Source organism: Sorex araneus, chromosome 1 (genome assembly GCF_027595985.1).
Source record: "Sorex araneus isolate mSorAra2 chromosome 1, mSorAra2.pri, whole genome shotgun sequence".
NCBI lineage: Eukaryota > Metazoa > Chordata > Mammalia > Eulipotyphla > Soricidae > Sorex > Sorex araneus.
Window position 1 is genome coordinate 363,946,645 of NC_073302.1, and position 288,358 is coordinate 364,235,002.

Below are 288,358 nucleotides of genomic sequence, written 5' to 3' on the forward strand. Positions count from 1 at the left end.
ATGGGATGCCGGGGATTGAACCCAGGTCGGCTGAGTGCAAGGCAAATGCCCTACCCACTGTACTATCACTCTGGCCCAATCTATCTTTCTTAATACTTTTAAGTTGTAGTTTGTTATTGAGGTCTGGGTGACTTGGAGCTTGTGTATAAGAGATCTATACTCAATACTTTGACTACTTTTTTTCGTGGCTTCATTTGCATTCAGCCCCATGAGCTCAGAATTCCTGTGAACCCACAATGAGTCTGAGTTCAGGATGACTTAAGAGTGGGTAAGGAAAGTGTGTTATTTTTACAGCTGATTAAGCAGGATTTCTCATAGCCCTGAGGGATCACAGCTTCAATTTGAATCTGAACTTACTGCAAAGAAGGAAGTGCTTGTCCAGGAACACACATTCGTAAACTTTCTTACTCATGTTAGTTCCACATAGTAGTTAACAACTTACCCTGGTAAGACAGAAGAAGGAAAAGGAAGAGAAAGAGAAACCATTCCTCAGTTTTTCCCTGGTACTGCTTTTTCTTCTTCTTCTTTTTTACTGGAAAATAGAAAAGTTTACTGGAAAGTTGAAGAAAAAAGAATAGAAGCTCCCCATGTGGAAGAAACAGTATAGGACTATGTTTTGGCACTGCTTCTTTGGTACTGCTACTTTTAGCAAACTGAAAGTAGAAACTGTATGAATCAAGATGTGAAATAAAAAACACTTAATTTTATTTTCTGTGGGGAATAAGTCAGTAAATCATATGATATTCATCACTTTTACCACAGAAGGGGGCTTGAGCCATAGCATAGTGGTAGCGCGTTCGCCTTTCATGCGGCTGACTGGGTTTCGATTCCTCCTCCCCTCTCAGAGAGCCCAGCAAGCTACTGAGAGTATCGAGCCCACACGGCTGAGCCTGGCAAGCTACCCATGGCGTATTGGATATGCTAAAAACAGTAGCAATAAGTCTCACAATGAGAGACGTTACTGTGGTGCCCGCTCGAACAAATCAATGAGCAACGGGATGACAGTGACAGTGACCACAGGATAGAGAAAACATGAGCTTCTAATATAGCAGCTCCTACTGAAGAATAAAGGGAATCCTTTCAGGGCTGCTAAAGATTTACAGAAAATACCACGCTAAGAGTTAGCTTATTCTGATATTTAGAACAGTTTTATAAGACTTTTTCCTAAAACTGATGAACTTGGGACTTCAAATGGGCAGAGTTCCAAGGAATCCTTAATGCTTTTTTTCTCCTTATTAGCATAAGATAGTAAAAAGAGTCTATCCAGGGCCAGAGACAATACAGGTATTAAAATGCTTGTCTGCTGAAACTTGTTCAACCCCCGGCACCAGGTGGTCTCCCAGAACACAAAGCCAGTAGTAGTCCCCCACACCCTACACCACTAGGTGTGGTGCAAAACCCACAAATAAGTAAGTATTACAGAAAATTAGGTAAAAGAGGGTCTATTCTGAAGTGTATGCACTACATTTAACTGTACTTAAATCTTCGTGTAATCTGAGCAGGTAAAGTATGATTCTACAATGTAATGGTTTTAAATAGATCATTTAAAAATAGATTACAGAGCTGGAAAGATAGTATGGTGGATAGGTCACTCGCCTTACATGCAGCCAGCCAATCTAGGCTCAATTCATGGCACTGCATATGGGCCCCTCAGCACCGCCAGGGGGCTCTGTGACCACAGAGCGAGGAGTAAACCCTGAGAACACAGATGTGGTCCCCAAGCCCCCCCAAAATAAAAAATATTCTAAAATATATTGCACCGATAATTGCTTTTTTTCCCTCAGGATTAGTTCTCTGTTGGTCATCTATTAATAATGAATCACACCTCCTTAATTTTGCGGCTTTCTTACTATTCATAATTATTTTTTTTCTTGTTTTTTGGGGGTCACACCTGGAAATGCTCAGGAGTTAGTCCTGGCTCTGCACTCAGGAGCTATTCCTGGTAGTGCCATATGGGATGCCAGGGATAGAACCTAGGTTGGCCATGTGCAAGGCAAATGCCCTACCCATGGTGCTATCGCTCTGGCCCCATCATTAATAATTTTTTGCGCACAGACTGTGCTCTGCAGTGTCAACTGACAAGACTAGAAAATGCTCTTATCACAACTAGGAACACATAATTAATTTATTCTTTGGAGATTATTTTCTTGACCAAAAAAATTGATGGAATTTTAATTCCCCAAATAAGTGGGACAAAACATCTTGAAAAGATGCAAGCATCAAATATAAATGAAGTGGTCACCACAGTGAAGACGTTGTGAAAGCAGGAGAAACTTCACCCTGTGATGGCTAGTGCATTTTTGAAAGTTAGCTTCCTCTGCCTAAAGAGAGAGCCAGGTCAATTTGTTATACTCTGAGCTTTGCCTTCCATGCAAAATATGAATACGAAATACAGAAAAATAAATGGAAGAGAATCTTCTGCTTCAAATACATAAAGTTTATCAAGAAATTAGTATTTTTGGGCTGGAGTGATAGCACAGCGGGTAGGGCGTTTGCCTTGCATGTGACCAACCTAGGTTCGATTCCCAGCATCCCATATGGTCCCCCGAGCTCGCCAGGAGTAATTCCTGAGTGCAGAGCCAAGAGTAACCCCTGAGCATCGCCAGGTGTGACCCCAAAACCAAAAAATAAAAAGAAATTAGTATTTTTTAAAATATTTTTTTTGGGAAGGATATTGAGTCACAATCCGGGGTGCCCAGGGCCTATTCCTGGCTCTATGCTCAGAGATCATTCCTGGTGGTACTCAGGGGACCATAGGTGATATTGGGGGTCAAATTGTGCTATCTCTCCAGCCTAATTTCTTCACTTTTTTTTTTTTTGCTTTATGGGTCACACCTGGCAACGCACAGGGGTTACTCCTGGTTCTGCACTCAGGAATCACCCCTGGCAGTGCTCAGAGAACCATATGGGATACTGGGAATTGAATCTAGGGGCTGCATGCAAGGCAAACGCCCTACCTGCTGTACTATTGCTCCAGCCCCTGGTATTTCTTCTCTAAACCAAGGTTATGCCAGGTTAAAAGTAGCAATTAAACAGATTTTCTTGGCCTGGCTGGAGTTGAGTTGATGCCTGGCCCAGTCCTTTCCAAACAACTCAATGCCCTCTATGACTACTTCTCTCCTTTCCCCTGTCACTTGGGACTGGCTCTGTCCCTAGCTGAATTCTGCTCTCAGTTGGCAGCTAATTAAGGGCAGGAGGGTATGTTTCTGGGGAAAGTTGCAGCTGAGCATTTACAATGCCTGTATATGTTGCAACAGTTTTTAGTCTTTAGAAATAGGGTGGAAAATTCTGGTAGTAGAAAAACCAGTTGGACTCTGCTCAATAAAGCCTCCTTGGGGCTGGAGTGATAGCACAGTGAGTAGGGCGTTTGCCTTGCACACGGCAGACCCAGATTCAAATCCCAGCATCCCATATGGTCCCCTGAGCACTGCCAGGAGTAATTCCTGAGTGTAGAACCAGGAGTAACCCCTGTGCATCGCCTGGTGTGATCCAAAAAGCAAACTAAATAAATAAATAAATAAAACCTCCTTGCCATTGAATATTACCAAATTTCCATCACTGTTTTTGCTTCGTATTGTGTTAAATGAGCCAAAGTAACAGAGGTTAGTGAGAGAAGGGATATGTTGGCAATTTTCTTTCATTTCTGTTTTTTGCTTTTTGGGTCACACCCAGCGATGCACAGGGGTTACTCCTGGCTCATTCACTCAGGAATTACTCCTAGCGGTGCTCAGGGGGACCATATGGGATACTGGGAATCGAACTCCGGTTTGCATGCAAGGCAAACAGCCTACCCGCTGTGCTATCACTCCAGCCCAGGCAATTTTCTTTCTTATGGAGTAGAAAGAGTCAACAAGAGTTGGGGTAAATGCCCATTTTCTTCTTCAAATCTGAGCAGAGGGGTTCAAAACTACCACCAGGAGAACTGTAATCAAAAAGTTTTGGCCTGTGGAAGTTCAAATATAGGCTTAATGAACTTCAGCTTCAGGAAAATAGGGTTTAAACACCAGGCACTTCCTACCTACAACATAAACAGGTGAGGTGAAATGGGATAGTTTTAGTATGACCGTGGTAAATTCTGTCTTTAAACAGGGAAGAAGCCTACATTTGATTAGAATCAAGTGTGAAAAAAATAAGTAAGCATTGGGAAAATATTAGTTAAGAATGACTTTTTAACTAAGATTATTTTTTCCATACTTTTTTAAAATGGCACATTTCATAGTTAATTAGCTGTAGGTTGTACGGTTATATTTTCCCACTGAAGACTTCCAATTACTTGGAGTGGTTTCCTGGATCTTTAGATTAACACTCTTCAAAAATTGTTTGCATATGCCATTCTGAAATAATTTTGAAAAACATAGACTCTCTTGAATATTTTACATTGATATTTAAAAATGTTTGTCTTAAATTTAAACCATCACAAAGAATAAACCTTGTGGTACTTGTAATAGGAATTTATACTTTGCTTTTGTTTTAACCAAATCCTAAAGCTACAGCCTTAGCTCATTTTATTTTTGGAGTATAGATACATCACCTTTGAAGTCAGACTTCATTGTCAAACCAACCAACTGAATCAAGACTTATTGTCTATCATTTAAAAGACCCAATAAATGTGATGATATCCTTCTAGATCCCAATTTCATGTGAGAGAGATAGACTTGATGAGAATTTGTTGCGTGGATGACTCCATACAAGTGAGGCTTTCTTTGCTTTCTGGGAGGAGCATGAACTAATAAGATGCTTCTCCCTCAGAAGCAACATGTGTTTCATTGGCCCCTTGTGAGTTGCCCCAGAGATTTTTACAGCTTGGAACTGCACCAAAGTCAGATTCATGTTGGAAGAGAGTATATGCTTATTATTTATTTAATTTATTTTAGTGTTGGGCCACATTTGGCAGTGTTTAGAGGCCACTCCTGGATCTGTGCTCAAGGATGACTCCTGGCAGTGCTTGGGGGACTAAATGGTGCTAGAAATCAAATTCAGGGCACTTGCATGCAAAGCATTTGTTCAGCCTTTGAGCTATTTCTTCAGTTCCTATTTTATTTTATATTTTTGGGTATGTCTGCATATGTGTACATGTGCATGCTGGACTTAGGAGGAGAAGTATGTGGAAAGCTATTTTCAGCTGTTTCTCTCCCTTCCCTCCCCTTCCATTTGTTGCTGTATGACCAGGGAATCATGTTCGTGCAAGTGTACTCTCGCACAACGCCCCCCCCAACACACACCTGGTTGTGGAACTGGCACATTTAACCACAGTGCTTGTGAGGGGTCACACCATTTAAGCAGTATGCTCCCACACATACTAGTGCTCCTGGGGGACGTGGTAGTGCCACGGACGCAGTAACACTTCCTTAGTTGCGCACATACCTGACTGTGCACCAAAGCACTTGACCTCAGTGCTGGCGCTGGGGTTCCCAGAGTGCATTGCTGCAGGGACCAGACCTAGGGCATGGGGACTGACACTTACAGGGCAGAGCTTTTAGCCACTAGGCCTGGCTCGGGGCCCCCACGAAGTTTTCTTCTTTCGGTGACGCAGGAGAAAAGTGAATATGAAAAGTCCTTGTCAAGAGAGGGACCTGTGGAAGTTGTGAGCAGAAAAACTACCCAATTGCCCACGTGCTTTGGAAAGTCTTCAGCAAGCCTAGAAAATGAATTTTCCATTTAAAATCTGCTGCTCTGAACCTGTTTTGGAGCTGAAGGGTATGTGCTTAGATCCGGAAGAGCCAGGCAGAGGTGAGGCTGTTGAAACAGTAGCAGGCTTCTCGCCATCAGGACAGGTCCCATTCTACAGCCTGGCTTTCTTATTTTAGCACGGAACTTTTAGACACTAAAAAATAAATAATAACTGTAAGACACAAAATAATAAAAATTGAGTAAAGAGCAATGAGATGGTCTTGCCTTTTCTTGTCTCCATCTAAGTAGTGGAAATCATCTTCTGATTTAATGTTTCCCTGAGAGGATTGGGTTATTATATCACATTAAGTCAAAACAAAGTAATCTATATGTCAGAGGCTTTAAAAGCAGGTGAAAAATGTGCCCCGTGTTGACACTTTAGAATAGATAAGTTGATATTTTAAAGGATAATTCCTCAGCATTGCTTCATGTTAAATACGTTTTCATTTTGTAGTTTGTTCCCACAAAATGTACCCCGTTGCTCACCAAAATATTACCAGAGAGAGCAAAAAGACAGATCAGGGGCTGGAGTTGCAAGTGCAAGGCCCTGAATTTGATCCCTGAGCTGCAGGGGCCTGAGCACTACTATGAGCTGCCCCAGTGGCCCTCAACAGCATCAGATTGTTGGGCCCAAGTTCTCAAAGCATTGCCAGGAGTAATGCCAACTCCTGAGCACTACTCAAGGAGAACTCCCCGCCTGGTCTCTAAAGAGAATTAGCCATGAGGGAAGATCTTGTCTTTTCCAGTAGAGGAGGTTCTTAGTTGTTGTTTTTTTCTTTTTTTTTTCTTTTTGCTTTTTGGGTCACACCTGGCGATGCACAGGGGTTACTCCTGGCTCTGCACTCAGAAATTACTCCTGGCAGTGCTCAGGGGACCATATGGGATGCTGGGATTTGAACCCGGGTCGGCCGCGCGCAAGGCAAACGCTCTACCCGCTGTGCTATTGCTCCAGCCCCCCAGTAGAGGAGGTTCTTTCAGTATGTATTTCTTCTCTTTTCCTTCCTTCCTTCCTTCCTTCCTTCCTTCCTTCCTTCCTTCCTTCCTTCCTTCCTTCCTTCCTTCCTTCCTTCCTTCCTTCCTTCCTTCCTTCCTTCTTTTCCTTCCTTCCTTCTGTTTTTGGGCCACATGTGGTATTTAGAGGCTACAGTTGGTTCTGAGCTCCTAGGTCACTCCAGATAGTGTGCAAAGGACAGTATGTATTTCAGGGATCTAACTTGAGTCACCTACTTGCAAGGCAAGTGCCCCAACTCCTGTACAAGTACCCCAACTGTCTGATCCTTTCAGCATTTCTGTCCTCATTTGCAGGAAATATTGCCCCACTTCCTTGAGAATACTCCACTTCCTTCACTCCAAGCGCTTCCAGGTTGTCACTTTCTAATCACAGAAGTTGGCATGTGATACAGATATAGTCAATCCTTCATTCTCACCCTCCTGGTTATACACAGCCTAAGTATAGGTTCATCACCCAAGCTGGGTCAATTAGAGTCCTTTCCTGAGATGTTATATGAAACTGAGAACATGTCAGTAAAGTTACTTCCTCTCGCCCCCCACTTCCTCCACATATACACTCAGTTTCTGTTAAATTCTTATGGAAGATGACAAAGAATAAAGGTTTTCCATTGAGGAGTAATGTGGAGCAAAAACTAGTAATCCACGTGATACAGCAGACAAAGAAAGATATCAATCACTATAATCACAAAAATAATTATAAGGATTTGAGTTTCTCTTGGGCATTCTAACAAATATTTATCTGTATTACAGGTAAATCTGAGACAAGGAGGACCTTAAACTTACAGATGACAGAGCCTAAAAATAAGACAGCACCAGGAGAAGCTGGCAGGGTAAGTACAATAGGAAAGTCCTATTATATAACTTTGTGTCTGAGCTACATTTAGTGGTGCTCAGAGCTTACTCCTGCCTCTGTGCTCAAGGATCACTCTTGGCTGTGTGTACAGAAGCAGCCCCATAACTTTCAGACAAGCAGAATGGCAATATGTTTGTGTGAACTGATGGAATTTTCTGCAATAGGTAAACCTGTGTATGAAAGAGACAGGCATGCCAGGCTTTTAGAGGAGCTGTAGGTTGGTCCATTGTTCTGCTTTGTATGGAAGGGGGTAAGGGGTGTGCTGGGGAAGGGTACTGAGGCAGATGTGGTACCAGTGTTTCAACTGCGCCACCAAGTGGCTCTGATATCAACAACAGTTAAGCCCTGGCCCATTGTAACATTTTCCCTGACCTACAGTTTCATTTAGAAGTGGCGAAGTAGGGCTACTGCCCAATCCTCGAGGTGTCTGGGTTTCGTATGGCAAGAGATGAGAAGAGTTGAAGGGGATTGCCAAAAAGTGACCTGTTTTCATAATAACATAATAGTGTTATTTGGATAACCATAAATGGGTCCTTATTTTGACCCCCAGGTAGAAGTGGTGTTCATAGGGAGTAGCATGCTGAGCTTGGTTTTTGCCAATTTGCAAAAGCTGATTAATAAGTTTTAAGGAATTTTGCAAACTTGTTAAGAAAAACTACCATGAAAGCTTTTGTAAACATGTCAGATTTAGTGACCATCTACTTACTAGGAAAGGTAGACATAGCTTCATCTGTCAAGGCCTCGTTCAATTGTAACTGTAACTTGGCTATAAATAAAGACCTTGATAAAAGTCAACAAAAGCATTCTGTAAGAATACATTGGCTATATGGCTATTGCAGTAAAAGTATCATATAGTTTATTTTATAAATTGTGTGCCACAAATATTTAATCAAAAACTTGTATTAAACTTTACATAATCTTTTTTCTCTTGAAGTTATTACTAGAATACCAGTGCTTATAAACTTCCTTCCTTCCTTCCTTCCTTCCTTCCTTCCTTCCTTCCTTCCTTCCTTCCTTCCTTCCTTCCTTCCTTCCTCCCGTCCTTCCTTCCTTCCTCCTTCCTCCCTTCCTTCTTTCCTCCCTCTCTCCTTCCTTGCCTCTCACCCTTCCTCCTTCTTTCCTCCCTCCCTCCTTCCCTGCCTCTCTCCTTTCCTCCTTCCTTCCTTCCTTCCTTCCTTCCTTCCTTCCTTCCTTCCTTCCTTCCTTCCTTCCTTCCTTCCTTCCCTCCTTCCCTCCTTCCTTCCTTCCTTCCTTCCTTCCTTCCTTCCTTCCTTCCTTCCTTCCTTCCTTCCTTCCTTCCTTCCTTTCTTCCTTCCTCAAAGCACCACACATGCATGGCAACATTTTATATAGGTTATATTCTTATAGTATTTGCCAAAAATAACAAAATGAATAATGCATCATTTTTTTCACTCATAGCCACTTGGTGCTAGATCAGTATTATTTTATTCTAATCCACAGTTCAAGTTCAAGTTGTCAACCATACTTCATAGGAATTCCCATTCATTTGTTTTGTTAAATATTTTGATTGTAAATGAACAAGTAAATTCACATGAAATCTGTGGTGGTACTTTAAAATTTCCCCAACTTGCATCAAATGCCTTTCATTTCTGGAAAGTGACATTATAAAATGTCCCATCCATATAACTAGAATCTATATAATTATGATTGGAAATGTGGTTCATGGTAGAGCACCTGCTTTGCAGTTTTGGTCGGGGTGGTGGTGGAGGTCCCCATTGGTATTCAGGCCCCAGTGGCTGTCTCAGTGGTAGTGAAGCCTGGTAGTGCAGTGCTGCTTTACTTGGTGATACTGAGGGGCCCCAGCCCGGTGGGAACCTGTGGGAACTCTGGGGGCCATGTGGTGTCCAGGATCAAATTAGGGGGCTGACATATGCAAGGCTTGTGCTCTTCTCTTTTGAGGTATTCCTCCAGCTCTCAGGAAAGTTTTCAGGTACAATGATAATCAATGCAACTATTTTGAGATTGAAAAATAAGAAGAGGGGTGGAGCAACAGTACAGCAGGTAGGGCACTGGCCTTTCATGTGGCCAGCCTTGGTTTGACTCCTGCGACCACGTATGGCTCCCCTAAGCACCACCAAGAGTGAGTCCTGAATACAGAGGCAGCAGCACAGGAGTGGTCCCCAAACAAAGAACCACACCCAAGAGATACTTCAGTGGGCTGAATGTATGCTTTGCATGTGTGAGGCCCTGGGTTCAATTTTTAGCATAGCATAATCCCCCGAGCCCTGCCAGGAGCAGTCCTGAGCGCCACCGGGTGCACCCCCACCCCAAATTAAAGACGAAGCAAGCAGAGACTTCAACTCGAATGGTAAACCTAATGCTATGTATTATTTGGAGGCAATTAAAATGATTCTGAAGTAACAGAAGCCCTTTTCCCAAAAAGAAGAAAATTAAAAACACACCGAAAAAGAAATGAAATTACAAGAATGAAGAGAATTCAGTGAGAGTCACCAAACAATGAAATAGTTTTTTTATAAAATGTCTGAGGGAAGCCTCGACTAAGATGCAATTCTGGGTGTAACTGTGCAGAACCTGTCCAAAGATTTTCCAGCATTGGAAACTAGATGTCAAACTGTCATATAAGCAAGAGAACAAGCTCCAAATATCCAAAGACTCAGAAACTCCCTTCCCTAGGAAATTACTTGGTATACTAGAGAAAAATAACACGAGGGCAGGAAATCAGAAAGAAAAATGACTGTAGAATTCAGAAAATACGCGTCTAATGAGGAGCTGAATGGCCAGAAATCCCCAGTGACTGCCCACACTACAGACCCAGGGTCATGAATTTAGCAAATTAAGACAATTCAGTGTGCACCAAAAAACGTTTGGAAGAAGATAGGAATAAATGCTGTGCCACAGACAGAAGAAGTAAGGTCTAAGGAGATGGTAGTTTTTGCTGTAGACTTTTTACAGGCACTGTCACACCTGGCAGTGTTTGGGGGCTGTTCCTGGCTCTGAGCTAAGGGGTTGTTCCTCGAGGTGCTGGGATGAGACCGGGTCCGCCACATGCAAGACAAATCCCTTACCCGCTCTACTGTCACTCTGACCCTGATATTTGGGCACTGTAAAGGCCTGTTTCTTTTTACTAAAGGCAATTAGAAACTCTAGGAAAGGAAGAAAAGTTAACCCGTGGTTAAAATAGTAGCACTGTAGCATTGTCGTCCTGTTGTTCATGGATTTGCTTGAGTAGACACCAGTAACATCTCCATTGTGAGACTTGTTGTTACTGTTTTTGGCATATTTAATATGCCATGGGGAGCTTGCCAGGCTCTGCCGTGTGGGCGGGATACTCTCGGTAGCTTGCCGGGCTCTCTGAGAGGGACAGAGAAATCAAACCTGGGTTGGCCACGTGCAAGGCAAACGCCCTACCTGCTGTGCTATAGCTCCAGTTCGGGTTAAAATAATAATAAATTTAAAATGCAGTATAATTTGAAGAAATTGGAAGAGATGAACCAATGATTTGCTTGACTATGGTGTCTGTGGACCAGGCGTGTGATTCAGGGGAAGAGCACTTGCCTTGTATACAAGAGACCTGGGTTCAATCCCAGCCACTCAAAACAAGAAAACAGTGTTTGCATATAATATTTTATTTATGATAGCTTTTTGCCCAAATCCCTTCTAAATATATTCTCTTTGTGAATTCTAGCAATAATCATTAAAATATAACATACGATACCTTTATACTCAACTTTCCTTTTTCTAGGAATTTATCCTCAGTTTTATATGTGCATCTTTACTCCAATACATACATTTAAGAATGCTAATTTTATCATTACTTATGGTCAAGATATAGAAAGTAAGAAAAGCAAGATGAAGAATTGCATGTGTGTCTAGTGTGCTTCTATTTGGATAGAAATAAGGAGAGACATGTGCTTGTGTGAAACATTCTAGTTGACTGGACAGGCGATGATGTCTGAAATGAGATGGATATTTCCCTTTTCTCTCTCTCTCTCTCTCTCTCTCTCTCTCTCTCTGTTTTTGCCTTTTGGGTCACACCTGATGATGCACAGGGGTTACTTCTGGCTTTTCACTCAGGAAATTACTCCTGGCGGTGCTCAGGGGACCATATGGGATGCTGGGAATCGAACCTGGGTTGGGTCCATTGAAGGGAAGTGCCCTACCTGCTGTACTATTGCTCTAGCCCCCTCCCTTTTCTCTTAATACTTGACTTTTACCATATTCCTCCAACACCATTTTGTGGTTTAAAATGTGTGTGTGTGTGTGTGTGTGTGTGTGTGTGTGTGTGTGTGTGTGTAGGGTAGGTTGGACTTCACTTTGAGAGGCTCAGAGTTGGTTGCAGGTAACTGACAAGGAGCATTTCTCCCACCCTCATCTTACAATGCCACTAGGGAAAATTTTTCATTGCTGCCTTCACCAATTGGTTTTGCTTCTCAACATTATTGTCAAAGAAAATGAATTTCTCTTCAATAATAACAAAGGAAAGGCTGGCAATGATGATTATGATGTGTCCTTTGAAAAGCTATCACTTAAAGGAAGCTCTTCCATTTGATATGGAATAAATCATTTGCTAGATGATGCTATTAGTTACAATACAACTGTTGGGGGAATTGAACCACATCCTTAAGAACGTGAGACTTGAAAGAATATAGAATAATGATTGTCATGATGAATGTACCATAATTATAAACTCCAAAGTGGAATTTATTAGGTTTAAGTTTCTTTCACTAATAATTGGCTGCAAAGAGGCAATGTAAAGGTTATAGAGAGAAAGTCTGGGAAAGCCAGACAAATAAGCAACAGATTCTTTCCTTGCTAATTACAGGATCAAGTTAAAATGATCAAGGGCATTCTGTCTCTCCCAGCCACAGCACAATGGAGAGCAAATATTAGCACACTGGAGAGAAGGAACAGCAATTCTAAACAATCTGGCTTATCTATATTTCAGTGTGCCCCACAAAAGATAATATTCCTAAGGGACTGCATAATGCAAGCAAAGCTGAAATTTTTTTGCAACCCATCTAAACAAGCATCTAGTCTTTGGTCATATTTCAGAGTTCAGAGCCTAATTATTTAGGTCTCAAAAACATCAAGTTTCTCCCTAAGCACAGAGAATTTTTCTAGGTAGAATCCTAGAGTAGTGATCGAAACAAGTAATGGAGAATTACATCAGGGTTAAAATAATTATTATAGAATTATTTTAAATGCTGGTTGAGTGAAATAGAAAATAACCCACAGTATAAGAATTGCTCTCTTAAGGGCAAGTTTCCTATGAAGAAGATGGGCCTACTTTGGAAATACTCTGGGACTTGGTTCATGGGCTGTTGGCCATAGTGGAGGGGCCACTGTCATTGTCACTGTCATCCCCTTGTTCATCGATTTGCTTGAGTGAGCATCAGTAACGTCTCCATTGTGAGATTTGTTGTTACTGATTTGTTTGTTTGTTTTTTGTTTTTTGGGGTCACACCTGGTTATGCACTCAGGAATTTCTCCTGGCGGTGTTCAGGGAACCATATAGGATGCTGGGAATTGAACCCAGGTCGGCTGCGTGCAAGGCAAATTGCCCTACCTGCTGTGCTATCGCTCCAGCCTCATGTTGTTACTGTTTTTGGGATATCAAATACATCACGAGTAACTTGCCAGGCTCTGCCGTGCGGGTGGTAGCTTGCCGGGCTCTCCAAACGGGATGGAGGAATCAATCCCGGGTTGGCTGCATGCAAGGCGAACACCCTACCCGCTGTGCTATCACTCCAGTGTAGCAGAGGGGTAATGAAAAATAACCTGGACATGGATTTGAAATGCCATTGACAGGTGTTACATGTCTGGACCTCACCAAGGTTTCGCTAGGAAATGAATGTTTGCAGGTCTTATTGTTGCAATATGTCTTATAGCAGCTACAGGAATATTTTACAGGTGGTTGGTTGCAGTGTGAGCAGGTGTAGGTTGTACATATACTGCCTTCATCAATAACCCCATCATCTCTGAGGTGGACCCAGAGAAGAAAAAAAATGCTTATCATGAATTGCAGACATTGTCCCCTTAGCAGGCTTAGGGACAAGAGAGGGAAAAATAGTTGCTAGGGAAATCTCTGACTTCTCTTTTGTTCAAGAGTTTTCCCTTGCATTTGTTTGACTAATGAAAGAAGTTGGGCTGCCCATGGGACTAGGAGAATCCCTAATGAGTTGAAGAAGTTCCCTTGAAAAGCCCGGGTGGTTCCAGGCCTTCTCTTCTAGCTCATGCAACTGTGGTTGCACAGAGAGCCTTGCTAATTCCTTGTTCATGCAACAAGATTCTGGAGTTCTGCCACGTTGAGGCAAATGCAAACATTTTCTTTTAGTGGCACTGGATGAGGTTTGCTGATCCTTTTCAGTTTTCAGGAGTACAGAGGGTCTTCTTTTTTTTTGGGGGGGGTGGTAGGAGATAGAGTAGCTTTCTGACTTCTTGGTTTCAAAGCACATTCAAATCTAAAATGAGGGGTCAGAGGGGTTGGAGAGATAGCACAGCAGGTAGGACCTTGCACAGAACTGACCTGGGTTCCATCCCTGGCATCCCACATGGTACCCTGTCCTCCAGTGGGACTGACCCCTGAGTACAGAACCAGGAATGATCCTTGAGCACTGCTGGGTGTGGTTCCCAAATAACAATAACAATAAGATTAATTAATTAGCCATCAGTTAATCAACAGTGATATATTCCTTCATACCAGTGAGAATCACTTATATGAAAAACCTTGGAGAAGCCAAGGCAGAAAAGAAAATTTCATCCACGATTTTTTGATGATCATCTGGTTCAGCTTCCTTGGAACGAAGCATGGAGACATTGAACTTCCATATGACTCAGCAATTCCATTTTGTGGCATCTACTCCAAGAACACAAAACCTTCATTTCTAAAGATTTGTGCACTCTGAAGTTTGTTTCAGTTTTGTTTGAAATAGCCAAGTTCTGTAAACAACCCAAATGCTCAACAACAGATAGGTGGATAAAGAAGTTGTGATGTATATGCACAATGGGATACTACTCAGTTGAGAAAAGATGAAAGCCTGATTTTTTTGCTACAACTTGCATGAACTGGATGGGATGTGAAAACAATCCTGAGGGAGAACAAATGCCAGATGATCTCATTCTTGTGTAGTTTAGAAAGAAATAAAGCAAGGGAATGGACAATGTTTAATGAAAGCAAATCCTTGGACTCTGACAACAGAATGAAAGTCACCAAATGAGGGAAGGAGGTGAAGAAAAGGACAGAGATCTGCAGAGTGGAGGAGGGGGGGTGGAATAAGGTAGTTTATTTTTATTTTATTTGTTGCTTTTTTGATCACCCTGCTGATGCTCAGGGGTTATTCCTGGCTCTGCACTCAGGAATTATTCCTGACAGTGCTTGGGAGACTATATGGGATGCCGGGGATTGAACCCAGGTCGGCTGCATGCAAGGCAAATGTCCTACCTGCTATAGTATTACTCCAACCCCCAAGAAGAAGGTGATTTAAGAGCAGTGGTGGTAACTACATTGTAGTCGAAGGCCATGTGGGGGAAGGGAGTTGCGGGCTGAATGAGGGCTAGAGACTGAGCACAGCGGCCACTCAACACCTTTATTGCAAACCACAACAGCTAATTAGAGAGAGAAAACAGAAGGGAATGCCTTGCCACAGTGGCAGGGTGGGGTGGGGGGGAGATGGGATTGGGGAGGGTGGGAGGGACACTGGGTTTACGGGTGGTGGAGAATGGGCACTGGTGAAGGGATGGGTTCCCAAACTTTGTATGAGGGAAGTATAAGCACAAAAGTGTATAAATCTGTAACCGTACCCTCACGGTGATTCTCTAATTAAAAATAAATAAATTAAAAAAAAAAAAAGAGCAGTGGTGGAGTTTGGGGCATGTTGTGGTTGAGATGCAGTAAGTTTGTACACAAACATAATGTATAACGTTAAACTTTAACACTATTATAAACCAGATTACCAAAATAAAACATTCACATTTGGAAGATCTGACATAAAATTATTTTAATAATTAAAATACCTGATTGTATAAGGAAAGAATGCTTTTAGTTTGGGTTGAATAAAATATATTTTAAAAATTGATTTCACTTGCTTCTTCTCTCCCCCTATCCCAGGAACCTAGACTAAGAGGTTAGTCAAGATCAACTTGGTATATGTGTTGTACAGGGATTGAGCTCATGTCTGGTTCTTTCCCTGGGTGCTTCCTAAGCCACTGAACCATCTTGCAGGCCTGTCTCACCAGGAAACTCAAACAATGGGACTGCCTTCAGCATGTCAGTGCATGTGGTGGTACCACGTTTTGAACTAAAAACCTTGTGCTTGCTGGAAAAGCACTTCTAGCCATTGAGTAATCTTCTTATCCTTTCCTGGTTTCTTGTAAAAATGAGATTATGAGGGGCTGAAGAGATAATACAAGGTTAAGATGTTTGCCTAGCAGGCGACCGCAACCCTGGTTCAAATCCTGGTACTGCATATGGTCCAGCCAGAACTGCCAGGTGTGGCCTTTAAGCAAAAAGTTAGTAGGAATGGCCCCTGAGTCCAATTGGTGGTGGTCCCCCCAAATAAATAATACTAGAGAAACTTCAAGGACATCCGATTTGTACGGTATTTCTTTACTGCTCTCTGTAAGGCAGTTAGTGAGACAGGCTAGTGAATGTGTGTCCAGAGGTTGCAAAATACACAGTCTGAGACTATTTCATTTCTCAAGGCCGAGGAGGCTCCATCTTCATGAAAGGCACTTGCTGCAAGCCATTTATTCCTGGATTTAACTGCACAGATTTCAGTCAAAAAGTTTTAGCACCAGAGCTATTGAGAACCAAGATGTCAGTTCAGTCATAAAACATATAATTAGTGTATTACTAGGACATGAGTAATATCTGTAACCCTGTATGCACCCTGCATGAATTGTGTTTGGAGAAACATATTTCATTTCCTGAGAGATATGCCCAAGGCACTGGTCTTCCTAGCAACCCAAGTCCATCAAGTCTTTCAGGTTGCACTAGTTCTAGTAGAGAATCAGGTGAGTGGATAAAGGTTCTTTGTGGTCACAGCATTCCTGACATGGGGGCTCTTTCATCCCAAGGCATATGGGACCCTGGCATCCTGGTCTGAAGTGATGAGAGGGCTTTTCTCCCAGAGTAGCTGACTACATGTTGTGAGAACACAGTTCACAGAAGTCAGCTGTGACCTCTGGAAGGTTATTGAGTCTGTGGTAAACACAGTAGAGTGTGACACTTTGACAGGTGTCAAAGAAATTGGGACAGAGGGAAAATTGAGGTCCTGGGAAGTCTTGGCCCAGGTTCAGCCAAGACAGCCACTATTTAGGGACTACTCAGCTTTTTGACCCTGAGGTTTGCTTTCCGTGTTACAGGAGCATCAGGAGTAAGCTATCTAACCATTTTTTGTTTGTTTGTTTGTTTGCTTTTGGGCCACACCTGGAAGTGCTCTGGAATCATTTCTGGCAGGCTCATATGAGGTCCGGAGAAACGAACTGGAAGGTATCTGCCATATATGCGTACTATCTCTCTGGACCATGTTTATATGTTTCTTGAGACAGAACAAAGAAATATAATTGATCTGGTTAATATTTCTATTGAACATACAAACTATAGACATAGTGTATCAGCAAAAATTTATCCAACAACCTTTAAAAAATCCATATTTTCAACATAATTGTTGACTACCACCGTCAAATGTAGGTAGACATGTAATTGTGAAACTGTATCACTGTATCACTGTCCTCCCGTTGCTCATCAATTTGCTCGATCGGGCACCAGTAACATCCCTATTCATCCCTGTCATGTTCAGGGTCAGGGGAATGAGGCCCATTATTGTTACTGTTTTTGGCATATCAAATACACCCCAGGAAGCTTGCCAGGCTCTACCATGTGAGATTCTGCATCGCTCTCTTCCAGGAGCTTTGTTTTATAGTCTCTGGATTTTGGCCATTGATGAGATTACATGGTGGGGGGGGGGATGTTTGTGGGTGTGACTGCCAAGCTACTGAAAAACTGGGGATCTAGGTGGAGGAGGCCTAGTCCCGATCTGAGCAGGCCTGGAGATCTCAGCCACAGGTCCCACATACCTGGGATCCTCTGACAGTTCCTTCATGCATGAGGCTCATCTGAGCATGTGGATAGTGGCCTTGAGTATTGCCGCAGTTGGGTTCTGGAGGTTTTTGGCTGCTGGGGCTCTGCTTGGGGTAAAGAGGGAAACTCAACCCACCCCCCTCTGAGGGGGACCCGGTGAAGGGTGAAGATAGCCTGGCACGGGCCCAGGAGATAATTGTGAAACACAATTATGCCTTGGTGCTTTGGAGTATATTTTTCCTTGGTAGGTCCTTTCATATAAGCAAGGAGATTGATGTGTATATATCAATCTGCATATATATACATCTTGGTATATTTATATATTAAGTCATCTATAATAAGGATGGAGTCACACAGATATCTTCAATTCTGATCCATTAAAAACAGCACTATAGAGTTCTATGTGTTCTCAAATTGAGACACGATTCAGTTATCAACATTTGTGCCTAAAACAACTCAGAGTTGCCTATGGCAAACAATAATTGTCGATCTAGATCTATTATTTTTACATGCCTGCTCCCTGCCCAAATTACAAAACCGTGCACTTTGAATAGTTCTTTTCAGCTGAGTGAAGTTCTGGCCAGTGGGAAAATTGTGAGACATCTCAGAAGTCATCTGAACATAAGAAAACATTCCATGAATATTTCCCTTTTCTTCTCTTCTTTTTGGCCTGGTACTCAGCCAAGATGACTATACTATAGCAGTCAATTGTATCATGAAGGAATCACGAGACTAGAAAACAGTGCAATATAATAATTAAAAAAAACATGGGGGGCAAAAGTTAGGGTGGGAAAGGGATCACTATAACAATAATAGTTGGAAATGATCATTCTGGAATAGAACTGAGTACTGAGAGGATGTAAATGATATGCAAACCACAAACCACAATGCCTAAAAGGAAAGGAGGGTGGGGAGGGAGAATGAGGAGACAGAGAAGTGCCTGCCATAAAAGCAGGCTGGGGGAGTGGTGTCAGGAGGAAAACTGGGGACACTGGTGGTAGGAAATGTATACTGGTGAATATTGGGTGTTTGGGTGTTGGAACATTGTATGAATGAGACCCAATCATGAACAACTTTGTAACTGTATTTCAAGGTGACTCAATAATTAAAAAAGGATATTTTAAAATTGTAGCTTATTCCTAGATACTGATTAAGTCAAAATTTCAATGCCACTCACTGACCAATGGGTTTTTAAACCCTCATACTGGTGTTTGTTCTCTTTCCCTCCCTCCCTCCCTCCCTCCCTCCCTCCCTCCCTCCCTCCCTCCCTCCCTCCCTCCCTTCCTCCCTCCCTTCCTTCCTTCCTTCCTTCCTTTTCTTTCTTTCTCTCTCTCTTTCTTTGTTTCGCTCTCTCTTTCTCTTTCTTTCCTTCTTTCTTTAAGAAAAACAAATAAAAATGGCTTAGGCTAGCTTTAGTTCTGCCTGCCCTTTTCAAGTCCATTCCATCTAACCCCTTCAAGTCCTAAGAGAACTTAGAGGCAGTAACCAGAAGGCTGATTTTGGTAAGGAACACTCATTTTTTTAGAAAAGGCCCTACAAGCAGCCAAGAGAAACCAGACAGTAGCTCACAATGAAAATGACAAGACCCATTTGATTTAGACATCAAATCTCAACAGGCCTTGGATATAAAGTTGGGGAGAGCAAGTGATGTGTTGTGTGTGTTGTAAATAGCTCTATGTAGGCTGACATAGTTGAAAGGAAAACTGAATTTCAGCAGTTAATTATAGAGACCAGTAGGGCTGCATTTATGGGTTGCAGAAGATCTAGTCCAGCTTCACCACAAATAAGCCAAGAAGAGAGGACCATGTGGGTAGAGCTCCAGAAACTAAGACAAATTTGAAAGGGGAGCCAGATTTAGGAGACCGTTTCAATGTCTGAAATAAATTTTGCCCATTTTTCCTCCCTTCTCTTAGGTTGTTGTAGAGTAAAGGGCTGGAGTGGAAGCCTGCCAAAGAAGGGAAATGTTTTTCTACTAGTTATGGATGAGAGCCTCGCACTCTGTTCCAGTTTCTGGAAACAGCCCAAGCATGCCTAGATCCAGGAGAAAGTGTGCTTGAAAAAAATCCAATTCCTTTACTTTTTTCCTTTAGATAATTCTAGCTCCATGGGTAAATGGACAGAGGCAAGAAAGGAAGGTCAAAGTCAAATCTGTTGATTCTATTTAGAGTAAAAGACTGGGTCAGCACAATCCTGATAAATAAAAAAAATAAATCAGTTTATGGGGATGGTGGGCACCTTGAAATTTCTGTTATCCACTTCCCCTTTCCTAGAATTGTACTTTTTTGCGTAGGCTGCAAGACCTGCTCTGTGTGCCCACAGCGCCCAAGTCGCCCCGCCCTTCTGATGGGTCACTGGGTTGGGAAGTCCTGAAAATTACTACTAAGCGGGTTGGAGACTAAAATACATGCAGAATTACCAACAAAAGAATAAACTCTCTTCCCTTTCCCATCACACACACAGACACACACAGACACACACACACAGACACACACACACACCCTACACCTCTTTGAGAGTTTTTAGCTTTTCCTTACAAAATGGGTGCAGAATTTTCATACATTAAAAGATATATATTGGAACAGAGTGCAAATTCCTAGCAATTCTACCCTTCACAGAGAACAGTGTTCTACTTGTGCTCCAACTTCAAATTTATGGAGAAACTAGCTGTTGACTTAGATAAAATTAAATGATTTTAAACTTCACGGTACACTCGTGATGGTTTCTTTAACAAACGCACACCATAAGGACTGGGAATTTCTGCTCTTGCCTGAAAATCGCCAACCGCTGTTGACAGCCAAAATTCTGTCCTTGCCAGGAAGGAGAAAACGCGCATTTAACAGGCATCGGGAGAGGGTGGGGGTGGGGGCTCAGGTACCCAAGGAGGCGTAGTGAGTGACAGCCACCGCCTCCCACACGCCCTCTGCGTTACGGTAAACAAGGAGGCTCGGGCCCTCAGTCACTACAGGAGGGAGGATCCAGTGGGCCTGGTAAATTTCAGAAGCCATCCCATTGGCGGACCGGAAGACAGAGGCATTCTGATTGGTTTGCTTAGAGGCCCATTAAAGGACGGCCGGCCCCTCGTCCGGACGAGCCTATCAGCTCCGCGCCGCGCTCGGCCCCTTGCGGTGTGCGCCCGCCCCTCGCGGCAGAGCGCGTGCGCGCGCTCCCCGCCGCGCTCGCGCCCGCCCGCCCGGCGCCGGACACTCGCAGTCACTGGGCGAACCCTGAGCGGCCGAGGTCACCGCGGGGAGGCGGGGCGGGGGCAGCATGGCAGCCTCCTTGTGGTTCCGAGGAGCCGCCGGCGGTCTCCGCTACTGGAGCGGCCGGCGGCGGGCGGCAGCGGCCAGCCTTGCAGTCGGTAAGGACCTCGCGCCTCCCCTCCTGTCCCCCCTGCGGCCGGCCCGCCCGCTGCTCGCGCCCCCGTGGCCCGAGAGGTCTGGGACGCGCCGCGGGGGGCTCGGGGCCGAAACCCGACCTTTGGAAGCCGGAGCCAGGCCTGCTGTGTCCGGCGGCCCGGGTGTGCGCCGTTAGGGCTTGCGTCCACCCCCTGCCCTAGATGACTCGGAGCGCCCGGGCGTCCTCTCCGGGGGCCCAGGAAGGGGTGGGAGGGACCCGGGGTGAAGGGAAGATTATCTGAGTCCGGGGCTTGCTTCCCCGACTAAGGGGCCCGAAGACGATTGGAGAGCCCAGCGCCAGGGGGACCCCGCAGCTGCCCGCGGGTGTCCCCTGGCCTTGCTGTGCCAGACTTGCCTCTCGGCGCCTCCACGGGTGCTCCTGGGCCCGCGGGCGAACCCTCTTGGTCCCCTAAGGTGATCCCCCAGGAGTTCCTGTCCGTGCAAAGCAGGGGAGAAGTCATTCCGCGAGTTTTCAGTCACCCCCGACCCACTGGGCCGGCTTGGCCGTCTTCTCAGTCAAGTCTCCGAAGCTGGCTCTTCTGTCAAATTCTGCAACCTCCCCCCCCCCCAGACACTTTCAGTGGCGCCCCCAAACTTGGCCCGAGCCCCTGCCACGACTCCTCTGCTACGCCTTGAGATTTGGGGAGAGAGGTAGTTTTTGCATGTCCGCGAAGCACTGCTGTCCCTTAGTTTTTCCAACGACCAGCCCGAGGCGTGAGGCCATCTGGGTATGACACCAGCTGGATCCAGAAGGGACACCTGGAGCTCTCCCAGGGATCGAAGTTGTTACCCAGCAAAGAGTCATTCTAAGAAATTGGTTGATTCGTGGGGACACTGTCATTGCTGTTCTTGGGAGAGTTTCAGAGTATTCAGGAAGATCATATCCTGGATTCCCCCCCCCCTTAAAGTCGCCCTGGTCTTTTGGGAAAAACAAAAACAAAAACAACCCAGCAACCAGTAACCGAGTTAACAAGTCCCCTTTCTCCTCTTAAGTATAAAACCTAAGCAGAATTGTGCCCTTTTCCCCCTCTCTGGCTTGAGGACAGGCGCCATGTGAAGCAACAAGACAGATAACTGATACAGAATCACTGTAACAAGATACAGACCAGAGAATCAGCCAATGTAACCACTATTTGAGTTACATGATTGAACTTTGTAAAATGCCTCCCACGTTGGAGATACTTAAAAAAAAGATTAGTCTTGATTTTGGAGTTGTAAACAGTAAGATCAGTCACTTTCTGCCAGTAATAAATGTGGCCTCTGTTCCTTTTCACATGAACATCTAGTTCTTTGGCTCTTGATTAGTGGACATATGAGGTCAGTGGTTTTATAAAGTGTTCCAGTAATGTTTTAATAAATCTTTTGGGGTAAGGAAAGTTCTTACACTTCATGGTAGAACAGGTATATGCCTAAATTGGTGATAATTTTAACTGTAAAAACCTACACACAATGCTGCATGACATTAATACCTTTTTTCCAAAGGTGGTATAGATTGAGAGTACAGATTTGTGGTTTTTTTTTGGGGGGGGTGTGGGAGGTTACACCTGGTGATGGTGACGGCTTACTTTTAGCTTTGTGCTCAGGAATGATTCCTGCGACCTTCAAAGAACTATATATGGTGCAGGAATTGAACCCCTGTTCACTCTGTAAGGCAAGTGCCCTAGTCCTAGCTCTCCAGCCTCTACATTTGTGATAACTTTTTAGTTATCTAGATTTGTGATAACTTTTTAGTCATTCTTTTTGTAATGATTGTTTGAAACCCTTTAGCAATTGTGTCTCTTCCCCTATGGTGTTGTTTGAAGTGTTTCAGTTAATTTTAGATTATTACAGAAGTGTTCATTTTCTTGATCTTGGAGTTGTAAACAGCAAGTAAAATATTGACTCTTCAAGTTGGCATTCAGGGAACAGCAAAACATAGAACTGTGATCACATAATGTCATTGTTTAGTCATGTTAATTCTTAGGGATATTTTTCTGCTTAACATGTTTTAAGTTTTTTGTGTCAAGACTCCTTAAGTTTTTTTCACTTGTGATCCCTTTTTGCCTGAGAAAATTTTACACAACCCTGGGTCTATATATATAAAATGGGTATATAAGTAAAAACATCTAGTGATAAAAATTTTGTTTTAAAACAAAAATTTTGGGGGGGCCACGATAAGCAGTACTTATACCCGACTGCTCAGGGATCAGTCCTGGTGGGGCACATAGGAACACATGTAGGGCTGGGAATTGAACCAGGGTCTGCTGTGTGCAAGACAAGTTCCTTAGCCTCTGAACTATCTTTTCCAGTCTCCCTAAGAACAAATTTTTAGGGTATTTATTGACCCTCACTCACAGTTACACACCACCATAAGGTATCACAACCCATGTGGTTATACTGAGAGGGTACTTAGAGTTTATTTTCTGTTTTTGGGAAAAGGGAGGGAGAGGGAAAGCGAGGGAGAGAAAGAGAGAGAGAGAGAGAGAGAGAGAGAGAGAGAGAGAGAGAGAGAGAGAGAGAGAGAGAGCACTAAAATTGTTGCTTAATACATTTTAACCTTAAAACATCTAAAGTATTAGAATGACATAGGAGGATTTTTATGTGGGAGGCCTGGGTTTGATCCCTGGCACCACATGGTCCCTGGCAGCCAGAAATAGACCCCGAGCATTGCTGGATGTGACTCCCCCAAACCAAAGAAAAACCAACTGAAAAAGGGTATGCTATGATTAGAAATACTAAACTATACACACTATATACACTGAAAGGTTGTGGAGTACAGGAGAGAATGTTTATTTCTAAAGTGGTCCAGACAGTGCTGGAATGCTAGCACAATGGGAAGGTGATTGCCTTCCCAGCATCCCATATGGTCCCCTGAGCACCGCCAGGAGTAATTCCTGAGTGCAGAGCCAGGAGTGACCCCTGTGCATCACCAGGTGTGACCCAAAATAAAGCAAAAAAGTAAAAAAAATTAAAAATAAAAATAGAGTGGTCCAGACAGTAAGGGTCTTCATAGAGAAAGTTGCCATCTTAGTTTTAGTAACTTCATGAAAACAAAAGAGATTGCTGTGGCATGAGTGCTGTATGATAATGCTGTACGATTACACAATTTTGTCCAATATGATTATGTGATAAAAAGTTGCATTCAGAAGACTGAAAGAATTATTTAAGTGCCAAGAGTCTTTTATTATGTAGTAAAACTTTTTCCCTTTTGACTGTAATTTTTTTCCTGTCTTCTAATTTTCTACAGTGAACATGAATTACTTTGATTAGTAAAAAATAAAAGTTTTGAACATATAAAATAGCTGTTACAAATTCCTGCATTTTGTTTTTTTTAAAATTTGTTTTTGGGTCCAGCATATCTGGCAGTGCTCAGGGCTTACTCCTACTTCAGTGCTCAGGAGAGCATATGCAGTGCCAGGGAGTAGCAGTGGACTTGGCCGTATGTAAAGCAAACATCTGAATCTCTGTACTAACTTTGGGTCCAGTTACTATATTTTGAGCATTAGAGTTGCTTGTTTTTTGGAGGGATCACTTCATGTTAGCAAAGTAAGGATAGCTGCCCATGTCACATTGGAGGAAGAGGTCATAATTTATAAGCAGTCAACTTTTTGTGTTGTTTTTTTTTGGGGGGGCAGGGGAAGAACACATTTGTGAGGCTCATATGAGGTGCCAAGGATCAAACCCAAGGCCCCTGTATGCAAAGCATGCATGTACTCTCCAGCCCTTTGGACTCCCTCCCAGCCTGTTAGATAATTTACCAGTTGACCAGTGTCACCTGTCTCTCAGGACTTTCTGCCAGCTTGCTTTTGAACCGTTGTCTACTATTTTCACACTACTGCTGTGTGTGACCTAGAAAAAGATTTAAGCTTTATTTGTTGGAGAATTCTTCAGGTGGTGATGGCTCCATCAAGAGTACATCTTAACCTTCTTCTACTTGGAAACAAATTCTACCTAGCATACTTCGCTTCTCTTAAAGAAAAGCTTTATTTCCTTCTACAGTACATGCCTGTAGTATTCTCTGTATCTTCTTATCCTCCAACTCTTGTAACCCAGTAACCCATTAGGCACACACACACACACACACACACACACACACATATACACACATGGCAAAAAAACAAACAAAAATCCAGAAAAATAAAAGGTAGGCAAGCCTTTGGCCTCAGATTTTCTCCCAGAGCTGACTGTGTCCAGCCAAAGGCCATTTCTTGGTAGAAGGTGTTCTTCCCCTTTTTGCTGTGTCCAGACAAGGGGTTCTCTGTGACATCTGTAAAAAGAGCAATCCCATTATTAAGATTCTACCCCCCTCCTGCCCCAGTTAGCTCCCAAAAGTCCCTCATCAGATACCCGCAGGGGATCTGTTTCAGTGTGGGATGAGGGGTGATGGGGAGGGGGGATGTGCACATACTCAGTCCTTGGCACTCTTGCTTAGAAAAAGCCTTCAGGTTGCTTTGCTTGCTGCCAGGCCTTCTGCGTTATGATTGCATGCTTGCTTTTGTTCTTTCATTGACGATTTGTTTTTGTGTGCGTTCTTTTGGAAGAGTAAAGGGCAGTGTTACAGAGTAAGAATGAAGACCTCAGGGCCAGAGAGACAGCACTGAGATCAGGGTGCTTGCTCTACATGCAGCTGACCTGGGTTTGTTCCCTGCTGCCACAAATAGTCTCTTGAGCCCAGCCAGGAGTAATCCTTGAGCACAGAGCCTAGAGTAAGCCCAGTGCACAGCTGGGTGTGGCCGGGGGTGGGGGGAAGTTGAAGAAGAACCCGGAATCAGATTGACTGGGTTTGAATGGTGGCAGGACAGGTTAGTTTAATACGGCCTTGGGCGTTTTATTTAAGCTCAGCTGTGTCAGGGAACTCAGCTGTGAGATAGGCCATCTCCAGCAGTTAGTATGCTGTCTAGCATGTAGTACAATTGCCATGTATATCTGCTCTCCTCTTCATTTTCCCCTTGGTTTTCCTAGTTCCATGCTTACACGGGTTTCTTTTTTCATAGGTGTTCCCTTCTTTCCTATTCTCCTTTCAGTTTTATTCTCTGCTCATTTTGGAATATTCAGACTAAGTGATTTCTTCTTCAGGTTCCCAAACCTCATGGAGTATTTCTCTCTCTCTCTCTCTCTCTCTCTCTCTCTCTCTCTCTCTCTCTCTTTCTCTCTTTCTCTCTCATCTTAGGTTCACATCTGGTGTGGTGCTCAGGGCTTACCCCTGACTTTGCACTCAGGAATCATTCCTGGCGGAGCTCAAAAGAGCATATTATGATGTCCCTGTGCTTGATAGTAGGGCATCTGGTCAGTGGTACTCATCTTCTAGCCAGGGACAGAGCAAATCCTTGTTTATCCCTGACTGGCTTTTGGTCTTGTCTGGTTCATGTCGTGGACATAGACCGCAAGGTTCATTTCAGTTAGATACTTCACTTTCTCTCTCTTGGTGTAGTTTGAGCTTTCTGGATCTGTTTTTAGTGTCATCCTGTGTGTGGTTAATTAAAATCTTAAGTTAACTATAGACAATAATTAAAAAAAATAGAAGAGATTAGGGATGCTTCTAATCAAACCTCAGTCAGCCATGTGTGAGGTTGGCACCCTACCTGCTGAACTATCATGTCCCAGAGTCTCCGTTTTTTTTTTGTTTGTTTTTGTTTTTGGGTCACACCTGGCGATGCACAGGGGTTACTCCTGGCTCTGCACTCAGGAATTACTCCTGGCGGTGCTCAGGGGACCATATGGGATGCTGGGATTTGAACCCGGGTCAGCCGCGTGCAAGGCAAACACCCTACCCGCTATGCTATCACTCCAGCCCCCCAGAGTCTCCATTTTAAAATACTTTATCCTTAACTTTCTTGAATTAATGTTAGTGTACATAGTACTTGGGGATGGAGGTTCGGGGGAACACCTAGTGCTGCTCAGGGACTACTTCTGGCTCAGGGATCATTTCTGGTGATGTTGGGGATTGACTGAGCTTCCCTTTGAGTCATCTCCTGTACCCTACATGCATAAGTTACTTGCTCGGGATTTGAAACTTGCTGGAAGCAAGGACTCTTATTTGACTTCTGGCACAGTGCATATTTATGAGAGTCACTTCATATTTGTCAAATGGATGAATGGACTTTGCCATGTTTATTAAATATTTGACCTCAGGTGAGTTGTTATTTTTTGTTAAAGAATTAGCAAAGTTTGGGGCTGGAGCAATAGCACAGCAGTTAGGGCGTTTGCCTTGCACACTGCCGACCCGGGTTAGATTCCCAGCATCCCATATGGTCCCCTGAGCACTGCCAGGGGTAATTCCTGAGTGCAGAGCTAGGAGTAACCCCTGCGCATTGCCGGGTGTGACCCAAAAAGCAAAAAAAAAAAAAAAAAAATTAGCAAAGTTAGTTCTTTAAGCCACAATCTTCCTAGTTTCTCTCAAGGGCCAACACAGTTGTCTGGCACTCTGCATTATTGGTTATTAGCATCAGGATTCTCATACAAAATGTACTTCTCATTTTATTAAATATCAAAATAGGGGCCGGAGCGATAGCACAGCGGGTAGGGCGTTTGCCTTGCACGCGGCCGACCCGGGTTCGATCCCCGGCATCCCATATGGTCCCCCAAGCACCGCCAGGAGTAATTCCTGAGTGCAAAGCCAGGAATAACCCCTGAGCATCGCTGGGTGTGACCCAAAAAACAAAAAAAAAAAATCAAAATAAAATTAAATCACTCGTGAATTAAACCCTCTGTGAATCAGAAAGTCAGACACAGAACTGTTACAGGTGGTACAGTATTCAACAAGAATGACATACACAATGTTTTGTGGCAGTATTAAATATATTAGAGTCAAATTAAAAGGAATTACTCAATACCTCTATTGCAAACTACAATATCCAACAGGAGAGAGAACAAAGGGAATGCCCTGCTGCAGATGCAGGGTGGGGTGGTGGGGGTTGGGGTGGGGGTGGTGGGAGGGATACTGGGAACATTGGTGGAGGAGAATGGGCACTGGTGGAGGGATGTAAACCAAATGCAAACATGAAAGTTCTTAAGTTTGTAACTGTACCTCACGGTGATTCACTAATAAAAATTTAAAACAAACAAAAAATAAACATTAGAAACCAAAAAAAAAAAAGGAATTACATATGCCTGTAACCCAAGATACTTATTTCTTATACATTAGGGCTCCTAATAATTTTCTGTGAGGAAGGCTCATTACATTTAGTGTAAGGTCAAAGAGCATGAATTCATCAGCTGAAAGCATCTGAAACTTAAAATTGTGGGTCTAATAGTGCAGTGGGTAGGGCATTTGCCTTGCAGTCGGCTAACCTGGGTTTGATTCCTTCGCCCCTCGGAGAGCCCGGCAAGCTACCGAGAGTATCTTGCCCTCACTGTAGAGCCTGGCAAACTATCCATGGCGTATTCAATATGCCAAAAACAGTCACAACAAGTCTCATAATGGAGACGTTACTGGTGCCCGCTCAAGCAAATCGATGAGCAATGGGATGACAGTGACAGTGACAATATGTTTGTGTACCGTTTAAGCCTGGAGTCTGAAAGAAAATGGAAAGGCGGAGAAAGATGGGAGGTATGGCAAGGGGGTTATCACCAAGATGGTGAGGGTTAAGGGCCAGGGCTTTATTTTGCTTTTGCTTACCACTGACTTAGTACTTTATGCAGTAAATATTTGTTGAGTTGAGCTTTCAATCTCGAAATGAAAAAATATTACCTGTGATTTTTTTTTTTTATGGTGATGCAAAAGCTTTGCTCTCTTGCCCAAGGCATTGCTTTGAATTGTGTGCTCCAGGGTCACTTCAGAATGTCTTGTGAAAATAAAATAAAAGCAAAAGAAAAACCACACTTTGGTTTTTAAAAGCTATTTTTTTTTTCTGGACAAAAGACTTCTCTTGAAAGTGCAAGGAATTGTTGGACCATTGTCCTGAGACTATTAGCTTTGCCGTTCAAAACCTGCAGATGTAGGGCTGGAGCGATAGCACAGCGGGTAGGATGTTTGCCTTGCATGTGGCCAACCCGGGTTTGATTCCCAGCATTCCCTATGGTCCCCTAAGCACTGCCAGGAGTAATTCCTGAGTGCAGAGCCAGGAATAACCTCTGTGCATAGCTGGGTGTGACCTCAAAAGAAAAAAAAACACAACAAACCCTGCAGATGTATCCACCTTTCTCTCTCCTAGGACTACTTGAGTAAAAAGTGACCTTTTTGCTTATTTTTGGGCCACCACCAAGTGGTACTCAGGGCTTACTGGTGTCTTTGCTCAGGAATCACTCCTAGATTTTTGACCCTAAATGTAATTTTTGGGTTTAACATTTTATTAAGATTGTTTCTGTAGGGGCTGGAAAGATGGCTCTGTAGACCAAGTGCATGCTTTGCATGCTGGGTGCCTGGATTCCGTCCTGAGCACTGCCAGAAGTGATCCCTGAGCACAGAGCTGAGAGTACCTGAGTACCTTCAGGTTTTTAATACGACTGAAAAGGATGGCTTTTATAAATGTGGAGGCAGGAAGCTAGAAGTTTTTATATTCTTGGGCCTTGTTCAAAATACAGGTTTTATAGAACTCTTTCACTTTTTTTTTAAAATACTCATTGCTAAAGGAGATGATATAGATACAGAAAATCTAGAATATGTTACGTTACCTAGTAAATTGTGTATATATATAAATATATAATTGATAGCATTATTAACATTTTGTTAAGAATGGTAAGAGATATTAAGAAAGTTTATGACTTCATGGTTATCACAGAGAATACAGAAGAGGGGTTACTTAAAAGTTTTCATTGTTTCCTGGAGATTTAAATAATCAGAAGTTAGTTTGCCTGTGTATCCTTGCTGTCTTTTAGTCTGATTAGCTCTGCCTGCATTGCATTTGTGAGGCCCTGGGTTTGGTCCCCAGTACTTTCCCCAAAGGAATTAAATGTGATTAGATTAAAAATAGACCTTGTTGGTTGGGGAGACAGCAGTTGGGATAGAGAAGGGATCAGTATGACAATGATGGTTGGAAGGGATCACTCTGGATTGGAGATGTGTGCTGAAAGTGGGTAAAGGACCAAACATGAAGGCCTCTCAGTATCTGCATTGCAAACCATAATTCCCAAAAGTGGGGGGAGAGTGGGGGGGAGGAGAGAGAGAAAGAGAGAGAGAGAGAGAGAGAGAGAGAGGGAGGGTGAGGGGGAGAAGGAGGGAGGGAGAGAGAAAGGTGGAAAGGGAGGGAGGGAAAGTGCCTGCCATAGAGGCAGTCTGGGGGAGTGTGGGGTTGCAGGAGGGATAAGGTGGGTATTGGTGTGAAATGTATACTGGTGAAGGAATGGATGTTGGAACTTTGTAAGATTGAAATCCAATCGTGAAAGCTTTGTAACTATCTCACCCTGATACAATTAAAAAAAAAGCCCTTGTTTATTTTGCAAATGGGACTCCTAAGCAGAGCTCAGGGTGCCTGGGGACACTTTTAGAGTTTTTTGGCCAACCTGGCAGTGATTCAGTCCAAGGTATTGGGGACCTGCAGAGCCACACTTGGTGGTGCTCTGGGATCATGTTGTATCCAGGGTTTAATTCTAGCCTCTGTACTGTTGTCCTGACCCTAAAACTAGCATTCCTGTGAACCCGAGACCCTGGAATTTGATCCCTGCTACTGAAATAAATTTAAATAAAACTAACTTTTTTTAAGTTTTTAAATAGAAAGTTTTTTTATATAGTAAGTGACTTACTAATGCTGAATTAATGTTTGCAAGAAAAAAAATGGTTACATGCTCTATCTACTGAAAGTAATGTCTTGAAATCAGTGTGTTCTAGGTCAATGGCCTCTAAGACTCCAGTTGGATTTATTGGACTAGGCAACATGGGGAATCCAATGGCAAAAAACCTCATGAAACATGGCTACCCACTCGTTATTTATGATGTGTTCCCTGATGCATGCAAAGACTTTCAGGATGCAGGTGAACAGGTAAGGTCTTTTTTAAAAAATTGTGTTGGATGGGTGTTGGAGCATTGCATGAGAGAAACCCAGTCACAAACAACTTTATAATTGTGTACCTCACAGTGATCCAATTAAAAAAAAGTTTGCTTTGTATATTTAAGAATGAATATTTAATCAGTTAAGTGACACTCTCTTATAAGTATGGAGATAAAATCCTAGTTCAATGTTGATTTTATTTGTATGTGTTTTAATGAAAACTTTTAAAGCTTTCATTCCTCAAGCAGGTGTGCGGCTAAGGTGTGCTTTGTGAGATAGTAAAGAGATCTGTTCTTCAGCAGGTTAGACATTTCTCAGGTTTGATGGGAGGGCTTTGCTTTGGCTCCATTTTCTGTTTCCTCAGATAGTAACTATATTGGTTCTGTTGCTAAAGCAGAGGGTGTGGTGGATAGAGCCTCCCACATTATTGAAAGTATAGCTTGGGGCTAGGTAGCACAGTGGGTAGGGCGTTTACCTTGCACTCGACTAACCAAGTTTGATTCCCAGCATCCTATGTGGTCCCCTGAGCACCACCAGAAGTAATTTCTGAGTGCAGAGCCATAGGTAACCCCTGTGCATTGCCAGGTGTGATCCAAAAAGCGAAAAGAAAAAAAAAAAAGAAAAAGAAAGTATAGCTTTTTTTTTAAAAAAAAAAAAAACAACTAGAAAGCTTAGTCTGAAGCCCAGCTCCAGCTTCCCAGATATTCCCGCCGTCCTGCTTAGGAACAGGTGACTTCACCTCAGCTGGTTTCCTCATATCCGACAACAGGGATAATGACAAATTGCATTAAGAGGTTGTGAGGCGCAAAGGAAAGGATACATGTAAACAGCTTTGCCCACATTGGCAGCATTTTTGTGGGCAAGTTATTGGTTACGAATAGGGAGGCTTCGTCAGCAGCCAGCTACCGTGAAGCTTGGAGCTGAGTTGCGAGGGATCATTCACATTCTGTTTCTAGGCTCTCACCCATATTTCAAACATTTGGGAACCAGAAAATGATGGTGACATTTGTCATCTTTTTAAAACTCCCTCTTGCCTCCCTCTTTGTTGTTGCTGACGTTGCACTGATGGTGAGTTGCACACACAGCCAGAGCTCGCCGTCAGGTTGTGGTGCTGGCGCACATGGCCGGGGTGTTCACCCTGCTTTGTCCTTTAGCTGTGGTGCTTGCATCTCTGGGGCTTGCATTCATCACCTGAGGCATGCAGGTTATGGCTATGGGGGGCAGCCAGGATCACTGGTGTTCACACATGTGTCCTTCAGGATTCCTACTTCCTGCCCACAACACTGGGAATTAAAAAGATGGAAAAAAAATTCTTTTAGTAATTGCAGTGCTTGCTAGGGGTCCCACCCCTTTCGGTGTCTGAGCACATCTGGCTGTGGTGTGTGACATGCGACTGGTGCTGGGGATCCCGGGCAGAGCTGTAGGTGACTCACGCTCGCAGGGCAGGCATCCTGCGCCCCACACTCCCTCCAGCTCCCCTCTGTCCTCTCCTCTGGAGTTGTTGAAAGTTATCAGGAACTCAGTGCACAGGAGACCAAGAATGAGAAATTGATTTTTGTGCAGGTTGTGGAGTGGGAACTGAGGGCTGAATAGAATCCGAGAATTGGGTGAATATGAAAACCATGTCTGAGAATTACAGCAGGTGACAGGAAACTCAAAACTCTGGCCGAGACTTGAAGCAGGTGCCGAGATGCAAAAGCTGCCATGTAAAGAACAGGATTGGGCAAGGGCGGGTGCGGGGAAGGTCGTGGGTGGTCTCCTCTGGCCCCTTGTCCTTTGTGTCATCTGAAGCTGTGACACTGCCCCGCTGAGACTCTCAGGAGACTTGTGCCTGTTGCATGCTGACACTGTGCCACCGTCCAGCAAGATTCCCCCCAGTCGAGAGCAGCTGAGGGACATAGCCTTGTTTGGGAGGCTTGTTCAGTGCTTTGACTGAGGAGATAATCTGGGAAAGGCAGCTGCTTCCATCTTCAGGGGTATAAGCAGTATAAGTCACAATTTGGGATGGATTTGGGTCATTTTGAGGAGATGGATATCCTCAAACACTGTAGTTCCCTCCGCCTTCCATTTGCACTGTGGTACCATGATTCACAGTACTGTTAATGATAGAGATATGTTCCAGAGCCACACCCACCACCAGAGCATCCTCTTCCCTCCATTCTTGTCCCAAAGACCCCTCCCAGACTCTCCCCCCCTCCGCATACGCTCAGTTCTGGAGACCAACTCTCTAGTTCTGTTTCCTTTCACCATTTATTGGTCCTTCATTATGTGTCTAAATACAAAAAAGGGGCAGCGAGGCTCACGCCGCTTCCCCCACCCCGGGGAGGTCAATGGCAAAGGAAGGAAGGAAGGCCAGAGTGGTTGGTCTCAGTTGCAGTTTATTCCATTCCCATCTCCATTCTCCTCTGATTCTCCTCCTGCTTCTTCCTCCCCCATGTACTTCATTTTCCTTCTTGCTCTGGAACTGGATCTGGATCTGACTTCTCCGGATCTGGCCCCCCCAGCCCACTCTTACAGCCTAGTTAAATCCCCAAGCATGAGGGGTTGGGGCTTACACATAGGTGTGGTCACAATCAATAGGGGTAAAGTTCTTTCCCTCAGGGGATGCTGCTTCTAGGACAGATTCTCTTTCAGCAGGACACCCACCCAAGAGTGGAATCCCATGGGTGTATTCCTCCTCTCCTTGTCCAACTAACATATAAGTATTCATAATATGAATCATTTTGTATGGACACAATAAGAGATACATTAAGCTTATAGAATTGCTTTCCTGGGACCATCTCGATCTCAGACTACAGTGCTCAGGCCAGATTAGTCTTTCCTATCCCTAGCAGGGTCCTAGTCTCGTTGTTGCTTTTGGATCATGACAGCATTTGTCCATGATCAAGCTCTTAACCTGTAATTAAGAATCATGGCGCTTTGGCCTGGCCAATGTTGATGCCAGGGCAGCTCACAACTTGCCCTGGATCCATTCAGTCCCTCTTCGGGACCCTGCTTTTGGGGTGCTATGAACTAAGGGCAGCTGAGGCTTAAGTCGAGAAAGCAGATACCCGGGTGGAAATAATATTCGAAGTCAATTAAATCCCAAGTTCTAAAGGCATAATATTAACTGTCTTCCTATATAAAAAGGACATTGCTTTAAAGTAAACTATTCAAAAGATAGAAGAAGAGAAAGGCAGTATTTTTTTTTTTTTTGCTTTTTGGGTCACACCCAGCGATGCTCAGGGGTTACTCCTGGCTTTGCACTCAGGAATTACTCCTGGCAGAGCTTGGGGGACCATATGGGATGCCGGGGATCGAACCCGGGTCGGCCGCGTGCAAGGCAAACGCCGTACCCGCTGTGCTATCGCTCCGGCCCCGAGAAAGGCAGTATTAACTTACAAGTTCAGTGTCCTAGAAAGATCTGACCTTACAAGTTAACAGAGTCCGATCAGGAGAAAAAGCTGATTAACTGATTTGGGAAGAGAGCATACAGAAGTGGTTATAGATAAACAAAGGAATGGGAGCACTGTGATGGGTATGACCCAATGAACCTAAGCTCCTTGTGGCAAGGGAGAAAGGACAAAGCAATGTTATCCTACAATTATGTGTTTATATTTTATTCAGTTCTGTTTTAAGGTTTTTTTTTTCTTTTTTCTTTTCTTTTTTCTAGAAGCCAGAAAGAAAGTTAGCACAGTGAATAAGGCACTTGCTTTGTAGGTAGCTGACTTGCCTGGTATCCCATATGGTTCCCTGAGCCTGTCAGGAGTGGTCCGAGTGCAGAGCCAAAAGTAAACTCTGAGCACTGCTGGGTGTGGCCCCCAAACAAGTCATTCTATGATGAAGAGGTAAATGTAAGAATTATGTGGCATGGAAAAATGTTGTTGAAGTATGCAGCAGTGCAGTGAAGGGGTGAAGGATTCAGAAATCGAGTATATTTGAGTTTATTTTACTGTTTTTCCTGGGGAGCTGTAGGGCTACACCGGATGGTACTGGGGGGCTACTTGTGGCTCTAGTGGTTAGTGCATCATTTCAGCTTTTTAGCATTTTTTCTGAAAATCACGACCCATGGTAATGATCAGGCCTTTGTGCAGTTGTAAATCAGGAAGCTGCAGCTGCAGGGCTTTACCAACAGAAGCCTTGGAGCCACGCTGCCTGGCCACGGCACTCTCTCAGCCCTACCAAGTGTGGCTGTGTGTTGTCAAACAGATGAGTCAGCTTTTCTCCTGCAGTAGGTGGGGTGATGGGATCAGCTGTGTGGCACTGGAGAGCTGGCGTGTGGAAGGTGCTGTTGCTGCTGTTGCTGGCAGTTGTACCGAAGATGTGCTCCTCCCTCATCTTCTTTCTCACAGTGCACCACGGTGTTGGCTGAGGTAGAGTTTAGTGTGCTGATGCAGAGGATTCTAGGCAACTTAGAAGTGAATGAGTGAGCACAGGAGGTAAACCCAACCCGAGGTAAAGGGGCTCGACAGTCCCTCTCCTCAGAGTATTTTCTGCGTGGTCCCCGTGCCTGCTGTTCTTTTGTAGACGGTATTGCTGCCTCCCTTTCAGCCTGAGCACATGTAGTGTTTTCATAGGGTAGGGTTGTTCTTGGAGCTATTGCTCTGTGCAAGAATTTTTGGGGCACCCAGACACTTTTTCTAGGAGGTTTTGTGTTGAATGGGGCCAAATTAGATTCCCTCTCTCTTTCCTTTTGTTTTCTCTTTATAAACTTGGAAACTGCCTCCCTATTTCCTAGTTGTAAGGCTGAACACGTGATTGTCCTGGGATCTAGTCTGGCATCTACTCAGGTCTTGTTCAGAAGTGTACTTATTTATATATTTACTTAATGTAAGAGCACTGCTATTTATTCAGCCACTGCTTGAGCTGACTGAAGCAGGCATGAACTCCGTATTACTCCAAACATTAAAAAAAATGTTTTTAAATTGAATATTTGTGAGATAGACCATTACAAAGCTGTTCATAATTGGGTTTTAGTCATACAATGACCTCGCACCCATCCCTTCACCAGTGTACATTTCCTACCACCAATATCTCCAGTTTCTCTCCCACCATCCTCCAGTCTCCCCACCTCCACCCCACCCCCAGCCTCCCTCCATGGGAGGCACCTTCCTTCTTGCTCTCTCTCTCCTTTTCCTTTTGTGCATTACTTGCTCAAAAGTTTAAAAGCCACTCACTGTGTGGGCTCTGTCATGGCAGACCAAGTGTTTCAAGGCTTGTGTGCAGACTGTATCTGTCCTTGGAGTGTGGTGTCACTGTGAAACCAACAGTGTGCTGTTCTTGGAAAGGGGAAAAGCCATTGAGTGGCAGCTTGAACAAGGTCCTGCTGGTCTGGTTTCTTTGCAATTTTCTGTTTACTCGTTTGGTTCACTTGGCAGCAGTGCCAGGCTGAACTTGCCTCAAAAATGCCATTTGATCACAGAGAGCAAGGTTTTCCTCTGGGTGCAAAGTGTCTGGGTGACACTTGTCTCCTCCCAGTGAATATATTTTGATAAATTTATTTTCTTTCTTTGTTGCTGTGGCACCCTCTGCCTAGCAGCGGTGCGTGCCCATTTCACTGTGGTGCTCTCTGGTGCTCGCAGGTTCCGGTCCAATGCCTTTCACCACAGGGCTTACGCTTCCTGGGCTGCACTTCCTCACTGTGATGCTGGAACATCTGTTTAGGTTGTGGTGCTCACAGGGTGGGGGACCTGGGGGAGGACACCCCTTTGGTTGTGGTGCTTGTGGATCCCTGACTATGACGCTCTGGGATCCCGGAGGGCAGAGCTGCCGGAATACTGGGGCCCAAATGTACAACCTTCTACTTGGAATGCAGGAGCTCCCAGCTGCCAGACCATCCCGCAGGATACCTCATGACTGTGTGAAACCGTGATGCCGTCACTTCTGATTATGCCGGAGCCCACAGCTCTCCCCCAGCAGCTGTGTAGATTTGCTCCCTAATCCGATGATGTGTTCATTGCACTGGACGCTTGCCACTGCTGTGTGCTAGTGTACATATGAGTCCAAGTCTGGAGAAAGTGGCTGCAAAATGGTAAAGACAGTAGATACTGTGATGTACGGGGCGCCAGACAAAACCGATGGGAAAAGAGTTCTATTTTTTTTTATTTAGGATGGCATGAGAGACCGACAGTTGGAATTAGTAAGACATATTCCTGGGCTGGCCCTGACTGAGTATGGTCAGGGGCCGTGAACAGAGCTGAAGAAGCATCCCGGACCGTGTGGTCATGAGTTATTGTCATCTGTCCTGGCCCAGCATAGAGCTTAAGGCTACTTAATAGGAACCAAAATTTTCTTTTTTTTTTTTTTTTGGCTTAAGTTTCTTTCTATTCTGGAGTGAGATGTCATTAAAGAGAACCCAAATCACTGTTCTTATTTTGTCAATTCTGACAGTGAAGTCAGCAAGAGTAAGTAATCTGTACAAAGTCACACATGACTTAATGACTGCAGGGCAACTAAATGTGGGTCTCTGGCTTCCCAAATGAGTGGTTCTTTCTCCAAGTCACGTTGCTTTTGCTTACCCATTCAGTTTGCAAATATAATTGAAGGGACTCTAATTAGTTTGACTCCTGAAGGTTTTCATGGTTAGTGTCTGACTGTAATGGGTTTTTTTTTTTCTTCGTCAGCTTTTGAGTCATGGCCAAATTTTGTCTGTCAATTATTTCAGAGTGTTGAAACATCACATGGAAGGCAAGATGATTTAAATAGCTGGACACACATGTCTCGCTATTTGTCTAATAAACATGCCAGGATCTCTAGTGCACATTAGAAACTGTGGCTGTAGTTTATCGTCATTAGAGAACAGTTGTAGCCAGGCAAGCAGTGACAGCCTAGCTTTCAGCATCATTGTGTGTTTTTTCCAGACCTGTGAGCGTTGACACCACCTTCCTGTATAATTGAGGGGTTAGTGGTACCCTGGCAGCCCAAGCACCCGAGCATCCCAAGAAGCAGATGCTAGGGAGGCAGGGGGCTGATTGGCCACCCATACACTTGGCAGTTGCGTGGCCTGGAGCTGCCAGCTTGTGACTGGAAGAAGCTTGGCGGTGCAAAGTATCTTTAGATCTGTAAGCTAATTGCTAGAACCCACAAGGGCATCTCTCGAGGAGTGCTGTGGAAGAGACTCCCATCCCAAGGGAGTGACTGGCATGGATTCTTTGACTTTGGGACTGGCTGAATTCCCTGCAAGGTGTAGAGATGGCGGCTGCAGGAAGGCCAGGCCACTGAAAGATGTGCCTTGTGCTTTGCATTTATTTCTTCATTTAAGGGCGATGAACAGCTGGGATCATGTAACGTAAACTCTCCATTCCGGCCAGGGGCAGAGACTACGTGTTTATAGTTCTTTCCTTTCTTATCTTCTCATCTTACTGAGCTGTATTTTTCTTGAGCAAATTTGAACCGCTTGCTTTATTTTGAATCTCAGAATTTACGTGGGGGCTTTCTTTTAGCTTAGGTATTCCTTTGTCATCGGATGGAAGTGTCATTTGATGTAGAATTATACATCAAAATGATACACATGTTGAGTTTTCCAGATTGTAGATTCTAACTTGCTGAGTGACTTTTAAAATGAAACTTTTGAAAGGGAGAATTTTTTGGTTTTGCTTTAGGTTCTGTTTTAAATTATCATTTACTACCCCTTTATCACACAGAATGCTCAGACACTTGATTGTGTGAAATTATGAAGTATGACTCTGATACTGCTTTATATTTAAATATAGGATTTGATCCAGAGGCTGGAAGTCTCTCCGGGGTCAGTAAGCTGTGACACCTTTTAGCTCATGCTGTTGGACTTACTCAGTTTGCTGCTGCTCTTCCACTCGAGTGCTGGCTTTGCTTTCTGTTCAGGACATGCTTCCTGTCCCTTCCGTTTCCCGGGAGCAAGCATCCACTCTGTGCAGACATATTCTCGGATTTCCCTGGTAGTTTGTGGTCTTTTTAAAGGAACTTTTGTGGCAGTTGGGCTGATGGATTATATCTGTTAGTGACTCAGTCCAAGAACAAGTCTTCCTAATCTGTTCTTGTTTGTTTGTTTGTGGGGGAGCTGTGTGGCCTTCCAAGTATCGGGGATGTTCTATTCGAGAGGGAGCAGCAGGGTGGGGTGAGGGTGAGTAAGAGCGTGCACTCCCTTGGGGAGGGAAGACCTCCCCTTCACAGTGTTGGTGACTATCCGTGAAGCGTAAAGCAGAAATGGTGATAAATGAGATCTTCTTGAAGCCTGTCTTTATGTCTGTCTTGTATGAGTGTTTTCTCACAAGTTTGCCGCTCATGGTCTCTGTGGTGGTAGTCAGTGGCACTGCTGCAATAAGTGATCAGGATATCATCATGATCTTTTCTGTTCTACAACAGTCTTGCTTATATATGATACTCACCCTCCCACCCGGAAGTAGAGATTGGAGGATAGTGGTGATCAAGGCTTGAGAGTTTGCAAGGGCATTCTTGCTGCTGATCAAGTTGATGGTGAATCCCAAGTTGGTGGTGAATCTTGCAGTTTGGCTATCAGCCGAATTGTATCAGAATGTTCTTTTCTTCATCAAAGCATCTACAAAAAAAAAAAAATTCCTGTGATTTAAGAATAATCCAAGTAGTAGAAATCCATGGGAAGCTTGCCTGTTCCCAGGACCGTTGGGTTTTGCCCTTTCCCCCCAACTCACTTCACACTTTTTAAAATAAACAGTAGATTTGAGTTCATAGAAGCTTTATATCTGTGTGTGTGTGTATGTGTGTGTTTGTGTATGTGCAAGGAATGGACTCTTTCCTGTAGGCAGTAAACTTAGATTTTTGTTGCTTGGAAACAAGAATTAATGTTTTCATGGTCCCTGTTCTCATCATGCATAAAAAGCGGCCTCTCCTTGTGCTCTAGAAACTGCTCACATTGAATTTAAGTAATGTGCCTTTACAATTTTTTTTAAAGGTAGTGTCTTCCCCAGCAGATGTAGCTGAAAAAGCTGACAGAATTATTACCATGTTGCCCACCAGTATGAACGCAATAGAAGTTTATTCTGGAGAAAATGGAATTCTAAAGTAGGTATCTCTCAATTGTAGAATTTTTGTTGTTGTTGTTACTGAAGTTCATGCATGGAAATTGCATTTAACATTTGTCAGTGTTATATTCTGTCAATTTATCTCCTGTCCATGTCATGTACTGTTTTCTTTTAAGTGGATGATGTGGTTTCTCTTTCATTGTAATGGGTTAATTTTTTTTTTCCACTGAAGTCAAGTATGTGACTTTTGTGAATCAATTTTGTTTGGTTTCCTTTGCCTCCGTTAACTCTTGCATTAAACTTGTACTTTTATTGGTAACATGTTTAAGAGACTCTTGAACTGTACCACTGTTATAAGCATAATTTTCATATGGTTTACAGAAATTTAGACAAAGAGTTCAATGAAGAATAAAACTAAATGCCAGAAAAAAACCCCATTATTTAACACTTAATATATAATAAAAAAGTTATTGTATGTCCTCTGGGTTAGTACATGCATAGTAAGAACTATTGAGAAGTTGAAATTAAGGGTTAGTATAGGTCTTTAAAGTATTATTTAGAATAGAGTTTGCTACCAGTGCCTATTTGCCCTGGCTCTTGGTGCTGATTGCCAAACCCTGTGGCTATGTTAGGAAAATAGTTGATTCCCACCTTGGTTTTCTGTTCTTACTGGTTGCCACTCCCGACTTGGACATTGAATTTCAGCAAAGAGAACAAACTGATAGGACCCGTAGACATGGTGGGCCTTTTGAAAAAGGTATTTCATTTTATGAAGAAGTAATGCATAAAATTTGAGGTTTTGGGAAGTTGAACTACTTTGAAAAACTAACTCGACAGCAAAAGACATTTGGATATTAGGCAGAAAACTGATAAGATAAATGTTTACATTTCAGGGAAGGTCGAAAGACACTCCTTTTGGGCCGAGCTCTGAGATGCCAGTGTGTGTGGTCCCAAGGCAGCCCTGCTGTCTCATTGCCTCGCCTGCTGATTATGGCCTTGCTTTAACAGTAAAGCAAGGAGGAGTTACTAAAAACTCATGTGGCGACAGAATTCTTGTTTAATAATATCCTTTGCTAAGCAGTATGGTGGTCAGTTGCCAAAACAGTTTTACCCAGAATGAGCTCTAAAACAATTAGACTTTACATTGAGCTATAATTTGCTTCTCATAGGTGGGTCTGTATTTCTGCTGGGTTGGGATCTTTTCCCACATTCAGTGTATGTGTAAGTTTTGAGACACAGTAAAATAGACTTACCGTTTGTTTTAATACATAGATCCTAAAACATTAATGGTACCACAAAATACTGGTAAACTTAATTCTTATTTTTTAGGTCACATTAAGTCAGACTACATAGAGGTCATCTACAGTAGAATTTGCTGTTTGTTTTCTGTGGAATTTGGCCAGACATTGCGTTTGACCTAGATCAAGTCATATGTCTAGAATAGTCTAGAGCATTTTATGTGCTCTAGTTTTCTGTAGAAAGATTTTTCTTTACAAAAGAAAATTCTTTTTTGGGGGTGGAGCAATAGCACAGCAGATAGGGCGTTTGCCTTGCATGCAGCTGACCTGGGTTCAATTCCCAGCATCCCATATGGTCCCCTGAGCACCAGCAGGAGTAATTCCTGAGTGTAGAGCCAGGAGTAACCCCTCTGCATTGCCAGGTGTGACCCAAAAAGAAAAAAAAAATTCTTTTTTAACAGTCATTTTCTATTTTTCCCTGTTTCTTTCCCTCGGCATTTATATCTAGTCAATTTCAATTTTCCACTTATAATCACAACTAGATGTCCTTTGGGTTAGTTTATCTGTAGTAAGAACTTTGGGTAATTTGAATTAAAGATTAGTGGAGGTCTTTAAGTTGGATAATATAGGTGGTGTTTTGCTAGCCAGTGAAGATAGGCACATATTATAGATATGAGAACTATGTAGGCACACATTTTGCCCCTATAATGCAAACAAAGATGGTTTACTCTGAGAATGTCATTTAAAAATGGATGTAAAATATGATATATGAAAAGAATGCTTGCTTCCTTCATCACTGTATGCATATAAATTTATTGAAAAGAACAAAACAACTTTTGAGATTTTCTTATTCATTCTATTATTTTCTTTCTGTTTGTTTGATGTTTTACTTTTCTTTAAACAGGTCTAGTTAACAGAAAAGAACATGCCACCTGAGGCAAATTGCTAGAATTCATAGAATTCAGTTGCATAATCTACCCAGTGGAAGTACATGGATATGTGACATTTTCAATGTGGCTTTTTAAAGACAAATAAATTACTTTTTAAAAGGATCCAGCTACTTTAAAAACAAAAATTTAAATCCTACCAAATAGCCTATTAACTTAAAAAAAGTTAATAGGTGTTTTAAATTTCTTACATCTTAGCTTAGTTATTATTAGTGTGTACTTCACCTGAAGCTGGAATTTATACAGTGTACTTTATGAGACTGTTTTGGTTTGTTTAAAAGAGTTTAGGTTTACTTTGAAGTATAGTTGATCTGAAAATGAATTTGATTTTGAACCAGTTCTAATAATGTTTTTAATACTAACCAAAGACCTCCTTGGTATCCACAGCTTTAGAGGATTCTGATTCTCTAGGTGCTTGCATGAAATCTTTTTATTAAGAGTTGTAATCTATATTTAAGACCATAAAACTATAGTTTTAAAACTGTATTTTTATTGATTTACTTAGAAAAGTGAAGAAAGGCTCACTGTTAATAGATTCCAGCACTATTGATCCTGCAGTTTCAAAAGAATTGGCCAAGGAAGTTGAGAAAATGGGAGCAGTTTTCATGGATGCGCCCGTGTCTGGTGGTAAGTGATGAAACATGCACACCAGTTTCTCTTTGTCAGGGTAGCAGTTACAGTTTTGTGGGACCCTGAATAATATCGTTATTTTTAGAGCTCTTCAGAATTCTCAGTTACTGTAGTGAAAACAAAAGTAAACAGAATTGATGTTATTTAGTACTTTCAAGATACAACGTTTATTCTCAATTCAGATAAAAGTATGTTACCCTTTGAAGAGTTGTGGGTTTTGGTTCAGAATGCTGTGGACCTGAATAGATCAGTTGCCATGCAGATTAACCTTTTCATAACTGATTAAAGAAATAAATGTTGTTGTAATTATAATAGAAATCCAAAGTGGTAAAAAGAATAAATTAATACTGCACAACAGAAAGGTTAGGTGTAAATAATTTACAGATAAATATTACATGAGTTTACAGGAGCATATTTTCTCAAATTTTGTATAAAGAAAACTTTCTCGATAATAGAAAAGGAGAAGTGCTTCATATCTCCATGCTGTAGGGCCTGTATAACTATGATACTTAAACCAGACAGAAACATTATGAGCAAAAAATTATAAGCCTGTGTCAGTCATAAATGTAGAAGGAAAACCTTTAAAAAGGTATATTAATTTTTTAAAATGGTGGTAGGTAAAAAATGTATAGAATATAAACTAGTTCTTGGCACACATGGTAAGGTTCAATAAATATTGACTATTATTTTAAAAGTAGTATATTATCAAATTAAATCCAGCCATACAAAAGAGATCAAATGTTGCAGTTGGGTTCAGTTTATCTCATATATATATAATATATATATATACATATGTAATATATATATACACACAGATGGCTGAATACTAGAAAACCTAATATACTTTGAAATGCAAATACATTTTACCACATAAACATACTTAAAATTATATGATCATTTCAATAAAAGGACAAGAGGACTCATTAATAAAATTCTAAATGTTTATTATATCAAATATTAGTAGAAGTATGTGTATCTGGAGTTTTTTAAATGACAGGATTATACAGGTATTTTCCAGATGTCTAAATTTTCCAAAACTAATGTGTAATCAGATACCACTTATGGAGTGTGAGGATGGTATAAGCGTTTTGATTATCAAAAGCCAGTAAGCAGTTTCAAACTTGGTGTGACTGGCTTTTATTTTTTATTAATAGAATGTAATTAATAAAATATGTCTTTGAGTGTTTCTGCTATTATCATTTGATAATGAAACATTACCAATGTTTTGTTTGTTTTTGTTTTGTTTTTGGGTCACACCTGGCTGTGGTTGGTGGCTGTTGTTTTCAGCTTGATGCTCAAGGAACTAGACAAGACTGAGGGTTAGACTTGGGACCTCCATGCCCGTGCTTAATTAACCCTCAACCCTTCACCTCTCTCTCTGGCTGCCAGTTTGATTTTTAATACTGTTTACCTTTGTGTGAGGGGGGTTGGAGGGGGTGGCCTTTGGGTCAGAGCTTGCACTACCACAGGGGGGATCATGTCAGGGACTGAACTGTGGTCTGTTGCCTGCTAGCCAAGTGCCATATTTCTTGTACTAAGTCTCTAGCCCATAATGTAATTTTAGATTTGAAAATATTGTCTTATTCTGAGAAACCTGAAGTCGCTTCTCACTAAGCAATTTTTAGTTTTGGTTTGTAGTTTGAGAGTACAAAAATAGACCTGAATCTTACCTGTATTATATATGGATAGCTTTGTGTTTATATTAGTTTATTGACTGACAAATGATCATTATGAGATTGGTTAGTGCCCTGTGTTGTCAGAAGCTTGTATTTATCTTGTGACTATTACTTTTACATTTTTAATATGTAAAAGGTCAGTTAAAAACAGCCCTACTCTTTTTACTTAAAAGAGAAAACTTTCCATGTTTTTTGATAAAATTAAAGAGATCTGGGGAAATGATTTATATCCCAAGGTGGGTCCATAATTTTTAGAGGTTCTATGTTAATACTTTTAAAAATTTTAAAAGCTGGTGATAATTTTTGAATAAACCTTAAAAGATTTCCCTAATTTCCCTTTTTTTCTCCCTTTCATTTGTTTCTTATTTCAGATTAATAAAAATGCACTAACATGAATTTATAGAAAGATATGAACAAACAACACTATTCTAAAAATGTTAATGCGAGCATTCATTATTCTGTGGTTAGTATTTTAATGAAGGGTTATCCTAATTCAGATGAATTTAATATTGTGTAGACATTTGAGCACATGATTGGTTTCTCAGTCTAGACTTTTCCTTTGCTTTGTATTCACTATTAATCTGGGGGAGTAAAATGAGAAGAACCATTTCTCTATCACTTTTTTCCCACTAGACCAGCCCATGGAGTTATAGACAGAAGGTTTTCCCCAGGTTTTATTTTGGTATTTCTTAGACCAGAGGTTCTCAAACTTACATGGCTGACTATTCCCTTTTCAGGAGAAAAAAATCAGCGCCCTCCTGGAATCCCTCCTCTGCCTCCCTCCCTCCCTCACTTTCTTCTTTTCTGTTTCTCTTCTTTTCTCTTCTCTTTCTTGGGCCACACCAGCGGTGCTCTGGTCTTTCTCCTGGCTCTGCACTCAGGGATCACTCTTGGCAGAGCTCAGGGGTCCATATAGGATGCCGGGGTTTGAAACCAGGTTATCGCATGCAAGGCAAGAATCTGTCTGCTGTACTATCTCTCTGGCTCCCTCCTTCTTGGGGGTAGATAAACATAAAGTACCCCCTAGTTGTACCCAAGACTACTGCTACTCTGGATTGTTCCACTGCCCCCACCCTATAGCGTGGTATTGCCTACTCTGGTAAACACTGTGTTAGACCCATAGTATCATACCATCTCTTGCTCTTCTGTGCATTGTCCTCATTACAAATAATTTTATTTAAGTTCTCTATGACTTAAAAGTTGCTGAGCTGTTACTATTATCCTAAAACCTTTATACTTGTATAGTTTTACTCTGTTGTATGCACACACACACATACACACGCACACACACTACACACTGATACAGACTGTACAGTATCAGACAGGACTAATAATCCTGCATTTTATATCTCATTCCCTTGATTTTCTTTATAGTTTAACATTATGTTTTTAATTCTAATCCATAGTTTATTTTCCATGATAAGGATGTTAAGTAAAGTCATAATGAATATTTCTGTGACTTATTTTTCTACCTCATGATACACTTCTAATTGTCATCTATAATACAGATAAAACTGTAAGTCAACTCAGTGCCTCTGGGAGATAGCAGATGCCTTTCTCTGCCCTTCAGGGGGTTGTGCTGAGGGCAGGGCTTTGCCAAGTGGAGAATAGCACCACTCTAGTTATGCCCAGGAACTGCCAGGGCACACACAGCAGTGTTGTAGGGGGTTAGAATGGGGCTCCACACATGCAAGGCCCATGCTCTACCCCTTGAGCTACATTCCTGGCCCCTGACTATTCCATTGTTACATGCCATGGATGTGGTTTAGTCTCTCTTTCACCTAGAACATAGTTGGTCTTCATAGATGTTTCACATTTTGGGTTGGCTTCAACTGGAGAAACGACCCTGTGAGGCTGGTGGCAGAATGATAATATTCCCATTTTACCAGGGATGGGAGTGGTACTAAGAAAGAAATACTAAGTAACTTCTTTCACACTGTCGTTTGGTGGAGTTGAACTATGTTGGAAGTCAGTATGTTCTTTGTTTCATGTTCTTTTAAGTGTTATTTTCTACGAAGTTCTAATTTGTTCTAAGAAAAAAATAGATTCTTAGTGGAATACTATCCTATAAATTATAAAAATCATTCTCTGATTTCGCTCATACCCGGGACGGATGTTACACAGCAAAGTTGCAACAGAGGGCCAAAGACAGTGCAGTGGGAGAATGGAGCTACACAATTGATGTGGATTGGGGTTGAGAGACTCTGAGAGGGAGGTGGGTGCACTGGTGATGGGTGTGATATTGGAATTGTGTATGTAGAAGATTATCATTAGCAGTACTGTAAATCACAGAACTGTAATCAGTTAAAAACAAAAATAAAAATAAAATTATTCTCAGTACTTAAAAAAAGCTAGTTATTTTTTTAAATTAATTTATTTTATTGAATCACCATGTGGAAAGTTACAAAGCATTCAGGTTTATGTCTCAGCTATACAATGCTTGAACACCCGTCCCTTCACCAGTGTACATATTCCACCACCAAAAACCCCAGTATACCTCCCGCCCCCTCACCCCTGCTTGCGTAGCTGATAAATTTTACTTCACTTTCTCTTTACCTTGATTACATTCCATATTTCAACACAAAACTCACTATTGTTGGAGTTTCCTCCAAAAAAAGCCCTGCTAACAAGGAAGCATTTGATAATTAGTTTTCCATTGCTGAGAATGAAGAGATATGAAGTCGTGGGGCCACGATAGCGGCCGCGCAGTTTGGGAGTTCTGTATTTTAGTATTTTAGTAACTAAATCCAGGGAGATTTATGTTAGAAATTGCATCATTTCCCTTCCTGAGGCAGCATGGGGCTATGGCTTAGTTCACAGTCTAGAGACATTTCTGTGAGCAGCTGCTGGTACCAAAAGTAGTCTAGCTGGCCTCCGGATCGTGGTGGATCAGCATCAGAGCGACCACACAAACGTGTGGCCACCCAGGTCACATCTCGGTGGAGAGCGTGCCGGTATCGCCCCCGTCCCGAGATCAAGCCTGTGTCCTGCTGTTGCAAGTTCATACCTCTTTTTTTTTTTTTAAAAAAAGCTAGTTATTAATGTGGTTTCTTATCACAACAATGGCCCTTAGTGACTCACCTTCTTTTGTCATCATACCGTGTGTCCCTGCACTGACTTTGGACTGCCTGAATGGTTTTGCCGGGTGGTAGGTTCGCAAATGTTTCCCAGGAGAGGCTTCAAGGCCCTTGGGCCTGTGAGTTTGGCCTTTTTGGCCTGCTGGAAGTGTGTGCTGACCACTGAGCTTGTGAGTGAGGCCGTCTTGACCCTGCTGCTCTAGTCTTCTGTTTCTGGGTAACTATAGCCGCTCTTCTCACTGCAGACCTGACCAGTACATGCACTGTCCAGAGAGGCCTCGTTCAGATTGCTCACCCACAGAATTGTGAACCCATAAAGCCACTACATTTTGAAATATTAGGTAGCAAGAGATACCTGAGGAAGCCAATATGGTTGGTATTTCTATAATATGTAGAAGTGTTCATTACTCTATCAATCTGTGTGCTCTCTGTGCTTTTTCAGTGTGTTAGAAATACTTTTTTCTTTTGTCTTTTTTGGTCACACCTGGCGATGCACAGAGGTTACTCCTGACTCTGCACTCAGGAATTACTCCTGGTGGTGCTCAGGGGACCATATGGAATGCTGGGAATTGATCCCAGGTCTGCCGCATGCAAGGCAAATGCCCTACCCACTGTGCTATTGCTCCAGCCCCCTAGAGATCCTTTCTGAAGGAGAACTGATATAATGTATTAGTATAAAGGCCAAATTTAATATCAAAGTAGGTGAAGTTTTATTATTGTACCAGTCCAGAAAGTAGTCATATTTGCTGTGATGGTACAAGTCTCTTTTTCTTTTTTTTTCTTTTTGGGTCACACCTGGTGATGCACAGGGGTAACTCCTGGCTCTGCATTCAGGAATCACCCCTGGCAGTGCTCAGGGGACCATATGGGATGCTGGGAATCGAACTTGGGTCAGCCGCGTGCAAGGCAAACACCCTACCCGCTGTGCTATCACTCCAGTCCTCTTTTTCTTTTTATAAAGGAGAATGTTTGATTAAGTATTACCCAAGTAACTCTCATGGTGAACTGCTGTGTTAGCTCTGCTTACAGATCTAGTCAAGTTTGTGGTGAAATATAAGAAATATTCTGGGGTTTCCAAGGACTGCTGCAGGTAAACAGCATGCTTGTTTCTGCAGACTTAATGGAGAGATAGCCCAGGGGACAAGGTGCTCATCTTGCAAGTGGTCGACCCCATTTGTTCCCCAGCACTGTATCTAGTTCCCTGAGTACCACCAGAAGTGAGCTCTGAGCACTGCCAGGTGTGGCCCCCAAACTAAACCAAACCAAACCAAACCAAACCTGAGTTCTTGGATGGTTTCTCTGGGGATGTGTCATGTAATCCTTTTGAGTCGAGAGCTGAGTGTGCAGGTCTGGCATTCAGTGGGGGGGCTGCTTGGTCAGGGTGCGAGGCTCGAGCTAGCACGCAGGCTGATCTTTGTGTCACCACCACTTTGGCAGGTTCATTCAGAGTTTGCTAAACCTAATCTTTGGGAAATTGACTCCCAGAGGCTAGTGCCATGCCCTTGTTTTATCAAAGGGAAGCTAAGTGGATTTTACGTAATCACCAATGGCCTGGCCTTCATCACACCTGATGAAAGTTGTAATCTTATTTAGGGTCAGTGTTGCTCATTCATACCTTTTGGACCGGTGTGATTTTTTTTTTCCTCCCAGTGTGGCGCAGGTCAGCTACCAGGGAGTTGGTTCCAGTTTAATTTGCTCTCGTATAATAAATGCTAGACGTAAAGCAAATGAAAAACTATTGTTTGTGACTAATGGCCAAATGCTATTTAGTCTGCTCGAAGGCATAATTACAGCACTCCACTATGCTTGAATAATTGGAGAATAAGTTCACTGATTGCCTAATATATCTGTAGATTTGCAGGGAGACCTTGAGCTAACGTGACTCAGAAGTGGCGTTTGTAGTTAGCTCAAGGCTCTTTGTGCTGGCAGGCTCGACTGTACTGCTCCAGTCAGGAATTAATGACTGAATTAAATACATGAACTTGTGTGATTGTGTTTGCATAATAGTGCCCTACCAGGAAAGCAATTTTACTTATTTATTTGTCTATTTTGGCCATACCCACTGTGCTCAGGGTTTACTCCTGGCTCTGCACTCAGGAATCACTCCTGATGGGCTTAGGGGACCGTCTGGGGTCCCAGGGATTGGACCTGGAACTGCTGCGAGCCAGGCATGCAAACGCCTTACCCTCGGGAAGCTCCTTACAAGCTGCTTCTTGCCCAGCAAAGCAAACTTTATTCTCTGATTGACTGGGTTAAATTTTAGACATTTGTTTGAGGTATTCTTAGTGTATAGAGTAGTTAAGCAGAAAACCTAATAAAGAGTTTTTTTCCCTTAAACGTTAGACTCATTGAAATGTCAGTGTCAGTAATGACTACTGATTTTCCACTAGATTTGTATCTAATTTATGGCAAAAGGACCACAAAAATAAAAACAAATTATATTTTGGCATCTAGTACTATTATAGTTGAGGGCCTGTTGGTATTTCTATTAAAACATTTTCTTAGTTTTATAACTTAGCAAATTATATTTGGCTTCTGACTGAAGCATGCAATTTCTATTCGAAAGCAAATTCTTATATTAAAATTCACAAAGCTGAGTTTTCCTTGGTTTACAACATGTGGAAGGGGAAGGCTGTCACAATAGGTCTGTAAGTACTCTTATGGGCTTTTATTTATTTATTTGTTTGTTTATTTATTTATTTACTTGCTTTTTGAGTCACACCCGGCGGTGCACAGGGGTTACTACTGGCTCTACACTCAGGAATTACTCCTGGCGGTGCTGGGGGACCATATGGAATGCTGGGAATCGAACCCGGGTCGGCCGCATGCAAGGCAAATGCCCTACCTGCTGTGCTATCACTTCAGCCCCTCTTATAGGCTTTTAGATTACAGAGTAAAATTGTGTTCTTAGGTTACACTCAGATCTCAGAAAGTTTTTTTTCAATGCCTTGTGATAGATAGGTTTAACTTGATTAAAAATGTTCATTTTTGTGGATTTTTTCCTTTGAAGAATTGTATTGGTGTGGTGATATTTATTTCTTTAATTATCAACTTATTTATAATTTTAAAAATAATTTGTGGCATTCACTCTTTAGTGAAAGACTTGATATTTCTTCTATCTTGAAAAATATGGGGCCAGAACAGTCATACAGTGGATAGGGTGCCGGCCTTGCATGTGGGTTCATCCCTGGCACCCCGTTTGATACCCTGAGTGAAGAACCAGGAGTAAGCCCTGAGCACTGCCAGTGTGGTGCCAAAACCAATTGTGTGTGTGTGTGTGTGTGTGTGTGTGTCACCTTTTATCTGATTTGGTATAAAGCTCAGGTAATTAAACTTTTCTTTCTTTTTTTGGTTTTTGGGCCACACCAGGCGGCACTCAGGCCTTACTCTTGGCTTAGCATTCAGGAATCATTCCTGGGTAGCTTGAGGGACCATATGGAATGCTGCAGATTGAACCCAGGTCGGCCGCATGCAAGGCCAGTGCCCTATCTGCTGTACTATGGCTCCAGCTCCTCTTTGTATTTGCTTAACAGACAAAGTTACTCCCAAATTGACACACTCATTTGTTAACACCAGTACACAGACATGGGTTGGTCCTATCGGTCATTTAGTCTACCCATACATAGATTTACTTGTCACCCTGTGACTGTGAAGTAACCTTGGTGTCTTCGGTGAATGCTTTTAGCCTGGGATTTTCTTTTTTCTTTTTTTGAAGGGGGCTTAGTGAGCAGTGCTTATGGCTTAACTCCTGGCTCCGGGCTCTGGTCACTCCTGGCAGGGCTTGGGGGACCATGTGTGGTGTTGGGGATCAAACCTGGGTTGGCTGTGTGGAAGTCAAGTTACTTGCTATACTACTGTTCTGACCCTGCCTGCGATTTTCTACAGTTTGCAGAAATAAATTCCAAGAGTTTCTTTGAAATTACTCTTGAAGAAGTGCCCATTAAACAAACTCTTTTTACGTTCTTTGGCAGGCCTAAGACTCTTACAACAGTTGTCATGGACAAGAGTCTCTGTATAAGGTGTTAATGAGTTCTTAAAATATTTAGACACTGCTGCTGACTCACCGCCCAAGCCCACATCATTGAGGCAGCCTCAGTGATTGTGTCTTCTAGGAAAATAACGGAAACATGATTAAGATGCTTTCAGGTTCACCCCACCCAGCTTATATATCATTGCTGTCATTTATTGCTAGGAATAATGATTGCTAACAGCAGCTTAATTTCTTTTGGAGAATTTACCCTCCTCTTGCAGTTTGCAGTCCCCTCACCTCAAAATCTCCAGGTCTGATTTTAATGGTGTTGCAGTTTCTAGTCAGATAACCATTACCAGGGTCACCTTGCCAGGCTGTGTCCTGTGGTGGAGGGACACTGTTTTCTTCGCATGGCTGTGTTGGAAAGTGCATGGATATGGCAGGGGGGCTGCTCAAAATAATCCCAGGGAATTTTGAAAGTCCTCTAATTGCCATTCAGGATGTGAGTCAGACTAGACACAGTGGGTCTGGCCACATAGTTCAGGATTGCCCAGTGGTGTTTATAGAACGATGGAGTGGACTTATCAGACACCTTTCCTGAAGCTATTACTTCTGTACACTTTCTTCTTCATTAACATCTATTAATTCCTAGCAGTGTAGAGGGAGTGCCAGGAAGCCTTGTTTAATAAGCCTTTCTTTTGTTTTGCTTGTGATCCCTGGATGGCAGTGAAGAGGATGGAGAGGACAGAAGTGGAATTAAGATTTGTCCTCATCATCATGATCAGATCATTGTCATATTTGCTTGCACTTTTCTAAATGTCTGATTTTCTTGAAAAAGGACAGTTTGGTGATGTTAGCAGTAGAAAGTGAAGTTGAGTTTATGTCCTTCTCCCTTTGGATAGATTTGAGGTTTGACAACTGGTTTGTTTTGCATCTCTTTGGTTATCAGTTAGGAAAATTAATACATTTTTCATAGTATTTAAATGTACACGTTTGTCATCTTCCTGGCACTGCTTTGGCAGCTCTACCAGCACCTCACCTTTTCTCTTTTGTGTGAAGTGATTTTCATCTGTCCTGAAGGTAGAGAGTTTTTGTTGTGATCTTGATCTTTTTGTATTTAGCTTATATCACCTTCTTAGTAAGGAGTACAGGGTTGTTTGCAGAAGAATACAAAATTTCTGATTTGGAACTGACACCTTTTTTTAAATTGTGTTAGTGACTATTAGTTAGGATCACCAGACTAGCCATTACAGTCTCTGAGACAGCATTGTTTTTAGGGAGGTTTTTTTTTTTTTTCATTTAATGAAACATAATTTGAACCCAGGAATTCATAGGCTTTTATCATTGATTTCATTTTATTTCTCATAATTCTTATGATAAAACTTGTTCTCGGGGCTGAAGTAATAGTACAACGGGTAGGGTGTTTGTGTTGCATGTGGTTGACCCGGGTTTGATTCCTAGCATCCCATATGGTCCCCTGAGCATCGCCAGGAGTAATTCCTGAGTGCAGAGCCAGGATTAACCCCTGTGCATTGCCAGATGTGACCCAAAAAGAAAAAAAAAACAAAACTTGTTCTCATGGACAACATTTTTAATGTACTGTGTAGCTATATAACAAGAAGAGAAAAACAGTCTCAGCAGACATTGAAATAGTTCATTGGTTTTTCTAGCCAAAATGGGTTTGTAAAATTTTCTGAAAATGAAGATGTGGATGGCAAATAGTTTTTCTCTTTATTAATGCCATGTTTTATTAACCCTTTACTTAGCACTGTAGCACTGTCATTCCATTGTTCATCGATTTGCTCGAGCGGGCACCAGTAATGTTTCCATTGTGAGACTTGTTATTGTTTTTGGCATATCAGATATGCCACGGGTAGCTTGCCAGGCTCTGCCGTGTGGGTGGGATACTCTCGGTAGCTTGCCGGGCTCTCCGAGAGGGACGAAGGGATCAAACCCGGGTTGGCCGTGTGCAAGGCAAACACCCTACCCACTGTGCTATCGCTCCAGTCCTTTTACTTAGGCTGTAAAATGTCTCTTGTGGCATTCTTTCCCTCCCCTCTTACCAGATAAGCAGCCAGAGGAAGAAGACATTTGATTTATTGTAATTGTCAAATATCTGCAAACATTCAGATAGTTAAAGAGAGTTATTTTGACATAAAAATCCTGAGTAGAGATGAGATTTTCTTTTTTCCTGTAAGACCAACTGAATTTTTGAAAAAGAAATAAAAGCAGCAACTTTGAGATCTGTAATCTTTAATAGCAAACTTTTTAAAACAGCATTTAGAAATATCTGATGGTATCTCCTGGTCTTTACTAGGAGTGTACTTTTCTGTTCATATTAGTACTTATATAAAGCCAGTAAGTGCTCGTGGTTGGTCATTTCCATCTTAAATCTTGCCCCCAGATCTTTAGGAGACTATGGATAAGCCCTTGGGGTATTTCACAGTTACTGGGAGTAGTGTGTATTTGACCAGGAAAGTTACTTCGATAATATGTAAGGGCCAGTGGACAAGGATGCGAGAGGAGAGGACGGGAGCAGTGTCTGGGGCACAGTGCGGGATGCAAAATCACATCGTCCGTCCTTTTCCTTTTTTAGCTGGTAGTTTGGAGAAAAACTGTGAAGCCAAACTTCTTGGAATTGTTATTACCCCAACTGGGAATACGAACTGTATTGAACAAAACTTACATCACCTGTTAAAAAGTCAGCCTAAACCTCAGGCTAATTAGTTCACATGCTTCCATCCCTCCTCGTGGAGGCGGGGCTGGTACCGACTCGGAGCAGCTCTGCCAGGTGAGCTGCCTGCTGCCTGTCTGGGGCTTTCAGATAATGATGAGTTTAAATTTCCTCTTAGAGCTAAGTGAGAATAAAACTGGAGGCAATAAATACTCTTGGCCAAAGCCATTAAATGAAAAAGCTGGGAATTCTCCAACTCTTGACTTAAATTGTTTGTTTATCAGCTGGCGTCTCGTCTGGAGTCAAGAGCTGGAGATTTCTATCTGTGACAGAACTTTGAAACTCTTGCAGGACACTTTCATTTCAGCTTAAGGTAACTTGAGTTTATAGCTTTGGCTTTAAAGATTACTAATGATTTACTCATTTCCTTACCATTTAACCAGAGTGGACTTTTTCCCAGGAAGGGATCTGTGTTTATTTAGGGCCTTTGTCTGCGGGGGGATTAAAAGGCAGCCCACCAGCATTGTGAACTTGATGGTAATAAAAGGTCACCAAAACACACCGTAAAAACATTCTTACCATGGAATTAATTATACAGTGTAATTTTACAAAGCAGCTCCGTTACTCTATCCTCACCCCCATCACCCCTGCTTCTTAAACATTTCATCATTTTGGAATCCAAGCTTTGGTACAGTTTAAGTTTTTGAAAAATAGCTGGTGTCTCGTGGCCCTTAAACACTGAAGTCACATGCAATTAGTTGCTCACCATGTTTTCTGTTTTTTGATAGAGGCCATCATTTATTGTTAAAGTAGGGAGCGGGTAACTTCTTTGGGAGGAGAGGAGAGGGCGGATTCGGACGGGCTGGCCGGTGTTTTTTAGAACAGCTTGGTTTCTAAACACTGAAGCTTGGCCAGGAGTTTTTTCTCTGCCACCAGGTGGCATCGCATCCAAGCCTCCTTGTGAAAAAGGCCAGATTTTAAAATGCACCTTTTTTTGTTGTTTGGAGAGGTCATCATATTATTATTATTCTTTTCTCTAGATTTGACTTTAGATGTGGACGTAAAAACAACTCTAAGTATCCTGGCTAAATGTCTTACAAGAACCACAGAAAGATTCTGAGCTCTGCAAATGTCTCCTTGTAGACTGTTTCATTAGACTGAAACGAAAGGAAGCGTAATGTCAGAACACTTGTAGGGGATTGCCATTGCTTTTTTTTTTTTTTAAAGTAAACGAACAATTGACTGTTGGTTATTTTTTGTTTCTTTTTACTTGTCCAAACATTGGAAAGAGGATCCTGCCTATAAAATCCCTCACAAATTTTTCCATGAACTCCCCACCCCAGCCCTAATAAAAGCTTGTCAGCAGGTTTCACTGTATGGGGATTTTTAAAAAGGGGGAAAGACCTGTGAAAGGTGCCAGTTGGTCCTTTTCACAAGCCTCACCATGAGATTCATTAGCAGTTCATGCTTGTGTCTTAAAAGCTGTTTTTGGGAAAGTAAATTCTTGTAGTTTCCTGTACTGCTGGTTTTCAGGGAGTTTTTATAGTCTTTTGAATCAACTCATGTTAAGAAAGTGATAATGTAAATAAGAAAAGAAAAGAGAGGCTCATTATAAATTTTATAAAAGTGAGATTTTTCCCATTAAAATACATATTACTGTTCTGTTTTTATGAACTCATATATGTATTCATTAACTGGGCAGAAATAATTAAATTCTTTAACACAGGTAAATTGTCAGAATAAATGAGATCGCTGTTATGGCCTATTGATTTAAAATATTGTTGACCATGCCAAGAAATAACAGTTAATGCTTATTGTGATCATCTATCAAATCATTTTATGAAATGCTACTCGTTTTATATTCTTGCCTCCTTGTGAGACTTCTTAATGCACAGAGCCTGTTAAAGAAATACATGGTGTTTCTTTAACAGGTAAGTGTTTTCAAGGTAAATGTTTGACCTCCCACCTTGATATTCTTGCTTTTTACATGCACACACACCCCTACCTGCACATGTGTGCACACACCCACATCCTTTCCCCCTCCCCATGTTGTATTAAAACCAAGTGTTTACAGTCTTCAGTTTCACAAAGAGAGAACTTGCTTAAAAAAAAATCACAAAAATTTCACCATTGAAAGTAGTCTAGGGACAAAGGGGCTTATGGCATTTGACCCCAAATATTTCACTTTTAAACTTGATACATTTTAAGTCAGCCTCAACTTTGTTGTATGCTGGTATTCCTACTTATTTAACATCAAAAAACTGAAGTGGTCTCTGTATATTGTGCCTGTATTGGAATTACCTCCTGCTGTCCATGAATTGTTTCTTGGCTAATTATGTTAGAATTTCTCACTAGAGTTTTTGAAAGCTATGTGACCAATGTTTAAAAAATAAGGAACAGCAAAGAATTTGATACAGTATTAGTAAACCACATACTTACTATTAATAATTATAATTATGTAAGCCTCCTGACCGAGCATATCAGGCTTATGTAGTAAGAGTAAAGCACAGGCAAATCATATAATAATATGCATGCATCTCATGTCCTAAAAGGATTCTTTCCATGTCATTTCTATAGTAATTATTAGATAGATGACTATTTTTGGTGAAGTTGCAGAAATCTGATTTTTCACTTAAAATTAGAAAATATTACTAGTTGCTAGGGTTGTGTAATTTAATAATGAAGCATGTAAATTTTGGCTTCCTTCATTTCAGTGGAAATAGTATTGGTGAAGAGAGTGTTGCCATGGAAACCTTGACATAGACATAAAAGGGAAGACTGTCTCAGTGGAGGAGGGAGGGCCATGTGCAAAAATACTGCTGGCTTGAATATTCTATTTAATATATGTGTTGTGGGTGCAGGATTACTAGGATGAGAAGAGCTGGAAAATTGTACAGAACTTAAAAAATTAAAATTAAAACCCTATACCCAGACTTTCTGAGTTTCAAAGATGGAAATGTGATTGTTATTTGCATAGATTGGGCTGTCCTTATATACCTAATTTTAAAACTTTTTTCCAATAGAACTGTTTAACTTACTTGATTTTAGAGAATATATCTTAATTTCAGCGAAATTTGTTGGTTGGAAAGTTGGGATTTCCATTTCTGATATGACTTTCATTGTAAATTTTATCAAAGATAATTGTCATACTTAATATTTTTTAGGTGTCTGAAGTGTTTTTTAAAAACCCAGGAAAACAAAGTGACTTTCAAAGAAAAACTGACATTTAGGTTCTATAGTATTTTTAATGTTAGGTAAAAACTTTTATAAGTTTACTGTATATTTTTAGCTAAGGAAACAGTGATGTGTTATAGACATAATTTTGGTTGACTTTCTAGAAAGAATAGCAAAAGTGAACATTAAATCCTGTATATCTTTTAGGAGTACAGCCACTGTTAAAGATTGTTAGCAAGCAGCCCACTTAGCTGTTTGGAAAGTAATTTTTTGAAAAAAACATTTAGACTACAAAGACAGTGAGATTCTGCAGAACTTGAGTTAAGGTGGTAAACTGCAGCATGTTAAGTTTTAACACTAGATTCAGGCTGTCACATACATGAGTTAAAAAGTACAAGACATTAATCTGATAAAATCTGTTTAAGCCTACCTCCTTGATCAATCCTGAGAATAAAGTAAAGTGGCAAGGTAATAAAACATCCCTAAGTTTTTTAATTAAAGAGTAATTGAAGTTAAAATAAGAGAGGGGATGGCTGGAGTGGAAAGAGGGATGAAAAAGCAGAAATGCAGATTCTCAGACTTGGCTGTAACTGATTTAAATTGACCAGCAGTGAAAGTGTATTGTTTCCAGCTTTACACAAAGAATATCCCATTTTCTGGAGGGGGTGGGCAGTAAGGTGGGAAAGAGGGTGTTAAATGAACTTCAATGCAAAATCTAGCCATCAGTGAATTTTTTGGCATAAGAAACAGGATTGAGAGTCAAGAATGATGAAATATGTTTGCATATAAAATTAATCTTCACGTGGTATGAAATATTCATTCTGAGAGAATGATTAGCCATCAGTAATCTGCAAAAAAATCGCGGTAATTTGCAAAGTATAAAATGGGACTGGTGTGGAAGTTGAAAGCGGGGGTGGTTTTAGATGTATTTCTGTATGTCTGCTTAGTTTGGGAACTTCTAAGAAGAAAAAGGCAAGAAAAATTGCATTGTTTAGAAAACCAAGTCAAGTTTGTAAAATAAAATACTTAAGAATGAAAGGAAGAGCACAATAATCTATGTTTTCCCTTCTCATTTTTTGCCTGCACCACCCCCAACTCTCTTAATGCAAAATAACGAAAAAAACAACTGACAATGGGATGGAAAGCAGAAAAATACAGAGATCCCTGTCAATAAGTGGATTCAGTTACATCTTATCACCTTAAAAAGTTTCACTGATGCCTTTGTTGTGTCAAGCTGGGTGGCTTTTGAATTTTAAACCACTTAATGCTTATAGAAATCCTAAGAAATATGAATTATTTTCATTTCAGTGAAGCTGAGGCTCAGTGAGGAAGGGAAAACATGACAGGATACAGTTGTGAGAATTATTTTGTCAGAGCAAAAAGAAAGCATTTTATGCCAAGGATTCTAAAAGTAGTCTGCTTCACACTTTGGGATTTCTTTTGGTTGTTAGAATAACAAAGTTTGATTTGTTTTAAAATAAAAGTAACACATGCTTTTGTCTTGTTCTATTGAGATCACCGTTTGGTGTCACTTCCCAACACACACTTCATCGCTCCTTCTCTCACTTACTATCAAAAAGAATAATTAACTGACAAAAAAAAATTTCATTTAGAGAATTTAAAGCAAATTTGATTTCATGTGCTTAAATCTAATCAGCTGTAGGAATAGAAGGAACAGGAAAATGTGGAGCCAGAAAACTTTTTTTTCAAGCAAAAAAAGAAAAAGAAAAATATGTTCTGAAATAACTTCCTCTTAGGAGTCTTTTGGAAAGTGGGTATTAAACAGAGATAAAAGGTATTTTATTTAGTTATGTTGTCCAGAATGGGTCCATAATCCTATTCAGACCAGTATCCTCTTGCAACTTGTACTTTAAATGCTTGTTTTTAAAAATAAATTATTTAAATGTGTTTTGACAAGTTTAAAAATTCCTGTTTTTCTTTACAAAATATTAATGAAAGTTTTAGCGTGCATGCATACTTTCTTAGTATATTTATAATTTTTAATGATAGGATTTGGAACTCAAGGATATCAAAGCCTACTGCTAATAATAATGTACACGGTTTAGTCTAAGTTGACATTGTAACCTTTATTTTGAATTTTTACTTAAAGAATTGGAAAAGTTGATTGTCATCTTGCCAGTATTTTTATTTCCTCTCAATTAGGGCAGTTCTCTAGTCATGATACTGATGAAATCTGTCATGACTGCTTGTAGCGGTGTCTTTCGTGAGGGGCTGGGGCAGTAATGTGTCTTTATAGTTTTGTTCTGGAGAGTACTTGGTGAAAGACGCTTTCTGTACCTCATCCTGATCACGTACAACACACCAACTCCATATTCCTCATAGCTGAGCTACAAAACATAGTTTTCATTGAAGACTATAAGAAAATCTGATGGTTTTGACATTTTCTTTTGTCAAAGAGAAAGTTTTCGTTTTTTCCGGAAACTTGTTAAGATCAAGTATGCAGAACTTTGAAAGGCATACTTCTACTGTGCATATTCTAAGAGTGAGGATTTTGTGTTCACATAGTTCTGGTATGTCTGTTTTCATTCTCATGGATTTCTAGCTTCAAGCACGCTTGGCAGCAGTTTGGAAAGAAGAGGGAAGAGGAGGCCCATCCTCTCGGATTGGTCCATTCAGAAGGAAAAACAAAACCCCAATGTTCTTGTCGCACTTGCACAGAGCTTTAAAGAATAACCTTGTCCCTGACCCATGTTATTTTGGAAGTCATATGTGAAACTTCTTCATTTCATTTGTTCTCTCATTTAAAAATTTTTGGCCGGTTACATACTGAATTGTTTGTGGAAATGCTTAGCAGGTGGTGTGCTATGAAAAGGAAGGGTAGAACAAGGGGAAGTAGAGAATATTAGTGAAAAATTTCTGGAAAAAATAAGGATATTCTGGAGCCAGAGAACTAGTGCAGGGGGTAAGACGCTTATCTTGTATTCAGCTGACCCCGGTTTGATCCTCGGCACTGCGTGTGATCCCCAAGAGCTGTTAGGAGTGATCTTTGAGCACAGAACCAGGAGTAAGCCCCGAGCACCACTGGGTGTGGGAAAAAATAAAAAGGATATTCTGACCCAGATATCCCCAGACGAGGATAAAGTTCCCAGGGAATGATGTTTCTGCTAAGAAAATGCCCAACTGGATAGTGATGAAAGCTGGCGTTTTGCCGAGTCTTATTTTTGTGTCGTTTTGCTTTCTTTTCCTGTTATTGGTTGTATTGGAGGGGTCGTCTAATTATGGCAAGATGAAGGTCACGTGCATTGGATCCTGATTTCTTTGATGTTATCTTTTCTAACCAAAGGGGCCTGCCGTCATAAGTTTCTTCATCAGAAAAACATAATTGAGCAAGATCTTTATCTGTACAATACTCTTAAGTGGTGATGTGATTTTTGAAGATTGAGGTTGTGACTTTTAAAGAATGGGCTGTGATACTTCAGGAAGCATGCTGATGTGAGCAGATGCCAGTGTTGTGGGGACGGGAAGTGCTCTAGAAGAACTAGGAACAAGAGTGAAGAAAAACAAGGAACTTAAAAGAATACCCATTCTTTTGGATTTGGGGAGGGGTTTGGGCCACACCCACAGGTGCTCAGGGGCTCCTCCTGACCCTGTCACTACTGAGGGTGCTGGGGACCATGAACAGTGCCAGGGAGTGAGCAGGGGTTGGCCACATGCAAGGCATGCACTGTAACTTCTGTACTCTTACTCTCTCTCGGACCCCTCACCACGTTTGTTATTTAAGCAAGAGAACTCAGGATTTTTTCTTCAGGAATTTATTGTATGTGGATAAAAAGTTTTAAAAAAGGGATGGGGCAATGATTTTAGAATGGTGATTGTAATACTCAGGCTGATCACGCCACCTTACTTTTATTTTGTGAAGTAGTTGAACACCAGAATAAATTCTAAATACATTCCAAAACCCAGAATTGTTGACTGTAGGTTAGTGTGTGGGTGGTTCTGAGGGTTGCAGCCAGGGAATGAAGTTGGAAGTGGTACTGTGGGACCAGCAATTCGTGGGTTCAGGCCCCAGCAGATGCTAATTTTCTACCCACTCTTGGTGACCAGCACAGATCCTCACCTGGGGGCCTGCTGGCCAGTATCTGGCTCTTTCTCGTGCCCTGCCAGAGTCAAAGTTTAGCACTTAAGAGGATGAAGGGGGGGGGGAGAGAGGGACAGGGAGAGAAGGAGAGGGAGGGAGGGAGAGAGAGGGAGAGGGAAGGAGGGAGAGAGAAAGGAAGGGAGGAAGAGAGAGATATTTCCTCAACAGAGGAGAGAGAAGAGAGAGAGATTTCCTCTAGATCCTGTGAAATGAATTCACTCTCAGAGTGTTTTCATTGACAGTAAAAATGAAATGATGCTCTTTTCCTTTGTGGCTTTTCAATTTTTTTTTCTTTTGGTTTTTTGGGTCACACCCGGCAATGCTCAGGGCTGACTCCTGGCTCTGCACTCAGGAATCACTCCTGGCGGTGCTCGGGGGACCATATGGGATGCTGGGAATCGAACCTGGGTTGACCGCGTGCAAGGCAAACGCCCTACCCGCTGTACTATCTCTCCAGCCCCCTCAAATTGTTTTTTCATTTTTGGTATAAATATATCACAGTGTAGAGAGGACTGGCAGGCATCTTAGAATTTCCCATTAGTTCTTTTTGAAAATGAAGAACCTTTCCTTAAAAACGTTTCAAATCTTTGAAGCAATTGCTGCATAATATTTTCCCCATCACTTTACTCTTATCTGCTTAATCTTGAAAAGATTCTTGAAAAGTATTCTTGAAAAGTTCATAGAAATATAAAGAATTCACAATTAAGTAAAGAGGAAAATTTTTCTAAACTACATGTATTTCCCATATTTTCTACTGAACATTTTAAAGTATTTCTTTTAAATCCTTTTTAAAATTGGATTTAGGACGGTATTTAATTTAATAAGCTTTTTTCCCCCTTCAGACCCCAAATCACAGCATTTACCAATTGATGACACACAGTTCAGTGTCTTTGATGTGAATGTGCTTCCTGAAGGATCCCATAATTTTTTTCTCTCCAGAATGTTCTCCAGTGGATGGTGGGTTCAGTCCCACATTCTCTTAAATTATTCTGCAGCTTTGTTTGACAGGGGCAATTGTGCTTAATACATGCTTAGTTTGAATCATACCATCTTGGGCCTTGGTTATGCTTCTGAGATGGCCTGCTTTTCTTTCCAGAGTCCGCACCACACGTACTCGTGGAAATGAAATGGTCAGAAGGCCTGTGTGGGAAACAAGACCTTCCCTGTTTCCTGTCTTTGTTGCTACTTGTAGTTTCCTAATCTCCTGAGTCTCGGGATGTAGATCTGTACATCACAACGAGGGCTGGGTAGCTTTTATGGTGAGGAAGAGGGAAAAAGATAGTATTGAAGCAATTCCTGCCTAGGTCTGCAAAGTGCAGATTGCATTTCTCCTTCAGTGGTGTTAGGTTTATGGCCCTTTTTTGGGAAAGTGCTGTTAAGTGTTTGCAGACCTTTATCTTTCTCTGTTTTGTTGTAGCAGTTGGAGTTGTCCCCTGGTGGTTTTGCTAGGTATGATAAATGTTGTACTAAAAGTCCTTGGTGGAAGTTTGATCCGCCAAGATTACTGTTTCTTTCAGTTTCCTGAAGAAAATGGGATCCAGCCATTAAGCAGACAAGCCCTTGAGTGGGTCAGCAGTAATAAAGTGGACTTCTCATCGGTGCGGTGCCTCTGGTTCCCCCCTCCCCCCTTAACACAATTTCAGGGATAAAACTCAGAAGTAATCATGAGCTTTGTGTAAAATAATAAAGGGTAGGAAGTGTCAAGTCTTTTTCCTCAAAGCATATAGGGCAAGGTGGCTACATAATGAAGGGTTCTCTCTAGTTTATATACATAAACTATATTCTTTAATATATAAGAATATATATATTCTTTATTATAAATAAAGAATGAGAGCAAAGAAGTTATGTAGTTTTCTTGTGTTCTCATAAGGATGATTCCAGGACACAGCATTAAGGTCTTACAGAGCCTAGCGAGTTTCAGCTATATTGCTCACAAGACTTCTCCTCCCCACGCCGATTTAATTGAATTATTTTTAATTCACATGCATTTAGAATATGACTCTGTTCTAGATGCTTATAAAATAAAAACTATATAGTTTTTTGGATGGTAATGCTCAAGAGTGCAGATTTTTTAGTATATATTTATAATATTCTTAGAGGTATTACCTACTACAACCATACCTTTTTTTTGTTTGATTAATTTAATTAATAGACGTTTTAGGCAATTGTATACTTCTGTCTGTTCTTTATATAGATTGTTAGCCAACAAGTAGCTACTGTATTACAATGATTTTATTTGAGAAGATACCATTTAAGGGAAGGGAAGGAAGGGAAAAGAAAGCAGGGAAGCTTCCCGATTATGGGAGGGTGTTTTGAAGAATAATTCCCTGTAATGCATTTTTGATTGAATCCGTCTGACATCCCAGATACTAAAAATGGCTAGAAGGTTCTATCCAAATTATGTGGAATTTGAAGGGAGTTTCTTCTTTTATCTATTTTTGGGTTTTGGGCCACACCTGTCAGTGCTCAGGACCATGTAGAAGTGGGGTTCAGACCCAGGCAAACACAGTCTTCTCTCCCTGGCCCCAGTTTCTCCCTTTTGAGTGATTCCTACTCAAGGTGGGCTGTGGTACTACTGTAAGTAGAGGTACAGCTTGAACCGAGTCTGTTGGTTGATTTGTAAATTCTTACTATCCTGATATTTCATTTATTTGCAATACTGTAGTACATAATGTAGTTTCTTACATTAATATAGGTAGACAGTTGACTATAATTTTCAGATCTGAAATTCCCTTTTTGAGCACCTTTAATTTTTATGTTTGCGTTTATGTTTATGTTTTCTAGCTTTTGTAGAAAGGAGGCCCACAGTGCAGGAGAATAGACCGTCCAGTGTCTTGAGCTTCTCATTCCTGGGGTTGCAGGAAGTGTGCTAGTGAAGCTTCTGGCTAGTGTCTGCCATACACTCAGGTGTTTGTGGTGTGACGGGAGAGTCTATTTGGGGGATTCTGGAGCACCTCGTGGCATGAGGTAGCCTGTGGACCAGTTGGAAGAGCACTGACTCCAAGCATGGCTTTTCTTTTCTGTTTTGTTTTATTTTTAACTGAGGCTGCTGGGAAACTCAGAGCTAGAGTTTTGTTTCCTAGCATAGTTGTCATTTCCCCACCCTCATTCCCTCCCCTACATTTTTTTTTTAAGATGTGGCTTCTATTCCGACTTGTTGCTTTAGTTTCCCAAACTTATATAACTGATCCCCCTCTTCAGAAAAAAAAATCGGGCCTGAATGATAATACAGCAGATAGGGTGTTTGCTTTACATGTAGCCGACCCGGGTTCAACTCCTGGCATCCCAAATGGTCCCCCAAGCACTGCCAGGAGTAATTCCTGAGTGCAGAGCCAGGAATAATTCCCGAGCATCACTAGGTGTGACCCCCCCCCAAAGAAATCACTGAGTTCTTGTGGAAAACTACTTTCTATAAGTGAACAGAAAGTGCCCCCTAATTGCACAGAGGCTACAGCTGCATCCCCTGTTGTTCCAGTCCTCCTTGAGCAGTGGGAGCACTGCAGCTTTATACGCATTTGGGCGCCGAGAGCACTGTGATGTGCACTGAGACCTGCGCTTCTCTTGGCGCTTATGGTCCAGGTGAGTGTGTCATCCTCTAAGAGGCCTCAGAAAGGTTGGAGCTAAGAATATGAACCGTGGAAATGGACTCTTACACCTTTTCTCTTTCCCTTTTACAAATCTTTCTCTGTCTACTTTCATTTCTATTTCTTTGCTTTTTTCCTTCATTTTCCTTTAACGAAATGAAAACTGCCCCTTTATACTCTTCTTCTTAAAACTTTTATACATTGTGATTGAAAACTGTCTTAGTATTTTAAAACTAGCTCATTATGTGTATTCACTTATATACTCTGAAAACAAAAAATGAATTTTTGCAACCTATTTTCACTTATTATATATCTTTTTATATATAATAGATTTTCTTAGTGCTGCAAAGTATTGCATTATGTGCACAGATTTCTGTTACCAAAATACTACCTTGAATATTCTTGAACTTAGATCTTTTCACATCTGTGCCAGTTTATTGGTAAAGGAACTTCTAAGAAAATTGCTGGGCTGGGAGTATGTATATTTTAAGTTTTGGCAGGAACTGCTGGTCTTTTCACCAAGTTCATACTTCTCATTGCAATGTAGGGAAGTGTTTTTTATACTCTTGCCAACACTGTCTTTGTAATTCTAATATGATTATTTTTAAAATGTCAGAGTGGGCTTGAGTGGGTAGTGCAGTGGGTAGGGCGCTTGCCTTGTGTCTGGCCAACCTGGGTTCAATCCTTGACACCCCATATGGCCCCCCAAGCACAGTAAGTAATGATCTCTGGGCACAGAGCCAGGAGTAAACCTTGAGCAGGTGTGAGTCCCAAAAACAAAGAAAAAGTCACCGTGGGGTTTTCATTTCATTTATTTATTCCTTCTCCCTCCCAAATTCAGAGTTTGAGCATTTTTTATTTTGTTTTGGGGTCACACCCAGTGGGTGCTCAGGGCTTACTCCTGGCTCTGCGCTCAGGGATCACTCCTCATGGAGCTTGGGGCACATACAGGGAATTGAACCCGGGTTGGCCCCAGGTATAGCAAGCTTCATGCCCACTCTTCTGTGCTCCCAGCCCCAGAGTTTTTTGGCCCTTTGTAGTTATGTTTTTTAGTGATCGCTTGTTTCTGTCTTTTGCACACCGACGCTGTTCCTTCAGCAATTCTTTGTTGAATACCAAGATTGTGCTGGCACTGTGCTGGATATTGGCCCCTTCTAATGGATGCATCTTGACAGTCAAGTGCACCTTCATTTACTCAACAGATATTTATGGCCAGTCTGCCCTGTGCTAAGTACTTACTAGTATACACCTGGGGATATATCAGTGAGAAGACTTACATGCGTGCACACACATTGAAATGCAAGTATACGTACACCCACGGTGCTTACACACATGTGACCTTCCTTGGTGTTTTGGTAAGTGTGAATATGGTATTGGGGGATAGAAATGTTACAAATATTTTCTGCCAGGTTGTCTTTTCTTTCTTTATTTTATATATTGTACTTTGGGAAATAGTTCTGAATTTTTAAACTTGTAAATGGTTCTGAAATTTTTAAACTTATCTTTAAACTTGTAAGTCTTATGTGGGGGCTTTTAGATTTTATGTGCCATTAAAAAAATAAAAGGCCATTTAGGTATTTTGTGGTTTCACATTTATGATTCATGAGAGTAAAGATACAGATTCCTTTTTTTATTTAAAATTACTTAATAAAAAATTCAACTCTCCCCATTAATTTCATGTACTCTGTTTCCTCCTTTCTCTACACTCTCTTCTTTTGGAAGTTCATTATCAATTGTGTCTTTTTTTTTTTTCAATTTTTTTTTCAATTGTGTCTTAAGTAGGAAGTTTTTCCTTACTGATACGTTGTTTTCCTACTTGGAGATAGGTTTCAATAAATTGATCTTTTTTTTTTTTTTCTTTTTGAGTCACACCTGGCGATGCTCAGGGGTTACTCCTGGCTCTGCACTCAGGAATTACTCCTGCCGGTGCTCAAGGGACCATATGGGATGCTGGGAATCGAACCTGGGTCGGACGCATGCAAAGCAAATGCCCTAGCCGCTGTGCTATGGCTCCAGCCCCAAAAGTTGGTCTTTTTTTGCTTTTATAAATTTCAGACTACTTCTGCTTGTTTATTTTCCCAGGTAGTCATTTTATCATGTTCTTTTGAAAATGTTGTTAATGTTTTGACTAGGAATACTACAAAGAGTTTATGTATTAATTTATAGAAAATTTGTATATTTATAAAACTAAGTCAGAGAGTAAGATTTACTTTAAAAATGCCGATTTTCTTTATATCTCTTTTTGTATACTTTCGCACATAGGGCTACACCCAGTTAGGTGTATTGAGTTAGGCTCTTGGGGCTTACTCTGTGCTCAGGATCACATTTAGCAGTACTTGGGGGAGCATATGTGGTGCTAGGGATCAAACCTGGGTCAATTGCATGTAAGACAAGCACCTGGCCCGCTGCACTGTCCTCCTGGCCTTTTTTTCATGTCTCTCACAGGACTAAAGACTTTTAAAGATTCCCTTTCCTTGGTTGTTGCTGGCGTGATGTGTTCAAACACCCTTGGTGCTGTGCTCATCGGGCACTGAGCATGTGGCTCCGTGCTCACACACACACTTGCTGGGGTTTGCCCACTTGCTTGGCTCTTGGAATCCCAAAGGACAGTGGCACTGGAACGGTGCTAGGTGCAGGGGATGTAATTCACCGCAGCTGTGTCTTTGGAGCTTTGCCACTAAGCTGTCCTGGAGAGCAGCAGGAGTCGGGCTGTGGGGGTGGGCAAGAGGCGAGGGAGCCTTTGGGTTTGAGGGCAATTTAAAAAAATAGTTGAAGAAGTATCTCAGTGTATTTTTCTTATTTCTTTCCTCAATAAGTATTCTGTCTCTAGTATAGATCAGATGTTATATTGGGACTGGAAAGTCAAAATTGGCATAGTGCCTACTGTCATGGAACTTCAAGCCCACTTGGAGGGAGACAAACCTTAATCTTAGGGTCACAACAGGCATGTGGTCTTATTATATGATATTCGGAAATACACTGGACCGCAGGAGTATGCAAATAAGAAGGTTTTCTTAAAGTTTGTGTAATCTATTTTGCTTTGCTTGGGGGATCACAGCTACTGGTGGTCAGAGTACTCCTGGCTCTGTGTCCAGTGATCACTCCTTGTGGGATTTGGGGGACAATATTTGGTCCTGGGGATCAAATCTGTGTCAGCCAAGTGCAAGGCAAGTGCCTTACCCTCTATACTACCTCTCCAGTCCTCAGTTCAGTATAATCTTGCTGGAGAAAGTAACCATAAAAGAGAATGAATTATGTTCATTCACACAAACGGAGGCACATAGAAAGTGTATTCTAAGAGGGTGGAGTGGAGGTGACAGTGTTACTTCAGAGAGAGAGAGAGAGAGGAATGGGCATGAAGACCTTGTTATTCTTGCTTCTCATTTTGCCCTTTATGCTAAGAACTGTGGGAAGCTGTTAAAAAATGAAAATATCCAGCCTGGTTGAATTTATATTTATACTGTAATTATATTTATAATTTAAGTATTTTCAATATAAATAATTTATAATTATACTTTATATAAATTAATTATAAATTAATTTATAAATTAAGTATTTAAACATAAATACTTTAAATATAAATTCCAATGTGGTATATTATAGAAAACATTTTAAATGTAGGGGCCCGTAAAAGCTGGGAGGCTAATGGGGAGACTATTGCAGTCATGCAGGCAAATGAGAAGGAACGTGGTTTGAGGGAGAATCACAGTTGTAGAGTTAGAGAAAAGTGAAACTGCGGTTGGTTGGTTTCCTAAATGTTACGTTTGGTTTGGTCATTCTAGGAAGTCCCCCTGTAAAGCTCACCAAGAGTAACTGTGGGGTGGATGGAGGTAGGGGGAAGCAGAGTTTGGGATCAACAGTGTCCAGGCTAGACCAGGGAGATGACCACTTCAGAGGGCTGAAGGCCACGGCTCCATCCAGTCCCCAGCTCTGCTTGGTCCCCCAAGCACCTGAGCCACTGGGTGTGGCTCCAAAGAAAACAAAAAAAAAAAAAAGGGAAAGAAAACAAAAACAAGTCCAAGTTGGTCTTCATAGTTTGTTTTCTTTTTTCTTTTTTGGGGGGAGTGGTCACAACTGGTGATGCACAGGGGTTACCCCTGGCTCTGCACTCAGGAATTACTCCTGGCGGTGCTTGGGTGACCATATGGAATGCTGGAAATCGAACGTGGGTCAGCTGCGTGCAAGGAAACACCCTACCCACTGTGCTATCACTCCAGCCCCTTTAATTGTACTCAACTAATTGGATTTTTTGAAAATTGAAAAGCTGAGCTTAAAAAGAAAAATTAAACTAAAGTCATGAGTACCATCATTAACTAGCATCACCTAAGCCATAATTCTGTTTTCATTTATTTTTTATTTTATCTTGATACACAGTTATACAGCTGTTTATGATCCAGTTTCAGTCATACAAAGACCCAACACCCATCCCTCCACCAGTGTTTATTTCCCACCACAGAGACCCTGAGTTTCCCTCCTGCCACCACCTCTCCCCCTCCCGCCTGTGTCTGTGGCTCTATGGCAGGCACTTTCCTTCTCTCTCACTCTCGCTCTCCTCGCTCTCACTCTCTTTCCTTTTGGGCATTATGGTTTGCAATACAGATACTGAGAAGTTACCATCTTTGTTTCTTTTCCTACTTTCTAAGCTGTAATTTTTTCAATTTTATTTTTATGCATAAATTTTAGTTATTAAGTTGTAATTTTAAACAATAAATAATACATGTAACAAAATTAAAAATGTGATGAGAAAAGACTAACCCCCAAATAGGGAAGGTAATATAAAGTGTATGACAAGAGAAACTACATCCTAGAGTAAGTTTCTCCCAGGCAGGGGGAATTACTTTTCTTTTCCCTTTTACTTTGCAATAAACCTACTTATAATTTTGAAAATAAATATAGAAATGTGATGAGATTTCAATACCAAATATGATGGTGCTGTCAATTTAAATCCCTTAGAAAATGGGATTTAATGGCATTTCCTGGACTCTTCTCAGCTATTTCTCTGTTCCTTAAAGAAGAGACTCAAGGATTGAAACCACAGAACGCTTCAGTGACAAAGCCTACAATTTTCCTGAACCATTTCTGGTAGTAGTTTCTAACTGTGCTAAGAAAGCCCTTTTCAAATGCTAGGTGTTAATAGTATGACCATGCTTTGCAGAGAACAGTATTTCTAGTTTCCAGAATGAAGTGCAGTTCTTATCTTGGACACAGAGGATTAGCAGAGACCTTTGAAATGCTCTCCCAGTGAAGGGTAGATGAAGGGAGAGTTCTAAAGGGGTCAGCTGGGTGGTGGGTGAGTAACAGCAGAAGTTTTTTTCATAATATGCAGACCAGGGGTCTGTGAAGTATGGTGCTTGCTCCAAGCTGATTTAATGCTGGTAAACAATTATATTTTCAGTTTAAGGTTCCAAAAGAGTCAGAAGAAACTATTCAGGTATTGGGGAAATTTGGAGACCAGGATTTTTGCTTTGTAGATTTTTTTTTTTTGCATAAAAGGAAATTCTGCTTAACTAGTAGGGCAGCAAAGTATTTACCATTTACCATGTGAGAACAAATTGGATATTGAGGAAAGAGCATTACATTAGGAATCTGAAGACACACTCCAGTTACCTCAACCTGATGTGTGACTTGGGACAAGTTATGTGTCTTTTCTGAGCCTCTGTTTTCCTGGGTATAGAGGGAACAGTATTACTACTGGCTCTGATAATGTTGATTGATTGAGGTTAATGTAAAATAACAAAGAAGATGATTTTACTTGTCTGTAAAAATATAGCAGTGATTTTCCCCAGATATGCATATAATTTTTGTAATGATTTAAAAAAAATGGGGCCCTGATTTACCAGGAGGTGCTCTGGGCTTATTTCTGGTTCTGGCTGAGGGGTCACTCCAGGTGGTGCTTGGGGGCCTGAGGGTTCGTTTGTGGTACCGGGGGTCATACTGGGTTGGCTACCTGCAAAGCAGGTGCCTTACCCATTGTACTCTTTCTCCATTCCCTATAATCCTATTTTTAAGGTCTGTGCTTTCTTGTTAAAAAAAAAACACTCAATTATATTCCTGTTTTTCCTTTTTTATCTCACTGAACATCACAGTTTATCTCACTGAACTAACATCACAGTTGCTTTTACTAGAATGTTCTAACTAAGCTGTAGTGCATCACTACCTGGGAATGTTGTAACCCAAAGAAGAACTCTGATTGATTCAGAAACTAAGAGCTTTGAGAAGAGACAGTGTGGAGTGATGAAGGATCATGGGTCTTGGATCAGGAATTAAGGTCAGGCCCCATTTGAATATTTACACATTTCTAGAAGCTAATCATAGAATCCCTGCCGTGGAGAATAGGGCTTAGAGAACAAAATTGCCTCAGTGTAATTCATGTGCAGAGGAGAATTTCCTAAAACTGCTATATATTTTTTTTTTTTTACTTTTTTGGGTCACACCCGGCAATGCTCAGGGGCTACTTCTGGCTTCACACTCAGGAATTACTCCTAGCGGTGCTCGGGGGACCGTATGGAATGCTGGGAATCGAATCCGGGTCGGCCACGTGCAAGGCAAATGCCCTACCCTCTGTGCTATTGCTCCAGCCCCCTAAAACCACATTTTAAGTCATCTTATAACATGCTGTTGATTTGTTTTTCCTCTGAGTTTCATTGATAATTTTGAGACAGTGGAGTTTAGACTCAGCAAATGAACCATGGCTTACATACTCATCCTTTCACTTTGAACAGCTTACTTAATATTTTTTTTTCTCTAAATTGGACATTGTAGATAATACCGAAAATGGGGGCAGAGAGATAGTACAGGGGTTAGGGCTTTCCCCGTGTGCACATCTGACCCCAGTTTAATTCCTGTGACCACATACATGGTTTCCCTGTCCCTGACCCTCCCAGCACTGCCTGGTGGCCCTGAAGGTCGTGACCAGGAACCTCTGGTCCAGTTGACATGGACCACTAGGAGGGACCCCCAGGGAACATCAGAGCCTGCTTTCATAGTGCTGGTATTTCTAAGTTACACATTTGCTGATTGCGTCTTCTGAATCCCATCACCACCATAAAAGTTAAAGCAGAATAAATCTTAGGTTTCTGCTATTCAAAGTACAAACACTTAGCAATCTCTAAATATGATGAAAGTGTATGTCTTTGGTAATTTGAATATTTAAATAAAAGCATTACATGCTGATAAACATTGTTTTAGATAAAAATAAATGTTTTCAATGTTGCCTAATGTTTAATACCATTGCCATATTTAACTTGAGATTATTGTTTGTTTTTGCAAATACAAATGGTATGCATAATTTTTATGCTTAATAGATGTATATTTTTACATACTTGACTGAAATAATTTGCTTACTATTTCAATTTTAAGTTCCCTAAAACTCTTTTAAACTTTTGGTTTATTTGACATTTAAAATAATTAAGAATTAAATGCTTGGGGCTGGAGAGATAGTGCAGGAGTAAGGTGTTTGCCATGCGCACAGCCGACCTGAGTCTGATCCCTAGTATGACATATACTCCCCTGAGCACAACCAGGAATGACACCAAAGAAGAGAGCTGGGAGTAAGCCCTGAGCACTGCTGGGTGTGGTCCAAAAACAAAACTCCCAAATTCCACTCCCCCCCTAAAAACAAAAAATAATTTGAAAAACATTTCTTTTTTTGTTTTGTTTTTGGTTTGGGGCTTGATTGTACTCTGCGCCCAGGGATCTTCCCTTGGTGCCAGGATCAAACCCGGGCCAGCTGTATGCCAGGCAGGCAGGGCTCCTACTGTACCGTCTCTCTGGCCTGGAAAGCTTTTCTTTAACCATTTGAGTTGCTCAAGGCCAAGTGTTTAGGCACTTTGCATTTTTCCTGGGTGATCCAGTACAGAGAGTAAAACAGTAAAAAGAATTAGAGAATATTATTCTTTTAGAGTATTGATCTTTCAGATATAGTTGAGGAAATGTTAGTCATTTTAGAATAAAAATATGAGTTAATACAACATTGTAGCAGATAAAAAGATGGTTTCATGCTATATATTAAAGTTCCATACATTTTATGTATATTCAAATGCTATAAATAGCTATACAAATACCACATATACTAATAGAAAATATGTATGTATATTGATTAGCCAAAATGTTTTGACTTGTAATTACTCTATACCTTCTTTTCTTACTCATTTCCAGATAGTAAAGCGAACGAGAAAAACGAATAGCCTTTCCATTTTTCTGAAATGCTTTTTAAAATTGGCTTATGCCTGGCAGGCAGTCTTCTTTTATTCTTTAGTTTTCCAGTCAACAGTGAATTGTTATTTTCAGAATAAAGATCCTAAACATTCTTTGGGGATTCGGGTTCAAGTATCATTCTTCCACTCTGATACCAATTTTAGCTAAATTTGTGTTGGTGTTTGTATCAGCATGCAAGATTCATAAACAGTTTACTTAGACACTTTTCCTCCTAAACTGCTCTTTTACTCACATCATAGAATAGCTAGTTTGGAAATGCAACTACTGGTGCATTCATCTTTTTTTTCTTTTTGTGGGGACATTTGGGTTTTTCCACTACTCCTAGCAGTGCTCTGCGGGGCAGTGCTATGGGACCATGGAGTCAGCCACACGTAAGACTAACACCTTCACCCCTGTACTCACTCAGGCTCTGTATCCATTTTATGTCTCTTACCTCCCTGGTAATATACAATGCGAATTTTAAAATGATATTGTGTAGCAGAGAACCTTTGAATTTCATCTTTAGCCTGGTAAAATCTTCTCAGTTGTGGGCCAGAGTGATAGCACAGTGGGTAGGGCATTTACCTTGCACGCGGCAGACCCAGGTTCGATCCCCAGCATCCCATATGGTCCCCCAGAACTGCCAGGAGTAATTCCTGAGTGCAGAGCCAGGAGTAACCCCTGAACATCGGTGGGTGTGACCCAAAAAGCAAAAAAAAAAAAAAAGGAATCTTCTCAGTTGTCTTTTGAGAGTCAGAAATAGTTAAACTCCCGGATAATCTCCAAGTTATTGGTTGTTTCAAATACATTATTCAGATGTATAAAGAGAAAGGGACCTCATTTGGGGGAGGGGAAGGGGTGGTCCAGGAGGGGATGAGGGGGGAATGTGTACAGGGCAACTACCAGTCTGCAGGAACGTTGCCTGCCAATCTCTTGTTACTCCTTTCCATTTGACTCAGAAGTGGGCTTTAGTGAAAGTGCCACCACACCATTGTTCTCTTAATTCATTTTTTCCCCCTTCTAATAAATCTTAATAACAGGTGTAACTTGTTTTACCAGGTTTTCCCTTCAGTCTTCCAGATTTGCATTTCCTATTTCTGGTAGTAAAATCATTTCTGTCAAGGGTAGGAAAGCCGAGGTGTTAACACCACTTCGTGTCTGATTAGCAGGTTTTTCTCTTAGTAATTAATTTTCCCCCAGCTCTTTGTGGGGCGCAGTCGCCTGCTGCAGAGAGGTTAGAACACCGTGGACTTTGGCTGTTCAGCTTTAATGATACAAGGGACTAGCAAAGCAAGAATAAATGAGGTACTTTTTGGTGAGCAAAAAATGTGAACTGACTGTCAGTGTGAGATTGGTTCTGGGCGCAGTTAGCCGGCGGTAATAGGGCACACTTGAGTAATTGAATTTGCATAACAAGGCTTGCCGGAGAGCGCTGACAGGCAGGGAGATTTGTCTAGCCCGGAGCTCCAGATGGACGTGAGCAGCAGCAGCTGGGGGGCACGTTGCACGGCATGGACGGTCCCGCCCAGACTGGCAGCTGGAGCCTGGCGGCCACCGGCTTCAGCAGGCCAGCTGGTGACTTCTGACAGCCCGTGGCCCTGTTAGGGAGCCTTTGCCTAATGGCCTGTCAGGGCCCGGGACCTGTGGGGACTGGCCGGGCAAGTCACCAGCGAGGTTTGTTAAGCTGGAGAAATCTGCCCACACCTCTTTTCTTCTGGAAAGAGGGCAGACCCTGTGGCGGGCGGGGGTAGCGGCGTTTGTTGGGGTTTGTGTGTTGTAGTCCTTTTCCCTAGGTGGCCTCCGTTCCGGGTTCTCTTGTGCTCTGAGAATCTGGAATCCCAGTGGGCCACCTTCCAAAGTCTCTGCTTAGCCTCAGCAGAAATGGGAAAGAATAGTGCTACTCGTGTGGCGGGGACACAGGGGAAATCATCCTGTACACTCGGGTCCTCACAGGCCGGACAGATAAACAAGGTGAGACTGGCCGATAGGGAACAAAGTGAGGGACAGGGCTTACCACAGTGCTTGCACCCTGGTTCAAATCCCCAGTGCCACCTATGGTCCCCTGTGTACCACCAGTGGTCACTCCTGATGACAGAGGCAGGAATAGCCCCTTGAGCATTGCTAGGTAGCACTGCTATAGCACTGTAGCACTGTAGCACTGTCGTCCTATTGTTCATCGACTTGCTGGAGCAGGCACCAGTAACGTCTCCATTGTGGGACTTTTTACTGTTTTTGGCTTATTGAATATACCACGGGGAGCTTGCCAGGCTCTGCCGTGCGGGCGGGATACTCTTGGTAGCTTGCTGGGCTCTCCAAGAGGGGCGGAGGAATCAAACCTGGGTCTGCTGCGTGGGGTATGGCCTCAAAACAGCAATAAGGAAAGGGAGGGAGGAAAGTAAGAAAGGAGGGAGGGAGGGAAGGAAGGAGAATTTTATTAATAAACCCTGAGAAGGAGGGAAGGGAGGGAGGGAGAGAGGGAGAATTTTCTTAATAAGCCCGAGATTCTAGATTTGAGACCCCATCTCAAAGAGCTGAGCTAACAGAGCTCACGCTGGAGGGAGGAAGGGGCGATCAGTTAAAGAAAAGGTCAGTTTTACTGGAAAGGGAAAAAACACCCAGCAAGACAGTTTGGATTCAGCCTTCTGCGTTAAATCAAGCTGCTGTGGGAAATGCTCTTCGTTCTATCTCTGGGGCCCCTCTGGTGAAATTAACTTTTTACCAATAATATGTTAGTGATGACAAATATTTGCTCCCCTATAGTACTCCCCTCCCCCTGCCCCTGTCCTTGCATACTTGTAACAAAGTCATACTTGTTCTCTTGAAAACTGGCTGTTATTTAATGATTTACTTGGCTTTAGTGCTCTTATTTAAAGAACAAGTTGGGAAGGTACTGAGGATGCAGGCATGGCGTCAGGGTTCTTGCTTCGTCTTCCCTCTGGTGTCCAGGAAAACTGCATGTATGTGGAGACGTCATGTAACCACCGACCTCTTAGAGGAGTATCATGGAAGAGCCCAGCCTTGTCCTTGCTACTAGTAAAGCTTACACGTGGGTTCTCAAAACATTCTGTCATCTTATAAAAACCCCACTCTGAAAAGTCCTCTGTAGTACTCTTGCTTTAGTTCTTTTGGAGGAAGGCGGGGTGGGCCTGGGCTTTGGAGCCCTGGTGGGTGTGATCCAGTGATGCCAGGCTGCACCAGGCAGGCTTGGGCACTGGCCCCAGGGCCTTGCGTGCACCAAGCATGTATGGTGGGCCTCTGAGTTATAGTCCTGGCCCCTACAGCACAGTATTTTTTAAAGGCAGAAAAACAACTTAGAAGCATTTGTCAGTGAGGTGAGAAACTTGCTATAGCAAGCCCCCAGCTTCCTTACCACAGAATTCCAGTTAAAATTCAGACTGGGTCTTATAGCTGTTAAGAATAGTTCAAGAATTGCCATTTTTAACTTTTCAGTTGGTAAAACTACCTGTTTTTAGCAAAGATAAGGATACTATATAGCCCCACAGACTAGTAACTGGATGTTAATTATCCTGTTCCAGGAATAGTTTGGTGGTAATGATTCATTAGTGTACTTATGTGTTTTTTTTATATATATATAAGATTTTGGTTTTTTAAAAAATTTTTTATTGAATCACCATGTGAAAAGTTACAAAAGTTTCAGGCTTAAGTCTTAGTCATACAATGCTCAAACACCCATCCCTTCACCAGTGCTCATGTTCCACCACCAAGAACCCCAGTATACCTCCTAGCCCATCCCCACCCCCCACCTGTGTCGCTGGTAATTTTCTCTTTACTTTGATTATATTCAATATTTCAACATAAAACTCACTGTTACTATTTGGAACTTCCCCCCACCCCCAAATTGGACCTGCTAAAAAGGCAGAATTTGATCATTTGTTTTCCCTTGCTGAGAATGAAGAGATAAGAGCTATCACGACCACGTGGTTTTGGATTTCTGTATTTTAGTAACTAAGTCCAGGGAAATTTCTGCCAAAAATTGCATCATTGCAAGCTCGTACCTCTGTTTTGTGAGCCTTATAAGATGGCAGTCGCGGGGCTGGAGCGATAGCACAGTGGGTAGGGCATTTGCCTTGCACTCGGTCGACCCGGGTTCGATTCCCAGCGTCCCATATGGTCCCCTGAGCACCCCCAGGGGTGATTCCTGAGTGCAGAGCCAGGAGTGACCCCTGTGCATCGCTAGGTGTGACCCAAAAAGCAAAAGAAAAAAAAAAGAAGATGGCAGTTGCCACACCGCCCCCCTGGAAAGGAAAAGCTGAGAGAGAAAAACCTTTCCCCTCCTGGGACAGCATGGGGCCATGGCTTAGTTCACAATCTGGAGACATTTCTACAAGAAGGTGCTGGTGCCGAAGGTAGTTACATGGCCTCTGGGATCATGGGCATTCAGCAACCTATATGTTTTATATATACGTTATGTATATGAAAAACACATACATGTGAATACTTGTATAATTATCTACTGAGAATGTACGCCCACAAAGTAAGAATATATGTAAAGACTGAGCTATAAGAACAGAGTCTCTTTAGCATTGCTAAGATCTTTGGTTCTCAGTGAACTATCCAGGCTCCCCAGAGACGTCATGCAGTCAAAATTATTTTCACAGTGATTCTAACATCTCTCACGGTGCACCAGGAGTGGCGACTGCCATCACTGACCGTGGCATGGATCAAGACAGTGGCACCGTGCTTGCCGCTGTTGCACCCACACAGTTGTGCCTAACACTGTCCTTGACGTCAGGCAGTAGAAAATGACTAGTTTCATTGTTCTGACTTTTGAGTGGGACCCTTTTGTGTCACATATGATCAAATGGAAAGCACACAGCAAAACACTTCTGCTTTCGTAGGAGTTGTGGTTTTGAGAAGTACTTCTGTGACGGAGTTGCCAAGTGATCTGTTCACTTTTATCGTGGTATTAAAACTTTCATTTTTTTAAAAAGGAAAGATATTATATACACATATATATGATAGAAGTGAGTCTCTTACTTCAAGTAAAGCAGCTGAGTGTGTTTGTTGCCAATATTTAAATTGTATTGTTGAGGAAAAAGAAGTTTGGACAACTTGTATCTGATTGATGCAAATTGAGCTTCATACTTTGCAAGGCTTAGAATGATTTGATGGTACTATTTTAAAAAGTGAATTTCTAATAGGGAATTACGTTGGGAATTTGAAAGATATGCATAGCACAGCTATATATGATTGACTATTACATAACATCACATAATTAAGCCTGGGTTCAAAGCACAAAATAGACCTTGTGAAAACAATATTAAATTCTGCATTCCACCTAGCCTCTAATAAACTACTTTGAAATTGGTTTACTTGTCTGAAGAATTTACTAAAAGACTCCTTCCGTATCTAACACATACAGCTTCTCTATATGAGGCCAGCTTTTCTCTATATACTTCATCCGAGGGAAACATATTCCTGCCCCTCTGTTTAGTGTGATATGAAAATCCAGCTGCCTTTTATAAAATATGAACTATAGAAATTTGCAAAGTCGCAAAACAAAATTATTATTATTATTAGTAAGAATGTTTTTTAGATTTGGAAAGACTTGTTTTTCTTTTCCTAAAAATTTTAAACTTGTGGTGAATTTATCATTTCTTTTGTTTTGGTTTGGGGACCCTACCCAGTGCTTTTGGGTTGGAGAGTTTCTCCCTGGCAGTGCTTAGGGTACTGTGGTATTTCCGGTGTAAGACTCAGGTCTCCTGCATGCACAGCATGTTTGTGAGCTCTTACAGCTATCTTCCTAGCCTTGTTATTATTTATTTATTTTTTTTTAGCCTTTTGGGTCATACCTGGCAATTCCTAGGTTTACTCCTGGCTCTGCACTCAGGAATTCCTCCTAGCGGAACTCGGGGGACCATATGGGATGCTGGTGCTGGGAATTGAACTGGGTCACCCGAGTGCAGGGCAAATGCCCTACCCACTGTGCTATCACTTCAGCCCCAAGTTATTTTTTTTAAGTGAATAGAGAAGTAAATGTTTAAAAATCTGTTTTAAACACATCCCTAAATGTAGAAAATTTTTATAGATATTAACAACATGATGACATGAGCAAAAATGTTAGCAAATTTCCTCAACAATACAATTTAAATATTGGCAACAAATACACTCAGCTGCTTTACTTGAAGTAATAGACTCACTTCTATCATATATATGTGTTTATAATATTTTTCCTTGTTTAAATTTGGAGTTATAACATTAAATGCAAAAAAGTTGTATTTTTTTTAAATAAAAATGACTTGGAAAGAACCCAAATATACCTTGGAAGGAATTAATTACATATTAATTACATATTAATTAAGATTATATTTAACATGAAAAACTTTATAAATTTTAGGTAAGAAGCTAAGTTCTATTTATTTCTATTAATTTTTATTTTGTTTTTTGGCGGGTGGTCATACCAGGTGGTGCTCAGGGCTTACTCCTGGCTCTGAGGTCAGGGATCACTCCTGGCTGTGCTCAGGAGACCATATGTGGTATGGGCGATTGAACCCAGGTAGGCCACATGCAAGGTAAGCTCTCTACCCGCTGTGCTATCTTTTCAGCCCCAGAAAGCAAGTTATAAAGCAGTAACACAATATGATTCCTTCATGACAAAAATATAAAAGCATATTGCAGGTGTTTTATAGCACTGATGTATTAGACAACTTAGAAAAGAGAATAGAATAAATGGACTTTCGTTGTGGGGGGACCATATGTAGGGTGCTGGGGATTGAACCAGGGTTGACCATGTGCAAGGGAAATGCCTTAACTTCTATACTACTTATCCAGCCCTTTAGAAAAAGGTTTTTAATATATGTAAGTAAAGTAGCTGATTTCAGAATCAACATGCAGAAATCCAGGGCATTTCTACAGTGTTAATAATGAAGTAGAAGAGAGAAAAACAAAAAACTAAGCAATCCTGTTCATAATTATGTCTTTAAAAAAATCAAATACGTGGGAATCACTTTAACAAAAGAAATGAAAGACTTACACAAAGAAAATTAGAACTAATTACTAGAAGGAATAAAAGCAGCCATGAGGAAATGGAAACACATATCCTGTTCATGGATTAGAATGATTAATATTGTCAAAATGACAATCTTACCCAGCAGAAACTCATTGCAGTTCAGTAGATATAAAAATACCCATGACATGCCACCGGACCTTACACCAGGCTGATTTTACTGGGGTGCCTCAGACAAGAGAAGGCATCGTTCCCCCCTCCCCACCTTGTGAATCTTGGCAGCTGAAAACTTTCAGAACCCAGTGAAAAACCTAGGTACACTGGACCAGTGATGGCAAACTCCATGCCTCAAGGGATCGGGGATAGGCTGCTCCTTTCCATCTCCCTGCACCTACGTGGTCCTGGCTGTCACGCCCACAAACTGCCTCTGGGTGCCATTTAAGTGCATTAGTGGCTGTGATCCAGAGACTTGCAAATGAGTCTTGGAACCAAGAAGCTCACTGCAATATGAGCACTGGTGAAGGGATGGGTATTCGAGCATTGTATAACTGAGATTTAAACCTGAAAACTTTCCTTTTGGACCCGGCTGTGGAAGGAGCATGATGGAGGGGCCCGAGGGAGCGCCCTCGGACCCCAAGCAGCCCACTGAACTAATTCCGGCATGGGAAAACAGTATGGACGACTCTCAAAAAACTTGAGGTTGAGCTCCCATTTGACCCAGCAATACCACTGCTGGGAATATATCCCAGAAAAGCCAAAAAGTATAGTCGAAGTGACATATGCACTTATATGTTCACCGCAGCACTGTTTACAATAGGCAGAATCTGGAAAAAACCCGAGTGCCCTAGAACAGATGACTGGTTGAAGAAACTCTGGTACATATATACAATGGAATACTATGCAGCTGTCAGAAAAAATGAGGTCATGACGTTTGCATATAAGTGGATCTACATGGAAAGTATCATGCTAAGTGAAATGAGTCAGAAAGAGAGAGACAGACATAGAAAGATTGCACTCATCTGTGGAATATAGAATAATAGACTATAAGACGAACACCCAAGAATAGTAGAAATAAGTACCAGGAGGTTGTCACCATGGCTTGGAGGCTGTTCTCTCATTCTGGGCAACTTAGAGAAGGGAACAGCAAGTAAAATGTGGTTGTTGGTCATGTGGGGGAAAGATGATGCGGGCCAAATATAGACTAGAGACTGAACGCAATGGCCACTCAACACCTTTATTGCAAACCACAACACCTAACCAGAGAGAGAGAACAAAAGGGAATTCCCTGCCATAGTGGCAGGGTGGGGTGGGGGGAGACGGGACTGGGAAGGGGGGGTGGGATGTTGGGTTTACTGGTGGTGGAGAATGGGCACTGGTGAAGGGATGGGTTATCAAACTTTGTAAGGGAGAAACATGAGCACAAAAATGTATAAATCTGTAACTGTACCCTCACGTTGACTCACTAATTAAAAATAAACTATTAATAAAAAAAAAATAAATAAACCTGAAAACTTTGTAACTTTCCACATGGTGACTCAATAAAAAATTTAAAAAAAAAAAAAAAAAAGAAGCTCACTGCAGAGATGCCTTCGGACCCTAATTATTTAAAATTTTAGAATTCCAGAAGTACACAGCCATTTCATGGTATTCATAACAAGCAGTGCAAAATAAATGATCTAGAATCTGCCTGTTGGACAGCTTTAGTGGTGTTGGGAAAATTTGAAATAGTGGTGGTGGGAAGGTGTAATGGTAGTGGGATTGGTGTTGAAATAGTGAATGTAATCCATTATTGTGAACAGTTTTGTGAAAATAAAATTTTAAAAAGTATTGATGACAAGGCTGGAAAGATAGTACAGTGGGTAGGGTGCTTGCCTTGCATGTAGTCAACCCATATTCAATCCCTAACGCCACATATGGCCCCTTGTAGCCCAGATAAGAGTGATGCTTGGCTGCAGAACAAGGAGTAAGCACTGAGTACTGCCATGCGTGACCCTAAAACGAAAACAAAAATACCCATGATACTTTTAGAGACATAGACCAGATGCTGTTGAAATTTATAAGGAGTAATACTTCCTTCCCTTCCCCCATCCCCCACCGCAACCAAAGCAGTCCCAGGAAAAAAAGAAAATAGGCAACTTCTCTTTAACTAACTTTAAATTATACTGTAAAGCTATAGTAACCAAGACAGTGTGGTACTGGAATAAGGACAGACTGTCAGACCAGTGGAGTAGAATTGAGAGCTTTGAAACAAATCCTTAGCTTCATGGACAGCAGATCTTCAGCAGATCTTCCACACGGGAACAAGGAGTATGAAATGGAGTGGGGAAAGCCTCTTCAACAGACGGTACTAGGAGAGACAGGAGGAGACGGGAATGAGGGGCAGTGTGAGACTAGAATGGGGGGCTCAGAGAGACTGGAACAGGTGCTTGGGGATAATGGAATAAACGGCAACTGATTAATCAACCTCGTTTCCTCCTCTGTCTGCTCCATGGCATGGGCCATCCTGTCTGGGCAAGCAGCCCGAAACCACCCAACCCTGGTGGTGAGGGGGAGAGCAGCCATGGCCTTTCCTAGTCGCCTGGAGATTAAACAGGCGACCAGTATTTTTCAACTTTTATACATTTGTGGGCCAGCAGTTCTGGCTGAGACCACTGGTTTAGCACATAGAATTGATAGATTTTTTTTAGAATTATGTTTGATTTATTTTCTTCATTTTTAAAAATGCAAGACAGTTTTCAGTTTGAGATGCATGGTGGGGATCTCCTCCCCAAGCAAAAGGCAATATGAGAGCCTGGCAAGCTACCTGTGACATATTTGATATGCCAAAAACAGTAACAACAATGTGCTCTGCGTGTTCCTGGAGCGGGTAGACGCCATTGGGCTACACTAGCATGCAACAGGGACAAATGAAGACGTTACTGGTGCCCGCTCGAGCAAATTGAAGAGCAGGGGGATGACAGTGATACAGTGATATTTGTTGCAGCATTATTCATAATAGTCCAAATCTGGAAACAACCCAAGTGTCCAAGAACAGGTGAGTGGACAAAGAAACTGTTATATTGGACTGGAGAGGTAGTACAGGGGTAAGGCATTTCCCTGCATGTGGCTGTCCCTGGTTAGAACCTGGGCACTGCAAATGGTCCTTTGAGCTCTACCAGAGGTGACCCCTGAGCACTTCTAGGTGTGGCCCAGCTCGTCATTCTCCCTTAAAGTCTAGCACATAGGCATAATGGAATACTACTTGCCTATTAAAAAACAAAATCACGCAATTTGCTATTACCTGGATGGAACAGGAGAATGTCACACTAAAAGAACATGAATTCAGTTAGAAGGAGAGGGACAGCTACAGAATGACCTCTCATATGTTGGATATAAAGAAACAAGGATGGGAATGACAACTGGCCAGAAACCTGAGCACCAGTTACAGAACTGAGCTTACCAGGGCAAGGAGCCACCAGGGAGGTGGTTGTTTGCGAGGGAAAGGGACACTGATGGAGGAGGCTGTGGTGTCGGCACTTTGTATGCTCGAAGCCCTGTCAGTAACAGTAGTATACATCACAGTGCTGAAATTGAAATAAAATTCTTGGAAGACCCTTGGTCTGCATCATGAGAGGCTGTTCCTTTTCTTTCTTGATAAAGACTTGAGTAATTTGTGATGTTAGCCAAAGTATCTACTCTGAGAAAATTTCCCCTAATTTGAAAAATTAGGCTGATAATAGTATAGGACACTCCCAATAAAAAAATAGTAGTAAAATAAACCTACCTTTCGGTGAAAGGAAAGAAGTAACTTTAAAAGGAGGGAATATTACTTGAAGGTTTATGTGCGACATAGTTGGACAGCTGATGGGACTAGAACTAAAGCAGATAAGCCATCCAGACTCTTCTTTACCCCCTCCTGTTTCTACTATGTATGTCCTATGGGACATGATTATACAGCAGCCCGTACAAGACAGCATCCTCCCTAGCCTGCATGCATGGAGAATCACACAGCAGCCTGTGTCGCCTGTGTGCATGGAGAATCACACTGCAGCCTGCATAACCTGTATATCTTGAGAATTGTACAGCATCATGTATAACCCCTTACTCATATGTAGTTTTGCTTCTCTTCCATGTGTTAAAATTGCCGCCCGCCTGCTGCTCCCCCCGACCCCCCAGGCTGACCTTGCCATGCCCACATGGTTTCCCTTTGAAGTTAATTATCACTAATCTCTGGTGAGGCCTGACAGCTACTTGATGGGTCTTTATTTCCTGAGTTCATTCACTCTTTCCTTCATCTACAGAGTTAGTTCATACCTTCTTGGCTCACTTCAAACCATCAGTAACCCTCCCGAGTGTCTGCTGATGACCTGCCTTCTTCTTTCACAGAGAAAACAGACACAGTCCTGAAAAAACTTCCAGGATCCTAGTACCACCGCTGCTAAATGTGCTAATCTGCACCTTGTTCTTCTCTTGTCAGCAGAACCATCAGGACTTCAGGGCTCACCATCTCGCCTTCCACTCAGAGCCCATCTTTTGCTTTCTTTCCAATTAAATCAGAATCCATCAGAGTTGTTTCTGATACACATTTGGGACCTGGAAAGATTCCGCTAGATGAAACTGTAAGAGGCGAGATTTGTTCTCTTTTCACTGCTGCATTCTGAGTGCCTGAAGCAGCACCTAACACAGAGGAATGAATGGATGAATTAGCCTTTCTAGGAAGAAAGTACATCCATTTCAGCATAAGCTCTGAAGAGCACAAAACTTAATCCATGTATGGTATCAGTATTAACTGAGTTTTAGATGAACCCATGTATGAACCCAGGTCCTCATAGATGGGGTAGACATGCGCTTGACCACAGAATTACATGCCCAGCACTTTCCCTGTGTTTTATAAACAAAACAGAAGCTAAATCTGTTGGCCAAAAACTGGTTTAAAGAGTTTTCTACTTAATACCTATGAATAGGACTGCCTACAGTATTTCCTTAGCCTATTTATATCGAGAATCCTAGTCGTCAGAGAGTCTTTTGACAGTTGGGAATTGGGATTTTTCTAATCTCTAAATGCTCTGGATTTTCTTTGGATTACCTGGAGCCGCATGCATGCCACTGGCGATGCTTCCGGCTGTGGTGCCAGCTGAGATCTTATATCCGGCTGCAGTGGTTACACTGGACCACAGCACTCACGGAGGCCTGTGCTCCTCTCGTTGTGGTGTCTCTGCATGTGCCACCAGGGTCATACTCTCAGTTCATGTGCCCAGATTTTGGTTGTGTTACTCACATGTGTGCTTGCCAAGGTTTGCACTCCCTGGCCATGGGCAAAAACATTTAACTGCATCTCTCTTTCTCCCCCCTCCCCCACCCCTCTCTCTCTCTCTCTCTCTCTCTCTCTCTCTCTCTCTCTCTCTCTCTCTCTCTCCTCTCCCTCTCTCTCTCTCTCTCTCTCTCTCTCTCTCTCTCTCTCTCTCTCTCTCTCTCTCTCTCTCTCTCTCTCTCTCTCTCTCACACACACACATATTTGCTTTTGAGCCACACCCAGCAGTCCTCAGGGAGTCACTCCTGATTAAGTGCTTGGGGATTTGGCAGTTACTTCTAGTGGTGCTTGTAGACCATGTGCTGGGAATTGAACCCAGCACCTTACACATGCAGGACTGGTATTCCACCACTGAGCCACATCCCTAGCCCTCACGCCCCTTTTAATGGTGCTACCACACACCTGGTTGTCATGTGGCCACATGGGGCACTTGGGATTTGAATTCATGACCATATATTTGCAAGGCAGGTGCTGTAGCACTGTGCTTTTCCTCCGGGCCCTCAAGATCTTTCCACTTGAGTTTCAGTGTGGCAGTTTCACATAAGAATTAACATGTACAAATTCAAAACTTCTTTTTACCCAACACTGCTGCTCAAAAGACCAGGTGCCTGTTTCATGTTTCTCTGTTCAGGAAACATCTTTTTGTCTGAATGATTGTCCATTATGGTGATGTTTTGCCTGTAATGATATGTTATTATCTGAATGATACCTATTGGATAATAAAAGGTTGCTTTCCCCCAAAATTCTGATTTTTAGAGATGTGGACATTCCGGTGTATTTTGAAAGAATATGTGTGTGTGTGTGCACTAAGTATACTCTGCACATGTGCTAAATATACTCGCAGTGTGGTTTTAATGCAGAAGGGAGCATCTGTATTCTCATAGCCAATTCTCCAGGCTATGGTGATGTCTGGCAGAAACCCTGTGAGCTCTGCTTCTAAGTCTCCTTACTCATCACCATTAAATGGTGTTCTAATAAAGATCAGATGTCTTCTTCTGGGGTAGTTGAATTTTTAATTTCTGAAACAACGTGTTAGTGGAACTCACCTGGGCCAGTTGTATATGTATGGAGATACCTCTTGGTAGATCCCCCTGAACAAATGCTATGAGTCCTTTCCTAGGGAAGGTGTTGTCTGTGTAGACTCAGAGCTGTAAGGGACAAAAAGCACATATGCAAACCTTACTGTGAAAACAGGTCTGCAGAGTGGCTCAGCAGTATAATTTACAAGGAAGGAAGAATTAGTCTGTTTATGGAAATTGCTCTCTGTTGTCTTGTGAAAGTGTAGTTTGCAAATAAAAGTGCAGTTGTTTATGTTAGTGTTTTTCAGAGTGGGTGATACCACCTTCTGTGAGGCATGGAGATGTAGATGTATGTGGTGGGCACTTCATGTCTATTCCCTTTAAAGAAGGTTGATTTCCAGGGGTGGAGGTGCTCAGTGATCTTTTTGCCCCTAAAACATGGTTGTAGACCAAATAAACTTGGGAACTTCTGTTTTTTTATCTTTGATAAGAATTATTCTTTTTCACCACCTGTGTTAAAACCATGAAAAAGATTTAGAAAACATTTCTAATTATAAATTAATATTATAAATATATAGAGATTCCATTTATAGGTGGATCAGCGGTGTGTGATGTAATTATTTTTCATTTCAATTCATGGGTTTCCTCCTCCCAGTACTTTTTGCTTTTTGGCTAAACCATTCAGCCTTAACACTTTCTAGCATAAATTTGAGAGTGGGAACATTCTCCTATATAACTCCAAGATTACTGTGACACCCATGAAGTTTGACCTTGATGCTGTATAGTTTAGCATAAAACCCATATTCATATCTCCTTAATGTCTCACCAGCTAACTGAACCTTTTTCCTTTCTTTCACCCAGTGTTTAATATAGACTCTTAGCTTATATTACATATTCTGTAGGCCTTTTAAAGCCCAGGGAAGTTCTCATACTCTGGCTTCTTTTTTACCCCCTGTTCAAAACTTTATTTAAATACCGTGATTTACAAAGTTGTTCTTAATACAGTCATTTCATATGTTCAATATTCCATTTCTGTGGGTAATGATAGCCTCCCTTAGTAGGATCAAGAGATTTGGTTCCATTGTTAGTGAAAATGACTGTCCAATTTGAGATCTAATGAGTCTTTGGGAAACATTGTGACGGGGGATATATATCTGTCCATTACCCCACTGGAATCATAAATGGCAGCATTTAATAATGTCTTCAGAAACCCTATCAGAATGGCCTGTTGTATATGACAACAACGAAAAGCTAAATTTAAATTGGATATATACTAAGAAAAATGAAATGTTTTATGTGAAGATGTGTATTCTTGGGTTCATGGAAAAAATTAGGATATTCTGGAACAGTCTTGTTTATTTTGCTCTTTCAAATGTGTCAGTTTAACTCAATATCTATAAGGGCCTGTGTTAGAACAAACACTTTGGCCGGATTCTGGCACTGAAAGACTGACTGCACAGCTAAGGTGGAAATGAGAGTGAGAACTTGAGGAGATAAAGCCACATGTGATTTCTGAGCCCAGAACAAGGCATAGTCCCTGAGTACCACTGGGGGTGTGGCCTCCCAAACAAACTTAATATGTAATTTCTTTTCTTTCTGTTTTATTTTTCTTTAATGGTTCTTCCCCCACAGTGCTCAGGGATTACTCTTGGCTTTGTGCTCAGGGATCACTCCCAATGGGGCTCAGGACTGTATGTGGTTCTGGGGGTGGAACCCAGGTCAACCACGTGTAAGGCAAGTGCCCTACCTGCTGGACTATCGCTCTGGCTCCTTTTTCTTTTCCTTCCTTTCTCTTCTTTTAAGCAAGATTTATTCTTAAATGCACAGCAGCCCCCCCCCCCCCACTTTATTCTATCTGTTGTTGATAACAGGGAATCCAGATGCTAAAACAGGAATGGAATTAGGGATAACCACTGCCTCAGGCACAGGAAACAGTTTACTTTCATCAGATTTTCTTTAAAAATACTTATTCTGGCTCTCCGCTGCTGTACCAGCACGGTCCTGGAGGCCAACTGAACTACTTTGGACACGAGCAGCTCGCAAGAATGCCTCCAGACTGTGAACTGAGCCACTGCCCCATGTGGCGCCAGTGGGGAAGGGTTTCTCTCTCCAGGCTTTTCCATCTTATGAGCACCACAAAAGGGAAGTAAAAGCTTGCAGTGATGCAATTTCTGGGAGAATTTTCCCTGGACTTTTTACAGAAATCCAAAACCTAATATCTCTTAATTGTCAGCAATGTGAAATGGTTCCTTTTTAGCAGGTCTGACTTTGGGGGGGAAACTCCAAACAATAATAGTGAGTTTTTGGTTGAAATATTGAAGGTAATCAAAGTAGCAGCCATTTGTCTAGACTGTGAACTAAGCCATAGCCCCACGCCGGCCGAGGAGAGGAAATATTCTTGTTTCTCAGTTCTTTTCCCTTTTTGGGGAGAAACGCAGCATGGCGTCTGCCATATTATGAGGTCTATTAAGTAGGCACGAACTTGGGGGAAAAAAATGAAAAAACAATATGTACTTGGAACAGCGGGATGCTTGGGCAGTCTTGGGCCAGGGCCGACACCAGCGCACGCTCCGCCGAGATTCGACCCGGGTGGCCACACTTTTGTGCAGCTGCTTTGCTGCTGATCAACCAGAATCTGGAGGCCAACTAAACTACTTTTGGTTCCAGAAACTGCTTGCAGCCATGTCTCTAGACTGTGAACTAAGCCATAGCCCCACTCCAGCCGAGGACAGGAAATACCCTTCTTGCTCAGTTTTTTTTTTCCCTTGTCGGGCGGCGTGGCATCAGTCATATTATGAGGACTATTAAGCAGGCACGAACTTGGTGGTGTGGGAAGGAGAAAAAAAAGAGTTATGTACTTGGAACAGCGGGACTTCATATCTCTTCATTCTCAGCAATGGAAAACTAATTATCAAATGCTTCCTTGGAAGTAGGGCTGTCTTTTTTGGGGGGGAAACTCCAACAACAATAGTGAGTTTTGTGTTGAAATATGGAATGTAATCAAGGTAAAGAGAAAATGAAGTGAAATTTATCAGTTACGCAGGCAGGGGTTGTGGGGGTGGGGGGTGGGAGGTATACTGGGGTTTTTGGTGGTGGAATATGGGCACTGGTGAAGGGATGGGTGTTTGATTATTGTATAACTGAGACATTAGCCTGAGAACTTTGTAACTTTCCACATGGTGATTCAATTAAATAAATAAATAAATAAATAAATAAATAAATAAATAAATAAAAAATAAAAATAAAAATACTTATCCTGGGGGCTGGAGCGATAGCACAGCAGGCCTTGCACATGGCTGACCCGGGTTTGATTCCCAGCATCCCATATGGTCCTCTGAGCGCAACCAGGAGTAATTCCTAAGTGCATGAGCCAGGAATAACGCCTGTGCATCATCGGGTGTGACTCAAAAAGCAAAAAAATAAATAAAATGTAAATGTTTTTTTCTACTTTGGGTGATATACTTGCACTAGTGTTGACCCCACAGTTTTTTTTTTTTTTTTTTTTTTTTTGCTTTTTGGGTCACACCCGGCAATGCACAGGGGTCATTCCTGGCTCATGCACTCAGGAATTACCCCTGGCGGTGCTCAGGGGGACCATATGGGATGCTGGGATTCGAACCCGGGTCGGCCGCGTGCAAGGCAAACGCCCTACCCGCTGTGCTATCTCTCCAGCCCCGACCCCACAGTTTTGATGTCCATGGTTCCCACACCAGTGAAAGACTGAGAATCACCAGTGGGACCCCTCACAAGCCTCCTAAGCACCTGAGCACTGCCTGGGAGCCCCGCCAACCCCCCTATTGTACGTCACGTGGTTACAGCGGTAGTAACAGACTATGGTGTGGTGTTGGCTCCTCATCTCGCTGCCTCCACCATGTCCAGCATCTTCCACCATGTCCTTATGTTCAAAGCAGATGTTTTGACTGATAATTTGAAGTTAAAAAATCCCACACCTTAAAAACCTCTTTTCCCCGAGTTGTCACAAATGTTCGTATTTAATTACTGTTTTCATCCAGCTGTTCTTTTTTTAGAACCATGTTAACTCTCACTTAGCAAAATTTGCATAGGAAATTCTGTTTTAATTCAGTGATTTGTTTTTTTCCCCCTGTTTTCATACTAAACAACAGGAGATGTTAACCATGAGGAGTAATTTTTTTTTTTTTTTGAGGTCAGCAGTGTTTAGATGAATCAGGTTGACATTCCTTGCTGGTGGGTCATGAACTGTTGATAATAGCATTAAGTGGTGATGGTTGTTGCAGACGGTACAACTCATTATCCAGCTTCTGCATTAAATCATCAGGAAAGCAGCAGGCACCCCGCCCTGTGTGCTCTCTAGGAATAGTGCCGGGGGGCTCTGTGCTGCTTTTATTTACGTCTGAAACTTACCAGAGGAAAACCACAGCCTCTAAGGATGGTGCGACATTGCCACTGCTTTAGAGAACAGGATTAGGGCCTTGACTGCAGGACAGTGAAGGGACATGGCTTTCTTTTAGGAACACACTCAGTCTTTCATGTCAAGAGGCCTGCTGGGCTTGCTTCTATCATGGTGTACCTAGGTGGCAAGTAATAATATAATAAATGCACATTTCTTTACAGATTCGTTCATTGGTCTTAATTTCAACTTAAATTAAGATGGTATGTCTGTAGATCTGTGCTCATTTTAAGAGAGAGCCAGTACTTGGAAAGTTCCATTATGTGCTTCTGTAGAAGTATACCTCTTGAGAAGAGTATATTGTTATGAAAGTTTTCAGAAAAGTTTAGGAAGTATTCTGGATACCTTTATGTTTTTTAAAGGGGGATAATACGTAAAGAATATTTCCGTTTATGTGGAAAAAGAATTATTAATGTCTTCAAAGTAATAGCCTTATTGCGGGTGTTCTTGGATCCTTGCTGACTCTGCTTTCTAGAGAAACAATGAGGCATTAGGAAGTTATGGGCCACTAGAGGTCACTGTTTAGTAATCAACTTTTAATGAACCAGAACAGTCCGGAAAGCCAATAAATTAGTGTGGATTTTTCTAATTATGAATTCATATTTAATCATTCAATGACAGGCTAACTATGGCAGTAGTTCTATGTACTTTGCATATGTGCTTATGCTAATATATTACCCTGCTTTTTCAGATGCTGGCCTGCCATCATTAGAGTGCCAAAGGCTTTGTTATCTAGTCGTAATCACTAATTATGTGCTATTACGAACTTTGTTGCCACCTACTCCCCTTTTGCAGACCACAAGTTCCCTTGGAAAGGAAGCCTCCCTGTAAACCAGACTTGCATTTCAGTTCTCCTGAGGGGGTACATGGCCTGGTCCGCCCCTCCCCTGCCCCTCGCTGCCCTGCCCTCTTCCAGCTTCCTGCTGTCTCTTGCTTTCCACCCCCCTTTGTCTGCAGAGGGCTCCCAGACTGTCCGTATATACGGGTCAGCTGCTCTCCACTGGTTCCATGAGTAGCCGGCCACGTGCCTGAGTGCGGGCAGCTGGACCAGGTGTCACCCCTTGGGCTGCGCGCAGATGGCTTCATCAGCCCGGTCAGGCCGGCTGGTAACAAAATGGGTTTGGTTTGATTTTGTTCCTTCCAAGCCAGGCCAGTTACCCTGCAGAGGCCTCAGGATTAGAGGGGAGAGAGGACCACGTGCATGCGCACTGCCCTCTCTTGCAAACACCACTGTGTGTTCTTGCTCCAAGAGGAGGTTCCCCCAGAACCCTGGCCTGATCAGGCCTGCCCCAGACCCGCTTCCTGTTCCGGGGCTGCATCTTCCCCTGGCATGCAGAGTGCCTGTGTCAACATGGCTAGTAGCTTTGGGGGTCACGAAGCCAGGGGCTCATCACAGGCCTTAGCTTCTCAGCAGGTGAGAGCATCTTCTCTGGGGGCCTGGTGCACACAGGCCTCTGCATCCCGGGTCTGCCTTTCTTCCACTGGGATTTTAGTCTCAGCCTCACTCGCTTTTGTCCTACTGTAACCACCCTTCCTCCTGTGATAAGTCTTCCTCCTGTACCTGCTTCCCACCTCACCTTGTCTTGTGATGGCTTTGGGACCCGTCTTCTCTTCTCAGTCACTGAGAAAGCTGGCAAATAAAAGTGCTGGGCCAGAGGCTGGTGCAGGGCTGTGAGGCACTTCCTTTGTGTGCGGCTGACCCCCAGTTCAGTCCCCGGGACTGCACATGTCTCCCCCTGAGCACCACCGGGAGTGACCCCTGAGCTCAGAGCCAAGAGGCCCTGAGGAATCCCAGTGGGGGCCCTAAAGCCAAAGTTCATTAAAGTACCAAAGTAACAGGAAACTTATTGGCAGAGTGACTGGCTGTACAGTTTCATACTGGGAAAATAAGTTTTTAATGCTAAGGTTTGTGATATTAAAGAAGCTTATGGGGATTTCCTGCCTGGAATATTTTTCATGAAAAATATATTTGTACATTAAAAGTGAGTTCTGTCTGAGCATGTGTGAAATAACAGTCAACTTGCCCTCCTGTATTACCTGCTTTGGAAAATCACTGGGAATACTAATAGTTCTTTATTACATGTCTTAAGTGAAAGAAAAATGTATTCTATACTTTGAAATATTTTTTGCATAGTTCTATTTTTTTTTATTCTCTTTGGGTCACACCCAGCGATGCTCAGGGGACCATATGGGATGCTGGAAATCGAACCCAGGTCAGCCGCGTGCAAGGCAAACGCCCTACCCGCTGTGCTATCACTACAGCCCCTGCATAGTTCTATTTTTAAAGCAATTTCGAGTTTAATTTTAAATAACCTTTGCTATGACACCTACACATTCTTTATCTTTTTATAAAAATAAAAAGAAATGTGGAATTGGAACTGGAGCTATACTTTTTTGTTCTTTTTTTGATATTATTTGCTATGCCTGAAACAGAATCTGACTTCCATGTAACTAGAGAGGTGTACATAACCCATTTTTCCTTTTCTTTGACAGGAATAGTCATTTAAATATTTTGGAAGTCTAGGGGCTGGAGAGATAGCACAGCGGGACTGACCCGGGTTCAAATCCCAGCATCCCATATGGTCCCCTGAGCACGGCCAGGGCTAATTCCTGAGTGCAGAGCCAGGAGTAACCCCTGTGCATCGCCAGGTGTGACCCAAAAAACAAAAATAAATAAATAAATAAATAAATAAATAAATAAATATTTTGGAAGTCTAAACCTGTGTGTGTTGTGTACTCTCCTACGATGGGAACTAACATAGGGTTCTGTTGGTTTATGAATCAAGCACGTCAAGAGTTAGTGTTTGGAATGTGCTTTTCTGTGGAAACATTCTGCAGCATCTCTGCTTAGGTCTTTCTTCTCTTTTCATTGCCTCCCTCCCTTTCCGCTCATTGTCATCCTCCCTGTTTCAATGCCTTGTGCGAAGGGTGGCGACTGAGGGTTTTGCACCACACCTGCCTGATGGGTGCTAAGAGCCTGGCCTTGGCTGTGGTGCTCGCCGTGCTGTCAGTCCCCTGTGGTGGTGCTTGCACATGTGCTCACCAGGCATCTCTGTCGGGGCTCTCACGTGCCAGCGTGGCACTCAGACATGTGCTCCCCAGGGCTCACGCTTCCTGACTAACTAGGGTACATGCACGATTTTCATGTTCTCACTGCAGTGCTGTGGGCTCACTCTGCTGTTTGTGGTGCCACTGGCACCACTTGTGGGGCTGGGTGCTGGGTTTTACAGGCGACAGAGCTGCCAGGGTCCCTCGCCACATGTGGGACATAGGAATCTGAGCTTGTGGGCAAAGGCTTGCCAGGCAGGTGCTCCGACCACTGCACTACTCCTCCAGGCCTATGTCCTTGATTTATTTATTTATTTTTGGGTCACACCCGGCAATGCACAGGGGTTACTCCTGTTTCAAGCACTCAGGAACTACTTCTGGCAGTTCTCAGGGGACCATATGGGATGCTGGGACGCGAACCCAGGTCGGCTGCGTGCAAGGCAAACGCCCTTCCTGCTGTGCTATCGCTCCAGCCCCGTCCCTGATTTTTTAAATTAACAATTAAAAATAGTTTTTGCATTGTGGTTTGCAGTATTGTTATTGATTGGGTTTCATGAATACAGTATTCCAACACTGCACCCTCCACCAAGTTTTCCTCCTCCTCCCCCTCCTTAGTGAACTCAGTTCTGCAGAACCAGTCTTCAGGCTCTGTTGCCTTTGGTCATTTGTTACTTCCTTCCTATGTTTCCTTTCTATCCCATGTAAGAGAGATGGTTCCATTCCTTTCCTGGATACTTCACTCAGCATGATGCTCTCCAGGCCCGTTCACATCGCAGTGGCTCACATAATTTTTTTTTTTTTTTGGCCTTTTGGGTCACACCCGGCGATGCTCAGGGGTTACTCCTTGCTCTGCAGTCAGGAATTACCACTTGCGGTGCTTGGGGAACCATATGGGATGCTGGGATCCGAACCCAACTCGGCCGTGTGCAAGGCAACTGCTTTCCTCGTTGTGCTATCACTCCAGCCCCACATAATTTCTTATAGCCGGGTAGTATTTCATTGCATATATATATACCATTATATATATATATACATACATACATATATATATATATATATATATACCATAGCTTCTTTATAGTCATCTGTCTTGGACAGATGTTTGAACTATTTTGAAGGCCCGTTGCTAGGTGCATCTATGCTGAGGAGTCTGAGTTCTTCTTGGTCCCTTGATCAATGACAAATGACCATCCCTCTGCCTTGTAGCTTTTTAAAATTTGAAGTCTGTATTGTCTGGTATAAGCATAGCTGTTCTAGCCTTTAAAAAAAAATTTTGTTTTGCTTTTTGGGTCACACCCAGGGATGCTCAGGGGTTACTCCTGGCTCTGCACTCAGGAATTACTCCTGGCAGTGCTCGGGGGACCATATGGGATGCTGGGAATCAAACTTAGGTCGGCTGCGTGCAAGCCCTACCTGCTGTGCTATTGCTCCAGCCCCTGTTCTAGCCTTTTAAAGTAAGTTTTTGCCCTTCGATTCTTTTCCAGCCTTTGACTTTAGGCCTCTGTTTACCCCAACTGTTCAAATGAGGGCAGTCAAAAGTAGGGTTCATTTTTCTCACCCATCCTGCCACTCTCTGACTCTTGATTGGTGAATTCAGGCCATTGATGTTAAGTGAGAAATTTAAGTGAGGAATTAATTGCCATCATTTTGGGGGGAAGTTATGAATATTTGTCAAGTTTGTATTATCTTTTAAGGAAGCTCTCCTAGTGCTGCTTGCAAAATTGGGTTCAGGGCTATTAATTTCCTCAGTTGTTGTTTACCCATAAAATTTTGCATCAGTTATTCACATCTGAATTCCTTCAATAAGCTAGGTGGATAGAGAATTCTTGGTGTGCTGTTCATTTCATTTAGGTTTTCTTTTTTTTTCTTTCTGTATTTCACCTTTCTTTTTTGGCCCTAAGAGTCTCTTTTGATCTGCCAGGAAACTGTGAGTCTACCTTTGTATGTAAATTCCTTCTTTGATCTCACTGCTTCACTATTCTTTGTCTTCTGTTATTCTGACTACAGTGTGTCTGGGAGTTTCTCTAATCGCATCTATTTTTTTCCTGTACCTGAGGCCTCTTGCATCTGGGTGTGTGCATTCTTTAGCTCTAGGAAATTCTGCTTCTATTTCATTGACTAGTCATTCTTTGATCACACTTTCTTGTTCTTAGGAACACCAATAATTCTTGTATTGTTCCTCTTGACTTCATCCCATAGTTATCTAATGTACTGTTCATTTTTTTTCAAACTTTTCTCAATCGTTTAGCACAGGACAAATGCGTGAAGATGTTTGTTGTGCTGCTGTGTGGTTAAGGCATAGGGTGGGTATGGGGCTGAGATGTGCTGAAGCGCTGTGTGTGTGGGGTGGAACTGAGGGGAGAGAGAAACCAGCTCCTGAGGGTGCTGAGAGGCAGAGAATGGAGGTAAAGCAGAGAACATCTGTTTCGGGATCTCTGTGTACCAGGGGAGAGCTAACTGAATGGGACCTCTTTTTCATGTGGGCCACAGGCTTGGGGTGGGTGCAGGGGTGGTACACGATGGAAGGGAGATGATGGAGAGGTGAGGGGCGGCCCACTTGACTGCTAGAGAAGCCGGCCACCTCAGGTACATTCAGTAAACAATATTCTGTAGCTGATTTATGTTCTTGTGGGAAGTGATTTCAGGCACGCAGCTTGGGGTGCCAGCCAGGAGGGCAGTCCTTTCCTCTTTAAGAACACCCACCTGTTGGGCAGGAGGGGACGGGGTCAGAGGCAGGGCCAGGGGCCCCAAGCAGGAAGTGATGTAGAGATAAGTGTGTTTGGCTAGAAGCACAGCAGTGGCTCTAGACTACGGCAGCTAGACTAAAAATCTGCCTCCTGCATGCCAGGCATATGCTCTCACACTTGAGGTTCTCTGGCCTCCTTCCCAGCATGAGTAAAGTATATCTGTGCACAGTGAAATTTACGGTTTTAAGTTTTGAGATGAAGGGATTTGGACAGTAATGTACAGTCACGTATTCACAATTACATGTAGAATCTCTCTGTTGTGGAAGAAAGCTCCCAGAGGTCCCTCTGTATTCACTCCCTTCCCCCTGCCCCCCCCCCACACACACACCAGGAAATCACTGACTTGGTTCTTGTTGCTGCCTCTTATCTGTTCTCAAATATTAGGTTGTGTCATTCAAATGTGCGTAAAGACCGCATACACTATACTCTCTCCTGTGATTCGCAGATTTCTTAACAGCATGGGGGGAGTGGGAGGTTGGAAGACAATAGGATAATAGTGTCAAAGTACTGACAGATAACATCAAAATAGAACTTGCATGCAGCAAAACTTTCTTTACAAAGGATGGGCAGGCTCCAGTTCTAATAGAGATGGAGTAGTTCTAACCCGCCCTTTCTTTCCTACCAAACGCAGCCAGCATGAAGCAGCTTAATGCATGGAGCAGCTCTTTGAGGGCTCTGGAAGTAGGTGGCAGCAGGGAGAGGGGAGAAGGCAAGCAGGACCCAGGGACAAAAGCGCTGTTACTGAGTTTCCTGAACCCCCACCCCCCACCGGATTTGAAGGCAACGTGAATTCTGTACTCCCTGTGACCTGGCATTGGGAAAGAAAGAGTCATTGATGGGGCACAGAGAGCAACTTCTTCAAAGGAAATACTGAAAACAGGATAGCTACAAGATTAGAGGACTGCTAATAATACCACTAAGAGGCTGGGAGGCTCAGCCACATGGATCGAGGTCAAGAGTTGGATCCCCAGTGCCACCTGCTTGCATTAAGTGAGGTCCTGGCAGCTCTGCCTGCAGCAGAGTGTGTGAGCACTAGCCCTCCGCAGCTGGCATGTGTGAGGCCCTTGGTGAGGCCAGGAGTGTAACTGCAAGGGGCGACTCCCTGTAAGCACTGCACCCTGCAGGTTGGGGAGCTCTGCACCCCAGGATCTGGGGCTCCCAGACAGGTGAACCAGCCACAGGAGAGAACCCAGTTACTGCGACAACTGAGAAGTAACAACTCAGGGAACGGAAAACTAGGAAGGGGCAGGGTGGGGAATCAGGAGGAGGAGCACAAAATAATATGGTAGGAAAATGGATGGGGAAGGCTGGAAGATGGCCCAGTGGCTTAAAGCTGCTGTGTGGCCAGCTTCAGGCTGCAGGTTCAAGCTCTGTCGTTGCCTGTGGGGGTGATGGCCTCACTATAGGCAGTGCCTGTGGGGGAGAAATGAAAACAGGAAAGGAAAACAGATTGGCCATGCCCAATTAAAGACAGATTTTTTTGGGGGGAGGGGTGGCCATGTTGGATTTGTGAAACATCTCTCTGTAAGATCTGTGGGGTGCCACAGACAGAAAATACAGATACCCTTTTTTACATACCATGGAAATTACAACCCCCATCCCCTGCAAAAGTGCTGGGTTAGTTTTTCTAATAATGAGTTAATTGATTAAATATAGCCATCTTTAAGAGCATTTCTTGGAATGATAGGATCATTCTTATTGATAAGATGCTTTAGTTGACCCAGACAGTTAGGGACAATTAGAACCTGTGGCTACACAGAATTAAGTAACCTCAGAGGTTTATGGAGCTGAGGCAGGGGTGTACCCTCAGTGGTAGCGCACATGCCTGGCTGAGTGAGGCCCTGGATTCAGTGCCCTCTACCACATAGCCCCCCATCCCAGCTCTGCCGGGTATAAGGAACATTTAGGACTTATTCCTAATGAAAAAACAAGTACTAAGCGAGGATGCTGGTAAGAGTGGGACTTTTAGGAAAAAATGAATTGAATTTTTTTTCTTTTTTTTTTTTGGTCACACCCAGTGATGCACAGGGGTTACTCTTGGCTCTGCACTCAGGAATTACTCCTGGCGATGCTTAGGGGACCATATGGGATGCTGAGAATTGAACCTGGGTCAGCCGCGTGCTAGGCAATCTCCCTACCCGCTGTGCTATCACTCCAGCCCCCCCCAAAAATGAATTGAAATTTGGAGTGCAATTTTCAGGTATTAGGAAGCAAAGCAACTCTTGAGTCAGATGGCTGTTCCAGAAAGCAAGCTCTCCAGGGGGCACGTGTCCGGCGAGTAGGTGGCCCTGAGTCCTGGCATTCTCAGCCACCAAGATCTAGCAATTTTACTATTATTACATGGGCATGGCAATTGAAAAGATATTTGCACACCAGTACTAATCATAGCTAATAAACCATAGTAGCCCGAGAGTGGAAATAGTTCAGATGTCCATCTGTAGATGAATGGATCAACCAACTGTGGTGTAGGTCTGTAGAGTTCAGTGTTGTTTAGCACTAATACACAGTGTGGATCACCCCCCCCAAAAAAAAAAACCAATCCCCTCAATTTTATGTTGTGACTGTTAGTTGAGCTTTGTTATGAAAGTATCACCAAGTAAATAAATAAAGTAAAATAAAGTATTACCAAGTAAAATGAATAAAACGGACTTTGCTAAAGCAGAACGGCTTAGTCTGGAAGTTCAGCTTCTGAGAATAATTCTGGGCTGTTGCCAGCTTAGCAGAAGGGAGGCAAGGGGGATGCAGGAAGTGAAATGGAAAGTGGTGAGTGAAGCTGAGAAGTGCTGCCGGAGGAGCAGCGGGGTCTTCAGACAGAGCACCAGCCTCGCAAGTGCATGTTCACAGGTTCAAAGCTCCAGTGTCGCCGCTTGCACGTAGCATGCTGGTGGTAGCCCAGCAATTTTTGATTTTGTATTTTGTTGGGTTGGTGGGAACTGGGGATATTTTCTCCTGCTCAGGAGACTTCAGGCCCTAGATTACTGCACAGGCCCTGCAGTGCCAAGGACCATTCCGGTCATCCTGGCAGAGCTTGGGGCAGGGGCCTCCAAGGCTGCTCCTGTCCCTGCTTTGCTGGGATCCAGTCAGGAAGTGCCTTAACTCCTTCAGTTGCTCTGGCTTCCAGTTCTATGTTTTGAACCCGTAGCTAACAGTGTGAGCCTTGGTGCTAACAGCTACTTCCAGCCACCCCACGGTCAGTTGCATGGAAGCATCACAGAGGGTATCTGATCGTGGTGAGCACTGCAGCCTGTGGCGGGTGTGAGTGGGCATGTGCATGAACTTCCATGAGCAGCTCCAACAAGCATGCACCTGCCACAACTTGATGTGCGTCCTGCACAGGCAAGCATGAGCGAAGGGAAGGGCGGGTAAGGAATAAAAAAAAAAAATCCAGACATGAAACATCACTGATAGTAATAGTAATAGGGAGTGACTGTGAGACAGATTTCAGGGTCAAAGAGTGAGTTTCTGCCGTTTGCACTAGTATATACCATTGAAGTAAAAGCTAATTGGCACCAAAGACATTAAAATGCAAACATGAAAAAGAATGGCCACATCTTATTCATGAAGTTAAATTAAGGCAAAACCTGGGATGAACAAGGGTATATTCATATGCATTTTTGTTTGTTTTGGGGCCACACCAGGTGATACTCAGGAGTTACTCCTGATTCTGCACTCAGAAATTACTCCTGGAGTGCTTGGGATGCTGGAGATCGAACTGGGGTCGACCTCATGCAAGGCAAGCAGCTTAACCCTTCCACTGTTGCTCAGGCCCTATCACATGCTTTCTGTGTATAGCATTTATTATACCGTTAGCGTGTGCACATGAACCCTCTGAGCTACCGCCCTGGCACTTAGAAATAGCTTTAAGGAATTAAGGCTGTATTCTTTTAGATTCCTTCTATTCATGTTTAAGCCAAAGGCCCAGTATTTCCAGATATGAGCTTATTTTGGAGATGGGGTCTTCACAGAGGTAATCAAGTTAAAGTGAGATTTAGGGTGGCTCTGATAAGTGACTTACTATCCTTATGAAGGGGGGGAGTTGGCTCACAGACAGAAGGAGGAGGATGTGAGGGTGCAGACAGGTTGTGGGAGTAGCGAGGTACAGGCCAAGAAGAGGGGGGCCCATGTCCCTGCCTGTGCCTTTAGAAGCCAGCACTGCCCATACTTCCATCTAGTGTCCTGTCTCAGAACTCGGAGATAACACATTCCTGCTGTTGAAGCCACCACTTGACGAACATTTTCCATTTGTAACCCTTTTCACCTGAGAAATATTTTTGCATGGCTCTGAGTATGTCTGTCTGTCAAGTAGGCTTGCGAATCAGGCACCTACTAACCATAATTCATAAGGAAATTTTTATTTTATGACAAATCTTTCAGATTTTTCACAACTCCCACAGTCACATGGAATCGTGACCCACCATTTAAGAAGCTCAAGTGTGAGTGACCTGGTTTGTGGTGCGCTGTTGCAGCTGCTCTATCAAGCTAATAATGGCTACTGTTTGAAAACGAAATATAATGTTCTTCTAAATATATTTGTGAGCAAAGAAATCGTGGCAGAAATAAAATAAGATTATAAAGAAAAAAGAGCATCTTAGTCAAAATGTGTATGAATCTAAAACGGCAGAAGGGGCTTTTTATTCAAAGATGAGCAAAACACAAGTAGATTTCTAATGAATGAAGAAATAGAAACAGTCATGACAGAGAGGAACCTCGCAGAGTTGTTTTGACTTTAGTTTTCTGCCTGGCGGTGCTGAGGGTGTACTGCTAGGTCAGTGCTTGAGAGTCAGTCCTAGGGATGCTCAGGGGACCACTTAGGGCTGACATTGAACCTGGATCTCTTGCATGCAGGCATTTGCTCAGCCAGTGGAGCTGGGTCTCAAGCCTACCAATTTTTAGGCCTGGAGAGGGTCACAGCAGGTTGTGTGCTTACTTATATATAGCTAAGTCCGGCTTGGTACCCAGCACCCTGTACAGTCCCACACATGCCGCCAGGACTGATCCCTGAGCACAGAGCCAGGAGTAGCTCCTGAGTACTGCCGGATGTGACCCCAGCACCCCAACACACACCTACAAAAAAAAATAGACATTAAAAGGCAGTGATTAAAAGACAGCGATAAACTGTAATTCATTAAAAGACAGTGATAAGCTGAGAGAAGATACTTATATTCAACAGAGTTGACATAAAAACTACCATAAATTAACTAGTAAAAGACCAGGAAACCAGGAGAAACAGGGCCCATGCGATAGGCAGTTAGTTTATAAGAAAAAATGCAATAGCCAGTATGAAATGCTGACCAGCTTGAGTAGAGGCCAGTGTGAAGCACGGCTGCTTTACTCTTACAGTCCCATGGATTGGGTCTTACTGGGCCCACTGATATCCTTGAGATAAGATGGAGGTTAGGATTAGTGATCCCACTAACTGGTGGACATCTTCCCAAATAACTGCAACTTTACAGAAGAGTGGAATGAAATTTCTCTACTAAATAAAATCTGTATTCTCTAATTCATGATTACCTTTAAAATTTATTTTTAGGGTAAATGGGAGGGTGTTAAGACAATTCAGTTTTTGTAGTCAGGGAGAAATGCAGTCTTCTGTCCTTGGTCATATACTCCTTTGTTTCACCCCCTAGTTCGGGAGAAGAGTGGTCACGGCCATACCCACTGGCGCTCAGGAAGGAGCTCAGGGCTTGCGTGTGGCGGTGTTCAGGGACCATGTGTTGGAGTCACACATCAAAGCATGTGCTCAGCCGGTTGAGCGATGGTTCTGGCTCTTGACTTTACCCTCTTACAGGTCAAGTTTTTAAGATGTGAGTGTGTGTATGCAGATACACAGGCATACACTTGCCTTGCACACACTTTAGAAGAGAAGTATGTATTTCTCACCAGTTTGTGTTGTCTTGTTTCTAGATTTTGGCTTAGTGGACACTTCCTGCAACAGTATTTAATTGCCTTTCCATGGATATTCCTGTCTTTAAATATTTTTTCTTAGCTTAGTACAGAATTCTTTGATACCCAATTTATTATTTTATGAAATATAGTTTATAATTTTTCTTTGCTAAGACAATGTATTCCTCAATGACAGTTACTGTTTGTTAATGTTTATGTATATGCATACATATATATAATTTAGTGGGCAAACTATTTTTTATGTCAGGAGTTAGTTTTGGGCATTAGCCTTTTGACCCTCCCCCTCTACTTTTTAAAAAACGTTTTAAGTATTGTAATGTCTTTCTCACTCATACAACATATGAATGAGATTATCTGGTATTTATGTTTCTCCTCAGTTCCACTTAGTGTAATCCCTTGCAGTTCCATCCACATTTTAGCAAAAAGCAAGATTTCTTACAAGAAAAAAATCTTAATCAAATATGATTTTTTTCCTGATTTGTTGTTTTCTACACTCTAAGACCTCTCCTATTTGTATTTTTAACTAGAAATTGTAATCAGTTTATAAAATGGCTGTGCCGCTAGGAATTCATGCTTTAGAAAAGACAAATGGGCCGCTCTAATAGAATGTGATATGATGAGTAACAGGAGTATGAGTGAAGTGTATGTAGAGACTAAACAGGCACGCCCACTGAGTTCTTTATGAGTTGGAGGTTGACATGAGACTAGAGCTGAATTCTGAAGGATAAGCAGGACTTTGCTTGCTAGAGAAGCATGAGATGGGCCTGGAGTGAGAGCGAATAGACCCAGTACACTATCCATGGGAGCAGACGCTTACGGGTGGGAAAGCAAGAGAGAAGTTCATCTCTCCTATGTGGATGAAGGATCAGCTCCTCCTGGAGAAATTAATCTAGAAAAATGAGAGGAGACCAGGCTTTTGAAGGCTTTTACCTGCTGTTCTAGGCAACCTCTAACCTAGAGGTAAATTAGATCGAAAGATTTCAGAGAGGTAGGTGAGATGAATTAGGCAAGGATTAGGTTCAAGAGTCGTGCTGGCAGGTGGAGATCAGGTAAGGTACTGTGCAAGTCTAGGTGAGGGGTAAATTGAGCCACAACCAGAGGGGGCACTCATAATGGAAAGGGAAAAGCACGTGGGAGAAGAATAAGATGTGTTTTGTTTAGATGGTAAATTCATGTTTTGGTGTACCTGTTCTAAGTGCCTGAAAATAATGGACTATCATACAAGCATATACATGAAAATCAGCGAGACACAGTTGTCCTCCAAGATGAGACACATGTCTTCATGGATCACAGAGTGGAAATGAAACTGAGCGACACTGGTCTTTAGCGGACTAAACTGTTCTTGGGTGGAAAAGTGCTTTATAGAAGTGATGGGACAGGTGCCAAGGCTTGGAAGGTAAAGTCTCCTGCTGCTCGTGATCTGGAACAAGGTTTCTTAAAAGCAAGCTCTGAACCCAGGACTTGAGAAGATACGATTATTGTGTCTACACCCCTTCCCCCCTAAACACACACACACACACACATACACACACACACACACATACACACGCACGCACCAGTGTGAGAAATAGTCTTAAATAGTGTCAGAGACCTAAAAAGACAGCTGTGAATGTGTGTACAGGTAGCAGGGAGCACAGCCAGCCGGGTGGGATGTGTGAGGTGGTTAAGCAGAGAACTTTTCCATTCATAGTGAGCCTGCAAATGGGCAGACTCCTTGCAAGACAGCAGGGGCTGGAGAGGCGACTCAGTGGACAGAGAGCGCTTCCACAGGAAGCCCAGGTTCCATCCCCAGCCACTCTCGTCTTATGAGAACTGATCCAGGAGTACCCTGAGCTCTGCCAGGTGTGGCCCAAAAAGAAACAGAAGTTAACAAAAACAACAACAAAACAACTTAAGAATTATTAGATGATGAACTTTAATAGGAAGAAAATAAATAAAAGGAGAGAGGTATGGATTATGAGATAGAATAATGAACACGGAGTGAATTAAAAATTAAGACTGTTGGGGCCAGGGAGATAACTGACAGGGCTGGAGAGCATGCTGTGAGCGGGCGGGAAAACCCTGGGCTACACTTGCCCCTGAGAACTGCTGGATGGGCCCCTTCCAGAAAGAAACTCATTAAACAGGAACTCTCTGTCCCTCATCTCCCCTGTCCCTTTCCCCACACCATTGGCAATCACCAGCTTTACTTCCTCTATGAAATTGGAAGTTCTGGGTGCTGTTAGTGGATCTTAATGGCCTTATTTGTAACTGGCTTATTTCACTCAGCGTCATGTTTCGGGCATTCTTCTGTGTCTAATATGTGTTTAGAATTTATTTCCTTTCTAGGGGTGTGTGATAATGTTTCCTTTTATTTACATATCATAGCTCCTTTATCCATGAATGGATGCTAGGGTTGCTTCTGTCTTCTGACTGTTGTGTTGATGTTGCTGTGAGCATTGGTTTACAGTGCCATTCTTAGAAACACTACTTTTCATTTCTTTGTGTATATGTTCAGTTAAGCCATCTGTTAATTCTGTTTTTAGTATTTCGAGGAAACACTACATGTTCTACCAAGGCTACATGTCTATATGTCTGCAAGGGTTCTATGCTCTCACTAGCACCTGTTACGTTTTCTGTTTTGCTTGGTTGTAGCCTTCCTAAGAAGAATAAGGGTCTTCTTAGTATTCTTCTTGGTATGTTGGAGCCGAGTATTGAAGCCAAGGCCTTACATAGGCGAGACATGTGCTCTATGCTGAGTGCATGAGCATATTTATTCTTAGGAACTAAATTATGATTTTCAGGCACTGAGCCAGACTCCAGACTTGGAACTGACTGGTTGACTCTGTACTTCGTGCTCAGTACACTGAGCAGTTATAGCTCCTTGCTTTGCATCTAGATGGTAGGTTTATTGAGGGAAAAGGAGAGAGAAGACTTATCTTTGAAAAAGGGACATTTTTAGGAAAAAAGGTAAGGCAAGAAAATGTTCTGTAATTTGTTCTCCTGAAGCCAGATGAAGCGTTCTCCCCAACTTAAGGCACTGGCATCCTGTGGTGATTCCCATTACCACTTTTGTTCTCCCAGCTTCTTTGGGGAAAAAACAAACCCTTATCCACAGGTTTTATTATTTAAAGTTGACTACAAATATAATTTTTATTATTTCCTGTAGGAATGTTTTTCCACTCAATAAGGAAATAGTAAATGGGATCCAAACCCTGTGTCAACAGTAATATAGCCTCAATGCGTGGGCAGATCTGATTAACTACCTGATTATCTGATTAATTATAAAGCTCCTAAAGCAAATAGACTAGAAAGACATTAAAGCTCTAAGCTATTTAATGCAAGATTTCTTGTTTGGCTTTTCAAGTGGTTTTTAAAACTGAAAGATCCACTGTCAACACGATGGAATTTTAAAACTTGCATTCTCCAAAGACATCTAGTGAACTTCTCTTGGGGCTTCAGACGTGCAGCTCCCAGGAACCTAGAGCTTCACTGTAATCCAGCCTCATGCACCGTCTTGATCTGGGGTGGGGGCAGGTGTCAGAAAATTGTTTCTTAAAGTGATCTTCAAAACAAGAATAAACATTTCATTCTGTGTGTACCGCACCCTTGAAAACCCCACTCAGCCTTTCTTCTGTCTGACATCCTGCTGGCTGCACTGGTCCTTCTGAAGGCAGCCCAGCTCCATGTGGAACATTCTGTTGCTCTTTCAGCATAAGCAGGTCTATTGTGATATTTATCTGAATTCAAACAAGGCTAATTAAAAGAGCTGCTGACAGTTGTTGTGATCTGACTTTGACTGCAGCTTGATGGTCATTATGGGTAAATAATGAAGCAGGTCTGCAAATGTAGCAGCTGCCAACTTGGGATAGAGGAACGGCTATTGCTTCCAATTTAAGGATCTATCGACCGCTTCCCTTCTCCCTGCAGATCTTCTGCAGAAAACTAATGTTTTCTGCTGCTGTGTATTGTGGTTTCAGCTGTTTCAGATACAGCCTATAATTTCCTTCTTTAATATTTAACTTAGGACATTATGAGCTTTCAGAGTTAACTTTACTATTTTGAAGAAGTTCAGCTTTGTCCTTGTGTGCACTGTAACTAGTTAACTAGCTGTGGCTTATTTGTTTGAGTTGAATTTGTATTATTCCGGAAACAGCTAATCCAGAAGAGTAAGAAATAGCTCTATAAAGATGTTTCAGAACCCTGTGTAGGTGGGTTGGGTTTTGTTTTGAGAGAGATGTATGTTCCTTGCTTTTGTTTTCTTAAAGATAGACATCTCCTGCCAATCCTTGGTTTATGGTTTTTCACCTTATCAGTGGATTATGAAATATTTCAGTACAAAGCTCTCTTTAGCAAAGCAGAACTGCGGTGACTTCCATTAAAATGCGATACTGATTGTATTGTCGCTCCGTGGTGAGCTTTTCCTTGTCACATAAGCAAGTAGAAACAGGTGTGTTAATGGTATGAGAAAAGGCACGTTGTGTTCATAGATGAATATGCCTCCCTGAAGATTTCCCACACTTAGGAAATATGACTTTTGCATTGAAAAATCACAGTCCAGAATTTCACACCAGCCAGCACCTAACAACACATCCCTCGCATTTGTTCACCTGCCACGGCAAGGGCTCCCTGCATTATGTAAAGGCTGAGGATTCAGTGGTGCTCCGTGCATAATGCAACAGAGCTCCAGATCTTGCTGGGAGGAAATGATCCCAAACATGCCCCTGAAAGACAAGTTTTACTTTGGAAAATAATGATGAAAAATTGCGTATTTTTCCATCTATTTGTGCCTTGTGTTTATTTCAGGAAAAACTAACTAAACTTTGTTTATCTGACTCGAGAATAGTGCTGTGTCTTTTCTTTTCTGTTTCCTGCTCGGATAATGCCAGATACAGTGTTAACAAGGGGTTATGTTATGCCGGCTTATGTTAAACCAGATCACCCCTAACATGTGCAGAGCCATTCATCTGTGTCACCAAAACCCAAGAGAACATCTGACATGGACTCTGAAACAGAAACAGTGATCACTTACAAATCAAACATGGCACGCTCTAAACTGATTGTGCACGGCAATCTTTTCTAGAAAGGACAACTAATTGAACATGATAAAGTGTAAAGTTAATTAACACCCTTAAATTTGTTGATTACTTTCACGGGATTATATTGTTCGTTGAGTAGCAGCTTTCTGTCCCAGCTGTCGCCTTTTCCAGCGAATGTCGCCGGTAAACAATAGAGACACCATAACAAGTCGTAAATGGTCCCTGTGACAGCAGCCCCGGTGAGGCTGCATCTGTAGAAAATGATTAGAACAATTGCATTTTAAAGACGGCTCACATTGCAGCCCCGGTCCCATTGGTCCTCTTTTTGATCTCTTTCGATGGCAGACTGGTTAAAACATTTAAGTTCTTTGGAGTCGAGTAAGTGATTTACCACATTTTGCGGTATATCAATGAGGGTGCTTTGGTGGCATGATTTTTTACAGTGTTGAAGACAAATGGAATTTGATTGCACCTTTTAGGTTTCCACTTTCCTCTGTGAATTGGAAGGCTTCTTTCTGGTAGTCATAGAATTGGAAATGATCTCCATACATGACTCAAATGATTTTTTAAATTATCAAGACCAGATCCATGGCTTTGCTGTCTTAACATTTGGCTCAGTTTTTCACTAAGGCTATCTTCCAGATTTGAGTTTATTATTGCTGGCAGGTCAAGTATTTGATCGACATGCTCAGACTAAGTAGATTTGTTACATCTAACTTTTTAACATTTGATAATTGTTTAAAATACAATGTATCTGTTCATTCAAGCTTTGAAATAAATATGGCAAATGTTCTAGTACAGTTTTCAAATAGGGAAACCAAGATTGAGAGGTGTATAATCTGTTCAAGTGGTGTGACCTTGAATTGTGACTACAGGTCTTCTAAATCATATGATCTTCGTTATTCAGTCTTCAGAGTGTTCCATACATATGTACTTGTGCTTATGCATGTTTATGATGCCATAGTGAAAATGCCATTACTATATGTGGAGACTCACGCTGAGTTTTTTTGATCAGCTAGCAAAATAATGGCTTACTTAGTCCTAATTAGCATTCTTGGTCATTTTTTTAACCATTGATTTCTTCTTTGCCTAACTCCCCCCAAAAATGAGCACTTACCAAATATGCCATATCGTGTCCTAAAGAATCTTAATAAAACACTAGAAAACTGATTAGAATATTTTAAGCGTTTTATTGAAGGGATCAGCAGGAATGTAATAGGAGTAGAGAAGGGGGCTCTTGATCATGAACCGCTTATCAGAATTGGCCTGAGTTGAGTATCGAAAGTAAAACAGGACTTAGCTGAGCAGAAAAAGAAGGAAAAGGAACATTTTTGAGAGGGAATATCACAAGAAAGAATGGGTTCATGATGAGCCATTACACATTTCAACCACTGTAAATAATTCAGAAAGCAATTCAGTTTCTGTTACAGGGACTAGAAGTGAAAACCAGAATGTGGATGTTGGTAAGAAAGGTTAACACTTGTAAAAAGAAATCAGATACTATTTAAAAACTTAAAAGAGTAAGTTTGGTGCTTTATATAACTCAAGGCAAAAAGGAAGATACAATGACTTAGTAGTTTTGTTTTTTTGTAAAACAGAAAAATAACCTATGCTTAATAGAAAAAAAGGAGGAGGAAAGTGAGGTTCTTTTATGTGTAAATGCTGAGTAATAGTAACTGATATCTGCAATGGTTCATTTTCATATTTATGTCTAATACTAGATGGATGCTGTTTTGGTCCTTTATCAAACAAAGCTTAGAAGTTTACAAGAACAGTAAGCTTACATATTAGAGTGAGATAGTATTAGTATCTCAAGTATAAGGCTAAGACTAGCCAGAGAATACCGTAAATAAAAACTTAATTTACCTACGAAATTGTCCTTCATGCCTAGAATAAACAAACCCTGATGTATTGCCAACAGAACCCAGAAGTGAGTGTCCAGGGTGAATGGTGGAGGCAGAAAGTACCTTGGGACTGTGGTGGGGGATAACACTCTGTAGGTGGTGTGGTGCCTGGCATTGTAAGCAGAAAACAAGAGTGTTAGTAATGTTATAAACCATGGTACTTCCACAAACAAATAGTTGGTAAAATAAGATTTTAAAAAGAAAAACAAGAAAAACCAGAAAAATTATTACTGTTTCTCTTGTAAAAATTGTTACTTTGCACAGGACCAACCCAGGTTTGATCCCTGGTGGTCCATATGGTTCCCCAAGCACTGCTAGGAGTGATCCCTGTGCACAGGGTCTAGAGTAAGCCCTGGACACTGCCAGGTGTGGTCCGAAAACCAACCAAATTATTCTCTGTAGTAAACAAGCTATATTAAACAAGAACCACACAGTCTTGACTTGCTCAAGTGACAGGTTCTTTGGCTGTAGTCTTTGACGTACTGTCATATGTCAAAGAAAGTTGTTTTCTCAATCATTTGTTTCCTTGCTCTACCCACCCTCATTGCTCCTCTCTGTCTCTCTCTCTCTCTCTCTCTCTCTCTCTCTCTCTCTCTCTCTCTCTCTGTCTCTCTCTCTCTCTCTCTCTCTCTCTCTCTGGTAATTTACTGAACATCTCTTCTGTAACAGCTATTGTGTATAGAGGGTGACTGAGGCAAAAGCCGCTGCCCCCACAGAGCTAATGTTCATGTGGAGCTCTCAGACCAGAAGCGAAAAAGTTGAGCATTAAAATGATCCATGACAACAAATGTTATGCATACAGTCAGTGCAGGAAAAGGGACAGTGATTGGATAATGCCCTTTAGATTGTTAGATCGAATGGCCAGGGAACACATCTCTGAAGGTGTTCATTTAGGGTGGAGCGGGGTGGGGAGTGGGTTGGGAACTGAACAAAGGAAGCAAGTCATGGATATTTGAGGAAGGCACATTTCAGAGAAACGACACGGAAAGCTGAAGCCTTTGCAGGACCTGCTTCCAGAAAGGCAGGGAGGCCAGGGTTCCAGACAGCAGTGAGCTCCAAAGAGAGCCAGCACGAGATGGGAGAGGAGCACGAGATGGGAGAGGCGCTCAAGGAGAGCTCGGAGAGGACTTTGCAGGACTCTGGGTCTTACAGGAAGACTGCCCAAATGCCCCACACCTTTCACTGTGGCCAGCTTGACCCTGCAGTTCACCTTTCTTCTTGCACCCTGGTCCTCTGCCCTCACCACTTGGTAACCTTAGGATCTCTCTGGCTGCTGTATGGAGCCAAGCACAGAAGGGGGATCAGGCTGATGCCTTAATTCAGACGGGAGACAGTTGATGGCTCGATCCAGGTGGTAGGTAGTGGGGGAGAGGGAGAGTGGCGGGGTCATAAGTGAGCGGTGCTTCACCAGGGTTGCCCATCCATAACCCCAGGCTTCATCATATGGCTTCACTCCTCGTAGGCTAACTTTCTTGAATGAGTAAGACCAGAGAGATGCGGTAATCTTGTCACTTGCCCCAGACATGATGCTACTTGCTCTTGAGAGGCTCTACCGGAGGTCTCAGTAAGCAGAGCATCCCTGGCAGGGGCCACGTCAGCACTCCCTCACCTCAGCCTGCCAGTCTCCGCTGCTTATAGCTTGGCCCAAGCCAGCAAATATTTAGGCTAAGGGTTTCTCCTGGTTTTCTCATTTTACGTAGAGATGCAGAAAAGTTAGATGACTTTAAAAAAAAAACAGTTTAAAAAACAAAAAAACTGGTAAATTTTTGTGGCATATCCCACAGGCTTGTTATTCCATCTCCAGATCCTTTTATTTTTTTCTGCCGTTCTCATAAGTTTACCCATCATACACTGTATAATAATTTGTCATGCACCTTAATATGTAATGGTAGTGTTGACTTAAGACCTCATTGCTGACCTTGTAAGAGTTTTTACTGTAATGGAACAGTCAGGTAAGAAAATCAAAGGTTTTATTTTTTTTAAATTTTTTTATTGAGTCACCATGTGGAAAGTTACAAAGTTTTCAGGTTTAAATCTCAGTTATACAATGCTCGAATACCCATCTCTTCACCAGTGCTCATATTCCACCACCAAGAATCCCAGTATAGCTCCACCCCACACCCCCACACCCCTAACCCCCCACGCCCCTAGCCCCCCCACCCTTAGCCCCCCCGCCTGTGTAACTAATAAATTTCACTTTACTTTCACTTTGATTGCATTCAGTATTTCAACAAAACTCACTATTATTGTTTGGAGAGTCTCTCCCCTAAAGTCAGACCTGCTGAAAAGGAAGCATTAGATAATTTGTTTTCCATACCTGAGGATGAAGAGGTATGAGGTCGAGTGACCACACTTAGTGGCCTCTCGGTTTTGGGTTTCTATATTTTAGTAAGAAAATCAAAGATTTTAAAGAAAACCAGCATGAAATGGGAGAGGTGGCAAATGTTATAAATAGAAATTAGCACAGGATATCTTTTGGTTTTATATATGCAATTACTAAGATATAGGGTAAAACTAATACTTTGACATGTAGCCTAGAAGCTACTTGAGTATATATTTCTAAACACTCAATAGTATTTTCTGATTTGTGGACATGGACTTGAATTAAAATTAAATATGTATGGAAAGTAGAACTTGCTCCTTAAGAATGCCAGAACTTCAGAATAGCTTTACCAAAATAAAAGTAATTCCTGTAATTTACCTAAAGATCTTTAATCAAATACTTACCCAGGAATGTAAGGTATGATAAAGTTGGAAAACTGAGAGGCATTAAGAGTAGAAATACCATATACTTCTGAATTAAAAGACAAATTTTTTCTATTGTGATTTCTTCTTTTTGAAATATGTGTTCAAACAAGTGAGAAAGTACACCTGTCAGAAGATTAATCAGCTGAAAACCATTGTCAGTTTTAATTTTCTTTTAATAAATGACTTTCTGAAGTGATGTAGCAGTCTGTAATCTAGATATAAAATTATTGACCTATGGTGGCAAGTGCTGGGTTTATTTGTAAGATTTGACTTAAATCCTCTACTTAGTTTCCTTAAGTCAGATCAGCAAAATTAGGAGTAAGTGTGGCTAGGTGGTTTGAATAAAAATGACTAAAGAAATTAAGCAAAGTAATTGTAAGCCATTAATGATCCAGCATCTCAGTGAAGTAAATTGAAAGCTTACAGTGTGAGTCACTTAAACTTCAAAAGTATTAACGTGTTCAAACAACACAGATTGACATATCAAAAGTGTAGTTGTCATTGAGTTCTGTACGTAATTAGAATGTTCCTGAGAATCAGTGAAAGAATATTATTTAGCCATATGCATTACTTCTCAGATTTCTGTGACATGTGGTCATTTCTGATTTCAAGATTGACTTAAATAGTGAGCATTGATGTCTTTTGCTTTTTGTTTTTTAATTTTTGGGGTTGCTGTTAATTTGGGTTGGAGCCATAGCACAGTGAGTAGGGCATTTGCCTTGCACACGGCCAACCCAGGTTCGATTCCTCCATCCCTCTCCGAGAGCCCAGCAAGCTACTGAGTGTATCCCGCCCACACGGCCAGAGCCTGGCAAGCTACCCCTGGCATATTGGATATGCCAAAAACAGTAACAGTAAACAATGAGAGACATTACTGTACCCGCTTGAACAAATCGATGAACAACGGGATGACAGTGACAGTGACAGTGAAAAAATGATTTAGTGCTATGATTCTATGATAGTCCCAGTATTATTGCTCCATACATGCAGTGCTGCTACGCTAGGGCCATCACCAAACTCTTCCTCATTTGCTTCCTGTCACTGAGAAGAATAAAGATGAATGAAAACAAGACGATTCATATTTAGAATTCCCATATCTGTCATGCCACAATTGCGCCAAAATACTTGCACTGAATTGAGCAGGAGAGTTGGACTGAACCTGCATGTCCTTCAGGTTTGTGGGTAGCCTGCGTGATACTGATTATTAAAACATTCCGGGTGAGATCTTCGATATCTTACACATGCTTGAAATAAGTACAGATTGGAGGCAAGCTACTTTCATTTGGTTTTCTTGTCGTTTCACTGTGTAGTTTAGCACTTGAAGAACTTACCCACTTGGTTTCTTCTACCCCCTCTTCCTCCATCATCCAGGTGTGGGAGCTGCTCGCTCTGGGAACCTCACGTTCATGGTTGGAGGAGTTGAAGCCGAATTTGCTGCTTCCAAAGAGTTGCTGGAGTGCATGGGCTCCAACGTGGTGTACTGTGGAGCAGTTGGGACAGGGCAGGTAACACGGCCACATCAGTGACTCTCTTAGTGATGTCAACTCGACAGTGTTCATTTGTTTTTTTCAGCCACGTTTTTTAGTTCTTGATTTTTGCATTTGAAACACCCTGATTTCCACTATTGATGGTAGGATTTTATGCACAGTGTTGTAGCACCGCACCGCGCACCAGAGTGTCATTTCCCTCCATCATTGTCTCCATGACCACAGTTTTATTCTTCCTGTGACTTTGTCCAATCTAGAGACTCTTTGTTAAAATTTTAAAAATTTCATTTGGGGCTGGAGTGATTTTACAGGGCTTAAGGTGCATATCTTGCACACAGCTGACCTAGATTTGATTCCCTGGCACCACATGTGGTTCCCCAAGTACTGCCAGGAGTGATCCCTGAGCATAAGAGCCAGAAGTAAGCCCTGAGCATCACCAAGTGTGACCCAAAAACAAATGAACAAAAAGTAGAACCCAGAATAATTCACCATCATTCTTGTTAAGTAGACATCAGCTACTAACCTAATTTTTTAAAATACAGCAAAAGTTACCTCATTTACAGTTTGGTATGTCACCACAGTGGCCACTGAAAGCATCCTTACAACTGTTTCTGCTGGTCGTACTGGTGTTTCCCAGTGAGTGACATTCTTCCAGTTTTGTAGGTACTTATACTTACTACTCTCAGTAATATAGTGAAGTAGAAATCACCTATCTTTCTTAAAATATGAATAATCTTCATTTAGAAATACATCTCCTTTCTAATCAGATAAGTCTCGTGGCAATGCCAAACTCTGAAACCAATCTAGTTGTTTTCTGTGCATGCGTGCACACATACACACACACACACACACACACACACACACACACACACACACTTCTTTCAGTATGGTCCTATTCATTGGCACCTGGTTGATCTAGACTTTGGTATTGTTCTAGATCAATATTTACTCTGTTTCCAAGCCTAATCATTCTCCAAATTTTATTGGTGTTTGCTTCAGATCTGTCCCACACGTTACCTGGTCCACTCTCATTATCTTACACCTGGTGTGCCGCTCAGAGGGCCTTGTGGATCTCTGGATGCCAGATCTACTGTGCTTCTCAACACTGTACCCAAAACAGCTCCATCAAGATGCTTGTGCTATCATATCCTTCCCCTTGAAACTGTCTCCATTTTTTATCAGTGCCAGCTCTCTACTCTCATGGCCCTTGTCCCAGTCCGGATCAGATTTCACACCAACATCCAATGGTCATCTGTATTCAGTCCCCCTTACATATTTACCCCTTCCATGCTCTCCTTCCTTTCTCTCCATTGCCTCTTGAAACCCTCTGACTTTCTGAAAAAGGGGTTTTGGTTCTACTTCCCCTTGACCTACCCTCAAAGATCTTGTTTCTCTGAACTCATCATGATCTCTATGGAACAGCCTTGCTGTAATTCATCACATAATTGGTTTTGATTTGCTCATGGCTTTCTCATTCATTGTTAACTCTGATCCCCATGCTAGTGGGAGCCTGGCCAGCAAAGAGCAGGCTTTGCTTCCAGATCGGTGCTCCTCCCTGAACGGAACTCAACCGCATTGCCACTCTGGGGTGCCCATGTGCTAGAAGAGACTGCTCACTTTTGTTTTGCAACCCATCTTTCCCTGTTTGAGAAAATTGGTATTTGGGCACTGTTGCTTTTAGAAAGAAGTAAGGTGATGTGAAGGAAAACATCTTGTGAGTTCTAACTGGAAGATGACAATGTTTGGTATGTATTCCATTTATTTTCAGGCTGCAAAGATCTGCAACAATATGCTGCTGGCTATTAGTATGATTGGAACTGCTGAAGCTATGAATCTTGGAATAAGGTTTGTTGAATAGTACTATATTTTTATATACTAACAGTTTTTCATGAACTTTTCTGTTTGATGTCTTCATGTTGGAAAAACTCAAGTTATCTAGGAATCTTTTTGAAAATTCTTTATTATTTGGGGCTAGAGCGATAGCACAGCAGGTAGGGCGTTTGCCTTGCATGCGGCTGACCTGGGTTCAATTCCCAGCATCCCATATGGTCCCCCGAGCACCACCAGAGTAATTCCTGAGTACATGAGCCAAGAGTAACCCCTGTGCAAGGCCGGGTGTGACCCAGAAAGTAAAAAAAAAAAAATAGAAAATTCTTTATTATTTAACTTCACAACAATAAGAAGGACTCTGGAGAGCATGGTACTCTTTGCCATATTGTGTTATTTATTTGCAGCAATATTATCTTTTCATATTGGAGCTCAGGTTTTTATTACAGTGAAATGCAAAATAATAATAATAATGATAATAACAACTGTATCTTGGGACCTAAGAACTAACAGTTAAGGCACATGCCTTCCATGCAGCAGATGCTGTTTGATCCCCAGCATGTTTTCCCAAGTATCTCTGGGTGCAGCCCTAAGGCCCCTGCCCAGTGCTGCAGGGGTGTCCTGGGTGAGCCTGCGCACTGCAGCGCCTTACTGCACCATGCTGACCTCTGGCCTGCTTGGCCAGCCTCCACCCCCCAAAAAAGTAAACATATTTTGGCAGGATATTACAACGAAAAAATGATATAAAACATGGTTTTTTGAATTTTAGTGAAGTCAAGTGTTATGCTATTATGTAACTTTCTACATGTTTTTTAAAATACAAATTCTATACCAATGGGGCTCTTGGTTATTTATTCTCAGAATAAACTAGGTGTCATTCACAAAGCTACAGCTCTATGCACAAATTTGACTTTAACTTGCTTGTGGTTTTGTTACCTTTGCATTAAGGATACTTTTCTCATATGAAGATGAAATGGAACTTACACCATGCTTTATATGATTCAGAATTCTGTTTTTCTTGTACTGGTGATCATCCTTTCAGCTGTTTACGGTTAATGTCTTAATTTTAGAGTTTATTAGTTAGAAATGTTGTTTATGATTAATCACTCAAATATAAAACATTTTGAAATATTTTCTATTTCATGAATATGTGTAAATTTCTTATTTTAAGAAATGCGTAATAATCAGGATCTTCATTCAAGTACTCACACTTCTCAAAACTACATATAAACTGCAAACAAATCAGAGTATTTTTTCATATCATAGCTTTTGATGAAAATAATAAAAAGAGCCAAAGTGCTTAAGATGTTTCTAAAAGCTTGGTAATGGATTCGCATTTTCTCTTAATTACCATATCAAGATGCTGTTGTTTTATTGAGTTACCCTTGTCTCAGATGTTAAACTATCTTGACCTATTAAGTTGTCATGTTGTAATTGAGATAAAAGAGGAATTTGCTTTGCTTCAGCGCTAATTGGTTTATCAATATCCTGTACCATTTCCATTTAAAAATGTAATGTCTGGAAGCTGGTAAAACATATCTGTATATAAAGCCCTGATAAAACTGATAGTAAGAATACAGGAAGCCGTGGCAAGCTTCTGTCTGTATTATAGCCCAGTTTCATTTTTAAGTCACTTATCTGACGTAAAGACCTAGTTAACTCTAACTTGTTTTTATGTTCATCCTCTGAACTAATTTCATGGCAGAAGAAAATGTAAATTTTGGGGGGAAAATGAATTGACATTGATGATAGAACATTAGTATGCATACTGTATACTTAGAGCTCTACTTCATTTTGTAGACATAAGTGGAATAATTAAAAGTGAAAGTCTAGATGAACCTAGGTTATATCATGCTCGAGGTTCCCACTTCCTCTGCCTGTTACATACCCTGCTCCTCTGAGCATCGCTGTGCCAGGATTTCTTTAGGTACAGGGATGGTCCTTTGCACTTCTCCAACCATTCTCCTAGCAAAACTCTTACACGATCACCATGGACCATTCTGAAATGAAGTGTTGGAAGTAGCCGTGGATGTCTAACTCTAAACAGCAGCTAATAAAAATTAGCCTGAATATCACTTTGAACTGAGGTACCTAAAATGAAAAAGAGAAAGAAAATAATAATTTGGAACATTGTCTTTTAAATTTTTTTAAAGTATTTGAATCACATGAATTAAATAAAATTTATATATTGAAAACTATCTGTTGGCTAGTCAAGTGGGATTACTATCAGAAAGAAAATAAAAAGTGATAAAATTCCAGATAGAAACATTAAGAGCTGAAGCATTGATTTTTCCCAGTTATAAAAACAACATTTAGGAATATGAAACTTTAAATTTTTTACTTTATCAAATTCTATATACATTGACGTTACTAAAATATTATATATATGTATATTAGATCTATATGTAAATTGTCCAACCACTAAACAGAAACTCATTTAACTATTAAAGTAATTTACAAGTTTATGGTGCTTCAGATTGTGTTAATTGTTTATTTTCATAACATTAGGATTTTTATCAGTTTATCTTACAAAGATTTTCAGTGCTTTGAATATTCTGAAAATGATTGCTTCTGCTGTTGTCTTTTCTCCATGTTTTACAGACATGGTTTAAAATGACACGATTGTTCTCTAATAGAGTATAGAGAACAGCCACGATTTATTGAGCTTTGCAAGGTGAAAGAGAAAATTGGCATCAGCAAGCATAAATTCCCTAGTAGTAAATTCCCACAAAGTAGCACAGCTTCAAAGTAGTTCAGCCACATTTATATTCTGTTCAGTCAGAAGCAAAATCTTTTTAGAGCATTAATGTCAACATTTACAAATAGAGTTACCTATTCCTATGAAGTGGTCATTTCTAATTAATTTTAATCTCGTAAGTCTGTGTTTTCCTGCAACATTAATGGCTCCCATTTTCTGTTTTATTTTTAAATAGAATAATACTTTACAGTTTAAAATTTATCTTTTTCAGTAGTCATAAAGGTTGCTGATTTTTAATTCTGTAAAAAAGTTAAGCATAAAATCCATTAATAAGCCTCATATTTTGAGTTTCTTTTTTATTGACCTTCCGACTTTCTAATTGGGGCGTATTTAAGAGTTGATGTAATTTCAAAGCACTGATAGCATTAGACAGGTTTTATTCCTCTGCATCACATAGAAGCAACATTAATAGTGTGAGTTTTATTGCTTAATTTTTGCTATTTTGTGTTTTTAATGTTAGTGAAATGGCAGTTCCCTTACATTATCAAGTGGAACCCAAGCCCTTACAGCAGAACCTTATTGGCCTTCTACTGTTAAGCTCAAAACTTGCTCTTACAGGAGGTCATTCAAGATAAGTATACCCCAAATCTAATTTTAGCTTCTTGACAACCACCCTCCGAGGGGGCTGTATTTCCATTTGGGTGTGAGTCTCATTTGTGCCCCCTAAGCAATAGAACAGATGACAGAAGTTTATGATAAAGCCAACTAATTTGAGACTCATGGTGACGAGAGTTTGGGTGTCTGTCTAGGCTGCCCTCCATCTCTGCTGTACCCTGAAGTTTTTTTCGTTTATAAAATGAGAAAAATAGTGACATCTCTACAGGCTTTTAAGGAGATAAAAATAAGTCAATCGTATATATATATTTATTTATTTATTTATTGTAAATTATTTTTTATTAAATCACTGTGAGATTGAGCATTATAAAACCTTCATTCATACAATGTTCTAACACCCATCCCTCCGCCAGTGTACATTTCCCAGCACCAGTGTCTCCAGGTTCCCTCCCCCATCCCCCTCTCTCTGTTCCCCCACCCCCCCCTTTGGCCCATAATACATGCTCAGTGCATAGTAGTTACTGGTGTGGTGATTGTTAGTATTTAAATTGTATGTTATTTGCTTGATAATTCTCTCATAACTGGCATTAGGGTGTGTGTGTGTGTGTCTGTGTGTGTGTGTCTTGTCTTCCAGGCTCCATGAGCTTTGTCTGCTCATTGTTGTACCATAAGACCATACCTGACACCTAGGAGGCACTCAGTGCTGTTCATGATGAGGAAGAGTGTGGGAGGAGGGAGGTCCTTCCGCTTCAGGTCCAAGTTCTCTGCTGTGTGTCGTCACTAGCCTGCCCCTACAGGACAGGCATGCCTTCTTCGGTGGTCTCCCTGGCTCTGAGCACATCATCTGCACAGAGCAGCAGGTCTGTTTAAAGGATGGTGAGCAAGTGAATGATTGATTGCAGTGGACGGAGTCTCGGCGTTGCTTTCTCAGATCTGTTCCTTTGATACAGATATCTCAGCTTAGTGACATAATTTGCTTTGTTCTTACAGGAGCCAGACAGGATAGATTCTTAGAGCAAATACAAAGTGAACAAACTTTTTTGGCCTTTTAAAGTCTTGGCTGCAGTGAAGGCGAGCATTTGGAATATTTTACATTCTTCGTTTTTGTTTTGCAATTTATGCATCATTTTTGCTTCTTCCAAAAGTTCATTTAAAATTCTTGTATTTTAAATGTGAGTTGATTTGACACAGTGACGTTTATTTGAGTTGCATTATATATGCGGTCAGAGCAATGAATTTCTTCTGTTTATATCAGAGAACATTCCAGCAATTGTAAAGCCACATGCATGCACGCATGCACTCTCGAACCACATCCAGTGGCAAGTTATTATGGGGACTGACAGACTGTCATCCTTTTGATGGCTTGAGCTGTATATCTCTTGAACAGCAATGGGGCTCTTATGCAGAAAGTATCATATGTTCCCAGCCAATTTACAGGGAAACAGCAATAACATTTTATCATGGTTGAGAGCCCAGTAGCTGCTTCCTATTAAACTTGCCCTTTCAGATACCTGTCTTGGATTAATTTGTTGATTTCAAATGGAAACTCAGTCTTCTCCAGTGAAGCATGACGTTCTAGGATAGACTCCCTGAATGACAATTACTGTGTATTCTAGCTGGTTTCAGACCATTACAAGCCTTGGGCACAGAGGAAGACAGAGGACTTCAGTAACTGATTTTAATATCATGTCTAATTTTAACTGTCAGTTATAGATGTGCCCGTGAAAGAATCTTCAGAAAGATGAAATGCAAAACACTTCTAACTTACTCTTTTTAATGATGCAGTGTGCTGGAGGGTGGGGAGCCCGGAGGAGCAGCGGAGAGGGTGTGGGCATCTTCCTAAAGGTACCAGCACAGTGGAAAAACATCAGGTTTGAAAAGTGAGCATGTTGCCTCATTTCTGTGTGTGCCCCTCAGCGTGCTTCTCAGCAATAATATGCTCACCAAAAGGGGTGCCACAGATGAGTGCCGCCATCTTCCTTGAACACGCAAGAAAAATGAAATGTAAGGTTTTACAAAGGACAATAAGCTTTGCTCATCATTCATTTTAGTGAATAGTATAAGCAGAGGACAGTTTTCCTTAGTCAAGATTGTTTCTGAAGTCCTACCTGGTACATTATAAAGATGGGGAGTAACTCAGATGCTTTCAGTGTTATGGGGGAGTCATTTCAAAAGCACATCTGAATTAGAAAACCCTTAAATATATTTCAAGTGGAAGTGAGAAGTGATGTTTTGGGGAGACGTAGAAATACCCGCTATTGGCCACTTGCCTGGCATAACCCAAGTTCCATCTCTGACACCCCATACAGTACCCCAAGCCCACCAGGAGTAACCACTGAGTGCAGAGCCAGGAGTAAACCCTGAGCACAGCTGGGTGTGGCTCCAAAATAAACAAAATATACACTATTGATGGAGCACATTAGCTATGTTTCTGAACAGTTATGCTTAAAGGATATGTTTATAGCCACAGCAATTAACTAATAATTTGTGATTTTGCTTTTCACAGTTTTTCTCCCCTCAGCACATCGTTTTTCCCTTCTCCAAAGTCATCTGTTACAGTAGTGTACAGATGGTATAATTTTACCTAAAAGGGAAAAGAAATCATCAGTCGCAATTGTATATGCAACATACTTGGGTCCTTAGAAAAGAATAAATCAAACTCTTGGTATTCCCTCCCGCTTCCCCCCACCCCTGCCCCAGCAACCCACAATTGAACAGAATGTCCTGATAGCCTATTTAAATAGTTTTCTAGATATTTTAATTCTTAGTAAAAGAAACAGAGCCTATAGTATGCATGACCCACTGTATGACTTCACAAACATGGCACACAGACAGCTTTGAACCATAGCCTTGACCCACAGTTGCTCCTGGAAAATAATTATGTGAGGTGGGATTCCCACATAGACACTGTAGCAGCCCTGCCTCTCTGCCAGGCATCGAGAAAATGCCTCACTGGCAGTGATAGTCAGATTTGGAAGGACACGGGCGTCTATTTGAACATACAAAATAAACAAGAACTTAAGCCCCCAAGCGTAATTTTAGCACTTACATGTGTTTCTTTTCAATATTCTTTGTTAATTCTGGAAGAGACTGGTTTTAAAAAAAGGCAGAAAGCTTTTATGGCAATTGTCTCATAATGGCTCTTGGTATTAAAGAAATCAATAAATCGCTGGGTGTAAAGTTTTATTTGAAACTTAATTCCATGCTGCTTAGCAGAACTGTTCTTCCCAAACTCCATTAAAGATACTTAGAATAAAAATAATGCAGCATTTTGATTTTTTTTCCCTCTAGGTTCACATGGAACAGCCGTTTATGCCATCAGCTTGGTGATAGAACAAATGATGTTTCCGCTTGGGCAAGCTTTGTTTTATCAGGATCAGTAACCTTATCAGCAGTTGACCCAGAACTATAATGCATGTCTCTGAATAGATAGCATATGTCACAACTCTGTACAGACTTGCTTCATAAGCAAGATTGTCTAATGAAGATTTAATAAATAAGGAAAAGTTTGCGGCAAGAAATGTCTTCTTGGATAATGATAACTTCTCATAAGCCTATTTTACTGCTCTTGGCTCATCTCTTACATTTATCCTCATAAAAGCTAGAAGAATAAACATACATATAAATGCATCTGCACGGACTCCCATGATACTTAGTTTATCTGTCAATATTTCTTCCTGAAATACATCATTTGTGAATCATGAATGTAGAATTTAGGTGATCATACTGGTTTAAGGTTCTTATGTGACACATAAATACAATAATTTCCAAAAGACTAGAAAACCCAGGTGTGCGATAAATTGACAACACTTTTATACAGTTATCTATTGTTTCTTAAAATTAGGATAGCAAAAGTTTTCTCTCCATGCAGAATGGCCTGACTCAGCAATGTTTAATCACTAGTTTTTAATATCCTATAATTTGAGATTGGATTCTTCCTCTCATCAGTCCCTTTGATTTTTGAAGACATGGAGTAAATGGAGAGGGAAGACGGAGCATCCTCACACATAAATAAGTCACACGTGACTTGTACATTTTGACAGTTAACACTTCTTTTCTTTGACCTTTGACAGGTTAGGGCTTGACCCTCGGCTCTTGGCTAAAATCCTGAACATGAGCTCGGGACGATGTTGGTCAAGTGACACTTACAATCCTGTACCTGGGGTGATGGATGGAGTTCCCTCTGCAAATAACTATCAGGGTGGATTCGGATCAGCACTCATGGCTAAGGTAAGGCGAATGCAGGGACGGGGTGGGAGAGAGGGAACAATGCTGGCGCTCCCATTCTCCTCCTCCTCTCCCCTTTCCCCTGCACACAGCCACCCTTTTCAACCAGACACATGTCTGTCCCCGAAGGCCAGGTTACTAGAACAGTGATTTACCTACTCATTGGAAATGAGTGAAAACAGGGCCTAGATAAAAATTCTAATCTTGTTTGTTTTTATTCCTGGCCTCTTGGGATAAAATTGTGGGCTGGGATTTTTCTTTTGTGCTAGGGTTGGTTTGTAGTATAAGCTGGTAAAATCTTGTTTCTTCACGATTGTGCAAGGATTGACCAAGTCCTTAGAATGAATGGAGTAAGAATTTTCTGATGTTTAATAATGCATTGATATGAAATGTGCCTATCACAAAAAAGAGAGGATCCTTCTCATCATAGTAAATACATCCTCCCACTCTTAGAGTATATCTATTTTTGGAAAGTTGTTGAGAAAGAAAATCTTTGGCTTCCTGTCAACTTAAGGAAATTCTTCTTTGGTGAGGCAGACATTCGTGTTTCTGGACAAAGCATATTTCTCCCCAAATGTATTTTTTTTTCTTTTCTGATCACCAAAGCAATAATTCATTCACCTGCAGACTATATTCCGCCAACTGCCCTTCACTCTCCCTGATACGCTGCTCATTCTTTCTGCTTCTTTTCTTTCTTTTTTTTTTCTTCTCAGTTTTGGTTGTTGAGCCACACCCAGCAGTGCGCAGGAATCCTCCTGGCAGGGCTCAGAGGACCATATGTGGTGCCGGGGAACCTGGATCAGCCTCGCACAAGGCAAACACCTCCGTTTCTGCCTGACCCTAGGCTTAGCCTCAGTTTGATTTCCCACCCTCACCTCTCACTGGTCAGCTTGCCCTTATTCTCACCTTTGCCCAGTCACTTCCCACAGCACAGCAAGCAGTTTCCAGTTTCCACTCCCCAGACTGGAAAAACCTCCAGATGGAGTGTTTCTGTTCAGGGGTCTACTCAACCCTACATGTCCTAGCTTGGCCTGCTTTGGGGGGTTCACCTTTGTCTTCCCGCTCCCCTCAACTGGGACCTTACAAATCTCCTTTCTGCCCCTTTTCTTGTTCATTAGCAAACCCCCACACTCGCTGGTTCTCGGACATATCACTGCACCCTGACTTCTGGCACATTGTCAGCACACTTTAAATATTTATTGGATGAAAGAACATTAAAAACTGTGTTTCTTATTTTGCAGTTTTATTTCTCTATAATTCGGTCAAAAATATTTATTTTTATGCTAATCGGTACCTTGTGTTCAGGCTCTCAGACCCGGCACATGGGTGTCTATCACTGTACTGAGCAGCTGTCTTTTGTTTGTTTGTTTGTTTGTTTTTGCTTTTTGGGTCACACCCAGCGATGCTCAGGGGTTACTCCTGGCTCTGCAGTCAGGAATCACTCTTGGCAGTACTCAGGGGACCATATGGGATGCTGTGAGTTGAACCCAGGTCGGCTGCGTGCAAGGAAGATGACGCCCTACCCGCTGTGCTATCGCTCCAGCCCCCTGAGCAGCTGTTTTGAAAACAGCAAGTAGCACCTAAAGTTTGTTGTTCTCATTAAAATTGCCGGGTACACAAAGGTACATGGACATTGAAAGAATCACATTTATGCCCAATTTCCAGTATGTATTCATACGAAATAGGATGTGACCCAGTGGCTTATTTGGTGCCTTAGGAATGCCAAGAGCTCAAGCAGAGAACCTGCTAACAAATCAGGTAGAGGAAGGAAGAAGCTTCTGCTTAGAAAGCACCAGGTCTGACCAGCTCTCTGTGCCAGCTCAGCCCTGGGACTTGTCTCTGGGCTTCACTGCCCAGCTACCCTTTACTTCGGCCTGGGAATAGGAGCTGTAGAGGAATTTAAGTTTAACATAGATGTGAAAGTTACATAAATAAGCACAAAATAACGTCGGCACCTGGAACGTCCTAGATACTCAATACACTAGCGAGTTCATGCATTCTTCTTGCTCCTTTTCCTTTGAGTGGATGGTATAGGTAACTCCTCAGTTAGCTAGGCTGTTTCTCCAAGCATAGAAATATTCTGCATCGTTCTCTTTTCATTACTCAATAACTTTTCCATGCTTAGAGAGGTGAGAATAGTAATGGGAAGAAGAAAATCTATGATTTTTGCCACTTGTTTATGGCTCTTTTAAAATAATACATGAAGCAAAGTACAGGGAATATTATTTCAAATATTTGTGTCTTTCATTTTCTCCAGGTTTTTCAAGTTTGGGCAAGATTCCATTTGAGTGGTAGTGAATATTCTTTAGCCTTAACTTATACTTTAGCTCTAGAATATTCTATAACTCTAGTAAAGAGTTATAATTTCAATATTTCTAAGCAAACATTCAGTTTTTTGGGGTTTTTTTTGGGGGGGTTCACACCCGGCGATGAGGCTCATGCACTCAGCAGTTACTCCTGGTGGTGCTCAGGGGACCATATGGGATGCTGGGAATTGAACCCGTGTCGGCCGTGTGTAAGGCAAACACCCTACCCACTGTGCTATCACTCCAGCCCCAACATTCAGATTTCTAGAGCTAGAGCTTCACTCTGAGATGTAAAGATGACTGTCCCTTTACTCTTAAAGTCTAGACTTCTTACCAGATGAGCTAAAGCTTCTGTCTTCCGTCCTGGGCCTCCTTCTTGCCCCTAACATCTTTGCTCCTTGAGTCACAGTGGGTTTCTTACTATTTCTTGGATAACCTCGAAGTATCCTCCTATGGGGCTTGTCTGGCTTGGCCACTTCCCAAAACTCCTCCCCCAACTCTCCAAAGAATTCACTTATTTCTAATATGCCAGTATTGGGTCTGTTGTCCATACCCCAAGAATGTCTCCCTTAAATACTTCACCTATCAGAACTCTTTCTCCCACCCCACTCATCACTTCCCAACTCTTCACCTGCCTTATTTTTATTCCTAGCATTTGTCATTTTCTGGAATGTTAGTGTTCATCTTGTTGCCTGCCTTCCCTGTGGCAGCACGCATACTGAGAACAGTGTTAGTCATGCTGGTGTCCATAATGAATGCGTAGAAGATGCCTCACAGTCAACAGTTTCTAAATATTTATTGAATAACAGATTGAATGCTTGTTCACTCATTCCATGATAGCACTTATCTTAGGCTTCTGCAGATTTAAAAAAAAAAAAATCTCCCAGGGCAGCAGGTAGGATATTTGCCTGGCAAGTGGGTTCAATCCTGGGCACCACATACAGTCCCCTGAGTCCCACCAGGAGTGATCTGAGCCCCAGCAGGAGTAATCTGAGTGCAGAGCTGGGAGTAATCCCTGAGCACAGCTGGGCATGCCCCCTCCTTCCCAACAAAACAAAACACAACTCCCAGTGTCATCAGATGTCAGGAACATCTTGCAGATGACTGAGAGTAGATATCCAGAAATGAAGATTTCTGGCCACAGCAGCTTTATAGTCCGTGAAGACATGTCTAAATATACCTCTCTATAACTGCACGCACGCGCACACGCGCGCGCGCACACACACACACACACACACACACACACACACACACATTCTTCTTGTGTGCTAGTAGCACCATTACCTCTTCAGACTTCATTTTTCCTTCTCTGACACCCGGGCCCCAGGAGTCGCCAGTGCAGGTGAACCTTGGCCACGTCTCAGTGTGTTTCCTTCTGCCTTGTCTGATTTAGGACCTGGGATTGGCGCAAGACTCTGCTACCAACACAAAGAGCCCCATCTCTCTGGGCAGCCAGGCCCACCAAATCTACAGGATGATGTGTGCGAAGGGCTACGCAAAGAAAGACTTCTCGTCCGTGTTCCAGTTCCTGCGGGAGGAGGAGAGCATCTGAGGCGGCCTCTGGCCGTGGACACTGTTGGAAACCAAACTCTACCTTGGAGCCTCCTCCTAGCTCACTCCACAAGTAAAGGGGTTTAATCACAGGCCACCCATCTGCTTTTGATCCTCTAAGGCCAAATAAACCCTAGGATTTTCCACCCATTTTTAACTGCTTATTCTTTGAAATGATTTAGGAAACATCCTCTCTGATTTCTTTTTTTCTACAATCCACTGATGGTCTCTGCTAATGAGCCGATTGACCTTTTTTTCTAAGTTCGATCCCTGAACATCTTCATCTAAATCGTTGTGTACTTGATCAGGATCTGAGTTACTCTGCTCTTCAAATAAAACCAAACTTTTTTCAACAGGGTAAGCCCTGTCTTAAAGGAAAGAAAACAAATCAGCATGAGGAAAGGAGCCGGAGAAGGGGAGGTGCAGTGCGTCACTCCCATGCCCCTCCGCGGTGCCAGGACCCCGTGGCCTCCTGGCATTGGTGGTGGCATGCTCGCATCACACCTTCACTTTCCAGGCACGTGATGGGGGAGACCACTCCTGCCTCGCAGCTCTTCATTTGGGCTCAGTTGCAGGATCTCAGTGTGCCCCTCACAACAACTCCCACTACTCAGCAAACGTGTTTTCTATGTTTTGCTCCCTTGTACATTCTTACTACATATTTTTTGACTTCAGAAGAATGACATCTTTAGATCTGTTTCAGAGCCAATGATGATATTTGCTTTAGAGAATTATAACATTCTAAATAGAACCATATTATTTTCAATTCAAATAAATTTCTATGCTGATAGTATGTATTTTTTTGGCATTTTGTGTGTGTGTGTGTGTGTGTGTGTGTGTGTGTGTGTGTGTTTCCCCCATCAATAACTGGATATTTAGCTGGTTTAACAACATGAGGTCACCCATGATGGGGAATCGAGGGAGGATGGGGGAAAGAAAAACTAAAAGGACCTGAGTTCCAAACTGGCTAATGACAGGCCAGAACTGCTGAGTCCTTCGGGGCCAGGCAGTCGGACAGTTCTCCTAGGGCAGGGTGCCAGGAATTCAGCATACATGCATCCTGAGCCCAGCTGCCTCATCCCCATGTGGGCCTCCTGAGATATTCTAGGTGATAGGCCTAGAAACTGAATTTGGCAGAAGCACCACTATTTTCATTATTTTCCTGCTGATAAAGTTCCTATAGTTCTTAGACTGCTGAACAAACAGACAAAATTCTGCCCTTGTAGACCATTCATTTTGGCATCTCCTCTGTGTGTGAGGGATGTGACGGACAACAAATATTTAATGCACATGTCAGGCAATGACAAGGGAAAAATAAAGCAGGTGGGGAGGGATGTCAGGGCTGTGCCTAGAGTATTTCATTAGGAGCTTTAAGCTGTGGGAGGCCATTGGCTTTTATTCTGTGTAAAATAGCAGTACAGCGGTTAACAAGAGAAGTGCTGATTCACTGCTGCCCAAGAATTTAGTGGCTTTAGCTTTTTATTATTCAGAAATGACTATAACCCAGTGAGCTGTTCATGGTGCTTCAGTTTGACCATGTTATTCTTGGTTGCTTTCATTTGGGAGCCACACCAGCAGTGCTGGGGTTCACTTCCAGGCAGTGCTGGGAAGACCACATGGTGCTGAGGCTCAAACCCGGGTCTTCCCCATGCAAAGTAGGTGCCCTGTCCACTGAGCCCCGTCCACTGAGTCCCCGGCTAATGGCTTCTGGATGGGATCGACCCATTCCGAGCTGGGGACGTGACTGGACAGGCAGGCTGGACGGGGCCATTCTCCACACAACACCCCTCCAGCAGTCCTTTCGGGGAGCCAGAGGGGTCCCAGCAGCAAGATAGGCCACACTGCAGTGAGCATGCTCCTTTCAGGCCTCTGCTGTGGCATGTCTACACTGCCACATTAGCCAAAGCAAGTCCCACGGCCAAGTCCAGAGTCAGCAGAGGAGGGACTCCATGAGTTTGGGCATAGAGAAGTGTGGAGGCGACAGCTGGGTCAACACTTCACATTCCCACCCCCTTAAAGGGGCTCCCCTGGCAGCTGTGGGAGGCTGGACTATAGGGGCATGGATGGAATCAAGATTTACTTGGAGGCAGTGGTCATACCCAGCTGAGAAATGGCAGTGGGGACTCGAGCGTTAACGGAAGAAACACATGGAAATGAGATTCTGAACAAAACTGATGGGAGGAATGAGGACCAAAGAGAGGAGAAGTCAGGGCACGGAGAAAGCACAATGAGTAGGACACTACACACTTGCACACGGCTGACAGAGGTTTGATCCCCAAAGCCCCGTATAACCCTCTGAGCTCAATCAGGAGAAATCCCTGAGGTCTCAGAGTACACAGAGCCAGGAGTAAGCTCTGAGCATTTCTGGGTGTGCTCCCTGCAAAAAACAAAACAAAACAAAACGAAGGAGCCAGGGATGACTCCAAGCTCCATGGAAAAGTGGATGAAAGGACTTAGCATTTACTGTGTGTGAAGATTGGGAGGACTGGGAGAGATTGGGGGGTGTACTGCAGAAAAAATATTTGGGAGTTTACCTGGGGTCTAAGAGAAAAACAGAGGTCCAAGGACCAAGTCCCATGATAATTTGATGTTTCAAGGTTGGGAAGATGAAACAGAAACAGTGAATGAGATGGAGGCAGAGTGGCAGCAAGGAAAGGAAGGGGGGAAATGAGAGTGGTCTCGTCTGGGTGAGAAGTGGAAAGTGTTTTAAGGAGGGAATGGCTATTGTATGCAAAGTTACCCCTAAGCTGAGTGATTCAAGGCCTGGGGATCATTTAAATATGACAGTCAGTGGTGATTGACAGACATTCGGGTGGAATGTTGGAAATGAGGTTGAGAACAGAGAGGAGAAGTTGGAAGCAAATGAGAAGAGATAACACAAGAAGTTTTGCTGTAAAAGAAAGACGATTGGGACTGACACAGGAAGGGGAGATGGGTAGAAGGAAGTTTATGTTTTAAGATGGGAGATACTACAGAGTTATGCTAATGGGAAGTGGAATGATCCAATAAAGAGGGCAAAAGTAATAATGCAAAGAAGAGAGGGGATGCTTGCCAAAGGATGTGTGAACAGATGAAAGGAAAGTGTATGAATGCGGATGGCTCTCTGAAAAAAAATTATACAAACAGATCATATGTCATCTTGCTCAGAGCTTCTGTGAAGTACAGAATATTATTGTAATAAATTACATGGTTATCAATAGAATGAAAATTCAGTGCTGAAATAGACTCTACTGATTTATTTGTCCCCTTTGTCTGACCATTAGTTTTCTCATCTCTAAAGTTCCCTATAGATAGCGTAGCCTAGGAGTTGGGAAGGTAGCTCAGTGGTTGGGAATCATGCTTGCCTGCATCGGGGCCTGAATTCAAACTAGCACCTCATGGTCCCTCAAGCCAGGATTGGCCCTGCAGGTCCTGAGGTGCCCTAAATTCTTCCCCTGTATATCTGAACTATCTGGTGTAACTGGCTGAGTATCACAGAGAGTGGCCCTGCGAGCCTCCTGAGCACTGCTTAAATGAAAATAAAGTTTATTTATAAACAAACAATTGCTATGAGTTCAGGAAGATCCCATGTGTTGAGCACCTGGAGAAATCAAAACCCTTACAACTTGCTGCCAGGAATATAGAACAACTCCGCCACTTTGAAATAGTTTAACAGTTTCTCAGAAGGTTAAACGGAGGGTTCCATATGATCCAGCTTTTCTACCCTTTGATATATACATAAGGAAAAATAAAAACGTCCTCCTTCCCAGGATGCTGGCTGTGAGGAATCATGGTAGCGCTCTGAGGATCCCTCGCCTGGTGATATACACAAATGGGTGTACTGGTAGGAAGTGGGAAAGGGTACAATTCCTAATAGCTTCTTTCAGGGGATGGTGAGATCATCTAGCCGTAGTGTTGACGATTGTTTAACCTGGTGGTCTTAAAACCACCTAATTGTACAGTGTTAAACAATAAATAGTATAATATGTGAATTCCATCTCAAAGAAAAAAGATTAAGGGAAAAGTGAGTTAAGATCTTTCTTTCTTGATGTGTGGGTCTTGGCTGCAGCAGTTTTGTCCCCAGAGGACATTTGGCAGGAGATGTTTCTGGTGTCCTTCTAGGGGGGTGCCTGGCATCTCACAGGCACCATCCAACGCTGCAGCTCTGTTCTACCCTGCAGAGACTGTCCACTGTAATCCCATTGGCGATAGCTGTGACTTCACAACCTCAGTGCCCATCCACGAACAAAGAGGCATATGTATATAAGGAATAGGACTCAGCTGTTTACAAAGAGAAGATAAAACCTTGCTCTGACAACAAAATGTTGGTTATGGGGATTTGGGGTGGGAGGCCGGGGGTGGGAGGGAAAAGTGGGGTGAAAGGATGGGAAGAGGGAGTTACTTGTAAAGAGATAAATGGTGACTAGAACCCTGACGGGTGCAGTGTGGTGTATGCGTTTATCAAGGTTCAAGCTGGACTCCTGAAATTTGTGACTAGTAGTGCCTCAAAAATAAACATGCATGGGGCCAGAGAGCTGGTGCAGGGGGTAAGGCACTTGCCTTGCATTCTGTGCACCCCAGTCAGATCCTTGTGCCATATATGTTCCGCTGAGCACTGCTAAGAGTCACTTCTGAGCACAGAGCCAGGAATAGCCCATGAGTACCACCGGGGCTGGGGAAGGGGATGCCCCAAAACAATAATAACAACAAAACTCTGTGTGTGTACCTCAGATATTCATGTGGAGTTTGAGAAATGCTGGATTCATAGACACCTCAACGCCATCATCCGCAATAGGGTTCTTCTTGCCTTATCCCCTCCCCAGTCAGATCCGCAGAACCATCCGTGACTCCTCTTGCCTCCCCACACTCCCAGGGAGCTCTAACTCTCTAGTGCCTATACCCAGCCCATCATCAGTTCGGATACTTCAGTGTGTCTGAAACTGCCCCTTATTTTCCCAGCAGCTTTACTGAGCTATAATTTGCATATGAAACTGTGCCTGGGGCTGGGGAGATAGCACAGGCATGAAGGCATTTGTCTTGCACATGGCCAGTTCCAGATGGTCCCCAAGTCCTGTCCAGAGTGGTCTCTGAGCGCAGAGCCAGGAGTAGACCCTGAGTCCCCACCAAATGTGGCCCCAACCCTAAAAATACGCCATGACAGAAACAACCCTCATTTAAAAAGTACAGTTCAGGGGGGCTGGAGCACAGCGGGTAGGGCATTTGCTTTGCACACAGGCAACCCGGTTTGATTCCCAGCATCCCATATGGTCCCCCAGCACAGCCAGGAGTGATTCCTGAGTGCAGAGCCAGGAGTAACCCCTGTGCATCACCAGGAGACACTCAAAAAGAAAAAAAAAAGTACAATTCAGTGGTGTTTAGTAAACGTAGGGAGTGGCGCTGTCTTTGTCACAGTCCAATTTTTTTATTAAATTTCCTTTCTGCTGCCGTGCGTCTGTGCTCGCGATGTCCTGGAGCTGCCACACTTCCTGCAGCACTGGGACCCCTCGCAGCAGAGCCTGCAGCCTCGAGAGGCGTGGGTGGTGGTGTCGGGCACAGAGTTCGCAGCCTCAGGTTTGCATGTCAGGTGCCTGGGCCACAGAGCCGTCTCGTCCCTCCACAATCCAATTTTAAGAACATTTCCATCACCTCCTCTACCCCAAAGCCCAGACCACCAAGGATCTTTTCGTCTGTAGATTTATAGCTGCTGTTTGGCACCACTCCGGGTCTTCCAATGCCCCTTTACATGGCTGCAAGAGAAATCCAAGCCTAAAGCAGATCTGCTCCTTCCCTGCATGAAACAACGTTAGCCGGGATTCGTCAGTGAGCCCCAGCCTGCTACTTCCAAGCTTCGCTGCTCCGGCCCCTAATTAGGTCTCCTGTACAGTGGTCTCTGGCTTCCATTACGGCCCCCGGTGTGTCCAGGGTGTGACCCATAGCCCCGGCTCTTCCCTAAAGCATGACTCCATGGTGCTGCCACTTCCTTTGCCGAATACCCTTCTCCTCTCCCCGTGCTGACTGGTGCAGGCGTCTTAACTCCTAAAGAAATTTCCTTGACCTCAAGCTGAGTCCCTTCCCCTGAGGTTGGAGCTCTTGGTGGGAATATGGTCTTGTATTGTACAATATAAGACATGATACAGGTCTTGTATCATCCTCTGACATCATATTCAGGGTTGGTTTGCTGTCCTTAACACACTGAGCTCTCCGAAGGCCCAGACTGTGTTGGATTCAGCTTTCAGTTTGCTAGTTGAGTTGAACACTTGGCTCTGAGGAAGAACTCAGTAAGAATGTGGTAGAGTGTGGAGTGGAGGCGGAGTCACTGGGTTTGCATTCCCTGAAGGACTCACTACATGACCTTTGTACTCGAAGAGTCTTCTTCAGCACATTGAGTTTATAAAGGATGTAGCTATTCAAAAAATCTTGCAGAATGTAGATCTTTTACAAATTTTTCTTGGTTTAAAGTTCAACTTATGCTGTTTAAAGAAACTTCTGAGGGGAAAAAAACTATACTTGGATCTCTCTCTCTCTCTCTCTGTCTCTCTCTGTCTCTCTGTCTGTCTGTCTGTCTCTCTCTCTCTCTCTCTCTCTCTCTCTCTCTCTCTCTTCCCCTCCCTCCCTTCCTCCTGCTTTTGGGCCATCTGAACTTAGGACTTGCTCTTGATTTTGTGCTCAGGGACCACACCTGGAAGTTCTTGGGATCCCTATCTGGTAAGGGGATCAAATCCCAGTTGGCCACATGCCAGGCAAGCTGCTTACCTCTGTACTATCTCTGCAGCCTCCCACCTCCTTTTTAAATGTACTTTAAATATCAACCTGCAGGTCCAAGGAAATGGTTCAGTGGGCTACGTACAGGTTTTGCCCGCAGGAGGCGTAGGTGCATCTCTTGCACCATAGGGAGTGACTGCCAGATGTGGCTGAAAAACAATAGCGAAATATCCACTTGCATGCAGGTAAAGCACGAGTCTGTGCCTCTGTAGAACACAGCAGTTGCAAACGTAATTATTGTTTTATTTATTTGGCTTTATGGGTCACACCCAGTGATGCTTGGGGTTATTCTTTTCTTTCTTTTTTATTATTATTATTTTTTTTTTGGCTTTTTGGGTCATACCCGGCAATGCTCAGGGCTGACTCCTAGCTCTGCACTCAGGAATCACTCCTGGCGGTGCTCGGGAGACCATATGGGATTCTGGGAATCAAACCTGGGTCGGCCACGAGCAAGGCAAACTCCCTACCTGCTGTACTATTGCTCCAGCCCCGCTTGGGGTTATTTTTAACTCTGTATTCAGGCAATGCTCACAGGACTGTGAGGTGCCAGGGATCAAACTAGGGGTCAGCTACGCGTAAGGATGTGTCATAATGCCTTTGCTATCTATTTGGCCCAAAGCAGTCTTTGATAGCTCAACGGGATGGAGCACATGCTTCCCAAGCTAGAAGCCAGGCTTGATCACCGGCACCATATGGTTCCCTGATCCTCACCAGGAGTGACCCCCAAGTACTGCACCAGGGAGTGGCCCCCCCAAACAAAAAAATACAAGCTCATATAGACCTTGAAGCATGGGGTAGGCCCCCTGCAGTTCTGTACTCACTGCAGTACAGAACCAGTAGCTAATAGAACAGACTGAGCCCAAATATAAGTTAGTCCCAGCCTCCCACCCCGGGTCTATCCTTAGAGGATAGACTTTTGGGGGTCTCCCAAGAGTTGCTCAAGTGCCTGGGGGTCCCTCCCAGTGATCCTTGACCAACTGGGCCGGCAATTCATAGGGACCCAAGAATGTGGTGCCTCTTGGACCCTGCAGGTGCCAGCAATACCTGGGCCATGCAGCAGGGTGGGGGGGTCTTCAGGTCTGCATCCCGTGGTGCTTGGAGTCCACATGATGCCAGGGATTGAATTGGGGTCAGCCTCATGCAAGGCATGAGCTTTAACCCCCCTACTCTCTCTGGACCCATGGAATGGATTTTGATCTTGATGTGTGCTAAGCAAGCAAATGTATGTGATCCTGTGAGGAAGGATCAGGAGTGGAGGAGAAAGGCAACGGGCAGCGTCATCTTTCTGCATAAATTCTAGTCAGCTACTGTCAGAAGCCTCCTGCTTCTCAGGAAAACAGGCCAAGCTACTCTCTCCCACCCCCCACCCCCAGGCTGCTCTAAACGCCTTCTGAAATGTCCAGCCAATGGGGAGCCACCTGCCCGAGCAGGGTTCACAGCCATCTTTCAATTCAATTGAAGAGGAAGCTTAAGGACATCACAGGGATTTGTAACGTTCCACGCAAGGTGTCAGGCCCATAAACCAGCACGTCCATCGTGCCGAGGTTGCATGCAGAATCATCTCTCATTGGTGGCAGAGAGATGGAAGATGACCTTTTACTATTTAATTGTATTCATCATTTAATAATTCAAGAATTCCGAAAAGAGAGGATGGTATCTCCATTCACACTAGAATTAGACTTTCTTCAGTATGCTTAATAATAATAATAAAAAAAAACAGTGCAGCAGCTGCACCTGGCCTCGAGCCTGCAGATCATGCTTTTGACTGTTCTGGCGACACTCATTGTCCCTGGCCATAAGACAAGAGTCCTGTCCCTAGCCCTTCTAGTCCTAGGCCTGGGGCACAGTTGCCCATGCAATGTCCTGGACCAACTTCTTTCCTCAAAAATGAGGGCATTGTGCTGGAGAGACAGTAGGGGTCTTGACTAGGGGTCAAGCATTTGCCTTGCCATTGGCTGACCTCAGTTTGATCCCCAGCATTACAGGGCCCCCCAGGCACGGCCAAGTACACCTCTGGAGACTCCTGAGCACCCCTAGGTGTGACTCAAATCCCCACCCTCTGCCAAAAACCAAAGCGAGGGCATTGCACTGATCTCTAGGTCTCGCTTTAGCTCTAAAATTCTAATGCCATTGAATGCAGGCTGAGGAAATGGGGAGTCATGTGTTTCTGACAGTTTTTGGACTCTCTCTGGTTGGGAATTATTTATTGCTCATGTAGCCATCTCATTTATTAGGGTTTTTTTTTATAGCCGGGAATAGATTCTGCGATCAATACATTTTTATTAATGATAGTCCGTCATGCCTGGTAAAGAGATGGCAAGAGAGCTCATCTAGAATGAGCCACTTGAATAAACCTGACACGCAAGCTCAGCTCCGCGCTGCATGTTGGCAGGCCTCTCTGTAAAATAATGATATTGGCAGAGGGACAGACTGTGGAAACCTTCCTCGCAGCCAGGCTCATAAAACCAAAGGGCAGCTTTGGGGTGCGTTTCTCAGCCTTGGCTGTATATGCAAATCCCATGACTTTTTGAGGGTAGCATTTTATCTTCAAAAGGACAAAATTTGGCATTTGCCGTAGTCATTAAAAATGATAAATGCCTAAAACACTTTCGAGTTGGGATTATTATAGGTTAGAACAAATATTGTTTCAATACCACACAGTTTTTTTTTTTAGAGTGGAAAACTTCGCACTGACGTTGTCAAATCAAAAAAATAAATAAATAAAGGAGAGAGTCTGCTATTATTTTCTTCTTCATCATAGAAAATGGGACATAATTGTTGCCAGTTTGCCTGATAAAAATGAATGTGTAGGGCCTTTCAGTGGTGAATTACTTCTCCTGACTCCATTAAGAGATAGCCTTCTGCCCCGAAAGAGTTAATTGACCTTCAGCTGGAGCAGAGTTTAGAGAACAAGTTCACGATGCTTTTACTATTTTCCTAGGTACACTTCATCAGGTGCCTGTTGAGCTTCTCATTCCATTAATAGAATAGAATTGGAAAATATCCTTGGGTCATTTTAGACTATTGAAGGCCTTTTCCAGAAATTTCACCTTCGAGTTCCCAACTGATACCCTAAGAGCAAATGTAGCTTTCGTTCTGGTCTCTCTCCTCCTCTTTATGACCTTAACCCTGACCCGAGGCCTGTTCTCTATAAGTGCCAAACATGATTCATTCTCCTCGCTTGATTTAGTTTTGTCGCTTTAATGAGCTAAGATGACCAGGGAGAGCTGATAGCTTATTTGTGCTAATGTAAGTATGCTCGACTAGTTAGCGCCTCCACTCATTTATTTGACTCTCACTTCTGTCTAGAATTGACCCTTTGTCTCAGAGATGAAAAGTCTGTATTTTAGACAAAGGAGAGCTAAAGTTAATGCTAACAGGCGGCTCAGAAGACAGACACTGGGCTAGACTGGAAGATAAACCAGGTTTGTGAGACATGTAGCTTGTGAGAGCTCATGAAGGTATTATACCATATAGTCACTGCCTACTGGCTTCCTGTTCAGAACCGTTTTCCTCTTCTGAATTCTAGGAATCACAATATTGCCTGGTTAATTTTTTTTTTTATTGTGACTGTGGTCTAAATGTCTTTTCTCCAGTCCCCATAACATGATTTCCGGTGTGTCTGGGTACGGAAGTATTTTTTTGGGCTTGGTGTTTTAAGACTTATAATCTGATTTTGTTTGCTTGTTTCAAAGTTGCAGTGACAGAATTGGACCATCAAAAATGCTTAGAAGATGATATACAGGATGGGACTTTTATAAAGAGATTTATGGCAGATTGTGTTTCCGTATTATTCAGCTTACTACTTTCAGCCTGACTCATTTGGGGTAGAGGAGATCTGTCCATGGAATTCTGAAAAATGTGGTTTTATTAATTTATAGGTTAGATTTTGGAGGCCACACTGACAGAGCTCTGGGTCTACTCTTAGCAGTGCTCAGATGGGGTGGGGACTGGGTGGGGGTTCTTTCCCTGATGATGCTCAGCGGGATCGTATGCTTCCAGGATCAGACCTGACACTCCTGGATGCAAGTGAATCCAAATCTGGGGTTCTGGTCAATGTGTGCTTCGGTATGAAACAACAAGAGAATCTCAGCAGCCAAATTATTCAAATCTGCTGACTCTGAACCCCAGCTTGATCCCTGACAGTGGTCTTTCGAGTTAAATTTCTGTCTGGAGCCACCCGTGATCCTGATATCTGATGTGCTGTGTTCAGAGTAGCTTTCTCTGCTTTGATTGTAGGTGACACCCTCAAGCTTACAAACCTGTGTCCCCACAAATCTTAAAATGTATGTTTTTTCAGGGCTGATGTGGTAGTACAGCCAGGAAGACACTTGCCTTGCACGCAACTGACCTGGGTTCAATACCTGGTACCCTATATAATCTCTTGAGCACCACCAGGAACCAGGAGTGATTCCTGGGCATAAAGCTAGGACTAAGCCCTGAGCACTACCAGTCATGCCCCAAAGAAAAACAAGCTGAGAGAGAGAGGGAGAGAGAGAGGGAGAGAGAGAGGGAGAGAGAGAGGGAGAGAGAGAGGGAGAGAGAGAGTGAGAGAGATATGCATTTTTCTTGGCAGCTTGGTCCTCCTTGAGTGGATTAGGTGCGGAGTGAAGAGCGGGGGTTCCAAGCTTGGCGTCAGAGCCCAGAGCAGACCAGCACCAGTGTCCCGAGGCATGGGGCCAACAGGCCACCAGCTGAAGAGCTTGGAATAAAGGATCTGGCTGATACTAATTATAGGCCGAAATTTGCAGGTTTCTATCTTTTTGTTGTCTTTCTGCAAATACATCTGAACTGGGAGCCCCTACCCTCCCTGAATGGGACAGATGACAGCCTGTCCTTAGAACAGCTCTACTGCCTGCCCCCCTCAGAATGAAAATGAAAACTTCAAAGAAACTTCTCTAGGCAGTCAGAGTTTTCTAATCTCCAGTCCTCGGAGTTGGAGAGTCTTTAGGGCTGATATGGCAGATAGTTTCCTCTTTTAAAAAGCGGGGGAAAGAGAGAGAGAGAAAGAGAGAGAGAGAGAGAGAGAGTCATAAATGAATTCTGCATGGTCAGGTATTGTCATCTGTGCAGAGAATTTTCTTTGCCTAATGTCCTATCTGATGGGCCATTCTACGTGTTATATGCCACATAATCTCCACAAATGTATACTGCGGTCCATAAAACTGCCATACTGTTTTCAGAAACGAGTAATTCACAAAGTAAACCTGAGACAGTGCTGCTAGTAAACACAAATTGCAAACAAGAAGGTAGTAAGTGGAAATAATGCACTCATTTAGGAGCAATAAAGCCTTTGATCTTCCTTTGAAGGAGAGAGTCTATGTTTAAACTCCCCGTTCGGGGACAGCCAGCTGCCCATAAAGAACAGTGCTGTGCTTTGATAGAAAATCATGGAGGCCTGTCTAGCGGGTCTGGTTTGTAAACAGATCAGTTAAGGGCTCATCAGGACTCATTTGCATAGGTTTCAGTGAGCCCCAGTCACTTTTTCAACCTTAATGAGCAATGCTGTTTCCAGGTTGCAGATTACTCCAGTGGCATTTCCCCACCCCCAGCTGGAGATCATAGATAATGATTTGGTGGGAAAGAGAAAGGATATTTCTAGGAAGTGAATCCATGCTATTCTCAGGGAATGGGGACATGATGAGCTCAGACTTGTTTTTGCTTGCACGCAAGGCTGTGTAAAATCAAGGAAACAGGCTCTGAGTTTGTTTTGCTTTTGCTTTTGTTTTGTGGACCACATCTGGAAGATTATTCCTGGGATTTTTACTCCAGAGATTATTCCTGGCTCTGTACTCAGGGATCATTTCCGGTGAGGCTTGCGGAACCATATATAGTGCCAGGGATTGAACCCAGGTAACGTGCAAGGCAAATGCCCTACCCACTGTACTTTCTCCCTGGCCCCAGAAATAGGCTACACATTTAAAATTTGGTTATATGAAGGTTTTTTATTTGTTTCCAGAAAAAGGATTACTTCAAGTTATAATGGAAGAGCCAGCAGAGGACTGTTAATGTAACCCATAAGTATTAATAGGTGACGTCCCTGGAGCCAGGCTGTGCCCAGGGGTCAGGGACCCCATAGCGTCCTCAGTAGACAGAATCCAGCTTTCAGAGCCACCAGCTGAGAAAAATGAGACCCCTCAAGGGAAGGGCTGGGGTGACTTTGATTCAAGTTCCGATGTTTCTACTGTGAGCGGCCATTCATTCACTCCAGAAATGACAAGACTTGTGTCTCACCAGAAAAGATCCTCTGAGTCAGTCATGCGTGCAGCTGCACTTAGACTTTTGACATTCAGAATGATTAGGCATCACCTTCTTCAGTCATGAAAGATGTCTCCCCTCCTTAAATTTTGGAGTGGAAAAAATGTTGAAAAAAACCTTGGCTTCAGGGCTGGAGAGATAGCACAGCGGGTAGGGCGTTTGCCTTGCACGCGGCCGACCCAGGTTCAAATCCCAGCATCCCATATGGTCCCCTGAGCACAGCCAGGGGTAATTCCTGAGTGCAGAGCCAGGAGTAACCCCTGTGCATCGCCAGGTGTGACCCAAAAAGCAAAAAAAAAAAACCAAAAAACCAAAAAAAAAACCTTTGCTTCATAGATGTTAAATGAAATGGGTTAGCAGACACAAAACTGGAAATAATTAGTTCCTAAATCAAATGCCCATTATTGGAAGTCTTGAACTCAGCCATTGAAAGTGCGGTGTGTTGCCCATGGCCAGCTCTGATTCTTTTCTTGGGCGTGGGGTTTTGTTTGTTTGTTTGTTTTGGCTTTTGCTTCTAGGCCACACCCAGCAATGCTCAGGACTCAGTCCTGGCTCCGCACTCAGGGATCACTCCTGGTGTGGTGCTCAGGGGCAGTGCTGGGGATGTAACCCAAGGTATCCCAGGCAAGCATCCTACCCCCTCTGCTATCTCTCAGCCCCCACTCTGCTGCTTTTAAGCACCACTTGTCCAGAGGGCCTCAATATGCAACAATCCCTTGTGTCTTGCGTCCTGCCTTATCAAGGCCAAGGACCTCAGCCTTACCCTAACTCCTGGAAGCGAGATCAAATCAGCGCTCGGCTCTAAATGTCACCTCAGATACAGTCCATGCTGAAGAAAGATTGGCCCGGCTCTGGTCAGTGTTAGAAGAGAGCCTGGGGACAGGGTCACGAGGCTTGGACAGGACTCCAAGCCTGTCCAGGTAATTCAGATAGATGGGGGTAAAAAAGGGACGCCAGGCTCCCACTTTCTCCGGCTGGCTTTGATTAGGCTGAGGAGGAAGGGAGGCAGCAACAGGTCAGGTGGTGAGCTGGTGAGGGTTGCATGAGCGAGGATTCTAGTAAAACCCAGAGAGTGGACACCTGTAGGATAACATTGATTTGTCCTTTCTGCCTTGCCGCAGGAAGCTTAGGTTTATTGGGTTACTCCCACGACAGTGCTCCCATTCTTCAGTGTTTATTTGTAACCTCTTTCTTGGTGCTCTGCTTCTCCAACTGGTCAATTACCTTTATCTCCTAATCAGACTCCATTAACTTGTAAATATTTTTTTTTTCTTAAGTCCTTTGCATAGTTAATTCAGAGCAATGTCTGCTTTGTATGGACATGTGAAAACAGGTAATGCTATGCTTTTGTAACTTGGGAGTTAATTGACTCCGAATAACATTCACTCCTGGGCATCTGTTTTTTCGACTTAAACCTCAGTTGTCCTTAATTCCTAGCACCCCAAAAGCAGGGTCCTGAGGAGGGACTGGATGGACCCGGGGCAAGCTGTGAGCTACCCTGGCATTGAAATGGGCCAGGCCAAAGTGCTATAATACTTAACTATAAGTTAAGAGCATGGTTATGGACAAATTCTGTCATGATCCAAAAAACTAACAGCTGGATTATGACCCTGCTAGGGTTAAGAAAGATTAATCTGGCCTGAGCACTGTAGTCTGAGATCTATAGCAAGGTGTCCCCAGGAGAGCCACCCTCCAAGCTTAATGTATCTCTTATTGTGTCTGTACAAAATGACTACCATTAAGAAGTAGAATTTAGATGTTAATTAAGTTATTGGACTAAGGAAAGGAGAAAACACCCTAGGTGATATTTCCACCCTTGAGCCTGATCTGCCCAGAAGGGCTTTTGATACATTGATTGTGGTACCCCCAATGCTGGGGAGTTGGGGAGAGACTAGAGAGAGACCAAGGTGGAAAGTCAGAGCGCGAGAGATGGAGCGTGGAGAGACTGGCATGGGGACAGGAGACAGGAATGAGGGGCAGTGTGAGACTAGAATGGGGAGCTTAGTAAGACTGAGCCTTAGTGAACAGGCGCGTGGGGAGAATGGAATAAACCGCAACTGATCACCAACCAGCATGGCCCTCATTTTCTCCTTCATCCGCCCATGGCATAGACCCACCCAGCTGGGGGAGCAGCCCGAGACCACCGAACACAGGCGGCGAGAGAGAGAGCCGCCAGGGGTTCCCAGCTGTCAGGAGATTACACAGACATCAGCACCTCTTAGGAATGCTGGCTCTCGCAGGCTCTATGCTTAGGAAATCAGTTCTCTGGCTTCTGTTTCTTTCTCTTTTTATTTCTTTTTGGGAATTTGGGCCATACTAAGCAATGCTCAGGGGTCACTCCTGGCAGTGCACAGGTCCCCATATGGGATGCTGGGGACTAAATGCAGATCGGGCGCGAGCAAGAAGAACACACCGCCCCACCCCCCACTTGCTGCTTCTGTTTCTCTTTAAGGAACTTGGTGAAGCCCTTTAGGGTACTGCAGTTCTCCTGCCTGGTCCCACCTTCCACCGTTTCCTAATGGGCCGGGGGTGTGAGGGGTGTCCTCCTGTGCTGGCCCCTTTTTCACAGCTGGCTCGCTCACTCACTGTCACATCTGAAAATGCCCAATAGCCTCTGTGGGCAGCTCCCCAGGCCTAGGAGGAGCCCCTAGATAAACTCTACAGAGAGGAGTCAGCCTGCCACCCCCTAGTGCTGGGTCCGGGCACCCCCTCCTCCCCTGTGCCCAGACCCCTTACACTCCTTGCTCAGGTCTGCAAGTGCAGATCAGCAAGTCCAGACCCGAGTCAATATCCAATGTGACCTCCACTGGGCTGGGGCCATGGTTTTGTCATGATGATTCCAAGCCCCTGGGATAGGTGCTTGGCACAGAGATGCTCTAATACAACCTTGACAATGAATTGGTGACTGAACAAATGGAGGAGAACCCAGTTTTCTCTTTAGACATCTCCAATTTCTATCATTTGATTCTCTGGACATTTTCCCTTTCTGGCTGGCCAGGAAAAGAAAGAAGCTCCCAGGGCTGTTTCCAGGCAGAAGAGGCCAGAGTGGGGATGTGGGGGCAGGATGCGTGATGGCAGGTTGGGCAATTTGTAGAAAGCCAGAGGTGAGGACCCTGGGAGGGGAGAGTCTTGGGTGCAGAGGATAGAACAGAGCTTTGGATGTGATTACCAGCCTAACTAAGAATTAGCCAACTAATGTTTCTGGAGCTTTCTTTTCTATAAAATGGGGGAGCAATTCAAAGAGCTATGGGGAGAATGGGATGAGACTAAAGATGTTTGTAAAGCATCTGACCCAAGAAAGAGAATAAAGTTAATGCCTATGGCCATTTAAAAAAATAAAAGTTGGGCAGTGGAAAAAAAATAAAAAATTAAAATATAAAAGTGAATCACATCTTCAAATGTTTTATCCTGCTGTCTCATCCAGAAAGCTGTGTGTAGCATGTCTCAATATCAGATTCAAGAATGTGACCTCTGTGACATCTTTTAAGCTACTTTCTGCCCCAGATTTGGAATGGTCTGGTTGGTTCTGTTTGTGACATTTCCTGATCTTTATGGTGTTTTAATTTACCTTTATCCTTGTAATTTCCTTTTCGCGAATTCCCTTTCTGCACCTTTCCTTTTCAAAGATTCTGTAATAGGTTGATCCAATAAATTGGTTGAATAACATAGTTGGTTACTATATCCATGAGAAGCATTTTGAAGTGGCTGACATCCCCGGTGGTTCCTGGTAGGCACCCGTGCTTCTTCTCAGGGTGCATTGCGCGCACATCTATGGTGAGGCTGGCAGATGGCTTTGAAGTCAACTCAAGAGACAACTGAAAAAGGCTGGTCAGTTAGGAGCTAAGGAAGTGTTAGTAAGCCTGCTATTGCCCGTGCCCTGCGCAGATAAAGACCACAGGAGAAAAAGAAGCACCCTCTAACCTTGGGCCTTCTCTTTCACTTTTCTTTCTGTCTTTCTAAAGTAATTTACAGTTTTGGAAGCTGTGATCAACTCACCTGAAGCAATAAAAGTTTATGGTAAGGTTCTCAATTTATCTCAGACAGTAAATTCTTGGGAGAGCCCGGCAAACTACCGAGAGTATCTCACCTGCACGGCAGAGCCTGGCAAGCTCTTCATGGCGTATTCGATATGCCAAAAACAGTAACAACAAGTCTCACAATGGAGATGTTATTGGTGCCCGCTCGAGCAAATCTATGAACAATGGGACTACAGTGCTACTGTGCAGTAAATGCTCACAGATTGTAATGGTCTGAAAAAGCCACTGCCCAGGACTTTATTTAACCCAAGGAGGCAAAACCTTCTCTTCCCCCCCCCATCTAGCTGAGTGAGTGTGTAGGCTGCTGAATATTTTCAGAGGTCCCATTTTTATATTATGCATTTGGATGTTATATATACCCAGGTCCAAAGTTGGCTTACATATTTGCAGGGATGTGCCCTTGGATTTCCTTTATTTCTAGCTTTACATGATTTTCATTCCAGGGGAACCATTGTAGTCTTGAGCGGAGTATGTGGTTTTATCTTGCAGTTAAAAGGGGAAAATTTATGCAAGGAAGAAGATGTTTGTGTTTACCCTCAGAAGAATTAGACTTCCAAGGGCCAGGCATAGGAGAGCACGTGTTTTGCAAGTGTGAAGCCCTGGTTGGATTCTGGCACCAATAAGGAAAAAACTCTTTTAATATCAAGCCAAACTCTGTGCTCTGTTTTTGTTTCTGTTTGGGGGCCTTAGCCGTAGTGGTGATCCGAGGCTGTTCCTGAATTTGTGCCCAGAAGTGATTCCTGGCGGGGCTGTATGTGGTGCAGGGCCTTTGAACCGGGGTCAGTGGGATGCGAAGCAAGTGGCTTCATCTCTATACTATCTCTCTGGCCCTTTGCCTTCTCATTTATTTCAATAGCAAAGTGTATACTCAAACTGCAATTACATATTTCAGCAGCAGTGCAGATGTTGCAAATTGCACAGCAGGAGACAAAGCAATACTGTTTAGCATAACCAAATGCCTAGGGCCAGAGAAATAGCACAGGGGTGAAGACACTTGTTCTACATATTTCCAACGAGGGTTCAGTCCCCTGCACTGTATGTGGTCCCCCAAGAACCACCAGAAGTGAGCATAGAGTCGGGTAGCTCCTGAGCACTGCCAGGTATGCACCCTCCCCCAATTAAATAGAAACATCAGATTCCACATTATCTTCTCACAAGAGTAACATGTCTGGCTAGCCATAGAAATTATTTAGCAAGATGAGTGAGTTGATGGATGTCTGAGAACCAGTTAATTGAAAAACTCAAGAGTTTTGCTCTAAACCATTTAAAGAAAAACAAACTACAGATTGCCTTGGGCCACGAAGATAATTCAGAGGGCTGGTGTGCATGTCTTGCATGCTGGGCCCACGCTTCATTCAGACACAGCACATGCACGAGTTCATGTGCACACACACACACACACACACACACACACACACACACACACACACACACCAATGCACTTCAGGTGTGGCCCTAATGGCAACCAATTCTTCTAAGTCATGCACCAAATAGCCAGACCTGCAGAGCCTGGTTGAGAGTCCCTGGAGCATTACTTGTTGTGAACATTGCTTGGGAACCTCCCCCCCTTCCTCCCCCTCCTGTAAAAAAAGAATATTGCCTCAAGATATTGCAGTACCCTAAAACTTCAGTGGCCCTGGGTCATGGCAATTTTGACCAAACAAAAGCATAGCCATAGAAATGAAGAGAACCAGAGAGAATCTCTGAGCTTTGCTTCTGTACCAGCTATCCTGTGGAAAATGAGGCAGGAAACTCATTTTTGCTGGTTTGGTTTCTCTGCAAGTAATAGCCACTGTCATTTATTCTCAATTGCTTTTGTGGGCCCAGGACCAGCAGAGGGGGAACGGCCTGGGAGAAGATAGAAAGGCAGAACCTCAGGGTTCAGAATCTGCAGTAGAGCCAGATCCTTAGAATTCCCCCTATGAGTTCGGCTCTGAGAAGAGCCCAGCTCCTCCGTATCCCTGCTCCTGCTCATGTTTTGTAGCAGTTCCTGGTGTCACTGACAGGCTTTTGCATTTGAAGGGAGTCCTTGAAGAAGGACCGAGATCGCCTACACTGAGCAGGCTGATTGAACAAGCTGACTGAGCTGAACTGAGCTGAAAGTCCCGCCCAAGGCGGCTGGAGGGAGCAGTTCCCCAGAATCCCAGCTTTGATCTCTGGCTCTGTTCCCATCCCCTCTGGTGCAAAGTCATGATTTCTGCTGCCTGATAAATAAATGTCTTCCAGAAGCTCAGGCTTGTGAGACCTCAGTCTTTTTCTCCATTATCACTACCCTTTTAAGCCTCTGTTCTTCTGGTACCTGATTCCCTCCACCTTTATAAATATGATTCTCGAGAACCAGAATCAGATTGGCCCAAATTGTTCTATATCCTGAGCCACTAAAGAGCCACTGATGAGCCGATGGATGGACTCCTGGATGGGCTGTACAGGGGACAGTGAGGAGCATAAAGGCTGCCCCTTGACGGCTAGGCAAGGAGAAAGGCCTGAACTGGCCCAGACACCAATCTTCACACAGCATGAAAGTTCTGAGTGCACCATGGGAAAAGACACCTGGTTCCCAAAATAAACATTGGTTTGAGCCAAGGACATAGAAACTGTTTCCAGACTCACTTGCCACCAGTCTGATTATAGAATAGGACTGAAGGAAAGATGAGAATCATTTGTCTAGTTCTCCTTGACTGGATGGACCTGGTCTGATGTCATTTACAGATCACTTTCCTCTTGGAGTTTGTGGTTTATTTTTAACTGTTGGGGAAGACCTTTGAGACAACACCTGGCTCTATTCAGGGTTTATTTCTTGTTCTGTGCTCAGTGGTAATTCTTTGCAGTGCTCAAGGGGTCTTATGTGGTGCCTAGGATCAAACTTGGGTCAGCTATATGTGAGGCAAGTGCCCTACCCACTATACTATCTCTCTGGCTCTTGTGGTTTCCATTTGTTTTTTAACCTCAAAGGTCTATTCCTTGTCCACTGGGTCAGAAGTCCATGGAAAATGGGAAGGCAGATTAAACCAGGACTAACTTCCATGAGGGCACGTGGTCTTTTTTTTTTTAATTGAATCACTGTGAGATAGTTACAAGCTTTCATGTTTGGGTTACAATCTCACAATGATCAAACACCCATCCCTCCACCAGTGCACATTCCTCACCACCAATATTTTGGGTATACCCCCCCTTTCCCACCCTCCCCCTGCCTCCATGGCAGACAATATTCCCCATACTCTCTCTCTACTTTTGAGCATTATAGCTTGCAACACAGACACTGAGAGGTCATCATGTTTGGTCCATCATCTACTTTTGGCATGCATCTCCCATCCCAACTGGTTCCTCCAGCCATCATTTTCTTAGTGATCCCTTCTCTATTCCACCTGCCTTCTCCCCTCTGCTCATGAAACAGTCTTCCAGCTATGGGGCAATCCTCCTGGTCCTTGTATCTACTGTCCTTGGGTGTCAGCCTCATGTGATGTTATTCTATACTCCACAAATGAGTGCAGTCCTTCTGTGTCTGTCGCCATCTTTCTGACTCATTTCACTTAGCATGATACTCTCCATGTCTATCCACTTATAATCAAATTTGATGACTTCATCTCACCTAACAGATGCATAGTATTCCACTGTGTAGATGTACCAAAGTTTCTTTAGCCAGTCATCTGTTTTAGGGCACTCGGGTTGTTTCCAGATTTTGGCTATTGTGAACAGGAGGGCACATGGTCTTGATAGATTGACTCAAGGGGTTTGACTCATGGGGTTTGTGTGGTGTTGAGAAAGTGGCTCTATGCCCCTCCACCCCTCACACCCAGACCTACCAGACCAGAACTGTACCCACTTTCCCAGCCTCGTTGGAAGATCAGGTGACACCACACAAACCCTCCATGGGGGTTCTCTGGTTCTTAGTAAATACTCAGAAAATGCCACGCCCCATGGAGCCACTGAACAGGGCTTCACGGCTGCCATTTGAGCCTCTGCATTAAGGTGTGGGCTTAGCAAGGCTTGTGCACAAGTTGTTTGGTGTTGAGAACATAGCTGAGTTGAGTTTCACTTCCTCCTCCTATTCCTCGCCAGTCAGCTTCCAAATGACGTCCTGTAAGACCAACAGGTGGATCGTCTGGTATGAGAGAGAGGAGGAGTCACCTTTCCGGAGTGAATCAGCTTGAAGACAGGAGGTCTCACTGGCACCGGAGCACAGCCCTCAATGTCACTTGGCACCCAGAGGAACTCGCCATGCGAGGTTTAGAGTGAGCTGCTCTTTCTCTCAAGCACGTTCTATTTGTACTGCCCACCTTCTTGACAGAAATAGTAAGCCAGAGAATGTTCCAGCAGGAGTCATTCCAGGAGTGCCATCAGCAGTAGTGGGCAGAGAGCCAGTAGATAGAACTGGCAGCCCCAGGCAGGCGACCTCTCAGATGCCCCAGAAGCCAGCATGCCTGCTGAGCAGGTGGAGAAGGGAAGGAGAGAACAGGTCTTCTGGAAGCTTCTGCTCCTGTCTGTGGGCTGACAGAGGACTCCAGGGTAGGGATAAGGCCTGCAGGAAGAGAAGTACAAGCCTGCCCCTGTTCCCCAGCCTCTGTTTCCCCACAGCCCTCGCCCCAGAGGCAGTTAGGAGTCTGGTCTCTGGCAGCACCTGAGACCCACTTGGGAATGTTTACAATGCAGGGACCCCAAATGCCAGCCACCGGAGGGCCTGGACAGCCTCTCCCAGGTGATGCTAGTTCTGCCAAAACTGAGACACAACAACAGAAGCAGCTAGGACACTGCCAGATGGGCGAGCACAGGCTGGGGGTTCCAGCAGCCGGGGTGGAGTCCCCCAGTGCCAGCTGTAATTGCGTGGTCCTGGGGCCTGACCCACCTTGGGGCCCTCACGGTCTTTTGGGGGGCAAATAGAAAGGGATGCTTCTGGTGGCATTGTTGGTGGAGATGGGCTGCCCACTGCCCTTGGCACTTAGTCCAGTACCAAGACCCTTGAACAGCGTAGGCTGCAGCTATGTAGGGCTTCTAATATGCCCATTTCTTCTCAGTTGATACTGTTGGCTGCACACCCAGGAAATCCTTGACTTTGGGGCATGTTTGTACTTAGCCTGTGTCACTGGGTGGTGTGGGCGTCAAGTTATGGAAAGTAGCCGGGGAGGTTCACCTGATGGCTGCCGTAGCAGGTTTGAGATCTTTGAGGTTCAGGGGAGTCAGAGTGAATTCAGACTGAGAAGCAGAACTTGTATTTCTTAGAGACAGAAAGCCAGAGCATGTTGGAATTTCCCTTATGGTATATTCATAATGTATAAACACAGTTATGCTATACTTTTCTTATATGTAAGTGCAGTGTTTTTTTTTTGTTTAAAATGTCATTGTTATGTACATGGATTGTTTCCTCCCCCTAAAATCCTATCACAAAAATCTTGAGATTATTACATTAAATCTATTCATCACATCCTATAACCAACTTCAGCATCAAGATTTCAGAAATTCTTATAAAATAACATAATGTGAATTATCTCATTACCCAAGGACAGCAGGCACAAGGGCTAAGAAGATTGCTCCATGGATGAAAGCCTGCCTCACGAGCAGAGGAAGAAGGCAGCTGGGATAGAGAAGGGATCACTAAGTCAATGATGGTTGGAGGGATTAATCAGGATGGCAAATGTATGCTGAAAGTAGGTAAAGGACCAAACATAATGGCCTCTCACTATCTGTATTGCAAGCCATAATGCCCCAAACAATAAAGAGAATAAGAAGGAAATTGTCTGCCTTACAGGCAGAGGGTGGAGTGGGATGGGGTGGGTGTGGCAGGAGGGATACTGAGGACATCAGTGGTGGAGGGATGGGTGTTCCACCGTTGTAGACCATTGTAGACTGAAATTCAATCATAAAAGCTTTGTAACTGTATCTCATGCAATTCAATAATTTTTTTAAAGGGGGGGGGGGAATAAGACCAGAAATTCTGATTTGAATTGAATAGCTAAAGTTTCTTGCCCCGGGGCTTGGAAGCTTAGAGGGGAAGGCAGAACTCCTTAGAGCTTGCCTGAGGGAGAGTGGTAGAAGTGTTGGTAAAACCCTGCATGGGCCCTGTGGGGAGACCGATGGAGAGGGTGTAATAGGACTGAGAGAGAGTCTTCCACAAGAGACCTTGGAGCCCATCGTTCTCTGAAAGGCCCAGGGCTCTCATCCGTCAAGTCTTCAAAGTCACTAAGCTACATGGGCGTGGTCGGCACGGAAAATCTGTCAGTCCTGCTGCTTCCTGAAGACTCCAGAGTTCGTGCACTTCCATCCCAACAAGGAGCAGGGTCTGGTGGTCTTTGCAACTGTGGCACTCACCCCTTCTCAAGTCTGCTCAGCGGGAGCCCTGGAAAGGGAAGCATTGTTATAGAATTTCACCTCATCTGCTCTCCCCTTCCAAAAGCCGTTCCTAAGATGAGCTCAAACAGGAAAACAATAACTGTGATAGACTTGACCTTTGAAAAAGAAATAGTAGATCCTTTTTCTGGTAGCTGGGAAATTCAGCACTAGCAATAAAACTGTGAGTCACTGACATAAACAGAGCCCATAGCTGCAGCTCGCCCTGAGTACTATTGAGAGGAGGGAGAAAGGCAAAGGGAAATATTTTGTAGACGTTTCGTTTTATGTCCCAGGGAATTTGTGTGCAGAATTTCATACTGTCTTTTCTTCCTCCACTGTAGGGGAGCTGGGACAGTTGACCTGACCCACTATCAATTTTCACCCACTGGCTAGAATCAAGAAAGAAAGAAGGCATGGGTAATTTCAGGGCATTACCTAGCGTCTCCTGATCATCAGGCTACAATACCTTTGAGGTTCTGACTGGTGGAGTGAGAAAAAGTAGATAAACCACCGAAGATCATATCTTTGAATGGTTTTAAGTGGTTATCGACTACTAAAATAAACCCAGGTTGGAGTTCTTTCCTGTAGTTTGTGTTGGTCCTTTTTTTTTTTTTTTTTGAGAAGCAAAGGAATAAAGAATGGCCAGTTTCTGGTGGGAAATATTCACTGGGGTGTTGGAACATTGTATAACTGAAACAAGTCAGGAACAATTTTGTAACTGTATACCTCACGATGCTTCAATTAAAAAAAATGACCAATTCTATGATCGTGATAAGAAACAAAGACCAATTATTCCAACAAAAAGAATAAAAATAGTTTTAAGAATCTTTTTAAAACTGTATTTTATCATAGGTAAATGATAAATGCATTTAGAAATAGAGGACTAGGAAAGCTTGATCAATCTACTTTTTGAGAGCAATCAGAAAGCAGAAAAAAAACATTTAAAATTTTTTTCTTGAAAGCATTAGAGATCTCAAAAACAAGAAAGAACTACTTGGTAAAACTATATACATAGAGCAATAGGAATCTGGTGATGTTTAGGGCTGTTTCTGTCAGTTATAGAAAAGATGGTTGAGAAGTTGGAAAGCTATGAAGGTCTCAGATAACTTTGCATGATTTGTGGAGACAAAAAAATAGAATGTATGGTTTCCCATGTTAGGGATAATTTGGGTAATAATCTTAAATATCTATCTCCTGAAAATCAAGTTGCCAGAAGTAGATCTACTCTCCGAGAGTTAGATACTCACTCAGTTTCAGGATTTTTTAGCCTTGAATTTGGATCAAGAGGATCCCAGGTTCCTAATAACCTAATAACCCTCATTATCATCAAAAAGCAGATACATTCTTTCTAAAAGAATTATTCTAGGATACTAGTGATATTATATATATATTATGAGATAATACATATGTGTATGTGTATATATTATATCATATAATACATATATTATATGTATATATGTATATTGTGAGGTAATACATATATGTATATATATCACTAGTATCCTAAAATAATTCTTTTAGAAAGAATGCATCTTTGCTTCTGGATTATAATGAGGGCTATTAGGAACCTGGGGTCCTCTTGATCCAAATTCAAGGCTAAGAGAACCTGAAGGATTAGAACGATAGCACAGCAGGTAGGGCATTGGCCTTGCACCTGGGTTCGATTCCTCCATCCCTCTCGGAGAGCACAGAAAGCTACCAAGAGTATCCCACCTGCACGGCAGAGCCTAGAAAGCTCCTTGTGATATATTCGATATGCCAAAAATGTCACAAGTCTCACAATGGAGATGTTACTGGTGCCTGCTTGAGCAAATCAATGAACAATGGGAGGAGAGTGCTACAGAATGCTACATATATGTATATGCGTGTATTATATCCTACAAATCAATGCATTCATTTTGTATCAGTCCTTCTCCTTCTAACTCATTTCACTCAGCATGATACTCTCCATGTCCATCCATTTGTAAGCAAATTTCATGACCTCATTCTTCCTAACAACTGAGTAGTATTCCATTGTGTAAATGTACCATAGTTCTTTTTTTTTTTTTAAATGTACCATAGTTCTTTATCCAGTCAGCTGTTCTCAGGCACTCAGGTTGTTTCCAGATTCTAGCTATTGTGAATAGTGCTGCAATGACCATTGAAGAGCAGATGATGTTTCTGCTGTGTGTTTTAGGGCTTCCAGGATATATTACCAGAAATGGTATTGCTGGGTCAAATGGGAGCTTAATTTCTAGTTTTTTGAGGAATGTCCATAGAAGGGCCAGGAGGATTTCTATGATTGGAAACCTGCCACAAGAATATGTGTAGGAAGACAGGCAGTTAGGATAGAGAAGGGACCAACCTGACAATAGTAGTGGAAATGATCATTTTGGACAGGAACTGAGTGTTGAAAGTAGGTAAAGGGATATACCTGATAACCTTTTATTATCTGTATTGCAAACCACTGGGGATGGGAAATGTACACTGGTGAAGTGTGTTGGAACATTATATGACTGAAATCCAATCATTAAAAACTTTGTAAATGGGTACATCACTGTGATTCAATTTAAAAATTAAAGAAATATAAAAAAGAATTATTCTAAAATAAAAAGTATAACTACTTTTGTTATTATATTTTGGGCACTCCATCAAAATTATCCAAGTACACAAAAGGAAAAAACACACACACACACAAAAGAGAAAATGCAACCCAGGAAATAAAAGCAATGGAAGGATTGACAAAAAAAAATTAAATAATCCCATTCAACATAGAACATTCTTATTGGGACACAAAGTAAGTGCCAATTTAGTTATGAAATTGTCTGGTGGGTGAGGGAGGCACACCCCGTGGTGCTCAGGGGTCATTTCTGGCCATATAATCAAGGATATAATCCTGGTGGGTTCAAGGAATCATATGGGATGCCATGGATCAAACTGCGTCAGGCACATGCAAGCCCCTACCAGCTGTACTATCTCTTTGGCCTCAATTTAGTATAATCTTGTTGGAGAAAGTAGCCAAAGAGAACAAAGTAAGTTAATTCATTTGCAGAGAAACAGAGGCACAGAGAAAGCACATGCCAAATTGCCCAAATTACGAAAAACAGTGAAGTACCTCACAACAAAAGAGGAGGCAGGAAATAAGAAATGTGAAGATTTCATGGAACATTCGAACATGATATGTAATTGGAATTCCAAAAATTAAAGAGAGAAATTGGGCAGTAGAAATATTTGAAAAAAAGAAAAATGTCAAAACTGGAAGAAAGCCATCAAGGCATAGACATATGAATTATCAGTCTCTGAGAAGGACTAATAAAAGAAAAACTAATAAAAGAAAAACAAAAACTTAAGAGATAAAATAAAACCTGTCCAAAACAACTTCAAGGACAGGAAATCACTGCCAACTTAGAACCCTATACTCACTGAAAATATTTTTTAAAAATAAAGGAGAGGACCAGAGAGAGAGAGAGAGCAAGAGAGAGCGAGAGAGCAAAAGAGAGAGAGAGGTGGGGGAGAGAGAGGGAGAGGGAGAGAGAAAGAGAGAGGGAGAGAGCAAAAGAGAGAGAGAGGTGGGGGAGAGAGAGGGAGAGAGAGGGAGAGGGAGAGAGAAAGAGAGAGGGAGAGAGGGAAAGAGAGAGAGAGAGAGGGAGAGAGGGGAGAGAGGGGAAGAGAGAGGGAGAGAGAGAGAGAGGGAGAGGGAGAGGGAGAAGGAGAGGGAGAGAGAGCGCGCTCCATAGGCTGAGCCCCTGCTTGCAAGCAGGAATCTCTGGGTTTTATCTCTGGCATGCCATAGTTCCCCAAACACCAAGTCAGAAGTAGACCTTGAGCACCACCCAGTGTGACTCCAACTCCAAAATAAAAATAAAAAAGATTAATTAAGAAATACTTTTATCTCTGCCTCCTGCCCAAATGAGACCCCGAGTGGTCGCCCATGTACAGCTCCTCCGCTCCTGAACAGCCATGATCCCAGCACCACAGAAACCAATCTCGGAATGCAGCAGCTGATGGCAGAAATACCTCTGGACTTAGTACCAGAATTTCAAATCCGGGCAGCCGCTTTTGCAACCGTGCAACATCTTATCCTCTTTGTTACCAACAATAGAAAACATACAATCTAATGATGCCATTCCGACAGGTCTGACTGTTGGGGGAAAAACTCCAAATAATGATAGTGAGTTTCCTGTCGAAAATTGGATGTAATCAAAGTAAGGAAAGAGTAAAGTGAAAATCATCTGCCACACAGGCAGAGGGGGAGGAGAGGAGGAGAGGGGTATGCTGGGGTTATTGGTGGTGGAACATGTGCACTGGTGAAGGAATGGGTGTTTGAGCATAGCATGACTGAGACTCGATCCTAAAAGCCCTGTAACTGTTCTCACGGTGACTCAATTAAAAAATAAATAAAAATAAATAAATAAAAATTTAAAACAATTTAAAAAACAAAAAAAGAAATACTTTTATCAGCTGAAAAGAGATGGATTTGTCATGAGCAGATATGTTTTATAGGAAAGACTAGCAGGTCCTTTATACAGCAGGAAAGCAACCACAGAAATACGAGAAGTAGAAAGGAATAAAGATCAATGAAGTCTAAAGATGAAGGGAATAGAAAAGCTCCGGCCATGTTTTGTGGAATTTATAAAGGAAAAGAATAAAGTGCAACAATATGGGTGAGAATGGCGGAAGATGGGGTAAATTAATCCTAAATTTCTTCGATTGGCAGGAGAGAGAAAAGCTACAAGACAGCATAAGGTTTTTATAAATCAAGATGTATATTGTAATCTCTACCCATTCTGATGACTCGGAGAAAGACTAAGAGTGCAACCAGAGAACTAGCTTAACGGACTGAGTGCATGATTTGCATGTAGGAGACCCAGGTTTGTTCTCTGGGACCCCAGATTCCCTGGAATCCCAGATCTCCCTGAGCACTTCCAGGAGGAATTCTCAAGCAGAAATCTGGGAGTAGCCCCTAAGCATTTCCTTGTGTTACCCCCAAACTGGGCTGGAGTGATAGCACAGCAGGTAGGGCGTTTGCCTTGTACGCGGCCGATCCAGGTTCAATTCCTCCATCCCTCTAGAAGAGCCGGGCAAGCTACCAAGGGTATCCCGCCCACACGGCAGAGCCTGGCAAGCTACTTGTGGCATATTCAATATGCCAAAAACAGTAACAACAAGTCTCACAATGGAGACATTACTGGTGCCCGCTCGAGAAAATTGATGAACGGGATGACTGTGCTACAGTGCTACCCCAAAACTAAACAAAATTGTGGACACACATGACATGCACAATCATCCCCATGCATACATTGAACAAATATAAAAAGTTTATTAAAATGTTAATTATGGATACCTATGAGTGGCAGCAAGCCTGTCAATGTTTTCTTGGCTTTGTTCACCTATATTAAATATTTTTTCCCCAACCAGCATATGGAAAAGAGAGTTCCAAGGAGGCTCACCCTTCAAATTTTATGACTTGTCTGTTTCCTGTCTGAGCACTTCTGAATGGGAACTAGATGGTCAGCAGTAAAATTTGCCATTAATTTAAAATATATTTTTTAATTTAACATCATAACCTGGATAATTTTCCCTGTCATTAAATTTATTATATATATTTTAATGGCTGTAGAATAGTCCATGATAGAGCTGCATTATTATCTATCAGTTTTCCTGTTGTATTTTTGGATCATTTCCAGTTTTTAGGAATCATAAATGTTTTTAATGAGCATTTCTTCATACAATCATTCCCCCCTCTCCACTCTGAGGATATAGACTGATGAGGTTTAATTGGTGGGTCAAAGTGTCCACAAAACAGCTACATGCAAAAGAATTAACTCAGAACTCTGTCTAACGCCAAGCACAAAAGTCAGTCAAAATGGATTAAGGACCTCAATATCAGACCTGAATCCATACATACATGGATGAAAATGTAGGAAGAACCCTCCATGATATTGAAGCTAAGGCATCTTCAAGGATGAAACACCACTAAGCAAGCAAGTGGCAACAAATATAAACAAATGGGACTACATTAAACTAAGAAGCTTCTGCACCTCAAAAGAAACAGTGACAAAAATATAGAAAGAGCCCATGGAATGGGAAAAAATATTTATCCAACAGCCATCAGATAGGGGCTTAATATCCAGGATATACAAGACACTGGTAAAAAAAACCTCCAACCCCATCAAAAAATGGGGAGAAAAAATAAACAGAAACTTCCTTAAAAAAGAAATTCAAATGGCCAAAAGGCACAAGAAAAAATGCTCTACATCAGGGAGTTGCAAATCAAAATAACAATGAGATATTATCTTATGCCACAGAGACTGGCATACATCAAGAAGAACAAGAACAACCAGTGCTGCTGCGGATGCGGGAAGAAAGAGATTCTCATTCATTGTTGGTGGGAATGCTGACTGGCTCAGCCTTTTGGAAAACAATATGGACATTCCTCCAAAAACTAGAAATTGAACTCCCATATGACCCAGCAATACCACTCCTGGGAATATATCCCGGAGATGCAATAAAACACAGTAGAAATGACATCTGCATTTGTACATTTATTTGTATTTTTATTACAGCACGGTTCACAATAGCCAAATTCTGGAAAAAACCTGAGTGCCCGAGAACAGGTGATTTGTTAAAGAAACTTTGGCACATCTACAAAATAGAATTCTATGCAGCTGTTACAAGAGATGAAATCATGAAATTTGCATACATGTGGATGGACATGGAAAGTATCATGCTAAGTGAAATGAGTCAGAAAGAGAGGGACAGACATAGAATGACTGTGCTCATTTGTGGAATATAAAATCACATAATATGAGACTAACACCTAAGGACAGTAGAGATAAGAGCCAGGAGGATCACGCCATGGTTTGGAAGCCAGTTCCACATGCTGGGGGAAAAGGCAGTTAGGATGGAAAGGGACCACTAAGTAAATGATGATCGGAGAGATCACTTGCGATGGGAGATGTGTGCTGAAAGTAGACTAAGAACCAAATATGATGGCCTCTTAGTATCTGTATTGCAAATCATAACACCCAAAATTAGAGTGAAAGTTAGAAGGAATGTACCTGCCACAGAGGCAGTCGGTGGGATGGGGGGAGGTGGTGGGACGGACCCTGAGAACAATGGTGGTGGAAAATGAGTACTGGTGGAGGGATGGGCACTCCATCATTGTATGACTGAAACATAATCATGAAAATTTGTAACTGTATCTCATGGTGATCCAATAAAATTTATTTTTAAATAAAAGGTCCACAAAATATTAATTTTTTTTATCTGTCTCACCAAATTGACTTCTACTATGTCTGTATTTTGTTGCTTTTTAATTGGCCAGTGTAAGAACACTGGGAATATATAATACTCTGACTGGTGTGTCTTGCCCACGACTATGAACCCTTGAAGTTTACTGCCCAGCCTGCAATGGCCACACTTGGAGAACTATGCCCTGTAGTACAGGACTGTGGGCTGATCACAGACAGCAAGCTGGCATCTAGGTTCAGGTTGTCTAGAGAAGTTCTGTGAAGGAGGTGAGGCCTGAAAGAGGCCTTGGTAGGAGATTTTTGGTCCACAGGTCAAGGAATGCTGGCGTGTGACCAACGCAAAGCTGGCCTGCTGTGGGCAGAGGGAAGAAGGGAGGATGCCAAGGGGAGCAGGAACAGGTAGGCTGGAGAACAGCCACCTCATAGTGGCCTGGATTCATGGGGCTCCAGCCTCTGAACCCTGGAGCAAGGCCAGGCCAAGGGGAAGGGTGTTCACTCACCCTCCCAAGCCACGATTCTCCAGGAATGAAAAGAAATTGAGACTTTGAAGCTTTTCATTATAATAGAAAGTTTGAAAAAAACAAAACACCAAAACCCGACTCTGCCAATTTGCTAGATCCTCTTGAAGGATAATAAAAATGAAACTTTCTTCCTCTCTCAGCAGAATGGAATTAGACTCACCTTGTTCCAGATTGTGGGCTACCAATTAAAAAGAGAGGAAAGAAACTGCCCAAACATTCTCTCCTTCCCAGCTGCTCTGACTTAATCCATGTAGCCTATATTCCCTAAGGACTAAATCAAGCAAATATTGAAAAAAATAAAAAACAACAACAACAAAAAAACCCACCCCATTAATTAGAGTGCCTCCGAATTTGTTTAGGAAAGGGGGGGAGGAGTGGTGGAGGAGAACCCCTTCAAAGGTGTGGAAGAAAAAAATCAAGGGCACTTTCCTTTCTCTCCAGGGATTTCAAAGCAAAGATTTGTCAAGGCTCCAGGAAGACCCAGACACTTCTGGCTCTTATTACAGCGGGTACTGTACAGGGTGGTGAAAATCTCATTAGAGGCTGAAGAAAGTTGGGTACCACTGCTGGGAGAAGGTGTGGGGAAGTAGGAGGGGGGCCTGTCTGGCGAAGAGGAGATGCCAAGACAGGGATGGGGCGCTGGAGCCAGGTGCTACCAGGTGAGTGGGGACTAAACTCACCTAAACTCACCTGTGAAGCCTCATCCACAGCCTGCAAATTTGGGCTTAGTGTAAGCTTGGGCTGCGGGGCCCTGCCATTAAAAACATGACTTAGGGGTCCAGAGGTAGAATCTTGATTTTTTTTTTAAACTTTTGGAACTTGAAAAGAAACGATGAGTGTAATATATGTCAAGGGAAAGAATTGTATGACCCAGGCGACTCCAGTGACTTGATTTTCCTCTCTAAATTTGTCTGTTTGCTACAACACCAAGTGTGTAAAAATGTACACACCAAAGGATGTTGGCGGATGAGTGGGAGGATGCCCTAGACACTCAGTCTGTCTGGAACCCTGGAAGCAGCAGGTAGGTTTAGTCTCTGGGGAACTGGTCCAGTGGCAGGACCACTACTGCAGTTCAGGGGTCAAGTAAAAGGCATGGGCTTTTCATGAAAAGGGGAAAATAAAATCCTAAAGGGAAAGTCTTTACATCAGACTAGTATGTGTCTTCCGGGAAATACTCTGTGTGCCTTGGATGCCAATTATGTGACCTACCAGCAGATGAAGCGACACCTCAGACTCTGGGAAAGTGGATTTTACTAGCAATTTTGTGCCCTGCTGTGCTGGTGCAGGAACTTGTCTCCCTGCTTTTTTTTTTTTAACTCCTGTTGTGGTAATTCTTGCCCTAGTGGGAGTTGCCAACAATTCTTTAAATATTCCATGCAATACAGTTGACCTCTGGACTACAGGGGTTTGTTTATATCCACCTTCCTCCCACCACCCAATGAATATGATAGAAAAAAATGGGGGTGGCTAGCAATAAATTAAAAGAACTCAGATGAAATAACAACCTTAAATATATATATGTGTGCATATATATAAATATACATATTTATTTATATATATTTAAGAGGCTGAAACTGACCTAAAAGCCTGATGAACCAAGCTGCAATGCTTCTATGACATGGACAAAAGAACAGTATCCAGACAAATTGGTGCAGGGAGATGACCTTGTAAAGAAACAAACTCCACCGTGGGCCAATGAGCTGCAATGGGGAAGCGATTTCTAAGGTGCAGAACTTTGCCCTGGAGATCAGGGAGTGGGAGGAAGATTTCCCTGACCACGTGGCATCCCAATAATCCACTCCTTTATTAATAACACTGACATGAGAAGCAGGAAGCCATAGGGAATAAACAGGTGTTGATATTGCCAGCAGGTGCCATCTTGGAACCTCTTGAAACCCTCTGACACCACATTGGATCTCACTCTCCAGAGAAACAGACAACGGGGCAGCGAGGAGAGCTCCGAAACCCCCTCACAAATAGTTGAGTCAACTGGGGGCTGAAGGGCAATTACCAGGATTGTTTACTCCTGGCAAACAACGGACCTGGCCTTTGCCAGACCACATGTAGGTGCTAGCAAAAAAGCAGACCCTCTATAGACAGAAGTACACTGCATTCTTCCCAGGGAATATCCAATCAGCCAGAGGGCCCTGCTGCCTAGTGTGTTTCCTCACCCGTGACCAGTCAGGCTGTGTGTCTGTGAGCTCTGTCACCAGCTGGAATAGACTCCAGCCTTCGCTTAAACTTACCTCTTATGGTCCCCAAACCCAAGTTTGTATGGCCACAGAGCCTGGTGGCTGCTGGGCACTGGTGGCCTTGAATCCTCGGTCACTGCTCATGCCTTCTGTAACTTAGCACACGGGTCACCATGTACTAGCCATCTCAAATTTATGGTCACTTTTCAGGTCTACTCAAGCATAGGCACCTGGCCTCTGCCCAAGGCCTTCTGATATATCAGACATAATGGGAGGACTAGAGTGATAGCACAGTGGGTAGAGCATTTGCCTCGCACGCGGCCGACACAAGTTCAATTCCTCTGTCCCTCTCGGATAGCCCAGTAAGCCACCAAGAGTATCCCGCCCGCACAGCAGAGCCTGGCAAGCTACCCATGGTGTATTCGATATGCCAAAAACAGTAGCAATAAGTCTCACAATGGAGACATTACTGGTGCCCACTCGAGCAAATCGTTGAACAACAGGACGACAGTGCTACAGTGCTACAATGAGGAGCAACTGACTCATACCAATGGATTAAGTCAATATCTTGGGAAGAATTTATAATACAGTTGAATTATTTAAGGTACCTGAAGAAGGGTCCAAAGCTCTAATCTACTTACTGAAATAAGGAGATCAATAGAAGAGAACTTTAAGGAAGACAAAGCATGAAAAATTATTTGATAAAATTTGTCTCAATAATTTGGGGGAGATTGGGCCACACCCAGTGATACTCAGGTTCTCTGGGCTTAATCATGGCTCTGAGCTCAGGGATCACTGATGGCAGGCTTGGGGAACTTTATGGGTGCCAGGGGATCAAACCGGTGTCTGGGTCAGTTGCATGTAAGGCAAGTGCCTTAACCTCTGCATCTCTCCTGTGCAAGGAGAGGTGATTTATTTTAAGCTCTATAATTTTTTTTTTTTGCTTTTTGGGTCACACCGGACGATACTCAGGGGTTACTCCTAGCTCTGCACTCAGGAATTACTCCTGATGGTGTTCAGGGGACAATATGGGATGCTGGGAATCGAACCTGAGTTGGCTGCATGCAAGGCAAACACCTTACCCACTGTGATATCACTCCAGCCCCTTAGCTCTATAATTTTGATTCAGGTTTTTGTCATACTTTTTTTTCTATAACTAAAACATTACTGTAACTGATCTAAAAATTACAACAGATAGACTCAGCAGCAGAATGGAAGAAGTCAGAAATCTGACCAGTTGGCTTGAAAGTAAATGGAAATAATAAAAAAAAAATACCAGCAAAAAGAAAAATGCATTAAAAACAAGGAAGATGAGATAAGAATTATATGACACAGCAGCAAGAGGAACAATACTAGCATAGTAGGGAGTCTGGAAGAAGAGATCTATAAAGGGAACAAATTCTTTCTGTTTGTTTTGGTTTGGGGACCACACCTGGTATTTCTCAGAGTTTACTTCTGGTTCTGTGCTCAAGGATCACTTTTTATGGTGCTGTGAAGAACATAGGTAGTGGGTGGGGATCAAACCAGGGCTGTTCACATGCAAGGCAAGTGCCTGAACCCCTATCCTATCTCTCCAGCCTAGGAAGGAGAATTATAATTTGAAGAAACAATAACTGAGAACTACTCCAAGAGGATAAATCTATAGAATTATCAAGAGATAATTATTTCAGGGTTAACTCATGTGGATTATTATCCCTTATTTTTTCCACATCTCCCCAAATACTAGCTATACAATCATTAGAAGACTCTGTGTACCTAAATAAAAAAAATTTTAAATGTAGAAAAATAAATACAAGATGACATCATTTATGTGTGAAATATAAAGAAACAGAGCAAGAAAAAACAAAAATAAACCAATGGTTTCTGACCATAGGTTTGAGGTTATAAGAGGGAAGTATGCATTGGAACTAGAGGAGAATAGGTAGTATTCGGTGGTAAGGAATTTTGGTATATTAATGGTAGGTGATAGAGTAGATATATTTTTAAGGTGTCCAAAATTGTACCACTAACACATACACAGCCTTTAAATAACTGTTATTTGAATAAAAAAATAAAATTCTCGGGGCTGGAGCGATAGCACAGTGGGTAGGGCATTTGCCTTGCACGAGGCCGACCTGGGTTCGATTCCCAGCATCCCATATAGTCCCCTGAGCACCGCCAGGAGTAGTTCCTGAGTGCAGAGCCAGGAATAACCCCTGTGCATCGCCAGGTGTGACCCAAAAAGCAAAAAAAAAAAATCAAATTCTCAATGATGTGCTCAGATTACTCCTATAACCCAAATATGTGCTCTTGAATCATATCTAGTGTTTCCTTTGTTGTATATTTAACATATTGGGAATTTATTAATTTTACTAAGTTAGGAACAATGTGCCCCCAAAATTACACAGTAAAGAGTAAGTTCCCTTTTACCCACCCTGCCCCTCCCTCTGAAGCCCTTGCTTTCCTGTACAAGGGGCGGAAGGCACATTCCTGTTCTCTGGCTAATTCCTAGAATTAGCTACTGCATATACATTAGAAAGCATTCATATATAGACTGTGAACATATGGATGCATCTATATGCGTCGTCTCTCTCACACATCTCTATCTCCTATCTTCTTTTTAGGACTATCAGAGACATACCTGCCTTGGGGCCATCAGGGACAATCCTGGTGGTGCTTGAGGAGCTATGCGGTGCCAAGGTGGAACTCAGAGCCTCACACATGTAGGCTTGTTCTGCACAGACTACTTGAGAGATCTCCTACCCTTTTTGAACCACCAAGGTGAACATTGTTTTCCCTCACTTAACTGCGTATCTTGGAGTGTGTTTCACACCAGAACACAGAAATCTGCATCATTATCAGTGCCATCATTTGTCCATCCCCTTGTTGATGGACAGTTGTAAACTTTACCTTTGGAAATTATATACAAATGGCAGAGACTATTTTTGTGCTTATTTCTCTGCATCCATCATGTATAGTCCTAGGTTAGATTCCTGAAATTGAGTAGCTGGGCCAAAGGCATATGTATTTTAAATGGTGAGTCATAATGGTTTACTGTTTTATTTTTTTTCTGGACTTGGGGCCCATACTCAGTGATGTTCAATGGGCTGTTCCTGAGATAGATATACCTCATAACTTGTATGGATATCTGCACAGATACCTATACAAGCTTGTATAAATATCCCTCTTTATAGACATCCCTCATAACTGGCAAAATGTTACTCAAGCATTACAGCGTGTTAAAACTATTACTAATTTACACACCACCCCTTCACCTCCTGGTTTTCTAAGGGTGATTGCAATATGATGCTCGGTTTTGATATGAAACTGAAAGGGAACTACTGTTAATAATGTTGAGTTGGCCAGAGCAATAGATAGGGCACTTGCCTTGCATGAGGCTGACCCAAGTTTGATCCCCAGTACCCCATGAGCTCCCCTGGCCTGCCAGGAGGGATCTCTGAGTGAAGAGTCAAGAGAAAGCCCCGAGCATAGCCAGATATGCCCCCAAAACTAAATAAATAATAATTATTAGTATTATTATTATTATTATGCTATATTGTTTTATATGCTACTGTCTGTAGAATATGAATGCTAGGTATAACATGACTCTCCAAATTTCAGCTCTCTGTGATATGCAGAATGAGGACTCTGTTTTTTCCATTACTGCTGGTGATGCAGCTACCACAGGAACCCCTGAAATAGTGGACAAACCATTCCCTTTCTCCACCATAACATTGGGGCAAGAACGTTGAAGCAGGAGAAAGTCTGTGCCCAGGGAAGCAGTGCCACCTTTCCTGCTCAGAGTCCCCTCCGTAGCCACAACAGGGGTGGGAAGGGGAGGAGATCAATTTCTCTTTTCTTGCTATTGCCACATGCTATAAATCCCCCTCTGTGTGTATGGGTGTGAGTGTGTGCATGCAAGTAGAAATTAAAAATAAATCCATGTATTACCAAAACATACATAAATATGTCAATAAAAGGCTGTTTTCAGCCTCATTAAAGAGGTACAGAACTTTCCTCAGAGGAACTGCCCTCAGAAAGCTGCTGTTGTAAGAAGACCCTTGAGCAGAGCTAGAATTCCTGGGTCACACCAGCTATTGTGCTTTCCACACATTTTCTCACTTTATCCTTAGGACCCCTGGTGACGTGTGATCCTCATCCCTAACTTATGAATGAGGGGACTGAAACTCAGAGAAGTTCAATTATATGTCACATAACTAACAGCTTTGTGGCGGAGTTGGAACTTGAACCCAAACTGTTTGATTCCAGAGCCTAGATCTTGATCACCATGCCACCCTGCCCTAAGTAAACAAGAAGTGACACAGAATGTATATTTATACATTCCTACACGGGTTCACATGAACACACTTCCCAGGATGTTATAGCAACATTAGCAAACCAAAAAAAGGGCCTCAATAACATGAAATGGGGATAATGCCAACCTCACTTCTGCTCAATTTGCATGGCAGAGTGTTGACTCTACCAGGGCAAGCCTACCTAGCCTGCGTGCCTATGGATTATGGGGTATAGTCTCTCTCATTCAGGATTCATGCTCCATATTGACCCAGCCTTCTCCACGTTGCTCTGTGCTTTCAGGAGCAGGTCTGACTTACAGGTTGGTTTGGCCAGTGGGAAGTCCTGGAAGTGGGTAGAAAGGGAGGAGTTGAGAAAGGGCAGATATCTATTCTACTGATTCCTTCCTCCTAGGTTGTAGTCTGAGGTGTCTTAATCTTGACATCTGCTTTTTGCTCAGCTCACTGCCTTCCAGGTATTGCTTTTGTGCTCTGCTTTGGGAAGTCTTCTCAAACCAAGCCTTTGATTCTTTGAAGACCATCTTTCTTCACCAGATGACAAAGACCACCAGACTTGTGCTGTGTTCTAAACTACGTGCTTGTATCTTCTATCCTCTTAGGAAGAACCATCACTGTGTGAGGGAGGGTATTTTTGTAGAATTTCCAGAGCAGACCCTTTTTTGTCACCATGACCTGAGTTTTGCACAAGCTTGTGCAGGACTGTTAGCTTGCTCTCTCCTCCAGTCTTCTCTAGATGTTGCTGTCTGATCTTTTCAGGACAGATTAGATTTTTCCAAGGTGAATGAAGTCATGCCCTACAGTCCCCATACTCATCTATAGTGTGAACTTGACAGTATTCCTGCTATTGGGAGGCTGGAATTTTGTTCCCTTGTTCCCTTGCTTGCATCTGGGTAAACTGGTGATTACAACTGAGAATGACTGACAGAAATGGACCAAGAGAGGCCCTGCAGCTCAAGCCTGGTTGTCATGGGGTGACTTCACTCTCCAAAGGCTCATCTTCCCTGTGAATTTTCCATCCAACTGTGAGAAGCACAAAGTACGTGGCAATTCAGTCATGGTGCCTGCACAGATCAGGTACTAGAGAATACAGATTCCATGCAGGAAGTGGATCCCTTAACTCAGCTGTTCTGATCCTTGACAACCAAATGTTCCCAGTGAAGGTACCAGGAATTATAGAATGGAGGAGCCTTCCCACCGGGTCCTTTCTGAGACTGGCTCCTGGGAGCCCGTGAACATAGTAAATGGTGGTTTACACACCACTAAGTGTGTGGTGGTTTGTTATGCAGTCATAGTAACTGGCACAGGAGCACACATCCTTGTCAATGGTGTGGTTCTGTGGTCATGCAACTGGTAGATGCATTAAAAAACGCACCACCTCCTTCAAAGCCTACGCTTTAAGCATCTCTTCTCCACATCACTTTCAGGAGGAGGAGAAATGGTGGAAGTTTAGGTTTTCATCAAACAATGAAACAGTGATTTGAGACTAAAGCATTGGTATATATCAAAAGCATATTATACAGCATTAAATATGCTGCTCAAGTTCCACGCTACTTTTATAATGTAGGAATTGCAAGCTTTCTTCCCTTTGCCACTGTTGCCTCTAGTCTGGCAGTCGTTCCTTCCTAGGCTGTTGAAAATAGAACACCCCATGCCCTCTCTCCCTGGTCCCTGCCATCTAATAGTGCTTCTATTAGATTGGACTGTACAAAAATTGCCATTTTGTAGGTCATAAGTGGCTAAACCTCAGCAATTTCCTATAGTTGAAACAAATAGGGACTTCAGCTTCTCAGATACTTGCACATCCAGTTGTATTCTGAAGCCTCTGTCTGAGGATGCATGTTCCTTGCTTCCCTGACCTGTCCATGCTGCCTTACTTTGCTGATTCTGTATTATAACATCTGTTTTTTCTTCCATGGCACTTACCACAGTTTGTGATTTCATGTGTGTTTATCATTTAGTGCCTGATACCCTAACTAGACTTATATAAACTTCAGCGAACTGCACAGCTCTATATCCCAGCCCCTGGCACGGTTTCTGGCACATCATATGCACTTAATAAATGTCAGACAAATTAATGGGTGTACAACGTGACTCTTTTCATGTGCAGGCAATGTTTCTATTTCTGTTGCCCGAGTGTCCTATATATACGATGGTCCTTGCCATTGTCTCTGAGTTCTTAATGTAAGCTCCTAGAGCAATGAGTGGCTTCTAATCCTGACTACCCATTAGATGTTTAGGATGCTTTTATAAATTCCAAGGAGTTTGTCCTCAAATCAGACACATCACAGATTCCAAAGAAGGGAGCCCAGGAATGGCCGAGAATCACTGCTCTTCTCCATAGAAAGCTCTATACTCTATATTGTGAAATCATGGTGCTTCCTGCTGCTACCCAGGGAGGGGTACAATGACCCCAGCCAGGTCATTGTGTTCTCTGTCTCAATTTATCTCCATTGGACACACCAGATATGGTCACTAAGCAGTCAGCTTTTGAGAAGCATTCAGATTTATTTTGTCAGTAACCTCTCCAGTGACTATACCAACAAGTGACTTTAGCCTTTTCACAGCCTCAAATCCACTGAAAATAAATATAAAATCTAAATTTAAAGTATGCATGCTTTAAAGCAGGCTCTGCAATCTCTCCTGCCAAAAATACTCCTCTTGCTTAGGTTTCTTATATAGAGAAATTTCCCAATTATTTCCTTTCTTATCTTCCCAAATCTTTTTTTTCTTTTTGGGTCACATTCAGTGATGCTCAGGGGTTACTCCTGGTTCTTCACCCAGGAATTACTCCTGGCAGTGCTATATGGGACTATATAGGATGTCAGGGATCGAACCTGGGTTGGCTGTGTGCAAGGCAAACACCCTACCCGCTGTACTATCTCTCCAACCCCATCTTCTCAGTTCCTACCATTTTAGATCAATTACAACTTACAGGGAATCCACACACACGTCCATTTTACCCTTTTTCTATCCATTTTTCTGATGAAATATTGATCACCTGTGTATCATTTCTACATGACTTGGACAATGCCTTACTCATTATATTATGCACCAAAGCAAGTAAGACCTAATTACACCTTCAAAGAATACATATCACCAGAAATTAAAGCAGACTGATAAGTGCTATTTCAAAGCAAATCACTGGATATTCCAATGAATAGTGGTGGCTAGATCATACCACCTTGCAGGTGGGTGTGGATGATAATGCAGGTAGGTTTGTAAAGGAATGAATCTATACCAACAAAACATAATGTTGTAAATCAACATCACCTTGATTATTGATTAAAATAATGACAATTTTTTAAAAAGAGTGTCACTGGAAAATAGTGAAGGAAATGGTTAATTATTGGTAGGAAAACTGAAAGAAGGCATCACAGGGTGATGTTAGCTGATGTCAATGAGTTGGAGGCAAAATGGATAAGTGACAATGGCAAAATACATTGGAAAAAGCAGAACCTAAAAAATTAAAATAAGCACAACAGTTCTGAATGTAATAAAACTCAAACAGTTAATAGGTATTTGTAACCTGTTTTCTGAATGTGGCCTTACGATAGCACAGCGGGTAGGGCGTTTGCCTTGCACGCAGCCAACCCGGGTTCAATTTTTCCACCCCTCTCGGAGAGCCCGGCAAGTTACCAAGAATATCTTGCCTGGCAAGCTACTCATGGTGTATTTGATATGCCAAAAACAATAGCAAGTCTCACAATGGAGATGTTACTGGTGCCCGCTCGAGCAAATCGATGAGCAACAGGATGTCAGTGACAGTGGCCTTAGAGCCCAGGGGACCCTCTGTCATCCCATAAATGACGGTACATGGTATGCATTTGTCACACACAGATACTTATATTTTCATAAGTTTTATTGATTACATGGTTCTCTTTACAGCCACTGATTTTATATACTCTTCTCCAGCTGCAAGTTGATTATCTCACTTTGTCCATGTTTGTAGTAATTAGATAGCTTACTTTAATGGCATGGTAGTTTTTGCACAATTTTTTTCCAGTGACACTGCTGACACATCATGGTTTATCTTCTTTACTGCATTGTTATTATTTATTCTATAACTAACTAAGCTGCTTCTCTTGGGAATTGGCTGGGGTGCAAAATCTCATTTCTGTCTCACTTTGGTATTTCTTGGACTGAGCAGAGTTTTGAATTGGTCTCACTTTCCAGTAAGTACAACCTCTCATTTCCAAATCAGGGGTTGTTTTGCTAACTTATTGCTGCACAACAAACCACATCAGAATTTAATGACTTGAATGGATAATATTTATTGAATATTTATTATATTTTAGAAATCTGTGCATTAAATGGGCTCAGATGGATGGTTCTTCTGCTCCACGTGGAACTGGATTGGACAGTGATAATCAGGAACTTCATTTAAATAGGATCACTGTCACTGTCACTGTCATCTCATTGATCAACGATTTGCTCGTGCAGGCCCAGTAATGTCTCCATTCATCCTAGACCCAAGACTTTAGCAGTCTCATTTCACTCGTCTTTCCCAACTGTGCCGCATTAGAGGCTCCTCAGGCTTGGGGAATGAGACCCATCATTGTTACTGTATTTGGCATATGAATATGCCATGGGGACCTTGCCAGGCTCTCCTGTGCGGGCAGTAAACTCTCGATAGCTTGCCAGGTTCTCCAAGAGGGAAAACTAGGCAATCAGGTGTCACGCACATAGGACATTTAAATATAATTTAAAAAAATTTAGACATTATATCAAGGCTCATGATTTACAAAGTTATTCATAGTTGGGTTTTATTTGTACTTGTACTATGTTTCAGCACCAATTCCACCACCAGTGTCTTCTTCCCTCCACCAGACTTCCCTTTCACCCACCCCCTTCCCCAGTCGGCTACCTTGAAAATCACTTTTTTAGGTTTGGTTGCTGACGTTTGGTTGTCTTATTTTCAGTGTTTTTGACTCTGTGGTTTGTATATTTAGCTATACCACTCCTTTGCCGTATTGATGTACTCAGATCCCCTTGATCCCTACTCCTCATTGCTTCTTGCCTATCTCTTTCCATTCCCCCCACCCCCCCCCCCGCAACACATACTCAATTATTTTTCTTCTCTGCCCTTCTCTGCCCTAACTCTGGGACCAAGGATGATCTAGTAAGTTCATTTCAAAAATTGTATTCCTTTGTCCAGTTATTCTATATGCCACATATCAGTGAACTCATCCTGTTGGATAGAATTTTTAAGCTAATGCTGGCTGTTGGCTGAAAGTTTAGGAAAATCTGTTAACTAAAGCATCTTAGTTCTCCTTCATGTTGTCTTTCTACATGATCTGAGCTTCTCATATCTCCGTATTGGCTCTTAATAAGTGTTTCCAGCACATAATAGTAGATGCTGTAAATTTTTTAGGACAGATTTGGAAATAACAGTGTTACTTCTGCTGAATTCCACGGGCCAAGAAAGTTACAGGACCAGCTCAGACTCAAGGTGAAAGAAAAAATATTCCACCTTTTGATGAGAGGAGTGAAAAATCTGTGGCCACATTTAATTCACTACAGATGTTTTTGTCTTGTTGAGATCAATTCACTTGATCTACAGGTACTACAGATACTAAGGCTCATGCTTTGCATGCAGTCAAGTCCAGTTTGATTCACAGTACCACATGACGGCCCTGGCATCGCTGCACGCAGCCCTGAGGCCCCTAAGAATCATTGGGATGAACTGGATAATCCCTGACACCACATTGTTGGTCCCTTGCTTTGAACCACTGGCCTGGGTAGCCAAGGAATTGCCAGGAGGGACCCACAGTTTTGGGCGACTCTCCCAAAATAAAGTAATATTAAAAATAAACATTACTACTGTGGAGAGTCATTGGTGCAAGAACTATGCTTCTACTTGCATTTCTTCCTCACTTCTATTGATGACTATCGGTAAATAAATATGTCGTGTTTTCATTTATATCTTGTCATTAGTTTTTTGCTAAATAATATTTATATTTTATATATTATTTGTTAAATAATATTTCCATAGTTCTTTAATTATGAACTCTAGTTAAAACTATTATAAAGGAGGATCCATGTAAAATAGGTTTTCTTGAGAACAAAGATGTGAGCATAAACACAATTTGCTCATTAGGTTACTCTGACACTGAGATTAGCTCTTAGGGTTAGTTATACAAGACAATAGTTTTCTAAATATTGAGAAGTTGTTCTGGCATTTCATTTAAATCCATGTATTTTTTAAATTGACCTGTATATTCATTTAGACATAACCTCTTTGGTATTACCACTAGAGAATCCACATGAAGATGAATAAGACTGAGACTCTGCCTGAATTTGGGGCACTAAAATGTACAGACTTTTGTACATAACACACTCAACAAAAACGAAAGCATGATTGTATAAGCGAAGGGATGAGGAACACAGTCAAAAGAGTCATTTATTCCGCATAGGAGAGTCAGGGAAAGCTCTGCTGAAATGTGGGGGAATGGAAAGGGCCAGGGGAAGACTCTGGGGCAGGGTATGGTGTTGGAACCCCCTACCTTCACACACACACACACACACACACACACACACCACCCTACACACATATCAAATATTGGGTTTGTCAACAATTTTAAAAGGTGCATCAAAATTTTAGAATTATTTGTTGATCCTTTCCTTGTATACCTGAAACTGAATCTTCAGCAATATTATAAATCACAGCCTTAAATAAAAATCTTTTTAAAATAAATGCCATGAGAAGGGGCATCAAAAGATCTAGGAAGGCTGAGATAGGGGAGATTTGAAACAACAAAGAGTGACAGGTTTTTCTTTCTAATAATTTGTCATTCATTAGAGGGCATAGAACTTTCAGCAAATGATTCTATCTTGATAATGCTCTGGGCAGTGCGGAGGAGTTGCAGGAAGATATTTGAGGAAACAACTTATAAAAACAACTTAGAGTTCAAGAATGGGTAGCATGTTTGAAAAAAATCACAAATGGCTTGGTATTGCTAGTGAAGTGCAGGTAACTGAGGAAAGACGGGGGAGTCCACAAAGTCATTCATTCCAAGCAGAGGCGCTATACTTTTTGGTCTCCAGTCCTTTTTGTTTGTTCTTTCTGGCTATCCAGAACCTCCTACATATGCCTCTGTGTCCAGCTGTGTCCCCTGCCAAGGCATCGTGACACAGTAAGACATCCTTCTCAGGCTTCAGCACCATCTTGGCTCTGTGCACTTCTAATTCTGTGGGACTCCCCAAGAGTCAGAGATGTTTTCTCTGCCAAATTGCCCAATGGCACATCCCATTCCCAGTGAGTCACTGACCTCTTGCCTGTTGAGATAGAAACACTGGCTGCATTAATTCTTGGTTCATTAGAAAAACAGCCCAAAATTAAAGTCTCAAAGCTCTTTATAATCTGTAGAGTTGTGTGCAAGCAGTATTATTGCGATCATCAAGACTTCCAGGATTCTACAAATATTTTGTGGTAAAGAGTGTGAATTTAATGTATTTTAATAGTTATATATATGTATATGTATATATACATCTGCACATATGTATATATATACACTATTAACTATATATCACTGTCACTGTCACTGTCATCCCATTGTTCATTGATTTGCTCAAGCAGGTGCCAGAATAGTCTCCATTCATTCCTGTCGAGTGCTAGTGTAGCCCAATGGCAAACTGGGGGCTCTTTCAGTGTCAAATAAACCCACTTGGGTTGCTAAAATAAAAAAACTGATAACTTGTGAATCATGGTGCTTTAATAATTTTTTTTTAAAAAAGACAGTTGCTAGCAAGTATTGGCAAAGCCATGGGAAAAACAGGACCCTCCATACACCGCTGATGGAAATGTAAAATGGTGCTTTAGAAAATAGTTTGGTATTTTCTCAAAATGAGACTTATGCTGTGACCCAAAATTCCTCTCCTAATATGTGCTCAAGAAAATTCAAAAACATACATTAATGGTAAGACTTGTATATATTCACTGTGGCATTGTTGATAATAGCTCCAAGATAAAAAAACAACAAAAAGATGGGGGGAAATGTCAATCAACGAATGAATAAAATGTATTGTGTACATTCTACAGGATATTATTTTACCATGAAGACAAAGTAACTTTTGATGAATGCTACAACATATATGAATTTTGAACTTATTAGGGTACACGAAAGAAGCCATATGATTTTGTTTCTATGAAACATTCAGAAAGGGCAGATCCAAAGACAGAAGATAGAATGGTGATTGCCATGGACTGTGTGTGGGAAGGGGAGGAGGATGTCGGAAGGAAGGGGTAGACCAAGGGATCTGGGATTTCTTTTGGGAGGGTGATTTAAATGTTATAAAAATGGATTCTAGCTGGGCTGGAGAGACATTACGGGAGATAAGGCACTTGGATGCAGTTGACAGTGGTTCAGTCCCTGGCACCACATGTAGTCTTCCATAAACCAGGGGTCACTCGTGAGTATAGAGCCAGGAATAGGCCTCAAGCACTATTGGGTGTACCCCCATCCACAAAATAAATAAACATTAAAAATCAAGTATGACTGCACACTCTCTAAATACAGAGTTTCGAATTTTGCACTTATAGTGAGTCACAAATTTTACAATTGCAGTGGAGGAAGTGTATGGCATGTGAATTATGTATTAAAGTTGCTTTTAAAAAGAAAGATTTATAAAGCTGGAGTGATAGCACAGCGGGTAGGGCATTTGCCTTGCATGCGGCCTACCGGGTTCGAATCCCAGCATCCCATATGATCCCCTGAGCACTGCCAGAAGTAATTCCTGAGTACAGAGCCAGGAATAACCCCTGAGCATCACGGGGTGTGACCCAAAAGGAAAAGAAAGCAAACAAGAAAGAAAGAAAGAAAGAAAGAAAGAAAGAAAGAAAGAAAGAAAGAAAGAAAGAAAGAAAGAAAGAAAGAAAGAAAGAAAGAAAGAAAGAAAGAAAGAAAGATTTAGAATCATTCAACTTTTTGTTGTTCTTCTGTTTTCTACTCCTGACCATCATCTCATAAGTTCATCAGTTCCAAGAGGAGAGCTGTGTTAACATTAAGTTATTTGCACCAGACTCTTTGCCTTCCCCATACTTAGACAGCAATTCCTTGCTTCTGTGGCGTTTTTCTGAGTCCCTCAGGCCATATAACCCACCATCTCTGTCCTGCCCTTTCACTTGAAAGTTATCTAAGGTACTTTCCTGCAGAAGTAGTATCCACCTACTCAGGTCTGCTAAATAAGCCAGCCAGCCTACAGCACTTGGAGGCTAACATAGACAAGGCCAGATGTCTGGATTCATGGACTGGCTAGCCACATTGCCCAAACTGCAAATGCAATTTGAAATATATGACTTACTATGGGAACACTGAGTTACAGACAAGTTGGAAGAGTCTGTTTGACAGTTGAAGTCATACCGTTTTGATTTTTACATAAAGATAGTTAAACATTGTCTTGACAGGTTTATTCTAATTTGGAGAAAGCAATAATTTTATGGGATGGTAACTGTTTCCTTGCAGTCATGATTCCTGCTGTTACTCTTGCATTTTCTTCTAATTGGCAGATTGATGGGCTCCCAGGAATTTGCTCAAAAACCATTTGCACAGGAAGAAAGACAAATCAGAGTCTGGCTTTCTCTCCTGAAAGTCTACTTCTAATATTGGGGTGTGGGGTGAAGGAGTTCTTTTTGCACACAACTTACAAATTATTTCTGGCATATTAATGGACCTTTTTCCTTTTAAAATGTAATTTGTATGAAAGTAATTAATGTGCATAGTTTAAAAGTCAAATACTACTGAAAGACTTTTAAATAAAAGCAGAAATTCAATCTCTAGCCAATTCATTCTCACAATTTCTCCCATAAAATGCCAAGATAGCTTTTATCAATTTAGCTGTTCCTTCAGTTGTTTGCCTTCATAATTCTAAATAGAAAGATTATTCTGCTATTGGTTATCTTCTGTGTTGCATTTTCTGGCTTTTGCTTGTTATTGTCCTTATAATGTCATGCCTTGTCCTTACATTCCCTTCCCTTTCCTTCTCTTTCCCTTTCTTCCCTTCCCTTTCCTTGTTTCTGGGGCACACCTAGTGGTGTTCAGGCTTTGGGCTCAGGAATCACTCCTGGCAGAGCTTGGGAGGCCATATGGGGTACAGGGATCAAGTCCAGCTCAGCCATATGCAAGGCAAGTGTGTTAGTGTCCTACTCACTGTACTTAGTGTCTTACTACACTAATTACTTAGTGTCCTACCCCCAGCCACATCCTTGCTCTTTCTTTACTTACTTGTTTCGGTGGAAATAACTTCTAGTCATTTTTAGAAAAGGAACAAGCTACCCATGACACATTTGATATGCCAAAAACAGTAACAACAATGGTCCTCATTCCCCTGACCATGAAAGAGTCCCCAATATGCCATTGGGCTACACTACACAACAGGGACAAAAGGAGATGTTATTGGTGCCCGCTCGAGCAAATCGATGAACAACAGGATGGATGACAGTGACAGACAAATGGAAGATGCATTTGGGGTTCTTATATTTCTTTCACATCTGTTTGATTGAAAGCTAGCTGGGTATAAGATTGTACTTTGGAAATTATTTCCCCTTATAAAAATATAATCTCAAAGGCATGATTTCATTGTTTTCTGTCTGCTGATGCTTTTGCTAGTGAGAAGGCCAATGCGAATGTAACCTGTTCTTTCTCTCTTTCTGCCTCTCCTTCTCTTTTCTCTCATTCTCTCCTATTATTCCTTTTCCCTAGAATTCTGAAATTATACTTTCTGTAAACAAATTCCTTTCATTGAGCTGGGCTTTGGTGATCCCATCAATCTGAAAACATATCCTTGAGGTGAAATTTCTTTGATAATTCCCTGGTGAACTTTATCTATCATTTCTTTCCAAAATTAGACCTCCTGAATTTCCTTCTCCATATGTATGCCCATTTATTCTCTTTTCTGGAAGAGCTAGTCAATTAGCTTTCAGTTATGTTTAATTTAATTTTTCTGTTATCAAGTCTTTAATTTTTAAGAACTTTGTTTTATTCTCTGGATAGTTCACTTTTCTAGTATTTTGCTATTTTTATCACTCTCTAAGCATCTTAATTATTGTCCTTTAAATATTTGTACTTCCTTTATATTGTGCCTATGTCCTTTATTGTACTTGCATCATTTGGACAAAAAAAAAAATACTCAGTAAGCAGCCCTAGCATGGCTTGAACCAAATTAATAGAAGGAAATCACCACTTCTCTTCTTTGTTTCTGGAGGTTCTGTATCTTATGAATATATTCCTAATATATTTTACTTATCATCTTTCCCTTTGATGCCTCTGTGCAATTAAAGAACATATTCTCTGTTCTTTAACCAAAGAGCCATCTTTTGATGGGTCTTCTACTCTTCTATCCCTAAACTAAAACAACAACAAAAACCTGCCTCTAAGACTTTCTTTAAGCTCACAGCTTCAGCTTTTACCTCTGTGAGAATCTATTGTGTCTCAATCTGTGTCTCCAAACTGTCGCATATATGAAAATGGCTCTGTAGTCACTCCTGTCTATTAGACATTTCCCCTGGAAAATTCTAGCAAACTTCAAGTGCAGCTAAATAAACTTATCGACTGATAGGTGTTACCCATTAATATGAAAATGCAACAATAGAGTAAGAGTCATAAAATAGAGGATTCTGGACTAAAAGTGCATTTTTGTGGAATTTGTAGGACATGACAAAAAATGCCAGATTAAAAAAAAGTGCAAATTGGTTTTAAAAAACTTGCTTAGGTATTTGCAGTACACTGTTTAACAAAAATATATGCTGGGAAATGAGTGCACAAACAAGTAGTGCAATCTGACTTTTAATCTCTCGAAACTACCACTAAGCCTCTAAACACTACGTAAAAGGAACTGTTCTCCGTCAATATTTTCATTGGCTTTTGGGGCAGCGTATGATTATTTCCTTTTCTGAGTATGTAAAAGTGTACAAATATACATGCAGGGGAAATAAGGAAAAGAAAGTTAGAAAAATGTTAGCCGGCAGCTGGAGCGACGGCACAGTGCGCTTGCCTTACACACGACTGACCCGGGTTTGATCCCCTGCGCTCCAGATGGTCTCCCAAGTCCTGCCAGTAGTGAGCCCTGGGCACAGAGCCAGGAGTAAGCCCTGGTCATCACTGGGTGGAGTCCAAAATTTAAAAAACAGTATTGATAACTCCCTGGTTGTTATGTATAATTTATTTCGCTTTCATGCTTAATTTTTGCTGTCCATATTTTTTGCAGTAAGTCTGAGTGGCTCTTGTGAGGACAGATACTTTTTTCAATTTTCTGGTTTAAGGATGTGGGTTGGTGTTAGCTCCCACGCTGCGCGCTGGAAGCCCTGGGTTGGAGTCCTGGTGCTGCAATAAGCAGAAAATGAAAAGAGAGTGTGAACGTATTGTCATAAAAATGTGAACCCGGAAGAAAAGTCCCCGTCCCTGAGCAGTGGGGGAGGGAGATCTTCCTGCCTGAGACAATGCCCGTGCTAAGCACTGAAGGTGAGTCAGAATTGGGTGTGGAAAGGACTGGGTATCTTTCATGGAGTCAGTGAATTTCAAGAAGAAATTTCAAGAAGGGCATTTCAAGAAGAAGGAATGAAATGTGCCAAGGTGTAGCAAGTTGGGTGAATAGCAGGTTCAGAAAGGCAAAAAGAAGAGGGTCTGTGAGTGGAGTGGGATGAATTGGACAGGCAGAAAGAGGCAGACAGAGTGGCCGGGGACAGGGACTCTATCTGCACAGTTAATCTGAAACTTACGATCTACGAGGGCCCGTAATTGAATAGGATCAGTTCATTAATTGCTGCTGTTTTGTGGAACTCATTTAGAAACAAACTGATTTACAATAAAAACCTTCATGTCTGAAGACATGATCATGTCTGCACATGCGCTCGTGTGTGTGCGCGCACACACACACACACACACACACACACACACACCCCGCTTTAAATTTCAGGCTCTATATCTTTTAAAGTGGGAAAAAGAATGAATCCAGGTCATTTTTGCAAACCTTCTAGGTTGTAATCAAGGTTTGTAGTTGGCTCTGTCGCCAGACCTGGAACTCTCCTCAAACCACCACCAGTATTAACTGTTAGCAGCCTGGGAGCCCATCAAACACATGTCAGGGGCCTCACTCTCAAGCTGCAGGAATATGTTTTGCTGAGCATTGAACTTGCCTTTGCAGAGCTCAGCACCTCTCCGTGGCATATAGCAGCTGGGGCAGGCTCTGGGGGAAGCCCCGAGATCTGTTTGTTTGTTTGTTTGTTTTTCTAAGGCACCTATTTAGCTGTCTTTGATTCCATTTGCAATCTCTCAGTTGTTTCTCTCTCTCTCTCTCTCTCTCTCTCTCTCTCTCTCTCTCTCTCTCTCTCTCTCTCTCTTTCTGCAGATATTGCAGCCACTCTCCCACAATATGTTTCTAACTATTGCCCTTCTCCTTCCACCCGTTCTCTCCCTTAGCTGGACAACATCTACAGACAAGCACCCTACCAACTGTACTACTGCTCCAGCCCCTGAATTTCTCTGTTCTTACTTGTTAAGTTCTCCCAATGGCTCTGCCTCACTGGAGGTCAGAGGTCAGAGCCTCTTTTTACTATGGACAATAAGATTTCCCCTCCAAATATCCCCTTAGATAAAAAAAAAATTTCCCTTGCCTCTCTCTTGTTGCCTAGGTAAAAGTTCAACCTTAGCATGTCCTTACACAGTGATGTTAGTTTAAAAACTCATGACACCATCACATGAGCTCCCCTAGTATGAAAGGTAGAGAAGGCAACCAATTACCTCCAGAATGGTTGAGTGGAGGCCAAAGCTGAGGCTGCTGCAACCAAACTGCATTATTTCTCAAAAGCTCTGCTGAGATTTCATTGCCCATCATCTAGTGAGGGAAGATTGGTCATGAGCTTGCCCACAGGAAGACAGAAGGCCATTGAACAGTTGCAGAAGTACCACTGAAGTCAGGCACAGCTGTCTTCACAGGGACTGCAGATGGGGCTAGAAGCCATTCGGATTCCAGGTAGATTTAGCATTAATAAAGTCTGAGGTTTACTTTTATTCCAGACTGGATCTTATACTGCCCAAAATGAACACAGTGATTTTTTAATCAGTGGAAGTGATCAATAATAATAGGTCTATGATATTATTCAACTTCTGACAGACTGAAGGAGATAAAGAAGTTTCTAGACTATAGTCTACTTCACAGGGACCATTCAATAAATCACTATGCTCCATATGTAAAATATTTAGCAGAGTGTGTGACATATAAGTGCTCAAAAATACCAGGCATACGGATAACGATTATTATCATTGTAATAGCATCACCCAGAGCTTATTATTAAAGTTATTATAGTGCATTTCTTTTCCCAACTAGACTGACAGTCCACTTGTTGGATTAATTGTGGCAGGTTGGAACTATGTAGATAGTACAGTGGATAAAGCCTTGCATTTGACCAATTCAGGTTTGATACGAGGGACTACATACAGTCCCCTGTCAGAAGTGATTCCTGAGCACTGAGCCAGTATTGAGCTCTGAGCATCTCTGAGTGTGACCCAAACAAAAAAATTGTGGCAGGTAGAGGAAGGACAAATGGCATGAAACCTGATTCTTCTCACCCAACAATCTAGTAATAGGTGACACACACAGTGAATTGAGGTGAGCTGGAAACTCAAGAGTAGCTTGTTAAGTTAACTGGCTCTGACTCACAATGAATTTAGTAGAAATCCAAATTCCCTTCAGAATTATTTCTGATGAAAAGAAGAGGCAACAAAATATAAGTGACTGAGAAAGGAAGAAGGGAAAGGCATTTCTAAGTGCCCTAATACAAGCCCAGAACTGTTCTAGGCCCTTCACAACTGCTATTTCATTTAATGAAATAATAAACAAATGCAAACTGTGGCCTGCATATACAATAGAATATAGACACATTAAAATTTTTTGAAATGCTTGTACTGAGAACTACAAAGCTTTTATCTTCCTTCATAATTTTTGCTTAAATACAAAATGACAAGAGTTTAAAGGTGAGGTTTCCCTGGGTACCAGCTTCAAGTTACTAATATAATCAACACCCTCTTATTTATTTTCTTGCCTAAGTGGCTTCTCCCAGGAGGAGAGCAGATGCATTTTCTTCATTTTCTGCAGCAGTGATTGCAAATTAATGTACTCTGCCCTCAAGACAGCTATACACACCCCTGCCAAATGCAGCTATCCCATCAATAATAGGCTGCACCTATTATTGAGACAGAGAAGCTTAAACTCCATATCTTAGGAAGTTAGCCACTCAAATGCAGAGAAGTGTCAGAAAGGGCAAAGTTTGCAATGAAAGAAAACCTTAGTATGACAGCTGTTGTTCCAAATAATATCGTTATATTTTTTTAATGTTGTGCTTCTCAGTACTTCCATCTATAGGCTAGAGTGAGTGAACTGATTTAATAAGTGGAATATGAGAGGGTGAAGAACAAGATGATGATGAATAATTAACAAGTTTTTAGCTTAGAGGTAGTTTGATGTGGTCAGTATTGGCTGGAAAATACCCTCCTTCCCTCCCTCTCACCCTTCCTTCCTCCCTCCCTCCCTCCCTCCCCTCCCTCCCTCCCTCCCTCCCTCCCTCCCTTCCTTCCTTCCTTCCTTCCTTCCTTCCTTCCTTCCTTCCTTCCTTCCTTCCTTCCTTCCATCCTTCCTCCCTCATTCCTTTTCCTCCCCCTAACCCTTTCTTTCTTTCTTTCTTTCTTTCTTTCTTTCTTTCTTTCTTTCTTTCTTTCTTTCTTTCTTTCTTTCTTTCTTTCTTCTCTCTCTTCTCTCTCCTTTCTCTCTCCTTTCTCTCTCCTTTCTTTCTTTCTTTCTTTCTTTCTTTCTTTCTTTCTTTCTTTCTTTCTTTCTTTCTTTCTTCTTTCTTTCTCTCTCTTTCTCTCTCTTTCTCTCTCCTTTCTCTCTCCTTTCTCTCTCCTTTCTCTCTCCTTTCTCTCTCTTTCTTTCTTTCTTTCTTTCTTTCTTTCTTTCTTTCTTTCTTTCTTTCTTTCTTTCTTTCTTTCTTTCTTTCTTTCTTTCTTTCTTTCTTTCTTTCTTTCTTTCTTTCTTTCTTTCTTTCTTTCTTTCTTTCTTTCTTTCTTTCTTTCTTTCTTTCTTTCTTTCTTTCTTTCTTTCTTTCTTTCTTTCTTTCTTTCTTTCTTTCTTTCTTTCTTTCTTTCTTTCTTTCTTTCTTTCTTTCTTCATACCCAGAGATGCTCAGGGGTTACTCCTGGCTTTGCACTCAGGAATCACTCCTGGCAGTACTCAAGGGACCATATGGGATGATGTAATTGAACTCAGGTCGGCCGCGTGAAAGACAAACGCCCTACCCACTGTGCCTCTTTTCCTTCCTTTCTTTTTTCCTCACTCTGTAGTACTCTGGGGTTTCTCAGTTCAGTACTCAAGAGTCATTCCTAATAGTAGTGGTTGGGGGACCACATGCTGAAGATCAAGACCAGGTATTCCATATGTGAAACGGTCCTTTGTGCCACCTCCCCAGCCTCAAAAATCCCTTTACTTTCAAACTGGAACTGAAAGACAAAGCCCAAGGAAAGAGTTACAAAAAATTGCTTTACAGAAAAATTTAAATAAATGATGTCCCATAAGCTTGAAGTCACATCTATCTACAAATCCATGGAATTAAGTTACACCAATATAATAGTCTCTATTTAATTAAATAGCACTGTAGCACTGTCATCCCATTGTTCATCGATTTGCTTGAGCGGGCAACAGTGAGACTTGTTGTTACTGTTTTTGGCATATCAAATATGCCACGGGGAGCTTGCCAGGCTCTGCCGTGTGGGTGGGATACTTTTGGTAGGTTGGCGGGCTCTCAGAGAAGAATGAAGGAATTGAACCTGAGTTGGCCGCATGCACGGCAAATGCCCTACCTGCTGTGCTATCGCTACAGTCCATTTAATTAAATAACAATTAAATATATAGTTCTCTTCCACATCTGATATTTAGTAGGATATATATTCTTTCAGTTTAGAAGTTGCTCATGTGAGAAACTACAGGATCTAGAGAAAACATTTTTGAACAAAAATCTTGGCATAGTTTATCTGGAAAGAATTTACTTCCTGGGCCTGGAGAGATAGTACAGCAAATAGGGCTCTTGTCTTGGACCTAGCCAACCCAGGTTCAATCCCCTGTACCACATATAATCCCTTGAGCACCACCAGGTGTTATCTCTTAGTGCAGAGCCAGGAGTAAGCTCTGAACACAGCCAGGTGTAGCCTCAAAACAAAACAAAAAAAATTTACTTCCAGAGAATTGGTTTTCAAAAGTCTGGTTCAGAGCACGGAATGGCTGATGAAGTGTTGGCTTCACCCCCAGCATCACAGGGCTCCTCCAGGTACTCCTGAAGCTTCCAGCACAGCTGGCGATGAGTCCACTGCCTCTAGACAGGGACTCCATTAGAAAGGCATCTGGTGAGTGGGTTCCGTGAAAACCCCAGGTGCCCTGTTAAAAAGATTGCCCTTCATTTTCATTCTTTGTGCTGAATAATTCTAAACCATAGCTGTCTTGCTGATCTGGTTTTGAGCTTATGTGGATATGTGAACACAAAAAGGCCACAGAAGCTCAAAGCTTATTGGATGTGGTTTAGAGCCCCTGAGTCAAGGTCAAAATTCCCCCTATCAGGCTCTGTAACATCTCTCCAGACAACAGGGTTAGCTATCTACTGGAGGAACAGTCACTTTCTTCTTGCGCTTCACGTTGGAAAAACCATTTTCCCAAACATAGCAAGAGGACTCTTGTACTCAAAGTAGTCACTTTTTAAGACTACCTTGCAGCCAAGGCTGATACTAACTTTATTCTCTAACTGATGGATATATTCTTTTCCTTCCCCTCAATTTTATTGACATATAATTAACATATATTACCAAAACATATAGCACACTGGGTTGATTTACATATGTTGTGAAATGATTATTGGAATAAGTTTAGCTAGCATCTATCATCATGTGGAAACAATAAAAAGGAAAAAATTACTTCTAATAGGGACTCTTAGAGTCTATTTTCTTTTTTTTTTTGCTTGTTTTTTTTGTTTGTTTTTGCTTTTTGGGTCACACCCATCGATGCACAGGGGTCACTCCTGGCTCTGCACTCAGGAACCACCCCTGGTGGTGCTCAGGGAACCATATAGGATGCTGGGAATCGAATCCAGGTCAGCCACGTGCAAGGCAAATGCCCTACCAGCTGTGCTATTGCTTCAGCCCCTAGAATCTATTTTCTTAACAACCCTCATATGTATATTATACAACAGTGTTAACTATTATTACTGATTACATAGCCACTACTTACTTTTATTCTAATCTTAATGAGTTTATACCTATTGACTTGTATAAGTTATTTATATATCTTGGTTATTAACCCATTATTATGGGTTTACCAATATTTTTCCCACGCTAAAGGTTGTCTAACAACACTCAAAAGGAGAGAGAGAGCAAAAGGGAATGCTCTGCCACAGAAGTGGGGGTGGGGGTGGTGGAGGTAATGGGGTGGGGGTGGTGGGAGGGATGCAGGGACCATTGGTGGTGGAGAATGGGCACTGGTGGAGGGATGGTTACTCGATCATTGTATGACTGAAATACAAGCACGAAAGTTTATAAGTCTGTAATGGTATCTCATGGTGATTCACTAATAAAAAAGTTTTTTAAAAAGACAATCTTTGCAGATTTGTTTCCTTTGACGTTTAGAAGCCCTACAATTTGAAGTAATCACATTTAATTTTTCATTTTGTTGCTTAAGCTTTAGGTGTCATATAAAAAAAATCATTTCAAGACCCATGCCCGGGAGATTTTATCTGTATTTCCTTCTAGGAGTTTCATAGTATAAGTCTTAGGTCGGACTGCAGCTGAATCTCACCAAGACAATGTTCATGAAAAAACAAACTAGTCCCTGACGTTCCATTTGCTCTCAATGGAATGAACATTTCCAAATGCAGCAGCTATGTGTACCTGGGTCGAGAACTCAACATGAGGAACGACTTGGCGCCAGAACTGCACAGGAGGAAGAGAGCAGTGTGGAACACCTTCAAGAGAGTTGAAGAAGTTGCTAAGAGGACGAAGAACCCCTGGCTCTGGGCACATCTTTTCGACTCCACCGTTCTTCCTGCACTAACATATGCCTCAGAGACCTGGGCCTTATGAAAACAGGATGAGAACGCTATTCGGGTATCCCAACGAGGAATCGAAAGAGCTGTGCCTGGAATATCACATTTCACTCAAGTGAGAGAAGGAATCTAGATTTCCAACCTCCATCAACTATCAAGAACCAGGGACGCTGTCTCGTTTGCCAAGGCGTCAAAAATCAGATGGGCCAGACACATAATGTGGTTTAGAGACGACCGCTGGACTAGAGCTGTTACCGACTGGATTCCATGGGATGTCAAAAGACCGAGTGGCTGCTCACCTAAGAGATGGTCAAACTTCATCGTCAAAACCCTGAGTAAATGGTTTGAGACTCTTCATGTTCCTGGAGTGAACAGATATCATTGGGCTACACTAGCACACGACAGGGACGAATGGAGACATTACTGGGTGCCCGCTCAAGCAAATTGAAGATCAACGGGATGACAAGTGATACAAGTCTTACATTTAAATGTTTAATCCTTTAATGAGTTAAATTCTAGGAGTAGCATATAAAGGAGCCCAGTTTCACTCTTTCACATATGAATACCGTACTTTTCCAGTGCCTTTTATTGAAAAAAAATCATTTCTTCCATTGGTTGTTTTGGACTTTCTTGTCAAATTTGAATAGACTATATATGCTTAGATTTGTTTGTCTGGTTTTTTATTTTAGTACCATTTGTAATATTTCTTTATGCTTTTCTGCTTCCTAAATTTTCCTCAGTGAAGAACTAATATAACCATGAGAGAAAAATATTTTGTAAAGCAAGATTTGGAGAAGAAAAAAGAAACTTGATATAATTTCCTTGTAGTAATAAGAAAAAATCAATATCAGAACTAATCCTTTCTTCAGATATACATTTGAAATGTCATCTGCAGTTTTGTTTTGATCTTGCATGTTTTGGGGGTGTTTTTTTGTTGTTGTTGTCGTTTTTGAAACATATCCAGCAGTGTTCAGGGATTCATTGTGGCTCTGAGCTTAAGGCTCCCTCCTGGGACCAGATAGGGTGCCAGGGTTGAACTCAGGCTGGCAGCATGCGAGGCAAGCACCCTGCCCACTGTACGATTGCTCTGGCCCCAATCATGCATGAATTTCAAACTCAAGTAACTGAAACATTTCACATGTAGGTATTTAGTAATGAACTTCATAAAAATTCCTACTGAACTCATAATTTTTCTTCTTGTAGAAGACAAGAAAAGCCCATTATCAATACAGGATTCCACTTGCAGAAAAGGCTTAAATCATGGAGCTAAAACCAAAAATTGAGCAAATCCAAATAGCTCCCAACTAACACTAGTGTGGTTTTTGGTTACATTGTCCCAGGAGAAATGTTTAGCTATTTCAAAACATCCTGTTACTAAAACTTGGGCTTAAAAAGAATGACAAATGGCCTGGACTTAATATAATTCTAAGCACACGAGTTTGACTCCTATGAATATAATTTTGACATACACTATTTTTCATGTTCTCTTATATGGACATCATCCCTACCATATGAAGAATTCCCTGACATTTATTGCTCACTGAAGAACAGGACGGATGCAATCAACACCCTCATTCTTGCCCTAGGGTCAAGTTAGTAAGACACAGAATCCTTGAACCTTACTGAGTTTCTCATCCAGCTTCCCTTCAATGCTCTCTGCCTGCCCTTCCCTGGGGACTGATTAGAACCATCTACTTAAGAACTATTGTTCTGACCAAAAAAAGTTTTTTTTCTTTTTAAAGCTACATACAACTGCACCAAACAGAAAGATGAAAACAACAGGACCCAACCACCAGATTGTAAACTTCCTATGTAGGAAGTATAAACTCACACAGCTTCACCTGCAACCATTCCTGTTCCCAGCAAGTTCAGTGTAGAGTGAGTGACAAGTTGAGTCTGTTTTTTTCTGAGTCAGTTGCTCTATGGGTGTGGAAGCTCTAAGATGGTGAATGTTATTGTTATATTTTCTTAGGGATGGTTAGTTCCATTCAGAATTTTTTTCTTTTCTTTTCTTTCCTTTTCCTCTTCTCTTTCTTCTTTATTTAATGTTCTTTTGTTGAGGGGGAGGGCACATTGGCTGTGCTCAGGGTTTACTCCTGGCTTTACACTTAGGGACAACTCCTGGCTATGCTCTGAGGACCGTATGTGGTGCCTGGAATGAACTTGGGTTGGCTGCATGCAAGGCAAGTGTCTTACCTGATCTACTATCTCTCTTCACTTGCAAATTTATGCAAAGACATTTTGCTCCGGTGAGTTTATTAGCATATTTACTCTTCTAAAATGTCTTGAAAGCTAAGGAGGTAGACAGAAGCCTATAAATAGTTACTCCTTTGAAGTGGAAGGTTTGAATGACTTGTTTCAAAGCAGCTGATTTGTAATCAATATGTGCAAAGAGAGGCTCAAGACAAGGATATCTTAATGAGAGTCAAGAGAATTTCAGCATTAATACCATTTAAAAGACAAGTGTTTCTCTGATAATGACTTGAGATACAAACCATGAAGGGTAGAATTCAAGCCTATTGTTTGATTGAAATAAAATTAAAAGAGTGTTCAGACAAGACAAATATTAGAGATCAGGTCATAAGTGATCTTGTATAGGAAAGAAATAAAACTGTGTATGGTTCTTTTCACCTTCATACTTTACCACAGTCTAGATGTAAGAGGTGAAGAGATTGGCTGGGCGTCAGCTGTTTCCTCCTACAGGACGTGACTGAAAAATGTCTTTGCATCACCTTCATAAGTAGAAAGTGATTTGAGTGTCCACAAAATGCCTGCATGGGATTTTATTTTACACCACTGCACCAAAAAACAAATCCTCATAATCTCAGCTGTATTAACTCAGGTGTTCTCTGGATCGTGCTCAGAGTGGGAGGGTGTTCCCCCCCCACGCACACTAATTATCAAATAACTAAATATTATAGAGTGCAATTAGAAGACCTTGTATGATTTTTCAGTAATAGTGATAATGGGAATTAGCTTAATAATGGTCACACATCTTAAAAACACCTCCTTTTTAAAAACATTATCATGATGTGCAATTTATAATGGTTTTCCAGGGAATATTGCTTTCCAAGTGGACAGAATTATAAAACATCCCATTCTTCATAGTTTGGGGCAATAACAGCTACCTCACTCCCAAATATCCCTGACACGAGGCTAACTGAAGAGAATTTGAGCCGGCGCAAGACATCCTAGTCTCAAATCTCTTGGTTTCTTCCGTTGTTATTGAGCCCCACTGCAGTGATTCTTCAGTCCTCAAAGACTCTATTGAGTGAAATGCCCTGGCAAGAGCTTATGGCTTGTATATAATTTTGTTCAAATTTTTTCAAGATGGAAATCTCCAGTGAATAATCATGAACATTCATAAACTGGGGGCAGAGAAATACTACAGCAGGTAGGGTGCTTGCCTTGCACATGTCTTACTGGAGTTCAATCCCCAGTATCCCTTATGGTCCCCTAAGCAATGCCAGGAGTGATTTCCAAGTGCAGAGCCAGGAGTAATCCCAGAGCATCACCAGATGTGGCCCAGTAACCCAAAATTAAAGTACTTGTTTATGCTTTTTCCATCTGTAACCCCTTTTGCCTGAAAAATGCAACATGGGAGCATTGCCAAAAACACCTTTGATTCACTACACAGATGATTTTGAATTAAGTTTTGGTTATTACATATTCACAAACCTTTTCCTATATCTAAATCTTTTCCTGTTACGAACATGGGATTGTGACTCCCAGGTTAAGAAGCTGGGACTTCCAGATTTGGGCTATTGTGAGCAGTGCTGCAATGAACATGTAGGTGCAGATGTCATTTCTACTATGCTTTTTTGCACCCTGGGCATATATTCCCAGAAGTGGTATTGCAGGGTCACATAGAAATTCAACTTCTAGTTTTTGAAGGAATTTTGTTTTCCAGAAAGGTTAGACCAGTTGGCATTTCCACCAACAGTGAAAGAGTGTCCCTTTTACCCTACATCCATGCCAGCACTGGTTGTTCTTATTCTTTTGAATGTGTGCCAGTCTCTGTGGTGTGAGATAACACATTTTTGTTTGAATTTGTATCTCTCTGATGACTGGCTAAAGAAACTTTGGTACATCTACACAATGGAATACTATGCAGCTGTTAGGAGAGATGAAGTCGTGAAATTTGCTTGTAAGTGGATGGACATTGAAAGAATCATGATAAATGAAATGAGTCAGAAAGAGAGGAACAGATATAGGAGGACTACATTCACTTGTGGAATATAAAATAACATAATATTAGACAGACACCCAAGATTAGTAGACACAAGGGCCAGAGATATTGCCCCAGAATTGGAAGCCAGTCTCCTGAGCTGGGGGAGAAGGAAGCTGGAACAAAGAAGGGATCACTAAATTAATGATGGTTGGAGGAATTGTTTGGGATGGGACGTGTGTGCTGAAAATAGATAAAGGACCAAACATGATATCCTCTCAGTACCTGTATTGCAAACCATAATACCCAAAAGTAGAGAGAGAGTATGGGGAATATTGTCTTCCATGGAGGCAGGGGGAGGGTGGGAAAGGGGGATATACTGGGGATATTGTAATGGGGAATGTGCACTAGTGGAGGGATGGGTGTCTGATCATTGTGTGATTGTAACTGAAACATGAAAGCTTATAACTGTATCTCACGGTGATTCAATTTAAGAAAAAAAATCTAGGACTTAGACGATTCCTTAAGGATAATAGTCCTCCTCCAGGAGAAATTATTTTAAAATACTTTGTGAGCAGGAGTTGAAATATAAATGAGTGCCAGATACCCCTAGGAGGCTTGCTAATACACTGATTGCTAGGCAGTACTCCAAGAGATTCTTCTTCAGTAGACAGAAATATATATATATATATCATATAATAATGCTATATATATTGCAGGGATTTATTCCCATTCACAGTTCTATATATGGATAGCCATTCAATCTTTAACAGAACACACTCCCTGTTCTTTACTTTCTTAATAATGTTACTGGTTTAAATGAAAAGGAAACCTCTTAGATTTTTGCTAGATTTTAGCACATTGTGTAATAATAATGGCTGGGCTTCTCCAACTATCAACTATAACATTTTGCAATGAGGTAGATTAAGATGCCATTGGTCAACGGAATAGAAAACAAATTGTTCATCAAATCAACCGCTGGAGAAGAGTGTTGGAACACTGTATGACTGAAACCCCATGGAGAACAATTTTGTAACTGTGTATCTCATGGTGATTCAATTTTTTAAAAGGAAACAAATATCCACCCCTTGCTATAATGCAGCTGTGTTTTCAAAATGTTGTGGTGACATGCAACCAAGATAAAGTTGATATAAACATAAAGATGAGGGAAAACCGATCTACACAATTGAGTTGGGGGGTATTGAGAAGGAGAGGTATTGGGATCCTTGGGAAAGGGAGGTAGGCACACTGGTGAAGGGTGTGGTATTGGAATTATACACATAAGAAATCATTACTAACAGTACTGTAAACCACCGAATATCAATCAATAAAGAGAATAAAAGCTATTGAGGAGATATTTTACATACTTTAATCACAGTAAGCTGGAGCGATAGCACAGTGGTAGGGCATTTGCCTTGTACTCGGCCGACCTGAGTTCAATTCCTCCGCCCCTCTCGGAGAGACCGGCAAGCTACCAAGAGTATCTCACCCACACGGCAGAGCCTGGCAAGCTACCCATGGTGTGTTCGATATGCCAAAAACAGTAACAAGTCTCACAATGGAGACGTTACTGGTGCCTGCTCATGCAAATCGATGAGCTATGGGATGACAGTGACAGTGACAGTGACAATCACAGTAAATTTGGAGGAGGGTTTTGTTATGCATTTTACTTTCAAAACACATTTCAGAATGGACTAACCACCTTTCACAAGCAAAACAGTAACAGTGTCTCTATGCTGTGCCACCTAGGTAGGTCTGCATTCTTAGTTATCTCTGGTCCTCAGTGCTCTTAACAGACTCCAGACCCTGTGAGAGCACTGGATAGGAGCAACTTTTTTTTTTAAGTCACACCATTTGGTGACTGGGGGATTATGCAGAGCAGGGTGTCAGATCAACAGTCAGCTCCAGAATGTTGAGAAATCTCCCTAGATTTATTTGAGAAATCTCCCTAGCCCTTGGTATAACTTTTGAAATAGTCCATAAAGAAAAATATTTTGATCAGAAATAGGAAAAAATATTGCAAGAATTAGCACTGACTTGTGAATAGAAAAAAATGGAGGGTTGATGACAGTATAAATAGTTATAAAATACTGAAATTTAAAAAAATTAAACAGAAACTGCAAACATATCAAGTTATGTTTGCGTATGTGTAACCTCTCAAAAAATAAAGGCATTTCAATTGAACAAAACCGAAGGAGTTTGTTTCTGGAAGAATTATTTTACAACAAAATGGGAGCTCTTCAGGTAAGGGGAAATGATATATAAAAAGCACAGGTAGAATTAAGTATATCCTTCCATACATATTGCAATCTATATATTCTATAACATACTATTGTATGTATTTTAACATTTATATGTGAATAGTGGGTCGGAGCGATAGCACAGAAGGTAGGGCGTTTGCCTTGCAAGCAGCTTACCCCAGTTCGATTCCTCCATCCCTCTCAGAGAGCCAGTCAAGCTACCGAGAGTATCGCGCCTGCACGGCAGAGCCTGGCAAGCTACCCGTGGCATATTCAATATGCCAAAAACAGTAACAACAAGTTTCACAATGGAGATGTTACTGGTGCCCGCTCAACAAATTGATGAACAACGGGATGACAGTGCTACAGATAGTGCTACAGTTATTTAAAAAATCAGCTTCCAGATCCTTGACAGATATCTGTGATTAGATATAGGCTTCAATGGAACATTTCTAGCAAAATAAACATTTCTAGAAAGATCTCTTCCTTTGAGAAGTAATTTTAGACTAAGAAATACTACTTTTTACTATTTTAGCTTTTTTATTTATTTATATATTTTGGGTTTTTTTTGGCCACAAGCAGCAGTGCTCAGGGCTGACTATTGGCTCTGTGTTCAGGGATCATCTGGAGGGCTTAGAAGACCAAATATGGTGGTGGGGATGGACTCTTGGTCGATCATGTGCCGAGCAAGGAACTGACCCACTGCACTATCACTCCAGGCTCTCTTTTAGCGTTTTGATGGTTGTGTTTTTTTAATTATAATATTGTATTACTTTTATTGTGACAACAAAAACTAAAGCACACAAAAAAGTTTAGAGTATCCTACTCTGTCAGGTATTCATTACCTTTACCTCTATCTAATTTCTTCATTTCTCTTATCTTTGCTTTCATGTTGCAGGTAGAACAAATAAGACTTCATAATTATGGCTACTTGCCACTTGTGTTTGTAACAAAGTTCTTTTCCTAAATTCATACCCACATTCTCCAGAGGGTTGTGGGTGCCATAAGTATAGGTGAAAACTCTATTAGCTTGTAGGCAAATACTTTGATCTAAGGTATTAAATTCTCTCACAATGTTCAAGATAATCATGTCTTGGGAGTTTGAACTCTCACCCAGGACCAAGACACTTTCATAGGTATTTAGTTATTTAAAAATAAAATTCTGAACTAGGGATTATATGATAAATGGCTCAGGGAAAAAGATAAGAAGTATCCATATATTATGGGCAGATATGCTTTTATATCTGTTGCAAAGGAAAAGGAATCCTAGTCCTGGGAATAATTTGGAAAACCACGAGGACCTATAAAGTGGGAATTGGGCAGAGAAAGGGGGAAACATAAATAAAGAGACCCAGGGCTTACGGCCAATGGTTGCTTACAGTGAGTCTATTTGAGGCCCAGTTTTGTATTTCTTTCTCTGCTTTGTAATTCTTTTTTAGTTCAAGCTTTCTCAAAAAATCAATAAAGCATTTGACCAAGAAGTTAGCTATACAGACGAGGGTTTAAGGCACTGGATCCCAGATAGACTCACTGTACGTGTCCATTGGCTATGAGGCCTGGATTTAGATGTTTGATTGGCACTTGGCTGATCTCGGTTTGATCCCCAGCACTACAAATGGTCCCCAGAGTATTGCAGGGTATGTCACAACCTCCTGCATGCCCCATGAATCTGATTGAGAAATAATAATTTATCAAGGATTATTTTGTTAGCTTGTAGTATACCAAGTGTTCCAGATTGTATAGATAAGATATAGATTATCCTTCAAGTCTATCTCAAAAATATTACTTTGTACCACGTTGTAAAGCTTAGTGCTATTGATATGAAGTCTTTCTTTTTAGATAGGTACATGTACAAAATTCCTTTCAGGGACAAAATAGATAGTACTGTGGGTAAGGTGTATGTGGCTGATGTAAGTTTGACGTCCAGCATCCCATAAGTCATCACCAGAGCCTACCAAAGTGATCCTTGAGCACAAACCCAGGAGAAAGCCCTGTGTACTGCCACATATGGCCCCCCAAAACAAAATAAACAAAAAACACAACCAAAAAAACCCAAATTTATTTCAAACCAAATCCCAGGAAAATCCTTTATTCTCACTGAGAAAGCAATATTACTTCTTTTGGACAATGCATATCATTGTACATATTAATTTTTCTTTTTGCTTTCACCGCCAGGAGACTCAACTCAGATTTGTTACTCAATTTTAATGATTATTGGATAAAATGGCCAGCTTAACTACTTTAAGATGAAAAGTTTGACCTTTATCTTGTGCAGCTTTCTTGATGTTTTTGGTAGTGCTGATTTTTTAATCTATTCTTTTTTTTTTTTTTTACTTTTTGGGTCACACCCGGCAATGCTCAGGGGTTACTCTTGGCTCTGCACTCAGGAATTATTCCTGGCAGTGCTCAGGGGACCATCTGGGATGCTGGGAATTGAACCCGGGTCAACTGCGTGCAAGGCAAACGCCCTACCCGCTGTGCTATTGCTCCAGCCCCAATCTATTCTTATTTTTCTGTTTTATACTGATTATTCTTAAAAGCTTCCTCTAGCCTTTGTCACAAAATAGTCTGAAGAAAACCTATTGGACAGCCAGGGCATGAGACTGCAGTGACGAGACTGGGGCCTCGTGGATGGGGGGTAGAACTGGCCCATCTCCCCGCCCTGACAAGGCCCCAAGTCACTGCTCACGAATGGCTCCTCTGGCTTCTGAACGGCCATGATCCCAGAGGCACACAAACCAATCTCGGAACCCAGCAGCTTTTGGCAGAAATGTATCTGGACTGAGCATTAAGCTATGGCACCGTGCCACCCCGGGTGGAGAAAGGTGTTTGTCCCTTCCGCCTTTTCTGCCTGGTGGCCCGGTGGCCGCCACCTTTTCAGAGCCCATTGAACAGCCAGGTACGAGACTACAGTGATGAGACTGGGGCCTCATGAGATGGGGGGTGGTACCAGCCCCTCTCCCTGCTCCGACAAGGCCCTGAGACACCGCCCATGAACGGTTCCTCTGGCTCCTGAATGGCCATGATCCCAGAGGCACACAAACCAATCTCGGAATCCAGAGGCTTTTGCTGAAATCCCTCCAGACTTATCACTAAAATATCAGAAATCCAAAATCATCATATGCTCTTCAGAACCAGCAACAGAAAAGAAATTATCTAATGATGCCTTTTCAGCAGGTTTAATTGTTGGGGAAATTCCAAATAATAATGGTGGGTTTTTTGTCAAAATATTGAATGTGATCAAAGTGGAGAGAGAGTAAAGTGGAAATCATGTGCCACACAGGCAGGGGGAGGAGTGAGATGGGTGTTCTTGGTGGTGGAAAATGTGCACTGGTGAAGGGATGGGTGTCTGATCATTGTATGACCAAGACATAAACTGGAAAGCTTTGTAACTGTTTCCATGGTGATTCAATAATTTAAAAAAGGGGGGGCTGAAGATAGGGCTGGAGCCATCGTACAGCAGGTAGGGTGTTTGCCTTGCATGCAGTCAATTCAAATTCGATCCTTGGCATCCCATATGGTCCCCTGAGCATCACCAGGAGTAATTTCTGAGTGTACGGTCTGGAGTAACACCTGAGCATTACCAGGTATGTCCCAAAAATGAAAACAAAAATCTGAAGAGTTTAAAGTAAATTAAACAAACTCTGCTATTTTGAATATTATAATTTAAGATAAATAATTTGATCTGGTGTTAAAAAGGATTTAAGAGATTATTTAACAAATGAGTCAAAGCATACACAGTCTGGTTAAGGAGTATATAAAACCATCTTCATTTTTCAGGGTTGGAAGAGTTGCCAGGGAAAAAGGAAATTTCAGAAGCAAAATCAATAGGAGTTGGTTGACCTCTTGGGTTAAGTGTCTTCCCGAGAGCTACAAGGCAGTAAACAGGGAGTCACACCAAAGCCCAGCATCTGGCCCCCTCTTCCTTTATGAAATGTCATGTTCAAAGGTGGGTTTCGAAAGCAAGAATTAAAAACAAGCATCCAGGAACAGTTTAGTGTTCAGGTCTTAGTTTTTATGTTTAATTATTTCTTTTTCTTTCTTTTACTCTTCATAAAGAATTACACTTGGTTCTTTTTTCTCAGATATAAGTGTGTAAGTATCTCCTATACAGTTGTGTTCAAGGGTAAAAGTTCTTCACTGTTTCTGAAGAGAGACTCCTCACAGCTCCCTTACAGATGACACTGAGGCTGAGGCTGGAGGTGAGAAGGGAAATTTCCCATTATCACACCTTCTTGGACCCTCCTATTTTGCAGAAGAGACGTTGAAAGACCAAGAACTATACTCACAGAAGAGCTATACAAAATCTTGGGTTCACCTGTCCTTTTCCCAAAATAATTTTTCCCATTTTAAAGTAAGAAAACTTAAACAATTCTGCTTCCATCTCTCATGGCTGTTTTCTTCCTTAGTCAGAAGACCTTAGGTACTACAAATGATCTCGTGTTCCTCTGAGCAGAACCGCACCACTACAACTTTCTATGTAAGAATGTTCTAGAAGAATGTTCCAATCTCAGCTTATACCTAAAAGGACATTCTTATTAGTCCAATGGCCAACCCTTTACAAACAGTGTTGCGCAAAAAGGCTAACATATTTAAAAAACAGTCTTGGTGCCAACTTAGGAGGAAAGGAAGAAAGTGTAGGATGAAGAGAGCAGAGATTACTTCAATTCCATCCATGCTCAAAGGAGTCTGAGCAAAGTGAGTTAGAATCTGAAGGGCTTAAACCCCATTCCTTGACCATGGCTTATGGATTGGCCTGTTTGAGCTGATTCCTCAGAATGAACAGCTGGGCTTGGAAATCTCTTACAGAAATGTAAAGGTGGCAAGTAGCCCAGATTGTGACAAGAAACCATTCTATGAGACCATCCTTTGACTTCAACTCAAGCTGTAGCTAACTGCAGGGACGTGGAAAGAAACTGGATTCTTGGGGCAGAGGCTGAGCCTCTGGAGGAGGAATGCTCGAGCTTTCTCCACTTCAGTCCCCTTAGGGATGTGGTCTAAAATACCTTCCCGAGGGTGGACTAAGGACCAGCACCCTTTGCATTATTTGGCAGCTTGCTAGAAATGTAGAATCTCAGGGCCTCCCCACTAGACTCACTTGTCACTTGTCGTCCCATTGATCTTCAATTTGCTTGAGCAGGGAGCCAGTAACGTCTCCATTTGTCCCTGTCGCGTGCTAGCATAGCCCAATGGTATCTGCTCGCTCCAGGAACAGGAAGAGCCTCAAACCATTCACTCAGGGTTTTGACAATAAAGTCTGACCATCTCGTTGGTGGGCGGCCTCCAGGTCTTTTGACGTCTCGTGGAATCCAGTCAGTAACAGCTCTAGTCCAGCGGTCACCTCTGAATCGCATTACGTGTCCGGCCCATCTGATTTTTGATGTTTTGGCAAACGAGAAAGAGTCCCTGATTCTTGATCGTCTATGCAGGTCGGACCTCCAGATTCCTTCTCTCACTTGAGTGAAATGTGATACTCCAAGCATAGGTCTTTCGATTCCTCTTTGGTATACCCGAATAGCATTCTCATTCTGTTTTTGTAGGGCCCAGGTCTCTGAGGTGTATGTTAGTGCAGGAAGAACAGTGGAGTCGAAAAGATGTGCCCCGAGCTGGAGTTTCTTCATCCTCTTAATCACTTCTTCTACGCTCTTGAAGGTGTTTCACGCTGCTCTCTTCCTCCTGTGCAGTTCTGATGCCAAGTTGCTCTTCATGTTGAGTTCTCGACCCAGGTACACATAACTGCTGCATTCAGAGATGTTTGTTCCATTGAGAGCAAATGGAACATCAGGGACTAGTTCATTTTTCATGAACATTGTTTTGGTGAGATTCAGCTGCAGTCCAAACTTTGCACACTCGAGGTCGAAGTTGGCCAGCATTTGTGCCACTTGACTAATGTTTGGTGTTATTAGAATGATGTTATCAGTGAAGCAGAAGTGGTGTAGTTGCTGACCGTCTATCTTCACTCCCATTCCTTCCCATTTCAGTTGCTGCATGATGTTCCCCACTAGACTCACTGAGTTAATATCTGTGCTTGAATAAAATGTGCACTCTTTAGTTTAAGTGGGGATGGAGCGATAGCAAAGCGGTTGGGCATTTGCCTTGCATGCAGCCATCCTGGGTTTCATTCCTCTGCCCCTCTTGGAGAGCCCGGCAAGCTACCAAGAGTATCTCGCCCATATGGCAGAGCCTGGCAAGCTATCCGTGGCGTATCCAATGCCAAACAACAGTAACAACAAATCTCACAATGTAGATGTTACTGGTGCCCGCTCGAACAAATCGATGAGTAACAGGAAGACAGTGACAGTGATTTCAGTTTAAGAGGTAATGTTCAAGACCAGGGAGATAGCTCAGAGAGGTGGATGGAATACACGCTTTGCATGTCGGCACATTAGATTTGATCCCCAGCAACACACATTTTCCCTAGCATTGCCAGGAATATCCCCTGAGTATCCTCAACCAACCAACAAAAATACTACTAATACAGGTTTCCCTTGCTATCCAAAAATACAAAGTTCTTGATTTGGTAGTACCTTTTTTCCAGGTCCAGTGGGCACCAGTAATGTCTCCATTGTGAGACTTATTGTTACTGTTTTTGGCATATTGAATATGCCATGGGTAGCTTGCCAGGCTCTGCGATGTGGGCAGGATACTTTCAGTAGCTTGCTGGACTCTCTGAGAGGGACATAGGAATTGAACCCTGGTTGGCTGCGTGCAAGGCAAAAGCCCTACCCGCTGTGCTATCACTTCAGTCCAGGGAATGTAAAATTTTTCTTTCATGTATATTAGTGGTAATAGTCCCAGGTCCCCCAGTAACCTAACAAACGATCTCAAGTAGGTGCTTAATACTTTGGATGTGGGGGAAACCTGAATAGTTTCATTTACTTGGGTTTCTGGCTTCTCTAAACTCTCACAAGCGCCCTCACTTGGTGGCCCTGTGTTTCCCTGAGACTGTGGACTTCAAGAGCCCAGCCCCTTTTATTTATAACTATCTTTTCTTTCACTCCCTTTTCTCTTACTGTTTTCCATTTCGCCAACCATCTGGAGGTGTCTCAATTTCCCTTCGACCTCTTACTCCATTTCTTTAACAGCCAACAGACATATATGCTGTACCCATTTCAAATAGTTTTAGCACACCAAGAGGGAGTTTTGTCCTGACTGGCAAAGACAACTATACTATTTGGTATCACAGAGCCAGAAGGTTAGATCTTAGCACACCAACTCAGCTGTTTGCAAGGGGTTTCTTACTCAGCACCAGAGGTAAAGAGTTTCTGAAATACCTAGGAGATGTGGATTCCTTACTGAGTGCCAGTGTAGTGTCTGAGCTTTTGAGGAAACTCTTTAGCAGAAAGCTAAGAGGGATTCCTGAGTCCTCATTTACTTCTCTGTGTTTGGGATGGCTGTGGGGGGCGGGAATCCCACCTGAAAGCTGACTGATGAGGTCATCTCTGACAGATGGCATTGGCTTACTAAATGTCATATCATCGGTGCGCTCTTTAACATAGGCATGACAATGACCCCCCATTTCCAGAGCTAATGGTCTGGCCATTTGACCATCAGCTAATGCCTTTTCTGAGAAAGAGGCAGCAAATACTACCTCCTGTGTGTCCAATATGAGTAAATTGTAGTTTTTACATTGAATTCCACAAAGTACTTAGGGATTTCCTAGAGAGACTTCAGAGATTTACTTCTCTCTCTGGTCTTGAAGCAAACTCACTGGGAGACCTGGGGCAGACACCACCTACACACACACACACACACACACACACACACACACACACACACACACACACTTCAGACAAAGTCAGTTTTAACAGCATGGTGCGCACCTTCCTTCTAACATTTTAGGGACCAACACTCTGCTTTGGTTTATTTTCATAGCACTCCTCAATAACATTCCTCAAGAATAATTTCTAGTGCTGGAGAGATAGTACAGGGATAAATTGTTACTCAATCCCTATATCCCATATGGTCTCCAAGCATGTCAGGAGAGTGATACCTGAGCACAGAGCCAGAATATGTCTGAGTACTGCTGAGTGAAATGGAGGGACTTCTCCTGAGGTGCGACCATTTGAAATGAGAAGAAGGGCTCTTGAGTGGTTCTGCTTTCCCGGAAGGCAGCTTAGATAAAGAGCTTGTCCTATGATTATGTTTGTTTTCATTGACTCTTTGCCAATGAAAGAAGTCCATCACTGGGCTTAGCTGAAGGCAATATGTTTATCCTATTTTATAAAACCATTTTTTTTACCAGAAAAAAAGACTAGATAAAAGTGTAGTTTTCTTGATAGAAAAAAGAGTTTGTTGACTTTAAGGATCAGGATCAGATTGTTTGTCCCATTCACCTAAAGGTTTGAATGAGAACAGCCGGGTCCACCTGACTCCACCCCATCTCCCCGCTTCCCCCCCACCCCCCAACAGGCTTTAGGATGCTGTCTCTGTTGAATGGTGCTCTTTTTTCAATCCTGTATTTGCGTAATAAAGTCAGTTAGTGAACCAGCCAGTGGGTTTGCTCTGGGGGGCCATTCATCAAGTTTATAATGGAAAAAAGAGCACCTGGTAACATCACAAAAGAAGACTTCATTTCCCTTTGTAATTACAACTGTAAAATAACTTCCAAAAACCCAAATTGCTATTGAGAGCCAGATAAGGCAATTCTCACGTCTCCCCCTCCATGAGTGACAGTCTCATTTCTGCTTAATTGAGCAGCAGTCAATTGCTTTTTTGTAGTCAAGGAGGGAGCGGTGGTTGTTTTCACTAGAGCAAACTGGTTATGATGGCAGAGAAGTAGTGGCCTTCCCCAGCCTGCTGGGGCTTATCTGGTAATTCCACCATCGCCCCACAAACTGCTTCTGCAGAGCACTCCTATTGAGCACCTTGGTAACTTGATTTCTAAAGGAAAACAGAAAATAGTCACAGGGAGTAACTGCCCTACACTGTAGCTGCTCTATCAGCAGTCGATTACAAACAGCAAGAATTGCATAAATGGCCCCTCTTAGGCTGATGCGAATAGATTGGATTTTTTTCTTTTTTTTGAAAAATCTCAGCATCAAATTTAATCAATATTAACATATGACACAGTTAGATTAGACATTGTTGGCGATCACACAAACTATAAAATGCTGTCAATTACCCTCCCACATCCTCCCTCTCATTAAAAAAAAAAAAGCTATTACTCCAGAAATAAGTGATTGTATGGTAAGGGACAACAGCTGTTTAATTTTTGTCTTCATTTCAAAATTCTGGTCAGACTGCCATTTACAAAACCAAGCTCCAAGTAAAGCATATGTGGAGAACAATTCAAATTAGAAGAAAACACGTATGTATGTATTTCCTAAATGAAAAAAAGACCCCTATGACCTGTTACTAAACACATTGTTCATCTCCTTGACTCCCTGCTGTACCACACTCAGTTACAAGTCCTTGGGCAAGTTCCTTAGTCTCTCCAGATCTCAGGTTCATCATTAGCATCATATGCGTGGCTGTTGGAATTAGAAAATAAACCATCTTTATCATTAATAGTGGTGATCCGTAGAGAGAAAGGAGTCCTTGGGCAATTGTGTGAATGTCTCTTTCTAAGTACACAGCTGATGTGGGATAGCCTTCTATATACTAAGGCTACCTAGTAGACTAGTGTCTTATTTAATCTATTGATCCAAATGTCATCGAGCAATGCAAGACTGTACACATAAGAAGTGCATGGTACAATGCCTGACATGACTACACTAGGACCCTGTAGCCATTTTGACCCCCTTCCTTCCCTCCCTCCCTTCTTTCATATTTTTTCTTTCTTTCTTTCTTTCTTTCTTTCTTTCTTTCTTTCTTTCTTTCTTTCTTTCTTTCTTTCTTTCTTTCTTTCTTTCTTTCTTTCTTTCTTTTCTTTCTTTCCTCCCTCCCTCCCTCTCTCTCTCTCTCTTTCTTTCTTTCTTTCTTTCTTTCTTTCTTTCTTTCTTTCTTTCTTTCTTTCTTTCTTTCTTTCTTTCTTTCTTTCTTTCTTTCTTTCTTTCTTTCTCTTTCTTTCTTTCTTTCTTTCTCTTTCTTTCTTTCTTTCTTTCTTTCTTTCTTTCTTTCTTTCTTTCTTTCTTTCTTTCTTTCTTTCTTTCTTTCTTTCTTTCTTTCTTTCTTTCTTTCCTCCCTCTCCCTCTCTTTCTTTCTTTCTTTCTTTCTTTCTTTCTTTCTTTCTTTCTTTCTTTCTTTCTTTCTTTCTTTCTTTCTTTCTTTCTTTCTTTCTTTCTTTCTTTCTTTCTTTCTTTCTTTCTTTCTTTCTTTCTTTCTTTCTTTCCTTTTGGGTTATGCCCAGTGATGCTCAGAGGTCCCTTCTGGCTCTGAAATCAGGAACTACTCCTGGCAGTGCTCAGGGGACCAGATGGGATGCTGGAGATCCTAGAGCCCTCCCCACTGAACTATCGCTCCATCCCCACCCCATTATTCTTATTATACCTTTTCCACTCATTGAAAATTCTTAATTGCGGCATTAAGTTATGGGATCACTGTATCACTGTCATCCCATTGTTCCTCAATTTACTCGAGCGGGCACCAATAACGTCTCTATTACACTCAGCCCTGAGATTTTAGCAGTCTCTCCTTACCCATCTTTCCCAACGATTGGTGGCCCTTTCAGGGTCAGGAGAATGAGATCTATTGTTACTGTTTTTGGCATATCAAATACGCCACGGGTATCTTGCCAGGCTCTGCTGTGCAGGCCAGGTACTCTCAGTAGCTTGCCAGACTCTCCGAGAGGTATATATATATATATATCTTTTACTGTATTGGGGATATGAATATGCCATGGGGAGCTTGCAAGGCTCTCCCATGCGGGCAATAGACTCTTGGTAGCTTGTTAGGTTCTCTAAGAGGGAGAACAAGGCTATTGCATGCTTCTGGGAGCTTGGTCTTATAGTTTCTGGATGTTGGCCATTGGTGGGATTACATGGCACCGGGGGCAGTTTGTGGATGTGGCTGCCAAGCTACTGGAAAATGGGGGGTCTGGTTGGTGTCATGGGATACCCAGAAGAAGGAAGCATATTTTTCAGTGGGCCTAATTTGGGTTCATGCATAACTAGATTATAGACAACTCCTCTGAAGAGGAGGAGAGGAACAAGAAAGAAGAAGAGAAGAGAAGAGAGGTGACTAAGATAGTGGTGGGATCACCCATCCTCACCAGTGAAGGCTTTGGCAGTGGCAAAGAGTAAGTCATCCTCTAAGCATGGGAAAAAGAAGCAAAACATCTTCTAAGCATGGGAGGAAGGAGCAAAAGAGTAAAGGAACCGGCAAGGTGAGAACAGCTTGTGTAAGCTGGGGTCTGCTTGGAGGAGCTCATGTACAACAGTGTGGGTCTGGCTAGTGTACTCAACCCCGGTGCACATTGAAACAAGCCTGCTCCCCACCCCATTACACCAAAATCACTGGGATGGAGTTTTACCCATGGGACTCAGATGTTTCCAGGATCCCTAATGATTCCAGCCTGCAGCCAGAATTTGAGAAGTAGAACAGAGGAAGAAGAGGAGCTGGAGGGTTGAGAGGAAATTTTCAAACCACTGCTGCTGCTACAGTAACAAGATGACTTAGTAAGTGCTGAGTAGTCACATTGAACCATTTAGGAGCATGGCTTTGTAGGAGACCTCCTTGTAAGAGTTTCTTGGAAACCTCCACTAAAGCTTCTTGAAAAGTAGAAATGAAAAGTAGAAATGCTCTCTGGTTTGCATCTGAGAACGTAATTATTTATTGGAATAACACGGATGTATCTCAAAAAAGGAGGGAGTCAGAGCAATACTTAAGGCCCTCAGCTGCCACAGATCAGGGATTCTCTATATTGTTCTGCCACAAAAGAGGTTCAAACAAAGACCTGTTCCAATTTTACCTTCAGTGATGGGCACAGCATGGGCCAGTAGTCTATTCCTAGTCACTTCTAGGGACAATGTTAACTTGAGTTTGCAACCCACTTCTGTGTATTCTGGATAGCCTCCAAAACCAGAGACCAGAGTTGTCCTTACAGACACACCAAAATGGATCCATGGGTCTATTTTTCTCTAACAGCATCAGACAACTTAGCAGTAGGAGGCCAACTCCATTAGTTTGGTCTGTCAGGCTGTCCATTATGAGAATGTAGGTGTGGGAGAACTAGAACTATGGTTCTCCATCAGAAAGTCTGGGAAGACACATAGCTAGAGATGAACTCTGGTTATAACACAGACATAGTAATTAGAGGTCAGCTACTATTCTATGTCCTTTATATAAATTACCAAGTTTATTTAATTCTCACAGAAGCATGATGAAACAGTACTGTCATTATTTTTATTTTTCAGATTTAAAAAATCTGACACGCGACCCTCTGCGCCTAAAGACTTTGATTCCAGAGATGTAACACATTCGGGCATCCAGCGCAGCATCCGATAGCGATGCACTGGGACACCAAACTGGGCTACAACTCTGTGCTGCCGGGGGTGGATTTTTTTCCTCCCTACCCTGTCTTCCTGCACGGAAAGCAGCGGTCTGGCGGCACCCATGTGGCAGGTGCCATCTTCTGTGACTCCAAACCTACAGGTATTCGGATTTTACTTTTGGGGCTCCCAGGAACTCATGGGAAGGGGGCGTAACCGGCACGCCCTCGGCCCAGATAAATCCGGAGCCGCTGAGCGCGAATCGGACACTCTGCGCCTAAAGACTTTGAATTCAGAGACTTCTTACAGCAGTGCACTGGGACTGTGAGCTGGGCTATGTAATTTCTGGCAGAATTTTCCCTGGACTTTATACAGAAATCCAAAACCGCGCGGACGCAGTTTATATATAATTATATATAATTTATATATAAATTATAACATTTATAATTGTCAGCAATGTGAAACAGTTCCATTTGAACAGGTCTGACTTGGGGGGGAAACTCCAAATAATAACAGTGAGTTTTTGTTGAAATATTGAAGGTTTTTAATGTAGCAGCCACCTCTCTGGACTGTGAACTAAGCAAAAGCCCCACTCTGGCCGACGCAGCGTGGCGTACACCATACTATGAGGCGCAGGAAGGGGGATGAGGGGGAAAAAGAAAAAAAAAAGGAAAAGGAAAAAGAAAAAAAAAGAGAGAGAGAGAGTTATGTACTTGTAGCAGTGGGGCTAAATATCTCTTCATTTCCAGCAATGAAAAACTAATTATCAAATGTAGTAGGTCTGTCTCTCTTGGGTGGAAACTCCAACAACTATAGTGAGTTTTGTGTTGAATTATGGAATGTAATCAAGGTAAAGAAAAAATGAAGTGAAATTCATTAGTCATACAGTAGGGGGTAGGGGGTGGGGGCGGGGGTATACTGGGGTTTCTGGTGGTGGAATATGGGCACTGGTGAAGGGATGGGTGTTTGAATATTGTATAACTGACATATAAACCTGAGAACTTTGTAACTTTCCACATGGTGATTTAATAAAAAGTTAAAAAAAATCTGACACGCTGTAATTAAATGAAAAATTAGATTAAAATTTAGATTAAAAACTACCCATAGTAGCACACACATAGTATAGCAGGTAAGGCTCTTGCCTAGTCTGAGGTGACCTGGGTTTGATCCTCAGCATTGCATAGGGTCCCCCAAGCACAGCCAAAAGTGATCCCTGAATGCAGAGCCCAAAGTAATCCCTGAGCATCCCCAGGGATGACTCAAAAACTCAAAAGCTAAACATAAACATAAAACAAAATCCAACAAATATAATTTGGTGACTCATTCAATGTCTTGCAAGGTCCTACAGATCCCTCTGTATTCTGAGTCATCACTCTAGCCTGAAAAGATAGGGAGCCCCAGTGATGCCTGACGAGAGTGCAGGCTTAGAGGAGAATCACCACTTAGGGAGACCTGGAGCAGAGCACAGTGGAGGGTGGAAGCAGGTTCAAGGAAAACCATGTTTGCTGTTGGCTGAAGTGAGTAGTAACAAATTTGACATCTAATTCTTTTTTTCATTTTTAAAAATTATTTTATTTATTTATTTATTTATTTTTCTTTTTGGGTCACACCTGGCAACACATAGGGGTTACTCCTGGCTCTGCACTCAGGAAATACTCCTGAAGTGCTCGGGAGACCATATGGGATGCTGGAAATCGAACCCGGGTCAACTGCAAGCAAGCCCTACCCTTGCTATCGCTCCAGCCTTCCCCTTTTTTTCATTTTTTATTGAAGAATGGTGATTTACAAAGTTATTGATAGTTGCATATTAGGTGTATTTCAACACCAATCCTGTGCAAACTTCCCTCCAACCAGTGTTCCCATATTCTCTCCCCACTCCAGCCCATTCCTGTCTGTCAATTTATATCGCCATATTTTAAAGCAAAAATCAATTTGTTTTATTTAATTTAAATGCTCAGTATGGTATATTGAGAATATTCAACACACATTTTTCTTCAAACACATTTGTCCCCACAGATGTTTCTCTACATAGACTTCTTCCGCTTAAAGACTTTTTTTTTTTTTTGCTTTTTGGGTCACACCTGGTGATGTACAGGGGTTACTCCTGGCTCATGCACTCAAGAATTACTCCTGGCGGTGCTCAGGGAAGCATATGGGATGCTGGGAATCGAACACGGGTCGACCGTGTGCAAGGCAAACACCCTACCCACTGTGCTATTGCTCTAGCCCCTCCTCACAGAAGTTTTTCCTATGGTCATATCTTCAGACATTTATCCTCAGATACTTCTGGTAGAATTCTGCACCAACCCCAGAAAGTTTTCTTTTTAATGACTCCATTAAATGACCCTAATTATAACCAAACTGTAATTATACCATTATCTGGATGGTGCTCTGAACACTCTATGGGCAAACTCTTTTATTGCTGATCTTTCATTCTTTGTGAGACTGCAGGCTCCTTGAGGGTAAGGACTTTCAGTTGGTGCTCTAGAAATACTCTTTTGGTGGCACTAAATTGACAGCTATTTTCCCCACCTGTATACATTGGTATAAAGAGCCTTATCTGATGTAAGAGAAATTTTCCAAGACGTTCTTCCCTTCCACACTTTATGTTCTATTAATGCTGTCCAACTGTTCCCACAGTGATTCACGGCCAATGAGACTGTAATTTAATTATGCAAAATGTGACAGATCATTTGAAAGTTGTTAGTTGCTGAGGAAGCACATTTGTGATAGGGAGAATAAAAACCTTTGCATTTTGCCAAGTTTCAGATCTTCCACGAACACTTTTTAGTGGGGGGGAAAGTTGAATTCTAAATGATTACCCTGCAGATTTATGAAGTACCTTGACTAGAAATGACAATAAGAATATGCTCCACTGTAGTGAAAAGGAAAAGACAACTCCAAGACCAGAGATACTCTTACCAGCGACCTCTGTGTGGTATACAAATGCCTTCTTCCCTGCCAACAGCACCCAGACTTCACCCCCATATCTCTGCCACCTAAAACAAGAACTCTAAGCTAATCCTGAGTGCCCTGAAGTCACATGGCTTGGGAGGTGTGTGTACTGGATTGCAAACATTTCAGTGGAAGGACTGTCCTGACACAGGTCAGCGAATCCAGCCATGACCTCAGTTTGTGGACAGCTATCTTCTTAGGCACCAAGATACATTCAGATGTGCCAGAATGCTTTGTTCCTCAAAGATTCTCCAGACCAATGGCAAGCATCACCAGAGAGCATATTAATAATGCAGAGTCTCTAGAGCTGCTGAAAGGAGATCTGCATTTTAACAAGATCTCCAGGGATTTGTAGGCACATTAAAGTCTGAGATGCATTATGGCATAATGTAAGATTGGTTGGGAGTTCCTTTTAGGTGGTTTCTGTGCCACTTGTCTATTATCTCTGTGCTTGGTCCAGTAGCACAAGGTCAAGGTCAGTTATGATTTATTACAGTACAGTGCATAATTTCACATGTAAAAGCATACATTTATGAAAGTATTGGGGTTTCTGAAGAATGGGGATTCACTGGAGTGGCAAAGCGGTCTCTCTTGTTCATTTCTTCCACTTGTGTTCATCAGATACCTACCACATGTAAAGTATTGTTCTAGGCAGTTGGGAGATGGTGAGAGCAAGATCCACCAACGCCTGCTCTCAGGGAGCATAACTTTCCAGGAACACAATGAACAAGCTTTAAGAATTCTCTTTGGTCTAAGAGAACTTGAATATTTTAATTACTAGAGGCTGGAAATGTAACTGAGCTTTGCTAAAAGTGTAGAGAGTCACTTAATTTTTCTCATTTTCTCTTCCTCATTTTTCTCTCCACCTAGAAGAACGAACAGATGCAGGATTTTTGGTCATTACCTTTATTGGCAACAATGTCACATTTCACTTGTATTAAATTTTTAAATTGGGATAACTCTCTTTACACTTGTAATGTTTCTTGGCCATATGACTCTCACAATTCTCTGTCTGCCCCAGTTTTGTGTCCTGTAAAGTATAAACGGATGACCACTTCAGATGCACGGTCTCAGGCGATTTCTGCTATAATAGCTGGATATCTGTCAGTCACAAAAAAGGAGAAATATACTTTAAAACATCCTTTCCCTTCATTCCTTCATTATGTTCCAAATCTCGAGAACTTGAAATTTGACATCTGAGTTGAATTCACAAATTTTAGTCTTGAAAGTATGTCACATTCTTCTTCACTTTTCAAATGTTTTGGATTGTCTACTGTACACTAGACACTGTGGATATAATTAGCAAGGGATGAAATTTTTGAAAATAAGAGTGCAGTTAAAAACTGATTTTGATGCCTTTAGTTTTAGGGATGCAGGATCTATTGAAGTGGAATTGTTGTGGAATTTATTTGAAGAGCAATATATCATAATTTAGCAAATAATTTCCTCCATCCAATGGAATATTATATAGTCATTAAATTAAGATCAATATCATCAAGATATTCTTTAAAAAATTTTGTTATTGAGTCACCATAAGATACACAGTTAAAAACGTTGTTTATAACTGGGTTTCAGTCATTCAATGTTCCAACATCTCGTTTCTTCACCATCCCTTCACCAGTGTACATTTCCCACCACCAATGTGCCCATTTTATCTCCCTACCACCCCTCAGCCTGCCTCTATGGAAGGCACTTTTCTTCTCTCTCTCTCTCTCTCTCTCTCTCTCTCTCTCTCTCTCTCTCTCTCTCTCTCTCTCTCTCTCCCTCCCTCTCTCTTTGTCTCTGTCTCTCTCTCCCCCCATCTTTCTCTCTTTACTTTTGGGCATTATGGTCATCAAGATATTTTTGATATAAACCTCAAAGATAAGATATATCTTCATATATCATGAGTCTATTTTTTGGTTTGAAAACTTTTTAAATTTTCTGGAGATAAACACATCTAAGGACTGGAGCGATAGCACAGTGGGTAGGGTGTTTGCCTTGCACGCAGCCGACCCAGGTTCAATTCCTTCGTCCCTCTAGAAGAGCCCGGCAAGCTACTGAGAGTATCCCACCTGCCCGGCAGAGCCCGGCAAGCTACCAGTGGCATATTTGATATGCCAAAAACAGTAACAAGAAGTCTCACAATGGAGACGTTAGTGGTGCCCACTCTAGCAAATCGATGAACAAGGGGACAACAGTGCTACAGTTCAGTGCTAAACAATCTAAATGTCAGGCTGGAGTTATAATACAACAGGTAAAGAATTTGCCTTGCATGCTGTCATCCTGGGTTTGATCACCTGCACCCCACATGGTCCCCTAAGCCCGCCACGAGTGATCTCTCAGCGCAAATCCAGGAGTAGATCCTGAGCACTGGTGGGTGTAGCCCAATATTGAGCAAAAACTTGTAATAGTATTTGATCACTTTAAGGAAGGGCTATTTTTATTTTTGTGCTTTTCCATAACTTTTATTGTTTAATTTTTCTTTGTTTTTATTAAGACATAATTGACATAAAATAACAGTGATTTTGGTTTTACACCATAATTTTTTGATGCTGCATATATTGAAAAAAGCCATTACAATCAATCAAATTAGTCAGTTGAGCATCACACCGTTAACACATTTTTTTTTTTGCTTTTTGGGTCACACCCGGCGATGCACAGGGGTCACTCCTGGCTCATGCACTCAGGAATCACCCCTGGCGGTGCTCAGGGGACCATATGGGATGCTGGGAATTGAACTCAAGTTGCCCGAGTGCCAGGCAAATGCCCTACCCACTGTGCTATTGCTCCAGCCCCAGAAATTTTTCCTTTTTTGACCCTCTTCACTCATCTCATAGCCCTCCACTCACTCTACTCAGGCACCAAAAATCTATTATCAATGAGTTCGTTTTCTCTATCTTTTAAAAATATCATATACAAGGGATATTAAATTGCATTAGCATTTTTGTCTGATTTATTTCTATGGACATTATTGTTCAAGGGCCATCTGTACACAAATTACAAATGGAAAGATTTTATTCTTTTTTCCCCCATAACTTTTAAATGTTCCTACAGACCATGTTAACCATGTTATCATAAGGAAAACAATCGCAAACTTTTTCTAAAAGTACTTCTCTTTTCCCTGAACCCTGGAACGTGAGATCTCTATGAGACACACTGACGTATCTCAGACACCTCTAATACAAATGTTTTAGAGTTTAAAGAATTCATGAGCTCCTCATGTTGATTCAGAGGTGTAGTCTAAAGTTGGATTAATTGAGTTTGGTTCATTTTTTCCTTTCAGTTTTGTTTTTTGGTTAACATTCAGAAATTTTGTGTCTGTGCTCAGAGATCACCCTGGCTTGCAGGGACCAAAAGAGATGCTGGGGATAGAACTGGGGTCGGCCACATCCAGGTAAGCACCTTACACCATCTTTGAATTCAACTGGCCCCAGGACTAGTTGAGTCTGAATTATGTCTCCTTTGCCTAGATTTTCACCTGAAAGGAAATTAAGAATATTAGTAGATGCCTTGGCAGACATTTGTGGCTGCCCAGTATCTTTTGAACAACCTTCCTATGTTTTTGAAAATTGAGTCCACCTCTCCAAAGCAGTCATCAGAACTTTTTCAAATGTTAGGCCAAACTCTGGCTATGCTCTCCAGTCTTGGGAAGGACCCTGGTAAACAGTGGATTTGGAGGAAAGCCATGTGAGAAGGAATAGTACCCAGATCTCCATGATGGTGGTAAAGAAGACCTCTATCATGGTGGTGAAGACTCTGTCATTGGTGAAGATACAGAGTGATTATCACTGAGCTCCCTTCCTACTTTAACTGGTTAGTGAAAGCAGTTGCTATTGTCTGCACCTGATGCCACTATCCAAATGGTTTTGATTAACTTCTGTTAGCAATTTCCAACTCTGATTTCAGTTTTTTCTTTACTTGCTGAAAAGTTGTTGAGGACTCCAAAGAATTTTAATTTTTAGGTGATATTTATAATATCATATGATTTGGGAACTACTAATATTAATGAAAAGTCCTTAGTCATAAATTGACTCTCAACAGTAGAAATGACATCTGCACCTGTATGTTCATTGCAGCACTATTCACAATAGCCAGAATCTGGAAACAGCCCAAGTGCCCGAGAACAGACAACTGGTTAAAGAAACTATGGTACATCATCTACACAATGGAATACTATGCAGCTGTTAGTAAAGAAGTCATGAAATTTGCTTATATGAATCAGAAGGAGAGGGGCAGGCATAGAATGACTGGACTCATTATGGAATATAAAATATCATAATATGAGACTAACACCAAGGACAGTAGAGACAAGGGCCAGGAATATTGCTCCATGGTTGGAAGCCTGCCTTATGAGTAGAGAAAGAAGGCTGCCAGGATAGAGAAGGCATCACAAAGTCATGACGATTGGTTGGAGGAAATCCTCGGGATGGGAGATATATGCTGAAAGTAGATAAAGAACCAAGCATGATGGCCTCTCAGTATCTGTACTGCAAACCATAATGCCCCAAAGTAGAGAGTAAGAAAGAAATTGTCTGCCATAGTGGCAGGGGTTTGGGTAGGATGGGGGGAGGGTTACTGGGGACATTGGTGGTGGAAAATGTACACTGGTAGAGGGATGGGTGTTCGATCATTGTATGACTGAAACTCAAACATGAAAACTTTGTAAGTATAGCTCAAGGTGATTCAATAAAAAAAATAATTAATTAATTAAAAATTAAAAAATAGACTCTCCTAGAACCTTCCATCAATGACTGATTAAAATTTGTGTCTAAGAATTTTGATTTGGAACTGGAGAAATAGTTCAGTGGCTAAGAGCTTGCCTTGCATGCAACTGGCCTGAGTTTGATACTTGGCACCTCATATGGTACCCTGAAGAATGCCAGGAAGGATCAGTGGTTAAGTCCTGGGCACAGCTGCCTCCGGCCCCAAAATAAAAACAACAAAATACCAAACAAACAAAAACCCCTTTGATTTATCTGCCATCTGTTGGGCTGGTATTGTGGTTGAGTTTTTCTCCTTTTTCCAGATTCAGCTCCCATCATCCACTGTTCCTGTTTCTTAACTACTTCCCTTTCTTCTCTGCCTTCTTTCCTGCTAGTTCTTTGCATCTCCCATGTAAATTTGAATTTTTGTTTTTGGGTTTTCTTCTGGGAATGCTCAAAATAAGACCCAAACTGTTCTACTGTATATAAATCAAGCCAGACCTACAATTTAGGGAATGGTTAGGATAAAGTTCAACTCCACTTTGAACCATGAAGGTTGCAAGAGGTTTAAACCGCTCCAGACATTTGCAAAGGTGCTGGAGTCAGACTCACTTTTGAACCATTGTCATAATTGTGTAGGATTTTTGAAAATCCTCATTGGGTGTGTTTTTTTGTACCCCTTCCTCATTCTCTGAATTGTTGTTTTACTAAGGCATCCTTATTAACCCTCCTGGTCCCCAGACTCCTGCGTTATTCTTGGAGTAAGGATAGGGTGGAAAGGGAAGACCCCCAGGGACATACCTAAAAAAATAATAAAATACTTAAAGTACAAGCAGAATATGTGTAAAAACTGAGAAACTAAGGCCTAATCAAAGATGGAAGAGGTTCAACAACTCTGTTTTTAGGATCATGAATTCTAGCTGGAGTCTGACCTATTTAAGGATTTTAGAGAATGTTTAGCTTTTGACTAATTAAGTGCAAGGTGGGGGGAATCGAAAGTCAATAACAGAATGATGTAAATGCAGAAGAATGAAAATCCTTAAAGCCTCTTTATATGATTTTTGTCCAATTTTCCATTTCTACCCATTGTTTTCTGTATCTCACTAATCTAAGCCTCATTGGGTATTTTTTTACATCCCTTCCTCATTCTCTGAATTATGTTGCCATATTTTTGTCACTTTTTTTCCTCACAACAGTGGTAGGTTAGGTCAATATCATTTTCCTTGTTTGAAAAAGAGAAAACCAAAATAAGAAGAAGAAAAAGAGAAAACCAAAGCAAACAAAAGGGGAAATATCAGTGACTCAGATTGAACAGGAAATGATCAAGAAACTATACTGACCCAACAGCCAATGGCAAAGCACCTCTGGGACCTGTGCCAAAAATGTAAACAAGCCAGTTACATCTTCAACAAAGTACTAAATTAGAGAATATAAAGCCTTGAAATACTACCAGTGCATGAATAATGTGAATACTACTCATTTCTACCCACTTATTTATCTACCAGAAATTGTGATGCCAAATTACATTTTCCTTAAACTTTTCTACCTTCACTTCTTCGTATATCCAATTTTTTTCTTAGAGCAAGCAGTTTCTCCTTCCAGGAAGTTCTCCAAGACTGTCAGTTTTCAAGATCCCCATCTCTTCTCTGAATTCAACAACATTTTGTCATATAACAAGTTTGTTTGGTTTTTTATTTTTGTTTTTTGGGTCACAGCCAGCGATGCACAGGGGTCACTCCTGGCTCTGCACTCAGGAATTACCCCTGGCAGTGCTCAGGGGACCATATGGGATGATGGGAATTGAACCCGGGTCAGCCACGTGCAAGGCAAACACCCTACCCTCTGTACTAACACTCCAGCCCCATAGCAAGTATTTTATAGCAAGTATTTCATTGTTGCTTTCTCCTAGTCCATTACATAATCTCTACAATATAATAGAACCTCAATATGTATTATAAAATAAACAACTGCAGTTTGGGATTCTGTGTATTTATGTGTGTGTGTGTGTGTGTGTGTGTGTGTGTGTGTAATATTGGTTGGGGAAGAATTCACAACCATACACTTAACTAATCAGTAAAGGTAGGCAACAATCTCAAGGCTACTTGATTGTCATTGTCATAGATTATCTTTGCGGTACTGTAGAAATCGTGGCATTCCTGCACGTTCCTGACACAACGAATTATTTAAAATTCTGCTTGTTCCTCACTTTCATAGCACTTAAAAATATTGTGACTGAGGGCTGGAGGGATTGGGAAAGATGCTTGCCTTGCATACAGCTGAGCCAGGTTTGATCTCCAGTACCACATAGGGTCCCATAGCCCCACCAGGAGTGATCCCTGAGCCAGAGCCAGGAGTACTCCTTGAGCACCACGGGTGGAGTTTCAAAAACAGATTGAAAACTCATTCACTGTTGTTTTCATTTGCATATCCCTGATGATTAACAATGCAGAGCATTTTTTCATGTGCCTTTTGGCCATTTGTGTTTCTTCCTTGAGGAAGTTTTTGTTCATTTCTTCTCCCCTTTTTTTGATGGGGTTGGAGTTTTTTTTTATAAAGTACTACTGGTGCCTTATATATCTTGGATATTAACCCCTTCTCTGGTGGGTTTTAGGTAAATATTTTTTTCCCATTCCGTGGGGCTGTCTCTGCATTTTGGTCACCTTTTATTTTGAGGTGCAGAAGCTTATTAGTTTAATGTAGTCCCAATTGTTTATCTTTGCTCCACTTACTTGGTCAGTAGTGTTTCATCTTTAAACATGCCTTTAACTTCAATTTCATGGAGGGTTCAGCCTACATTTTCTTTCATGTACCTTATGGATTAGGTCAGATATTGAGGTCTTTAATCCATCTTGATTTGACTTTTGTGCCTGGTGTTAGACAGAAGTCTGAATTCAAAACAACAATGAGATATCACCTTACACCACAGAGACTGGCATACATCAAAAAGAATAAGAACACCCACATCCAAAAGAACAAAAGTAACCGGTGTTGGAGCGGGTGTGGGGAGAAAGGGACTCTCCTTTACTGCCGGTGAGAATGCCTACTGGTTCAGTCCTTTTGGAAAGCAGTATGGATACTTCTCAAAAAATTAGAAATTGAGCTCCCATTTGACCAAGCAATAGTACTTCTGGGAATATATCCCAGAGATGAAAAAAGTATAGTAGAAATGACATCTGAACTTATATGTTCATTGCAGCACTGTTTACGATAGCCAGAATCTGGAAAATATCCGAGTGCCCAAGAACAGATGACTGGTTAAAGAAACTATGGTACGTCTACACAATGGAATATTATGCAGCTGCTAGAAAAGATAAAGTCATGAAATTTGCTTATAACTAGATGGACATGGAGAGTATCATGCTGAGTGAAATAAGTCCAAAGGAGAGGGACGGACATAGAATAACTGCACTCATTTGTGCAATATAGAAAAAAAAACCACATAGTATAAGAATAACACCCAAGGACAGTAGGAACAAGGACCAGGAGTATTGGTTCATGGTTGTAAGCCTGCCTCAAGGGCTGGGGGAGAGGGCAGTTGGGATAGAGAAGGGGCCATTATGACAATGATGGCTGGAAGGGATGGCTCTGCATGGGAGATGTCAGTTGAAAGTAGGTAAAAGACCAAACATCTGTATTGCTAAACATAGTGCCCAAAATAAGAAAGCGTATGAGAGAGAGACAGAGAGACAAAAAGAGAGACAGAGAGAGAATAAAAGTGCCTCCCATAGAGGCAGGCTGGAAGTGAGGATGCAGGCTGGATACAGGGGCATATTGGTGGTGGGAAATGTATACTGGTAGAGAGACGGGTGTTGGAACACGTATGACTGAAACCCAATTATGAAAGTTTTGTATCTCACAGTGATTCAAAAACAATAAATACATTTTAAAAAAGAAAAAAGAAAACTCATTTACCTTGTTGGCAGCCCAGCAGGAAGGTCCTGCCCTGGGTTCTATGTGGGAGAGCAAAGCAAGCGGAAGACTGTGCTGACAAGGCCAGTTGTCTCATACAACTTCCCGGGCTTGCCAGCAGAGACCAGTTACATCAGACTCGAGCTCCTTTCCCTGACTCTTAGGTTCTCACTTGTCCACAAAAAAAAAAAGTATTAATTTATTCATTGGGCTGGAGCGATAGCACAGTGGCAGGGCATTTGCCTTGTACGTCACCGACCCGGGTTCGATTCCTCCGTCCCTCTCAGAGAGCCTGGCAAGCTACCGAGAGTATCCCGCCCACAATGCAGAGCCTGGCAAGCTACCCGTGTCATATTCAATATGCCAAAAACAGTAACAACAAATCTCACAATAGAGACATTACTGGTGCCTGCTCGAGCAAATCGATGAGCAACGGGATGGCAGTGATGGCAGTGTCAGGGATTCATTGTGACCTCATGTAAAGTTTTAAGCCAGGGCCTGGACTATACAGAGCACAGCTGTCTCCAGAACACTAATATTTGAAGTATTTTCCAAAGTTTCAGGTCACTGATTGATGACTTCTCTTTCCAGAGTTATATATTCATCATGGCTATTATAATTATTATGATCAATAATAATAGTGTACATAAGAAGTTTCCTTTTTAGAAAAAATTAGTCAGTGCTCCTCCTCAGAAATCTAATTTTTGATCAAAAAAGAAAGCTCTAATCCCTCCCTGCCCCCGCTCCTTTATTTCATTCAAGGCTACTACGAATCCCTCATCACTCCATTGTCCCTAGGGTTGAGGGTAGTATTGACCACTTTGATAGACACTGGAATACATAAAGGCTCCGTTGGGATGACTTAATCCTCTTGTATTATTAGTTGTCATTCCCCATTGCCTAATAGAGGTGAGGCAGCAGCCAAAGGCAGACCTTCAATTTCCTTCTCTGAGATGTGATTGAGTCACTGTTTGACCCACCCAGTCAATGCTTTCAGCCTCTGTGTGCTTCGCCCTTGGTCTGGGTTCTGTTGTCCTTGCAGGTCCTTCCTCTCCTCTCGCCCACCTGCTCTATCCTCAGGGGCTCCCTCTAACCCACCCAGCACACTCACACTGAGTGAGATAAAGAAGTCACTGAGCTGGGGTCTCCCCACTGAATGCTTCATTATAACCCAACAGGAAGGAGTTGAAACCAAACAAATGCTCACTTTCCTTTTCTTCCCCCACCCATCACTCTCTGTCAGCTTGATGGAGAAAATATGGCTGTTAATAGCCTGCAGTGGAACAAACATTTGCATAACTGTTACCTCAGAGCCCATAACTCTGAGCTAATTGGCTGATGGTGATTAAAATGATTAAGTGATTGTAATTTATATGATTAACCAATTAAACCATTCTCCAGTGATTGGCTCAGGGTAGGCCCTGAGACGTACTCTTGTCTCCCAGCATGAAGGCCAACGCTGAACAGTCCTAAATGGTTTTTCAAATGCTGAGTGGTTGCTCTGACCAGCAGGTGGAATGTTTGACTCCGGCTGGTTCAGTTCTACCAGGCAAAATCAGTAGCTACCCAAAACTCTTGATGCTGCATAAAAGAAGTGTTAGGACAATGATCCTGCGAGAAGCACGTGGAGGAACAAGGCGACTGTGTGCTCCCCACAACCATGGTACTCGCTGAAAGGACAGCAACATGGCAGGGGCAGGGAGTACAATGGTCAGGGCATGTGCCTTGCACACAGCCGATCTGGATTTGGTGCCTGGCACCCCATATGTGCCCGGAGCACTCCCAGGATGATCCCTAAGCACAAAGCCAGGAATAAGCCCTGAGCACTACAACCTGTGGCCCCAGAACAAAACAACAAAAGCCAAAGAGTCAGCAGTGCCACCTTATTCTTGGGGGACATAATCCAAGATCTTCAGTGAAGGCCAGAAACTGGGCTAGTATCAAACCCTACAAGTAACTTTCTATACATACAAAGCTATGACAAAGTTTGATTTATAGACAAGAGATTAATAATCACATGGAGTGATCATCCAATAATTATAATGAAAGTTATGTGAATGTGGTTTCTCTCTAAAAAGAATTGTATTGATGCATGCTTATAGCTGATCACTGGTAACCGAAACTATGGAAAGCCATAGTTTGAATAACAGGGAGCTACTCTTCATTATTCTAACATGAAAGAAAAATATGGCAAAGACTTCGAATTTGAGAGCTGCATCAGCTGCCTCTAACCTTGGCTCTGCTACTTACAAGCTGGGTAGTGTGACTAAGAGATTTCACTCCTTAAGTCTATGGCATCCTCACCTAGGAATATTTTTTTTTTCTTTTTGGGTCACACACAGCAATGCTCAGGGGTTACTCCTGGCTCTGCACTCAGGAATTATTCCTGGTGGTGCACGGGGGACCATATGGGATGCTAGGGATTGAACCCAAGTTGGCTGCATGCAAAGCAAATGCCCTACCCGCTGTGCTATTGCTCCAGCCCCAGGAATAATATTTTTACCTACCTCTTAGGGTTATGGTAAAGATCATATCCGGTTATGCATATTAGACTCCTGATACATATTAGCTGGCATTATTAGTGTTGTTGTTCCTGTTATAATTACCTATTACTTCCATGGAATACGGGTTTTAGAGTTATTTTTACTTTTCTGTCCTCTTATATTCAGCATGGAATCAGCACAAATCAAGTGTCAAAAGATATGTTGAGGGCTGGAGCGATAGCACAGCAGGTAGGGCGTTTTCCTTGCATGCAGCTAACCTAAGTTCAATTCCCAGCATCCCATATGGTCCCCTGAGCACCGCCAGGAATGATTGCAAAGCCAGGGGTAACCCCTGAGCATTGCCATATGTGACCCAAAAAGAAAAAAAAATTGTATAAAATAACTCAAAAAAAAAAGATATGTTGATCTGGCTCCCTCCACTTCCAGAAAGAAAGGTCCATTTCAGGTCTGATTGCAGAGAGAATTATCCGAGGCTGAATTATCCCAGGAAGGCTGGCCTAACACTGAGCCAAGATCTCTAGACCCTAGGCAGGATGGGGGCGGATAGAATCCCCACCATGCCAAAGGCCCAGGGCTCCACCCATTTACATCGGGCTCCTGCCACTGCCAGAGAGGAGGCCCAGGTTCAGGACTGACCTCAGAGGCCAGGGAGACCCCTGCAGCTGGTCATCCCAGCTCCAAAGCCCCTGAAGCAAACAGCTGCATATATGGCTCATGCAGCTCTGCAACACCTCCCAACTTCACAGTGCTGACAGCCGGGGAGAAACAAGAGCACTGGGTGGGAACATTGAAGCTCAGTGAGTGAAACAGTAGCACAGAAGGCCCCTCTGACACCTCACAGCTCAGTAATCCTCAGGTCATGATTTTAGCAACACCGTTACGAGATGTATGTTAGAATAGTTTAGAGGGTTGGTGGGAAGCTGGGGGTAGTGTGGAGGGAAGGGCACACTGATGGTGGGACTGGTGTTGGAATACCGAATACCCGAAACAACTGTATTGTGAACAACATTGTAAATTGTGTTGTTTAAATAAAGTTAAAAGACTTTTTTTTTAAAAGAGAGATGTTGATGGTTAAAAAATGAGAAAGGGAGAGCCCTTTTCTAAATACTTTCCATTCATGGAGCGAATAGTCCTGGCAACCTCACCCGTGAGGAAGGTGTTTTTCCCCTCTGCAACTGAAAGGGAAGGAAACTAAGGTAGACCAGGAGAATAAAATTGCCTTAGATTTCACTGCTGGGGAGAGGTGAATGAGGTCTACAGCAGGGCACCTCTATAATCACCCCTAGAACTGTCAAAGTTTCCCTATATTCAATGTAAAACATCAGTACAAATGGAAACAAGAAAAAAATGAAAAGAACCAAGTTATTAGGTGCAAATTGCATTTATTTGCATAGTGATATATTTTAGGGATTTATAGCATAGCAGGTAGGGTGTTTGCCTTGCATGCGGCCGACCTGGGTTTAGTTCCTCCGTCCCTCTCAGAGAGCCCAGCAAACTGCTGAGAGTATCTCGCCTGCACGGCAGAGCCTGGCAAGCTACCCGTAGCATATTCGATATGCCAGAAACAATAACAACAAGTCTCACAATGGAGACATTACTGGTGCCTGCTCGAGCAAATTGATGAGCAACCAGATGACAATACTACAGTGACAGTGACCTTAGGGACTTGCAAGTTTGGCAAATGCAACAAGCAAGATATAAGTTAGGTTCTTTTTTTTTAATTTTTTTAAAAAAAATTTTTGGCTTTTTGGGTCACACCTGGTGATGCACGGGGTTACTCTTGGCTCTGAACTCAGGAATTAACTCCTGGCAGTGTTCAGGGGACCATATGGGATGCTGGGGATCGAACTCAGGTTGGCCGCATGCAAGGCAAAAGCCCTACTCTCTATGCTATCACTCCAGTCCCAGGTTCTTTTTTTAAAAAATATATATATATATGTATATATTTTTTGCTTTTTGGGTTATACCCGGCAATGCACATGGGTTACTCCTGGCTCATGCACTCAGGAATTACTTCTGGCAGTGCTCGGGGGACCATATGGGATGCTGAGAATTGAACTCAGGTCGGCCGCGTGCAAGGCAAACACCCTACCCGCTGTGCTATCACTCCAGCCCCTAACTTGTTTCTTAGAAACAACCAGGCAACTAGGCAGAAAGCAGAAATTGAACATATCATTTGTTGATCTGTTAGGTGGCCAAATTGTGATTTAGCACAGCGGTCTCTCCCTGTGCCCTGCCTATACCTTCATCCCTATTACCAGTGTGAAAGGGCTCTCTCCCAGAGTCCCGGGCTAAACGCACTGACTTCTACCTCAGTAGACCTGCTTATTTAGCCACCAGAGGTCCAGTTTGTTTGAAAGAGGATGTTCATTAGTTTTCCTGTTCAGGGAGCTGGCACCAACATGCCAAAGGCAACTGTTTTCTTTCTCCCAGGCCTCTTCTGATTATTAAACTGTGGCATTCTGAAGATAGTGAGTGTTTTGCTTCTGTTTATGAACCACACACCATTGTATCAGAAACCAGGAATGAGGGGAACCGAACAGGCGCTGCTGCTGCCTCTTGCTTCAGCAGCCAGTGGTGTGAGGGGGCTGCATGCTCCCATGGTGAGCTGGATATCATATCTGTATCACCTCCGTCTGACTCCTGGGCTTTCCTCTTCTCCCCCCTTTTCCATTCTTTATGTACATAAGTACTAAGTACGAATAACTCAACATGCTATGGAAGTTAGAACGTTTGCTGTTAAACTTCATCATCATCATCATCATTCCGTTGATCCTCGATTTCTAGAGCTGTCTCAGTAACATCTCCATTCATCCTAGCCCTGAGATTTTAGAAGCCTCTTTTTACTCATCCTTCTCAACAGTGCAGCACTGGAGGCTCTTTCAGGGTCAGGGGGATGAGACCCATTATCCATCATTGTTACTGGATTTGGCATATGAATACGCCACAGGGAGTTTGCGAGGCTCTCCCATGTGGGCAGGAAACTCTCAGTAGCTTGCTGTTAAACTTATGCTGAAATTAATCTTTTCTTTTACTCTAAGTTCTTTTAGAGTACTAAGCTGTATATCTATTTTGAAAAGTTCTAAATTTTTCTTTCCAAGTTTTATTTAAGTGCTGTGATTTACAAAACAGTTTTGGGCAGAGAGTGTGCCAAGTTCATATCCAGCATTCGTGCCTGTGTCCCTGCATCCGTGTCTCAAGGGCCTTTCCTACCCCCCATCCTCCATGATACTCCCTTGGCAAGCTCATGTTAGTAATGTGATTATTATTGTTTAGGTCACCTGTTTACAAGTGTAAACACTTGTAGTTTAATGTTCACGGTTACCTCACCTTACGACCACTGAAGTGTCTAGGGCCCTTGACCATTTTCTGTTGTTGTGGCTGCTTTGGGGCATACCTGGTGGTGCTCAGGACTCACATTTAACTCTGCAACTCAGAGATCACTCAGGGAAGGCTTAGGGGACTATGTGGGGTACTAGGGATCAGACCTGCATCAGCCACATGCAAGGCAATGTTCTATCTTTCTGGCCCCAGATCCTTAACTTTTTTTCACTTGAACCATCTATGAGAACATTTACAAAGCTTTCAAGTCTAAGTCTCGGTCATACAAGATACCCCCCATCCCAACCCTCTCCCACCTATGTGGCAGATGATTTCCACCTTACTCTCTCTCCACTTTGATCACATTCAATGTTTTGACAAAAGATCCACCATTATTATTTGGAATTTTCCCAACAATCAGAACTGCCAGAAAGGCATCATTAGATAATTTGTTTTCTATTGCTGATATGAAGAGCATTTCAGATTTCCGATATTTTAGTAATAAGTCTGCAGGGATTTCTGCCAAAAGCCTCTGCGTTCCAAGATTGGTTTTTGTGCCTCTGGGATCATGGCCATTCAGGAGCTAGGAGCCATTCGTGGGGGGCAACTTGGGGCCTTGTTGGGGCAGGGAGAGGGGCCACCCCTCGAGGCCCCACAAGTCGCCTCTCTCTCTAGTTTTGGGCAGGGCAGACGCTAGATCATTTATTTTCCATTGCTCACTTTGTATATCAGGAAAGGAGGAATCATCCTGTAGACACATACGGGAGCCATGCTTGTAGAAGTTCATGGTCACCGGGGTTCCATCTGGAGGAGGCGGGGAAACTGCACCTGCTCCATCTGGGGTGCCCCGGAGATATCAGCTCTGTGTGAGGCCCAGAGAATTCTTCGGTCTTGTGGTGCCCGCCAGATTTCTTCACTACTGAGTGCGGTAAGATAGCCAGATTCTTAGTTTTAGTGCAAGTTTGCATACATTGCACTTACCAGCAAAGGCAAAGTTTTTAACAACTTAGGGATCTCTGTATAGAGGCCTCCTCTGGGATCCGTCCCGCCCAGAGAAACACCAACTCTTTCCTCTTCCCACACCTGCTCTTCCATTCATCTTTCATGTTCTCTTCCAACCCCAAGAGGGCTCGGGCCCCAAGTCCCGAATGCTACAGGCCCTGTTCTGAAGGTTCCCCAGAGTCAAAGCACTTCCTTTTTCTGACTCTTCCGATCCTTTTTATGTTCTCTTTCTTGTCCAAGAATATCTGCTCTTTCTACCCTCTCTTCCTCCCTCCTTTCTCTCCTTAATACTGAATACACCTATTTTCTTATATAGAGAGCTTTTTGCTATTCGAACTGTAGCTTATTGTAGTGAAGATAGCTAATCAGGAGTGACTGGTATATGTTAGTAAAGGTTAGTTTCTTTACTAACTCAACATGCTATGGAGGTTGAAACTTTTGCTGTTAAACTTATGCCAAAATTAATCTTTTTTTTAATTCTGAGTTCTTTTATTGCTATGTTGGTGTGATTTTACTAGGCTTTTTGTTAAAAAAAAAAACAACTAACTATTGTTTTCAATAAAAAGGCAGCTGAGAGGCCATAGTGGATAAGGTAGCTTGCCTTCCAAGTGGCTGATGTAAGTTTGATCCCTGGCATCCCATACAACCCCCCAAGCCTGCCAGTAGTGATTCCAGAGCACAGAGGCAGGAATAAGCCGTGAGAAAATCTGGATGTGCCCCTCAAACTCAAAGAAGGCAATTGAAAAATCCGAAGTAAATATTTATGCTGCATACATCTGACAAGGGGTTAATATCCAAACTACATAAAGAACTTGTATATCTCAAGAAAAAAATCAAGCAGCCTGATTTTTTTTTCAAAACTGGGCAAAGACCTTAATATATACTTCTCCTAAAAGGAACATAGATGGTCCATGACACATGAAAAAAAAAAATACTCAACACCATTTCTTAGGGAAATACAAATAAGAATTCACACCAATGAGAATGGCTTATTCTGAGAGACTGGAAATAACAAATGTTGGTGGAAAAAAAGGAACTTTGGCTCACTGTTTGTGGGAATATAAATTGGTGCAGCCTCTATGAAAACAGCAGAAATAATTTTTCAAAAAAGAGGGAAATTCCATGTGACCCAGCAATACCACTCCCAGGCATTTACCTAAAGGACATGAAAACATTAATTCAAAAGGATATTTTTACCCATGTATTCATAGCAGCCATGGTCATAATAGCCCACACAGGGACTCAGCCTAGATAATCATCAACAGATTACTGGGTACAGAAGTTGTGACATACATATTTAAATAATATTTGGAATAATACTCTGGCATTTTAAATTAAATTGTGCTCTTTAAGAACAAAATGAAGGAATCTTAAGGTGATTCTGCTGCATGACCAAGGAAGGCACTGAAACCATCTAGTTTCACTCAGACATAGGAAATGAATAACTAAAGCAAGTGAACTGTCCAAAGACAACAAAACAAACTCCTATACTTAATGAAAATGATGTGCTTCTCTGAAGGAAGGTGAAAGGAATGAATAAAAATATCTCTGGGTGGTAGCTGTAGTAAGATGATAAATGTGTAAATCCCTGAAATTCCATAATATAAAGATCAATGAAACATATTAACTATATGTTCTTCTAATATGAGTGCATGTTCTGTATTACTGTCTTCCCGTTGCTCATCGATTTGCTTGAGCGGGCATCAGTAATGTCTCCACTGTGAGACTTGTTACTGTTTTTGGCATATCGGATATGCCACTGGTAGCTTGCCTGGCTCTGTCCTGCGGACAAGATACTCTCGGTAGTTTGCCAGGCTCTCCGAGAGGGGCGAAGGAATCGAACCTGGGTTGTAAGGCAAACGCCCTACCCGCTGTGCTATCACTCCATGTTAAGATATAAAATACATAAAGGAACAGAAGGAATTAAAATCACCTTAGCATATTTCCTATTTTTTTCCCTTTAAATTTCCCCAAAAGCACCAAAAATACTTTTGGTTTTATTTATTTTATTTTGGGGTCACACCCACCAATACTCAGGGGCTGTCTTGGCTTTGCATTCAGAAATAACTCCTAGGGGTGCACAGGGGACCACATGGGATGTTGCAATTGAACCCAGGGCAGCTGTGTAAGCACCTTACACACTGTATTATTTCTCCAGCCCATAGAGCCCATAGAGCAAAATGTTCTGAAATCTGCAAGACTGCTCTGAGCATGTATGCATGCATGCGTCTGTGAGTGTGTGTGTGTGTGTGTGTGTGTGTGTGTGTGTGTGTTTGCATAGCATGCACACATTAGAGGGCTGAGTTTGGGAGAAAGCCCTTTGTAATTCATTGGGCTTGAAGAAAATACATTAAAATATTTGACAAGTTCAAATTATGGCTGGCTCCTCACAGTACTATCCTTGGAGCCCTGATCTTTCCCGGGGTTTAGGGAAACCGGTTTCCAGCTATTTTACGGGAGGGAGAGAGAGAGAGACTAAAGCTCTGGACTTGGCAGGTCAAAGTTATTTCATTCATCTCTAAGTCTTTACAAATCCAAGAATTTCCCTGAAGTCATCACTCACTCTGAACTTGTCCATTGCTTTTTGTAAAGGAGAAAAAAGAACCTTGCTTTGGCTAAACATCGTCTCCTATGAAACCAAGCGTTGAAAGAGAGCAGAGTCCATAATTGATTTTCTGACAGGTTATAAAATATTGGAAGATGGGAAAGTTTTAAAACTAATTTTTAGGTATCCGTCTGAAGCCATGTCCAGTTGGCCTGTAAGATCAATGAAACAGCATTACATAGAAATGCTGAATTCATACTCTCCTAGCTAATCTATATTTCAAAGATGAGATTGAGCTCTTAAATGACCTACACCGAGTGAGCTGATCCCCAGTTTAAACCTCCCATTTGGAACCTTGGTTGCAAAGATTAACTATTTAAAGGAAAACAGAGTCAATACATCCCTGAAGTCTTTGTAGAATGGGGAGATGGGAAAGAATTGTATATTAGACAAATAGACAAATTGTGTAAAACAAATCAAATAAAACCCCTCCTCTCCCTCCCTCCTTCATTCTTTTTTCTCTCCCTCCTTCCTTCTCTCCCTCCTTCATTTCCTCCCTCCTTCCTTCTCTCCCTCCTTCATTTCCTCCCTCCCTCCCTCCCTCCCTCCTTCCTTCCTTCCTTCCTTCCTTCCTTCCTTCCTTCCTTCCTTCCTTCCTTCCTTCCTTCCTTCCTTCCTTCCACTTTTTTCTGTTTTTCTCTGTCTTTTTCTCGTTCTCTTCCTTCCTTCCTTTCTTTCTTTCTTTCTTTCTTTCTTTCTTTCTTTCTTTCTTTCTTTCTTTCTTTCTTTCTTTCTTTCTTTCTTTCTTTCTTTCTTTCTTTCTTTCTTTCTTTCTTTCTTTCCCTTCTTTCTCAGTTCTGGGGAATGAATTTAGCATGTCACATATCAGACATAGTCTACCACAGAACCATATCACCAGCCCCCATGGGTTCATTTAATATCCATTTCTTGGAATAACTTTTGCCTTTTTAAAATATGTATCTGCATTTCCCTCACCCCTATGGGACCCCAAAATGATGTCACATCCGCCCACCGTCTACTTAAGCTCCCACGTGGCCACAATCCAGAGAATGTTGGATGAATCTTGGACCTAAGCAACTTGCGGCACAGATGGCCCTGGACTTTACAAAAGGCCTTCTCCGCTGGGCTGCTCCAGACGGGGCGGGTGCTGTCCCTTCACCTGCCCTCTAAGAGCCCCAGTGGTCGCCATTTTCTAGAAGCCAGAGAGAAGCACCAGGTACGAGTTTGCGGTGGTGGCAAGATGGCAAATCCCAAGTCTTGTGGGCCATCCTTCCCCCTGCCCTGATGGGACGCTGAGATGATGTCACATCTGCTCACTGTCTACTTAAGCTCCCACGTGGCCATGATCCAGAGACACACAGATAAATCTCCGACCAAAGCAACTTGCGGCAGCGATTTCTTTAGACCCTAATTATTGAAATCTTAGAATTCCTTATACTTTATCCAAAATAAGCAATACAAAACACATTGTATGACATTGAATTTTTGGCAGGTATGAGGGGTGGCATGACTGGTCTTGAAATATCGAAGGTAACTAAAGTAGAGAAAGAATACTTTGCAAATTGTCTCCTATACAGGCAGTAGGAGGTGTAGAATTGGGGGGGGGGAGGAATCTGGGGGTTTGTGTGGTCGAAGGGATGGGTGTTAGATGACCATATGATCAAAGTTCAAACATGAAATTTTTGTTACTGTACCTCACGGTGAATTAATAAAAAAATTTAAAAAATAAAAGATGTATCTGGTGTATCGCTTGCTTCTTATAGACATGTGAGAGATGCCCTTTGACATCCCTAAATAGTTTCTCAAGAATTGCATTATGGAAATTTTTCTAACTTTCTGTGCAAATGGGATCTAGCTTCAAAGGATGGAGGTGTTGTCAGCGACTGAGCTCCTTTTCCAACCTGAAGTTTCGCCTGAAGAGCACAGGCATTCAGGAAGTCAAGGTTTCAGGAGCATGATATGGATCAGGGAGTGACCTTAGGGCCTCAGTTCTGTCTTCACCACCATTTGTCAAATGACCTTGAAGTATGGATAAATCTGAACAGAGATTTCCTTATACCGTTTCTAGAAATAGTCCCTTTTCATGATGATGATATCTAGGTTTCCTAAGACAGATCCCATTATGTCAAAAGTTCCAAAATTGCAGCTCTTCCCTGGCCTCTAGTGTGGCTCACTGACTCTCTGTGCCTGCGGCCCCTCACTCTAAAGCATATTACTGTAAGGCTCTTTCTTTTCTCCCCTGTTCACCTATTGCTACTCTCCCATCTCTCACTCCTCCTATCTCCCTACCCCCCACACAACAATAAGCTCTTTGATAACAGGCACCTGCCTAGTTTGCTTTATTCCCAGAATCTAGAGTAGCAACCAAGAACCATGCTCATCAGGTATATAGGCAAGTACTTCTTTTATTTTAGAAATTCTTATCACAAATGTAAGCTGAGAGAAAGAGACTTTCCTTCTTTGTTTGTGGGAATGCTGACTAGTCCAGCCTTTTTGAAAAACAATATGTACATTTCTCAAAAAACTAGAAATTTGGGGCTGGAGCAATAACACAGCAGGTAGGGCGTTTGCCTTGCACACGGCCAACCTGGGTTCGATTCCCAGCATCCCATATGGTCCCCTGAGCACCGCCAGGAGTAATTCCTGAGTGTACAGCCAGGAGTAACCCATCCCATATGGTCCCCTGAGCACCACCAGGAGAAATTCCTAAGTGTACAGCCAGGAGTAACCCCTGTGTATCACTGAGTGTGACCCAAAAAGCAAAAAAAAAAAAAAAAAAAACCCAAAAACAAAAAACAAAACCTAGAAATTAAGCTCCCATTTGACCCAGCAATACCACTTCTGGGAATATGCCCTGGGGGCCCAAAATCACTCAGCAGAAACACCATCTGCAGTTCTGTGTTCATTGCAGCACTATTCACAATAGCCAGAATCTTGAAACAACCTGAGTGCTCAAGAACAGATGAATGGACAAAGAAACTATGGCACATCTACACAATGAAATACTATGTAGCTGTCAGGAAAAACTGAAGTCATGAAGTTTGCCTATAAATGGATAGACATGAAAAGTATCATGTTGATGAAAAAGTGCTCTACATCACTAATCATCAGAGAGATGCAGATCAAAACAACCATGAGATACCACCTCACACCACAGAGACTAGCACACATCCAAAAGAACAAAAACAACCGCTGTTGGAGAGGATGTGGGGAGAAAGGGACCCTTCTACACTGCTGGTGGGAATGCCGGCTAGTTCAGCCCTTTTGGAAAACAATATGGATGATTCTCAAAAAACTAGAGGTTGAGCTCCCATTTGACCCAGCAATACCACTGCTGGGAATATATCCCAGAAAAGCCAAAAAGTATAGTCGAAGTGACATCTGCACTTATATGTTCATCGCAGCACTGTTTACAATAGCCAGAAACTGGAAAAAACCCGAGTGCCCTAGAACAGATGACTGGTTGAAGAAACTCTGGTACATCTATACAATGGAATACTATGCAGTTGTTAGAAAGAATGAGGTCATGACGTTTGCATATAAGTGGATCAGCATGGAAGGTATCATGCTAAGTGAAATGAGTCAGAAAGAGAGAGACAGATATAGAAAGATTGCACTCATCCGTGGAATATAGAATAATAGACTATAAGACTAACACCCAAGAATAGTAGAAATAAGTACCAGGAGGTTGTCTCCATGGCTTGGAGGCTGGTCTCTCATTCTGTGCAACTCAGAGAAGGGAACACCAAGTAAAATGTGGTTGGAGGTCATGTGGGGGAAAGATGATGCGGGCCGAATATAGACTAGAGACTGAACACAATGGCCACTCAACACCTTTATTGCAAACCACAACACCTAACCAGAGAGAGAGAACAAAAGGGAATACCCTGCCATAGTGGCAGTGTGGGGTTGGGGGAGACAGGACTGGGGAGGGGGGGAGGGATATTGGGTTTACTGGTGGGGGAGAATGGGCACTGGTGAAGGGATGGGTTATTGAACTTTGTAAGGGAGAAACTTGAGCACAAAAATGTATAAATCTGTAACTGTACCCTCAAAAAAAATAAATGTTTACTGTCTGAAAAAAAAAAGAAAAATATCATGTTGAATGAAATGAGTCAGAAGGAAAGGGACAGGTGTAGAATGACTGCGTTCATTTGTGGTATATAAAAAACATATATAGTAGAAGAATAATATCCTTGGCCAGGGAAAACGGGGCTTAGGAAGACTAGTCAATGGTTGGAACTAACCACAAGTGTGTTGTGGGACTGAGGGTATGTAAGATAGAGAAGATATCAGAATGACAATAATAGCTGGCAATGATTATGTTGGACAAGATCTGTGGGTTAAAATTACGTAAGGGATATTCTGGATAACCTTTTGATACCAACATTGCAAATCACAGTGCCCAAAAGGAGAGAGAGAAAGAGAGACAGAAGTAGAGAGAGAGAGAGAAGAGAGAGAGGGAGAGAGAGAGGAGAAAATTGCCTGTCATAGAGGCAGGCAGAGGATGGGAGGGTTGATGGGAGGAGACCTGGGGACACTGGTGTTGGGAAATGTACACTGGTGGAGGGATGGGTGTTTCAATACTGTATGACTGAAATCCAATCATGAACAGCTTTGTAAAAAAATTAAAAATAATTTAAGCTTGATGAAAGTAGACTTTTTTTCACCAGATTTGTTCATTTCTGTATCCAGAGGCTAGAAGAGTGACTGGTACAGAATAGGTGCTCAGAAAATATTTGTTGCATGGAGGGATTGATACATGGATTGATGGTGGAAGGATGGATAAGTGGATGATGGGTGGATGGATGGTAGATGGATGAATGGATGTTGGTGATGGATGAATGAATGTGGGGAAGCATGATGGATGAATGGTCAGTGGATGAATGAGTGGTAAGGATGGATAGATAGATAGGGGATCAATGAATGTATAGTAGATGGGTGTGAGAGTAGATGGTGGATGGATGGATGGATGGATGGATATGGTTATTGATGGATCTGCTAAAATATAATTCTGTATCAGAAAAGAAGTATTAGTTGTCATGTGAATAGAATTCTGGATGCATTTTTTTTAAAGATTGAGAGAAATATTGTGAAATACCTAGCTAAAGAGACACAACTAGGGCTGGGTATGAAGAATAAGTTCATCTTTACTATTTAAAAGTGAGGAATTGAAGCTCAGAGAGGATAGACTGTACAACGAAAGAGGATGTGCTTTCATTTTGGACATACTGATCAAATGTGGATAATGAAATGTTAAACTAAAGGAACACAACAGGCAATGAGGCCAGAAAATGACGGGTTTGAAGTATCATAATGAGTATCGAGAATTTAGTCTGAGGAGGACCTGATGGAGATTTTTGAAGAGAGGTGAGACTTTAGCAGATATTATGGAAATGATGTGGAGGGTAGGTAGTGTGTGAGAGGGACAGAATAATTGTAAAAGATCCAAAGAGAAAAGAACTGTTGTATACGGGTAGGCGACAGAGTATGATCTAACCTAGAGCTTCCTCTTGCCATACCTGGGCCATGAGAGGCCCTCATCCAAGCGTGGTTGAAGAAATATTACAAAATCAGTGCTAAGATTGCTCAAGCTCCTCTTACACACATGTATTTTCAAAGTCAATCCAGTTGACATTATGTCCCTGATTCTCACTGGGGTGATTTTACCTCAACAGGCAAAATCTGAAGACATCTTTGGTGGTCAAGATTTAGTATGGGGGTCACACCTATGAACTACCTCTGGCACCATGCAAGTTTTTTCACTGATCACAATCCAGAGACTCAGAAATAAATCTCGAAGGAGTTCAACAAGTGGTAGAATTTCTCCCGGATCCTACACACAGCTGAGTCATCCTGGTACACCCTGGAGAGGGGTGAGTGAGTCCTGTACCCGCCCAAACAGAGATTTGGCAGCCAAAACCTCCACACTCCACAATTGCCACTGTGCTCCTGGACAGACTGCACTGCTTGGATGAGCCTCATCAGAAATTATCTTGTTGAAAAACTCATGTATGTGGATTTTGTAACAGAAATCTCCAGCTTTCATGGGGGTCAAGTACGGACTATCCGCCCCCCATCCCCCTGTACTTCCAGAAGCCAGCAGTCATGCACAGGCCCCAAAGCCCCCAGTCAGTTAAGAATTTAACTCCATCTGTATCACTCTATTAAAAATTTTGGACACCCTGAAATGCATGGCTGCAATTTCGGCTGTGCAACTTCTCAAACTTTATAACACTGATAAACCAGGAGCAGCACACCAGATTGGATGGGAGGCAATGTAGAAGGCAACCAATCTCAATTAACAAAATATAAACACAGAAGATTTAACCTGCAACAACATCTCAGTAATCGCTTATAGGGCTTAAGGATTCCCTGGTGAGACACAACAATCTTCACTAAATTTCTTCTGTAGCACTGTAGCACTGTCATCCTGTTGTTCATCTATTTGCTCGAGCAGGCACCCGTAATGTCTCCATTGTAAGACTTGTTACTGTTTTTGGCATATCGAATATGTCACAAGTAGCTTGCCAGGCTCTGCTGTGCGGGCGGGATACTTTTGGTAGCTTGCTGGGCTCTCCGAAAGGGATGGAGGAATAGAACCCGGGTCAGCCGCATGCAATGCAAACGCCCTACCCACTGTGCTACCACTCCATCCTTCTTCTAAGTCCTTCTTTTAAGGAAACATTTTTTTGATCATCCAATTAGCAAATTATTTATAACATGCAATGTAAAATGAATTATTGAGGGCTTGCTTTGAGGGCAGGCTCAAGAGGTGGTTGAGAAAATTGGAAATAATGGTGGTGGGAAGGTACAATGGTGGTGGGATTGGTGTTGAAATATTGAAGGTCTATAACTAAACTAATGACTGAGAATTTAAAAAAAAAAAGCTTTGGCAGGGGAAGTCATTGCTGGCGGTGACTGAGCAGGGGCCAGGGAAGCTGCTAAGTAATCCTCTATGCCCTGGCTAGGACTAGGGTAATAGAGTCAACAGAAAGGTTACTAGAGTAGAGGGAAGGGACCAAAAAGTGCATGTTATTTATTCATTGCATGCAAGATCTTATTAGAGAAGTTACTCCTTTAAGTAATTAAAACACTAAGTGGACTTCAAAGTTGGGGTGATTGATACACTGAGGTGTTGACCAAATGTAGACCTGGACAGAGCTCACACAGATAAGTAAGACGGCATTGTTGTGTCCATACCAGATGGCACTGCATGATGCCAGCTCTGTCCCATTTTCCCTTTAGTAAGTTGTCCTGATATCTCATCACTGTATCACTGTATCTCTGTCATCCCATTGTTCATTGATTTGCTTGAACAGGCACCAGTAATGTCTCCATTCGTCCTTGTTGTGTGCTAGTGCAGCTTGATGGTGTATTGGGGGCTCTTTCAGGGTCAGGGGAATGAGGACCATCATTTGTTACTGTTTTTGGCATATCGAGTATGCCACAGGTAGCTTGCCAGGCTCTGTAATATGGGCTGGATACTCTCGGTAGCTTGCTGGGCTCTCTGAGAGAGAAGGAGGAAATACTGTGTGGCTCTCTTCCGGGAGCTTTGTTTTATAGTCTTGGATCTTGGTCATTGATGAGATTACATGGCGCCAGGAGCAGTTTGTGGATGTGACAGCCAGGCTACTGGAAAACTGCGAATGTGGGTGGAGGAAGTCCAGTCCCGATTCGAGCAGGCTTGGAGATCTCAGCCATGGATCTCACATACCTGGGTTCCTCTGTCGGTTCCTTCATGGGTGAGGCTTGTCCAAGCATGTGGAGAGTGGCTTTGAGCATGGCTGTGGAGGTTTTCGACTGCCGGAGCTCTGCTTGGGGCAGGAAGGGAAGTTCAACCTGGCCCTTTCCGAGAGGCTCTGTGAAGACAGCCTGGCTCGGGGACAGGAGGTTCTGCCTCATGGTATCTCATCATGATTCTAATTTAGTTCTTCCAAGAAGAACTTCGTTGGAGAGCTACTGAAGGGTCCTCTTCTTGGTGATGTCATTTCTGGCTGAACTGCCTCAAATTGAATCACACTCCTGCCCATGCTTTCAGTCCTCTTCGCCGCTCTTCCATCTTCTCTGACGTATGCAGATCACACATTTATGTGGGCATTTGTCTACTAGAAATGTAGCTCTAGCGGGCCAAGGATCTTTGTCTTTTTTGCTCATTGCTATGTGCTTAGCATGAAGAACAAAGCCTGGCACACAGCAGATGCTCAATAAATGTTTGGTGAGTGAACAAATGAATGACTGAAACAGATCCCAGTTAACAACGCCCCCCCCCCCAAATACCCTATAATATGTCATGTGAGCATTTGCATTTTTTGAATTGGGGATGCAAGGGAGGCAATTTCATGAGCAAGCAGCAAAAGAAAAAAAGTGCCATGAACTGCTGAGGCCAGTTTTCCTCTTGAAAGGAGGCAAATTGGATTGGCCCAGAGGGCTCCAAATTCTCCCCTAAATGAAGGAAGATGGTCAAAGCTGATTCTGCTCCCTGGCCCAGCTCTCCCACGCGGAACCCCGCTGCAGGAAGGAGGGGCTGTCAGGGCCTCTCAGCACTGCAAGCTCATAATCAGATTTTAATGTCTGTCTGCTTCCCTTCCTACATGTTTATAGTCCTCTGCGCTCTGATTAGGTTTTGGGTCCCACAAGATAGTTAAAAGCCCACAATTTGCACTGGGTGTTTTATTTTGTTCTTACTGAATAAGTGGGGAAAGTTTCTTTGATCTTCTGGCCGGGATGAGAGCTGTTTGTGTTTTTAAGGCCCTCACCAATTATGGGGAAAGGACACGGGTCCAGGTTGGAGGGTGGCCTTCTGGCGGTTTCAGAAGTCCCTCTGAAGTTTTAATCGTTTCTCCCAGGTTTCCCGCCATGCCAAGTGCCAAAAGAATGGAGGAAGTGCAGGCTGCAAGGAACCATGAGAAGGAGGACTGGTACATGGTGGAAGCTCACCATAAGTTAGAGGGGACAGTTAGGATAGAGAAGGGACCACTATGATAGTGATAGTTGGAAAGGATCACTCTGTACAAAAATAAAGTGCTGACAGTAGGTAAAGGGATATACACGATAACCTTTCAGCACCTGTACTACAAACCATAATGCTCAGAAGGAAATACAGAGAGAAGGAGAGACAGAGTGAGAGAGAGAGAGAGAGAGAGAGAGAGACAGAGCTGCCGTAAGTGCAGGCTGGGGCAGGGGTGGTGGGGGATGGGGGCAGGAGGGAAGCTGGGGACACTGGTGGTGGGAAATGTACACTGGTGAAGGGATGAGGATTGGAGCATCCTATGACTGAAATCCAATTATGAACAACTATGTAACTATGTGTCTCATGGTGATTCAATAAAATAAAATTTAAAAAAAAACCATGATAAAAACAATGGTACAGTTATATTTCTGGGCTCTGTGTTCCAGGAGGTAAGAAGTGTTTTTTTTTTCACGAGGGATCCCTAACTAACCTTTGATCAGATGGGTGGCTTGTGGTGAAGAAAGCATACACTGACAGTGTCATCTAGAAAGCATTTCCATGGGAAGGCCGGACAGGGGAATGAGCCCAAACTGTCTCCTGAACTGAATTTGCAGCAGAAATGCACAACCAGCAGACTTTCTTGTCATTTGCCTTTATTATAGCAGTTATGAGTGCAAGAGGGATGAGGAAGTGTGGGCGTGTGAGAGAAGGGAGGGGACAAGGCAATCTCACACAAGGCCTGTGGAGTTCTCCTCTTGTGTCAAGATTGAAGTATGAATGACAGGCGGGTGGGTGACTTCTTCCTGGTAACGTATACATCACCTCACCCATGCCACAACTAAGTTGCAGGCACCAGAATTTGTTATTTCAATTAAGCTTATTGCAAGAGGAATCATCATTGCCGTCAGTGTCTGTCATCAGTGATTTTCCTGATTATGGCAGTAAGTGGTGACAGTCCACAGTGACAATAAATGATAAAGCCACTGGCTTGAAGTGTCACTTCATTGGACTCTGCAAGGTTGCTTTGAACCCTCCTGGGCTTGCTATGTAAAGAACTATTCATCTATGACAAAAGTAGGGCCTAACCGATATTTGTTTTTGCTTCCCAAATGGGGAAGTTCATAATATTTGCAAAATTCATCCTTTAGTAGATGACAGCCACAGAGTCCGAAACACATTTAGAAAGAAGTTATATGCTCAGAGCTCATGGATGCAGCATTGCAGCCATTCCCAAACCTGTCCTAAATGTGTATTACTTGAGTTATGGCTCTTTCTTCCAAATGGACATAGGAAATGAAGTTATTTCTATTGCAAAATGGCTCTTGGCGGTTTCCTATTTCTAAATGGAAGCAGAAGGAAAGAAATTGAGGGGAATAATTCTGCTTTCCTTCTGGCCCTTTTCTGGCACCCGACATGATTGAAATTCTTCAACATTTAAATAAGGTTTCTCCTGAACAACTACAACCTAGTTGCTTATTATTCTTGTTATTGCATTTCCATGGTTTTAAAGCATCCCGGGTCTCAACCATTTGTGCTACAAATAATTTTAATTGAGCCGAGAAACCCTTGACATTTTAGAAATTACCTTCTATTTATAAGACTTTAAGAAGGAACCTTCCTGGCAATTCTGACCCCTGTGTGATTTGGCATTTTTTCCCCTACTTTGAGTTAAGTTTTTTGTTTTCATTGAACCAAATTACTTTCATTCCTAATTTAATTTTTTCTGTAGCAAATAAAAAGACAATTTGATATGTCCATAAAATCCCACACCAACTATGAAATACCCAGGCTTCTTCTACTACTCAAACATTGAGGGAACCTACTCATCCCAAATCCATTTCATTAAGGTTGATGAACTGAATCCTGGGAAGATCACCACAGCATTTTGGGACAACAGTCTAAAACTGGCGACTGTCAGATCTTTAAATAACTTTAGGATTCATGGAAATTTTCTGAAGAGTGTATATTTACATTTTTGTTATTTGTTTTCTCAATATACTGGTGTAAAACTTTGTGTGTTTAGGTAAATTTTATTTTAATAAAAATAATAACATAGTGGGTCCAGAAAGATAGTACAGAGGGCAGTGTGCTTATTTTATACCACGCAAACCTGGGTTCAATCCCTTGAAACCCATAAGTTACCCTGTGCCTATCAAGAGTGATCCTTGAGAGCAGTGATCCTCAGGAGTAAGCCCTGAGCACTGTCAAGTATGACCCTAAAACCAACGTGTATGTGTGTGTGTACATATGTGTGTATACTATACATTTCTATAGTACTTTCACATTCACTAATACCTTTAATATTCAAATAAACTTATTCATGCATTGGGTAAATATTTACAGGCCACCAATTATGTTCCAGGCATACGTCTATGCATTCTGAATACAGTGGTGAAAAAACCCACTCGTGAATCTTAGAATTTCAGGAGAGATATTCATGAAAACCAACAATAAATTGAACAAAATATTTCTGCTGTTAAATATTGATTGGTGGTAACTGCATTATAGTATATAATGGTGATGAAACAGGGAAAGAAAATGCCAGTGGAATCATGATATTTGAACAGAGACCTCTAGGAGCTAAGAGCAGAACAACCAACATTTTGAGTAGAAAAGCAGCAAGTTCAAAGGTCCTGGGGCAGGAAAAGCAAGAAGGTCATTGAACTGTAGAATAGAGCTGGCAAAAGTACTGGTGATAGGAGATTAGGTCAGAGTGGTATCAAGAAACCCATCAAAGAGAACCTGAAGGTAAGTATAAGAATTAACATTTACCCTGAGAGCTCTGGAGGGTGTGAAACAAAAAGCTGACAGAGTCTGACTGATCTCTGAAAGGATCAGTCTTCTGGCCTGGTCACAATAAGCCTAGGAGAGGCAAAGGTAAAAGAGGAAGGTCACTGAGCATGTATTTGGGTTTTGGGGCCTCACCTGGAAGTGCTCAATTATTATTCATGGGCTCTGTGTTCAGGATTGACCCCTGGCCAAGTTCAGGGGAACATAAGCAGTGCCAGAGATTTGAACCAATGTTGAGGCCACCACAGTCACATGCAAGGCATGTCACCTTATCTCCTGGACTATATCTATGGTGCATTTTTAATAGACTCAAGAGTCAAATAACATCAAAGTATTTTATATTTAGCATGAACTATTCAGTAGCATTTAGAACATTCAAAATATTGTGTCTCAAGTTAGGAATTACCAGAAGGTATGGCAGAAGGGTGAGCAAGTTGGGGAAAAGAGACAATTTTCTAATTACGTTCACCCCAAAACTGTTATTTAGTGATAAACTTTATGTAAATATGGATATTTTATATGCACCTGAAACATATATAATGCTATAATGCCATGTTACATCAATTAAGATTATGGAAAAGAAATACAGGACCAAAAGGGATAGAACAGCAAGTAGAATGCTTGCTTTGCATGCATCAGACCTGGACCCACATTGTCCCCTGAGCACCATCACAAGTAATCCCTAGTGCAGAGCCAGGAGTAACCCCTGAGTGCCACTGGGTGTACCCCCACCCCCCAAATAGAGAAATAAACAGGGGGAAAGTGTTGTGTAACCACACCCTTTCTGGAGTGCAGAAGTGGCTGTTTCACATTGGAAGGAGAATCTACAAAGCAGTTTATCTCCATTTTCCTCTGTGTAAAACACAAAAATAAAAAGAAAGGTGCGCGGGCGGCGAGGCAGGTGAAGGAACGGAACGGAGCCAAGATGGTTGGTCTCATCGCAGTTTATTCCAAACTTCTTTCTCCATTCTCCTCTGATTCTCCTCCCGCTTCTTTCTCCCCCATCCTACTTCATTCTCACTCTCTCTCTGCCTCTCTCCCGGCTCCCAGTCTCTCTCTCGATCTGTGGATCTGGCCCCCGTGTATCTTCCCCCGTGGATCTGGCCCCCCAACCCACTCTTACAGCCTAGTTAAATCTCAACAGCATGAGGGGGTTGGGGCATACACATAGGTGTGGTCAACAATAGGGTAAGGTTCTTTTCCCTCAGGGGATGCTTCTCCTAGGACTTAATTCTCTTTCAGCAGGAGGATCCACCCAAGGGCGGAGTCCCATGAATGTGTTTCTCTTCTCCTCAGCCAGCAAACATATAAGAATTCATAATATTAATCATTTTGTATGGACACAATAAGAGATGCATTAAAGCTTATAGAATTGCTCTCCTGGGGCCATCTCAATCTCAGACTACAGTGCTCAGGCCAGATCCGTCTTTCCTATCCCTGGCAGGGTCCCAGTCTCATAATTACTATTGGATCATGACAGCATTTGTCTATGATCAAGCTCTTAACTTATAGTTAAGAATTAGGCACTTTGGCCAGGCCCATCTCGATGCCAGGGTAGCACATAACTCACTGCTTGCCCTGGATCCTTCCCGTCCCACGTCGGGGACCCTACTTTGGGGTGCTAGGAACTGAGGGCAACTGAGGCTTAAGTGGAGAAAGCAGATGCCCGGGAGGGAATAATATTCGAGGCCAATTAAGTCCCAAGTTACAAAAACATAATATTGTCTTCTTGTGTCTATACAAAAAAGACATAACTTTAAAGTAAATTATTCAAAAGGCATAAAGAGGAGAGAAAGGCAATGTTATAATATTCAGTGTCCTAGGAAGTTCTGACCTTACCAATTAACAGAGTTTGATTAAGGGAAGAGCAGATAAACTGGTAGAAATAGTTACAGATAAACAAAGGAATGGGAGTGACTCGGGAGCACTTTGATGGGTGTGACTGATAAACCTAAACTCCTTGTGGCAAGGGGAGCAGGACAAACCAATGATATCCAACATTCCTCTTTCCCCAGTCCTTGGTAATAACCAACCTGCTGTCTGTGAATCTTGCTCTGAATAATTCATAAAACTTGAATCAGATTGTGTGACTTTTATGTCTGACTTCCTTCACAGAGCATAATGTTTCTAAAGTTTATCCATGTTGTAGCATGTGTCAGTATTTCTTTTACGCCTGAAGACTATTTGATATATATCTACACAACCATATGCTTATCTGTTTGTCTGCTGTTGGACATTTGACTTATTTCCACCTTCTGGCTGCTATGCATAGAACTTTTGTGAACATGTGTGACATGTATTTGCTTGGAAACAACTTTTTTCAAGGCTTTAGGAAATATTCCTAGGTCTCCCAAAACTGAATTGTATGATACTTATTTTTTTGTGGAGCTACCAAATTGTTTTATATTGTAGAAGAATCAGCTTGCATTCCTACTAACCATACAGAAATTTCAATTTGTTGCATCTAGGGAATTCTTGCTCTTTTCCTTTATAAAATTATTACTATTATTATTTCACAAGAGGCACCCCAGAGAGGGTTGGGTGAGACCCCCTCTCCACCCCAAAGGACCCAGCCCCAGCAGCCAAAAACCTCCAGAACCCATCCACCATCATGCCTACTGCTGCTCTCCACATGCTCGAGCAGAGCATCACCCACGAGTGAATTTATTCCTGGGCCGTGCAGGATACTTCAAACCACACACCCTACCCATATTCCAAGAATACCACACATTTGATAGTGCTCAAAGCAGGAGGCAAACAATCTTAGAAGGAAATATACATATTTTTAACACATACATAAATATATTTTATATATATTAACAGATACATATATATAAAAAGCACACAAGGCTCAACCTTTAACACACATAAGTGATCTCTTATAGAAAGGCTTAATGGCCCCTGCGTGAAATACAACAATCTTCACATTCTTTCCTCTAGGGTTATTTTTTTTTAGCATTTTCAGCAGTTTTTCATAACAAACAATACAAAATATATTATTTCTATTCTGGTTTGGGGTAAGGATTGTGGTTCTGGATGGAAACATCCAAAAAATGGTGATGGGAAGATGTAATGGTGGTGGTATTGGTGTTTGAATATTAAATGTAATAAAATATTGTGAACTACTTTATAAAATAAAAATAAAGAAAAATCAGTATTATTATTGCTATAGCTATTCTAGCAGCCATGAAATGGTATCTCATTGTAGCTTTGATTTGCATTTATCTAATAATTAGTGATGCAGAGTATCTTTTCATGTTTTTATTGGTCATTTGCATAACTTGGCTGAAGAAATAAATATCACTTAAATTCTTTTCATTGTTTAGTTGTAAAAATTCTTTATATACTCTGGATACTTTTCAGATAAACCATTTACAAATATTTCCTCCCTTTCTTAAGTTGTTGTTATTGTTGTTCCTTTTTTGATAATATCCTTTGTGAAGTTTTAAAAAAAACTTTTAAATTTTTTATGAAGTTCGGTTTATCTATTCTGCTGTTGTTACTCAGATCCCTAGCTTACTTAAAGCAATGTTAATGATAATAATAACAACAACAGTAATAAAAGTGGTAAACACAAAGAAAAGAGAATGCATACAGGAACATCTGTTGTTTTCCTATGTTAGACCAACCTCTAGGGCAGACAAGAATTTTTCAAAGCTCAAAACTACTTGGATCCAAATATTACTCTTATAATATATGTCAGGCTACCATCACAAACGACTCACAAACACAGTGACTGAACCCACAGGGGAAAAAATTTTTTTTTGCCTTCTATAAAAGATAGGATTACTTCTAAGGTTTTAATACATCCTCAACAAATGGGTTCCAGGCTTCGATTTTCTGGTCTGAGGATGACTGCCCAACTATCATCACAGACAGAATCCAACTAGAATAATTGCCAACAATAAAAATTAGGTGGGGGAGGGGCAGTTCTTTACCTTTAAGGGTACATACTAGAATTTAAACACGAGGCTTTAGTTTTGGCCACACCTACAGAGACTAGGAAATTTAGTCTAATTCAGCAACCATGTGCCCAACTAAGATCTGCTATTGTCACTGTCACTGTCATCCCGCTGCTCATCAATTTTACTAGAGCTGGCACCAGTAACCTCTCCATTGTGAGATTTGTTACTGATTTTGGCATATCGAATATGCCACAGGTAGCTTGCCAGGCTCTGCCATGTGGGCGAGATACTCTCAGTAGCTTGCCAGGATCTCCGAGAGGGGTGGAGGAATCGAACCCTGGTCGGCCGCGCACAAGGCAAACGTCCTACACGCTGAGCTAAGGTCTATTATTACAGAGGAAACAATTATATGGGGCTGGAGTGACAAGTATGCTTGTCTTGTATGAGGCAGCCCTACATTTGATCCCCAACACCACAAATGGTCCTTCAAACCCCTCCAGCAGTGATCCCTGAGCACAGAACCAGGAGTAAGCCATGAGTGGAGCTGGGTATCACCTAAAAACAAACAAACAAAAAAACAACAACAAAGCCCAAGAAATACTTAATGGAATACTAAAAATTCAGTCCCTAACATAGAACTCCAGTTTAATTAAATTTGGGAGTAGCAGCATGAGCCTTATTGCTAAAATTAGAGCAATAGAAGAAAAAAGTACTTTTCAAGGAAAACTTCCTTTTCACTGTGCACTCTCCCATCCACAACATGGGTGTTTCTTTCTATCTTTTCAGAAGACTTGGAGAGGTGGACTAAATGTGGGTACTAAGAAAGGACACCAAGGAAAAGATGCAAATGAACACAGGGAAAAGAATAAGAAAGGGATCCATCCACTGGTGTGCTGTTTGATGGGGCACACAGATGATGAAGTAATGGAGAGAAGTTGTGTGTTTATATTAACGTTCTTTTCCTTGAAAGATTTTTATGAGCAGAGATTTCTATCTGAAAGAAAAACCAATAACAACAAGAAACTTAAACAGATGTTGTGTTGATGCTTTCGGGTCTTAAAAGCGCTTTCACAAACTTATTTTCTTAGGGTTATGTATTACAACCATAAGTACCAGGGACAGTTAGATAATGCTCTCCCCACTTAGCTTCCATGACCTCAGCTTGGGGGTGAGGAGGCTTCCAGCCATTCAGTGGCAGGAACAAAATTCAAATCAAACTCTTCAGGACCATCCCTTGCCTGGGCCGGCCTGGGCCTTCCCATAATGCTTTGCTGCTGGCCCTGTGCACAGCTGGAGCTCCTGAGTGGGAAGATCTGGAGCTCCTCCCTCCTTGTAGAACTCCCGTGGTCCAGGCTGCAGTTACATTCAACAGAGACTTGGAACATTCTGGAGCATCATTCCCCTCTTTCACCTTTCCAGCCCACTGTGAGGGTGGTATGAACAAGGAGAATGGTGGGGATGGTTTGAGCTTGCCAGAGAAGAGTGCTCTGCGGTGAGTGAGGGTGGTGAACAGACCATGGACAAACTCTGTGCTTGCAAGAAAAACGTGAGTGGGTTTGGGTCATGTGGAACTCTCTATCTAGGGTCCTAGTTGGTTCCCACATTTATTTAGCTTATCATCTATTTTCTGAAAAATATTCATGAAATCACTCAGCTCAGAGCCTTCTCCCTGTCCCCCCATAGTTCTCACCCTGCTCCATCCCCCCCATGAGCTTTCTTTCAGGGAACAGAAAGACTACCAGCACTCAGGAAATACTGACCTGCACTAGGAGCAGTTAGAGGTGCCCAACACAAGGCCTCCTCATCCCCTCTCTGGCAAGTCTAATCCCCCACCCGCCCCCAGACACCACAGAGGCACACTGTATGTGTCATATGGGACATGTGAGAAAAATACAGTGAAATTAAACCCTGGGCTAATTTTTATCTGAGTTGGTGAGGGTTTTGATGATGATAACAGGAGGTGACCACCTGAGATTTAGTTGTTCGATTCTTTCAGGGGGTTACACCCGACTGTGCTCAATCAGGGCTTAGTCCTGATTCTGTCCTCACTCCTAACAGTGCTCAGAGGAACATATTCAGCTCTGGAGACACAACTGGCCTGGCTGCATGCAAAACAAGCACTGTAACTCCTGTACTATCATGTTATCCCCACATGACATTTCTTTCTTGGAAGCTGATTTATAAAAATTGAACCAAAATTTTTTTAACAATTGGGAAGTAATGAATTTTACTTTATTAAAAATGTTATTAGAGGGGGCTGGAGCGATAGCACAGCGGGTAGGGCGTTTGCCTTGCACGCGGCCGACCCGGGTTCTAATCCCAGCATCCGATATGGTCCCCTAAGCACCGCCAGGGGTAATTCCTGAGTGAAGAGCCAAGAGTAACCCCTGTGCATCGCCAGGTGTGACCCAAAAAAAAACCCAAAAAAAATGTCATTAGAGGGGCTGGAGCAATAGCACAGCGGGTAGGGGATTTGCCTTGCATGCGGCCAACCTGGGGTTTGATTACCAGCATCCCATATGGTCCCTTGAGCACTGCCAGGAGTAATTCCTGAGTGCAGAGCCAGGGGTAACACGTGTGCATTGCTGAGTGTGACCCCAAAAAAGTGTTATTAGAGTTTATCTAATATTATTAGTGTTAACATTTGTGGTATTGGTGTACAAAGTTACTGTAGCACGCACAACCACAAAAGTGCCTACAACCATGTCATCTCTGGTTAGACCTTCATTCCCTCAATCCTCCCCAGTATTTGTTAATCAGTTTTGTAATCCAAGGTGAAGGCTTTGACATTGTTTGATACTTCTATTCGCTTCTTTTGTCCCTCTATACTCCACAGATGAGCGTTGCCATCCAGTATTGTCCGTTTCCTTGTTTCTTATTTCACGTGACATGATGCCCTCCAGTTCCAGCCATGATGTAGCAAACCACATGAATTCATCTTTTCTTAAAGTATTTCATTGTGTAATATATCACTATATTTAACTGTTGTTAAACAATTGGGTTATTTTCATATCCCTGTACTTGGTACTGCAATGAACATAGCCTGCATGTGTCTTTTTTTTTAAATTTTTATTTATTTTTTATTATTTTTAATTTTTTTTTTGAAGCAGTGTTTCTGTCTGTGCTCCAGAGATGCCAAGAAGCAGAATTGTTTCGTTATATGGGATTTCTATTCTTACCTTTTTGTGAAATCCCTGAAACCTTTTACACAGAGCCTGAAACAAACAACATCTTCAACAGAGAATGAGGGTTCGTTTTTCACCATATCCCCACCATTACTGGTTGTTTTCATCTCTTCAGTACATGCCATTCTCAGTGGTGTGAAGTGATTTCTCATTGTTTTGAGTTGCAATCCTCAGGTAATAACTGAAGATGAACACTTCTTACATATGTAATTGACTATACTGTAGTACTGTCGTCCCGTTGTTCATTGATTTGCTTGCACGGGCACCAGCAACGTCTCCACTGTGAGACTTCTGTTTTTTGGCATATCGAATACGCCATGGGGAGCTTGCCAGGCTCTGCCGTGCGGGCGGGATGCTCTCAGGCTCTCCAAGAGGGATGGAGGATTCGAACCCGGGTTGGCCGCATGCAAGGCAAATGCCCTACCTGCTGTGCTATTGCTCCAGTCCATATGTCTTTTTTCAAGGAAATATCTGTTCATCTCCTCATCCCAGTTTTTGATGGGATACTGTTTTTTCTGCTGTTGAGCTTTGTGACTACTTTAAGTATATATACATATGTATATATATTTGCATACACATATCTGAGATGTGTGCAAATATTTTCTTCCATTCAGCAAGGTGCCTTTTCTTTTCTTTTCTTTTCTTTTTTTTTTTTTTTGCTTTTTGGGTCATACCTGGGCTTACTCCTGGCTCATGCACTCAGGAACTACTCCTGGTGTTGTTGCTCGGGGGACCATATGGGATGCTGGGAATTGAACCAGGGTAGGCTGCATGCAAGGCAAACGCCCTACCCGCTGTGCTATTGCTCCAGCCCTGATGCCTTTTTATTTTAGCTTGAACTTCTTTTGCCATGAAAAACTTTTAAATTTGATTTAGTCACATTTAAAACTTTTTTGTTTTTTATCTTTGAGAAAATCACTTTAGCTTAACTGAATTTCAGTTTCCATATCTGAGGAACAGGAACTGATATCACACAAGAGCACATCATTTGGAAAGATCAAAGAGCCAAATAAGAAAATAGGACGCAGGGACCAGGGAGATAGCACAGTAGGTAGGGCGCTTGCTTTGCCCACTGCTGGCTCAGGTTTGATCCCTTGCATCCAAGATGGTCGCCTGAGCACTGAGTGTTGCTCAAAAACCTAAAAAAGAAAAAGAAAGGAGGAAGGAAGGAAGGGAGAAAGGAAGGGAGAGAAATAAAGAAAACAAGGAATTTCTTTGTAAATTGTTAAGGAATATACAATTATAAAATATTATTTGCAGCTAGAGAAACAGTATAGTAATTAGGGAACTTTTCTTGCACACGGCCAACCCAGATTTGATCCCTGGCACCACATAGGGATGCCCGAGCACTGCCAGGAGTAATTCCTGAGTGCAGAGTCAGGAGTAACCCTGAGCCAGACTGGGTGTTACCCATAAACAAAACAAACCCAATACAAATTATTATTATTATTATTATAACAAAAAAACCTAGCTTTTAAATGTCATCCTCTTAGTAGTGTTATAAAAGGATATAAGCAAGAGAAGTTCAAGGCGAATTATGAGATTATTGACTGAGCTTCAGTCTTGATTTACTCTCATCTCTTTCTTTTAAAGTGGGGCAGGGGGAGTCAGTCTGATGTCAATCTTGAATGAGAATCTTTAGATGATACAGGGATTGATAATCTCCCTACATTTTACAAACACAATGGTTTCCACAGTACTTTATTTAATTTTTTATAAAAATATTCTGTGTTGGGAAATGTTCTCTGTCTCTTTTTTATAGTAATTGGGACATATTTGTTAATTCTCAAGCAAATAGATTTCAATTTCACGATACAAAAAAATGTAAAGAGACAAAAATATAGAGCATGGGAAAACAAGCAATTGTACAAATCACAGCAACTTAAAAACCAATGTTTCCCATCTGTGGATTTCTGTTATATGGTTGTCTTTCAAATTATTTTTAGTATCTGTTTTTAAACTGTTTTCCCAGCAACTTCAGATTATACCAAGGTCTAGGCTGATACTTATTTTAAGCAGTTTTTGAAATTGAGGCAGCCACTAAGATATTTGAAGGGGGTGGGACTTAGACCAAATTTCACGGTGGCTACCTCTGGGTGGGGGTGTGGGTGGGAATCTGTCACTTCTCAGCCTGCTACAATGAGCACATAATGTGGTAAAATTACAAAGAGAAGCACTTAAAAATAAAAATATGCAACATTTCAGAAAGTGCTCTTTTTCTAGATCAGTCTTCATTTATATAACAGAAAGAATCATGGACTTGGAACTTCATTTTATTTACCCATATTTTATTTTCTTCGCCATGCCTCAATCCCTCCTCTCCCGTACCACAGTGACTGGATGCCCATTGTTGGGAATTTTGAGGAGAAATGTGAATCAATGCTGGTGTAAGTGGTTGGACCGACAAATCTGAAACAAGAGTCTGAATAATGGATTCTTTTGTTTCATTCTCTAAATCATTCACTCACTTATATCATTCTTTCACCTGTTCAATGAGTTTTATTGAATCTCACATACTGTCCTGTGCATCAGAATAGAGTAGCTAACAAAAGATAAAAATCTTTACTTAAAATTAACTTGTTTTCAGGTATATTTAATAAAAGTTTTGTTGGATAAGTAAAATTGTTTATAAAAATGTATTAAGGGACTAGAGACCCAGAACAGGGGTTAAGGCCCACCCCAATTTGACAGTTACCACATATGGTCCCCCAAGCACCTCTCAGGGTCACTCATAATTACAGAGCCATGAATAACTCCTGAGCATACCAGGCTAGAGCCTGATTTCCCCCTACACAAAAATTTTATTAAGCACTTACTATAACGCAGAAATTATTTAAAGCATTGAAGATACAGCAATGGACCTGGGGGAAAATTGTATTATACTAAAGGAAAGATGGTGTACATCACCAGACCTTAGCACTGAGCCATCTAGTCTACCTAGTTGACCAAGTATCACCAAGACTGGTTGCAGGGAACCTAAGCACAGCTGGCAGGACCCCCTAAAATTAGAGTGAGCCCCAACCAATATCACACTACCAGCATAAACCTGTGTCCCTTAAAGGGCTCTTCCAATAATTTGTGGCTGAAAACCCAGCCACCCCAATATTCAATAGATTAAGTCAATTGTCATTTTACTTGCTTGTGATTCTGTCATCTAAATAATTGAATGAGCTCAACCCTACTAGTGGCTAGTAGTCACACACTCACACACATGAGTGTGTACGTATAGAGAACCAAGAGCACCTTGGTGTTGTCATGAAAATAGTTTGTGTTACATGCTATTTGGAAAGTTCTCAGAAAATACTCCCCTCATGCCCTAAAACAAACTTGGAGAATTGTTCTACTTAGTTTTGATATTCAGTTTAAACTCAAGGTTGGCTTGACTATGTAGACATACCAGATAGCTCAAAGGAAACTTTCTAAAGCACCATAAGTATTGTATTTCTCATGGTTAAATTGAGTATAAGTAATCAACTCTCAGCCCACTGACATCACCAAATTCCATTTTCAATCTCTGGCTCTACTACCCCTCCCCCCCCATCCCCCCCACGTAGAGCTCCGATGGGGAGACTCCAGCTACGAGTCTATGTCCCAGGAAAAATTTCTCTCACAGGGTTACGTGGGATTTGGTTGGGGTCCATGATTTGCTCTTCATAATTTCACATTACCACCATCCAGTTTGTGCCTTTCTCGGTATTACATGCTCCCCGACATTTGCCACATTTTCCAAACATCTCTTCACGGCACCGCCATCACAGTTGTTAAAAAGGAAGGAGGGAGTGAGCCAGGCAGCTCTTATTAAAACCCAAGGCAGCCACATTGCTTTGAAAATTTAGTGGTTAGCTAATATAAAAGTCATAAAAGGTTTGGGGTTCTGGGGACTTCCATAAACTTACAATTTTAGGTGCCCGGAGATGCAATTTCTGAGTAATTTCTTTGATCTCCGACTGCCCTGGTAAATCATTTATTAGAGCAGTCTTTTTAAGCAGAATCCTCTCAACCTCTCCCACAAGATATATAAAATAATGTACTCTGCAAACAGTCATCAGCCCCCTGCCCTTACTGTATTCACTGATTACAAACCGATGGAAGGCTTGGGAGAGTTTTCAGGCAAGTTTCTGTAGTCTCAGAAATTTGTTCAAGAGATGGTGATAATGTGCTACGGGACACCAGATTACAGCCGCCTGAAATTTCCAGAATGGGACGTGCCAAACTAAGACTGTTTAGGGACTATGTCTTTTTCTAAAGATTGATATTCACAGCTAACAGTTTTAAACTTTCCTGGGACAATTTCCAAATCAATCCACTGACACTGTCTTTTGCAGCTCCCTTTTATTTCCCTCTGCCTCCTTCCCCAACCAGGCACTTGCTCTATCTGCCATACTTTCTAGATACTGTAGGTGGAGAGGTGAGTAGTCATCCTAGCTTTACAAACACTCCACTTCACGTTCTTCTTTCTCTTCTCTCCTCTCTCTCTCACTCTCTCTCTTCTCCTACCATCACCTGGAACTGAAGACACAGGGAAAAGCCAGGAAGAGTTTTAACCAGGTGTCAATCATGTCGGCACCCTAATCTCAAGCTTCCAAATTTAGGCTTGTGAGATCAATTTGTTATTTCAGCCACCCAGTCTGATATTTTACCATGGCTGCCAGAGCAAACTAAGGGAGATATTACTTCACCTTTGAGATTACAAGTACTGTTTTTCTTTTTTCGTTCTTGAACCACACCCACTTGTACTCAGGGTATACTCCTGACTCTGCACTTTGGGATCACTCCTGGCAGGCTTGGGGGACAATATGGGATGCAGGGGATTGAACTCAGGTTGGCCATGTGCAAGGCAAATGCTCTACTCACTGTACTATGGCTGCAAACGTACTTTTAAATGTTTGCAGATACCCCAAAGTTGGCAAATGTAAAGGAATATAGCATTCTCTTTCTCTCTTATTACATAACTATTTTGGTTAGCCACACAATATAAATCAATTTCTGGAATGCTTGTGTATTTTTATTCAGCAGTTCCCACCTCCAAGAATTTATACTGTGGATCTATTTGGTTTTTAATGTGCCACAATGTGTGCACAAAAACAAGATGAATGATGCTCTGCATAGCCACGTGAAAAGGAAGTCAAGTGCATGTTTCAGTAGGGGAGAACAGAGTAGATATACAGATGCTAAGAAAACTGACAGAGATGAACGATATGAAATAAAACAAGTTCAAGACAGTGTACATAGAGTAGTTTTCAGTGTTTTCCTATCTTTATCAAAATTCATAAGTTTCATCATTTATGAACTTCAATTCCATCTGTTTTCTTGTTTTTATTATTACAAATAATAATGTAAAACACATTTTTCACTCATCTCTTTAAAATGTTTTTTATTTTACAAATTAGTCCACAATATTTAATTACATTTAATATTAAAACACCAATCCCACCACCATTGCACCTTGCCATCACCATATTTCAGATGTTTCCATCCCGAACCCCAATCCCTGCCCCAAAGCAGAACTGAAATCATATATTTTGTATTGTTTGTTTTGAAAAAAAAATGCTGACAATGCTACCAAAAAAAGTATACTTAGAAGAAGGAGTGTGAAGATTGTTGTGTTTTACCTAGTGGCCATTAAGTTCTTCTATAAGTCTGGGTGGGGGGGAAATTCCCTCTAAGATTGGCTACCTCCTACTTTGAAACCCATCAGAGGTGGTGCAGTACTCTTGGAGTATGGGTAGGGTGTGGTATGAAGTGTCCAGGAATAGGTTCACTCTTGGGTGAGGCTGGGCCGGAGCATGTGGAGAGTGGCAGTGAGCATGGTAGTGGTTGCATTCTGGAGGTTTTCAGCTGCCCGAGCTGGGTCCCTTGGGGTGGGGAGGGATCTCATCCGGCCCCCTCTGGGGTGCCACGAGTGAAACAGCCTGGCATGGGATCCGGCGGCATGGTTACGGCGAGCGTCATGTTAGGCTTCATTCCAGGAGAGAAGGACACATGGTCTGGATGGTGGTCAATGACGAGATTATCTGGCGGCAGCCAGAGGTGACTTATGGGTGTGGCTGCTGAGTTGCTGGAGACATGGAGATACAGGCAGAGGATCTCCATTCCAGGTCCCATTGAACCCAGAGTTTTCAGTCACAAAGTCCTGCATACCTGGGTTTTCTGGGCATTCACTCGTGGGTGAGGCTCGCCTGAGTGTGAGGGAAGTGGCCGTGTTGTCACTCATCTCTTTTTGACACTTCTCACTCTGACTTCAGAGCAAAATCTGAGCATTTATATTTATTTGTTTTTATTTGTTTGGGGTTTGGAAGCCACTCCTGGCAATGCTCAGGAATTACTATTGGCTCTGAGCTCAGGGATCAGCCCAGAGGACCCTAAGAGGTGCCAGCGATGGAATCTGGGTGGGCCACGTGCAAGCCCTACCTGTTTTTACCTGCTGTAATCCCTCCAGCCCCAGCATGTCTCCTTAGAACTGAGCTTATGGCCATTATTAAGGATACAGATCAATTGAGCGAGGGGGTCTTCCAAACAATGCTCAGGATTCCTGAGATTCTTCCTAGCAATTCTGGACTGAGCAGGCTTCTAGTTCAGTGTAAGGGTTAGGGGACATAGTGATGCTAGGACATTGTAGCCCAGAGATTTCCCAGGCCATCTCCAGTGGAGTTTGGAGGCTCCAGAGCTGGCACAATGCTTTGGGGATGGAACTATGGTTGACTATTTGCGAAGTGAGCATGTTAACACCCATGCTATCTCCCCATCCCTAAATGAACATTTTCAAATGGGTCTGGAGGGCACAGGGAGCTAGCACAGGGTCAGGGACAATGGTCTTATATGCACAGTGCCCCAAGTCCTAACCCCAGTCCTGCATGTGCCCTGCCAGCACCAGAGATGACCTTGGCACCCAGGACTGCTGGCTCCTAGCAGTACCGTACTGAACCACCTAGCTCAGTGGGTCCCTGATATTGCCTGGATTGGCCCCAGGCCCCCTGAATGCTGCTTGTGAGTGCCCTACCCCCACTTCAAAAGAATATTTCTGCAAATGTTCTTCCAATTAGCTCTTTATTAGCAATTTCACAACTTAATAAACATTATGGAAATACTAGGGCAAATACCTTCTCAGAATTCCCCCAGAAGGGATTCTAAACACTCCTAAGTCACTAGTGTAATAACTAAAGCATATTCCACACTGTGCAAGCCTGCCCTGTGCTGAGTGTTTTACGGGCCACCTTCCTGCCAAATTCTCACTTTCTGCTGGAGCTTGTGTCTGAGTTTCTTCTTTGTGGAACTGGTTGGTAAAAAAGATGTTTAATCTCTCTGACCCTCCCAACCACTCCAGCATAGTTTTAAAAAGGGAAAGAAAAACAGTGGGCTCGCCCCTTTGCAAATGCCCAGCCCTTCTCTTGGAAATGGGACCTTCTGTCCCTGCAGGGAACATCTCAAAGCACATGTGTTCTAAGCTTTTCTGCAGGAGGATCTGCCAAACTTTGCCTCCTGATTGGTGTGAAAGTGGAAAGCCAGAGAAGTTTCTTCAAATAGCCAAGCCCACAGAGTGTATTAGTGAATGGTGAAGACTCAGCATGTCATCGAAGAACAGGAGAAAGGCTGTGGATCTATCAGACACTCTTAGTATTGCACAGAATATGAAGCTGCTTTTTCCCAGAGACTTCCGAGGGCCCATTGTCTGCACATTACTTAATGATTCCTATTAAGTACATGAGATGCCTACTTAGAATATAGGCTCCAGGATGATTTTTATCTTTCTAAGGAATGATATGCTTTTCTTGTGAGGTTAAAAAAAATAAAAGTTTGTTCACTCAGAGCCCAAACTGATGCTAATTTAAGACGCTCTTTTCTTATTGAATTACCATGAGATAGTTACAAAATTTTCATGTTTGAGTTTCAGTCATACAATGATCAAACACCCATTCTTCCACCAGTGCATATTTTCCACCACCAATGTCCCCAGTATACCCCTTCCCCACTTTCCAACCCTTCCCCTGCAGACAATTTCCCCCATACTCCTCTCTCTCTACTTTGGGGCATTATGGTTTGCAATATAGATACTGAGAGGCTATCACGTTTGGTTGGTCCTTTATCTACTTTCAGCACACATTTCTCATCCCAAACAATTCCTCCAAACATTATTGACTTAGTGATCCCTCCTCTATTCTGGCTCCCTTCCCTCCCCCCAGCTCATTAAACAGGCTTCCAACTATGGGGTTATATTCCTGGCCCTTCTGTCTACTTTCCCTGGGTGTCAGTCTCATATTATGTTATTTTATCGTCCACAAATGAGTGCAGTCATTCTATGCTAAGAGACTCTTTAGTGTTGGTGATTTACGTGTTTCTTTCTTCTTCCTTTTTTCCTCCTGATTTTTAATTTTAACTTTTGTTTCACTGATAATATTGCAGAGATACCAATTAATACAATTTGGTTTGGTTTTAGAAGGGAACATAAGTCAGAAGCAAGGTATCATCCAAGGTTAACGTGCAGCTTTAAACCTGCATTTGCCATGATGACCGCCATCTTTCAGAGCCTATTGGACAGAGAGGTACAAGCTTGCAGTGATGGGGTGCACAGGGATTCTCGGGATGGGAGGCCAGAACTGGCCCAGCTCCCCACCTGGACGAGACCCTGAGCAGCCACCCACGAACGGCTCCTCCGCTCCTGAAAGGCCATGATCCCAGAGGCACACAAACCAATCTTGGAATCCAACGGCTTCTGGCAGAAATTCCTCTGGACTTAATTACTAAAATACCAGAAACCCAAAATCGTGCAGCCGCTGTTGCGGCCACACGACATCATATGCTCTTTATTATCAGCAGTAGAAAACAAGTTGTCTAAAAAAAAAAAAAACCTGCACTTGCCTTGGGGATCCGTGAATTTACTGCTTGCTGAATAGCATGCATACTTTCTCTTCATCCCCTTCATTCATTTAAGGGAGGTTTATGAACACAGAAGAACAATGTGTGGAGGGGGGCAGGAGGGTGGGGGGTGAGGAGGACACATGTCCCAGACTCAAACATGCTCCACCATTTATCATGTGATCTCCAGCAGTCTGGCTAATTTTCTGGTGCCTCAGTTTCCTTATCTGGACAATGAAACTGATAATGGTGATGAGGCAGGGACTGAGGATTAACTACAACAGGCAATATAGGAAACGTGTTTTTGAAACACTGTCCAGGACATAATTACTCAATAATATGTCAGTGGCAGCATCACTATTGCTTTTTGTTAGACACTGTTATGGACTAAATTGGGTGCCCCCACCCATGCCATCCCCTAACTCTCAGATGTTGAAGTCCAAACCAATATCTGAGAATTGGATGGCATTTGGACACAGATTTGAAGAGGCAATTCAATTAAGAAAAGTCTTTAGGTTAAAACCTGATTCAACACAACCAGTGACTATAAAACGAATTTGAGGCAGAGGAGGTAAGGTACTTGACCTGCATGTGGTCAAACCCAGTTCCATCTCCAGCACTGTATATGGCCCCTCCCTTCTACACTTCCAGGGGTGATGCCTGAACACAGAGTCAGGAATAAGCCCTAAGCCCTACCAAGTGTGGCCAGAACCACAATCCGTCTTCCCCCCAAAAAAGAGGACATTTGGGTGAGACTTGTATAAAGGTACAGCCATGTGAAGATATAGGCTTTGCTTGTGGATTAGGTACAGGGTGCGGGGGAGGCAGACAAACATCTGAGAGGGGTGGAAAAGGTGCTATGTTTTTAAAATGAACAGTTGCATGGAAGGTGGGTACTATTTTGGGAAAATGAGTCACAGCGAGGGATAAGGAATGGGAGCAGGGAGGTCAGGGTGGAAGCTACCTCATGGCCTGACTTTGACTGGGGACCTATTATACAAACCAGGTGGAAGTTTCTAGGACCCTGTTCCCAGGAGCTCAGGGGGATTGAGAGTCAGGGGTCACATTTGTGAGGTACCTCAAGTGTGTGGGTCCTCTAGAAAGATGCTAGATGAGAAAGTATGGGGGCAGGGCAGAGACCTTCGTGCAAGTGAACAAGAGGAAAACAGGGGCCAGAGATGTGGTATAATGGGTAAGGTGCTTGCCTTGCATGTGGCTGACCTGGGTTCCATCCCCAAACCCTAGTAGGAGCAATCCCTGAGCACAGTCAGGAGTAAGTCCTGAGCACAGTCAAGTGTGGTCCAAAAGCCAAATTCCAAAAAACAAGAGAGGGGGGGGGGTGCGACTAAGAAGGTGAAAGATGAAGAAAAACAGAGATGTGGCGAGGAAGTGCCACATATTGCATGTTCTCATGACAGTAAATATGTTTGAGAAGCAGCGTCTTCCCAGAGCCTTTCATCTATGTGTGCAGGACACAGGGGCTGACTCAGTGCATATAGTTATAGAAACCAGTGCTCCTAGGGTTCGAACTCTTTTTAAAATTACATTTTACACATCAGTAAACTTGTAATGCAGGAACTCCTTCCTTAGGGTTATTTATACCCCTGGGTTGCAGAAGGATTTGTCAGGAAATAATATGAATGTTATTTATCTGACTGTTCAGCTTTATTGACTGCTACATTTCACATCCTTCAGTTCTTTCTGGCAGAGGAGTAAATAACACTGCTATTAACCTCTAACACCTATATAAAAATAGGCAGTTATTAAGGGGTAAATATTACTTTGACGATTATTGCCCCAGTCTGCTTTCTCTGGGAGACATAATAAATAAGACTTCTCCTGGGGTCCACAAAGTTCCCAATTTTGTTGAGGGAGCTGCCAGCTGCCCTGGCCACAGGCTGTGATTTGGAGTCTGTGAAGCCAATAGAAAGCACTCAATGAGCTATTGCTTGTTCCTGGAGGAAATCAAGGCAGAATTAAAGCTCTGCTGTGGCTGGGTATGGGGGAATTGAAGGCATCAGGTATGAAGGTCTCTGCCAGAGCGAATCAGGGAGTTCAGAGACCCTGTTAAGTGCTAAGGGAGTGAGATTTGGAGCAGGAGACTATATAGATGACGGGAGTTTGTTCTATCAACCTGATGACAAACGCAGAGTCAGAGAAGTTTATGGCTGCTCTTACTAATAAGCAGGTAACTGGCAAGGTAACTCCACAGAGTGTCCTGATTCTGCAGGTAGGGAGGTGATGAGTTAGGAGAACAGAATCTTGGAGTAGAGGTTAGGAGCAATCAGTGATAGTCTCTACCCCAGCTTTCCTCTATGTGACAATCCTGGCCAAGGAATTTGCCTTTTCCTCCCTAAAACATGAGGGAATAAATGCTATTGCTTACGCAACCCCCTCCAGTGCTAATCGCCCAGTTAGGCCTGGGAGAATGAATGAGTTGCCCAGGTTTGAGGAAAGTTCTAGCAAGCAGTGAGCCATGATCTAGTGATATGCACTCACACAGGAGTCAGGATCATGACCCCCAACTGGACTTCCTTGCCACAGTACAGGAAGTCCAGCACTCTGGCCCCTGTGGGTCCTAACCCCGGCAGTAGTCTGCACCCAAAGCTGCTTGACTTTGTGACTCTGCCAAGGGTTACCAGAATTGTTGTAAGCTTTTGTTTCCAAGACTAACTTTCCTTGACTTCAAAGATGTGTTTTAAAACAAACAAACGAACAAAAACCAACTTCGTTTAGGGACCAGGGTAGGGCATTTGCCTAGCATGCAGCTGACCCAGGTTCAATCCCCAGCACCCCAGATGGTTCCCTGAGTACCACTAGAGTGATTCCTGAGTGCAGAGCCAGAAGTGAGCCCTGAGCACCACTGGGTGTGCCTCCACCCCAAAACAAAACAAACGAACTTTGTTTTAGGGTTTTTATTTACAAGTATGAAAGTGTGGTCTTTTATTTGTCCTTGAAGTGTTTAAAACCAGGGGTTAGAAAGAGAATACAAGGGTAAGGCATTTTTGCTTTGCATGCCGCTGACCCCAGCTCAATCCCCAGTGCTGCATATGGCTTCCCAAACTCTGCCAGAAGTGATCCCTGAGCATAAAGCAAGAGCCAGTCCTGAGCCTGTTGAGTGTGGCCCAGAGACAAAACAAATGACAATAAAAGTGGTTAGGACTGGAGAGATAGTACTGAAGGTAGGTACTTGCCTTGCAGCAGCTGACCCAGTTCTATCCCTGGCATCACCAGGAGCCCCAGGAGTGATCCTTGAGTGCTGATTCAGGAATAAGACCTGAGCACTGCTGGGGGTGGCCAAACAATAATAATAATTAAAAACCTAAAAGCTTAAAACCAGACTGTCAGATTAAAATTTGGTTGGACTATTTCATGCAGGAGAAGAGTTATGTGTGCTTCATATTATGCAGGAAATTGGCTGATGAAAAGCTGCCTTCGTGTGAACACATCTAAAACCGATTATTAAGGGGGGGGGAGAGTCTGATTTATTGATATGTTTTCAAAGTTTGGGTATTCACATAATCGCAGAGAAAGTGGTGGTTTTCAGCAAGATGTATTTCTGCTTTCACATCTGTGCTATGCTAAGATATTTAAAATTGTGTCATTCAACTAGTTGGCTCTGTAAAAGGACGCTTTTAAAGAATATGACCATCTTAGTACCACCATTCTTCTTAGAAAGTAGATAAAGAAAAAAAAGAAAGTAGACAAAGATTTTTCAAAGGATTTTTATTTACACAGCAATGAAAATATGCATAGAGTAAAATACATCATATTACAGACCTTTTTGGTATAAATGTCAGCAGAGGATTTTAGGTTTAAATTTCATCCCAGGAGCCAGAGAAATAGTATAGGGCTTGAGAATCTTGCTTTGGCTGACATAGGTTTGGCCTTTGGCACCACTTATGGTCCCCTAAGTACTGCATAGTGATTCCTAAACCCCACCAAGTGTAATACAAAATTTAAATGTGTATGTATGCATATATATGTGTAAAATTTCACACTATTTTCCCATGATGTGCCATTTTACACTGCAGTGTCAACATTAGGTCAATATTTCCTGATATTTGTACTTTGTTGCAAGAAGACACTATAGGGTGATAATCCCTTCAATTAACAACAACCAAATAAATTGCCTGCTGGCAAGTGGAATAAAAATTGTGTGCTCCGAGACTGACACCCAAGGGCAGTAGATACAAGGGCCAGGTAGGTTGCTCTATAGCTGGAAGCCTTCCTCATGAGCTGGGGGTGGGGTGGTGGGGAGAAGGCAGCTGGAATGGAGAAGGGATCACTAAAAAAATGATGGTTGGAGAAATCGGTCAGGATGGGAGATGTGTGCTGAAAGTAGATAAAGGAGCAAGCATGATAACCTCTCAGTATCTGCATTGCAAACCATAATGCCCCCAAATAGAGAGAAAATATGGGGAATATTGTCTGCCATGCAGGCAGGGGGAGGGTGGGAAAGTGGAGATATACTGGGGATATTGGTGGTGAGAAATGTGCACTGGTGGAAGGATGGGTGTTTGATCATTGTGTGATTGAAATTCAAACATGAAAGCTTGTAACTATATCTCACGGTGATTCAATAAAATAAAAAAATTTTAATTGTGTGCTAGACAGTAACATATGTTGTAACTCCACATTTTATACATGTTAGAGGAATTTTCCAAATAAAAAGAGAAAAATTAAACTTAGAAAATAGGGAGGAGGTATCGATTGAGGGTGATACAACCCACCTCCTGTTGGGAGGAGGCAGTGCTACCCTAATCACAGGACTCTGCATTGATGAGGACCCCCACCTCTAGCCACCACATACCACCAAGCTCACAGTCACTCTGGGATAAGGCACCCAGTTTGTGAAAGGCCCCAGCACTAACATAAGCCCAGGAGTCCCGCCTTCCCACACAGAGCAGTCCATTGGTCAGTCATCACAGGAAGTTTCCCCATTGCTATGGAAACCATTATTGTTGTGCTTCTTGACATTAACTCCTCCAAAGAACACTTGCTTTCCTCCTGTCTCCACAGCACTTTCTCACTGAGACTTGTTCAATTTCTTTTGGGCAACAAAGCATTCTAGATGGTCTGAATCCAAATTGAAGACGAGCATGGATTTGGACAGGGTAATCACTCTGGATGTCTTTTAGGAAATTGGAACTCTCCTGAGAGTGAAGTAAAGCTAAGGGGACATGAACACTAGCACCCTAATCCTGTACAGTAGTTGGGGACATGGGATTCTGAAGACAAGAATCTTATTAATCTTATGGTGGCATTTATGTAGAAGTGTCAGTTTGTCATGATGACTTCTCAGTGTCTGTGTTGCAAGTTATAATGCCGAAAAGTAGAGAGTATGGGGAATATTGTCTGCCTTAGAGGCAGGGGAAGGGTGGGAAAGGGGGGGTATACCCGGAATATTGGTGGTGGGGAATGTGCACTGGTGGAGGGATGGGTGTTTGATCATTGTGAGATTGTAACCCAATCATGAAAGCTTGTAACTATCTCACGGTGATTCAATAAAATTAAAAAAAAAATTTTTTTTAAGTGTCAGTTTGTCTGGGTGCCTCATTGACAGCATTATGAGTCCTGTGGTTGGGACAGGAGGTGTGTCTCAGTCAAACACAATGAATCAAGAGAACGAAATATTTATGATCTAAAATGACCCCCCCCCCACACACACACACTCTACCAAGAGTGATCACAGGATTATGGACATAGCACAAGGGTAGGGGTAGAGAAACTATACATCTATAAGATCTAGCTTAAATACAAGCAAATGGAAATTGAGTCACTGCTGCTATTAATTCCATTTGTACCCCAGAATTCTTGATTCCTAGGACCAAGTCTCCACTGCCAAACCAGATGTTCCCACAGGTGCACCAGGTACTTTGTCTGAATTGACTGTCATTGCCACTGTGGGATTTGCACCAGCAACATTGAGTCCATGTGGGAGCTTGACCTTGGGCCCTACTCTAGACCTCCTGAGTCAGAATCTGCAATTAACAGGAGCCAATACATACAAGCTAGAGAATCACTTCCCCGCAGTAAAACTTCTCAGTTTGAACTACCCACGAGAATTATCTAGTGAGCTTTAATAACTACTGATGCTTGGGTCCCACTCCTAGAGTTTTTGATGGTGTGGTCTGCCTCTGAGAGGTTTTTTTTTATCCATGCATGATTTTAATATGCATTCAGAGAACTAAGGAAGGACTTTTTTAGAATTCATGCCAAAGCCCCTTTGCCAAGGAACACACCATGGGCAGCTCTTGGCTAATGGCAACTTACTGTCTGAGTAAAACTCCTCATTTGTATTTGTTGAGTTTTTCAAAACAACACATTTTACAGCTATTGTCACAATTATTGGTGTATTTTTGGCTCATGCAAGAAATATTTAAGAAAAAATTTTAATGACTTTTACATCCAGATAAAATAGCACTATGAAAGGCTAAATTTTTATGCCTTCAGTTACTCTATATTGGGAGGAGGGACAGGCTTACCTGGCAATTCTCAGGGGTTATTCCTGACTTCTGCACTCAAGAATTACTCCTGGCAGTGCTTGTGGGACCATATGGGATGCCTGGAGGTCTGTATGGGATGCCAGGATAGAACCTGGGTTGGCTGTGTGAAAGGCAGATGACCTACCCACTGTACTATGGCTCTGCCTCATCTTATTTGTTACAGTAACAAGTCACTTATTATTGCAAGGACTTGGGGTGGGGGTGGGGGGTGAAGAGGGCACGGGGCAGGGGGTCACACCTCAAAGTGCTTAGGGGCTATTCCTAGCTCTTTGCTAAGGGATTGTCCCTGGTGGTGCTTGGTGGACCAAATGTAGTGCTGAGTATCAAACTGGGGTCAGCTGCATGCAAGGCAAATGCCTTAATCCTTATAATCTCTCTCTCTCTCTCTCACTCTCTCTCTCTCACTCTCTCTCTCTCTCTCTCTCTCTCTCTCTCTCTCTCTCTCTCTCTCTCTCTCCAGACCCTATAGTATTTTTTTTGGTAAAGCACCTATTTATAATGCCCAACCTCAGATTGAGGTTTCATAGGATGGACATGTTCAATCTGAAGCCTTATTCCTCCTCGAGGAATGAAAGGGGGTGGAACGGTGGGACTATGCCAGTGTCCTGGCCATAGGAGGTGCTCAGTAACTGCTTCCTGATTGCATGCTGGGTGAGTAATGTGTATGTGCTCTAAGCCTGCAATGTGTCTTCTCTGCTCCTCTAAGGGCTGATCAAGGAGGCAAATTTGCCCTAGTGCAGTCTGGAGGTTTGGGGGAGTACATATTCCTGTTTTCTGCTACCTTGCACCTTCTGTGCTATGATGATGATGACTTTGTCATCCCTGGCCTTCGGGTGTATTACCCACCCCCTGGAGCACAAATCTCGCAGATAAGAGGTTTGCCTTCAGTTCTATTGTGTACCACTGTATGGTCACTTTCCCCCTCTTTACAAAAGAAAAAAAACTAGACTATTTATCCAAGTCATAAGTCTTTTTTTCAGATGAATCCAAAGAGAGGACACATAAAGGAAGAAAGGCTCAAATTAAATATGCTAAATAGGATTTGAAGCCACAAAACTACTATGGACACAACTTCATGTGATGAACTGACAGAATTAAGCTATCCATAAGAGGAAGTCATTTTAGAGCAAGGATGGGATTGCATCATATTCAGGAAGCATTTTTTGCCTGGTGAAATCAAGTGCAAAATTACAAGGAAAATACTTTGAGACTGAAAAGTTTGCATAGGAAAATAGAATGGGTTATTTTCCTAATAGTTGAAAACAAAAATATCACAAAATAGTGTTGCTTCCCACAGAGAAAACATGTTTATTGAGTTATAGAGCACAGACAAGGGTCATCCTAACCTTCTGGCTTGGCTGATGGAATTTTAAAACAAAAGTAAATCCAACTAACTTTCCAGCAAGAGATGTGGAGACTTGGGTATTTGAGTTTTCCTTCACTGTTCACCCTGTGAGGGATCCTCTTTTGTGTGTGTGGGTTTTTTTTTTTTTTTGGTTTTTTGGGTGACACCCAGCAGTGCACAGGGCTTACTCCTGGCTCTGAATTTAGGCAGTTACCCCGGCAGTGCTCAGGGGACCATATGGGATGCTGGGAATCAAACCCGGGTTGGCCAAGGTTTGCAAGGCAAACGCCCTCCCTGCTGCACTATAGCTCCAGCCCCTGGATCCTCTTTTATTGGTGAGTAGATTTTCAAAAATGACACTATCCCCACTCCTCACCCCATTTTTTGTTCATTTTTTTGGGGGGGTCACACCCAGTGTTGCTCAGGGGTTACTCCTGGCTCCGCACTCAGAAATTACTCCTGGCAGTGCTTGGGAGGCCATATGGGATTCGGGGGACCCAACCCAGTTCGGCCGCGTGCAAGGCAAACGCCCTACCTGCTGTACTATAGCTCCAGCCCTCCCATTTTCCTTCACAGTTTATGTGACAACCCTCACTCTGAAAAATGGTCAACTCTTGCCTGTCTTTGCTGTTCCTGTTTCCCCCCCCCACACACACACACACACAGGCCATCGAAGGATTCCGCTCTTCAGGAAAGATTGAAATAATCATCGATTGGATAGAGGCATGATCCAAATGATTCAAAGGCCTAAATCATTTGCTAAGACCTCATTGAAGACAGCTCGTTAAGGTGGCATGTGTGTCCCACCTTTGCTTCTCGAGGGAAGCTTCCCCCAGTTATCTTGGAACTAGGTTACCCAATGCATGGATGAGTGCTGGGCTTGGTGCCTCCCACCTACTCTAGACCCAGAGTCCCATCAGTACATCAGTCTTGTCTGAGTGCAACTGTGATTGCATCATGTTTCTAGATCCATTCGTTGCCCCTCTGGAAGCAGCTTACAACATCTGCCTCTTCTGCCCACTCCAGTCTCTGCTGGAACCTGATTACTGAGCTCCAGCCTCTCGGGTTTGCTTCTAGGTCAGCCCATGGTTGCCTCACCCCCTGCCTCAGGGCCTCCTTTCACCCCTACTTGCAAACAGTGCTCTACTCCTCCCTTAGGTGATCTTAATCTTTTGAGGGGGAGTAAGCATCCCGGTGATCTTTGTGAATCAACGAGCCACTGTCTATGTCACTCACCTGGGCTGAGCTGTGGAGGCTACTTCTACCCAGTGGCACTGAGGGACCATGGGCAACTGGGCACTCAACTTGGAGCCTTGATTCATGTTCATTTGTCAGCTCCTTATTGAAATATTTCTCCCTCGAGGAAACTTTTCATTAGCCCCCACATGAAGCCTGATACCCCAGTTAGATGTTCCTACCTGTGCCCTGTACTTCTTTCTCAAAGCCTTCCCAATACATGAAATTCATGGATCCAGTGATGGAGCCATTTCACTAGTATGGTTCATGTGTGTTTTGCTCATATACTAGGAGCTCCCTAAGAACAAGGCATGGGTCTATCAGGTTAACTTTATAAACAGCGCAGTACCTGATACATAATAGATATTATTATGTACCTAATAGCAATATTTGTTGTTTATTTTGTTTTGTTTTGGGGTCACACTGGACGATGCTCAGGGGTTACTCCTAGATCTGCATTCAGGTGCTTGGGGAACCGTATGGGATGCTGGGGACCTAACCAGGGTTGGGCACAGGCAAGGAAAGCACCCTACCCACTGTAATATCTCCAGCCCCCAAATTTGTTGTCTAATGAGGAATGAATCAAGTGGCATTTTAATCTCAATACTAGTGTCTGAAAGAACTCTAACCCACCAGGGGGTTAAAAAAGCAACTATAATGTGGGGGGAAATAGGGTCATGAAGATACATGAAAGGCTTTGTACATAACACTAATACATAGAGCTTGAGGAGAAAATGGGAGGCAACAAAGGCTTTCTAAAAACCTGAAGGGATGGGTCCAGAGAGGGGTTACGGCATTTGCCTTACACATGTACAACTCAGGTTCAATCTCCAGCACCGCATTCAGTATCCTAAAGCCCTCCCAGGCATGAATCCTGAGCAGAGTCAGGAGTAAGCCCCAAACCCCCGCCAGATGTAGCCCCCAAACCCTTGTGCTGCTGAATCCTTATTACTGGAGGCCAAAGATAAGTATTTAAATAAATAAATAATATAAAAAGAAGGAGAAGAGAAATAGTGTAGAACTTGCAAGGAAGAGCACACCCTATGTCTGTTGATGGAGTTGAGCTTCTGAGTGTCCTTGGCAGGAACTGAAAAGTTGAGTTTGGAGAGGCTAGTGGGGGGGACTCTGGTGGCAGGAGAGGACCCCTGTCTGCCTCTATGTTGGCAAAAAATTTATTCACCTGGGCTAGCTGAGATGAAGCCCAGAACTGTGGTTCTGAGATAGAGAAAGGGAGACTTGCCTAACACCAGGGAAAAAGAACTGCTGGCAGGAGAAAGGGTAAGTAAGAAAGAAAGTAAACTGTAGAGATACCCAAATGTTTTTAATTGTCATAAATGTGACTGATTTATGTGACCAAAGGGCCAGCTATGGCATAAATGTTAAAAGGCCATTTGTTTTTCCATATCACAAAATGTGATTCACTAAATGTGCAATATGAAGGCTTTATTGTACTTTAAAAATTCTAAATTCTTCAGGCCTGCTCTTTCTCTGTTCCAAAAAAGCCATTTTAAAAGCTCACATTAGAATATTTTATAACTCTTTTATCCCTCCTGAACATCTGTGAACTGGAAAGAATATAGTATATTACAGAAACAATCCATTTAAAGAAAAACAATTAAAATGAAAACTACTTCCATTTCTGTGGCATAAAACTCTAATTCTCTCCCCTTTGCAATTTTATTACCACCCTGACATGATATAGTCACAGCTTCACTTATACACAATGTTAATTTCACTCATACTCTACTTAATCTTCACAACATTGCAGAATAACATTTTTCTTTAGCAATTTATCATTTGCTATGATACGGCAATGTGTTTAGAGGATGTTAGACTTTTTTTTAAGTTTGCATTTATCTCAATGCTGAAATGTGCTCTGAATGCTATTAAAATAGATCATTTATACACTTTCACATTTAACTATATTAACTATACCTTAACTAGACATTTATTAAGAGCAGCATATTTATTTCCCATTCAGGACTTTTTAAATCTGTGGAGTCAGCTCTATGGAAATGAGCAATTTTTGCCAGCCTTACATTGTATAATAAGGTTAAACTGAGCAGAAACCCCAGGGCTCCATTGTGGTGGGGTACACAATTGCACATCTTTTCTGGGCTTCCTTAAATTGTTTTCTGATGCAGAACCTTTCATCATTCCATCTGCTACCAGCAATTTGTCCTGAATTACAAATAAGATCAGGACAGCTCTCATTCATTTCTTCATCATCTAGTCATCACCCAACATATAGCTTCTATGCCTGGATATTCCAAATGGGCACACCTTGTTTTCAAATATTTCCCTTGGGATTAATCATGAAATTACAAGTTCCTCTTGTTTATATCACTGTCTTTTTATCAAAGCATAACATAGGCATATAGCTTAGAAAGTTGAGGTTTGTAGAGCTTATAATAAAAATGCTTTTCTTCCTGTTTTGCTGCTTCCCTCTCTTAATCCTGTTTTCCAGTGGCTACTGGCTTAAGTTCTTTTTACCCATTTCTTCTTGTTTTAAATAAATTTATGATGAGTTATTGTTTCAGTTTTGGATACCGACTATGGAAGGTACTAGCTTCACTTTCTTTTCTCACAATAACCTCCCCACATATATCAAACCTGTTCCCACCTGCCTCTATGATGTTCTATGATGAATAAGCACATAAGAGTCATAGTTGAGTCATAGGAGTGGAATAGAATCCCATTTTATTTCCTCTATAGCATTTGGCTTTTTCTGGAGTTAATCACAGCTTTCCTCGTATGTTTCCTTTTCATGTTCCTACAACTAATCAAACCCTAAGTCTTCTGGCAGAACTGTCAAATTTTCTCTCATATATTCAAATTCTTACCAGTTTAGGGGCTGGAGCGATAGCACAGCGGGTAGGGCGTTTGCCTTGCACGCGGCCGACCCAGGTTCGAATCCCAGCATCCCATATGGTCCCCTGAGCACCGCCAGGGGTGATTCCTGAGTGCATGAGCCAGGAGTAACCCCTGTGCATCGCCGGGTGTGACCCAAAAAGCAAAAAAAAAAAAAAAAAAAAAAAAAAATTCTTCCCAGTTTGTCTACTGTTTTTTATTAATTTTTAAACATTGGTTTATGATCACACCCAGTAGTACTCAGGACTTACTGTTGGTGCTCAGGATATTCCTGGCTATATTGGGGGACCATATATGGTGCCAGGGATCAAACTGGGGTGGGTTTTCATGTAAAGCAAGTGCCTTAACCCCTGTACTATCTTTACAGCCTGTCTTCTTCTTTTTTTCACCCTTTAAGAATCAACCTTAGAGTCTATTTTTTTTTCTTTCTTTCTTTTTGGGTCACACCAGGTGATGCACAGGGGTTACTCCTGGCTCTAAACTCAGGAATTACTCCTGGCGGTGCTCAGGGGACCATATGGGATGCTGGTAATTGAACATGGGTCAGCCACGTGCAAGGCAAATGCTCTACCTGCTGTGTTATCGCTCCAGCCCCCAACCTTGGAGTCTTTTGTCCTCCCCTCTGAGCTGGACTGGTAGTCTGAGGTGTGCTCACCACCTATCAGACTGGGATGTCCTTCCAATTTCATTCTAGAAAATTCCTTTACCTCTTTTTTTTTTATTAGATCCCTGCTTTTCCCACCTGACATCTTCCTCTTTTTCAACATCTCCCCCATTTTTGGTGAAATAAATTCCTGGAAAAGGGGTTTGTGAGGTACAAGATGTTTCTGAATCTTGAATTCTTGCTAAGACTCCACGGTCCAAACTGCTTATATGAAAGGGACTTCTATCTTGCTGGATTATATTTTAACTTTCTCCAACCTGACAAGGTAGTTGAGACTTACCCTCAACATTTTATTGAAATTTCTCTTCTGCTGTTTCCTCTTTTATTCTTCTAATCTTTATAAGTTTCTGCCTTTTATATTCTTTAGAGAGATTTGCTTTTTTTTTTCTTTTTCAGTCACATCCAGCAATGCTCAGGAATTACTCCTGGCTCTGTACTCAGGAATTACTTCTGACAGTGCTGGGGGGGACCATATAGGATGCCAGGTATTGAACCGGATCGGCCGCGTGCAAGGCAAACGCCCTATCTGCTGTACTATTGCTCTGGCCCAGATTTTAAGAAGTAACAGAAATATGTCCATGTGTTCTGTTTATGATACTAGGGATTTCATTTTGCTGATATGACTTTTAATTCTTTCTTTTACTGAACAGAGGAAGAGAGGGAGAGGCAGGAGAGAGGCAGAGAGAAAGGGAAGGAGACAAAGAGTATACATATGACTGCATGTATACTCCAGGCATAATTCTAGGCCTTGAGAACACAGAACAAAGCAAAATTTCCCGCCTTGATCAAGTATACACTTGGGTGTAGGGAGAGATGCACAACAAGTGAAACAACAAACAAAATATGTATTATGTAAGATGATGATGAGCTTTATGGGGTTAAATAAAGTCTGTGTGGAAAACAGGACATTTACAATGAAAATAGATGAGCAGACAATGCCTTTTCAAATATAAAAAGGTGATATTCATTCCCCACCCTAGGACCCAAAGAAAGTGAGGGAGTAAGAGCCATGATTTTTTGAGGAAAGAGCATTTCCAACTGAGGAGCAACAAATATGAAAGTTCTGAGTGACAGCAAGCTTGCAAAGTTCAAGAAAGAACAGGGAAGACAGAGGGGTGAAGAAGAATAGAGATTGGTAAGGTTAAGTGTAGTCAGGCCTGGATGATACCTAGCGTTAGAAGTCATCCATGTTAGCTCTTATCCCCTCTCAGTTACTGCTTGTTAACAGAACTGTCTCCTGACAGGCCATTTCTCGCCTCATCATCTTAAAGCCCTGTCAGAGGACATGTTCTGAGGTGGTAATTCTTTTCCCTTTAATGAATATTAATATTTTCTCCTCAGACCACTTTGTTTAAGTACCTGCATGGTCAGCAGCTTCCCATTATTGGGCACCTCCCCTAACCCCGTTCCTCAGATATCAGATGTCTGATGTGCTTCCTAGAAAAACATCAACATCTTCTCTCAGCTCTTTTTTTTTTAAGAACTTATTACATTTATTCAGTTAGTCGGTTTTTGGTTTTCACTCATTAGAATCATGCTGTAAAATGGGATAATAAACAGGCAGTTTGTTTGCTGCATCTTCCAGAGCCTTCCACCCACCCCCTCCAGTGCACAGCTGTTGAATGGATAGATGGACAGATGGATGGAGATGACTTTGGGAAAACCTGGGAATGTCTGATAATTGCATTCAATTGGGTCTTTTAAAAGATTCTCTTCCTTTATCTTATTCACTAGTTTCATTTAGTTTGTGCTTTTAATTACAAAGAACCTAATGAAAAAAAATGGAAATGTCTTGACTGAACACTTCCAACCTTCTCAAATTGCATTTCTTTCCTCGCTGTGTTTTATCATGTTTATCTCATCTGCTAATTATAACAATATAAACCCATAGGCTGTGAGCTCACATAGAATTTAATGGAATGTAATGGTTTTTGAAAGAAAAATTTCAATTTATCATGGTTTCAAATGCCCCTTTCTTAATGAGCAAACCCCTAGTTTTCCTAGCACAATAGTACCTCCTACATTATCACTTTGTTCCAATTTGAAAGCTAAGATTTGCTGGGTGGCAGGGAATTGGAGGGAGACAGTGAAGGAACAAGACCTCTAAATGCTACTATCACCCCCATACAGAACTAGAGACAGATGAGGAAGGGCCATGAAATAGCAGAAAGAGTTACAAATTTTGGCCAGAGATCGATTGGAGCTGTTGAGCCCCTTACTAGGACAATGATATGATAATGACCATGTGAGAATTTGATGGATGATGATAGGGGTCAAATAAAAGTGAATTTACACGGGCAGTAAACAATATGGAGGAAGTAACAGACTGCCAGAGAAGGAGGAAGTCTACATGAGCAGAGCAGACCAGATGGAGCAGAATGGCAAGAAGAAAAGGACATCTGAGGCTCTCTGACCACTTCCACAATGACTCCTAAATGGTTGAGCTCAAATGATGTTTTAATAGAGCCTTCATTATTAGTCCATCCTAAGTCTTTTCATAGAAGAAATTAAGATGTTGTAAAATCATTAAAAATGCTTATTTTTTAACTATTTCTCTATCACCTGCCCATTTTCATTTTTTTATACATTAGCAAATCAAGGTCCAAGTCAATATTGCCACTGTTGACACAAAAGTCTATTCCACTTACTTGCAGTTCTGCTCTGAAACAGACAGAATCTGATTTACCTTTGGGGTCCCTCAGAGACCCTCACTATGCCATTGGATATATGCAATGCCATTGGTGAGACAATCAAGAAATGGCAGCTCGCTGCTTCTGCTTGGGGTACTTCCTCATGGGCTTGTCTTTGGAGACTGGGATTGGAGACCAATCCCTCCCATTCAAACATATAAACACTCTAACATGCAAAGCAATAATATGGGATTGCATGTTTGCAATATGACAACCAGAAATATAAGTAAATATGTCACATGTGAGTCCTCCAGAACACCAAGGCTCCAAGCACTCACAACATTTCCACCCTATTCATTCAGGTGGCCTCTAACATAATTCTGTGCCCTACAAGAGTTGCTTCTCCACATAGCTGGCCAATGTGTCACATAGTCTGAGTTTTGTAGATTTAGTTCTCAATGATTCTAGTTTTCCTTCTGCTAACTGGAAATGTATGTTTCTCATTCCTAAGGAGATACAGTGCTCAATATTGAGTTTCGGGAGCTGATACAAGTTCCTAATTGAGTACAACATTCAGTAGGCCTCTGTTTTCCATTTGGTCCAGACCTCCATGCTAATCTTTGACAAGCAGTGGTACAATGTGGTTAGGTGAAAACTTAGTCACATATCAACCTGCATATTCCTGCATATAATCCTACTGAAGAGTCATACCGGTCATCGGAAATAGAATTATTCATCTGTTTTCACATCTAGAAATCAAGGCATAACAAAATTCAGTTCCTTTCTCAGGGTTGTTAAGGAGTCCAGGTTCAAACCTGCAGTCAAACTGAAAAAAAAAGTCAGGAACAAGCAAATGGCATTGAGGTTGGGGTAAAGATTTACTGGTTTTTGGAATTGGCAAGATCTGTACTAAGCTTTTCTTGGATGTCTCTCTGACCAAATATATCACTATGTAATCTATACAGTGGTGTTTCAACGGACAGAGCTCTTACCTGTAATAATTTTCTTTGAATTCATATGCTCTAAGAAATGCCAATAAGCTAAGTTGAAGCAATTTCTTACCCATAACACATGCATTTGCACAGGAGAACCCTAGATCTCATGAACAAGAGAACATCCCATAAAGTCTGCACTGAGCTGCCATTACATGCAGAATGGGCATTTGAAAAAGCAAACGTTTGACCCTTCCATTGATTGAACTTTTCTTCAAAGTGCTCTTTAGGGAGTACTGAACTGGTTGCCAGGAAACAGAATCTTTTATGGAATCAATTCTTGCCATTCTAAATGTCTTTAGAGTATGTCACTTATTAGAATTTTGGTTCCCAATTTACAATTGGTTAAAATCAGAGGGGACAAGGGGACTATTGGGGGGTAATTCTCCCTCTGACTTCCTCAGTCAAAAGCTGCTAGGAGGGGCCAGATAGATAGTACAGCAGATAAGGCATATGCCCAACCAGGATTTGATTCCCCTATATGATCCATACCTCCATATGGTCCCCAGAGTCCACAGGAGTGATAACTAGTACAAAGCCAGGAGCGATCCCTAAGTACTGCCAGGTGTGGCCCCAAGGAATCAAAACCAAAAAATAAACAAAAACAAAAATGAAATAACTGCCATGAGAGTCCAAATATCTGTGTAAAGAATTATACATATGGAATCCTAGGAAATGATGATTCCTTTAAGTAGTGTATTATAATGAAGGTATTTTCAATTGTCATTTAGAAGGCACTGAGTGATAGTGATGAGATAACTAAAAAATATTTTCAACATTCATTCTGTGTTGGCTCATGCTCAGGGCTTGCTTCTGGCAGTTCTGAAGAGACCATGTAATTCCAAGGACAGAGGCCAGATGTCTTGCATACAGAGCTTGTGCTCCAGTTCATTGAGCCATCTTCCATGCCTGGTCTGGTGAATTTTGAATGATCCTGGAGTTTCCTGTTCTTCACTAGTTCTACCAAGTAAGATGAGTACCTCCACTCAACGGGTCTCCATTCCTTCCCCTGGAAAGTGAAAGAGTTGGAGGAAGTGATATCAAAGGTCAATATAACACTTTTTCTAATTTGGTGACCATTTCTCTTCTTTCTGATCACAGAAAAGATGCAAAGCCTGCTTTCTCATCATTCTTTTCTAGTTCTCATCATTCTTTTCTGTGGGGAAGCTGAAGTATAAATCAGTAAACAAATAGCTTAGGCTAATTGCATACCAAGCATCTGAAGAACTAAGTAATAGTGGTGATGTGTCTTGTGATACACAAGGATGGGAAGTTGTGCAGGGCAAGAGGACGTCATTCCAATTTCCTCACTTTTCATAGCAGAATATCCAAACACAGTTTTTAAAGGTTTCAAGTCACAATATTATTTTAACATATTATTAAGTTATTAGGGTATCATTATAATAACAAAAGCAAGATTTAAATCTTTAAAGTTGCTAGACATATATTCACTCAGAAGAGAAAGAAAGAGAACATACACCTTGTTACAAGTGCCTTAAATGAAAGAGTGAAATCATAAATTATGATGCATGGACTAAAATTTGAAAGTTTATCAGTAATTGTAAATGGGAAAACTTACTTAAAAGAAAGAAATCTTTGATCAGATGAAAATTATAGAGTTCTTAGCATGTACTGCCATATAAACCACAATGCCCAAAAGTAGTAGAGAGAGAGTATGGGGCATATTGTCTGCCATGGAGGCAGTGGGAGGGTGGGAAAGGTGGGGATATTGGTGATGGGGAATGTGCACTGGTGGAGGGATGGGTGTTTGATCATTGTGAGATTGTAACCCAATCATGAAAGCTTATAACTATATCTCACGGTGAATCAATAAAAATTTTTTAAAAAGAATCAAAAAAAGAGAAAATTATAGAGTCCCCATAATTAGCACATTAAAGACACACATTTATAATTAAGTTACCTTAAAGTTGGAAATTTCAGGATGAATAAAAACATAGAAACTAATACTGAACAATAAAATTATGTTATTGACATGAACTGGAGTAAAATTTAAGATAGCACAATATAAAACTAAGATGAACAATAAACATAATGTTTATGAACTTTCATGTAACAAATAGCTTTGTTTCCAAATGAGCTAAATAAAACCTTGTGGTAAATATAGAGATAGACAAAATAAACTACAGTAAAAAATTCAAATTGCCTTTATCAACCCTTATTATATCAAGTCAATAGAAATTAGGTACAGCAACTGAAAAATCTGAATTCCACAGCCAACGCAGTTGAACACACATGGGCATCCATGTGTATCTGTGCCTATAGATAGCTATATCTATTTTTATTTCTAAACTCTGAATAGAGAGAATAACCCTATTATTCAGTTGTCCTTCAAATATTGATTTATATATAAATATATTTGTATATAAAGGAAGTGTATATAAATTGAGTCACAAATAAGAATATTTACATAATTCACAAAATAGATCATTACATATCACTATTTCTGATATAAATAAAATTAAACTGTAAACTGTAAATTTTAAATCAAATACTAAAACATCAAGGGGCCAGAGAGATAGCATAGGGGTTAAGGTGTTTTCCTTGGATGTGGCCAACCATCTTCAGTCCTAGTACTGCCAGGAGTCACCCCTGGGCACAGTGTCAAGAGTAAATTCTGCTCACAGTTGGGCGTGGCACTCCCAAAACAAAACAACAGCATGAGTCTAAGCCATGGAAACTGAGAGGATGTCTCTGAACTATTTTTTAAATTTTTTTTTATTTTATAAAGTAGTTCCAGAAGGCCAAATCTAAACACTGGACATGGGAGTCTCCCAGTAGACAGTTCCACAATGAAATTGACCACATCATATTCAATCAAAGGTTTTGCCTGACCAATGTTGCTGTTGTCCCAAAATTCCAAACAGGATCAGACCACCATCTCCTTCGTGCGAAATTCTACTTCACAGTGCGGGGAGAAAAGTCTGCAAAATTTAATCTAAGAAGACAACTCCCAGAAAGACCACCAACTGGGAGCTCTTTGGCACTATTGCAGCAACGTGGGAAGATGCCGTCCTTGACAACATCGACGAGGAATACAATCAAATGGTTCAGCACCTCCATGTCTGTGCGAAGAATGCCGAGAGTGAGAAAGCCACACACAGACGCCTGTCTTCGGAAACTCTTGAGCTCATTCGTCAATGTGGTTTGGCACAAGCCTCAGGCAACCACAAGTTAACGTCTGAGCTCACAAAGGTGTGCAGAGATACGATAAAGGAAGACCTCAAAGAGAGAAGAGCAGCAGTGTTGGCCAGTGCAGCAGAAGCCGGGAAAAGTATCCCAACGCTCACCTGTCCTTCGCTAACTACAAGACCAAGATGACTGCCCTCCGACATCCCGATGGATCTATCACATCCTCCAGAAAGGCAGTGGAGAGGATTATTCATGACTTCTACTCGGATCTCTTTGACAGCCGTGTCCACATGCCCACATACCAAATTCCGCAGGATGGATGTCATTCCCAACATTCTCCCTTCTTAAATCCAACACGCCATTTCGCTGGTAAAGATGTGAACAGCACCTGGTCTGGACAAGGTCATACCCGAACATTTGAAGAATCTGCCCCCAGTACTCATCAATACACTGGCCTGACTCTTCACACGCTATCTGTCTGAATGCAAGGTTCTGTCCCAGTGGAAAACCAGTAGGACCATTCTGTTGTACAAGAAGGGAGACATCCATGACATCGGCAACTATCACCCAATCTGCCTGCTGTCTGTTGTCTACAAGTTGTTCACTCGTGTCATCCTGAATAGAATAGGCAGAACACTAGACGAAGGACAACCATGCGAGCAAGCCAGGTTCCGAAGGGGATTCAGCATGATATACCATATCCACACAGTGGCCAAACTCATTGAAGTTTCTTGAGAGTTCAAGATGCCGCTCTGTCTAACATTCATCGACTTAAAGAAGGCCTTCAATTCTGTTGAGACTGAGGCAGTCATCGAAGCCTTGGCCAAACAGGGCGTTCAAACTCAGCATATCAAAATCCTCTGCGAGCTGTATTGTGGATACATCACCAGGATCTCACCATTCTACAAGGAAGTGATCATTGATGTAAAGAGAGGGGTGCAGCAGGGTGATAACATTTCACCGAAACTCTTCAGTGCCGCCCTTGAGAACATCATGCGACAACTGGAATGGGAAGGAATGGGAGTGAAGATAGACGGTCGGCAATTACACCACCTCTGCTTCGATGATGACATCGTTCTCATAACACCAAACATTAGCCAAGCGGCACAAATGCTGACCAACTTCGACCTCGAGTGTGGAAAGATCGGATTGCAGCTGAATCTCAACAAGACGATGTTCATGAAAAACGAACTGGTCCCTGAAGCTCCATTTGCTCTCAATGGAACGAACATCTCCGAATGCAGCAGCTATGTGTACTTGGGTCGAGAAATCAACATGAGGAATGACTTGGTGCCAGAACTGCGCAGGAGGAAGAGAGCAGCGTGGAATGCATTCAAGAGCGTTGAAGAGGTGGTTAAGAGAACAAGAACCCCCGACTCCGGGCACATCTTTTCGATTCCACCATTCTTCCTGCACTAGCATATGCTTCAGAGACTTGGGCCCTACACAAACAGAATGAGAATGCTATTAGGGTATCCCAAAGAGGAATCAAAAGAGCTATGCTGGGAATATCATGTCTCACTCAAGTGAGAGAAGGAATCTGGAGTTCTGACCTCCGTTGATGGTCAAAAATCAGGGATGGTGTCTCATTTGCCAAGGCATCAAAAATCAGATGGGCCCGTCATGTAATGCGATTCAGAGACGACCACTGGACTAGAGCTGTTACCGACTGGATTCCATGGTACGTCAGAAGACCTCGTGGCCGCCCACCAACTAGATGGTCAGATTTCTTTGTCAAATCTCTGAATGAATAATTTGAGGCTCTTCCTGTTCCTGGAGCGAGCAGGTATCATTGGGCTGCACTAGTTCGCAACAGGGACAAATGGAGACATTACTGGCATCTGCTCGAGCAAATCAAAGATCAATGGGACTACAAGTGATACAAGTGATAAAGTAGTTCACAATATTTGATTTTATTTAATATTCAAGCACTAATCCCATCATTACACCTTCCCATCACCATGTTTTGGGTATTTCCATCCCAAACCCCAGTCCCTGCCCCAAAGCAGAACGGAATAATATAAGGTTGGTTGCCTCCTATTTTGAATCCCATCAAATGTGGTACGGTACTCTTGGAGTATGGGTAGTGTGAGGTATGAGGCATTCTTGGCCACATGGTCCCGGAAAAAGTTCACTCATGGGTGAGCGTGTGGAGAGCAGCTGTGAGCATGGCGGTGGTTGCGTTCTGAAGGTTTTTGGCTGCTGGAGCTGGGTCCCTTGGGGCGGGTAGGGGTCTCACCCGCCCCCCACTCTGGGGCGCCCCAAGTGAAACAGTCTTGCACGGGATCCAGTGGCATGATTATGTCGAGTGTCATGTTGCTCCCTACCTGTCTCTGAGCTCTTGAGCAAAAACAAAACAAAAAAATAGAGTATTTATTGAATATTTAATAATGCAATAAGTATATACCAGAATCTTTGAAATACTACTGCTTATACCATAATTCTACTTATCAACATTAATAGGAAATGTTAAAAGAAAACATTAATAAGAAATAGGGACCAGAAATATTATATGAAGATTGTGTTTGCCTTTCATGTAGCCAACCTGGATTTGAACATTAGCACTGTATATGTTCCCCAACCCCCACCAGGAGTGTTCCCTGAGAACAGAGCTTGGAGTAAGCCCTGAGCACAGCCAAGTGTGTCCAAAAACAATTAACAAGAAATAAAATAACACAAAGTAATCAAACAGGTTGAAAAATAACAGGGTTAGTGAGATAGCACAGCAAGTAGGTAGATTGCATTGCAGGCAGCTGACCCTGGCTCAATCCCCAGTACTCCATCTGGTCCCCTGTGTTTGACAAGAATTACCCTGAGTACAGAGCCAGGAATAAGCCCTGATACAGACAGGTGTGCCCCATCCGAACTAATAATAATAATAATAATAATAACAACAACAACAATAACAACACCAAAATACATCTGTAGCACTGCACTGTAACACTGTCATCCTGTTGTTCATCGATTTTGCTCGAGCGGGCACCAGTAAGTCTCCATTGTGAGACTTGTTGTTACTGTTTTTGGCATATCGAATACATCACGAGTAGCTTGCCAGGCTCTGCCGTGCAGGCGGGATACTCTCGGTAGCTTGCCAGGCTCTCCGAGAAGGACGGAGCAATCAAACCCGGGTCAGCCGCGTGCAAGGCAAACACACTACCGGCTGTGCTATCGCTCAAGTCCAAAATATATCTAAAGATAAGACAAATGTAATTAATTTTTAAATGGTTAAACTAAAGAAATTAATTTTAGGAAAAGAAAAAGAAACAAAAAGCAGAAAAAGTCACTAGCTAACTTAGAAATAGCTAAAGTAGAAATATATAAGCTCATAAGTAACCCCAGGTATAGAGGAAAAGTCATAACAGAAGGAGGCACCAAAAAATAAATCCAAGAGTAGTTCACTGAAAATGAAGTAAAACAACAAATCTATTGCTTAATAAACTTAAGGAAATTTGAACAAACAAAGCAGAATAAAAATAGTGGGGGGGGGCCGGAGCGATAGCACAGTGGGTTGGGTGTTTGCCTTGCACTCGGCTGACCCGGGTTCGATCCCTGGCATCCCATATGGTCCCCAAGCACTGCCAGGAGTAATTCCTGAGTGCAAAGCCAGGAGTAACCCCTGAGCATTGCTGGGTGTGACCCAAAAAGAAAAAAAAAAAACAGTGGGGGGATTTTAAGACCAAAATAGTCCTGAAATAATTCTGTGCTCAACTCCACTGCAAAAAAGCTGGAATGAAACCATCTGAATAAAAGTTATGGTTTTCTAGAGACATGTATCTGATATAACCAACCATAGGAGGTATGGAAATTTTAGATGACTAAGAAAACAATACTGCTTTTATTGCATTCAAAAGAAGCAAATACTTAGGAATAGATTAAACCAAGAAAGTGAAAGACCTATATTATGAAAATTAAGACAGAGCAGGACACTAAGGAGGAGGAGACACTCCATGTATATAGATGAAGAGAAATAATATAGTTGAAATATCATTTTTTTGCAAAAAAGCATTAATAGAGTTAATGTAATCTCAATCAAAATTACAATGATATATTTTGAATGAAAATAGAATAAAAATACTAAGATTTATACAGAATCATAAATACCTCAAACTGCTTAAGAAATCCTGGAGAGGAGGGTAAAAAATGGACACATTGTATTATCTTACTTCAAATTACAAAGAGATAGTAATTTAAGTATGGTTGTATTGGAATAAAACCATACATATGAATCGTTGGAATGGACTTTAATGCCCAGAAATAAACCCACATGTGTTTTGACACTTAATCTATGACAATGCAGTGATAACCAGACAATGAAAAGAGGAAAAATCTATTCAACAAATGATATTGAAAAGCCTGGACAATTACATGAAAAAGACTAACACTGGACTACTCTCTAAGCCCATACACAAAAAATAAGTTTAAAGTGTACTATAGACCTCCATGTAAACCCCAAACCATAAATCACGTACAAGAGTATAACATAGCATAGTTGAAACATCCCAAAACACAAACGTTAGAGATGTTTTTAGGACTGTGGCTCCACCTACAAAGGAAATGAAGGCAAAGACAAGTAATCTAAACTATGTTAAAGTAAAATTTTTTTGTTTTACAAATAAAAAATTAATAGATTTAATGTAATACCAATCAGAATTACAATGATATATTTTGAATGAAAAGAGGATAAAAAAATACTTAGATTTATACAGAATCATAACTACCTCAAACAAATAGAACAAATAGAACAAAAAGTCTATTGAATAGAATACATTTTCACATCATGTGCCTAATAAGGTTTTACACAAGGGTATATAAAGGTGTATAGGTATATAGAGATAAGTAAAGAATTTATACAACTTCAAAAACAAACAACCCAATTTTTAAAAATGGGCAAAAGAGGACATATATGGCTTATGGGCATATAAAAACAAGCTCATCATCACTGAGCATTAAGAAAATGCTACCAAAACTGAAATCAGATGCCACCTCACACCTTACTTCAAAGGCCTACATCAAAAGCAGCATTAACAAGTGTTGGAGAAGGTGTGGAGAGAAAGGAAGCTTTATGTACTGTTGGTGGGAATGTAAATATGGAAAACAGTATGGTTTTTCTCCAGAAGTTAAAGACAGGGCTACTATGAAATCCAGCAATTCCACTATAGGGTATCTATTTGAAGAATATGAGACACTAAAACAAATGGTTATAGTCACCTGCTGTTTATTTCAACATTATTTACAATAGCTAGAACTTGAGAAAAATAGAGAGACCAGTCTTAAGTGATTAAATAAAGGAAAATGTTATATATACATATATATTTATAAGCACATTCAATAGAATGTTATTCAGCTATAAAAGTGATTAAATTTAAATATCAATTCTCCCTGAACTAATCTATTAGTTAGTAATGCTATCCCAATAAAAATGTCAAAGGTATAATTTTCAATCATAGACAAATTTTCACATTTCTATTGAAAATTAAGTATGCAAATATATCTAGAAAATTATCAAAAGAGTAATAAAGGATAAAAGTGTTAGCAAATATTTAAATGAATTATACCATTAGACTGTTTATTACAAGTCTCTGGAAAATGAATTTACCCACCAATAGTAAAATGAATTGTACCATTAAACTATTTATTATAAGACTCTAGCAAATGAATTTACCCACCAGTGGAATAAATACAGATTTCACAAGTAAGATAATGTTTAAATGAAAATTTAGGTTATTATGATAAAAATATTGAACACTAATAAAGAAAAATAGATTATTCAGAAAGTAGTATTGGGACAGGTAGGGAACAACTGGGAAACAAAATTAAGTTGGACCAATATCTCTCCCTCTCCTTAAACTAAAATAAGTATTAAAAGGCTAGAAACATAGAACAGGAGTAAGACACTTGCCTTGAATGCAGTCAACCCAGTTCTTTCTCTGGCACTGAATGTGGTTTTCCCAAGCACCTCCAGGAGGGACCCTTAAGCACAGAGCCAGGAGTAATCCCTGAGCAATGCTGAGTATATCCAAAAAATAAACTAACAAGCAAAAGATAACAATTGTATAAAGAAATCACAAGGGGCTGGAGTGATAGCATAGCGGGTAGGGCGTTTGCCTTGCACATGGCCGACCCGGGTTCAAATCCCAGCATCCCATATGGTCCCCTGAGCACTGCCAGGAGTAATTCCTGAGTGCAGAGCCAGGAGTAACCCCTGTGCATCGCCAGGTGTGACCCAAAAACCAAAAAAGAAAAAAGAAAAAAAAAGAAATCACAAGACCATAAACCACAAAATTAGTAGAAGAAAAGTAGAAATACTTTTAAAAAATAATAAGCCTTAGATTGGGAATATCTTTCTTTCCTTTTTCTAGTAGGGGGGTCACACCTGGTTGTACTTGGGGTGGGGGCATGGGCCACTGCCTGAGATGTTGGCCACCGGGACTAGGGAGCATGAAGTGTCGGGGTTCAGACACAGGGCCAGCACATGCAAGGCTCACGCGCTTAACATAAAGAGCCTCAAATCTATTATTTTTTGGGGGAGGGGCATACACCTGGAAATACTCAGGGCTTATTCCTGACTCTGCACTCAGTGATCACTCTTGTCAGGCTCAGAGGACCGTAAGGGGTGCCAGGGATCAAACCAGAGTCAGTCGTGTGCAAGCCAAGTGTCCTACAAGCAGTACTATCGCTCTAGCCTCGAGCCCATTCTTTTTTGTGGGGGACTAGGGGCATACCCGGACCTGACTCTGCACTCTGGAATCACTCCTTGCGGTTCTCTGGGGACTATAGATCAGCCACATACAAACCAAATGTCTTACCTGCTGTACTACCGCTCTAGCCCAACACTTTCTTTTTATTTTATTTTATTTACTTATTTATTTTTGCTTTTTGGGTCACACCGACAATACACAGGGTTACTCCTGGTTCATGCACTCACATATTACTCCTGGTGGTGCTTGGGGAGCCATATGAGATGTTGCTGGGAATTGAACCCGGGTAGGCCGCGTGCAAGGCAAACACCCTACCTGCTATGCTATCGCTCTAGCCCCTAACCCTTTCTTTTTAAATATGACAAAAATCCCACAAGTTACTAGTGAAAACTGTATTACATTTAATTACATAAAAATTAGAAGTTGCCCCAGATGGCGAATATATTAGAGTAGATCAGAAATAAAAATGACAAACTGAGAGAAACACTTAAAATTTCAATTCCAATTCCTGGTAACTGAAAGTAGCCTACAAAACTGTGTGGAGGGGACCAGAGTGGTAGTACAGTGAGTTGGTCTTGTGTGCGGCCATCCCAGGCTCAATCCCTGCATCATAAATGGTCCCCCATGCACTACCAGGAGTAATTTCTGTGTGCAGACACTGGAGTAACCCCTGAATACCACTATATGTGGCCCTAAAAGAAAAAAAAGTAGAGAAAAATTAAGAACTCACAGGAAAATTAAGCAAAAAGACATGTAGGATATAAGTAAACTTCAAAGAGATAAAATGAAAGAGGACATAGAAAAACCAAAAATTAAAGAAATATATATATGGAAAGATACTAAGTGATGCTCATAAGAGAGATGTGAATTCTCTAGTCTAAAATAGCATCATTTTGGCCTATTAAGCAAAAAAATATGTTTGTCAATATGTAGTATGACTTAGAGCAAAATTCTGGTGCTTCTGAATGTGATAGAAGAAAATGGGAATTGATATAACCTCGTCAGGATGAAATCTGCCAAAGTTAAAAGCACACAAACTTTAATCCAGCAACTCTGCATTAGGAAATCTTTTGCTTTTTCTATTGAATTGAAGGTTTATCTATAACATTGAAAGCATTCAACTGAAAAAAAAGATCATAGAGAACTAAATTACTAAATTACTAAAAATTACTAAATAACTAAAAACTAAATTACTAAATAACCTGTAAGATTGCTTTTATAAAGGAATGTATGTGCTGATGTGAAGAGACCCTAAGATGTGTCATTGAGGAGGAAAATGTGTATGTGAGTGTGTGCATGTTTACATAAATGCATTCTTGAAACTTTGACCATGGGGCCAGTGAGATAGTACAACAGTAAGGCACTAGTCTTACTTGAGGCTGATGCAGGTTCAATTCCCCAGCATTCTATGGCCAGTTGAGAAGTTTCAGGAGTGATCCCTAAGTGCAGAGCCAGGAGTAAGCCCTAAGCACCATCAGATGTGCCCACCCCACAAAAATCCCCAAATTGGGCTGTGCCCATAGTAAAGTGGTTAGCGTTAATCGCAGGGAATCAGCCCAGGACCCAGAGTGGGAAGGACACTCGCCTCTGGTGGTCTAGCTGTCTGTGCAATATATATTTTTAATATAGCAAGTGTGAAAGTGTTATTTGAATAAGTGTTTATTTTTCTAATGTTGAGACAAAGAAAAGGGACTCGAAGTACACAAAGAATGTATCTACCATGGACGGGGGGTAATGGTTCTCACTTTTCACACACCTCCATAAAAAAACAGCCCCTATCATATACATCTATATTTTGGATTGGAGAAAACAATTTCCTGATGGAGTTGGAGGGAAGTTGTAAAAGCCTGCAGAAGGACTTTGGACAGCGGGTTGGAGTCTGGGGTGATGGTGAGTGATGGAGGTTGGGGGGAACCCTGGTAGCCTGGGGAGGCTTCTTTCCTGCCCAGGATGTTGTGACCCTTGTCACAGTTACCAGAGTGACACCTCTCTGCTAGCTGACAGTTTAATGAGTGTTTTACCCAAGGCATTCACACCGGTAGGAAATCCTGTTAGATTTAAAAGTGCCCATTAGTTCCCAAGTTTTCCAGAGCCCCTCAGTAGGGTTTCTCCGAGACTTCCTTGTTCTTCCCCCTGTTGCACGTCTAGCGCAAAGGGGTGAACTAGATTCTTCTCTTGTAGATGTATAAACGGCATAAAGAGAAATCAGAGTGGATGAATGATAAACCCTACCCCTGTCCCACAAGGAGCTCCAGCCTCCGGGTGAAAATGGGGTTTCTTCTAACAACCGGCCCAGGATGCGTCACTGAATGAGCACGCATGCCAAGAACGAGTGGGCTTAGCCCAAGCTAGGGGCTCTGAGCAATAGCCAAGTGGCTAGATCTTTTTGCTGAGAAACACATACCATCATTTTGTCTCTCCGTGAGTAGGTCTCAAAGTGTGGCAGGAAGACATACTCAGGTATGAATTATCCCAGACTTCAGAAATATCTGGGGATGGGGAGCAGCCGTTGGCAGGACCCTGGAGGAGCTCCCATAAGAGAGTAGGAGCCCTAATCTGCCCAGCATCCTCCACTCCGGTGGAAGCAGGCAACACATGGGCCGTTTCTGAACAATCTTTCCTTTTGCTTTGCTTTATTTAATTTTATTTTGGGTGGGGAGTCTCCCAAGGGCCCATGGGGTCCAACCTCACAGAGTTTCTCACTCCCGGGCTGGAGGATGCGACCCTGAGGAGCTGCTGGGGCTCTTATGTTCGGGCCCTCCAGGACCGCACCCAGCAGTGCTTGGGAGACCAGGTCGCACTGGGCACGCAAATGGGTTTGGTGGGCATGTAAGGTGAGCACTTTCACCCCTACTGTTTCTTCAGTTCCAACCTTTGATTTTAATTAATTTATTTGGGGGCCACGCCCTGTAGTGTTCAGGAGGTCACAATGGCTTTATGTTTAGGGAATTATTCCCACACTGCTGGGGGACTCTGTGTACTCTGGAGATCAAATCCCAGGCCTCCTACATGCAAAGTACATGCTCATTCCCTTGAGCTCAGGAGTTGGACATCTTCCCCTCGCCCCTTCCTCAGCATCTGAGCCCTTGGGGAAGCTCAAAGGCCCCACCTCAGGGGAGCGTGGGCAAATGTAAATGTAATCCCACTACTGGGTAATTTCTTACTCTTCCATAAAAGCTTCCAGAGGGTATGCACATGCGTGCATGCGTGTAAGCAGGTGTGCATATGTGCATGTATGCGTGTTTGTGTGCGTGCGTGCGTGTGTGACTGTGTGTGTGTGACTCTATGCTGTCTGGCTCTCTGTCATTTCATCTGGGGGCTCCCATTCTCCTATGTCCAGCTGGGAATTGCTGACCACTCCTCTCCTGGGCCCAGGGTATGGCTGACATGAGAGGGGGGACAGAGCTCCTGGAAGCCAGGATCCCGGGACTCTCCCCTCCCTGTCTCTGGCCTTTCTCTTCTGGAGTCAGGGATTATTCTGATTGTGGGGGACAATTTGACTTGGCTCTTTGGTTCTCTTTTGCTGAAACTATCCTCACCCTACAGAGGAGGTTATGATTTCTTGCCATTTACAGGAGGCAGAGTGGCTTTTGACAACCCTTTAGCAAAAAGCAAATATTAGAATGGACACCCATCATCCACTCAAGCAAGCCTTGGCTTCTCTCTGGGGATGGATCCTGAGCCTGTTTTCTGGCCTAGATGGGGGCACAGAGGAGGCAGCACAAACTGCCAGGCTGAGCAGACTTGATGCTGCCACAGCTCTCGAAAGGCCTCGAGGAGGACCGGAGGTGAGAATAGGAGAAAGAAGAAATGATGGAGCAGGGAAATGACTCTTGTCACAGAAATGCAAGGACAGCAATTTTTACTTAAAAAAAAATAGTGCTTTTCAGCACTCAGGCAAAAATCTACCCTTTACGAAAAAGTTAGTGGGTCTCTTACTTGCCTCCTTAAAAGCACTTCTCTGATTCTGCAGTTGATGTGTACAGAGAGCTGGTCAGCCTTGAAGCACTGAAGGTCACTCTCTTCTGCTTTGCTCTTTTTAGGTTGGGGGCATCCTGCAGGCAAGGTGCATGCTCTATCTACCACCTGAACCACATCCATTAGCCTGCCTTTCATTCAGTAGGAGCTTCCACAGTCTGCTCTGCAAAGCAGACACCACCTTTCTGCATTAGAAATGTGCTGGCTTGGACCTGAGAGAGGGGCGGGGTACACACTTCTTACACAGACACCTGGAGGGTTGATTCCGAGGAGCAACCCCTGAGCACAGAACTGGGAAGATTTGCCCATGAGTACTGCTGGGTACAGGAAAGAAGGAAGGAAGGAAGGAAGGAAGGAAGGAAGGAAGGAAGGAAGGAAGGAAGGAAGGAAGGAAGGAAGGAAGGAAGGAAGGAAGGAAGGAAGGAAAGAAGGAAAGAAGGAAAGAAGGAAGGATGGAAAGCAGGCACTGTCTAAGAAACAGAGGAATAAATCATCCAACTAGGAAGTGGCTGAGAACCACCTGGCCCCTTTTCTCTAAATAGCATTCAGCGAAGTCCCACTCAAAACTCCCTTTCCTGGCCCTGACCAGAAGCCCCTTTTGAGCTGCAAACCCTTCCTTCCTGACCCTACCCAGTCAGGTTGCAAGTCAGTATTGCTCCAGTGGGTCACAAATCAAGTTTCAAGGTTACAGGCAACTGAGTTAGGGAGAATAGAAAATCATTTATCAAGACCATATTTAAAAGGAGAAAAAGTTCAGGTCCAAGATGAACACAATCTTTAATCTATATTCTCTGCTGGTGCTGACTGAACCTCAAGGTGTTATAATACTTAAATGTCATTTGCAATGGGCTCTGTGATTTGGAGTCAGACTGATCATAAATGTTACTGGTCACCAAATTTAATCCCTTTTTTTTTCATTTTGGCGGTCAGGGATTCAAATGACTTGTTTTCCGAACTGAAGACTCTAAGCTATTGGGGCAATCCTCATCTTTATGTCTCAGTGCACAAGTTTCCCTTGGGACCCTGCGCCCTGTTCCATAAGGACCTGTGTGGGTATTGGTAGACTGCAGGGCAGGGCAGGCAGGGAGAGGGGTGAGAGGCCTGAGGAGGAAGTCAAGCGGCTCAGAGAGGCTAAGCACATTATCCTGGTAGATGCGCTGTGACTCAGGGTAGAACCTACCCGGTGAGCACAATTAAAAGCACACTGAGAGGAATCTTCTCCTCGCACATCACTCTGGTCACGGATTCAATCCCGGCCCCGGCCCCAAGCCTGCTGCTGTGGGTGAAGAGCTGTCTGGGCCTCATAATCCTGCTCTGGGATCATGTGTGTAGTGGGTGACTGGCTCCCACTCTCACACGACCATGTCCTAAGAGAGGGAGGAGCCATCTGCAGCTGACCGCTCCCAGCCAGCTCACTGACCAGCTCCCACAGTACAGCCCCTCAGCAACACCGACTTGCTGCCTTTCTAGGACAAGATGAGAGAGAAGCTAGGGGTGCACCCCAGTGGGGGAGCACATGCCTCATGTACAGGCCTGGGGAGTAATCCCTGGAACCCTCCATCCCCACCCAGTCCAGGGTACAAAGATGTTTACAGGCTCTGGGTTTTGCGAGACCTATTTTTGTCACCCACCCCTTGCACCTCATCCCCTTAGAGTCAGATTCCTTGCTTGGTGTCAAACATTTTTTACTCCAGCTTAATCTTACATTTCGTAGATTTTCTTCCCCCCCCCCCTCCCACTGGTTCAATAAAACGTTTTCTCTCTAGAAAGTTCCATGACACAGAGCAGGTCTTAGCAAGACCACGGTTCCTCAGGGTCTTGGCAGAATGGAAGCCCCACCTGTCTGCAATACCCTCCCTCCCTATCAAGTCAAGCATCCTTCAACCCAAGTCAAAGGACCCCGCCCCTAAGAACCCCAGTGTGTGTACAGAGGCAGAGGACAGGCCCACAAGGCCATGAAATCCACATTTATTTTCCTTTCAGAAAGCTAAAGCACACAGCCACTAATCTCTCACATAGTAAGTGGAGTTATTACCTCTTACACTGTTGCAGAAGATCTCATCCTTAAACATTTGCTTTCCATTCTGACTTCAGAAAAGACTTCTGCTAACTATATTCAAACCATCTGAGCTGCAAGACTGATAATAAAAGACAGAGGAAGAGCAATTGCAATCGGCTCCGGTTATTTATCTCCTTCCTTGGAATTTCTCTTAAACAACAGTGATTTCACCCCTTTAGTAGCAGCTGAGGAAGTCAGACTCCCTTACAACTGGCAACTGAGATGCAGCTTTTGAGCTGACATTCCACCATTTTCTGTATGCACAGAGCTTTGTCAACAGACCTTCTCCTCACTTTACAAATGCTCACAGTTAAGAAAAAAATTTTAATTAAAAATCACCTTTCTAAATAAAGACCCAAAGCACAGGGTTATTTCCCCCGGAAAGGGTAAAGAATCACCAAGATGGGGAGGCGGGCAATGGTGTGTGTTAAGGGGTGCCCAATTCCTGCCCTTGGCTCTGGACCTCAGACACTTGGAGGTAGATTGCAGGGGGTAGGGGCATGCCCTCACAGCCTCACCTCTACCCTCCTAAGGATTGCCTTGCCCTTCTGAGAAGCCTCAACCCCTGTCTGAAGGGGTCTTCTCTGGTTCCTGAAACAATTTTTATTATTCCCTATAAAAAGAAGTCTTTCTCGGCTCACGTAAGGATCCAAAGCTATAAAATCAAGACACACATAAAAAAATGCTTCCATGACCATCACCCTCTTTGCCCTCATAGCCCGAGTCTGAGAATCCTAAATTATCTTTCTTTTTTCGATTTTCGGGTCACACCCGGTGATGCACAGGGGTTACTCCTGGCTCTGTACTCAAGAATCACCCCTGGCGGTGCTCAGGGGACCATATGGGATGCTGGGAATCGAACCCGGGTTGGCCGCATGCAAGGCAAACGCCTACTTGCTGTGCTATTGCTCCAGCCTGGGAATCCTAAATTATCTTTTAAAATGTATTTGTCGAATGGCTGGCTAGATACAGTAGAGTGGGTAAGGTGCTTGCCTTGAGCACAGCTGATGCAGATTCAGTCCCCCACACCCCATTCGTTCCTCTTATGCCCTCCAGGAGTTATCTCTGGGCTCAAAGCCAGGAGTAAGCCCTGCACACCTCTAGGGGTGCCCCCAAAACAAACAAACAAAATCCATCTGTGCTGACTTCATCTTTGGACTGAGTTTCCAGGGGCTTACTCAGAATTTAAAAAAAAAAAAAAGAATCAAATACTTTCAACTCTTGGCCTCTGCTACCCAGCTCTTTCCTGAAGACCAGCAGGAAGTGAGGATTTCCACACAGTCCCCCAAGTCCCCCCAGGGGGCAGGAAAGAGAAGAAGATGGCACAAGTGGGGCTACACAGTAGGCCAGTGTAGAATGGAGAACTCCAAGCAGGTCTAACACCCTGAATCAAGTCTCCCAGTGAGCGGGTGGGGGGAGTGGGGGGAGTGTGAGGGTGCAACATGCAACTTGAGGTGAAACCGAACATGCCAGTCAGCCACTGCAGCCGAGTGGTGGCTTGGGGAAGAGGGTCCATGGACCTGAGCCCCTCCCCCAGCAGACAGGGAGGCAAAGCTGCCTTTTTATGGGCTGCGTGAAACAAAAGACATCAAACCCAGGGCTTTCTTCCTCATCTAGCCCAGAGCCCCAGGAACATTCTCATAATAAGGGAGGACTTCTGGAATGTGTGGCTCCAGCCCCCCTCAATCTCACGGAGGCCTCCAGCTACTGAACACGCAGCTGTTAATCTACATGATTACTGGAGCCCAGTAAAACCGTCAAGCCCCTGTTCCTGCTTAGCAGGGGGGCAGGAAACGGTCACTGGCTTGATCTCTGGGAAATCAGGAGGAAAAGGCCCTGGCTGGGCATCTGGCTGAAAAAAAGCAGCCCTGGCAACACATCTCTCTTTTTTTTTTTCTCTTCTAGACATTCCTTCCGTACCTTCCAGGAAGGTGGGCATGAGCTGTGGAAACACGGGAAGGAGAAGGGAGTGGCCTCACCCCTTTGTAGAAGCCTACAGATAACTGGGAGGGTCGGTTCAGATCTTTTTTTTTTTTTTTTTTTTTTTTTTACTTTTTGGGTCACACCTGGCAATGCACAGGGGTTACTCCTGGCAGTGCTCAGGGGACCATATGGGATGCTGGGATTCAAACCCAGGTTGGCTGCGTGCAAGGCTAACACCCTACCCGCTGTGCTATCGCTCCAGCCCCCAGTTCAGATCTTTTTCATTGTCCTGTGAGTTTCATAATCTACCTTACAAAGGGAAAGAAGCGTTGGGGGAGGAGGGAGACCACTCTAACTATATTCACGGACCTAGGCAAGTCAGGTTGTCTTTTTACTGGACTCCTATGAAGGGTCTTTCTAAGCATCCATTGATGAGCTGGGCAAGATCATGGCCTACAGGTACCAGCAATTAGAAAGAGGATGGCGCCACACCAGCAGAATTTGGCAAGTGAGTTTTGGGAGAGGCATGAGGGGGGCACCTTGCTCAATCTGGGGGGAATCAAGGAAAGCTCCCCAAAGAGAAGATATGTAAGTAGACAGCAGACAATGGTTATAACCAAGAGCAAAGCCAAACAAATTAGAGGGAGATTTCAAGTCACATAATGGTATGAATGAGGAGACTGGGAAACAGACAATGAAAAAACATATTTTTCACCTCAAAACTGTTTTGAAGATAGCATAAACCTTGTTTTCCTAAATGAGTCTGACTTAACATAAGTAAAGCTGTTTTGTGATCAGCCACTTTATAAGTTGAGTTTGTATCCAACGAAGATAATAGATTTTATCCAAAACAGTGGTTTTCTTAGACAAAACAGATATTGAAATCTTTACCATTAAAGCCTATAGAAAATTAGATCTATCCTGATCTGCTGAAATGAGTAACATGAAGTAACAAGATGTTTTGTGTTGAGACAAGATGAGGATTGTGTTTAAGGCCAGAAATTGGGGGTCATTCCCAGGTTCTCCATTAAAAATAAGATAGGTCCCAAATGGAGTCATTTTACTAAGTCCCTTTTCACCAAACCCAGACTTATTGTGATTTGGCATATTTAGAGATGAAATCTTTAGCCCGTTGATCAGAAATTCCTGACCTGCATTTGTTAGACAATTGTCTTGAAAGACCTCTGACATCCCTTATAAGGAAGCAAATTTTCAATAGCCAATGGCTTTTTATCCAGTATAACTTCTTTGGTCCTGCATTTTTCTACCTACAAAAATCTCTCATCTTGTTTAGCTCTTTAGAACCCCTTTCTGTCTCCTAGATTGGATGCTGGTTCATGAGTTTCTAGAAAAAGCCAATAAATCTTTCAAATTGATTGAGTTGGGGTTTGTTCTTAACAACCATAAAGCAAATTCATACTGTCTTCCATAATGGCTATACCAGTTTACATGTTTACCAATGGGATGCAACTGGAAGCTGTTCTCTTCTTATACACCATACACCACTATCCCTTTGCAACTGAGGGGCCTCAGCAGTTTCTAGGTTCAGTGCAAGTGTCTGATCTAACACTGCATGTGCAGAAGAGAACTTCGTGACCACTGTGAAAAGTAGTCTCTGAAAAAGCTCAAGTACATTTGAAGCTCAATTACATGAATGAAAAAAAAAATTAGTGTCTTGTCTGTGAAAGAAAATGAAACCGCATTAAATTCTAAAATAGAATTATTATATAGAATTACTTAATTGTCATTAAAATGATTTTCAATGCTTGTTTGTTTTTTGGTTACACCCAGTGATGCTGGAATTGAACCACGGATGGCTGCATGCAAGGCAAGTGCATTAACCCCTGTACTATTTCTCTGGCCAGTAAAAATGATTTGGAATTTTTTATACCTCTAAGAAAAAAATTTCACAAAAAACTATGAAATATTTGGAGATATTTTCATTAAAATTGTTGGTTAGGAGAGTTGAATTCAATCATCTCAAACTTAAAAAATGAAATAAGATATTTCTATGTATGCAAGCTCAATCTTAAAACATAAAAGATTCATTTGGAAGCTATAAGTACACATGTGGCATTTAATATCTTCCTTAGTACTTTTACACTTTATTTTTCTTATCATAATTGTATATATAAAGAAATAATGATTATTTTCATGAACTTTCATAGATATTCTCAACACCCTCCAATATAGTCCAGTGTGCCTCACAAATATCAGAATTTTTTATGTACTCTGTTGTAGACATCCCTGGAAAGTAGTGCCTTAAAGAAAATGACAAACCTTGTTGTTGCCTGCAGAGATTCACTAAGTTCTTTCTTGTTAGTTGAACTCACATCTGATCCAGATATTGTGAGGTTTGTGTTTCCAAGGAAGCCCAATCTCTCCCAAAGTCCAAGTTATTCACACTGTTTCATTCTCCCTGCCAATGGCAGGCTTCCAAATCAGGATTTGATATGATTCTAGCTAAAAACCCTAGGAGGGAAAGTTTCAGTGTGGGATCAACAATTGGACTCGTTGAAGATTTCCTTCCTCTTATGTAGAGACATAAAAATGCAACATTGCTTCTTTTCATAGTTAAGATTGTTTTTTATTTTAATAGTTTATTTTTAATTAGTGAGTCAACGTGAGGGTACAGTTACAGAATTATACATTTTTGTGCTCATGTTTCTCCCTTACAAAGTTTGATAACCCATCCCTTCACCAGTGCCCATTCTCCCCCACCAGTAAACCCAACATCCCTCCCCCCCCTCCCCAGTCCTGTCTCCCCCCACCCCACACTGCCACTATTGCAGGGTATTCCCTTTTGTTCTCTCTTTCTGATTAGGTGTTGTGGTTTGCAATAAAGGTGTTGAGTGGCCATTGTGTTCAGTCTCTAGTCTATATTGGGCCCGCATCATCTTTCCCCCACATGACCTCCAATCACATTTTACTTGGTGTTCCCTTCTCTGAGTTGCACAGAATGAGAGACCAGCCTCCAAGCCATGGAGACAACCTCCTGGTACTTATTTCTACTATTCTTGGGTGTTAGTCTTATAGTCTGTTATTCTATAGTCCACAGATGAGTGCAATCTTCCTATGTCTGTCTCTCTCTTTCTGACTCATTTCACTTAGCATAATACTTTCCATGCTGATCCACTTATATGCAAACTTCATGACCTCATTCTTTCTAACAGCTGCATAGTATTCCATTGTATAGATGTACCAGAGTTTCTTCAACCAGTCATCTGTTCTAGGGCACTCGGGTTTTTTCCAGATTCTGGCTATTGTAAACAGTGCTGCGATGAACATATAAGTGCAGATGTCATTTCGACTATACTTTTTGGCTTTTC

At 42.2% G+C, this 288,358-nt stretch overlaps 1 protein-coding gene and 1 pseudogene across 1 annotated transcript; both read left to right on the forward strand.

Annotated features, from left to right (window-relative positions):
• The first annotated feature begins 20,754 nt into the window (after positions 1 to 20,754).
• Positions 20,755 to 127,694, forward strand: HIBADH (3-hydroxyisobutyrate dehydrogenase). The gene is made up of 8 exons (XM_004604057.2): positions 20,755 to 20,955; positions 30,728 to 30,888; positions 39,782 to 39,891; positions 42,542 to 42,663; positions 113,562 to 113,695; positions 115,446 to 115,522; positions 122,891 to 123,047; positions 126,744 to 127,694. Exons 1-8 carry the CDS (start codon positions 20,865 to 20,867, stop codon positions 126,900 to 126,902), a joined length of 1,011 nt encoding a protein of 336 aa, XP_004604114.1. The 5' UTR covers positions 20,755 to 20,864; the 3' UTR covers positions 126,903 to 127,694.
• Positions 26,229 to 26,353, forward strand: LOC129400991 (small nucleolar RNA SNORA48; annotated as a pseudogene).
• Positions 127,695 to 288,358: the final 160,664 nt, after the last annotated feature.

What these genes read in the sequence shown, in the direction of transcription:
- HIBADH (XM_004604057.2), top strand. Translation starts at nt 20,865, where the DNA reads ATGGCAGCCTCCTTGTGGTTCCGAGGAGCCGCCGGCGGTCTCCGCTAC. An exon ending in GGAGAAAATGGAATTCTAAA is followed by an intron (nt 39,892 to 42,541) that starts GTAGGTATCTCT and finishes TGATTTACTTAG; the next exon opens with AAAAGTGAAGAAAGGCTCAC. An exon ending in GAGCAGTTGGGACAGGGCAG is followed by an intron (nt 113,696 to 115,445) that starts GTAACACGGCCA and finishes ATTTATTTTCAG; the next exon opens with GCTGCAAAGATCTGCAACAA.